The sequence below is a fragment of the Nelumbo nucifera genome, chromosome 3, assembly GCF_055504915.1.
Source record: "Nelumbo nucifera cultivar China Antique chromosome 3, China Antique-T2T, whole genome shotgun sequence".
NCBI classification, from domain to species: domain Eukaryota; kingdom Viridiplantae; phylum Streptophyta; class Magnoliopsida; order Proteales; family Nelumbonaceae; genus Nelumbo; species Nelumbo nucifera.
The window spans coordinates 66,267,036-66,555,393 of NC_142651.1; the positions used below are offsets into that span (position 1 = coordinate 66,267,036).

At 40.3% G+C, this 288,358-nt stretch overlaps 2 protein-coding genes, 1 long non-coding RNA gene and 2 pseudogenes across 4 annotated transcripts; 1 reads left to right on the forward strand and 4 right to left on the reverse strand.

The window, feature by feature from the left end:
* Positions 1-36,226: 36,226 nt before the first annotated feature.
* On the reverse strand, positions 36,227-36,658 carry LOC148801300 (luminal-binding protein 5 pseudogene; annotated as a pseudogene).
* A 50-nt stretch (positions 36,659-36,708) lies between these two features.
* Positions 36,709-37,441, reverse strand: LOC104588914 (ESCRT-related protein CHMP1-like; annotated as a pseudogene).
* Positions 37,442-79,420: 41,979 nt separating this feature from the next.
* Positions 79,421-219,571, forward strand: LOC104588916 (signal peptide peptidase-like 2). Its single transcript, XM_010247040.3, has 14 exons — positions 79,421-79,848; positions 81,048-81,206; positions 83,071-83,182; positions 84,051-84,170; positions 110,734-110,891; positions 112,432-112,611; positions 135,666-135,700; positions 136,469-136,625; positions 168,335-168,388; positions 168,462-168,554; positions 205,133-205,275; positions 217,650-217,720; positions 218,854-218,937; positions 219,033-219,571. Exons 1-14 carry the CDS (start codon positions 79,702-79,704, stop codon positions 219,149-219,151), a joined length of 1,632 nt encoding a protein of 543 aa, XP_010245342.2. The 5' UTR covers positions 79,421-79,701; the 3' UTR covers positions 219,152-219,571.
* Positions 98,180-110,719, reverse strand: LOC148801301 (uncharacterized). 2 transcript variants are annotated; one of them, XR_016084128.1, is made up of 3 exons: positions 108,128-110,701; positions 98,826-99,061; positions 98,180-98,729 (listed from the first exon to the last, which is right to left on the reverse strand). It is a non-coding gene; the product is annotated as an uncharacterized LOC148801301 (long non-coding RNA). The 2 variants fall into 2 exon arrangements; XR_016084127.1 differs by having other exon boundaries at positions 98,180-99,061; positions 108,128-110,719.
* Positions 219,572-278,208: 58,637 nt separating the features above from the next.
* LOC104588917 (large ribosomal subunit protein eL32z-like) lies at positions 278,209-281,467 on the reverse strand. The gene is made up of 4 exons (XM_010247042.2): positions 281,327-281,467; positions 280,529-280,623; positions 278,643-278,824; positions 278,209-278,519 (listed from the first exon to the last, which is right to left on the reverse strand). Exons 2-4 carry the CDS (start codon positions 280,616-280,618, stop codon positions 278,390-278,392), a joined length of 402 nt encoding a protein of 133 aa, XP_010245344.1. The 5' UTR covers positions 280,619-280,623; positions 281,327-281,467; the 3' UTR covers positions 278,209-278,389.
* Between the last annotated feature and the right edge of the window lie 6,891 nt (positions 281,468-288,358).

Consider the following 288,358-nt stretch of genomic DNA (forward strand, 5'->3'; position numbering starts at 1 on the left):
CCTTATTGGCAATTACCTAAAACCTTGTCATTAATGCTTATCATTAATGTTCCGTCATAAATTATTCATATGTAATATTACATGACTTATAATTTTTAAAAATCTTTAACTTACCCTTTTATAATCAAAAATGTCATTTTCGTTTGGGCAAAACGATTTTACCATAAAATATTGTTTTATGGTCGAACTAGTCACTGATCTTAACACCAGAGGGAGCGAGTTGATGTTAGTAATCTCCAGATCGGGTACCGGACCTGGGTGAGAGGGGCAAATTCATCCAGTTGATACGCTTTCATTTAACATCTCATTTTTATGTTGACTCTATGGAAGAGCAAAGACACTACGGGTTGAATCCAAATCATAGTGAACTTCATTAAAATTCAGAAATAACTTCGTCAAATAAGGAACAATTCTACAATAAATTTCAGGTCCGGACAAATGCAACCTCGGCAAAATCTTTGAACTTGAAATGATTGTTAATGTTAACACCACCCTTTGAATGGAGGGGGAAAAGCTTCAGCCTTTGCATCACAAAGGTAGTGAATGAGTACATCAAATTTCTCTTAGTCATTCAAAAGCATTTGGCGCTTAAAGTCTAGATTAACCGATACGATTCCAGCCACATGAGAAACATCTAACAAGAACCCATCTAGATTAACCTTTACAATTTCCCGAAAAAAAGTTCCTCGAAATAGTCTAAATTAATCAAAAGTTTTTTCCCTTTTCATTTTTCTTTTCTAATTTTTGAGGAAACTTTGCAATAGTTCATAAATTTCTTTACAATCTAAAAGAAAAAAAAAAAAAAATAGAACATTCAGAGTGATGTGGGCTACCCAGGCCTAGCCCATTAACGCTTGACAGCACCAACCACACCAGGGGGGAAGCCTTGCTGTGTTCGTACAGAGCCAACCGCAGAGTAATTAGGCATACTCGCAAGGACCTATCGCTTGACTTCGTACGGCCCTCATCTGGAGCATTCATCTCCACCTGCCTCCACCTATCGCTTTACTTCCAGTGCCTTGATTTTACATCGTTGCACCTACCTCACTTCATTAGCATTTACTCCTAGGGACCCAATGCATCCAAGGACTACCATCAAGGCCTCGTCTGCACCTCCCCCCACCTTACACCTCATACTAACTTGAGTGTCGGAGCTTCCGCCTCGGGTCTCCACTCGAGGCCTCTGACACCTCTTGTTTTGTAGTACCTCGGATCTCTAGGAACCTTGTTACCAAGCATACGACCCATAGTTCTCGGCTTCTATCATAGTCAGAAGGGAGCATCTCACCTTGGCCTGCAGTCCTTGGCCTCGACTTACCCTCTTCAGAGTCTTCGGAACTTGGGAGTGAATTTACCTCGTTGCCCTCGGCTAATCCAAGCACCAACAATTGGTGTCGTCCGTGGGAACGTTGCTAAGACGATTCCTTAAAACTCACGAGAAGAAAAGTCTCTAAGCCCACCTAAGTTCGAAAGTCATGGTATGAAGAACCAAGAATAACCAGAACCTGGTCACGTACGAGCAATTTTAAGATGTCATTGATCGTTTGGACAGCCTCACTCAGCGCATGGAAGAAGTCTACCCCCGAGCAGGAGGTCCCTCTCGAGGCGATTGCCCCACTGAGGTTCCAGAGGACCAGGGCTGACGCGAGCATGTCGAGCCCCCAACCCTCGGCCAGGGTGACAATCAGCTGGCTGAGCAATCGGAGTCGGGCAATAACCGACACCCCAGTTCACCTCGGAGGAATACCTGACCAACCAGCTAAAGGGAAGAAGTGCCTGCTCGATCCGAAGACAGTCACCAGCCTTCAGAGCAGCACCACTGCCGCCGAAGGGAGGTTCCCATGAACGATGGCGGACACCTCAGCCACCTCGGAGTTCACTCCTAGGGCGAGAGCCGATATCGCACCACTCCACCTCCAGTCTCGGATCTCCAGGACATTCTGAACGATCATCACGCCCGTAGGGGAGTGCACGATGCGGTCTCAAAGTACTCAAGAATCCGAGCTGATACCCATCGAGTCCACGAAGACAAAAGAGGGGCCCACACCCCTACCGATCTGGGGCTAGCCGAATTGTGCATCAAACTTGGGGCCGTCAGAGACAAGCTCCGCCAAGTCAAGGAGAGCCGAGCTGACACCTCCGCTAGCCATGGCAATTCCACCAGCCACATGGACGCGTTCACCCCGGAAATCATTTCGGAGCCTCTCCACCCACACTTCAAGGCTCCTACTTTGGAAATGTACGACGGCTCCTCGGACCTTGACGACCACCTGGAAAGTTTCAGAGCACTCATGATACTCTACAGGTATTCTGACACCTTGACGTGCCGAACTTTCCAAGCCACCTTCAAGGGGGCAGCACACCACTAGTTCTCCAGCCTCCCCCCCGAGGTTAATCAGTTCATGGGAGCAGTTTGCCAACATGTTCCTTGCCCACCTCATCAATAGTAGGTGGTGCTAGAAGAACGTCATCTCGCTCATGTCCATCAAGCAGAAACCGGACGAAAGCTTGCGATCCTACATCGATTGCTTTAAAAAAGAAGAGCTCAAGGTCAGGGACCTCGACCCCATGGTCTCAATGCATGTTGCCATCAACGAACTCCTAGCTGGCTCCGTCCTCAAGTGCTTGGTCGTCAAGACATCGTTGAAGACGAAGCTAAAATTCCTCAAAAAGGCCCAAAAGTACATTACGGCCGAAGAGGCTTCGGCCTTATTGGCAATTACCTAAAACCTTGTCATTAATGCTTATCATTAATGTTCCGTCATAAATTATTCATATGTAATATTACATGACTTATAATTTTTAAAAATCTTTAACTTACCCTTTTATAATCAAAAATGTCATTTTCGTTTGGGCAAAACGATTTTACCATAAAATATTGTTTTATGGTCGAACTAGTCACTGATCTTAACACCAGAGGGAGCGAGTTGATGTTAGTAATCTCCAGATCGGGTACCGGACCTGGGTGAGAGGGGCAAATTCATCCAGTTGATACGCTTTCATTTAACATCTCATTTTTATGTTGACTCTATGGAAGAGCAAAGACACTACGGGTTGAATCCAAATCATAGTGAACTTCATTAAAATTCAGAAATAACTTCGTCAAATAAGGAACAATTCTACAATAAATTTCAGGTCCGGACAAATGCAACCTCGGCAAAATCTTTGAACTTGAAATGATTGTTAATGTTAACACCACCCTTTGAATGGAGGGGGAAAAGCTTCAGCCTTTGCATCACAAAGGTAGTGAATGAGTACATCAAATTTCTCTTAGTCATTCAAAAGCATTTGGCGCTTAAAGTCTAGATTAACCGATACGATTCCAGCCACATGAGAAACATCTAACAAGAACCCATCTAGATTAACCTTTACAATTTCCCGAAAAAAAGTTCCTCGAAATAGTCTAAATTAATCAAAAGTTTTTTCCCTTTTCATTTTTCTTTTCTAATTTTTGAGGAAACTTTGCAATAGTTCATAAATTTCTTTACAATCTAAAAGAAAAAAAAAAAAAAAATAGAACATTCAGAGTGATGTGGGCTACCCAGGCCTAGCCCATTAACGCTTGACAGCACCAACCACACCAGGGGGGAAGCCTTGCTGTGTTCGTACAGAGCCAACCGCAGAGTAATTAGGCATACTCGCAAGGACCTATCGCTTGACTTCGTACGGCCCTCATCTGGAGCATTCATCTCCACCTGCCTCCACCTATCGCTTTACTTCCAGTGCCTTGATTTTACATCGTTGCACCTACCTCACTTCATTAGCATTTACTCCTAGGGACCCAATGCATCCAAGGACTACCATCAAGGCCTCGTCTGCACCTCCCCCCACCTTACACCTCATACTAACTTGAGTGTCGGAGCTTCCGCCTCGGGTCTCCACTCGAGGCCTCTGACACCTCTTGTTTTGTAGTACCTCGGATCTCTAGGAACCTTGTTACCAAGCATACGACCCATAGTTCTCGGCTTCTATCATAGTCAGAAGGGAGCATCTCACCTTGGCCTGCAGTCCTTGGCCTCGACTTACCCTCTTCAGAGTCTTCGGAACTTGGGAGTGAATTTACCTCGTTGCCCTCGGCTAATCCAAGCACCAACAATTGGTGTCGTCCGTGGGAACGTTGCTAAGACGATTCCTTAAAACTCACGAGAAGAAAAGTCTCTAAGCCCACCTAAGTTCGAAAGTCATGGTATGAAGAACCAAGAATAACCAGAACCTGGTCACGTACGAGCAATTTTAAGATGTCATTGATCGTTTGGACAGCCTCACTCAGCGCATGGAAGAAGTCTACCCCCGAGCAGGAGGTCCCTCTCGAGGCGATTGCCCCACTGAGGTTCCAGAGGACTAGGGCTGACGCGAGCATGTCGAGCCCCCAACCCTCGGCCAGGGTGACAATCAGCTGGCTGAGCAATCGGAGTCGGGCAATAACCGACACCCCAGTTCACCTCGGAGGAATACCTGACCAACCAGCTAAAGGGAAGAAGTGCCTGCTCGATCCGAAGACAGTCACCAGCCTTCAGAGCAGCACCACTGCCGCCGAAGGGAGGTTCCCATGAACGATGGCGGACACCTCAGCCACCTCGGAGTTCACTCCTAGGGCGAGAGCCGATATCGCACCACTCCACCTCCAGTCTCGGATCTCCAGGACATTCTGAACGATCATCACGCCCGTAGGGGAGTGCACGATGCGGTCTCAAAGTACTCAAGAATCCGAGCTGATACCCATCGAGTCCACGAAGACAAAAGAGGGGCCCACACCCCTACCGATCTGGGGCTAGCCGAATTGTGCATCAAACTTGGGGCCGTCAGAGACAAGCTCCGCCAAGTCAAGGAGAGCCGAGCTGACACCTCCGCTAGCCATGGCAATTCCACCAGCCACATGGACGCGTTCACCCCGGAAATCATTTCGGAGCCTCTCCACCCACACTTCAAGGCTCCTACTTTGGAAATGTACGACGGCTCCTCGGACCTTGACGACCACCTGGAAAGTTTCAGAGCACTCATGATACTCTACAGGTATTCTGACACCTTGACGTGCCGAACTTTCCAAGCCACCTTCAAGGGGGCAGCACACCACTAGTTCTCCAGCCTCCCCCCCGAGGTTAATCAGTTCATGGGAGCAGTTTGCCAACATGTTCCTTGCCCACCTCATCAATAGTAGGTGGTGCTAGAAGAACGTCATCTCGCTCATGTCCATCAAGCAGAAACCGGACGAAAGCTTGCGATCCTACATCGATTGCTTTAAAAAAGAAGAGCTCAAGGTCAGGGACCTCGACCCCATGGTCTCAATGCATGTTGCCATCAACGAACTCCTAGCTGGCTCCGTCCTCAAGTGCTTGGTTGTCAAGACATCGTTGAAGACGAAGCTAAAATTCCTCAAAAAGGCCCAAAAGTACATTACGGCCGAAGAGGCTTCGGCCGGGGACCACCAGGAGAAGGAGACCGAACGCAACGGTGGGCCCTCGAGAAAGAAAAGAAAGAATGAAGATCGTTGCGGTGATGGCAGCAAAGATAATAGGAAGTCGTTGGCCCTGACCATGGCTTACAACCAATATACGCCACTCAACTTCTCCTAAACCCAAATCCTGATGCAAATAGGCGAGGAGAAGTTCGTGAAGTGGCCAGAGAAGATGAAGAGGAAGCCCAAGAGGGGGAACCCCAAAATGTACTGCAAGTTTCACCGCGACGTTGGCCACAACACCGAGGACTTCTATGAGTTGAAGAATGAAAGAGAGTCCCTCATTCGCCGTAGGCACTTGAAGCAGCTCGTCAGGGGTGAAGCCGGCGCTTCATCCTCCTAGCAGCAACAACAACACCAACAGGTCGCCAAAGTCATCGACGCCATCATCGGGGGCTCGGCCTTAAGTGGAGCATTGGCCTCAGCCCACAAGGCCTACGCCAGACAGTTGAGCATTTGAGGGTCAACCCCCAAGACGCCAAAGTAGCACAAGGACCTTAATGGGATTACAGTCCCCCATGATGACGCGTTGGTGATTTCGGTCGTAGTAACTAACTTCCTAGTCAAGAGGATTCTCGTCGATAGTGGCTCCTCGGTAGACATCCTCTTCTATGAAGCCTATGAAAAGATGAAGATAGCGCCAGAGCATCTTCATGTTACCGACGTCCCACTGGCCGGCTTCTCCGACAATGTCGTTAGGCCAAAAGGAAAGATCACCCTACCAATCATGGTAGGAACCGAGCCTCGGTTGGTGACGAGGATGACGGAGTTCCTTGTCGGGAGGATAGGCTCCCCCTACAACGTAATCATGGGGAGACTGACCCTTCATGCGCTGCGAGCCGCCATGTCCTCCTACCACCTCGCCCTCAAATTCCCAACCGTGGCATTAGAGTTGTTCAGGGGATCAACATATCGCCCGTCAATGCTATGTGGCGGCGCTGAAGGGCAAGAACAAAGAAGCATTGCCACTTGAGGGCCTTGACCTCAAGGAGGAGCCAGCCAACCGAGGACCTCATGTCGATTCCCTTGGACGAGGATAAGCCCAAGAAGTTAGTCCGTGTCGGGTCCAACCTTCCCCTAGAGAGCCTATTTGAACTGGTAAGTTTCCTCAAAACTAATGCCGACGTCTTCACTTGGTTCGCCGCTGACATGCCCGGAATTGACTATTCGGTCATTACTCAAAGGTTAAGCGTGGACCCAAACTCTAGGCCGGTCCGAGAGGTTAGTGTGCCCGGGATGCATCGTCAAACACCCAAGACATCATCTTAATAATTTATATTTTTCCAATCCTCTAAACTAAATAAAGAACGTAGTTTAGTGCTGAGGAAGGGGTTGAATCCTCAGGGAAGCAAGGTTAACAATTATTATTTTGTTCTGGACAAATAAGAAAAAGAAAACAGATTTGGGATTTGTAGAAAATAAGAAAATAAAATTTATTAAAGCTGAAATTAAATATTCATAATTGAAAAAGACAAGAAATAAAATTCATAAATTAAATAAAACATAAATTAACAAGAAAATAAATAAAAAAATGTTGAAATTTGGATCCAATGGCGATAGCTTTCTAAGAAGACAAATTGCAAGTTGTTCCTCCTCTATTCAGCCCTCGAACCCCTCGAGAGACCTTAGCCTTGAACTAGGCAAATTCAGATATGCAAAAGACAAAGAAAAACAAAAATTAAATCAAACCAAAATCAAAAGTTGCAGAAATTAAATTGCTAAAAAAACTGAATAACAAAAAGAAAGAAAATAAAACAAAATAAAAATGGTGGATCAGCTCCATTGGCGGCAGTTGCAGGTTGGACGAATTGCTTGCAGGAACCCCTCCTGACAAGAACTAGGCATCATCCTTCCTATAACCCTTGAACCCCCTCAAGAAGCCTTGGCCTTGTGTACTGGGCTAACCAACAACCCCTTCTCAAGGGCCCCTAAGGTCCTTTCTATAGAGAAGGGTGGACAAAACTGGGATCAGAGAGAAAGAGAGGGAAGGCTAGTGGGTTTATGTAGAAAATGGGCGCCCCTAGGGTTTAGGAATGGAGGGTTAAGATTAAACTAGAGGGATCCTACGACTAGAGTGAAAAGAAGAGGCACCTACAAGTATGGAAGGCTGAGATTTAAGCTCCTAAGATTTAATGGGGGAGATTTGGGCGCCTAGGGCTGAAAGGTGGAGATTAAAAGGAGTGGGTGGCACCCTAGGGTGAGTGGCTGGGATAGAGAGTGAAGATCTAAGAGTATGAGAGGTTGCTAAGGCTTGGATGGTTGAGATTAGATGTTAGGGAGGAGTGGAAGGTGAAGATTTAGCAGTTAGGGGTGGCTAGGGTTTGTTAGAGGTGAAAAGAATGAGTGGGGAGGCGCCCTAGGGTTTGCTAAGGAGAAGGGAGTATGCCAATACTGTAGGAGGGGCGCCTTTCTGGGTTTAGCAGATAAGAGGTGCCCTCCTGTGCTCAGTTTTTCAAAGAAACACCCCCTCTCTTAGCTGGAATTCTCACCAGCTTCCCAAAATCTGTAGAAAACTCTATAAATTTCCTAGTTTTTACTCAGAATTTGCACAGGGACCCTTAGAGGTCACAACATTGAATTTAACCAAAAAAAATGTACAAATTAGTCAGTCTAAGGTCTAAAATACCCCTAAAATGATTTCCTTAAGGCATCAAAATACAGAGTGATCAGAGGTATACTATCCTAATTGGTTGTCAAATGTGGTTTTGGTTAACAAAGCTAATGGGAAATGGCAAATCTGTATTGACTTTATAGACCTTAACTGAGCCTGCCCCAAGGACAGTTTTCCTTTGCCAAGAGTAAACCACCTTATCGACGCCACTACAGGATACAAATTGCTTAGCTTCATGGATGCCTTCTCCGGATACAATCAGATAAAGATGCACCCCGAAGATGAAGAGAAGACCTCATTCATCATCGAATATGGTACATACTGCTACAAGGTGATGCCCTTTGGGCTTAAAAATGTAGGAGCTACCTACCAGTGCCTTGTTAATAAAGTATTCAAGGATTAGATGGAGAGGAATGTTGAAGCCTATGTAGATGATATGGTGGTGAAGTGCCTGAAAGTCGAAGCGCACATCTCGGACCTGGCCGAGACCTTCAACACTTTATGGAAGTTTAAAATGAAGTTAAATACCAACAAGTGTGCCTTTGGTGTCACCTCAGGCAAGTTCCTAGCCTTCATCGTCACTTATCGAGGCATTGAGGCCAACCCTAAGAAGATACAGGCCATCCTAGACATGGCACCTCCTCGGTTGGTGAAGGAAACCCAAAAGCTCACTAGCTTTGTGGCGGCACTCAACTGCTTCAGGTCAAAGTTAGCTAACTGATGTCTTCCCTTCTTCCAAGCCATCAAGTAACTGAAAGACTTCTAGTGGACGGAGGAATGTCAGCGAGCTTTTGACGAACTCAAGCAGTACCTCACCTCACTTCCCCTCCTGGCCCACCCGGTCCCAGGAGAGACTCTATACCAATACTTGTCAGTCGGGGATGAAGCAGTTATCTCAGTCCTAATCAAAGAAGACGGAGCACAGAAACCAATATACTACATCAACAAGGTACTGTGTGACGCTGAAACCAGATACCCTGAAGTGAAAAAACTAGCCTTCACTCTCATGGTTTCAGCCATAAAGCTTAGGCCATACTTCCAAGCTCATGCCATCATGGTGTTGACAAATCAGCCCCTCAGAGTTATCATCACCAAGCACGAGACGTTGGGGCATTTGATCAAATGGACCATCGAGCTTTCCAAATTCGACATACGGTACCAGATGAGGCCCGCCATCAAAGCACAAGCCCTCATAGATTTTGTGATGGAGTGCACCTTGAACCGAACATTCCCCCAAACCCGAAAGATGAACCGAGAAAAGGGCACCCAGCTAGAGATACTCCCCCTACTTGGAAGCTTTTTGTAGATGGGTCATCCAATGCCAAAGGAAGCGGCACTGGCCCTATCCTTCTCACCCCAAACAACTCAACCATCGAATACGCGTTGAGGTTCAACTTCCCAACATCCAACAACAAAGTCGAGTACGAGGTCCTTCTCACCGGACTACAACTGGCAAAGGACCTGGGCTCCTCACATGTCAAAACCTTCAGCGACTCTCAGTTGGTGTTCAACCAGGTGAACGAAGAGTATGAAGCTAGAGAGCAAATCATGTCCAAGTATCTCACCAAAGTCCAAGAGCTAGCCCGCCATTTCCAACGCTTTACCCTACATCAAGTTCCGCGAGTTGACAACACGAGGGTTGATGCCCTATCCAAGTCGGCAAGCACCTTGGGCACTGTCCTTGGCAGCACTATCTGCGTGGAGAAGCTACCTTGGTCGTCCATTGAAGAAGCTCAAGTATTACCAATAGAGGCCGAGCCATTATGGATGGACCCCATCATCAATTTCCTCCTGAAGGAACAGTTGCCCAACGACAAGAACGAGGCTAGACGACTCCGATGTCAGGCGGCCCATTATACTTTGCTTGAAGGAAAATTATATAGGAGATCCTTCACCCTGCCTTACCTTCGATGCCTCTACCTCGAGGAGGGGGAGTATATGCTCAGAGAAATTCACAAAGGCATTTGCGAAAACCACCTCGGCGGTAGGGCCCTTGCCCAAGAGACATTGAGACAGGGATATTTCTGGCCAACACTTCACAAGGATGTAGCCAAACTTGTGCGAAGATGTGATCAATGTTAGAGGCACGCCAACATATGTCATCAACCTGCGACAACCCTCTTAGCCCTCAGCAGCCCCTAGCCCTTCGCTAAATGGGGAATGGACCTCTTCGGCCCTTTCCCACAAGCAATGGGGGGCAGGAACTACCTTATTGTCACTGTGAACTACTTCATAAAGTGGGTCGAAGCCGAGCCCCTAGCCACTATCATAGCTCGGGCAATCCAGAGCTTCTTCTGGAAAAACATCATTTGTCACTTCGGCCTCCCCAACATTCTAGTTACTAACAACGGGAAGTAGTTTGATGATGCCTAATTTTGGGAGTGGTGTGCCTCCTTCGGCATCAGACAGTAGTACACCTCGGTGGGCTACCCCCAAACAAATGGCCTAGCCGAGGTCACCAACAGAACCATCCTAGACGGACTGAAGACGAGGTTAGACCGAGCTAAAGGCTTATGGGCCGATGAATTGAACAATGTACTCTGGGCATACCGAACCATACCTCGGACGATTACGGGAAAAACTCCCTTTATCCTGACCTACGGTACAAAAACGGTAATCCCAGCAAAGATCAGTCATCCGATGCTCCAAGTCAAAGCCTACAACAAAGCAGAGAACAATGAAGCCCTCAGAGCCAACCTGGATCTGCTGGAAGAAGCCTAGGAACAGGCGTAGATCAGGTTAGCTGCCAACCAGCAACGCATGGCCGACTACTATAACTTGAAAGTAAAGGAAGGACACTTCCAAGAAGGGGACCTTGTCCTCAGAAAGGTCATGGCCCCCAAACCCGGAGTAGGAAAGTTGGGCCCCAACTGGGAGGGCCACTACAGAGCCAAGCGAGTCCTCGGCCCCGAAACATTTCACTTGGAACACTTGGATGGAAGACTTGTCCCCTGGACATGGAACTTAGAGAACGTCCGAATGTACTTTCAATGAATGTAGTTGCCTATGACTAAGTGATGAATGAATGAAGCAAGAGTTCCTCATTGCCTCAAATATTAAATGAATGTGTGTCCTAAGTCCTAAAAAACCCTTGGCTTCGCGACTTGCCGACGCACGAAACCCTCCTCCGAGGGATGAGTTCTCGGTACGGACTGATGCAGAAGATTGTGATGACCCTAGGACGACCACCTCGCCAAAAGCGTACATGCCAGGGTGAACGAGGGCTTTTACACATCATCACCTCCTTGACAGACGGTGGCCCCCTCGGCATGCCAGGGCGAACGAGGCCCTACATGCCTCATCACCTCTGTAGAGTACGGTGATCCCCTTGGTTACCTATACTTAGTGCAACAAAAATAGTGACCTCAACTACCTTGGCGGTTCGCTTCGACTCGAGCCCCTGGCTTCGTCGGTGGGACACCTTGGCCTCCCCTGAGGAAATAATTGGTGAGAAACAAGCCAGGTGAACTGCACCCCGATAGTGCTGCTCCACCTCGACTCCTCATCCTCCCAAGTACCTCGGTGATGTACCTCAGCCAACGACTTCAGCTACGATATCAGGTCACCTCGGCCTTGCCTAAGTTGACGCTTAAAGGAAGTCTGGAGCCAGGTGAGTCTCACTTCGAATGTGTGGCCCCGCCTTGGCTCCCAATGCCCTAACTACTTAAAGTGAGCGTGCAAGCAAACTACGTGTGTTATGAGTGAACTGTGCATGCTTTGTGTGTTGTCAACCCGATGTTCAAAGGGGCAAGGACCTCTTGAAGAAGAAGAAAAAAGAAGAAAGAAGGAGAAAGACACAACATACACAAGGCACAATGCATGCAAAAAATGGCTTCATTCATCATTAAATTTTGTGTTGCCCTTACAAAAAGTTTTTGAAGGCCTCGTAGGCCAAATATATGTACATTCACAAAAAAAAAAACAAAACAAAAACAACAACAGTTGAACAAAAAGACAAAGGGGGGAGATCCACACCTAGGCCTCGCTACTAGTAGGAGGAGGAGCAGAGTTGTCAGCGGGTTGGGCTTTGTTGGGAGCATTTGGGATTACTTGCAGCCCCTCGACATTAAAATCTGGCATCACCAGCAGGAGTGCCTTCTTCGTGTCTTCAATCCCGTCAAGGTAGGATGCTGAAGTGTACTTCGCAAGTGCATCTAGATAGTTGGAGGACTTCTTGTATGCCTCCACCGCTTCGACCGCTGCCTTCTTAGACTACTCCACTAACGCCATGGCCTCGGCAGCCCTTCCTTCAGCCTTGGCTTCCCGCCTCTCTGCCTCGGAGACAATGCTCTCCAAATGAACTGTTTCCACCTGTTGCATGGAAAGACCTTGCCACACCTCCTTCAGCTGTATTTCGAGGTGCTCCCGAACTGATTGCTCATCCAAGAACGCCTTCCTAAACTTTTGGTATTTTTCCTCGGCAGCAGCAACTGTCTTCTGGAACTTTTCTCTTTCCTTCTAGAGCTTCTCCTCGGCGACCTTCTTCTCGTTCTCTTGTTTGCCAAGGCAGGACATCGCCAGCCTCGCCCGGTCCCCCAAATTGATGAAGTGTAGGCAGGGCTGCAACAAAACCAGTTAGCGAACGAAAGAGGAGGAAGAGAAGGAAATACAAAAAACAAAAATGTATGTATGTACATTTTTGTTAGCCCCCCCGGCTCTCTCGGGGAGCCCCTGTATCAGTGGCAGAGCTAAAGAAGGCCCAGAAGGGCACTCCCTAATTGTGGACCTCCTCGCCACCTCTTCCGCGGCAGCTCCTCCCTCAACGACCCACCTTGGCTCCCTTCGAGGGCCTCTTCACCCCACCAGCAAGCTATTGGGGTGCCACCATAGGTTGCTTCCCCTTGGTGGGGACCTACTGAATTCCCCCCTTTGCTGAGATAGGGGGGCAACCTCTTCACCAAGCTGCTTTGGAGTCTGTGCCCCAGCCTTCTTCCCGGCTTGCTTCGCGCAGGCCTTCTCGAGCAATTGTTGCTTAATGTCAATTGGCACTTCTGTGAACAACAAAAGAAAATGGTCAATATAACAAGACAAAGACGTGGAAGGTGTGCTAGTAACTTCAAAAGCTCTCCTACCGACGGGGCAGGGCTAATCCCAACGAATAGTAGGGTGACCTCCTCCTCTACTAACGGCTTTGCCTGGAACGTCCCTATCACAAGCAGATGAGCCACGGTAGTAGCCTCTTCATCTCAGAGTAGAGGGGGACATCTCTCAATGACTACGCTGGCCTCCCCCCAGTCAGACCTGAACCTCCAGCCTTTGAGGCAGGAGACGTAAAAGAACTTGTCCTACCACCCATGGACGGATGAGGGGTTGGACACAGGCTTCCCTCTCTAGGGGTTGAAGTAATATATGTTGGCCTTGGAAGCGTGCTTCCTCGATGCCAACATGGCGAGAAACATTTTTAACATCAGCTCCACACCCCGAAGCCGAGTCCACACTAACATCGCTATGATGGTCCTAAGGGCACAGGGGACGAGTTGATTGATAGTGATACTGTAATGCTCCAGTAACTCAGAGACTAAGGAAGGGAGAGGAAATCTAAGGCTAGACTCTAAAAAATGCTGGTAGACATAGATTTCCCCCTCATCAGGGGTCCACGGCCGATCACCTACATCGGGGACCCTAAGATCATAGGACCGGGGTATGTGGAATCTCCCCTACAAGGATTTGACCTGGCCCACATCCAAGGAGTTGTCAAACTCTGAGCGTGGGACACCAACGTCAGCCACCCTTCGGACAACACTCCCTCCCACTGGTCCAGTGGCGATCTCTACAATATCTTCCTCCTCGGAGAGAGGAGACCCTTCGGGCTCCCTCAGCGACGCCAATGCGGCGCTTTCATGGGGAGAGTTATTACCTTGGTAGCAGCCCTCGACACCCCCTGAGGCTACCCTTTCTCTCGGTATGGCTACCTCTCGCCCAAGAGGGGCTATGGCCAAAGAACCTAAGGAGGAGAGAGGGGAAGGAATTTCAGGAGAGCTCCTTCCCGAGGTGTTCGGGAGTTCATGGAATTCAGGTCGGAGTTGAGAATGACATAGTGAATTACCTAGACAGTGAAGAAGGCGAAGATGGGGTGTCCTGAAGGATTGAGAACCTAGGAATGTCCTGAAGGATTGAGAGCTTGGGAGCTGAGTTCACTCGACAACAAGGGCGCCTAAGTTCAAATTACGGGGAAAGTCACCACCAGGGTCCCTATTTAAAGGAAAATGGACAGCCCAGATCTCGCTGAATCCGATAACTGAGGCACCTCCTCTTCCACCATCCAACTATAATGCATCACCCGGCACTCGTCCTCGGAAGATAAAACGACGCTCAAGCAACGACTTAGATCACTATGGATCCGACGGTCACGGGGACCCTCCACTTCTGCGAACCAGCTATACCGCACCTCTCAGTGCATACCCTCAGAAGACGAAATGATGTTGGGTGAACCGCAAGGCTCACCCGCTGCAACCTGCAGAGTGAACCGCGGGGCTTGCCCATCACGACCAACCGAGCGGACCGCTCAGCCCGGCAAATGCATGCCTATCTAGGTGGACATCTTCCACACGGTGGACCCCTGACGTGGCCTGACCGTACGTGATATGGACCATCCCCACTAACCTAAGGCATCCATGCCACACGCATCTCCGAACCAATGAGGGAAGACGCATACAAAGTGAAAGCCCACCATTACAGGATACCCCTCAGTTGACGAATCCGAAGGCATAATGATTGCTACTCCCGACGATTGAAGTCGAGGCCTTACCCGGACTATCATCTCCATTGCTAGCCAAAGCCAAGACATCGCCTCGGCCTCGGGAGTTGGGGGCAAGTAATGTGGGCTAGCTATGCCCAGCCCATTACGGGCTGGGAGGCCCAACCCATTAACGCCTGACAGTGCTAGCCACAACAGGGGGGTAAGCCCTGCGTCCTTCATACGGATCCAACTACAGAGCAGTTAGGCGTACTCGCAAGGACTTGTTGCCTGACTTCGTACGACCCTCATCTAGTCCATTCATCTCCACCTGCCTCCAGCTCGCTCAAGTATAAATATGAGGTAAACCCCCCTTGCCAGGGGATCCAGAGCCCAAAATTCTGATACAGCTCTCTCATTTATTTCTAGCGCCTTGAGTTTACATCATTGCACCTACCTTGCTTCATTAGCATTTACTCCTAGGGACCCAGTGCATCCAAGAACTACCATTGAGGCCTCGTTTGCACCTTCCCCCACCTTACACCTCGTACTAACTTGAGCGTTGGAGCTTCGGCCTCAGGTCTCCACCCAAGGCTTTGACACCTCTTGTTTTGCAATACCTCGGATCTCCAGGAACCTTGTTACCGAGCCTACGACCTGCAGTCCTCGGCTTCTACCGTACTCAGAAGGGAGCATATCACCTCGGCCTACAGTCCTTGGCCTTGGCTTACCCTCTTTAGGGTCTTTGGAACTTGGGAGTGAATTTACCTCATTGCCCTCGACTAATCCGAGCACCAACATAGAGTTACCTTGAGAAAATTTCCAAGGTAGAGAAGAACAATTGAGAAGCCAGCAACGAAAGACACAAAACCACTAATCGCTGCGCAACAAAACAATCAATAAAACCCAACAATAACTTCAAAATGTTCTAATAGAAACGACAATAAGGGAATTGTTTCCACCTACTTACGAGTTGTGCTGGAGTAGTGGATGAGTTCGAGATAATGAAGTGGTTCAAGAGTAGTAACAAACTGAAAGCGTATCCAATTCATATAGTTAGTACAAAAACATTTTGAATTCATCCAGTAAAAGTGTATCTAATTCATCAATTGAGTTTTATTTTGAAAATTTGAGGAATAATGAAGGGTAAATTCGACATTTCATTTCTTTCCGTTAACAATTAATGACGATAGTTAAACAGTAGGGGTATAGTTAGTCAGTTAGCTAAACCATAATGGTAGTTTAAAAAATTTGCCCTTCTTTTTTTATAAGTTCCGAACATTTGCAATTCCAATAATCGGCCATAGAGCGAAAAAATTGTTATCATTTGCTAGGTGTTTGGCATCAATGTTGTTTCTAGTGCCACATCAGTTCTATGTCTAAAATCCTTTTTTTCAAAAAAAAAAGTCTATTGTTTGATTAGTCATTTTTTTGAAAAATGTTTCTTCATATCATAAATTCATACCTTGGAAATTGGGAAATGTGTGGTATAAGAAAATGCCTTGTTTTAATATTTCCTCATTTTTCTATTGTTGCCACCAGTAGCAATAGTATCTTGACATGGCATTGAAAAACACCTATGTGGTATCAAACAAAAAAGCTGAAAAATCAACATGCCTATATAGTAAGGTTTTCTGAGAATACGCCTCTCAAGAAATGGCATTGATTGTTTAATATTTTTTTGGTAAAAACGATCTCAAGATTAATTAAGGCTATGTTTGGTTTGAAGGAAAAGACAGGGAAAAGAAGAGAAAGGCAGGGAAACCAATACAAGGTATGTAAAGGTTTCTCTACCTTTCCCTTCCTTTCCCTACATTTTCCTTTAAACTAAACATAGCCTAAGTGGAAGGGAAACCTCCAAAAATTCGGTGAGCAACTCCCACACATTACAGTGTTCGATGAGTATCAGGAAAATGAAACCAACTCCCATCATTACAATCTTTGCTAGCAAGAAAGTGGGCATAGGCTACCGTTTTCCTGGGTACATGGACCCATGTAAACTGATCAAAGTCAGACATCGTTTGCCTTATATCTTAGAGAACAGACCAAATCTCAGTTGCCTTCCGTAAGTGTCATATAAATAGCACACCCATATCCAAATCTCAGTTGCCATCCACAATAACTTTGGCAAAACACGTGTAGTGAGCACTGGGGTAGTCTTCATAAGATTTAGAAATTAACCCTCTGGTAGGGGGTCAGCCTCCTTTGTTTGATAGTCTCCATCTCTTCTTGTAATATGTAGACCAAATGGATTCCACAACATCCATAGGACATAAGCAAAAAGAATACACACTTGTCCTTTCCTTCTCAATTATTAATGGAGTTATTAAGCACAATGACATAAAAGGCTTGTAAAACAGAATTTATGTGCAATTTCTGAAAGTGGAAACCATAAGAAACTCTAAACCAAACTGCAGGAGCCAGATAGCAGGAGAAAAGGCAGTTTCTTATAGTTTCACCACAAACTGGACACAGTCCATCATTAACAATTCCCCATTTGGAGAGGTTATCCTTAATAGCTAAGTTGTTGTGCATAGCTCTCCATATAAACATTTTAATTTTTGGAATTAGAGGCAGCCTCCAGAGGAGCTTCCAACATTTGTGGTTACTTCTATCATTGGAGGTTATGACAGAACTGTCTTCTTGGACTGCAAGGTGATAGGCTGACTTTGCATGAGAATCCCATACTTATCATGTACCCATATTGACACTCAGCAGGTCTATAAGGTTCAAGTACTTGACCTGGTCTGTCCACTAACCAAGCATCTTTCCAAATTAAATGGCCACCCTTTGGCCATTCCCTATGCCCCAGATGCACCCTTTTTTCATGAGCTCTTTGCCTCCCCACAAACTTTTCCAACCCCCCAAAGGTCCATGCTAGTTTCTTGGCCTGTAGGAGATTACCATCTAGAAAGTATTTGGCTTTTAGGACTTAAACCCGTAAGGCATCAAGAGAATGAAAGAGTCTCTAAGCTTGTTTAGCTAGGAGAGCTAGATTGAAGCTATGGAGGTCTCTAAATCCTATATAAACCCCCTTCCTCCTTTCTTCTACAAAGGTTGTCCCACCTGATCTAATTAATTTCGTAATGTTTTTACGTTACATTTGCACCAATTAATAACATTATTGTAGTGCAACATGTAACGTGAAAACGTTACATAATTATGGTGCAAATGATGGCAAGTAATGGCAGTAATGCAAAATAATGGGAGTAATGCAAAATTAAGTTTCAGTTTCTTCTTACTAAAGCTGTTTTGATGGTAGATGGCTATATAAGCCCATTATTTTGGTCCTCTCACTACTCTCTTCTGCTCACTTACACCATCTAAAATAGAGAGGAAAAGTGAGAGAAAAGGTATCTTGCCAAGCACCAAGACAATGGCTGGAGGTAAGCCTTAATTTTGTTTTCTTTTTCGAATGTTTAGAAACATGTCTTGGGAATATATATATATATATATATATATATATATATATATATATATATATATATATAAATTTTCCACTTTCATTTGGTATGAGAGCCTTGCTTTTGCCTCTGCCTTGTCATGTTAGATTGGCTCACATGTAAACAAAATTGTTACAGTTTCGGTGCCTATATATTTTGGGCTGTTAAATTAAATGCTGCTTTGGGTTTCTCTGACCATTTCTGATCTGAGATCATAAACAATTATATTATGTGCATGTTTAATTTTAATTTGTCATTATGCATGCTATTTTTAGTGCATAAATAATTTTTTGGGCTACAATATGTTGGTAGTTACCTGAAAATAACACTTTTAGTGTTTAGTTTTATATGTGCCTAAATTTTGTGAATATGTATGTATAATTTTATTTTATGCATACAATTTTAGTTTAAGTTATTTCAGCACATAAGCAATTATTTTTGGGCATTTTCTTATTATATTGCTCAAATTAAGTTTATGCATGAATTATGTGATTATTCTTGGTAAATGCTTATCACTTGAGGAATAATAGTTCTTATGCATTAAGTAGAGCCTAGAACACTATAAGAAAAATTGTCTAGTGATCAATATAATTTTGATTAATTGGAGAGTAGCCACAGCATCTTCAGTTAATTAAAAATTATATACTAAGTTAATATCACATAAATTGTGACTAATTATACTTGATATAATAAAATTTATCCTACAGGAAATTTTGTTATATCTATATAATTAATTAGGATAAAATACCATATTATTTTCATAATTTACCCACAGGGATTATGAACTGGAATATAGTTTGGTAGTTTTATCATTGAAAATAGAAAATCAAATTATTTCATAAAGTACTCAAAAAGTAAATAATTTGACATTTCTATTGTAAAGACATATTGATCTATTTGAATAAAAATTTAGCCCACAGGCAATCTTTATGACATTAAATTTAATTTTGTGCATGTTTTACATTGGTAACACATGCAATTAAGTTTTGAAATCCTCAAATTTTGACATAAACATTTGGACCTTTTACAGTATCTCAACCTACTACTTACTCTGATATGCGTCTTGACATTCCTGAACTTTGGGGTGACAACTATAAGATATGGAAGGAAAGAATCCTCATTCATTTAGGGTGGATGGACATGGACTATGCTATAAGGAAAGACAAACCACCAGTTGTAACTGAACAAAGTACTCCTACTGAAATTGTGCTATATGAGCGATGGGAGAGATCCAATCGACTTAGCGTAGTGTTCATCAAGACAAAAATTACTGCTGGTATTCGTGGTTCTGTCGAACAATATGACAAAGTCCGCGACTTGCTAAAAGCCATTGACGATCAATTCGTCACTTCAAAGAAGGCCTTGGCAAGCACCCTAATCATGAAATTCTCTTCTCTCCGTCTCACAACTGTTAAGGGTGTGCATGAGCACATTATGCAAATGCGGGACATAACGGCTCAACTAAAAAAACTTGAGGTAGATTTATCAGAGTCCTCCCTGGTGCACTTCATTTTGAACACCCTTCCACAACAGTACGGGCCTTTTAAGATCTCTTATAACACACATAAGCATAAATGGTCCATTAAAGAATTAATGACCATGTGTGTTCAAGAAGAGGAGAGGCTTGTGATGGAATTGGGTGAAAGTGCAATGCTGGCCACGATCAACGGGAAGAACAAAGCTGAGAAATCTCAGGCCACCACTTCTAAGGCTAATCAGAAGGGGAAAGGTAAAATACTGCCCCAAGCTAATATTAAGAAGGAGAATAAGTGTTTCTTCTGCAAAAAGAAGGGACACGTAAAGAAAGACTGTGCCAAGTTCAAGAAGTGGCTTGAGAAGAAAGGTAATCTATCTTCATTTGTTTGTTATGAATCTAATATGGTTAATGTTAATATTAACACCTGGTGGATTGATTCTGGTTCTACAATCCATATTGCAAACTCTTTGCAGGGTATGCAAAACCTAAGGAAGCCAGTAGGAAGTGAGCTGAGCATCTTATCAGGCAACAAGATGGGCTCGCATGTGGAGGCTATAGGAACATGCACCCTAACTTTACGTAGTGGTTTTGTTTCAGTTTTAGAAAGGACCTTTTATGTACCAAGTTTCTCACGAAACTTGATTTCTATTTCGAGACTCATGTCATTTGGTTTTTCCTTTACTTTTAAAGACAACTCTTTTAGTTTATTTTATAAATCAAGTTGTGTTGGAAATGGTATTTTATTTGATGGTCTTTATCGTATTTACTTACAAAATGATGCTACTAATAGTTCAATGCATGTTCATACTAGCACTAAGAGGTGTAATATTAATGAGGACTCTTCTATGTTATGGCACCGAAGATTAGGTCACATCTCTATAGATAGAATTAAGAGATTAGTAAATGACGGAGTATTTAGTACTCTTGATTATGCTGATTTCGAGACTTGTGTGGACTGCATCAAGGGTAAGTAGACAAACAAGTCTAAGAAGAGTGTCAAAAGGAGTTCAAACATATTAGAAATCATACATACTGACATATGTTGTCCAGACATGGATATGCCCGGTCAGAAATATTTCATCACCTTTATCGACGATTACTCACGATACATGTATGTGTACTTGCTTCATAACAAGCATGAAGCATTGGATGCCTTCAAAGTCTTTAAGGCTGAAGTAGAGAACCAATCCGGGAAAAAAATACAAATAGTGAGATCTGATAGAGGTGGTGAATATTATGGTAAGTACACTGAGAGTGGACAAGCGCTTGGTCCTTTTGCCAAGTTTCTTCAAGAACATGGGATTGTTGCCCAACACACTATGCCTGGATCTCTGGACCAGAATGGTGTTGTAGAGAGAAGGAACCGAATACTGATGGACATGGTGAGGAGTATGCTTAATAACTCTAATTTTCCTAAATTTTTGTGGACTGGAGCACTAAAGACGGCTGCGTATATATTGAACCATGTTCCAACCAAGGCTGTCCCAAAAACACCTTTTGAAGTCTGGAAAGGTTGGAAACCGAGTTTGCGACATATGCGTGTTTGGGGATGTCCGTCTGAGGTAAGAATATATAACCCACAAGAGAAAAAGTTGGACCCAAGGATGATTAGTGGCTTTTTCATTGGCTATGCTGAAACGTCTAAGGGTTACAGATTTTACTGTCCATCTCACTCTACTAGGATTGTGGAATCAAGAAATGCCAAGTTTCTTGAAAATGAGATGATCAGTGGGAGGGATCGGTTCAGGGACTTAATTCCTGATCATGATCATACAGAAACTCAACCTTCCACGTTTTCAGATAGATTGGTAATAGTTCATAACACTCCTCAAGTTCAAATAAATGTTGAAGAACCAATAGTTGAAGTTTCACAAGTTGCTGAGAATCTTCCAATGGATCAACTAGTTCAGGAATTACCTCAAGTTCCTGAACAAATAGTTGAATGTTATGGACACACCACCCGGCAGCGCACTGCGGCGCAATCATAGGCAGTAGCACACACAGCGGGCCGCCCAGCAGCACGCACCACCCAGCCGCGCCACACAGCAGGCTGGCAGCGCGTGGCACATACCGCCCGACAGAGCGGTGCACGCACACGCCCGACACCGCACGGCAGCAGCACCATGGCGCGCAGCACGCACCGCCATGTAGCACCGCGCACTGCACGGCAGCACGCACCACGCTGGCACCGCACGGCAGCGGCACCCTGAGCCGCACGCACGCATTGCGCGGCAGCAGCACTGCGCGCACGCACCCGGCAACAGCAGCAGAGCGGGGCCCACACGATAGCTCATAGGGGTGGGCCCACCCTTATCTGGACACGTCAACTCGCCGCCAGCTTAATCTTATCCCTTATCCCTTATCCCTTATCTTATCCTTATCTTATTTTATCTTCTTAAGTAAGAGTTATGAGTTTTAGTTTGAGTAGGAAATTAGGAGTTTTAGTTAGAGTTGGATGACCCTAGCCTAGCCAAATCCAACAAGGAATTCTCTTTTGTAATCTCCTATTTAAGGAGCTACGAATTAAAATAAAAGCATTCAGTTTTCCAATCGACAAACGAGTGAGGAGAGTTTGGGTGGTGTCTTGGACAAATCACCCCAAGGGAGAGTTCGGGTGGTCTCTTGGACAAATCACCCACTAGATAGGCAAAATAGGGTATGTGTGCAAGGCCAAAGGCAAGGGAAGATCAGGGGTTCCTGCCGTGGAACGACCCGTGATGCGATCCTACGCTCGGGCCCATAACATTTTGGTATCAGAGCCTACCATCATGGGGGAACAGAAGCCGCTGTCTTCCAGGGTCCACGAGCTAGAGCATAGGCTCGCCGAAACCTGCTTGGAAGATCGTGAGGTCAAGGATGATGTCCGGGAGCTGCGACGCCTTCTGGAAGCGTTTCTCTCCAACAACGAAAGAAGCTCGGAGGGAACCGCCACCACCAACAGCCGCCGTCCGGACAGGGCGGAGACATCCAACAAATAGCAGACCGCAGCCCCAACAGCCGTTGTTATTCCCAAGTACAGCCGGCTAGAATTTCCATCCTACAACGGCGCTGGAGATCCACTAGGATGGTTGCACCGCTGTGAACAGTTCTTCCGCAACCAGCGCACTGATGACAAGGACAAGGTCAGCTTGGCCGCGTTCCACCTGACCGAAGAAGCGCAGCTTTGGTTCTACCGAGTGGAGTAGGAGGAACCAGGTCTTAGTTGGGGGCAGTTCAAGTCGTACTACCTCCTTCGGTTCGGACCCCCACTAACAAATAACCCTTTGGAGGAACTCATTAATCTCAAGTAGACCGGTACCGTAGCAAAGTATCAGCGGCAGTTCCAGACCCTTCTCGCCAGGGCCTCTTCAGTTCGCCCAGACCAGCAGGTTGATATGTTCACAGCTGGTCTAGCTGAACCCCTGAGAGTTGATGTAGAGATGTAGAGCCCGCCTAACCTGGTCATGGCAATGAATTTAACCTGAGCCTTCGAATGCAAACTGCAGATTAGCCGAGGGCCGTTCAGCATGGGATGCCCAACAGCGGCTCGGACCAACCCGAAGCCTATTGGAGGAGGGTCTTCGCTGGCAGACAACAAGGAACCACTCGGAATGGCTCCATATCCAGCAGCCAGCCCAGAACGGAAGCCACAGACGAGCACCAATTCCAGATCAGCATCCAGTGTGGGGAGCAGCGGCGGTACACCCCCTATCAAGCACTTGTAAAGGGCTGAGATGGAAGAACGCAGGGCGAGGGGGCAATGTTTTAATTGTGATGAACTCTACTCGGCAGGCCATAGGTGCAAGAGACTTTTCTGCCTCCTGGTGAAACAAGAGGAGGACGAGGATGAACACCCCTCCTTGGGAACCCGATCCAGGAAGGCAAAGCCACCCAGGATTCCCTTGAGGGTGTTTCGACACACAATACGAGCTTGGGGACAAGCTCGTAGTCCGGGAGGGGTGTGATGTTATGGACACACCACCCGGCAGCGCAATGCGGCGCAATCATAGGCAACAACACACACAGCGGGCCACCCAACAGCATGCACCACCCGGCCGCACCGCATAGCAGGCTGGCAGCGCGCGGCACATACCGCCCGACAGAGCGGTGCATGCACGCGCCCGGCACCGCACTGCAGCAGCACCATGGCGCACAGCACGCACCGCCAGGCAGCAGCACGCACTGCATGGAAGCACGCACCGCACCGGCACCGCACGGCAGCATCACCCTGAGCCGCGCGCACGCACTGCGCGGCAGCAGCACTGTGCACACGCACCGCGCGGCAGCGGCACCATGAGCCGCGCGCACGCACCCGGCAGCAGCAGTAGAGCGGGGCCCACAAGATAGCTCATAGGGGTGGGCCCACCCTTATCTGGACACGTCAACTCGCCGCCAGCTTAATCTTATCCCTTATCCCTTATCCCTTATCTTATCCTTATCTTATTTTATCTTCTTAAGTAAGAGTTATGAGTTTTAGTTTGAGTAGGAAATTAGGAGTTTTAGTTAGAGTTGGATTACCCTAGCCTAGCCGAATCCAACAAGGAATTCTCTTTTGTAATCTCCTATTTAAGGAGCTACGAATTAAAATAAAGGCATTCAGTTTTCCAGTCAACAAACGAGTGAGGAGAGTTTGGGTGGTCTCTTGGACAAATCACCCCAAGGGAGAGTTCGGGTGGTCTCTTGGACATATCACCCACTAGATAGGCAAAATAGGGTCTGCGTGCAAGGTCAAAGGCAAGGGAAGATCAGGGGTTCCTGCCGTGGAACGACTCGTGACGCGATCCTACGCTCGAACCCATAACATTGAACCACGAGCTTCTCAAGGAGAAGATGGTCCAACATTAAGACGATCTACTCGTGAAAGGAAATCAGCAGTTCCTAGTGATTATATAGTGTATCTACAAGAATCTAACATTGGACCCGAAAATGATCCTGAAATGTTTTCACAAGCCATGAGTTGCAAAGAGTCTGATTCATGGGATGATGCTATGAAGGAAGAAATGAATTCCATGAAAAGCAATGGAGTCTGGAATCATGTGGAGTTACCTAATGGAGCGAAGGCCATTGGCTGTAAATGGGTCTTTAAGACAAGAGAGATTCATTAGGGAACATTGAGAGATACAAAGTGAGACTCGTTGCTAAGGGGTTCACTCAGAAAGAGGGAATCGATTACACAGAGACCTTTTCTCCTGTATCTAAGAAGGATTCTCTTCGTATAATTTTGGCATTAGTTGCACATTTCGACCTTGAGTTGCATCAAATGGATGTGAAAACAACATTTCTTGATGGTGATCTAGAAGAGGAGGTTTACATGAAACAACCTGAAGGTTTCTCTTCTAGTGATGGTGAACATTTGGTTTGTAAGCTTAAGAAATCCATATATAGTTTAAAACAAGCTTCCCGTCAATGGTATTTCAAATTCCATGAAGTAATTTCCTCATTCGGTTTTGTTGAAAACCCCATGGATCAATATATATACCAGAAGGTCAGTGGGAGTAAAATTTGTTTTCTCGTTTTATATGTGGATGATATTTTGCTTGCAACTAATGACAAGGGTATGCTGCATGAGGTGAAACAATTCCTCTCTAAAAGCTTTGATATGAAAGATTTGGGTGAGGCATCTTATGTCATTGGCATCAAGATCCATAGAGATAGATCTTGCGGTGTTCTAGGTCTATCACCGGAAACCTATATCAACAAAGTTTTGGAGAAATTTCAGATGAAGGATTGTACACCAGGTGTTGCTCCCATAGTGAAGGGCGATAAGTTGAGTTTGAATCAATGCCCGAAGAATGACTTTGAGAGAGAATCCATGAAAAATATTCCATATGCTTTTGCGGTTGGGATCCTTATGTATGCTCAAGTCTGTACAAGACCTGACATTGCATATGAAGTTGGGATATTAAGGCGATATCAAAGTAATCCAGGTATAGACCACTGGAGAGCTGCAAAGAAAGTCATGAGGTATCTCCAAGGAACTAAAAACTACATGCTTATGTATAGACAGACAGACAACTTGGATGTGGTTAGCTATTCTGATGCAAACTTTGCTGGCTGTGTTGATTCTCGTAAATCAACATCTGGGTATATTTTTATTATGGCTGGTGGAGCTGTCTCATGGAGAAGTGTTAAGTAAACTTTGACTACCACTTCTACAATGGAAGCCGAGTTCGTCTCCTATTTTGATGCTACTTCGCATGGAGTATGGCTTAAGAGTTCCATTTCTGGGCTTAAAGTAGTGGATTCTATTTCTAGGCCTTTAAGGATTTTCTGCGACAACTCAGCTGCTGTGTTTTTGGCTAAGAATAATAAGAGGGGGAGTCGAAGCAAACATATCCACATTAAGTACTTAGCCATTAGAGAACATGTTAAAGAAAAGAAAGTGGTCATTGAGCATATCAGCAATGAGTTGATGATTGCTGATCCTTTGACTAAGGGCATGCCACCATTGAAATTCAAGGATCATGTAGAAAGAAAGGGACTTGTTTCTACTTTGTAATTGTATATATACATTCAGATTATTGATGAAACTCTTATATATGTTCAGATGTTTCCTCATATTTGTGTGCACTTTAAATTATTTGAGAAAATGTACTTTATTCTAGACCTAGAATAAACATAAGGTTTATTCATTAAGCGTTGTTACCACATGAAGAACTTGGGAAGTAAAATGCATTGTAATACATAGTTGATATTACTCGCATCTAGAGGACCTATCACTATGATTCGTGTATTTTGTTTTCTCATGAAGGTTATTAGTTAACATTTGCACCAAGTGGGAGAATGTAACATTTTTACGTTACATTTGCACCAATTAATAACATTATTGTAGTGCAACATGTAACGTGAAAACGTTACATAATTGTGGTGCAAATGATAAAACGTTACATAATTGTGGTGCAAATGATGGCAGGTAATGACAGTAATGCAAAATAATGGGAGTAATGCGAAATTAAGTTTCAGTTTCTTCTTACTAAAGCTGTTTTGATGGTAGACGACTATATAAGCCCATTATTTTGGTCCTCTCACTACTCTCTTCTACTCACTTACACCATCTAAAATAGAGAGGAAAAGTGAGAGAAAAGGTATCTTGCCAAGCACCAAGACAATGGCTGGAGGTAAGCCTTAATTTTGTTTTCTTTTTCGAATGTTTAGAAACATGTCTTGGGAATATATATATATATATATATATATATATATATATATATATATATATAAATTTTCCACTTTCAAATTTTTTTGTGGTCATTAATCGTTCCCCACTAGAAAGATCTCTGTTGTTAGTTTATTTCCTTGCCTGAGTAAACCAGAAGGGATCAAGTTACTGACTTAATGAGAATTTCCTTCCCTGCCTGAGTAAGAAGCTTTTCCTTCCATTCTTGAACTCTATATTTGATGTACTAAAAGGACTCAAGATCTCAGGACAATCACCCATAGTAGCTCTAGTGAAAATGTAGCAATCATCCGCAAACAAAAGATGGGAAACTACAGGGCATTTAGAGTTCATCTTGATTCTTGAAATTTTCTTTTGTTATTGTTTGACTTGAATATTAACAGGGAAGGATTCAGCAACTAAGTGGAAATGAAAAGGGGATAGAGAATCTCCCTATCTCAACCCCCTTGTAGGTTTGATTACTCTTCTAGGTGTACCATTAACAAGAATTTTGTATGAAACAGTAGACAAGCATAGCCTAATCCAGCCCCTCCATTTACTTCCAAAACACATCCTATCCAGCACTGCATCCGCAAAGGCCCACTCCACCCTATCATACGCCTTGTTCATGTATAGCTTTAGAGCAATATACCTCTTCTTCCCTTTTGTCTTTTTAATATAATGTAATATCTCATGGGCCACTAAGACATTATCTGAGATTTGTCTTCTTGAGATAAAGGCACTCTAAAAGTGTCCCACTTGGCCTCCTATGATTGTTTTGAGCTTATTGACCAATACCTTGGCAATGATCTTATAGGTTGTGTTACAAAGACTAATTAATAGAGTAACTAGACTTTTTTGCAATACATATAGTAATTAGACTTTTTATGGTATATTAGAGCATCTAAAATTCTTTTGTTGTTTTTTTTTTTTTTTATTTTACGCCAAAAAGGCAGAGAAAAGCAACAACTTAGAACACCAAAGAAGATGGAGAATCCATGGTGAGGATCAAAACTAAAGCCATCCATGGTGAGGCGGCATCTAGCAGTCCAACCACCACATAACAATAAAACATTTAGCAAAAATTGACAGCACATTGGAATGCATTGGGTCTCCCATATCGACCCATAAAGAAAGCTAGTCTATATAATTTTCCAATGTGGGTGAATCTCAATACGTAGACCCAAAGGTGGACCTATCTTGAGGCCTAGCAATGCGACAACAAATGGTGAAGAAATTACTCTTAGGCACATTGAGTAGAGAGAGTACATAATGATATTTATGTTAGATAGTTGTATGCCCTTAGCTCCAATCAGAATGATGTACATTATGAATTTATTGTAACTGAATAAAGTACATATTTGATTCATGTTCCTGTGGTGTGTTTCTGTGTAATACCCTTAAATTGGACACTTATGAGACTCATGTTAGTTTAAAATGTTCACAGCTGTTGGATAAGTCTGGGGAGATTTATCTTGCCAAAGCTGACACTGGTGTGCTACCAAATGTTGGGGTGGCCTGTCTCAGCCACCAGGGTGAGACCCAAGGCACATGCAGTGTAGGATTAATTGAATTTTTGAACCGGACCAGATTTCCAGTAAGCCCTGGACCTTGGAGATTGATGGGCAAAAATGGAAAGTTACACCTGACCCCTAGACTCGATTATGATACTACACTAGGTGTCGGATTGGGTTGTCTTTGACATGCCAATCAGTGAGATCCTTAGTGAGGGTCAAAACCTGGGTATGTTGGGACAGTCTGAGAATTCATTTGAATGGATGATCATAGTGACAGGATCAGCCCCTTTGTCGGACAAAGGTAATGATCAGGGATGCACTCTCTCTGATGGAAACCAAGACTGTTGGGAGCCGATTTCAATCGTTGAAATTTGTTTTACAAAATATATTTTATATAAGATATAAAAGTATATATATTACAGTTTCTAATTGTTTGCAAAAGGGTTTTAATTCCTGGGATCCATGTGAGCAGAGAGTGCAACACTATTCCTTGTAGCCGAGGGAGAGGTCCTCTCTTGTCGGGCAGTGTTTGATCATTATGGGCTGAGAGGTTAAGTGTAAGACCATTGAGGGTAATACCTGATGGGCTAATCTTGCATTTGCCCATAGTCCCTGGGTGTTACAAGGTGGTTTGGCCTAGGGACCACTTAGGGTAAGTGTTGGGCCCATAGAGCCCATGTGATGGGTTTCAGGGGGTGCACTGTCCATAACAGTGTATTCGGCCAAGCCTTGTAATAAAGGCTGGGCTGAACCCATGTGGCTAATGTGTAGATCAATGTTTGGGTCCCACACCATACAAGGAAGCCCAACTGGACAGCAGTTTGGAAGGCTAAGTGAGCACATAACCTTATTGGGCCTAAAGCCCATTTCGAACAGGGCTGATTTGATCAATTAAATAAGGGGCGAATTCTGAGATTGGATTGGGTCTTAACCCTATCCACTCAGAGAGTCCAGATCTAAATGTGATTCAGATCTGGAAAAACCTCCTAATGAGATTAGGAGAAGGTTGATCTAATCTACAGATAAGATAAGGGTTTACCCTTATCACTTAAAGGGAATTCTGATCCAAATATGATTTGGATCAGCAACTCCTAATGGGATTAGGAGCTGATCCCTTTAAGGTTATAAAAGGAGAAGGGGGTGGTAGCCTTTTGACAAAAATATTCACATCCTCTTTAGAGTTGAAATCACAAAAGAAAGAATTCAGCACCTCTGCGCAAATTCTTTCTTGCCGCCTCTTTCCTGCCGCCGCCATATTTGCCAATTCGATCTCTTCTTGTCAGTAGGAGTAATGAAGTTTGGGTCTTGATGTCAGTCCTTTGTGAAAGGGCTGATTGGAAGTAGTGCTCACGTGCCGTCCAGCTGATTCTTGCGAAGGATCTGGTTCTTTTGAAGAACACTGGTGATTTTGCTTCATCCTGCACTGCGCCATCTTCAGTGGGAGCAGTTTTTGGTTGGTTCCTTGGGCGTGAACACCTCCATTGGGAGATACTATTTCTCTGTATCAGGTATATCCCTCTCCTACTGCTTTTGTTCAGACCTGGTTCAGTTCTTGGTTCAAGATTGATCATTGAAAAATATGATTTTTCTAAAATAGGGAATACGATTCCCAATAGGATGGAGAGAAATTTTTGAAATTCACCCATTCTATTCCGCAAGATTCGGGTGTCCATATGATGGATATCTCATCCCTTCAATTTTTATTTGCTTGAACCACCTACACGGGAACACTCTTATGGTAGGCGTAACAATGTAAGCACATTCAATGAGCACTAAAATATTTTTGGACACCTACCCATTAAAATAGGAATTCATATCTCCTACCCACATGACACTACAGTTGTACATTGGGAACATCTCCCCAAGAATGGCATGCAAACAGAGGAGATGTTCTTAGTGTACAGTTGTAGTGAGGCATGGGTAGATGTAGGTAGGAGATCTAAACTCTTAAAATACCCCTAGCCTCCTTGAAAAAAGATCAAAAACAACAATAGTTGTAGGAATCTATACTAGTTTAAAAAGCACAAATAGCCTCAAGAATATTTTTGGAATTTTCGAAGAACAAAATTTAACCCTCCATATTTAAACTTATAAAAAAATGAGGGCAAATAAGGTGATTGGATCTTGATATTAAATGAGTTGAAAATAGGTAATTTTAAGACATTCAATGCATTCAATTCCCTTTCATTAAATCCAAAATTTAAGGTATTAACTTGCATTCATCTTCATTGAATCATATATTAAAGTCATTTTTGTTTCTTCTCATCATTGCATTCTATTAATTAAATACATACACAATAAATTAATAATCCCAATAACATAAAAAACTTATACTTTTAAAATTTGCCTAGAAAAAATAGTGTTTTCATCTAGATCGTGTTAAGAAATTAAACCATTTTGGGTCAAATGGGTCAATCCATGTCACAATTAAATAACAAAATTCAAAAATAAATAAAATGCAAAAATATAGAAATTTAAAAAAAATTGAGAACATTTTAACATCACATATTTGACATATTAAACAATAATAAGTATGATAAAAAAGAAAATGTTTTTATTAATGATGAAACTAAAATGTAAAATTTAAAACCAATTGGAAATAAAACTATTTTTCTATTTCCTCACATCAAATACCGTATCTAAGGTATATTTTCTCATTAAATCCTATATTTAAGATATACTTTTCTCATCATTAAATTCTACTAATTAAATCTTTAACATTGATTTTAATAGTATAAAAATAAATATTTTGAAAAGTAATTTCAAAACAAAACCACTTTCTTCCCTCCTAGTGGTGGGTAAACAATTCAACTATTTGGATCAAATGTGTTAATAAATAAATAATTAATTAAATAATAAAAAATTAAAATAAACAAAATATATAATACAAAAAATAAAAAGAATTGGGCATATCTCTAATATTGCATATTCATTATACTAAACAAAAATAAGTATAAAATGTAAGAAGTATTTTTATTAATGATAAAAATGGAATGCCAAATTTAAAAACAAAACCGTTCTCTTCCCTAAAAGTGGTGGGTGAGCAATTCAACTATTTGGGGTCAAATGGGTTAATAAATAATGTCATAATTAAAAAATAAAAAAATGAAATAAACAAAATATATAATACAAAAATAAAAAGATTTAGGCATATCTTTAATATTGTATATTCATTATACTAAACAAAAATAAGTATGAAATGTAGTAAGTATTTTTATTAATGATGAAAATGCAATGCCAAATTTAAAATCAACCTAACGTTGAAATGATGTGAGAGACAAATAATAAAATTTCTAAAGATAAAAAATACAAAGAATTACAAAAATAAAAAATAGAGAAAAATCTAGGGACATATCTAACGTTATATATTTGTAAAAAATAAGATATTGGGTACATCTCTAACATTATACAATCATTATATTGAACAAAAATAAGTACTATATATAAGAAACAATTTTATCAATGATGGAAATATAATGCAAAATTTAATATCAACCTAGAAATCAAACTATTTTCCTGTTTGCATGGTGGGTTAGTGGTTTGTGTCAAATGATGTCATAGTCAAACAAAAATTAAGTGTTATAAGTAAAAGTTATTTATAAAAAGTATATGAAATATATAATTTCAAACTGATCTGAAAGCAAAGGTATTTTCTTATCTAGATGGTGGGTTAATGATCCAACTTTTCAAAGAAACTTATGATGTCATAATTGAATAATAAATATTTAAAAAATATAAAACACAAAAAAATGAAAAAGTAAAAAAATTTGTTAAAACATTTGAAAACATTTCTAATGTTATATATTCATCATATTATATAAAAATAATTGTTAAAATAAAAATTATTTTTATTTATGATATAAATGGAATACCAAATTTAATAATAATAATAATAATAATAATAATAATAATAATAATGTTGGAAGGGTTGGAAATTAGGTTTCACATAGCCGAACCAAGCTTGGTGGCTGGCTGGATTTTTAAAATTTTCCTAACCCAACTCGGGAACTGATTTCTCAACGATTTTGAAATCTGTAATTTCAGGAACGATCTTGCACTGAACAGAACCACATTTGAAAACTAAATTACAATCAATCACAGATGATACAAAGGCCATAATATGCAACTCCCAGAGTGGTAGTTCACGTCCAATATCAGTCCCAAAATCGGCCTCCAAATGAAGATGGTGCAGTGTGTACGTGAAGCCAATTCAATAACATCGTTTCAGAAAAACCGGTCCCAACTTGCTTTGGATCGACGTGGGTCTGCGAACCTGATATCCCTAATGTTTTTCTTACAAAAACACATAAGAGAACTTATGGAAATCAGTCCCTATCACAGTTGGGTCGAATTAGGGTTTTGGGGAGGCAAGGGAGAAGAGAAGAGAGCAAGAGATTGGAGTGAACTAGTTAATTTTCCCCTCCCCTCTTAGTCCCGTATATAGAGCACTCTCCTAATCAAGTTAGGAGTTGATCCAAATCAAATTTGGATCAAGACTTTATCTTTAATTGACACCTCATTTTTGCACCATTTAGTCTTATTACAACACTTCAAATTTCAAGCATGCTTCAACTAACATCTCAATTGACTTGTGGGTATCTTTAGAATTTCACAAAAATTTGAACCTTAAACTCCAACACATATAGTACATAGAGCCCAAAAATCCAAATTGGACGATACTAACATCACACAAATCCGACACCATTTACCCCTTCATCTTAAGACCCAAAAGTCGAAACCGATTTTAATCGTCCAATCAAAGTCATTTTGATCTTGAATCTCATCTCACGTCAAATCAGAAATCTGAGGCCATAGGTACGTAGAGACCAAAAATCCAAATCTGATAGCACCAAGACCACATGAATCTAGCACCATTTACCCCCCTCATCTTAACACCCAAAGTTAGAATTGATTTCGATTATCCAATCGGGTTCATTTTAATCCTGAACCTCATCTCATGTCAAATCAGAAATCCAATGCCATAAGTACATAGATCCCAAAAATCCAACTCCAACAACACCCAAATCACAAAAAATCCGCTACCATTTACCCCTTCATCTCAAGACCCAAAGTCGGAACCAATTCTAATCATCCGATTGGGATCATTTTGATCTTGAAATTCATCTTATGTTAAATAAGAAATCCAACACCATAGGTACGTAGAACGCAAAAATGATCACCAAATCCAACACTACTTACCTCTTTATCTTAACACCTAAAGCTGGAACGATTCTGATCATCAAATTGGGATCATTTTGATCTTGAGCCTTATTTTACATCAAAATAGAAATCCAACACTATAGGTATGTAGAGCCTAAAAATCCAAATCCAACAATACCAAGATCACCAAATCTGACACTTTTTACCCCTTCATCTTAAGAATGAAAAGATATAAGAAAAAATAAGAAAACAAAAGAATGGAACAAAAAAATAAATAAAAGAAATAAAGGAAAAATAAAAGAAAAAGGAAGAAAATGAGGGGAAATTATATTATAGAGAATGAGAATGATCTATTTTTCTTGGATTTGTTTTAATCAACAAAAGTTTTGGAAAATGTAAATAAAACTTATCAAATAAAAAAGAAAAAATATGAACAAAAAGGATATCATCATAAAAAAAGATGAAGAAAAAGAAGATATATGAAAGGGAAAATAAAAAAAAGAAGTAGAGTGAAGAAAAGTAAAGTAAAAAACACAAAATAAAAAATAGAAAAATAAAAACATAAAAATGGTAGTAGTAAAATAATGCAAAAGAAAAAAAAAAGAAAAAAGAGAGGAAAATGAGATACCCAAGGTTAAAATAATGACATAATAAACAAAATATGAGATAATGGTGTACAATGATCTAATTGATGTCTTTTTTCAGAAGAAGTGTTATTCTCAAAGAGCCAAAATTCAGAAAGCATTACAGTTCAGCCCAGATTCTTTACCATGTCTAAAGTCTCTCATAAGACTGATTGTATCTCTCAAGCAGCGGTCCCGCCAAACACAAAGACGATAATGCCAACTCATGTCCCTTATAGTGACTACCTACATCTCCAAGAAAGATTGAATTATATGTTTATTAATTTGGCAAATTGGAAGCTGAGAAATCCCAAATTGCTCAATCTGCTCCCGCAATGGGAACCCAACCATCTCTCCCTCCTACATCCTATGCCTTTGCATCCTCTTCATCCTAAAACCCTGGTCCCATGCTAGAAACAACATACTAGTCATCTCCCTTTGCTTTTATTGCAAGAATCATACATTCTCATCATTCTAGGATATTTCCCACTCATAACCTTGAGAATCCAGTCATACCTCAACCCACTTTTGATTCATCAGAAGGAAAGAGTTTGAATATGATTACCATCCGGTCACCACTTCAAGATTCCCTCAAGATTGAATTAGAGCAGATGAAAGATGAGTTGAAGAGGCTAAAAGAAGTTTGGAATTTGGGAGTTACAGAGTTCAGAGAGTTATGTTTATACCTTGATGCAGAATTACCTGTTAAGTTCAAGATGCCAGGCCTTGAAAAGTATGATGGGAAGGGATGCCCGCAAATCCATTTGAAAATCTTCTACGATGATGTGTTTCAATATGGATCAAATAAGAAGTTATTCATTCAGATGTTTCAAAAGAGCCTTACAAGGAGTGCTAGAACTTGGTTTGCAAATTTGGCAGATGAAAAGAAAAGGACTTAGAAAGGTGTTTCGGAAGCATTATTGGACCAAATTTCTTACAACATAGAGTTAGCACCTAATCAAGCAAACCTTGAGTCTATGACATAAAACTCAAGAGAAATTTTTTTGGATTATGCATATTAGTGGCGCGAAATGGTAGCTAAATTACGGCACCCGATGCTAAAGGAAGAGATGGTATGGTTGTTTATCAAGACATTAAAGTATCCATTTCATACATTGTTGATTGCATAACCTTTAAAGGATTTTAGTGATGGCATGAAGGGAGCTATTAGAATCAAAGAGGCTCTTAGACAAGGTCAAATCAATCCGGTGATAATCCCTAGAAATTCACCATTGCTTGGGAAACCCTCACCTAAGTATCAAGAGGAGAATGAAGTACAAGTTATATATGCTTTTGACTCTCAAGTATCCCAAGCCCATTATACAAAAGGTTTCAAAATTGCAGCCCATCCCGGATTTTCTCAAACTAGTTGATCACTCATTAGTCACCTCAAAAGGAAAGAAGAAAACTCTCTCCTCTACAATGTCATCATTCTCAACTAATCCCATGCTTTAGTTCAAGGAGGACTTTTACAATTGCTTACATGGAGACCTCCACGAGAGTCCAATCCTAAAAATTATGATGAAAATGCTCACTGTGATTATCATCAAGGGCACGATCACACCACCGAACATTGTTGGCAATTGAAGTTTGCAATTCAAGATTTGATTGATGGCAACTGGATCTGTTCATGGGCCAGGCCAGGTTCGGGTTGGGCTTTGTATATGTATCAATAGAATACACTCAGGCCCAAGCCCGAGCCCGGCCTGACCATCAGGCCTAAGTCTGGAGCCCGAGCCCGACCCTCATATAAAGCCTGAAGCCTGGGCCCAAGCCCGAGCCCGAGCTCGGCTAGAAATTTGAAAACATATTTTTTTATTCAATAAAAAGTGTTTTATTTATATTAAAAACCTTCAAAACTCAAAAATAATAAACTTCTCATTATTACTTGGAAAAAAAGAGAAGGAGAACAAAGAAAAAATAGGGTAAATTACAAAGACCACCCTGTACTATGGGGTTTGTGACAAAGACTCCCCTGTACTATGACCGTGAGACAAAGACCCCCTTTGACCATTAAGTCAAATGACGGAATGCGTTAAATTACCAAAATACCCCACTAAACTTTTTCTATTTTTTTTATTGCCCTTTTTCTCTTAAAACCTATTTAACCTAGTTTTCCCTTTCTTCTCCTCTTACTTTCTCCCAATAAGTTTCTTAGCATCAAAGATGGTCCGTTTGGCATTGAGAGATGCTTGATTCTTGGCCGCCTCCCCAATGAGACGTTCGGTGTCTGTAAATGCAACCCACGAGGGGGTGATCTGATTCCCTTGATCATTCGCTATAATCTCAACGTGTCCATTCCGGTAGACACCAACATAGGAATAAGTCATCTCAAGATCGATACCAATTACAATCCCGACCTTCGGAGATTCTTCAAAAGCCACAGCTAATCCTAACAGAAATTCTAAGTATCGAAAGAGAAGATGAAAAAGGTAAAGAAAGTAAGTCAACAGTGAGAGAAGAAGAGCAAGACTCTGCAATCAAACAACTGAAACAAGCTCGTCGAGCATCTTACCCATAGCGAAGAAAACCAACAATGTTGTTGCCCTGTATTTTGCCCCCATCTTCATTGGATGCTTCTTTTTTTGTTTTTTTAACAGAATAAAATTGCGTTATAAAAATTAATTTTTGATTGCTAATTTGCTAATCCATTCTAAAGACACTAACAAACATAGAAAGTTCGAAACAACTCGTCTAACATGGTTATACTCATATTTGATCATTTGATGAGAGAGATTAGCCTTGGGCTTTCAAGATTGCTAGTCTCCTATTCAGCTCCTCCTTGAAAACTACTGCTCCTTTCTCCTTTAGCTCAACTTCTTTATTCCCGGCCTGTGGGAGTTTTAGAGATACCTCCAACCCGTAATCATCAGCTAGTTGCTGCATCAAGGACCCCACCTCCTCTTCAGGAGTAGACAGAGTTGTGGTGCCCACCATTGACTTCTCCATGAAACTAGCCTCACCTCCATGTTTACAAAACTCTTTTCGAATCGATCCATGGTCTGAGATATCTTCTCCATGTTCCCAACAGAAAGCGCCCCTTCAACTGACTTCATTATTCCGCTCATCGACTTCCCAATTGTCTACAGGTTGCTCTGGCTCCCGAGTCGTGCAACTACAACTTCAAGGCGGGATGCAAGGCGCAGATAGTTGAGTTGTTCATTGCGCTTTCTGATCGCGTTTTGAGCATAGATCCTTGCGCCATCCATGTTGCCCTTCTTAATCGCTTTCTTTACTTTGGCTCTCTCTGATTTCTCTTCCTGCTCATACTTCTTCGCTTGCCTAACCAGTGATTTCGATGTGAGCTTCAGCTGGAATATCTACTTCATTAGCTTCTCCTTCCCCATTCTAGAAAAGTCAGATCAGGAACTATAATCCTATTATTAGTATGCTAACAAAGAAGAGGAATTTTTTCTTCTTCTTCTTCTTTTGGTGAAAAGAGAGGAGTTTGTTCAATCGTTCTTATCGGTTTTGGTTTGATGAAATATCGGTATGGGGAATATGAACAGTGCTTTTCTCATCAGGGTAGTATGGGGATTAAAAAATATTGTAATGGCTTTTTTGGATGGAATACTACCGGAAGGGGGTTTTTGTCTCATGATCATAGTATTGGAGAGGTCTTTGTCGCAAAACAAAGTACAAGGGGGTCTTTGTAATTTACCCAAAAAATATTGTATATATATTTTTTATTAAATAAAATATATTTTTATTATTTAATATATAATATCAAGTCGGGCTCGGGCTCGGGCTCAGGCCGGGCTATTTTGAGGAAGCCCGAGCCCGACCCGAAAAAAGTCAGGCCCGATGCTTTAGGCCTGAGTCCGAGCCCGTAGGCCTAAAATTATGATCAAGCATGACTTAATAATGGGCCGGGCCGGGCCAGCCCGTTGGGCTACCCGGCCCATGCACAGGTTTAATGGAAACATTCTTACTTACCAGGACCTTGTGCAAATGTAGCATTTTATAGAAGTCAACTAGAACCCACTGCTTGATTCAAGGGAAAAATTCAACACTTCCATCAATTAATTAGGAGTAGGGAAGGCATTTTGTGATCCTAGCATTTTTATTACTCCCGTTGGAGCTCCATTGGTGGCTCGACCTCTTAGAGATAAACCATTAGCTATTTGGATCTCTCGGCCTTAACCAAAAAATACCATTAATTCTCCACCAACTCTTAGAGAAGATAGTCATTATATGGTGAGAATTTTGATGTCGATTCAGCCTCGAATGACCAAAGTCACCAATTCCAATTTTGAGCCATCATTGGTAATTGAGGACTTGACACATTTGTGCGGACTACAAAATGTGTTATTGAAAGCCTGCCTAAGGAAGGCATCTCTGTAATCAATTCGAATGTTTCATCAGGAGCTAAGAATATTTGATCTACTATTTCAAATGTCGCCTTTGATATTGGGGCACCTTCATCAGTTTAAATGTAGCTTCCAGAGTAGGGAGGCAATGCTCTCTACCCTACTTCCACATTCATCGGGAGCATCTTTGCATCATTGAACATAGTCATTATCCCTTTCCTATTTTCATGTCATTCAAAGATACACATTGAACTATGTTTGGCTTGATCCCTTTCAAAGGGGTACGCAGAGCAACCCATCTCATGGGTCTGATCACTTCCATCAATAAAATATCAGTTTTCCTAATCCATTTTTTTTTACTTTCTCTTTTAGCCTAAAATACATAGTCATGACTAAATAATAAATTCTATTGGGTCCTGTTACTCTTAGAAGAAGATGAAGATTCCCCTTTCTAACAAAGTTGTACGATTGAAACCTAAGATAATTATGGATTTGTAATGAATCACAAAGACATGCCTTCATAAAAGGCTAACTGGCAATCATTGACTTGCATATGGAAATACTCGACAAAAAAGAATAGCCCAATGAATAAAAATCACCGATTCCCACCCCTACCAACCTCATTGAACATTTCAAATAACCCTAAGCTTGCATCCCAATATTTTTCCAAAAGCATCTAAATATCTTAAACTGGGACAGTTTTGACCATTTAAGCATGTATCCTCTACCTATCCCCTTGAGATAGCATAGAGTGAGGGTATCATCAGAACCTATTGCTTCACTAATTGATAAAGGAAAGGACTAGAGGCCACCTTTGGCTGTTTTAATTCTCAAGTGACCCTTTTATCTCTTAAAATCTACTAGTTATCCTAATTAACCTAATGCATAAATACCTTTTACTTGGTGAACTTATTAAACTCTTGGTGTGCCTTTTGTAGGGCAAAACAAAAAAGAAAAAGAAAAAGAGAAAGAAAAGAAAAAAAATAGAACAAAAATAAAAAGAAAAAAGTGAAAAAAAAAAGAAAAGAGATAGAGGAAGGAGTAAAGAAGAAGAAACTGGGGCAACTTAGTATGTAGGAATGTTCAAAAAAGTATGGAAAAATTGGAAAGCTTTAAGGGAATGGAAATCAAAGAATATCAAACTAGTGAATTTGAGGCAGATATAAAAATGGGGGAGAATGATAGAGAAATATTTGCAAAAGGTTGAAAAAAGAAAAAGGTGGTGTAAAGAAAAAAAATGGGGGCAAACTATTTGTTTCAATCATTCTATAATCAATTGGGTCGAGTATTTGTTTATTAGTTTTCTAACATATGAAGCCCTCCATGATTAGTGAAGTAATGTGGTTCATATTTGAAGATCTAAAGGGTATGTAAAGAAAAAGAAGAAGAAAAGAGAAGAAAAAAAAGGAGAAAAAGCAAAAGGATTAAGAGAATATAAACAAAAAAATGATGATGATGAGAAAATAGTAGCCTTAAATAAAGGTCAAGCATCTGGTGTCCCATTGTAAATAAGTTTTTAAACCTTTTACCCTTTATTTTAGATCCCCTATCCTAAACCACATTTTGTCCCATTCACTAAGTCCTTCTCAATCCTTTAGATATCGGTAATTCAACACGAGATAAACCTACTAATTGGTGATGAGGGACTTTGTTTTGAAACTTCTTCAATCAAGCATATCTTTCATCACAATTCCTCCTATTAACCAAGTACTGGGGCAGTTTCCCATAAAACCCAAGTGTTTCCCAAAGTGAATCTATGATTGTCTCCCTTGCACTTTTGATGCATATGCCTTTATAATTGCTTTGGTTTCGATTAGCACTTTCGAAGATGAGGGAAATTCTTTTATCTCTTGCTAAGGTGCGATGTGGGTCCTGTTGGACATAATTGTTCTATCTTGAATCAATACTAGTGGCATCTCTTGTTTTGATCCTATAGCCTCCAAAAAATGTGCAATAAAAGAAGAAAATTTTAGTCTCATTTTTGTTTGAACTTTCGTACTATCTTTCTGCTCTAGAAGTTACAAGAATAAAAAAAAAGAGAAGAAAAAGAAAAGAAGAGGAAGAGATAAAATGAGGTCATCCTGGGGAGTTTGGCATTTGAATCGAATGCAGATGTTTCTTAAAGAAAAAGCTCAAGCCACACCACTACAGAAGTCTTTCAAAAAGGAGTTTAGTTGTTCATTGTGTACAAAAAAATTTAAAAAAAAAAGGAAAGAAGAAGAAAAATAATAAAAAGATAAGTAATAAAAAGAAATGTGCAAAGTGTGGTAAAAATGTATAGAAAAATGATTCTCAACAAGGAGAATGATCAAGCGAGAAATGACAATTGAACTAAACTAAATCTATCGAGGTGATATTTCTTGAGCTTCTTTGATCACATTTTACATTTCTGTGATTTTGTGATAGTTTCATGTCTATTAATGTGCAATTCGTTGCAAATTTTGGTTTTCATCATAATAATTACATTATTCTCATCATGAATTGTAGTTTTTAATCACATAATTTACTTTGTTGTTTAATCGGGTGACAGGTTTTTTCGCTTTTGCACATTATTGTCCATATCGAATTTCTTTTCGCTTTATAGCACATGAGTTTATTGAGTTTAACACTTCACAAGTACATATTGAAATAGGAATTTTCTATTGCATAGCACATGATTCTTCTACCCTTTTGTACATCAGAAATTAGAGTTTTCCATTGCATAGCACATGAAGTATCCGCCCTCTAGCACATCATGAATTCTACTGCCTAGCACATGATTTTCCACTAAATAGTACATGGTTTTCCCATTGAGTTGCATAAGGAGCTTTAACCTTCGGCACACTACAAGTCAAAATTTTCTGCTTCATAGCACAAGAGTTTATCTGCTCTATTGCACATGGGTATTTGCTACTAAATAGCATATGGTTTTCTCGTTGAATAACATATGGATCTTTTGCCTTTGGCACATCACAAATCAGAGTTCTTTGCTTCATACCACATAGGTTTTTCCACCATTTTGGCACATCATAAGTCATTGATTTCTATACTTTATAGCACATGAGTTTTCTACTAGATAACACATGGATTTTTCACCTTTGACACATCACAAATCAGTGTTTTTCGCTACTAGCACATGTTTCTCTGCTTTATAACACATGAGTTTCTGCTACATAGCACATGAAATTTCATGGAGTAGTGTATATAGGGGATGCACCTGGCTTATAGGATCGACATCGAAAACGTCAAAATAAAGACCTTTACCTAGCTTTGGAAGTGCACCGAGAAGACAACGCAAACTGCCACTCTGTCAACACTCGATTTTTTTTTGGTCCACTGCCTAAACCTCTACTATACCCTAAAGACCCAATCAGACCCATCTGACCTCTCTGAAACACCCAAATGCCCAAAAAGCCCAACTTTTAGTCCCAAAGCCCTCAAATCGACCATTAAATCTACCCGATACCAATCTGACAGTCCTAATTAACCACCATTTACACCTCAATCCTTAGATCATACACCATCATTAAACTCAAGACCTCCCAAAATACTTACCCAACAAATTTCAAATCAAAATTCCTCCGCTTACCCTTCCATCAAACCAAGATTCAATTTTGGATCCCCTCGTTGACCCAAATTTCTATGATCTTGACCCTTCTAAACCAATTAGGCATTACCACTAGATCCTGAATACCGTAAAATACCCACCTATAAAATTTCAACCCAAAATACCTTTGTTTTCCCTTCCATCGCACCAAGATTCTATTCCGATACTCTAGATTGACTAAATCAAGCCCTTTCCAGATCTGCCCATTTGGCCCAATCTAACTCCATCAATTAACTCAGAGTGTCCAAAATCACACCTTGCCAAATTTCAGTCAAAAAATACCCTTCTTTACCAATCTATCTGGAAAGATTTCATTTTGGCTAATCTCATTAACTTGCACATGCAAAACCCCTCTCTATGCCCAACACCAATCTCAACCCTCACATCATTGATCCAAACACCCATCATTGAACCGGAACCCGAATACCCTTTAACCCTACCTATAAATTAAACCTAAACTTTTCAATTTAAGCTAATGCACTATTCGTCCTTTTCTTTGAACCGAACAAAGGCAATAATGACGGTAAAGAATCTGACCTCCTCTCCAATTTCCTCTCACTTCCTTTCTCTCCTCTCTCTTTTAATCTTTCCCTTTCTCTTTCTTTCTTCCTTTTCTTCCCCTTCTTCCTCCTCCCCCTTTACCCTATTCTTGGTCAATTGAGATTACTGCCGCTGTTGCAAATTCTAGCAACGGAGGTAGTCTCTTTCTCTCTTTTCCTTCTTTTTTTTTTTATTTCCCCCTCTCCTTCTTTCATGATTCCCATTCTCTTCGACCTTTCGTTCTCAATCTATTCTGTCTCCCATCAACTGAGTAAACTGATTGAAGCACCTATCGCCATCATCTACTTATTGGTACGCCGTGATAACTGAACAACGACGACAACAATTTTTATTCACTCCGGACTAACTCGACCGGTCCTCCTCTCCCTATTCTCCCATCTCTCTCCCCCAACCCCCTCCTTTGTTTTCCATTCTTTTCGTTTCTTTTCTTTTCCGATCGCCACTGCAACTCTTGGCAGTAGTGATCTGATTCCTTCCCATCATTTCTCTCGTCCTATCCTCTCTCTGTTTTTCTTCAATTGATCTCTCTCTCTCTTCCTCTTCTCTATTTCACACCTTTGTCAACAATCACCACCAGCTGCAGTTGTACTTCACTCCTTGTATCACTTGTGCCACATTTGCCTACCGCTGTAACTTGGTAGCTATCGTGTCTCTGACTCCAATCTCGGTCCGTCATCGATTAGAGGAATTTTTGACAATCAATTTGCTCCTGCCCGCAACATAGGTTTGATCCCATTCAAGAGCTTATTTGAAGAGGAAGTTAGGAACAAAAGATCCTCAGTTCCCTACTGCAACATTGTGCTTTAGATCGAAATCTCCATTTATTTCATCGAACATTTTTCAGACCAACATACATTAAGTAAACTCCTAAGTTCTTTTTTTTTTCAATTTGATTTTTCCATCCTACTCCAATTTTGTTGTCTTTTTCCATCCTACTCCAATTTTGTTTTGTCTGTCGCACCAGGGCTGTCATTCACCAGGATAGAAACATATGAAGTTGATCGCAAAACTCGTAGTGCTAGGGGACCTAAATCAAGAATAAGCTAGTGGAGGACCGTGTTATCAACCTACTTCCACCACCTACTGGGATTAATCCCAACAAAGATAGGTATAGACCAAGGTGGTGCAATTATCACCAGTCCCCGAACTATGACTTGATGGAATACTTTGACTTACAACAATTATTCACCCAAAAAGTCAAGTTGGATGCTTAAGTCAAACGGAAACCTGCCCAAGTAGAGACTGAACCCCTCCCTGCGCGTCTATAAGGGGAAGCATCAACGTCATATGCACATCGACTCGTGATAGCGCCAACACATGTACTAGTCCAACGTTTTGAGCAGAGCATCTACCTCCAACAGTTTTTCAGTAAACAAGGAACAAGCAGCACAACCTGAAGACTCGCCATCAGAGCATTTGTAGAAGCCTTAAAAAAAGTCATTAGAGCCACACTGCATGGACAAGCTAAATGTCAAGTTCACGATAGAAGACATGCTAGCCACTTACCCCCACCACAATCAACCCCTGTACATAACAGCCAGGATAGGGGGCTACGAAATGCGAAATTCGCTGATCGATCAAGGTAGGTATGTGGACCTCATCTCGATACACACCTTGAAACTAATGAGTATAAAGGAGGATATGGTCAAAGGCCTACCCATGGAAGTCATAGACTTCAACGGTAATGCATCTATCACTTAAGGCTCCTTCATGCTTCTGGTCGTCATTGGGCCTTTCTTCACAAAGCAAGAATTCCAAGTGATTTCGGGGAGAACCACTTACCATGCCCTCCTCGGACGACCACTAATACACAACCTAGTGCTAGTACCATCCACCTATCATCAATGTACCAAAGCAAAACACAGAGGAAGGATAATCTGAATTCCAACAACCCGTGTCCCATTTGAGAAATCCTAAGACTAGCTACAGGATGCGATTTACTATACAGAGCTCACTGAGGATGGAGAGACACGAGTAGTGAAGGTTGAAGCGATACAGTTGCCTAGACAATAGACCTGTTCATGGGTCGGGTGGCCCGACGGGCTGGCCCGGCCCGGCCCAGTCCCCGGACGGGCTTGAATATGTTTATAGGCCCGCGAGCTTAAACTCGGGCCAAAAAGCCCGGCCCGCAATAAATTCGAGCCGGGCTCGAGTTTTGTCAAAATAGCCCGGCCCGACTAGACTTAAAATGGGTTATGTGATTATGTCCATTTGAATAAATTTTTTGATTTAAGAATGTAAAACTGTGTTTTAAAACATAAAAGAAAGGGAAAAAAACCATCTTGTAGGCCCATTGTTCATTTAAATAGGAAAAAAAAAACATCTGAATTTTTAATTCTAATTTGAATAGGGAAAATTGTAATTTTTTTTATTAGGTCGGGCCGGGCTCGGGCTCGGGCCTAGTGTATTTCCGTTAATGATGAATAAAAGCCCCACCCGAACCCGGCACGGCCCGACCCATGAACAGGTCTACCAGACAAGCAAACAAGGCCCCAGCGATTGTGTGCGAATGACTGATGAAAATGGGAAAAGCTATTACATGATCTTCGGCAAGTATGAGGAAAGGAGTGTCCCCATCGCAATGAAATCAACTACAGAGGTATGACCATTTTGTTTTTTTTTTTAATTTATGACTATTGTAATTAATTGATTATCAATGAATATATTATTTATCCTCTTTTCTCCATCATAAACATTTTGTTAAGAACACTTTCTAGAATTACCACACAATGACATCATGGTGGCCACATCACCGCAAGAGAATACGACACCCCGACGGCAGCTAGCGATGCATAAGGTACATAACCCGTTGCATAAAAAAAATATGACCATACGAATGACACAAACACAATTAAGTAACTAAATCATCAGTAGGACAAACACAGAGACTGTTGAATACTATGATGAGATTCTTGCACCACCAAAGCACATGCAAGATTCAAACAACACAGTAGAAGAACCGTTAGAGGAAATTGACCGAGCCGCAGGGAAGGGGGATAGTAGGTCATTGTACATTTCAGCCAAATTACAAGAAGACAGAACGAAACTTGTTGAACTATTAAAAGGTATCAAAACCGTTATCCTTACAAAGTAAAGACATTACTAGGCACTGTGCTAAAACTTTCTTTGCGATTGATAGAGTTTTAGGACGTCTTTGCCTAGTCGTACAATTAGATGTCAGGGTTAAACCTAGCCTTGGTCAAGCACTCCCTGTATATCGACCCCAAGCACAGGTTCGTAAAATAGCCTGAACACGTCTTCAAGCCAAAAGTGGCTTTGAAGATCAAAGAAGAAGTAGAGCAACTCCTAAAAGTAGGCTTCATCAAACCCATTGCACACCCTCAATGGTTGGTGAACATCATACCAGTCAAAAAGAAGAATAGCCAGTTAAGGTGTTGTGTTGACTTCCGAGATTTAAATAATGCATGTTCGAAGGACAAATTCCCTCTGCCCAATATGGACATACTGATAGATTCCACAGTAGAGGATGAACTCTTCTCTTTCCTAGATGCATATAATGGTAACAACTAGATTTATATGTATCCCATAGACGCCCCACATATGACATTCAGAACACCCATATATGATGCACAAGGAGATTGAGTGTTACATGGATGACATTGTAGTAAAATCCAAGAAAAGAGAAGATCATGTAGAAGTCCTAAAAAAGGTATTTACGAGGTGTAGAGTCTTCAACTTGAAGCTGAACCCTTTGAAATGCAAATTTGGGGTGCGATCAAGAAAGTTCTTAGGAAACAAGGTTGAACAAACTAGGGTCCATCTTGATGAAGGAAAAGTGAAAGCAATTTTCGAACTTCCTCCCCCAAATATCGAATCGCAACTCAAGACATTCTTAGAGAAAGTGCCCTACCTCAAAAGGTTCATCCTAGGTTTAGCACTTGTGGCATCCCTTCTTTTAAACCTAACAAAGAAGTCTATAGAATTCAAATGGTCATCAAAACACCAACATGCCTTAGATCATTTAAAATAAGCCCTAGCAAAAGCACCGACCATCTCTCCCCTGAAGTGTGGCCAGGAGTTCAAATTGAACATTGCATCCAACTCAGAAGCTGTAGGATGATTGCTAGCCCAAGAAAATGAAGAGAAACAAGAGTGCCCCATTTACTACGCCAGGAGAACACTCAAACCAGCAGAAAAGAACTACTCCCATATAGAATAACAATGCCTAGCATTCGTCTTTGCTGCTCAAAGTTCAGGCACTACATATTAGGGCAGAAGGTGGTCCTAATAGCGAAAAGAGACTAGGTCTGATACTTCATCGATAGACCTCCACTATTAGGAAGATTGGTTAAATGGATGATGTAGTTGCGTGAGTATAACATTGAATATACCAAGTTTAAGGCCATTAAATTCCAAGCTGTAGCAGACCACCTAGCAGCCTTCCCTTCTAGTGGCAAGTTTCACATTTCTAAAGACATACCCAGAGAACTTCCCCTCATCGCAACAGTAGAAAGCGCCAAATTGACCTTAATGTTTGACGACAGCTGCACTAAATCCTCAACAAGGGTAGGAGTCGCATTGACTTCCCCAACCGGATAAACCACAACCTATTCCTTTAAACTATAGTTCCCTTGTTCCCATAACATCGTGGAGTATGAAACTCTCTTATTAGGATTGGTAGTTGCAAGAGATTCTAGGGCAAAGAAAGTAAGAGTGATCAGTGATTCCAAGTAGTGATCAATGAGATTGGAGGGGAGCGGCAGCGACCCCCATCTCCGGCCTTCTTCTTCTTCTTCTTCTTCTTCTTCTTCTCTTCCTTTGTTCCATTTCCGCCACTGCAACTATTCGAAGACAGCGGCGATCACTTCTCTGACCTTCCACCACTGGCCCATATCCCTCACTCTCTCCTCTATTTTTTATTATTCACTTTTTTTTCTCTATTTTTGCTCCTCACAATTTCCATCCCCTCTATCACCACTAAACCAGTTGGCGCCCCCCTCTACCCCGATCGAACCCACCACTGGCTCTCTTTCTCGCCACCCTCTGTCTCTTTTTTTTCTTCTTTGCCTCATTATCTTCTTTGTTTCTTTCCCTCCATATCTCTGCCCACAGTTCACTGCCCTCTTGATGAGAGCAGAGGATGAGAGTTGTAGCAGCGGTGATTCTCTTGGCTTGTGGTTCTGTTTGTTCTAGGTATCATATGAAATTCTATCTGGAATACTATCTTCTCGTCAAGCAGCGGTGATTCTCGGATCTTCCCTGCAGCATCAGTTATCTCAAGCCAAAATCCCAACCCCATGTTGCTTGATAGACTAAAACTCACCTGAAAATGACCATTAATTGAATGCATCGAACCTAAGTCGATCATGGCAATCATCTTGCTTAGAGGTCGGTATATTGCCTTTTTGATCTGGGTATTCGATAGCAGACCGAAACCTCCCCTGTCCGTGTGCTCGGGTCAGGTGAGTTGTAGAGGTCATTCCTGGTTTTCCCATCCTCAGAAGGTGAAAATGCCTCTAGTATCATTCAAGTAAATTAAAACTGAACCTATTTTGTTTTGTTTTTCTTTACAGGGAGGATTTGAGGTTGAGGAGGAGGTCGATGGAGTGGGTTCCATCGAACTCACCCCCGTAGACCGTCTGTCTTCAACCCAATCCGATCTGAAATTTGATGCTTGCTCCCATGCGATGTTTAATTTAGTTCAGTCAAAAAATGGTTAGTAGATTGAATTAGTTGCTCTCGAAGTTTATTCATCCCCTTTTTCTTTGAATATTTTAGCTGATATGTTTTAGTCTTTAGTCCATTGCTGTACTGCATGTTGATGCTTGCTGATCTTCTTCATCCAGAATTTATTTGTTTAGCTAGTAATAGGTTAACTATTATTCTCTTTCTTTTCTTGAATCTGAACTAAATAACTGTTAAGCTCATTGAGTTTGTAGGGAGATTTCTTATTTCATGTGTTATCTTTGATCTAATTCATGGGCTACCATGTGGGCCCCACCTTTGGACCAGGGAGAGGGGTGCCTAACCCCTTCCCTCTCCCATCCGAGTCTTACATGAACTAGTTTGGACCAGTGCCTTGGGTTTTGGAGTTACTATTAAAGCAAAACATTTTAAAAAATCATTCTCGGAGGTCCCATCACCTCTATTTCCGAATCTGATGGGTGGCGACTCCATTTTCAGCCCAAGTGGCAAGTGAGCCGATTTTTCGACACTCATAATGAGGAACCCTTGACCATAAGTATCCAAATGCAAAGTGAGCCGTAGATAGAGAAACTAGCACATTGGATTGAGTCCAAGGATGATGTAGGGCAAGGCGACTAGAGGCTAGCAATATTGGAAAAGTTAAAGAACCCCACCTCTACGATGCATGATAATAGGGTATTGTTGCGATACCAGTTAGTAACTGGGTGCTATCTCACAACATGGTAGACGGGGTTAGGGCAAGATGCCTAGGAGCGACATAAGCCTTGATAGTAATGAAAGAAGTGCAAGAAGCATATTGTGGGGACATAACCAATTCCCTATGTAGGAGATTGCAAGGAATGGGCTATCATTGGCCTGAGATGAAAAAGATGCAACCAAGATGCAACATGACTACAATAAGTTTATACTAGAAGTGAATAAGAAAGAATGCTTCATTGTGGGAGTAGCAGACTAGTGAGAAGCATACATAGTATACCTCAGAGATGAAACCCTGTCCATGGATCCCCCATCTGGGAAGAAACTCCTGACTAGAATCAAAAGGTTTTACCTACAAGGTGTGTTGTTGTACAGAAAATCATACACAGGAAAATCCCTACGATGTTTAGCTGAAGATAAGATAGAAGAGATATTGGAAGTAGCACACAATTCCGAGCTGGCCACCCACCAGGGGCAGAGGGCCCAACACAACCACATCCTACATCTTGGCTTCTACTAGCCAACCATGATAGAGGACAAGTAGAGACACGTGTGCAAGTGCCCCATGTGCCAGGTAAATGGCCAATGAATTGCACCCTATAATCACACCATGGCCTTTCCATACTTGGGGAGTAGACCTAATAGGCAAAATCCATCCTCCCTCTAAGGGATATTGTTTCACCATAATAGTCATAGATTATTTCACTAAGTAGGCAGAAGCAATACCATTAAGAAGGATTTGTGTCGAAAACATTGCCAACTTCCAAAGGCGGCACATTGTTCACCGCTTTGGAGTGCCGATGAGAATTTTAAAAAATAATAGGCTGTCAATCAAGAATCAAGAAGTCCACAATCACCTTGGACAATATGGGGCACAGCTAGGTACCTCGATGACGTACTACCCACAAGGGAACACGCAAGCCAAAGCATCCAACAAGACCTTGTTAAAGATGCTAATTGCTAAGCAAAATGGTGGCCGAAAATCTAAAGGACTGGCCCGATAAGCTATCCGTCACACTCTGGGCATATCAAGCATCACTATGGAAAAGTCAAGTAACTCCTTATGCCTTAGTCTATGGCCAGGAAGTCGTCCTACCAATAGAAATACAAACAGTATCTACCAGAATAGCCCACACGGTGGGAAAACACTTTCAGACGGATGAAATGGACGAATCACTCTAGGATGACCTAGAGTTTGTAGAAGAAAATAGAGAGAAGTGCTTTAAAAAATAGATAAAATACAAACAACTCATGGCATCGAACTTCAATAAATTGGTCAAGCCTCAGAGGTTCAAGGAAGGAGACAAAGTCTTAAAGACAATCCTACATGTACGACAAGGAAAATCGGCCAGAAAGATCTTAACCAATTGGGTTGAACCGTACGTCATAAAAGAGGTCCATCCGACCGAATACTAAATATTATGGAACCCAAAAACAAATGAATAGGATGAACCCATGAACGACCTTTGGCTAAAATTGTACAATGGATAATGATATAATGATTGTGTCATTATTTATTAGTGAAATTCTTTTTTAGTTCAATCATTCAGAGCTTGTGCTTAACAAATTTTTGTCATTGTTTACAAGTAACATGGTATTTTCTAAGCAAATTTATTTGCCATGTACGACTAACATATTTGCACATCTCAGTTCCTTGGCAACCCCAGGAAGGCCCGAGCTACCCCAGGTGCACATATCAATTCCCTAGCAACCCTATGAAGGCCTTGGAAAACCCAGGTATACATCTCAATTTCCTGGCAACCCCAAGAAGGCCCTAGCAACCCCAGATGCACATCTCAATTGCCTAGCAACCCCAAGCGCACATCTTAATTCCCTGGAAACCCTAGGTGCACATTTCAATTTCCTAGCAAACCCAAGAAGGCCTTGGCAACCCTAGGTGCACACCTCAATTCCTTAGCAACCCAGGAGCACAACTCAAATCCCCAGCAATCCCAAGAAAACCCATGGCAACACCAGGAAGTTATCTTACAAAAAGCCATGGCAGACCCATGCATTGCACATTTCCTATGAAGCCCTGGGTAACTAGTCTCAAGCACCAGCCATTTACTCTATCTTTTCCTGTATCACAAACAAGCACAAATATAGCAGACCACAAGGTTCACTATAATCAAACTATCGCAAAAGAGCTTGACACTAATAAGCTTTGGCACCATCCATCTCATGCCAAGACTAGCGGAGAATGCACTATTTCAGTTGCTTGCTAACCTTTCAACATACTAACAACCAATCAACGTGACCACATATCCCGAACATGGTCCCAGTAAACCTATATGTATCATGGCCCACGATATTATCATTTTATCAACACGTTGTAACAGAGTATTCGCAACAGGTCCTTAAGTCACACACCACAAGAATATTATGTCCCTTTAGAAATTCTAAACATTAAATGGGGGGCTTCCTATTACACCAAGCCAACACCGTATTTTCCCCTACCTCATACTTCATTTACTAAAATATAGTCCTAATATTTCAAAACTATCTCTAAACCTTCCCTAGTTTTAGAACCCACCAATAACGCATCAATCACATTAATCTTGCAACAAACGCTTTGAGTATTCTGACAACTCTCTACATCTACCAACGTGCCTGAGGTTCTACATACACCTCTCAAGTGTTTCTTGTTAGAAAGACTTCTATTGAAAAACAGGGGGCTGCAATTTTGACACCTCTTCTCACTCTCAAATGGTTCTTGATAAGATGCCTTCTACCAGGAGGCCCAGGTGACACCAAGTGCTTGAGGAGACCATCTGCCATGGTGGCTCCCAAGCACTCATTAGAGCAGACCAGCCTATCGGTGGTACCAACAACCCATCGCCCATAAAACTATAGACCAAGGAAACAATCATGATAGATAGATACTCTAGAAACTAAGAACATACACAACGATAATGCAAAGTAACCAAACTTAGGGATAACGATTCGAAGGATGCAAAACCTCCTACTATAAGATCCCAATACTAATCGTCAGAGGGCAATTAAATAAAAGAGACACTCTCATGTGCGACAAAGCGATATAGTCATCGAGCCCATAAGAGGCCCTACACATCTAGATAAAACCAAGGAAATCGACAAATACAAAATAGCTAATAGTGATTAAACCAATCATATATATAATCCTCTTTTCTTTTTAAGCACAACAAAATGGATGTACAATTACAAGCCAAAAAAAACTATAATTCTAGAGTCTGGAAAATACAAAAGATCATGAAAATGGAACAAAATGTTTCATATAATCAACCTAGGCAGAACCACTCATCCTGCATTTCAGAAATCACATTGAGTTTCACTTTCTATTTTTGTATCTCAGTGAGCTCTGTGTGTTCCTCTCGTAGTTGTGATATCCTTTTTTGTTTGTGTCACCTCCTCGAGGAGAACTACTATCGCTTCTTCACTCTTCTCAATGACCGCATCTATGAACTTCAGTTGCTTGCGTAGGTCGGCTTGATCCTCTGGAGACAAAGGACTGCAGTCCTTATAGCTAGCTTTCCAAAACACATGGGGAGATAACCCACTCACGAATACACTCCATCTTAGAACCCATCGCAACAAAAGAACTACATGTCTTAAGCCATTGAGCGAACAACGACCAAGATAGTGTATCTATCAACTGCGACATGACCAAATTCATCAATCCGGCCACAGTATTCAAGGAGGCGCTCATGACCATAGTAGGGATCTCATCTGAGGGAAGCCAACCTTTTTGAATAATGAGAAAAACATAATCAACAACATTATGAGAGACAACAAATTGCTAATGCCTCCCAAGACCTTGGATGTTGATGGGTCAACCACAACAAACCCAATGGGAAGCATTTCCTTTCTCTTATAATACTCAGTCAACTCCCTTTCTATGGCAAAGAGCTCAGCCAGGAGTACCGAGTCATTGGGACACACATCACAGGCTCCAACCTCCTTTGGCATTGCGCTACCGACGATGTCCCCTGCCACGCGTGCCCCATAACTAGCCATTGGCCCTTGCTCCAAACCAGGTGATCTAGTCAGTTCCCGAAGTCAATCACAATAGTGGTCTCTTCCGGATCCTCAAGAGGCTGTTGATTAAGCTCCACGGCAGTAGAACTTGCAACTTCCTCCTGAACGACATCACTTCCCAGACAACCAACATGGTTTATAGGGGATGTTGCTACATCACCGACGATAGCAACATCGTCTACCAGCACTTTCTCCTCTCCTCCCTCGGGACAAAGACAACTCAACTCTTCCACGAAACGCCTAATAATGGGTGACACAACAACACTAGTGGGAGTAGAATGAAACGGAACCTAGAATAATAGACAAAAATTAGTACTACCAATCGATACTACATATACATGCACTTGAATAAAATAAAATAAAATAGATATATGTTTTGATGTAATTCAAGAAGAAGAAAGAAAAACAACGAGAAGAAGATGGAAAAGAGAGAAGAGAGAAGAGAAAAGAAAAAGGGGTTCGGTTAGATAGATTTGCCACCCCGTTAGATATTATATATATTTGTGTCCTTACAAACGTCAAGTTACTCTAATACCCCTACTTAAAATAAAAGACAAATAAACAAAGATAAATAAGGCCCAACCGACCCAACTTTGGAGTAGATATTAACTATTTCTTCACTCCCCCTCAAGTTAGGAGTAGATATTTGCCATTCCCAACTTGCATAAATCTGTCTCCAACTTGATTTTTGTGACTTTTTTAGTAAAAAGATCAACTAACTGCATGTCTGAGGCAATATAAGGAAGATACACTTCTTAAGATGCAACTCGCTCTCGGATAAAATGTCTGTCCACCTCGATATTGTTAGTCCTGTCATGTTGTATTAGGTTGTGGGCAATATTAATTGCAGTTTGATTATCGCAATACAACATCAGAGGCTTCTCATAATCAATTTCCAACTCATTAAGCAAGGATTTCAGCCACAACACTTCTGCAACACCATTAGCCATGGACCTGTATTTAGCTTCTGCATTGGAGCGAGCAACAACATTTTGTTCCTTGCTTCTCCAGAAAGCAAAATTTCTCCCCACAAATGCACAATACCTAGAGGTAGACCTTCTGTCATCAACACATCCAACCTAATCAGCATCTGTATATACTTCTATTTTCATGTGACCACTATTCATTGCGAGTATGCCTCTCCCTGGGCATCTCTTCAAGTAAGCAAATATCCTTTCCACTACTATTCTTGCATTGTTCTGTGTATAGGAATAGTAGCAATAAATACCAGGTAAGACCTATATGATTTTGAGAGGTAATCATAAGAAAGGAACTTGGAGATATAGTGGACAGTGGATGAAGTACAACATTGATTCCTTTTACAAATTACAATTGGAAGATCAAGGTTATCTGAAGGAGGACGCTAAGGATCAACAGTGTCAAGCAAAGTGTCTACAATAGTGGATTCAACAGTGGGAGTAGTGGTAGTGTCTGGATTTGGGGCTGTAGAAGACGTTGGAATCGGCCTGGATTGCTGCTGAGGACCGGAATCAACTTGCCTCCACCACCGTCTGTGATACACTCTCAACTCCATGCACTTTTGACAACCCTCTTCACGACACTCCCCCTCAGTAAATAGGACAGGTAAAACTTTTGGGGCTGATACTAAAATCCCTTCCTCACTACTCTCCCCCTGAGGAGAAGCCCTATGATAGTAGGGCATATCCTCAAAAATATGTGACATCCATGGACACAAGACATTTCTCTGAAACAGGCTCATAACAGCAATATCCCTTTTGATTTTGTGCATACCCAAGGAAAATACATTTAGCAACTTTGGGATCAAACTTTAAGGGGAATAGTGAATAGGTCCTTATCTGGATACAGAAGGCTGAATGGTCTTTTTATGTTTAGAATCCGTGAAGGAATCCTGTTAATAAGGTAAACAGTTGTACGGATAGCATCCCCCCAGAAGCGTATGGGAACATTAGAGTTAAGCATGATGCTTTTGGCTACCTCTAAGATATGTCTATTTTTTCTCTCAGCAACCCCATTCTGTTGAGGTGTACGGGGACAAGTGCTTTGATGAATGATCCCATGATCTAGGAGATATGATGCCAAGGGTTTTACAAAGTACTCCTTAGCATTACCAGATCTAAGAATTTTGATCTTGACTTCAAACTGGGTCAGTACCATTTGATGGAAAGCCTGGGTCAGAGAAAGGATCTCATCTCGAGAGTGCATAAGGCAAATCCATGGGAAACAGGTATAATCATCAACAAATAACAAAAAATATATGTACCACCCATGGTAGGAGTATGATATGGCCCTCAAACATTTGTATGCACAATTTGAAAAGGAAGATTGCTTCGTTTATTGCTCAAAGGATTAGTTGATCTTCAATGTTTTGCAAGTTCACAACTTTCACACCTCAGACTAGACAATTGGACAGGGTCAAATAAATTTGGAAAAAGTCTCTTCCAAGACCCAAAAGACAAATGACCTAATCGATTATGCCAAAGCATAATCTGACTTCAAGACTGAGAAACAAACAACTTCCCAACTTCACTCTACTTCCCCTATGAATGTTTAAGCAGGTAAACTCCATTCGTCTCACAGCCAATCACAATCACCTTCTTCATTTCCAGATCCTGAAAAACACAATGATCAGGAAAAAAAGGTCATTGAACAGTTTTGATTCTTAGTAATACTACTAACTGAAAGCAAGTTATCACTAAGCTTAGGAACATGCAAAACTAAGGATAGAGAGATGGCATCAGACAGTCTGATGCCTCCCTTAATAGAAATCAGCACAAGGGAGCCATCAGAAATAGATACTTTGTCTTTGGTAGAGGATAAACAATAGGTGGTAAACAAGGTAGATAAACTGGTCATACGGTCTGAAGCACCTAGAATGGTTTAGTGTTACCTAGGACTGAAGCATGACATGTTGTAACTCTTGTACCTATGTGAGCCAAGGCTGAAATAGGATGAGTAGATCTGCAGATGTGGTAGCTAAAGGTTGAGATGAGGATCCAGAAATACCAACTTCACTCTCTGGCTGTGTCAATGCAGCCTAGGCAGTAGTTAAGGCATCTAAGGATGTGGCCGTTGTGCTGGAAGTGGATGCACTATTTGCAATAGTTGCCACATTAGCACTCCCCTTGTTGTTTCTAAGTCTCATTGGCATTAGGTAAGGATGCAACTTCCGATAAGTGTCGCTAGTGTGTTTAGGCTTCTTGCAATGATCACAAAAAATGTCTCTTTTGTCTTCCTTCTTAATTTCCCTTTCCTTCTCCCCTCCAACCTTAGATTTTGTTGCTGCCAAGGCTGCTTCTGTAGGCTGAAATGATAGCATAACCTTCCTCCTACTCTCTTTACTATGAACCAATGAGTAGGCTTGAGATAAAGTCACACTTTCCCTAATGAGAAGTTGTTGTCTTATAATGTCAAAATCTGAGTTCAGACCAGCTAAGAACTCAAACACTATATTTGCTTCAATCAATTTTCTATATGTTGTTGTATCCCTCTGACTTTCCCACTCAATAGTTTCCAACTGATCAATTTCATGCCGAAGGGATTTTAGTGTAGCAAAATACACTGAGACTAGCTTCTCCCTTTGCTTGAGGTTATTCACCTCACACTTCAGCTTATAAGCTCTAGCCACATTAAGAGGTTGAGAATAAGTCTCCTTCATGCTGTCCCAAATCTCCTTGGCTGTTTTTGCCCAAAGGTAGTTTCGGCTGATGCGGGGCTACATAGAGTGGCATAGCCAAGTCATCACCAAATAGTTCTCTTGAACCCATTTCGGATGTGATGTATCTTCCTTAGTTGGCTTCTTTGTGTCTCCAGTCACATAACATAATTTACCTCTACCTCCAATGGCCATCATTGCTAATTGGGCCCACTCCAAGTAATTTATTCCATCAAACCTAACAGTGGTAATCTGGAACGAGTTTTCAGTCATGTTACTAGTTGCAAAAAATCCTCCCCTTTTGTTTTTAACTTACTTCCAACCTTCTCCATTCTATGTAGAGCACTAATAGGTCAAAAAACTCCAAGAAGAAGACCAAAAAGAGATTCTTTTTTTGTGAAAACACTAAGAAATTTAGAGAGAAACAACCCAAAATTTAATCACAGCAACAAATAGACACCAAGAACTTGATCTCAGTCGATAGTTTCTTTCCAACAATGAATCATAGTCATAGATTGACTCCCCAGTTCATTAATAGTTAAAAAACAATCCTTGAATCCTCAAAAAAAGGTCGAAGGGTTTTATGCAAAAGAGAAAACAATAGGGAATACCCATATTTATCAGCCGCTGCATAGAAAAGGTCTTGACAACTTCTAACTAAGATCGTCTCAACTAAAAATTGTACCTTTCTCAGAAAAAATTCTGATCGCCACCTTAGTTTGAAACCCAAATCTTGGTCGCACTTAAAACTCTGTTTCTTCCTGGTCACTAGGCAATCTCCGAGAGTCTTTCACCTTCTTGGGCAGTTTCCAACACTCCAGCAACCTCCAAGAACCAAGCACTACTACAGAAGATCTTGATCTAAAGATTTCTCATGTAGCCGCCCAGATCAGGCTCACATGAGAACCCTAGTCTTTTCTCGCCAAGAGCTCTATTACCAAGTTGAATAAAATAAAATAAAATAGATATGTATTCTGATGTAATTCAAGAAGAAAGAAAAACAACTAGGCTTCGAAGAGAAGAAGAAGAAGAAGAAGAAGAAGAAGAAGAGGGAAGAGAGAGAGGAGAGAAGAGAAAAGAAAAAGGGGTTCGGTTAGATAGATTTGCCGCCCCATTAGATATTATACATATTTGTGTCCTTACAAAGGTAGGAGTCACTCTAATACCCCTACTTAAAATAAAAGACAAATAAACAAAGATAAACAAGGCCCAACCAGCCCAACTATAATAAAAGGAAATAAATAACAAAATAAAATAAGTGTGGGGATGGAACCACACACACACTAAGAGCTATTAACTATCTCTACACATGCTCAAGATAGTAATCATACCTCATTGCGACTAACACGCCCATCGGGGATCCAAGGGCCTACAAATCCATGGTGCCCGTAATCATCCTCCACCTCCACCTCCCTCAAAAGAAAAGACTGCGATGAAACTTACAAACACATTAATAGTGACATATACATAAATCAACAACCAAACAAATGAGGCCAAAAGAATTACCAAAACATGTGCTTTAGCGCTTCTCTCTCGTGCACGGGCGACAATCTTTTTAATATGCCTGCCCATAAAAGGGACAATAACAATAGTGACAGGTGCAAAAGCAACCTCAATTGATTGGGCATGAGTATCACTAGTCTCATGAGCACCATCTGATGCCACATCAGGATGGACCCACTCAGGTGTGTCAGGCATTCCTTCCCTCTGCCCAAGACCCCGTTCAGTTTCTACGACCACCTGCGATTGAATCGCCAAAGCAAGCCTTGAAGATAATACATCCTTCACGGGCATAGGTTCACTAATCTTAAAGGAAGGGGAAATCTATCATATGGATGGCTGAACAATGCTAGATGGTCGGGCGAATTTTCAAAAATTTATTTTTTCCCTTCTAGGAATCATATTCCCAATTTTAGAAAAACTGTATTTTTCAAGGATCATTCTTGAACCAAAGTAGACCAGATTTGAAACCAAAAGAAAAGGGAGAGGAATACCTAATACGAAATCCACACGCATAGTTCCCAAAGTAGGTGTTCATGCCCAAAGAGGGTACCAAAACCCGCTTCCACTGAAGATGGCACAGCTTAGGATGAATCAGGTTCAGTAATGCAGTCCTTCAACAATAACTGCAATCCAACAGGTTGGATCGAGCAATGGAGTATGAGAACAAAATCTGATATGATTTTCTTGCAAAATCAGAGGTAGGAACTGATCTCTATCAGTCCAAAAGGTGGAGAATGAATTGGGTATGTATGGCGGCAAGAGTATAAGGAGAGAGGGAGAACTGAAAGCAGTGATGTGTGTGAACTAGAGTAGTTTGCCCTCTCATTTTATAGACCTTAAAGGATAGCTCTCCTAATCCAATTAGAAGTTTCCTAATCCAAATCTTTATTTGGAGCTAAACTCTTTAAGTGGATAATACCTATCATCTTATTCTATCTGCTAATCCAAATCCATATACATACCCAAATTTGCCCATGTCACATGACTGGTTAAGCTGTCATGTGACACCCTAATTAATCCAATTAATCTTTGGGCTTTAGGCCCATTAAGGAGGTGACTCACATCCCTTATTAATTACTGGCTAACTTGGCTATCTTTGTATGGCGTGGGATCCTAACAATGACCTCACAAAAGTCCATATGGGTTCAGCCTAGCTTCTTTAACAAAGCCTGGCCGAATTCATTGTTCACACAGTGAACCTTGAGTCCATCACTATGGGCTCTTAAAGGGCCCAACATTTACACTAAATGGTCCTTGGGTCTAGCCATCCTATGAAGGCCCAAGGACAATGGACTTAAGCGACATATAGCCCATCAGGTATAAAAGCCCTAAACGGTCCTACACTTAATCTCTCAGCCCTTAATGATCAAACATTGCCCGACAAGAAAGGACCTCTCTCTCGGCTACAAGGTACAGTGTTGCACTCCGTGCGGGCCTATGCCGTGGGTCGGGCTGGCACAAGTCGGGCCGTAGACCGGGCCAAAGCTATTTTTGCCTATTTATTTAAAAAAATTAAAAAAAAAACTTAAAATTTTAATTTTATATGAATTTTGATGTATATAATTGTTTATATATACAATAATTAAATAAATTAGTATAATAAAATTGAAAAAAAAATTGTTTATTTTATTAATACATTATATATTATATATTATTATATAATTATAATTTATATATAAATATATAAAATATATAAATATTATGTATGTATATACAATATATATATATATAAATATATAAATAGTATATATGGGTCGTGCCAGCATGCGGGCCACGGGCGGCACGGTCCGCTTGATCGTGCCATGCTAGGCCGACCCATGGACTTCAAACCCCATGCCTAGCACGACACAGACCATCGTGCCGGGCCTAGCACAGCTCATGGACTATCGTGTCGTGCCGTACGACTCGGCCTGATTTACACCTCTACAAAAATGCATGGAATGGGGAATATACCCAGCATACAGACGGGCTATAAAACCCTCTGAAGAGGCAAACCATGCCTCTATCTCATCAATGCCAAAGCCCTTGTCTCGCTTGGCATTGAGCCATCTCTTTCCATGACATACATCCAAGGTAACATCCTCAACACCACCATTCATCATAGCCATATGAACAATAAGATGAGACAACCTCCGAGGAACCATATCCAAACTGAATCACTTACAGTGAAATATGAACAAAAATGGGGTAAAAACATAAAATGTCTAGCGGTTGCAAGTATGACCCAAAATCTGATGGACTGTATCGTCCATCTGCTCATAAAGATACCCTAAAAACATGAAAGCTAATCGAAGTTGATGTCCCTCGGCTACCAAGACTAAAAATGGAACCAGCACCATACGAAGGCTGTAATTGGAGCTCCTAGGGTATAGAAATTGTGATACAACATGTAGGATGAACACAACGATATGACACTGACTATCAACCTCTCTAACCATATTGTCTGATGCATTTTTGCACTCGAACCAGAACTTGAGCCACCCCTCAAGTGGTCACCTCCCATGAGCTGTAGTTACATCCACTAGAGCCTTATACTGGTCGACCTCCCTCACTAACTCCACATGGATACCAGACAGGCTATTGGGAATGGACACGGCATACTGAAGATGATGTGCGGAAACAATCCCAACCAGGGGAAGCACAAGAAGAGCTTCAATGCCCTCCACTAATACCCTGAATTTACAAAAGGCACCAACGAATGTGTGTGCATATGACAACATCAATGCGCCACAAGGGGCTCCATAAAATATGCACCATCTCAGCCTAGGAAATGCATGAAGTAGTCCACAAGCCTTAATAAACTGGCATCCTGGAGAATCCTACAATACATGGGGTTCTCAAGTATAAATGCAGTTCGGGATGTGAAACCAATAGAACTATTAGCCTTTTCTGTCTTTGGCTTAGAGCACCTATACACAATACTACGCTTCCATCGACCATATAAACACAGAAGCTCATTTCCATCCACAACATAGTAAGTGTCATCCTTCCCTTTCGAAACCAGCATAGAGGGCCAGAAACCCTTACCAAGATCAGAAACCTTTGCAGGCTTGTACTCGGATAAAAGCTTTGCCTATGAACCTTTCTTACAAAATCAACAAAAGGTAAAACCGTCCAAACGACCTTCTTCTGCTTGTGAGGAGCCATTCAATCCAAAATAAGAAACCCATGATAGACCACAACAGACAGGAGAGCATAACCAAGACCAAGACCCACAACAAGAAATGAAGCGTACAACAGACAAAAACCCTTAACTCGAAATGAAACCTAGGAAGAAAAAAAACTTCTCCCCATGGATGTCCTTTTAAACATAACCACAACATGCGTAGGAAGATGAAACCACACAATAGAATTGATTACTGTGGCTAACTAGCCATTTGGAAGGATAAGAGATCCATCATATGGGTGGCCGAACCCTGTAGGAAGGTTGGGAAAATTTTCAAAAATTTCTCTCTCTCCCATCTACGAATCGCATTCCCTATTTTAGAACACTGCATTTTCAAGGGTCAACCTTGAACCCAAAACCGAACCAGATCTGAGACCAAAAGGGAGGAGAGGGATATACCTGATACGAAGTAGTAGTAACTCCCAATGAAGGTGTTCACGCCCAAGGAGAAGACCAAAACCCGCTTCAACTGAAGATGACATAGTATGTGATCAAGCAAGATCAGTAGGATGACTCTTTAACAAGAATCAGGATTCTTCAGCAAGAATCGAACAGAGGCTGGTGAGCAAGACTTCAAATTGTTTCTTCAGCCAAAAACAATATCAAGAACCTTTCTTGATCAATTCCACAAGAGGAGATCGAACTGGGTAGGGATGGCAAGAAAAGCAGAGAAGTTTACAGGTTGTTGTGTGTTAAAACTGAGGAATTCACCCCCTATTTATAGTCTTCTTTGGATCAGCCCCCTAATCTAATTAGGAAAGAGTTTCTTAATCCAAATCTGATATTTGGATCTAGACTCTTGAATGGATAAGACTTACCTTATCCTTCATCTAATCCTAATCAGATTATAAATCATATCTTGCCTCCTTTTAATTAACTAACTTACACCCAGTTCGAATTGGGCTTTAGGCCCATTAAGCTTATGCACTCACTTACCCCATAATCTGTTGCACAGTTGGCTCTCTTTGTATGGCGTGGGACCTAAACATTGATCTACACATCAGCTACATGGGTTCAGCCCAGCCTTTGTTATAAGGCCTGGCCAAATTCACTATAGGAGACAGTGAACCCCCGAGTCCATCACCATGGGCTCTTAATGGGCCCAACATTTACACTAAATGGTGCTCGGGTCTAGCCACCTTATGAAAACCCAAGGACTGTGGGTAGATGCAGGATTAGCCCATCAGGTATTACCCTCAATGGTCTTACACTTAACCTCTCAACCCATAATGATCAAACACTGCCCGACAAGAGAGGACCTCTCCCTTGACTACAAGGTATAGTGCTGCACTCTCTACTCACATGGATCCTGCGAATTAATACCTTTCGCAAATATTTTGAAACTATAATATATAATATATATATATATACAAATCAACTGTCAGCAGTTTAGGTTTCCATCAGAGAGAGTGCATTCCCCGATCATTCACTTTGTTCGACAAAGGGGCTGATCCTGTCACTATGATCACCCACTCATGTGAATTCTCGGACTGTCCCAACATACCCAAGTTTTGACCCCCTCTAAGGATCTCACTGATTGGCATATCAAAGATAGCCCAATCTGACAGTTAGTGCAGTACCATAATCGAGTCTAGGGGTTATGTGTAACATTCCAGTTTTGCCCATCTATCTCCAAGGTCCAAGGAAATACTGAAAATTGGTCTGGTTCAGGGTTTCAAGAAAACCCACACTACATGTACCTCAGGTCTCACCCTGATAGCTAAGACAAGTCACCCCAACCAACTTGGCGGCACATCAGTGGCAGCCTTGGCAGGATAAATCTCCCCAGATCTATCCAACGGCTGTGAAGATTCTAAACTAACACGAGTATCGTAAGTGTCCAGTATAACGGTATTACACAGAAACACACAACAATGACATGAATCAATTATGTACTTTATTCATTTACAACAAATGTCAAAAGATACATCAATCTGATTGGTGCTAAGGGCATAACTATCTAATAGCTCCCACAAGCACTTAGGTCCAATAGGGTACAAGCCGGAGTCTCATACTTTCCACGTGTTTCTCAAGCACTTTCTATGTAAGTGTCTTAGTCAATGGGTTTGCTACATTTTCCGCTGATAATACATTCTGAATCTGGACATCTCATAGATCCAGTGTTGTTACACAACAGTGGAATGGGTGATGTGTCGAATTCCAAATTCTAGAATGAACACCTTCATTCATTAGGTAGCCTCAGTTATGGCAATGTGCTCGGCTTGGGTTGTGGAATCTGCTATTTTTACTACTTAGGACCCCATCGTGAAGATGTAACCAGATGTAGACATTCTTCCATCTGGATTTAACTAGCAGTCGGTATCAGTATACCTGACGATCTGTAGTGAACTAACATCTAATACCAGACAAAACTCCTTTTGTACTTCGAAGGTATTTCAATATGTTTTCATAACTATCTAGTATTCTTGTCTTAGGTTAGACTGGTATCTACTCACCACATTCACTGCCTGAGCAATGTTAGGACAAGTGCACATCATGGCATACATGATGCTCCCTACGGCTAAATCATAGGTAGTCTCTCTCATGCCCTTAATCTCCTCGGGAGTCTTAGGAGACATGCCCTTAGAGAGACTGACTTCATGCCTGAAAGGAACATTTCCTTTCTTGGAGTTCTCCATACTATATCTTTTGACTATCTTGTCAATGTAAGTAGATTGGGATAATCCTTTTATCCTCTTCGATCTATTTCTATAGAGTCGAAGACCCAAGATGTAGAAGGCATCTCCAAGATCTTTCATGGAGAATTGTTGTGAAAGCCACACTTTCACCACAATTAACATCCCTACATCATTCCCAATGAGTAGGATTTCATCTGCATACAGAACAAGGAATGTAACCTTATCCCCACTAGTAGTCTTCCTTTAAATACAGGGTTCATCCGGATTTTGCTCAAAGTCAAACTATTTGACAGTAGAGTCAAACCGGATGTTCCAACTCCTAGAAGCCTAATTCAGTCCATATATGGATCGGTTAAGTTTGCATGCCATGTGTTCCTGACCTGCAACAATGAATCCTTGCGGTTATTGCATATAGATATCTTTAGTAAGATCTTCATTCAGGTACATAGTTTTGACATCCATTTGCCAAATCTCGTAGTTATAATATGTTGCTACAGCTAGCAAGATTCTAATAGACTTTAGCATAGCCACCGGTGAAAAGGTCTCCTCATAGTCGATTCCCTCTTTCTAAGTGTACCCTTTCACCACAAGACAAGCTTTATAGGTCTCAATGTTACCATTTGGGCCCTTCTTCCTCTTGTAAATCCAGTTGCAACCAATAGCTTTCACCCCAGAGGATGGGTTCACAAGAGTCCAGACCTTGTTGGTCTCCATCGAGTCCATCTCGGCTTTCATGGCATCTACCCACTTCAGGGAATCTATGTTCAACATAGCTTCCGCTTAAGTCGTGGGATCCTCCTCACTAATCGTGGCTTCCACCAAATAGCTTTCTTGGTCATAGTTGTAACGAACTGGAGGCCTGGATACCCAGGTAGACCTTCTACGTTGAGTATCTAAAGCTTGTGGGACATCTCCCACTACTCTTGGGATCTCCTCATCAAGAACAACTTCTTGCTAAAGATTCTCCAGGATGTAATTTTCTTCTAAGAAACAGGCATTTGGATTACAAAACACCTTTTGTTCTTCCGGATCATAGAATAGGTAACCTATAGAGCCATTGGGGTAACCTACAAATAGGCAGTGGCTGATCTTAGATTCTAATTTGTCAGCACGAGTTCTTTTAACATGTGTTGGACAACCCCAAATCTTCAAATGTCTCACACTTGGTTTCTAACCAGTGCAAAGCTCATTGGGAGTCTTCGAAACGGATTTGGTTGAAACCCAGTTTAGCACGTAAATCACAGTCTCCAATGTATATCCCCAAAAGGATATAGGTAATTCTGAGTGGATGTGAAGTGATTGGACTATATCCAATAGGGTCTGATTTCTCCACTCTGACACACCGTTTAATTGTGGTGTAGAGGAAGGCGCTAATTGTGATACTATCCCATTGTCCTTTAAGTAGTCATTGAATTCGTCAGAGAGATACTCACCACATCGATCTGATCAAAGGGCTTTGATTTCTCTCCCTAAATGTTTCTCAACTTCTTTTTTGAACTCCTTAAACTTTTCAAAGAATTTAGACTTATGTCTCATTAGGTACATGTAACCATACCGAGAATAATCATTGCTAAAGGTTATGAAATAAACATGCTAATTATGTGTCCTAACATTCAGGGGACCACATACATCAGTATGTATCAAGTCATGTGTGCCTGTAGATATTTCAGGCTTACCGTTAAATGGCCGCTTCGTCATCTTAATTTCTTTGCAAGGTTCATAGGTTGGAAGATCTTCTACGGCTAGAAAATCCAAAGGACCATCTTTTACCAACATTGTGATACAATGTATGTTAATGTGGCCAAGTCGGTAATGCCATAGACACGTGGGACTAATTGTATCACAGGTTCTTTTCTTGGGGATTATTTTCGACGTAGTTTCGGTAATGTTGTTTCCAGAGAGGGATAGAGAACAGAGAGACCATTCTCACGTTCCCCATATGCTAGGAATTTGTTATTCCGTTTAAAAGTAATCACATTACTAAACAAAATAGAATAACCATCCATGCACAATTTTGAGACAAAAATCAAATTTCTTATTAAATTAGGTATGAAAAGACAATCTTTCAGTACAAAATCCCTTCTCTAAAAACTAATTCTACAGTGCCTATGGCCATAGCTGCAACAATTGCAGAAGTCCCCAAGTAAACTATCGCTTCTCCATCACTCAGTCTCATGCTTATCTTGAACCCCTGCAGTGAGTTACACGCATAAGTCGAAACCCCGGAGTCAATACACCAGGAAGTAGAAGTGACCAACAGATTGGTCTCTATGATGAAAGAATCGAACATACCTTGTTTCTTAGTCTCCAAGTATTGAGGACAATTCCTCTTCCACTAGCTGGTCTGCTTGCAGAAGTGACAGGCATCTGATGCCTTGTCTTTCTTCTGCTTTTTAGTTTTGCTACCCTTCTTCTGAGCCTTCCTATTAGCCCTTCCGCTTTTTCTCGCCCAATTTGCTACCTTCAACAAGCATGGCTATCGGCTTATCTTTCTTAATCAGTTCTTTAGCTCTCTGCAGCATATTGTTGAGTTCCTAAGGCTAACGTTTAGCTTATTTATGTTGTAATTCATGATAAATTGATTGAAGAATGGAGGCAAGGAATAGAGGACAACATCAATTTTGGTGTCATGATCTAGCCCTGACCCAAGAGCCTCCAGTTCATTAATATAACCCATCATCTTTAGACAATGGTCATGAACATGTTGGCTCTCGATCATCTGTGCGGTCATAAACAATTTTAAGACCTTTTGTCGAGTAGAATGATTATACTCTCCGTACATAGTCTTCAAACTATCCAATATATCTTTAGACACTTCAATCTTATCAAATTGTCGTTATATCGGATTGTCTAAAGAGGCTATAATATAACACTGGGCAAGAGAATTTTTCTCTTCCCATTCTTGATACTCTTTTCTTCGGGCCTCAAAAGCTCTGTCACTCGGACGATCCGGAGTAGGTTTCTTAGCAATTTTGTCCAATTTCTCGGACATCAGAACCAACATAAGGTTTCAGAACCAGTTAGCATAATTAGGGCCCTTGAGTTTGTTATCATCCAACAATTTGGTGAAGTTTTTGTTTGCCATTTCTGGTAAAGGCAAAGCAGATTTCTAAGTCCACAACCTAATTGATTCAGGTCATCACATAGAAAGGGCTTTTAATCTATGTTCCATTTCCATTTTGGGCATCTTTGAGATTCCCTCCAATCTCAGTGATGGAGACAGTTGTGTCTCTAAAAATGTAGGAAACCACATGGGGTGCATGGCGCCAACTGTTTCAACTGCAAAACCCCACCACCTTCTATGAAGGATCTTATCCACTTATCTTATGAGCTTTCCCTTTAGCCTCTGTCAAACAAGGTTCATAGCCATTTTAGGTTAAACTTTTCTGTCCAATAAGTGCTCACCCATCATGTTCATGAACGCCAAGGTACCGTGAGAGAGTCTTCCATTTTAGGATAGGCCCCTCCCACATCGGTCTATGACGCCCCTATCCTCTCATGAAACAATCCAGCCAACTGCATTAGCAGATGGATAGCCCAATTTTATGGTGCATCTCCACCCACCAATATAGCCAAACTTTATACTAATGATGGAAGGCCTTTAGAGAATTCATCATATGAAATTCCCTATCACATGCACTTATATTTAATGGAGGGAACGAAAACCCCCTAGATCTGATTTAGGTCAAACCAAAGTGGCTCCCACTGACTTTCATAAAGCCAAATTCAAAGTGGGCACAAAACAACTAGGGTTCTGGGGTGTTCCACTTGGGAGGAAACTAAAGTGGGCCCCATTAAGAAAGGGATATCATCCAATGATCTTAAGGGCACCATGGCAATGATGTGCATTCAGCCATGGTGTTCGAAAGAGCCACTATCAAATTAACATGGGCCAAACACTTATGGCCCATGTACGTAGCACATCACATCACATACATCACATGCACGAAATCCATAATTGATCCAATCAATTAAATAACTATAAAACCCATAATTAAAATTTAAAAACCTTTCTAGCCCATTTAAAGCCCATAATATTATCTAGGTATATGGGCTGAAATGCAGAGAATAGTTTGGCCCATATAGCATTCCTGCTGAATTGGGCTAAAGCAGTTTTAACAAATCAAAACTAGGTTTTACAGATGTGGGTCGAATTGCATCTTGCAATTAACCATCAAACCCTCGGCCCAAGAAGGAAATTTTAGGGCTGAGAACAGCCACCGTCGAACCACAGATTCCCACAGATTCGGTCCAACCAGTTTAGTCCAATCTGGTTCGAATGGGTCTAGGGTTTGATGTTCAATTCAAGATCCAATTCAAGAAACATGATCTGAAAATAAAGAAACGGATACATGACAATCAAGAATCAGTAAACAATAGCAAGAGGGTTGTTCGTAAGGCTGTAACCCTGCAAAACAAAAGTTAGTTCGCAGTTTGTAGTTTCCAAAACTATAAATCAAAGATTGCCAAACCCAAATCTGCAAAATTTTCTCCATCATGCTTCCAGCTTCGTCTTCAATGAAATAAAATAGAAAACCTAATTTTTCTATTAATATTACATCAGAATCGAATTCCTATGCATTTCGTCTAAAATTAAAAAAAATAAAAATTAATTACAGACCAAGAATGAATAGAAAAAAATGCAGATGTGCAGATTTCTTGCACTGTTGAAAGATTTCGATCTCCTCCATACGAACAACCCAAAATTCAAGAAATATAAATAGAATAATTATAAATATATAACAGAATAATAAAGATTTATTTCCAAATCATTCATCCAAAACTGGGAACTAATTTCCTAGGAAAAATCGCTAACTGTGCAAATTTGGTAGAAGGCGTTCTACCCAATTTGCGCAGACCCAGATCTGATTTAATTCGGTTCAAGACTTGAACCTGGCTCTAATACCACAGAAGCGATGAGAGATCCATCATATGGATGGCCGAACCCTGCAGGAAGGTTGAGAGAAATTTCAAAAATTTCTCTTTCTCCCAATCACATTCCCTATTTTAGAACACTACATTTTCAAGGATCAATCTTGAACCTAAAATCGGATCAAATCTAATACCAAAAGGGAGGAGAGGGATATACCTGATACAACGTAGCAGTAATTCCCAATGAAGGTGTTCACGCCCAAGAGACGACCAAAACCCGCTTCCACTGAAGATGACATAGTATGTGATCAAGAAAGATCAGTAGGATGGATCTTTAGCAAGAACCATGATTCTTCAGTAAGAATCGAATAGAGGCTGGTGAGCACGACTTCAGATTGTTTATTCAGCAAAGAAACAATATCAAGAACCTTTCTTGATCAATTTCACAAGAGGAGATCGAACTGGGTAGGGATGGCAAGAATAGGAGAAAAGTCTACGGGTTATTGTGTGTTAAAACTGAGAAATTCACCCTCTATTTATAGTCTTCTTTGGATCAACCTCCTAATCTAATTATGAGAGAGTTTTTTAATCCAAAAATGATATTTGGATCTGGACTCTTGAATGGATAAGACTTATCTTATCCTTCAGCTAATCCTAATAAGATTATAAATCATATCTTGCCTCCTTTTAATTAACTAACTTACTTCCAATTCGAATTGGGCTTTAGGCCCATTAAGCTTATGCGCTCACTTACCCCTTAACCTGCTGCCTAGTTGGCTCTCTTTGTATGGCCTGGGACCCAAACATTGATCTACACATAAGCCACATGGGTTCAGCCCAACCTTTGTTATAAGGCCTGACCGAATTCACTGTAAGAGACATTGAACCCCTGAGTCCATCACCATGGGCTCTTAATGGGCCCAACATTTACATTAAATGGTCCTTGGGTCCAGCCACCTTATGAAAACCCAATGACTATGGGTAGATGCAAAATTAGCCCATCAGCTATTACCCTCAATAGTCTTACATTTAACCTCTCAGCCCATAATGATCAAACACTACCCGACAAGAGAGAACCTGTCCCTCAGCTGCAAGGTACAGTGTTACACTCTCTACTCTCATGGATCCCAGGAATTAAAACCTTTCACAAACATTTTGAAACCATAATATATATATATATATATATTTATATATGTGTATATCTCTATATAAATATATTTTGCAAAACAAATCTCAACATTTGAAATTAACTGTCGGCAGTTTACGTTTCCATTAGAGAGAGTGCATTCCCTGATCATTCACTTTATCTGACAAAGGGGCTGATCCTGTCACTATGATCACCCACTCAAGTGAATTCTCGGACTATCCCAACATACCCAGGTTTTGACCCCCTCTAAGGATCTCATTGATTGGCATATCGAAGACAGCCCAGTTCGATAGCTAGTGTAGTACCATAATTGAGTCTAGAGGTTAGGTGTAACATTCCAGTTTTGCTCATCTATCTCCAAGGTTCAAGGCAATATTGGAATTTAATCTAGTTCAGGGTTTCATGAAAACCCACACTACATGTACCTCAAGTCTCACATTGGTAGCTGAGACAAGCCACCCCAACCAACTTGGCGGCACATCAGTGTCTACCTTGGCCGGATAAATCTCCCTAGATCTATCCAATAGTTGTGAAGATTCTAAACTAACACGAGTATTGTAAGTGTCTAGTTTAAGGGTATTACACAGAAACACACCATAATGATATGAATCAATTATGTACTTTATTCATTTACAACAAATGTCAAAAGATACATCAATCTGATTAGAGCTAAAGGCATAACTGTCTAACACCATTCCCCCGCTGATTCAATGAGAAAAGAAATGACACAAGAGAAAATTATCAGAATACACTTAAAAAGGCGTGACACTCTCAAAAACAACTTAAATGGAGCCACAATGACCAGTCTCACTCATAGAGGGGCTAAGTACCATGACTGCTGCATATCGCCCAACAAAGCCTTTTCCATAGCACAACTGAGTGTTCTGACAGTAATTCCCCCCACAGCACACCTTTCCCTGGACACAGGGGGTATACATAGTAATCATGTTCAATTAAACTCAAAAATAATGTTCCTTGGTAGAAAGCATTCTATCAAGACACAAGGGAGCTAAAAATCAAAAACCATAACTTAATTGCTCTACTTGTTTCCTGATAAAATGCTTCCTTTCAGGAAACAGGGGGTCTACAATAGAAGACACTCTATCAAGAAGCAGGGGGAGCTAATAAATGATAGAGGAAATGACAATCCACCCATGTCTTAGGCACCATTACAACAAAAGTGTTGACAACATCCCTCCCGAGCTGCCACCCACAATCCTTCACTTACCAGGTGCAATGGCAGTGATGGACTAGAATGTATATGGGCCCACCTAGATAGAATTTTAGTCAATGATGTGTGGGTAAATTATTTCCCTCTGAAATTGATAGTTTATTTAAACAGACAATGTTCTGACCAGTGACCACAGCCCTCTTTTGTTCATGGAAGAAGAAACTTAGGTGTAGGGTCCTTGACCTTTTCGATTTCAACAAATGTGGCTCTCACATCCCTTATAAATGGATTTGCTGCAAAATGTATGGTATGAAATGGTGGCATTAATGACATTCTTCCTCAAATTGCAAAAATTCAGAGCAGCCTTGAAGCATTGGAATGTAGAAGTTTTTGGGAATATACATCACAAGCTACGGGATGTAGAAGAAAAGGTCCAAATTGCTGAAATTCAGCACTTGTAGCTTAATGACAAAACTTCTAAAAGAGCCCTTGCTGATACAAGAAGAACTTCATGAGATTTAAAAAATGGAAGACTTTGATTATCATGTTGCAGTTTAAAATACTCTTGGTAAAGTTGATATACTCTGGTAGTGTTATCTTGTCTAAAGCCAAGCTTCTTTGCATGGTCACAAATCTCCTTGGTTGTATCTAAGAACATAAAATTCATACTAACATTTGATTCTATACTATTCCACGACCATGACATAATCTATGCATCTTCTTGTTCCTGCTCATTGTATCCATGAGAATCAACTAAGGGATTTTCTTCTTTCACATGCTTCACCTTCTTCTTATTTCTAAGAAAGACTTCTAGAGATTTATCCCAAGGCATATAATTCTTACCATTCAGTTTAATAAAGGTCATCTGCACACTAAGCTAATCAGGGGAATCATAACACTTAGATTTTTATTCACTAATGTCTCCCATAGCAACCATGGAAAAAAAAAAAAAAACTCCACTCACTAGTAATTCACACCACCTCACTTACTCGCCACCACATTGCACATTAATGGTTAGTTAGTGCTGAAAACATTTGTTATCATAGTTTTCAGCCCTATTACTGCAGTCCTACTCTTCCAATACCACAAAAACACCCGAATACACCAAATATGCATACCACTATGTATGCAACTAATTACTACTTGTTTTTCACTGTATCACCCATATAAACCACCTATTTAAACTTCACAAATCAGTCCTACACTAATCTGTTCACAACATCACCTGAAACACCCTCCGTGATCCATCAATTAGAGGGTTTCTACTAACCACATGAAACAACCATTGTACCATCAACTAGAGGCATGAAAACCTCTAGAAAGGAAAAACGACCACTCCTTTTCAACCTATCTATAAAAATCTCCAAGTGGCTAGTGTAGGGCAAAGGATGATCCAAGAATTCAGGGTTGACTTGAACTGATTACAATAGCTCTGATACCATGTTACAAAACTTATCTATACTGGTTTCAGCCCTAGAATAGCAAAGAATAGTAGCAGAGAAGGGAGAGAGAGAGGGAGAAGAGAGGAAGAATAGAAGAAGAAGAAGAAGAGAAAACTGTTTGAACTAGAGAGAAAAAGACCATCTCCAGTGAGCCAGGTATTATTTATATGTTTCTAATTAAAAGACACAAAGACAATTATGCCCCTAATTAAGTATGGAACGTAGCACTTAAACTAGATTATAAAAGAAATTACACCATACTCTTAATATTAAATAAAAAGACCAAACAACCCCTATATATCCGACTTAACATGCTTAATTTGTTTATCTTATTATTCATTGTATTTAATCAGTTAGTCAATGCACGAGTTGAGGAGCGATGAGGAAACCTTAGGCGATCTCCATGGCCGATCTTGAGGATTAAGCAAAACCCTCTTTTGCTACTATTCTCTCTAACCTCTCTCTGATCTCTAAACCTAAAGTAGACGTACCAGTTTTTGACACCAGTCTCAAACAAGGGGAACCGACAGTGTTCTTCATAAATCGTACAAGGTTTTTAAATGGACTCTAATCACCAAATGTATGTATGGAAAGCCTTCTCTGTTAGCGATCAACGACATTATGATGCGCTCCTTTAAACTTTCTAACGAGATCTGGGTTTCCTTGCTGGATTCGAAGCACATCTTAATCCGACTTGAATCTGAAGAAGACTATCTAAAAGTTTGGTTCTTTCAAAATCAAAAGCTTCTTATTTTGGATTTTTAAATAGATTCCTGATTATGAACCAAGCTGGGAACCATCTATGGTTCCAGTCTGGATCAACTTCCCCTTCTTTCCAATTGATTTCTACATCGAAGGTTTTCTCAAATCCATTGTGTAGCCATTGGACCAGTGCTCAAGATCAATCAAGCAACTACTACCCTCTCACATACTTCGGCGGCCAGAGTTTGTGTCAAGTTGGACCTGTTGAAGAAACATCCACATCGTGTACGGCTTGGCACAGGTAGAGATGGTTTTTAGCAAGATGTGGTCTATTAACATCTCCCCTTATACTACGATAACTATTTCAATATTGACCATCAGGACACTGTTAGACAGTTATGCCCTTATCTCCAATCAGTTTGTTGTACATTATGACATTTATTGTAAATAAATAAAGTATATATTTGATTGATGTTATATTGTTGTATTTTTATTTAATACCCTTAAACTGGACACTTATGAGACTCGTGTTAGTTTAGAATCTTCACAGTCGTTGGATAGATTTGGGGAGATTTATCCTGTCAAGGCTGACACTGATGTGCCGCCAAGTGGGTTGGGGTGGCTTATCTCAACTGCCAAGGTGAGACATGAGGTACATGCAGTGTGGGTTTTCTTAGAACCTTCAACCAGACCAAATTCTAGTATTGCCCTGGACCTTAGAGACAGATGGGCAAAACTGGAATGTTATACCTAACCCCTAAACTCGATTATGGTACTGCACTAGGTATCGGATTGGGCTATCTTTGATATGCCAATAAGTGAGATCCTTAGAGGGGGTCAAAACCTGGGTATGTTGGGACAGTCTGAGAATTCACCTGAGTGGGTGATCATAGTGACAGGATCAGCCCCTTTGTCGGACAAAGTGAATGATCGGGGAATGCACTCTCTCTGATGGAAACCTAAACTGCTGGCAGTTGATTTCAAACTTGTTGAAATTTGTTTTGCAAAATATATTTATATAGAAATATACATATATATTACGGTTTCACAAAATGTTTGCAAAATGTTTTAATTTCCAAGATCCATGTGAGTAGAGAGTGCAACACTGTACCTTGCAGTCGAGGGAAAGGTCATCTCTTGTCGGGCAATGTTTGATCATTAAGGGCTAAAAGGTTAGGTGTAAGACTATTGAGGGTAATACCTGATGGGCTAATCTTGCATCTGTCCATAGTCCTTGGGTCTTCATAAGGTGGCTGGACCCAATGACCATTTTGTGTAAATGTTGGGCCCATTAAGAACCCATACTGATGGACTCAAGGGGTTCACTGTATTCAGTAGTGAATTCGGCCAGGCCTTGTAATAGAGGCTAGGCTAAACCCATGTGGCTGATGTGTAGATCAATGCTAGGGTCCCATGCCATAGAAAGAAAACCAAGCTAGCCAGCATTTAAAGGGAAAGTGAGCTATGTGACTAAATGGGCCTAAAGCTCATTTCGAACTGGGCTTAAGTCAGTTAATTAAAAGGGGGTGAATTCTGATTTATAATCTGATCAGGATTAGCTAAAGGATAAGATAAGTCTTATCCATTTAAGAATCCAGATCCAAATATCAAATTTGGATCAAGAAACTCTTTTCTAATTGGATTAGGAAGCTGATCCAAAGAAGGCTATAAATAGGGGCGAATTCACCAGTTTAAATACTCTCATCCCCTATCCAGTTCGATCTCCACTCTTAGATCTAATCAAGAATAGTTCTTGATATTGTTTCTTGTTAGAAGAAACAATCTAATGTCGTGCTCACCAGCCCCTTGCGTGATTCTTGTTGAAGAACCACTTCGTTGATCCTGTCTCATCATACGCTGTGTCATCTTCAGTGGAAGCGGGTTTTGGTCACCTCTTTGGGCGTGAACACCTACGTTGGGAATTACTATTATTCTGTATCAAGTACATCCCTACTTGCTTCCTTTTGGTTTCAAATTTGGTTCAGTTTGTTTCAAGAATGAACCTTGAAAATGCAGTTTTCTAAATTAGGGAATAGGATTCTCGGATGGAAGAATGAAACAATTTTTGCTTCCTTTTGGTTTCAAATTTGGTCCAATTTGTTTCAAGAATGAACCTTGAAAATGCAGTTTTCTAAATTAGGAAATAGGATTCTCGGATAGAAGAAAGAAACAATTTTGAAAATTTTCCCAGCCACCCTGCATGGTTCGTCCATCCATATGATGGATCTCCCATCCCTTTAGACTCTTCATGTAATCATAACAAGGTGAACAAAAGATCCTCTACCGAAAACAGAGAAAAGAAAAACAAGGAGATCAGGATGCCAAAAGAGAAACAAAATGATGACACAAATGCTCTTGCTGATACTGATAATCATATATCTGATGTGGAAATTCTGAATTCAATTGATGCTGAAAATCCTTTAGAAGTCAATCCTAGATCTGAAGATGAGAACAACATTGTCTCGATGGTTAATACCCCAGTTTCTTAGGAAGAACCTTAATTCAATGATCCTAATTCAATAATCATCTTTGGATTACCTCAATGATGCCGATGAATCCACTTTAGCACTTAAATGGATAGTATTTTGACCATGCCCCTCTAATTTATAAATTGAGTTCTAGCACTACCCTAATTCAATAATCATCTTTAGGCTGCATTTGGAAACATTGCAAATAAGTGTCAAAGTAAATATGTAGTGTAAAACAATCCATATAAATTGCAAAGTTGGGTTAGTTTTGCATTGACAAATTTACCTTCTTATCAAACAGACTTCTAACTATAATGGATGCGAACGTGAATTCCAATAAAGCATATGCCTTTTTTATCAAAAGCCCACTTGAATGCAAATTTGCTTATTTTTTATTGATGTACTTTTACATCTTATTATCAATGTAAATATGCATTGAAAAATGTATTTTCTGTTATTTGTCAATGCATAAATCTAATGTTGCCAAGCACAACCAAAAGTGAACCAGAGTGCAAATTTACCCTGAACTGGGATTTACACTCCATTTGCATCGTTTCCAAACGCAGCCTTAGGTCCAAACAGTTTTTCAGGGATTTTTTCACTCATTGTTGGGATATTGTAGTTTTAGATACCATTCAAGCAATACTATTCTTTTTTGATGAGGGTGATTTACCCTTGAGTTACACCTCAACATATATCTCCTTGATTCCCAAATCTCGAAGCCCCTCTAGATTTGAGGACTATAGGCCTATCAGTGTTTGCAACTTTACATATATAATTATATCCAAAGCTTTTTGTCATTAGATTAGCCCTGTTTCTCCCTTTTCATGTGTCTGGAACAAGATGCTTTTGTTAAAGGCCGAAGCATTATGGATAATATTGATCTTACTCAGGAATTATTCAAGGAGCTGGACCGTAAAGTTAGAGGGCACAATGTCATCATTAAGCTGGACATGATGAAAGCTGATGACCGATTAGATTGGGGCTTCCTCTTCAGTGTTCTGAAAAAAATTTGGTTTTTCTTCAACTTGGATTGATAGAATCCGTAAGGTAGTGGATAACTGCTGGTTTTCGATCAATATAAATGGAGGCTTGATTGGCTATTTTAAATCTTCTTGTGGGGTGAGACAAGGAGACCCTTTGTCTCAGTATTTATTTATTCTTGCTAAAGAGGTATTGAGCGGGGGTTTGAAAACATTATTATTTGAAAATCCAGACCTTTGTTATCATGTTCCTCAGGGTTGTGGAAGCACCTCATATTGCTTCTATGCAGAGCTGCAGACGATACAATCATATTTACATAGGTACAAGAAATGCTCTTAAAAAAATCGGGGGTCGGATAGTTCTAATCAAACACGTGTTATCATTCGATGAGACTTCACTTGGTTATGTTTGGTTTGAAGGAAAAAGTAAGGAAAGGAAAGGAAAGGCAAGAAAACCTTTACAAACCTTGTATAGGTTTTGATATCTTTCCCTTCATTTCCCTACATTTTCCTTTAAACCAAACATAACCTTAATGATGGCTTTTGGCTTGCAGAAAGGTTTACTTCATAGATTGGAAAAGAAGTTTAGACATTTCCTATGGAGTGTGCCACTAATGGCTGCAAACATTGTTGGGTGAGCTGAAAAAAAGCTTACTGCACCATTAAAGAGGGTGGGTTTGGCTTTAAATCACTGACAGAATGGAACATTGTGTTTAGGATCAAGGCTCTTTGGAGGGCTCATACAGAAAAGGGTGCATGGCCGGCATACTTTAAAAGTAAGTTTCTTCACAACATTCATTACTATTTCATTGTTTTGGATAAAGGTTCAGCAACCTGGAAAGCCAATTGTAAAATTATCAATTGCAATGGCATATCAAATGCAGATCTCTATCATTCTGGCTTGATAAATGGGGTGGCTTGGGTCCTATCATTCAGTATATTGATGATATTGAATTGGAACCTAATCGGAAATATCCTAGGCAGTCAAATAGTCAAACAAATTGAGAGTATGGGGCTAAAACTTTCAGAATGGAATGATATTTGGCACTGGCTTTTCTTGCAAATCTGCATGGAATGCTATTCAGAGTGTAGAACCAAAGGTTGATTGGGCTAAATCTATCTAGAATCAGCGAATACTGAAGAAAATATCCTTTTTCGCTTGGAAAATTATTCAAGGTGGTATCCCAGCTTATTCGAATGTTCAAAGGTTGGGTGTTTAGTTAGCTTTGGCTTGTAATTTTAGTGGAATATACAGACCATGTTCTTGTGGAGGGCAAGCTTGCCTCAAAAGTTTAGAACCATTTTGCCACCTTACTTGAAGTACTCCTGGTACAACGTCACTCCTCTCAATCAAGACTCCGGCACTGGCTCGATCTACAGAAGTAGGGAATCTGGATTTCAACTCTCTTAATAGTAAATTATTGGTTCCACCGCTTTGCTATTCATCTCCAAGGTTTGGAAGGAAAAATGTAGGAGACGGATGGAAAATATTTCGTGCCTTGCTTCATCCATTATAATTATTATTAACTCTTAGTCCAAAGATCTGATTTGGTCCCCTCCCTGGAAAGCCCCTTCTATGTTAGGCATCTCCATCATCATTGGTTGCTATGGTTTCCACCTGTGAATGACAAAATCAAACTAAATGTAGATGATGTTTCCTGTGGCAATCCAGGTGAAAGTGCAGGTGGAGGAGTTTTTAGGAACCACTAGGGCTCCTTTATTTTCCAATTTTCTCATTATTATGGAATCGGTTCTATCATGGAGGCAGAGCCACAGACGATCTTGCATGTGGTAGGGGTGTCAATTGGACTGGATTTGGTCCAATCCGATCCAGTCCAATGTGAGTCCATTTCCAATCCAATCTAATGAATGTTTTGGATCAATTTGGACCGATCCAATTCAATGTCTAGACCATCCAATCTGTTCAAATTCATTTTGATTTAGATTGGTTTCAACCCAAACCCAATCCATTGGCACATATATTCTTATCTTATATCAATGGATCAGATATTGGATTAAATCCAATCCAATCCAATATGAATTTGTTATGGATGGATCAGGTCCAATCTAATCTAATAAATACTTTGAGCCAGATTGGTCCAATTCAATATATCTTGTTGGTTCGTCCAATCCATCTAATTTGATTTTGAACTGAACGGGGTCCAATCCAAAATGGGTCCATTGACACCCTTAGCATGTGGTAAATTATGCCAAGTGGTTTTTTGCTTGGGGAGAGGATGTAGGCCTGACTCAATTAAACCTCTATAAATCTCTTATGTGCTTTTTGGTCCTTTACAATAGTTTTGATTTCATTTGTTATATCTAGGTCACATTCATTTATAAGAGGCATTAGTTAGGGAGAAAAGTTTATAGAGCCCAAACTATATGATATTTGCTACCATAGGTTGGCTTAAAAAAAAAGCAAACTATATGACGTTGGCTACATGAAATCATGCATCCTATTTTGATTGCATGTTCTCTATAATGTCATCAATCCTTTAAACATGTATAATATATTACATATAATATTTTCATTTTGTATATAAAATATAGTATAGATATATTATGTCATAATGCCATATAATGTAAAAATATTGTACATATTAAATAGAATGTATTAATTAGGCCCAAATGCCCGGGCCAGGGTATAGCCCTTATCATCGGTGAAAAACCCGGTTCCCTTTTTAGATGAATTTTAGGTATTTGTGGACCGATCCACCACGAATACAACAAGTAACAAGCTAACTTCGTCACTTTGGATTACATTTCTCCTTTTACATTAATCAACAACGATGGTTCTATCCATCTTAGTTGATTATATACCATCCGGATCCTTGATTCCGTAAATACGGTTCAGATGCCCTCCAACTAGGGGCCCCATTTTCGCTCATACTATATATTTGAATAGGCATAAGAAGACAAGCCTTCGGTTCCTGACCGTTAGAAGAAGAAGAAGAAGAAGAAGAAAGAAGAAGAAAAAGAAAAACACCGGCCGTGTTCGCGGGAAGGACTGGTTGGTTGCAGGCGAAGACGAGTGCCGGTGGCCATGGAGATCTCTGCAAATTCTCTCTACATTTTGGCAACCCTTCATCTCTTCCTCCTCGTTTATCTTCCGTTCACGGCCGCCGACTCCAATGCAGATAATTCCACCTCGAGATCTGGATCCACCTCCTGCAACAACGAGTTCCAATCGGTAAGTGGTCGTGTTCTCCTCTTTTAGTTGGTTAGAAATTGTGATAATTGATGAACATATTGGAAATGGTCTCTTAATTGTTCCTGTTTTTGGCAAATATTGGTGTGCAGGGTTCCGGGTTTGATGTTATTTTTGTTAGTTTGCTTTCAAAATGACATCTTTCCCCAAGAAATTTGGTGTATATATGAAATTTATTCTGTATATTGGAATTTCTTCTGCATTGCGCAATTAGTGCCGGACATGTCCAAAATTGAGGCTTATTTTAAGCTTACAAAATGCTGAAAGCTGAATCTTGACAAATGAATTAAAATTTAAACAAGATGGGAAAACTACTTCTTCCTGGTAATTCTGTCTAATCATAACATAACCATCAGAATTCCAGAAATGGACAATTGTAAAGATCCGAGCATAAAATCATTTTAGTCTGGCAATGTGCCATGATCAACTGATCAAGTAGTCTAGCGTGTTAATGTCATGAAAATTCAAATGTTTCTTCAAACACCAAATGCGCCTATTGCCCCCCCTCCTCGATGTTTTTGTGCCGTTGAAGCTCTGCCCTTTCGAGATGTACAAGTTGATTTAAGCATTTAAACCTTGGAATTTTTACAACAATTTAAATGTTTCTATGTATTCGATGCTGAAGGCTTTGGTTACAAAATACTACCTGAGCTTTTTACTATTTAATCAATAGAGTAGACAGAAGAATTGAGGAGATTCATTCTAAAGTTTGAATTCTGTCCATTAACTTCCTTAGTTTTACACAAAACAGAATAGTTGTTTGTGCAACATTAATTGTTTTTGCATGGTCCTTCTGTATCTTTTATGGTATAACAGTTTATTTGACAATTAAGCTGCACTATCTTCTTGAGATGTTCTTGTTAGTTCATCTTAAGCTTATCTAGTGGTGCTTCAATGCTTTTTTACATTTTTATGTTTCCTTATGCTTTTTCCCTTTTTTTATTTTATATTATTATTTTAACTATAAAAGGATTTGATGTTTCTGAACATGAAAGTATGGAGCCATTGCACTTTAGCTTGTGCATATTTGTGTTATCCCATTTATAAGCTCATATAGATACATTACATAAATCTATTCATTATCTTGGTTATATGTCATTAAGATTCTTTGTTTCATCATCTTCTTCCTATTTAGACATCTACAGTGTTGATTTCTGAGTATCTCTGAACTCAATTGTCAGGTTTTAGTGAAGAACTGGGTCGATGGTGTTGAAGGTGAAAGCCTGGTTGGATTGAGTGCTAAATTTGGTGCAATATTACCACGTCAGAGACGCGATGCTCTAAAATTGCCTGTTGTTTTTGCAAATCCCCTGAGTTGCTGTTCAAGTTCCTCCTCTAAGGTCCTTCCTTGCAATCTTTATAAAACATGATCACAAAATATTGCTTAATTTTACTTTCAGGCAAGTAAAAGTTCCTTCAGAGATTTTTATGCACTTTCCATGTGTTTCCCTTAGAAAGCCACAATTCCCTCAAAGTTGAGGATTTTTTGGTATTGGACGCTTGTTAAACTTTCTTTTCGGTTCCTCATTCACTATTTCGCATGCATTTTTGTGTGTTCTTGGACTTGTTGTGTTTTATGGTGTGGTGATCTTATTATTTTGTTTATTCGTACTAGAAAACATTTATTAACTGTGGATAAAGGATCATTATGTATGATTCTGTGTAAAAGCACTCCAAATGTTAGATTGGCACAAGACCTATCTAACTTAACATTTAATCCATGTTATAAGTTACCCTAGAAAAGTTGTTCCCTGTTCATAATTCACCCCCTGCTTGCCAATGCATCAGTTATGCATTAGCTGATCTTTGGGTCAACATGAAGGATACAGGCATAGAATTCACCAAATGTTTGATCTTCCTCAATCTTAAACTGCCAGATCACTGTATATTCATTCTTCAATCATCCAATAACCACCTTAGAATCCCCTTCCACCAGGTTCAAGCAATTCGATGTCCTAGCCACTATTATGCCCTCTAAAGCAGCTAATATTTTTTCACTTATTAAAGCTCCAACTCCTATAGGTTTTGGGAATACTACTACAAAATTCCCTTGTCCATCTGTCACCACCCCTCCTATCCTTGAAGGCCCCTAATTTCCCAAACTTATTTTTTATCAGTAAAAAGATTTCATTAATAATTCATAAATTTAGTACAATCATTTACTCATTTCCCCATCTCAGATTACATCATATTACAATTTTGCCCAAAATAGAAGAGGCCTGTCAATGCCTTGTTTTGCCAACATATCTGCCATTCCATAGGCAGTCCTTATCCAGCTGAATGTAGCATTAAACCTTTTTTCTAGGATATAAATTTCCCTAAAAGCTTGTCTGTATTTCCAAGGGACTGAATTTATTTTCTTTGTCCAAGCAATGACCAATTGTGAGTCTCCTTCAATTTTCAGTTCCCTAATTCCAAGTTGTATAGCAAGCTTTGTTCCTTGTAGCAGAGCCCATATTTCAGCCTGAACTGAATCTCCAAAGCCAATTGGAACCAAATACAAGGCCACTACCTCTCCTTGCTTGTTTCTGTATACACCCCATATGCCTTCTTTTCTTGGATTGCCCAATGAGCTGCCATCAAAGTTCAATTTCATCTTATTCCCAGCTGGAGGTCTCCATTCCATCTGCACTTTTTCTACAAGTCTACCCGATTGCGCCACTACAGTCCAAGCCCTTAAAATGTCATTGGTTGAGAACTCACAAAAGAGGTACAAGGTCTTTACCCAATGTGCTGTCCTAACTGTAATGATTTCAATCAGTTCCTCCTTAGACTTGCTCTTCTCACTGGATAATCTTTGATTTCTTTCTTCAATGGTCCACACCACCACTAATCTTACTGTCTACATAATCCTTCCTCTCTTTTTCTGTTGCCTCAAGAAGCTGGAGTTGAACAACCCTACCAACCTCCTGTAGGTTGAACCCATCTTCAACCAAAAAGAGAGCAAAAGTATTCCCAAATTCAATATACAAAGGAATAGGAAAATAATAAATGAGGAAGAGGCAGCTAGAGAACTTTTTGCCTCTCTTCTTGTTGCTCTCACTTCTCTTCTTTCTCTCTACAGTTCATTTTTTCTTTCTTATACATCAATTTATTTTATTTTTTGAATTTCTACTGTTTTTTATGTCATTTTATTTCTGTTGTCTTTCTTTTTTAGATTTTTAGCTGCTAATTTTTATTTTAAACAAAATTTTTGGTTTGCAGCTATCCAACTCTATAGTTGTATCTACGCGTGGAGATTGTGCCTTCACAACTAAAGCACAAGTTGCACAATCAGAAGGTGCATCTGGCTTAGTGGTGATAAATGACAATGAAGGTAGTATATTTCTTTCTTTCCTTTCTTTTAATAAAAACATAACAATAATTTTCCAATGTGTAGACCAAACCTGTTATAAATAAGAGGATTTGACATCCTCGTAAATAAAGCCAATGAGTTCTTGTTAGCTTCCCAGGAAATAGGTATTTGTCCCTCCTTGTAGACATATAATCATTTTAATTTTATTTCAATGCTAGATACCAGCATCACAGGATTGACTACCTTGGCAGTCCCTCAAAGGGACAAAATGTAAACAAGGACTTTTGTGCTAACATGGGTTATGATGGTCTTACATTATGTTGTCCTTTTGTGCTTTAAGATCTTTGGGCCACTTTTGTGACACTAGTATTATTGGCCTATGTCATGTTATCAGCTGAATTGGGTTTCTTATCTAGGTCAGTTCACCTAGCCAAGTGGAGGAACACTGCAACCAATCCAGCTATTCATTGGATAGGGATTGCCATGTTTTCATTCTCCTTGTCCATGTCCACCCTAACCCTTGTATTGGAGTATTGCCATGACATTATCTCATTCAAAGTTACAATTTGTTATCAGTAAAATCCCACAGAAGGGTTGCTTCTGGACATGTGGCAAAGGTTTTGGGATTGGAATTTTCTCCTTGAGCATGGTGTGGTGAGAGGAAGACATCATCTCAAGTTGGAAACGTCCTAGATTTTGTATATTTGTTCTTCTGTTCATTAGTGAAAGTATCATTGCTGATCCCTAAAAAAATGGAACCTTTCTGGATCATTAAAATAGTACGTTTGAGAAATTTCTTGAGAACTGATTCTTTAATGTGGGACTCTTCATTTAAGTTTATTTTACATCTTGGATGTTACATCTTAACTTTGTTTTCTGTCCTCCCCAGAACTTTATAAAATGGTGTGTTCTGGCAATGATACATCTCTTAACATTATCATTCCTGTTGTGATGATTCCAAAGTCAGAAGGAGACACTATAAAGAAACCAATGGAAGCTGGTAGAAAAGGTAATAACTTGATTGGTTTTAGTTGCCATTTGTCATATTGTGGTTTGTTGGTTTTCCATGAGAAGAATTCTTATCCATTTGGAGATTCTTTTGTATTGCCTAATTCTTTCTAAATTTCATCCTATTCGTTAGTTCTTGGATCAAGATAGAAAATTTTATCCTCAACTTTGCAAATTTTGGTGGTTGGCTTCCAATCTCCTACGTAAATAGTCTTGCAGAAAACCATGGATGTTAAATGCATAACCGAATTCAACTAGGACATCAGGGGGGATCAAAAAGTTCAGGTAAGCTACCAGAAATTTCTGGCACTAAAAAAGGGATATTCTACCTACTGAATGAAACCAAACTCAAATGGTGATTATCAAGTCCAAATTCCCAACAGACTAGAAGATATTCAAGGAAGACCGAAGCTGTCATTTGAAATTTCCATTTTGAGCAGATATGAAAATATGATATTTCACTCCTTAAAACTGCACATAAAGTTTCCGAAAAATGTTTAAAAGACTTCTCAAAATACCTCTTATTAAATCCCCATTCGAAACTGATCTCTATGCTCAGGTGTAGATGCTTCCAACTAAACCCTAGTTCTCCAAAACATCCCAGACTAAGCAGTTTAGCCCAGCTCTTTGAGCCTCAGAATTAGTCTCTTGTTCTTCAACTTGAATCATCCAAACAACCTTCATACACTTGCTCTGATACCATGTTACCCTTCTAGAGTTTCATGCATGGGACAAGGAAGAAAAAGAAGAGATATATACAATTACTTAACTGCCCAGCCAGGAAACAATTACTCCTCCGAACCACGAAGAAAAAGGGGAGAAAAAAGGCTCCAAGGTGGAGGGGCATAAAGAGAGGGGAGCATAAGTTTATCAGAGAAAGAATGGAAGGAAAAGAAAGAAAAAGAAGAAGAAGGTTGAAAAACTTAAATGTAACATAAGCTATGGAAGGGAGGATAATAGGAGAAAGGAGAGAAGAAAAGGGGACTTTTCAGGGACTCTTAGAATGGTTACATGAAGATAGTTGGTTCTTTGCTCCTTCATGGGGATCCTTTGGGGATTCTAACAATTTGGAAAAATGAGGTTTTGGGTTGTAATTAAACAATTTTTAGTCTCTTTAAAATTTAGAAATTCTTCTGATGGGAATACTTGGACTCTAACTAATTTCTATGGCCCCAAGTTATACAAAGATAGAGATTTGTTCTAGGAGGAGTTGTCTTCATTAGAGGAGTTTGGGAGGGCCCTTGGTGTTTGGGGATGATTTCAGTGTTATTAGATTTTTGAGTGAATCAAATAACACAACCCAAAGCATTAGGACTAGCATGAGAAACTTTAACAATCTTATAGATGCTTTGGGATTGAAAGAACTTCCCTTACTACAAGAAGACTTGGACAAACTTTCAATCCCCCCCCCCCGATCTCATAGATTGGGAGGAATTATGGGGGACCTTAGCTTCAAGAGCCTTGCCTAGAGTTACCTATGATCATTGTCCTATTTGTATTGAGGGGGAAGTCTTATTGGGGACCTTAGCTTCAAGAGCCTTGCCTAGAGCAACAAGGTGACTTTGTGCCAATTTAATGAACCATCAGACTTCAACTTGACCATGTAAATCTAACAACTTTCAATGATAAAGTAACAACTTGACCATGTAAATCTAACAACTCGAGTGTCATTCTCATGTCAAGTATGAATTTTTGCATTTATGGCTTCTCTCCAATGTGAAGTGGTAATAGCCTACTAATATGAGTAGAGAATATCTATGGTAGATAACGTAATAGACAATGAACTATGGTTTGAAGGAAAATCGTAGTGGTTGGGGGTCTAGAAATATGAGAAAAATAATGAAGAGATTTGGTAGAAATATAAACAGAATTTGAAGGAACATAACTTATAGGAGCATTTGTAGAGTGATGATCTGGACCAGGGAGGAAATGGGGTTGTAGGCGTAGGATCTAGGTCACATAACCTTTTTTGCAAGAGAAGACGAGAAAATCCTTCACACCAGTTAGAGGTGAGACAAGTCTGGAGGACAACCAAACAATTTCTAGAAATGAGACATATTAGTAAGAATAAAAGAGGAAGAACAATCTATATCTATACTACTTTAAAAAGTACGAATGGCCTTAAGAATATTTCTAGAATTTTCTAAGGACAAAATTTACCCCTTTGTATTTATATTTATTGATAAAAAATGAGGGCAAATAAGGTAATCATTCTTGATATTAAATGAGTTGAAAAGAGGTAATTTAAAGATATTCAATGCATTCAATTCTCTCTCAATAAATCCAACATTTAAGTTATTAAATTGCATTCATGTTCATTGAATCATATATTTAAGTCATTTATGTTTCTTCTCATCATTAAGTTCTATTAATTAAATCCATACATAATAAATTAATAATTCCAATAACATAAAAGTTTATACTTTTAAAATCTACCTAGCAAAAATATCGTTTTCATCTAGGTTGGTAAGAAATTAAATCATTTTGGGTCAAATTGGTTAATCCATGTTGCCACGATTAAATAATAAAATTAAAAAAATAGATAAAATTAAAAAATAGAATTTAAAAAAAAATGGGAACATTTTTAACTTACATATTAAACAATAATAAGTATGATAAATAAGAAATGTTTTTATTAATGGTGGAAATGGAATGTAAAATTTAAAAACTAGTTGGAAATAATAATATTTTCCTATTCTCTCAAATTAAATCCTATATTTAAGATATATTTTTCTCATATATATACTAAAATTATATATACTAAAATTATATATTTTCCTATTCTCTTAATCTGTATTTATTATATAATTATATATACTAAAATTATTATTTATTATTTTTGTGATAAATATATTTTCAATGATTATGTATAAATTTATTTTGTTTTGTTATTTAACAGAAAACTTTCAATAATTATTGGAGATTAAACTACTATTATTGAAAATTTTACATTTAATTTATTGTACTTGTTGTATTTATTGTATTTTTGTTATAACTTATTGATTAATATTTATTAGAGATTAAACTATTATTTGAGATTTACTATTTATTGACTAAGTTAATATATTTTTAGTACTTATTGTATTTTTTCATTATCAATATATTTTCAATAATTGTGTATTTTCACTATAAATTTTCAATAATTATTGGAGATTAAACTATTGTTATTTATTAGAGATGAGACTATTAATTTAGTTGAAATTGTGAGAGTTCATGAGTAGGTTCGGTTCGGTCGTAGGCTATTTGGCCAACCAAATTGACATAGTCAGGTTAGGGAGTTGGTCATCAGAAACTGGCTGACCTTTTGTGAAAATTGACCCTCTCAAGTTGTATCGGTTTGGGTTGATTTTTTGGTTTTGTTAGTCGATTCAAAAGATTTAAACTTAGAAATTAAATTAAATTTTAAATTTTATAGTGTAATTATTAAAAAATAAATTTAAAAATTAGATTTATGATATAAAACATATTAGAATAAGAAATATGGGAAAGTTCCCACTTTTTATATTAAAAATTATATTTAAAATATAAAATATTAATATATATCCATGGTTTGGTCATTCGATTTTGGTAGGTTTACAAATGGCCAAAGTGAAACTTATCCAACTTGGTCGAATTGGGAAATTTTTGAACCAAAGCCAACCTAAAATACTAGAAAATCGACCAATTCGGATTTAGTTGATCGGGTTGGTCGGTTTCATCAGTTTAATGAATAAACCTAACTGAAATTAATTATTGTTATTTTGTATTATAAAAAATTATTAAAAGTAGTATATAAAATAGGAATAATTATTAATTATTTAAAATGTTGAAAATATAAAACAATTGTATACTCTTGTGTTTTTCTATTAGGGTCATTTACTAGAACACACCTTATAGTTTTACATATTTATTTAAACATATCTTATAGTTTTCATTTTACTAAAACATCCCATATATTTTACAACTTATTTACTTAATCAACCTTTCATTAAGGAGTGTTTGTTTTTTCATTAAGCCCATGATTTTTTATTCCAAAAATACCCTTAATATGTTTTTTGTACAAAAAACAAAATTGACCAAATATAGCCAATAGAGTGGTTGCTCGTGTCTTATATTAAAGGCAAAAATGGTAATTTTATTTTAATTTTCTTTTGATTAAATTTATTTAAATGAATATTAAGGTCAACATTGTGTTTAGTGGTGTTTTATTAAATACATTGCAAATTATAAGTGGTGTTTTAGTAAAATTCTAATTATAAGGTAGATTTTAGTAAATCCATGAAATTATAAGGGTATTTTAGTAAATGACCTTTTTTATTATTTATCTTTCGCTTAATAAATCCCATGCATCACATGGGTCCTTGCTAGTTAATTAAGAAAACAATGGTACTAGTATCCTCTACCCAAAATGAAGTAGCATGAAATTATAGTAGTAGGGTTCTCACAACACTAAATACATGCCCATTCTTACACTTTACCACTCCATTATGTTGAGGTGTATCTAGACAATTTCATTGAACTTGTTTCACATGGCTCTTCGAATAGGACAAAAAGTCTTTATCAGTGTATTCTCCCCCTGAATATGAGCTGAGAATACGCATGTGAGACAGGAATCGAACTCGTACCATAACATGAAATAGCTGAAATGTAAGATAGAATAAATCCATATGTACCTGATGCAATCATCAATGAACAAAACAAAGTACTTGTATCCAAATTGAGAAATAACAAATGAAGTACAAACATCACTATGTATAATTTCAAATGGTGAGGTAGCCTACTTAGATGTGTGAGGAAAGGGTATAGTGCGAATTTTACTTAAACAACAAGAAACACACGGTGTATCAAATGTATGTAAAGAAGGAATTTTATTTTTAATGGAACTAGAGTCTAAAAAAAATTTAATCTTTCAAAATGTGGATATCCCAAATGTTTATGCCATAAATCCCAAACATTATTCCTTTGCCCAACAAAAGAACTAGAAGAGGATGAACTAAAATAAGTTGATGATGTTGATGCCTGAGAATTCTCGAACTCCAATGCAAATAGACAGGCCAATCTATGCCCCTTCCTTTCACTTTCTTAGTGTTCTGGTCTTGAATCAGGCAACCATCATGAGAAAATGTAAGTGTATGACATTCATTAACAAGTTGACCAATAGAAATCAGATTAATAGTAAGATTGGAAACAAAAAAGGTTTTGGTAAGAGGGTAAACTCTTATCATATGTCTATGGTAGTTTCAGAAATGTTATCTAGGGGTTCAAGGTAAGCTCCTATCATATGATTAGTTGCTCAAGAATTAATGATCCAAACATGAAATTGAAAGGAACAATAACCAGAAAACTCAACAGACAAGTCGATAGCTGAAAAGGAAGAGGAAAAAGTAGAGGATAACGGTTGTCAAATTTTCTCTTCATTCATAGATGTATAAGGTTCACCCTTAGCAAAGGAATCACCCTTCGTAGAAGATATATCAATGGTTTATCCCTTAATCATTTGATATGCACATGACCGGTTTTTCTTCCGAACACCCTTAGATGGCCTAATTGGGCAATTTGGAATGATGTGACCATGTTGTTTACAATAAGTGCAAACATTCCTCTTCTTGCAGTGAGAAGCAATGTGCCAAATCCCTTGCACTCGTAACACTAAGTTTTGGAGAATTCCTTAGCACCGGATTTCTTACTTCCTTGAACAATAAAAGTAGTGTGAACCCCAAAATCAATTGATTTCCCATCAATACTTGCAGCAGTCAATTGTCTAGTATCCTCCTTCAAAAGTTCACCTATCACTAGATCCTAATATGGAAGAGTTTCTCTACTCAAAATATTAAATCTGATTATCTTATATTCTGATCTAAGTTTCATATTCATCTTCTTAAAATGCTACTAGAGATACTTGACACATTCTATAGAGTCTGAAGGATCTATATGAACAAGCTCATATTCTACCCACAAGTCAAGGAAACTAGCGTAATATTCCTGAATCTTCCTATCTCCCTAGCAATAAGCAAAAGTCTTAGACTCAATTTGATATTGTCTTGAGTGTTAAATTGATGGTATACTTTCTTCAAGTATGCATACATCTCATAGGCAGTACACATTCTTTTCATGGGTATTGCAACATGAGATACTATTGAACTGAGTATCCAAGAAACTATTTTCCCATTATCCAGTTTCCATTGTAAATAAGCCTTGGTATCAGTTTCATTCGGTTTAGTAACATTTCCATTAAAATATCCTTCTAGGCCTTTTCCTTCATCAAAGAAGTCAAAATGGAACTTTCACATGTTGTAGTTAGTTCCATCAAACTTTATAGGAATGATACCAGCCTTCTTAGCAATTCTAGATAACAACCATAGTCCAAAATAGTTTAACAATGCTGAAATTGATGCTAAAAGGAAGAACCAGTGATTAACCGCCAACTTAAATCAGAAAAAGTTCAAATACAATGCTGAAGTAATACTTCACTAAGTAGAATAAGATTACACTACAGAAATCTCACTATAATAGGTTTAGATCGATGATAGTCCAAAAAAGGAATGTTCCAAGACTATTGATCACAAGGTGGGATCAAAACCTGACCAAAATTGAACCAATCTCCGAATCAGATCAAACAAACAATGAAAGGAGGCCAAGGTGACACCAACTCTATAGTCTTAGGTTTATTGGATCAGCCGATTTGGAGAAATAAAAAAAATATGAACCTGTTGGCCGTCTTTCCTAGAAAAAATGTATCACTTTTGGCTTATCAAAACAACCCTTAAATAGCCTTCAAACAAAGCTTGATGGTAGTAAAAAACGTTTCTTAAACAATTCTCTAACATCCAAGAAATGAACTGAATCAACAACTGGTGGACACGACCTGCTTTGATACTATATCAATCTACCAGTTTGAAAGAGAGAAGACCAAAGGTTTTAGGGGTGTCAAATGTAATCATTAACCCCCACCCCCAAAGAGTCCTATTTATGTTAATATGTACATTTACAAAAGAGCCCTTAAAATGTTGAAAGAGAAAATTAAAGAAATACAAAAGAGCGCTTAAAGGGATGAAAGAGAAAAATAAAGAAATAGAAAGAATAAAACTATAGTACTGTTGTACATCAAGTGTCTCCACACGATAGCCCTATACTCTACCTCAACTGAAGATTTAGTTACCACGAGTTCCTTCTTTGCTTCTTACTCCTCCAAGAAGCCATATTTCCAATTATCATAGCACAATATCTTAATGTGAACCTCCTACCATCTATATTACTTGCCTAGTTAGCATCTATATAGGCCTTTAACTTCACACCGCCATGCTTGGTGAAGAATATGCACTTCGTGGGAGTGCCCTTAAGATATAGCACTCTTTCTATAGCAGTCCTATGTGTGTCTTTAGGGGCATGCATAAACTGGCTAATTATACTCACAACATATGAAATGTTTGGACATGTTATACAAAGGTATAGAAGTTTCCCCACAATCTTTGAAACACTCCCTTGTACAGTTAAGAGCTCTCCATGTGTGTCTTTGGCGGTGCCCTTAAGATAACATAGCACTCTTTCTATAGTAGTCATATGTGTGTCTTTGGGGGCATGCATAAATTGGCTAATTATAATCACAGCATATGAAATGTTTGGATGTGTTATACAGAGGTATAGAAGTTTTCCCAACAATCTTTGAAACACTCCCCTATATAGTTAAGAGATCTCCATCATCAGTTGAGAGCTTACAATTCACATTAATAGGAGTGGAGGCAGGTTTGGCACCGAGCTTCCTAGTCTTGGGAAATGAAGATTCCTTCTTTGGATATAGCAAATTCAATGCCCAAGAAATATCTCAACTCCCCTAAGTCTTTGATTTCAAACTTATAATTAAGGAACCTTTTAAGGTCATTAAATTCTTATGTATTGCTGTCAATAACAACAATATCAACCACATAAAACAATAAGAAAGGTGACCGAGTATCTCTCCTCTTAACAAAGTGGGTATGATTTGATTGGGTTTGAGTATATCCAAACTGAACAAGAGCAGCCCTAAACTTGTCAAACGAAGCACGTGGAGATTGCTTCAAGCCATAAAGTGATTTTTTTAGTTTGTATACCTTACCGTGCATTTCCTTACCAAACATACCATGGGGAAGAGACATATTTTCAATTAGATCATCATTCAAGAATGCATTCTTAACATCAAATTGATAAAAGAGACTAATCACAACTCACTGCCAAAAACAATAGAACCCTTATAGAAGTCATCTTAGCTATCGGAGAGGTCTCCATATAATCTATCCCATACACCTGGGTATATCCCTTGGTAACAAGTTATGGATTATATGTCTCAATCGTTTCATCAACATGATACTTGATGTTGTAAACCCACTTACATCCAATATCTTCCGTTCTAGTAGGCAAATTAACAATGTCTCGGGTATTGTTCATATGAAGTGCTTCTGTTTCAGTTCTCATTGCACCCCTCCACTCTATTAGGCTAAGGCCTCATTTACAGACTTTGGAATGGGTTGAGAGGAAATGGAGGCTAGGAAAGAATAATAGGAAGGGGGCAATAAGTTGTAAGAAAGGTGTTTCGAAATGCAATGAGTTGTACATTTTCTCTTACCTTTCCTCACATCAATGGGTAGGTCAAGGTCTGGAAATGAAGGTACTAGTGATGGTGATGTTGGACCTATCTTTTCTTCAGTGGTTGGAAGTATCGAAGGCTCAAATGGAGGTGTGGGAACAACTTGTGTATGCCTTAGCCTATGTTATTAGTACCACCTCTGAACAATAGGATGAGTGGTAAAAATAGGAGGACTAGTAGGAGGAGGGGGAGGAACAGGAATGAGAGAGTTGGGAGGAGAAGATCAGTCCTCATTAATAGAAGGAACTATAGAGGACTCAATACAAGGTTCAATAGGAGCTGGGTATGGAAGAGAAAGTCCATTGCCGGGAATGAAAGTCCAATTGCTCCTGGGATTCTAGAACCCTTTCCAACTTGAATTGATCTCAAAGAGGACCAAAAAGCTTCCCTTCAAGCCCCAAGCACTAGCTTAAAAGTGTCTCTAAAACCCTTAAATCAATTTCTCCAGTTATCTAGGGTTCTTGGGAAAATCTCCAAGAACCTGTCTTGGGCCTCAAACAAGGCCAAATTCCTCTCCAAAAACCCTCTTAAACTGGGTTGTATAAGCTACCAATCAATTAGTTGATCAGTTCTCTACACACATTGTGTATGGGCCTAATAGAAGAAATTGCAGAAGGTGGGAACCAAACTCTAATACCAATTTGTAAATCACACCAGCAATAATTCTGAAAAATAAAATAAAAAAGAAAGAGAAGTTCAGAAAAGGATTTAGAAGTAATAGAAGAGAATGAAAGAAAAGGGAAGAGGAAGAGGAAGAGAGATGTTAGATCCTCTCTCTCTGCCTCTCAATTTGATTATATATGTGCTAAATAATAAAATATTGGTAAGTTACATAAGTTCCCCTAGTTGGGTGTTTGACTTAAAAAAACACATAAGAAGAATAAGTATTAAGGCCCATAAAGAAGGCCTATTACAGAAAAGAATAAAGTAGAAATAAGGCTACTAAAATTCAATGAAATTAAGGCCCATTCGGCCCAATCTCTCTACATAAATTATATAATATACTTTTGAGGCTTATGCCTTGCCTCTGCCATAAGCCTTTCAAGACATTGATATAGGGAGGAGTTGAATTGTTGTATAGAAACTTAATTATCAGAGAATTAATCCAAAGAAGTAGAATCATGCCAAACGACATTCTAATTCCCACAAATGAGAATTAGAGCTTTATACCAAACACTTGTATAGTTTCATAGAATAAAAAAAAGTCTAGAATCCATTCTTTTCTGGATGGGATTCTAAGGATTTGATGCCAAACGGGGCCTTAAATTCTATAATGATACGGCCACATTCAGTGGCAGATCATAGCTGGACTGTTGCAAGCTCATCATTAGAAGTATAAGCCTTGCATCACACGATCAGAAAAAAGAATAACTATCCGGAGTTCCCGCAAACAGTTTTGAATTGGCAGCCCGACTACTCAACGACCATTCCACCTTGATAATTGGAGTGGTTTGTTTGAGAGAGAAAGTAATGCTAGAACCACCCAATGATGTTGCTGGATAAATAACTCCTTTTGGAGGATGAAAGGAGATACAGGCTTAACAAATCTCGCCTCGGTGCGCTGGAGGGTTGAGAACATAATTGAGGCAAAGAAATTGATATTAGAAGGAAGAGGTAGAGACTAAGTAGTTCTGAAACTAAGAGAAGGAAGAGAAACTATTTTTTTTTTTTTTAGTGAAGATCAATCGTTGGGTGAGTTCGTTGGAAAGTCCATATAGAAAGTATCAGGTCGTCTTGAGGTCAAATTAGAAAGGATGGCTTGTGTCTATGACCGAGATATTCAGCAAAAATAGAAAACAATTGGTTTGCCTACCAGAAGGAAAACAGGGGTCTGGTTGGAGATTGATTGCTCAGAACCTTCAAGACTTTCTAGTGAAGAGAGATGATGATCTAATTGAAGGAAAAAACCTCAAGAATTACCCCAACGAAGCAATAGAACATGGGACGATTTTGGGTAGCATCAACATAATGCAAAAGCTGATCTTGGAGGGAAACAGAGGGGATTGGGTAGAGAAGGATAGTTCTCAAACCAAATAGGGAGGTTACTAGGGCTGCAAGTCGGGCCAGGTTAGGTCGGGTTGAGGCCAACCCTAGCCCCACCCTAGCCCAACCCTAAGTTCTAAACCCCCAACCCTAACCCTAATCCAACTCGACCTTCAACCCGATCTACCTAACCTTAACCCTAACCCTTACTAAATTCCTTCAACCCTAACCCGAAGTTGACTTTGGGTTGGGCTGGGCTCCAGTTGGGCCCAACCCAACCTTCTTCCCATCCCTTAAAATCTCATAAACTATTTAATCTCAAATCTTAACTCACTTTTATTAGTATTTGTTTGTTGATGTTTTTATTGGTTCTTTTAGTACACAATTGGAAAAATAATTGTTTAAAATGACTATAATTTACTATGAGTTATGACTTATGATAGATGCGCCAAACATTAGAGAGGAGATGAAGAATAAAACATTCAAAAAACATAAAATATGTTGTTAAGGTTTTAGTCTTTTCATTTAGGATTACGTAAAGTGATTATCTTAAAAGAAAGGAATGATAGTATGTACTGAGGGCTGTACAATTATCGTAAATCTAAAAAAATCAATGTATGAAATATAATGTATATACAACATATATTTATATATGACATATACTATAGAGTTGGGTTCGGGTTGGGTTTGGTTTGGTTGCCCAAGGGGTCAACCCTAACCCAACTCGAAATAAAGTCAGGTTCATGAATTTCAACCCTAACCCTAACCTGAGCATCAACCCGACCCAACCCAAATAGAGTTTTTCGGGTTGGGTTAGGGCCAACCCGACCCAAGTTGCAACCTTAGAGGTTACGGATTGGGGAGCAATCATGAATACATTAATACCCTGTTCGCATTTCGGTAAGTTACTTACCTAGGTAAATGCACTTATCCAGGTAATTGTTTCCCATGAAAGATTTACCTAGGTAGGTGAATTTACCCATGTTCTTTTATTTCCCATATAAATAAGGCAACGACTATTTTATCCACAAAAATCCATTATTACAAGGGACGTTTTTGTCCCTTTCAAGTGTTGGCAACTTTTCACCAAGATGGGAAAGTTATTTACCCACCTAGGAGATAAAAAAGAACATGAAATTTTTGGTCAATTGGAATCAAAATCCCATTGACCAACTTACCCCCTCTCCAAATCCAGAAAAAGAACACCCCCTAAAGAAAAAACTCCAAGTGAATGCAGAAGTCATGGCTTTCCCATCTGATAAAAGACATGCCATCCTGGTAGGTGAAGAAGAGATAATAGATTTTGATAGTTTTGAGACTGAATTGGGCGTTATTTGGGTACAGAGATGGACTGTATCCTGTAACAGAAAGGTGCTCAGGGCCTTTGTCATCAGATTGTTTGGACTTCCTTTCAATCTTTGGGAGAAGACAGTTCTGGAAAAGGTTGCAACGGTGATTGGAGGAGTCTTCATATCTTGCGACACTTCCAAGCTTAATTCTAGAGTGAAGCCAAAGGAGGCCCCTTGAGCTCTCGATGTATTTTTAGATGGAGCTTGGGCGAAGGTTTAGATTGCGACGGAACTTGAAGTGTCGCTCTGGGGGAAGGACGAGAGGTTGAAGACAAAGCTGATTTGGAAGACGAAGGTCACGTGTTAGAAAAGGAATAGAAGAGGGTTTGTCGAAAGATGAGTTCAGCCTTGACGAAGAAAGGGCGGGAATAAAAAAGATTAATAATTGCTTTTTGGAAAGGACAGGTAATTTAATTGGGTTTGATGGGGTGGCGACGGATTAAATAAAAGGGTAAAATTGACTGATGCTATCCGTACTGTTTCTTTGAATTGATTAGTTCTATTCTTACCATTTGCATCCATTAATATTCCTTAAATTCGTATATAGGTGATATATTTTTTTTAAAAACCCAATTTTACCCTTACCATCTTCTTCCTTTCCACAGAAAACCGAACTGGTTGGGTCCTTAAGGAACCCAAATCTGAGTAAGGTCATTAAGGCACGGTTTTCGCTTAGGATTGACCAACCCTTACCCAGCCTAGTTTGCTTAGGATTGCTCAAACTTCAGAGAAGAAGATAATGGATCTGTGCCTCGTGCTCTGGTTCTTCTTCTCCTCATTAGCGATACTATTATGGCTTAAAGAAGCACCGGCCATAGAAGCAACACCCTTGGCGAAGTCTGGCTTAAAGAAGGTCGTTGACAATGGAAAGAGGGAGACAGAAAGAAGGAGGGATTTCTACAACAAAACCAAACTTATCTTGAAATGCATTGGACCCTCCAACCACTGCAACCCATGGCGTGGGGGCATTGATGGGAGGTATCCATTGGTTCGGACTTGGAAGTCAAGTAACAACAGTTGTGCGAACTCGAAGGAACCCATATATGATATCTGAGAGATACTCAGATTTGAGATTTGGTCATCCTCCGCTATTCTAGCAATTTCTATGGTTCTAGTAGTTCTGACGATGAAAATGAAAAGGAGAGGGAGACATCTGAGTAATCAATAGTGGAGGGTAAAATAGACTTTTTCACATCTCCGTTAATGCATGTTAATGACTAAGAAGGATTAGTCAATTGTCAGAAACAATAGGGGTAGCACCAATCAATTTTCAAACAATAGGGGTACCCTTAATAAAAAGATTAATAATTTGCGCCCCATAGGATGGCACCCCAAAAACATCCCACACAATAAGGCCTCACAATGTGTTCTCTCACTAGCCGTTAAGTGGCATTTGAAAAAGATACAAATGTCCTTCAAGTGTCATTTAATTTTCTTTATCAACCATCCAAACATAGACAAAAAATTAACAGTTTCAAATCCTTGCTTCTTTTATTCAAAAGAGTTGGGGTCACCAGAATGTCCACTCAAACGTGACTCCAACATAAAGACAAAGATTTTGGACTGTTAATTTTTTGTCAACGTTTAAATGATTGATAAAGAAAATTAAATAACACTTGAAGAACATTTGTATCTTTTCAAATGTTACTTGACGATTGATTAACAACTAGTTAATGATAGATATTGAATTGTCACATTTTAAAACTTTAGATATTAAATTATTACATTTTAAAATTTGGGACCAAAATGTCACTTGGCCCAAAATAACTAGGTACTAATCGGGAATTTTCACTTATGAGCATTTAATAGTCGTATGTTGGGACAACATATTTGGTACATTTGAAATGTACTGAAACCAAATATACCTGTAATCCTCTATCGGTTACAATTCTCAGGAATCCATTTAATCTGAGGTGCAACACAACACAACATATCTGGAGTCAAATACATCATAAACAATTCGGAAAAGTACGGACAGGATAAAGGTGACTCTTGCAGGTCAGGGCTCTCGACTTGAGGACTTGTCTCACCCATTAGAAAGGCCGAGAGATGCTCAAGTTTTCAAAGCTGATTCGCACAGGGGCCTTTCAAACCAACTTTAAAAAGGAGTAGAGTAAGAAAGAGGGTCTCGATTGAGGATAGAAAAGGAAAGAAGGAGAGGTGGATTTGGGTAATCGTCAGATATGACAAAAGTGACAAGAAGAGGATCTTTGGTGGTACGGGAGAGACGATCGACGACTTTCCACCTCCGGTGACTGGCGACGTTGGTCTTTTATTTTCGGAGGGTGCAGTATCCATTGAATCAGTGAGATTGGAAGGGGGAGGGGGGGGGGGGGGAAGTACCGGTGTTGAGTCGGAAATTGAAGGCGAGATTGAGGGTAAGGAAGCTTCATGCATTGATGAGTTCAATGGAGGACAGGCTGAAAGGCATGACAAAGAAGGTCTGCATTATGAGGAGGTTGAGGTTGGAAGGCTGGGTGTAGATTTGGGTCGAAGGAGGAATCTTAAAGAGGAGAGAGGATCGCATTAATGGGATAATCAGCAAGAAACCGCGAAACTCGAGATCTCATAATATTGTTCATGTAACAGATTTTTTCGAGGCTAAAACTCGGCTTCACAGGGGCAGGACCTACAAAAAAAAAAATACAAATGGGTATATTAAAGGAAAACATTGAGAGGCAGCGGGACTCCCATTTCTGATCATAGGGGGGTGACGGTGTCAGACCTGTCATCAGCTCCCCTTGCGTCGAAGAAAAAACAGGAAAACGTGAGCGGTGATGCTTCTAAATCTAGTATGATCCAGCCGCCACAGAATAATAATATAGTTGAAGAAGATTCAAGAGATGCGGCTGTACAGAAATGGAAAGGGGAATGGGATGAGGGTCCCTTATCTATTTCTTCGCGGATCCTCGCGGACCGCTTTTTCTTTCCTCGCGGAATGGTGCTGGTCTGCACCGTTCACTGAAAAGAAGAAAAAGGAGTCGAAGTTTAGTGATGAAAATATATCTCTCTATGTTATTCATTATCAGGGTAGCTATTTACAGAAAAAGAGAGGCTCGTCATGGCTGTTACAGGATAATAATTGCTTGTAAAACAAATAACAACAATGATCAATGATTAACAGTTAGGCGGTGGTGTGACGTGCTCATGAGGTTCACGCCTTCTGCACTCGAGCAGAGGGAAGTCTACTCGCTGGCTGGCCCAGGCCCGTGAAGAATGGGCTTGACCGGGTTCAGAGCTGGGATGTGTATCACTCCTCCCCCCTTGGGCTGGCCTTGTCTTCAAGGCAAGGACCAGCAAACTGCTTCTGGATGTTTTCCAATTTCCAGAGTTCCCAAGTTGCATCTGCCTCTGACGTTCCCTCCCATTGAATTAGAACTTCAGTTGTTGCTTTGTTGCCCCTCTTAATCATACGTCTGTCCAAAAGGGCAGGGGGATGGGGTTTAAGTACACCTGTTGCTGAGTGGTGGGGGGGTGGGGGGTAGAGTGGGACTGGAAACATGTTGGGGTCCTAATTTCTTCTTCAGCCAGCTGACGTGAAACACTGGGTGAAGCCTACACCCTTCTGGTAGGAGTAGTTTGTAGGCTACTGTACCAATTTTCTGTAACACTTGAAAGGGCCTATAGTATCGAGCTGATAACTTTTGTGATTTGCGGGCTGCAATGGACTGTTTGTACGGTTGTAAACGAAGAAATTCCCAGTTGCCTACTTCAAAATTTCTTTCATGCGGTGTTTATCAGCCAACTTCTTCATCCTCTGCTAGGAAATCTGGAGGTGATATTTTAAATCCTCCAGAATGGTTTTCGTCTCTCTGAGTTCGATATCCATTGTTTGGACTCTGGTTGTTCTTGGAACATAAGATAAGAGGGAGGGTGGGTGGGTGGGGGGGGTACCGTATTCCAACTGATATGGTGTGTTCTTAGTTGTAGAATGGAAGGTGGTATTGTACCACCATTCAGCGAGTGGGAGACATTTCACCCATTGGTGTGGCTGACCACTAGTAAACACCGCAAATAAGTCTCTAGTGTGCGGTTAAGAACCCCTGTCTGTCCATCCGTTTGCGGGTGGTAGGCTGTAGTCAACTTCAGCTGGGTTCCTTGTAGCCTGAAAAGCTCCTTCCAGAAATTGCTAGTGAAGACTGGGTCTCGATCACTCACAATCGAGAGGGATATGCCATGTAATTTAAGTACCCCATCAAGGAATACTTAAGCAACCTCCTGGGCTGAATATGAGTGGGCTAATGCAAAAAAGTGTCCATATTTAGTTAGCCGATCCACTACTACAAAAATGACAGATTTCTTGTGTAAGAGTGGCAAACCTTCAATGAAATCCATGGATATCTCACTCCATACATTGTTTGGGATTTGCAGTGGTTGCAGTAGTCCGGGTGTGGGAAGGTTTTCTGTTTTGTTTCTCTGACATGTGTCACATTCACAGATCCACTGTTTCACCTCCTTCCTATATTCCTTCCAATAGCATATTCCCCTTAGTCGTTGCATAGTGTTGTAATACCCCAAGTGTCCCCCAGTAGGGGAGGCATGAGCTTCCTCAAAAATCTTGTGCCTATATTGTGAATCAGTGCTCAACACCACACATTCATTTCACAAAATCAAGCCTTGCTTAAACTCGTACTTGGGTCCCGACTTTCTTCCTGCAACAATGACCTCTTAGATTTCTTTTAGTTTGGGATTGTGTGGTCTCTCGCTTCAGGTCCTTAATCCAGCTAGGAATGGGCTGAGAGATGGCCCGTATCTCTTCTTCAGCCTTCCTTGATAGTGCATCTGCTGGTGCATTTTCCTTTCCTTTCCTGTACCCCAGGAGTTTGCTAATTAGTCTTTGTTGGAAAGGGGTGTGAAGTTTTTGCTTTGTCAAAAATTTCAAACTTTGATGATCAGTCAACACAAAGAACTTGTTCCCCAAAATATAAGGTATCCACTTCTGAATAGCTAGCACCATGGCCAGTAATTCCTTGTCATAGGTAGAGAGGTGCAAATTCCGGCCTTGTAGTCCCTTGCTGTAGTAGGCGATAGGTTGTCCGTTCTGGGTTAACACAACTCCCACACCATACCCGCTGGCGTCACACTTGATAGTAAATGGGCTATCAAAATTAGGTAGGCCCAACACCAGAGTGGTGGCCATAGCCTGCTTGAGAGTTTGAAAAGCATGTTCTGCCTGTTCATTCCAGCCCTAACCATCATTCTTCAAAAGTTGTGCAAGTGGTTGGGCCTTCAGCCCATACCCTTCTATGAACTTCCAATAATAACCGGTTAGCCCCCAAATCCCCTCAGTTCCCTTTGAGTTTTGGGCCAAGGCCATGCTAACATACACTGAATCTTCTCTGGGTCCACACTAACTCCTTCCTTGGAGATGACATGACCAAGGTAGTCGATGCTCTCTACTGCAAACTTACACTTACTCTTCTTAGCAAACAGCTGGTGTCGGCGTAATAGCTGTAACACCACTCGTAAATTCTCCAAGTGATCTTCTATTGACTTACTGTAGGTTAGAATATCATAAAAAAACCATGATGAACTTTCTCAAGTGGTCCCTGAAAATGTCATTCATGAGTGCCTTGAATGAGGAGGGTGCATTGCTTAATCTAAAGGGCATCACAAGGTACTCATAACATCCTTCATGAGTGCAAAAGGCAGTTTTGTATTCATCACCCTCTCTAATCCGGGTCTAATGATACCTAGATATGAGGTCCACTTTGGAGAAGGTAGTGATACCATAGAGTTCATCAAACTACTCATCCACTATGGGAATGGGGAACCTGTCCTTGATCACTACCTTGTTTAGGCCCGGTAGTCCACACAAAGTCTCCACCCACCATCTATTTTTTACTAGGAGAACAGGAGCCGAAAATGGGCTGTTGTTGGGCCTTATTACTCCTTCCTGTAGCATTTCCCTAATGATCTTTTCAATTCTCCCTTTTGGTATTGGGGGTATCTAGAAGACCGTACATTAATGGTTTCCACCCCTTTGCAAGGGTAATGGCATGGTCACAATCTTTTTTTGGCGGCAGTCCCTTAGGTTCCCCAAACACCTCCTTAAATTCTTCTAACAATGAGGCAACCCTGGGCTCACACACCCATTCAGAGTCTTGGGTTGGAGAGCTATGAAACTGTAACAAGTATGCCTGATGGGCCTTGTTAATGATCCTAGTATCCAGACCCTTCTTTAGGTACTTGGGTTCTGGTTGTTTAAGCCCTTTTAAGGTATGGGTTCTGTTAGTGGTGTTAGTGAAGGGGTATTTTGGTCTTTGCACTTGTTGAGAATGTTGATGTGTACTGTTATGTTAGTTCGAGTGCCTCTTACTTAAATAAGGGCACTTAAGTCTTTTCCAATAAGTTAATAATATAATAACAGGTATGGCCGAATCTAGGGATAACTTTTTCTCTAATTCGAACTAGACCTTCTCTCTTTTCTCTCTTCTTCTTTCCTCTCCTACTTCTACTTCTTGCTGTTCACTTTACTTTACAGTCAACGAACAAGATAGAATTCTAGGGCAGGTCGAACTTCAACATGGTATCAGAGCCACATTGAACAAATCAGACTTGCTAGAATTCTGTCTTCTGCGCATTCGAACTAGGGTTTCTCTTGGGTTTCTCAACTATGAGTTGGAGACTGGGAAAAGGGCTGAAAAGGACTGATCGCCCTCTTCCCTTGGAGGTTCCTATGCCTTCGATTGTGTCGTTGGTGATTGGTTGCTGTGGTTTCTAAGCCCTAATTAGGGCTGGTACGTGTGGTGCAGTGGTGTCTCAGTCCTTCGTATGGTTGGCCTTCAGGCGATGACGTAAAGTTTCTTTTTATGCATATTTTCTATTATGGAATACATGAGAGGTGTAGTACAGTTCGTATGATGGGTTTTCAGATTGCAGTATGCTAGGGTTTATGCTAGGGTTTATTCTGGTTTGTGTGTGATTCAAAGGGCAATAGTGTCTACTTAATGGTGAAACTTCCGGTAACCGTGGATTAGGGTTTGTGGTGTTACAAGTGTGGTTTTCAGCATTTAATATTGTTGAAATCAGGGTGCAGATTTCGATGAGTAGGGTTTGTGGTGTTGCAGTTCTCAGCATTTATTACTGTTGAAATCAGTGTGTAGATTTCGGTGAAGTGTTTGTGTGTAGTGTGCAGTGTGTAGTGCTCAGAATTTAGTGATAAGGGAGTTCGGCAATGGTAGGTAACAGTGATAGTAAACCTAGTGTCATGGTATCTACTGACTACCTGAATGTCCAAATGACCTCCATTAAACTGAATGGAGAGAAACTATGTCCCTTGGGCCAAGTCTGTAGAGGTTTTTCTGAAGGCGAAGAAGAAAGTGAAGCACATAAGAGAGGAGAAACCCCCCCACTAATTCTCAGGAGTATGAAGACTGGGAACAGGAAGATGCACAGATCATCACATGGTTGTGGAACAATATGGAACCCAGAATCAGTGTGAACTTCATGTTTCTTGACACAGCCAAAGAGGTGTGGGATCATGCTAAGAAACTGTATTCAGGTCAGGATAATACCACTAGGGTATATCAACTGTATCAGGAATACTTCAATCTGCAACAGGGAAATCAGAGCCTTGAGGAGTACTATGCCAGTGTGAGAAATATCCGTAATGAGTTAAACGTCTATCATCCTCTCACTTCTGATGTCAAAGTTCAACAGCAACAGTGAGAGCAGCTTGATGTGACACGATTTTTGGTGGGGCTGAAGTCCGAGTATGAACCAGTACGAGCCCAGATACTAGGGGGATCTGCTCTTCCATCTTTAGAGGAGGTGTTTGCTCATCTTCGGAGGGCTTCCATTGGATCTATGGATTCTAATATCTCAGATAAATCAGCATTTGCAGTATCGAGAGGTCGAGGTGGCAGAAGTGGGGCTCGAGGAGCCCAGCCTGGCAGGAGTGGTAGTGGTGGACCTACACATATCCGTGGTGGTGGTCGTACTGGAGGCAGAGATTCAAGGGGAGCTCGTGGTAGAGGACGTGGCTCGGGTCCACAGAAGTGTACTCATTGTGGTTTGGATGGACATACTATTAACTACTGCTATGACTTACATGGTCTTCCCTCGACGTGGGCCAACCATGCCATGACTAGTGACACCAGTTTCAGCTCTAGATAGGAGAACCGGGCAGCTGATCCGATGCCTTCTACTCCCTCAGATGGTCCAGGCAAGGAGATGGTGAGTGTTCCTCGGGATGAGTATGAAAGGTTTGTTCAATCCAAGTCGCAGCAGAACACAGCTACCTTTGCACACTTAGGTATGGCTTGTTTGGCATCCACACCCAACCCCTAGATTATTGACTCTGGAGCCTCCGATCACATGACGGGAACTCCAGGTGTGTTTTCATCTCTCACCCATTGCTCAACATCACAATCTGTTACCCTTGCTAATGGCTCCACATCATCTATCTGTGGTGTTGGTAATGTTGACCTAGACCCTGTATCCCTATCCTCTGTTTTATTTGTACCTAAGCTTCCATTTAATCTCATGTCTGTTAGTAAGCTGACCAAGTCCCTTAAGTGCTCCATCACATTTTACCCCTCTATGTGTGTTTTTCAGGATATCAAGACGGGGATGAAGATTGGTGGAGGGCATGAAGCCGGTGGACTGTATTATCTTGATGGTGGTGGAAGAACGTCAACGGCCCTTCAGTCATCCATTTCTCCTCTCTAGTGGCATTGTAGATTTGGTCATCCTTCGCTAAAAGTGTTGTAGTCCTTAGTCCCTTCATCGAGTCAACTTTCTGTTTTAGATTGTGAGTCATGTCAATTTGGGAAACACCATCGTGTTCCCTTTCGTTCGAGGGTCGATAACCGTGTGTCGAGTCTTTTTTCTTTAATTCATTCATATGTTTGGGGTCCTTATAAAGTGATGTCATATAATGGATACAGATATTTTGTTATTTTTGTTGATGACTGTTCAAGAATGACGTGGCTCTATTTAATGAAAGAAAGAAGTGAATTATTTGCCATCTTCCAGAAATTTTATGCTGAGATCCGCAATCAATTTGGCATTCACATCAAAATTTTCCGTTCTGATAATGGTCGTGAATACTTATCTTCATCTTTTTAAGAATACTTGGACCAACATGGCATTATACACCAAACTTCCTATGCCTACACTCCGCAACAAAATGAGGTTGCTGAGAGAAAGAACCGACATCTTGTAGAAACGACACGCTCCCTCATGCACCACATGAATGTTCCCAAAACCTTTTGGAGCGATGCAATGCTCACCTCTTGTTTCTTAATTAATCGGATGCCCACGTCTATTCTTGATGGTCGTTCTCCTTTTAGTGTCTTATTTCCCAACATGTCTCCATTTTTGCTTCCTCCTCGGGTATTTGGGCGTGTCTGCTTCGTGCATAATCTGGGTCCCGGGACTGACAAGTTAGATGCACGTTCCCTGAAGTGTATCTTCCTTGGCTATTCCCGAACTCAGAAAGGGTACAAGTGTTATCATCCCAGTTCTCGTCGTTCCTTGGTATGTGCTGATGTTACATTCTTCGAGTCTACTCCGTTCTTTGTGGAGTCCGGTGATGCTGCTTCCTCCACATCACCACCTCCTCTGGTTCCAGTCATGCCTACATCCTTGCCTCCGGTGCCACCGTCTGTTGATCGTCCACCCTTCTGTCACGTGTATACACATCGCGCGCGTGTACCAACTGCAGCTCCTCCGACTTCATCACCGTCGACAGATCCAACTCCAGCTCCGACACCAGCTTCCGACCTAGATCTTCCTATTGCCTTCCGGAAAGGTAAACGTACCTGCACCCTTCACCCTATTTCCAATTTTGTTTCACTTACTCACCTCTCCGCCTCTCATCGCCAGTCCATCTCTTTGTTATCCTCCGTGGTTGTTCCTAAGGATGTTCAGGAAGCCCTTACCTTTCAAGAGTGGTGCCGTGCTATGGAAGAAGAGCTCTCTGCTCTGCATCATAATCACACTTGGGACCTCACCGCTCTTCCTCCTAGGAAGCAGGCTGTCGGTTGTAAGTGGGTGTATAGTGTTAAGTACTTGCCAGATGGTCGTGTTGAGTGCCTGAAGGCGTGACTGATTGCCAAAGGGTACTCCCAAACCTATGGCATTGACTACACAGAGACATTCTCCCCGGTTGCTAAGATAGGGTCAGTTCGTGTCGTCATCTCCCTTGTAGCTATGTATGATTGGCCTCTACATCAGCTAGATATCAAAAATGCCTTTTTGCATGGTGATTTGCTCGAGGAGGTCTACATGAAGCAACCACCAGGGTTTGTTGCTCAGGGGGAGGATGGTAAGGTATGCAGACTTAAGAAGGCTATATATGGACTTAAACAGTCCCCTCGAGCATGGTTTGGTAGGTTCAGTGAGGTGGTCAAGAAGTTTGGTATGAAACAGTGCCAAGTTGATCATTTTGTCTTCAGTCTTGACTCTTCGGCAGGCAAAATAATATTGGTGGTGTATGTGGATGATATCGTTGTGACTGGGAATGATAAAATGGGCATTGACAGATTGAAGGCATTCCTACAGGAACACTTTCAAACAAAGGACCTTGGCAAGTTGAAATACTTTTTGGGCATAGAGGTAGCAAGATCTAAGCATGGCATTAATTTGTGTCAGAGGAAGTATGTGCTTGATTTACTGGAAGAAACAAGGTTGCTGGGTACTAAACCGACTGAGACACCTATGGAAACAAATATGAGGCTGAGTAGTGATATAGGTGAAGTATTTGAAGACCCTGGCAGATACCGACGACTTGTAGGCAAACTAAACTATCTAACCATTACTCGACCAGATATTTCATTTGCGGTTGGTTAGTGTGGTGAGTCAGTTCATGCAGAAACCTTTGGTCCCACATTGGAATGCAGTGCTAAGGATTGTGAGGTATCTGAAAGGAGCTCCTGGTCGTGGTTTGCTGTACAGGAGTGGTGGAAAACTGGTAGTAGAAGGGTACACTGATGTTGATTGGGCAGGTTCTATGTCTGATAGACGATCTATCACAGGTTATTGCACCTTTCTGGGGGGTAACCTGGTAACGTGGAAAAGTAAGAAGCAAACAGTTGTGGCAAGAAGCAGAATATAGGGCCATGGCACATACTGCTTGTGAATTAGTGTGTCTAAAGAACCTTCTACAGGAGATAGGATATGACATCAATACTCCAATGAAGCTTTATTGTGACAATCAGGCAGCGGTTCATATCTCTTCCAATCCGGTGTTTCATGAAAGAACCAAGCACATCGAAGTTGACTGTCATTTTGTGAGAGAGAAGGTGTTGAATGGAGTGATAGAAACTGCATATGTTAGTACGGGAAACCAGTGGGCAGACTTGTTTACAAAAGGTTTGAGTCGGGGGAGAGTGGACTACATATGTAACAAGCTGGGATTATATGATATATACTCACCAGCTTGAGGGGGAGTGTTAGTGGTGTTAGTGAAGGGGTATTTTGGTCTTTGCACTTGTTGAGAATGTTGATGTGTACTGTTATGTTAGTTCGAGTCCCTCTTACTTAAATAAGGGCACTTAAGTCTTTTCCAATAAGTTAATAATATAATAACAGGTCTGGCCGAATCTAGGGATAACTTTTTCTCTAATTCGAACTAGACCTTCTCTCTTTTCTCTCTTCTTCTTTCCTTTCCTACTTGTACTTCTTTCTGTTCACTTTACTTTACAGTCAACGAACAAGACAGAATTCTAGGGCAGGTCGAACTTCAACAGGTTCCCTTTGGGCTGGTGTATTGAAGACATAATGTATTAAAGTCCCACACGATGGGCCCAAGAGGTTTGAGCCACTGGGCCCCAAGCACGACATCATACCCAGTTAAAGGTAATAAATACATGTCTGCCACCATTGTTACTCCTTGGGCCTTAATGGGCACCTGTAAACAAGTCCCTGCCCCATGTAATGTTTCACCATTGGCCACTACCACATCAGATGGTTGTTCAGTTGACATGTTAAGGCTTGCCTTCCTTGCTATTTTGGGGTCTAGGAAATTTACAGTAGATCCACTATCGATCAGAACATAAACAGGGCAGCCTAAAATGTTACCTTGAATTCTCATGGTGTGTGCCGGGCTTCCCCCAGTTAAGAAGTGAAGGGAGATCTCAGGAGCTCGATCAACTTCCTCGAGCACCTCTGTTTCATTAGGTCCGTCACTAGATTCCTCATCCTCCTCTGAGAGTCCAAGTATCCACAACAACTTCTGGGTTTTGCAACGGTGTTGAGGACGCAACTGCTCATCACAGCTGTAGCAGAGTCCCTTGGCCCTCCGGTCCTTGACCTCAGCTGGGGTCAGTTTCTTGACTTCTGGTAGTTTGGATGCCGGGTTGATGCTGGGACCCACCCTTGGCTTTCTTACTTCCACCTTCTGCAATTTCTTCTCAGCATTCCACTCCTCTTCTTCAAGTAGTGCCAATTGGGTTGCCCTTGCTAGGCTCATTGGCTCGAACTTTTCTACCCCTGCCCACAGATCTGGTCTAAACCCAGCTACGAAACACCCCACCAAGAACTCCTCAGATAACCCCTTAACCCTGCTTGACAACCTCTGAAGCTCCTCAAGGTAGTCTTGCACAGTTGAAGTTTGAGTTAACTTAGTTAATCTTCCAGCTTGATTTGATCATAGGGCACCATTGAACCTGCTATCTAATGCTGAAACAAACTATCGCCAGGAAGAAGTGGGCTGGAAATCTTTGTACCAGTAGTACCACTCAATCACCCTCCCTTCAAAGCCCAAACTAGCCACCGAGATCCATTGTTCCTCTGGTACCTCTTGCAGCTCAAAATACTGTTTGATTAACAAGAGCCACCCATCTAGATTGTTCCCATCAAACTGCGGTAACTCCACCCTGACTCTCCGTTGGAAGTTAGTATGGAATCCACTCCCTTGCTCCAATCCTTCAGTTCTGGTTTGAGAGGTTCCTGTAGCCGCTTGATGCATCAGAAAGGGCTGTTGTTGACTACTAGTACTCAGGCTGAGGCTATTCAACTTACCCATCATCTCATCCATCCCACGGTTCATCTCCGCCTGACCCTTGGCCAGCTCCGCCTGCCCACGCTCCACTCCACTGAGTCTCTGCTCCCAGTCCTCCATTGGCTCCTCCCCAGGATCAAACGACTCTGATACCAAATTGGTATCTATTTCTTCGCGGATCCGAGCGGACCGCATTTTCCTTCCTCGCGGAATGGTGCTGGTCTGCACCAGTTCACTGAAAAGAAGAAGAAAAGGAGTCGAAGTTTAGTGATGAAAATATATCTCTCTATGTTATTCATTATCAGGGTAGCTATTTATAGAAAAAGAGAGACTCGTCATGGCCGTTACAGGATAATAATTGCTTGTAAAACAAATAACAATAATGCCCAATGATTGGCTCTCAAAAGCTGCAAACGATTAGGCGGTGGTGTGACGTGCTCATGAGATTCACGCCTTCTGGACTCGAGCAGAGGGAAGTCTACTTGCTGGCTGGCCCAGGCCCGTGAAGAATGGGCTGGACCGGGTTCTGAGCTGGGATGTGTATCAGTCCCTCAGACCAAGAGGAAACACTTACAGATGAAGATTGATGCGGGTTTCAGGATAGTGATCTTTACTTTGGTTTAGTGTCGGGTTGGTGGTCTTTGATGTTAGGGGATTTGTATTGGGTCTGTTTCTTTGATTTACTTTAGGATGATTGGGTAATACATGTTTGTAGTTTGTGGGTGTATTGGACCTTTTTGGGTTTCTTGAAATTGCTCTTATGCTTTGGTCATATCTTATCACCTGCTGATGTACTTTCGTTTTTCTTTAATGAAATTCTCTTTATCCTTAAAAAAAGCCTTGTATCACATGATCTACATGGATGCCTGAAGGATCTAACAACTTAAAGTAAAAGGACACCACTACCTTTATAAGTAAAGAATAAGACAATCACAAACAGCCATAATTAAATGACATAAATGGACCATTACACTCAATTATGAAAAACTATCTTATTCTCAATAAATTCACCAAGAATAAGAGTTAGATATGGATAAAAATATGAAATCTTAGGAATTTATGGAGTGCAAAACAAGTATTGAACAAATTCATGGGCAATTTTATGGGGCACTGACTTCAAGGAGAGCCCCAAAAAGCCTACACCATTGCTGTTCAAGTTCAGAAAGGAAAGTGGGCTTGGTCCAGGGGTATGAAGTGTAGCAACTTTGTTTTTCTTGCGAATGATTATTGAGATTAAGAGAGCTCCGTTTTTATAGAACTTGGTAATCGGAATTATGGTTTACAGTTATCTGTATAGGATACTGGGTTCGCAGATTGGTTGAGATCAGACCAGTAGCCTATAAGATCATTTGCAGGCCAATACATGTGACTTAAGTGAAGAAATATGATTGCATTGCTTCGAGTTAGGTGATAATAATTAGCTATTGAACACAGAAGAAGACCTTGAATGCTTTAATAAGTGGGTTGTTAATAGGGTTGTTGTTAGAGACTAGCTAATGCTACATGTGCATTATTGTTAGCACTTTGGTTTCTAGTTATTCATTTACATGTTTTTTGCAACAGTTCAGGGAAAACGTTGTTACAGTTTTTTGGTCATATATTTGAACTTTTTCATATTTTGCATCCACATTGACCATGTTTTTGTTTAGTATACAAATGGCTAATTGTATTCTTTCCAATGTAGTGGAGCTTCTGCTGTATTCTCCAGATCGTCCAATTGTGGACTTATCAGTGATCTTCTTATGGATGATGGCTGTTGGGACCATTCTCTTGGCATGTTTGTGGCCAGATATTGTTGCACGCAAGAAAGATGATGAGCACTATAATCAATTGTCTCCTAAGGTTTGCCTATAAATTGCTTATCTTCATCTGGATAACTCATTATATGTGCATTTACATATGTACATCTGCATGCATACATGCATTTCTATGAATGCATGGGGAGTGCCTCTACCAATTTTCTTGAGAACTTGTTGACAAAATCATTCATCCGCCAATAAAAATTGAAACAAAATGTGGAGTTACTATGTTGATTAGGTAAGAAATGGAGACACATTTAAATAACATAATTTAATGTGTATGTTTGTATTCTATTTCATGAAGAAGTAAAAGAAGAAGAATAGGGTGACTTAATCTTACCCAGCCCTTCAAACTGTTATTTATATTAGGGCAACATTAAAAAACATAAGATTACAACTTTACCACCCCCCCCCCCCCATTAGTAAGAGATGGAGTAACTTAAAATGAAGACTTAATAACAGAAGTATAGCCCAACAAGAAATAGGAAGACATAATGTAAATGGGCTGAGGCCCACACTGTTAAATCCCACAACAGTGTAATTTACTTTGAATATGATGTGCTAATACCAAATGTTGAAGGGATCCGTTTATAAATATCATTTAATGGGACTATAGTAGAGTTGAAAATCAATTATTATGTTATTAAATGTGATGATAAGGAAATTTAATTACTATTTACTTAAAGGGAAAAGTTGTATACAAAATTTAGTAAGATTATCAAGTATGTAACTTTTGAATGAAGTGAGCAAAACTGTCGTCAAGAAATCAGGAGGCAACTAATTGTCCATTCCTTCTTAAGTATTTAGATGTCTGATTTCTTTTATATTGATTTAAATGATGCACAAAGCATTTGCCATCCCTTCTTGATGTGTAATGGTCTCAGAATATTACCAAGCTGTATATAAAAATTTTCTTCCTCCAGTTACCCAAATAATGAACGTATTTAGGCTTTTATTCTTCTTGTCTAATCCATCCATTTCTTGATTTCTGTCTCCAATGACTTTCCTCTCTCTTCAATTTTAGATTACAGTCCGCTTTTGAATTCCATCTTAACTCTCTCCCCATCATTAGTTGTTTGCACGTCTCTTTATTTTCCAATTGCTAATTGGATCAGTGGGAGTCTTCTTTCTCTCCTCAACTCTCCCAAATACCTCCTTGTTGTCTATTTTTAATTATATTTTATTTTTATTACTAGATGTAGAAAGGTAGGATGGTTCAAGTAGAAAGAATAGGAAGAGAGAAGAAGAATAGGAAGAAGAAGAAGGGTTCAAATGTGGTGTATTGTTACTGGTGGAGGGACAAATTACAGTTAGAAGGCTCCTATGAACACCTTCCGAATAACAAAAGAAGGAAATCATCACTCTTGGAATAATTTGTACACATTATGTAACCTTGGTATATTTTATCACACATAATGTACCTTTTCAATTTTGATAGCTTCTGCATGGCTTGTGCTTCTCCATTTAATATTCTGCATATAACAAAGGATTATTTTTGCTCCAATTGCTTAGATTACTCTATTCTAGAATGTCATTAAAAGAGATGCATTTTGTGATTACATTTCCTTTCTTTCATTGGCTAGGAATCTTCCAATGCTGGGACAGCCAAGGGTGACTCTGAGAATGAAAGTGTGGATATTAATGCAACAGGTGCCATAGCTTTTGTGATATCAGCATCCACATTTCTTGTACTGTTCTACTTTTTCATGTCATCAGGATTCGTATGGTGTCTGATTGTACTCTTTTGCATTGGTGGTGTTGAGGTATGTATCTTTTTGTGATTGCATACTAATAGTGATATGTTATAGGCCTGTTCTTACCAAGCAAAATTGTATCTTTTGTACATCTCATATATAGAAACCCATCTAAATGGGCTTAGGCTGCTCTTGGTCTTTTTTCTCCCCCTCTTCCCAGTTGAGTGGCATTCACTTCCACTAACAGTTATATATATATATGGCTTTCTATCTATATATGCCTTGTATTTATAATTCTTCAGTAGCATTTTGGGCAAGTTTGCTGTGGGTTTTACTGTCTTCAGTATTTATTTACTGCTTTGCATATTGGAGAAAAGGGATGAAGAATATAATACATTAGCCATGAAACATCATCTTTTTCTAAGATGTGGAAAGTGCATTCCATGAATAACCAAAGGAAAATAAGAGAGAAATTGGCCTTTATTGTTTATTTTGTTGTTCTTATAACTTGACCATTTCCATGTGGTTTTAGTCCAGAAAAGTAGTGGCATTGTAGAGAAATGTAGATAAAGACACCATATCCACAGGTGTAGAAGAGAAAAGAGAGTGATTTGTTCGGTGAGTCTCTTAACTTTGCCGTACGTAGCAGCTGGGAGCTAATTATAGTCTTCTAAATTTAAAGGGTAACTACTTGTTTTACTTATAACATGGGACAGACAAAAGTATCCTTTTTAGACAATTACAAAGATATAAATACCTCACATGCCCTGATGAAGGTGAGAAGAATGGTGAAAATGAGCAAAGAATGGTGAGTAGTGGAGGAGTAGCAAGAAAATCCTCCAAAAAGAGGAGGAAGAGTTCAAAGGAATCCAAGGAAGAGCAGGCAAACATGAGAGTTTATATTAGAAAAGAAGGGGGTGGGGGAAAAAAAGGAAGGAAAATGAGGAGCGAGGTGGAAAGACTAGCTTGTAGTGTCTCTTATGGGAAGAATGAGGGCCGGAAGAGGTTGAAGAAAGGGGGAGAATAGTGAAAGGTTTGAGAAGAAATAGAGCTTTCTTTACAATTCTTTGATGAAGATTGTTGAGATGGCTAGACAGGGGTGATTTTGGTTTTTTCTCCTTTCTTATACTCTCTCAGTATTTGGGCACCCATATAGGGGCCTTCTTGTAATTATTATTTTCTCAGATTATAATGTATTCTTTTGAGGGTGTGAACAGTGAAAACACACCTCTCGACACTTGCTCTCTTCTTCCCCTTCTTCTTCTCTTCTCTTCTCTTCTCTTCTCTTCTCTTCTTCCTCTCTCTTGAAACCCTAGTTTCTACAATGTTACGAGATTATAGGTTGTAATTATAGGCTGTAATTATGGAGTTAAGTTGTAATTATAGGATGTAATTATGGAGTATTAGCCCAATTAGGAGTAGCTTGATTATAGGAATTAGATTTTCTTCCTATTTTAGTATCTACAAGGCTGTATATATATGTACTATTTTCTCAGTTGAAGGAGATATCAATTTCTTCCAATTCTTGTTCTGTCACATGGTATCAGAGCTGGAGACACCAATTCCTGTCTGAAATTAATTTCTGGTTTTCTTCCCGTTGCTGCCCAAGTGAGCAGCTTTGAATTCTTTACGTTGCCCAAGTGAGCAGCAGCTGCGATCTCTAGGTCACCCATTCCGAGTGACATCTACATCCAACCGCTTTCTTACCAACAGTGGAAGCGGAATCCTCAGATCGGCCTACCCACCAAGTCGCATCGCCGGAAACCCAACGAGTGAGCCACACGCGCCGCCACCAGTTTCTGCCCCTCCGTCACGCGTTGGAGCGTGGAGGCGCGTTTGACGGACCCACCTTCACCGGTCTCTTTTCCGACGATCACCTCAGCCTCGGTGTTACTCCTGTGGTGTTTGTTTGCCCATCAGGAAAGTCTTTCTTCTCTGTTCTTTTTATACAGTTGATATTTCGGTGATGCCAGTTGTGATTTCTTGCTGTTTGGGTGTTGCATCTGCTGTCGATTCTGTTTAAGTGTGTTTTATTGGATTTGCTGGTTGTCAAAAGTCTATTTTCTTGTGTTTATGATGGCGGTTGAACAGAAGAACTTGGCTATGCCTAGTGTTATCCCCATTCTGTCTAAAATCACTGAACAAAAACTAAACGGAACTAATTCTTTAGACTGGAGTAAGACTGTTCATTTGTATTTACGGAGTATCTCTAAGGACAACCATCTAACTAAGGACCCTCCTACTGATGAGACTCGTACTGAATGGCTAAGAGTTGGCGCTCAATTGTTTTTTGCAAATCCGTAATTCTATTGAGAATGAGTACGTCGGTCATGTCTCTCACTGTGAGTTTGTAAAACAACTAATGGAATATTTGGCTTTTATGTTCTCTGGTAAAGAAAATATTTCTCGTATTTTTTATGTTTGCAAGGCATTCTATCGGGCTGAACAACAGGATCAGTCTCTACAGACCTATTTCATGAATTCCAAATGCACTTATGTGGAATTGAACGCGTTGTTACCTTTCAGTACTGATATCAAAGTTCAGCAGACTCAATGTGAACAGATGGCTATTATGAGTTTTCTGGCTGGCCTTAATCCTCAATTTGATGGTGCTAAGTCACAGATTCTGTCTAATCCTGAGATTACCTCTTTAAAGGAGGTCTTTACTAGGGTCCTTCGTACAGATACTAGTTCCCATACCTCACCTGTACAACAACCTAGTGCACTTGTCAGCTAGAATAGTGGATCAACTGGCCGGTCTTGTTCTCAGAATAGTAGCAGAGGTGGCAGTAATAGTGGTCGGAATGTTGGAACTCAGGACACGGGGGAAGTAGTTTGCTACTATTGTCATGAACCAGGTCACACTAAAAGGACTTGCCAGAAATTGCTAAAGAAAAACCGGAAGTCTTCTGGGTCTCAGTCAACTCATGTTGTAACTACGAGTGATGCTCCTCATCCATTGTCAGATCAGACCATTACAATTTCTGCAGATGAGTATGCGAAATTTACCAAGTATCAAGAGGCATTAAAGAACTCCTCTCAGAGTCCATCACTGCCCTTGCTGAGTCAGGTAAAATCAATACATGTCTTCTTTCTTCTTCCTCTCAGTGGGTCATTATTTCTAGTGCAACAAATCATATGACAGGTAATCCTAGTCTCTTTTCCACTTTCCAATCACACACTTTTCCTTCTTCAGTCACCTTAGCAGATGGTTCTATTTCTTCTGTCCTTGGTTCTGGCACTATCAATCCCACACCAACACTTTCTTTGTCATCCGTATTGAGTTTACCAAAATTTTCTTTTAATTTGGTATCTGTTAGCAAACTCACTCGTACTCTTAACTGTTGTATCTCATTCTTTCCTGATCATTGTCTGTTTCAGGATCTTATGACGAAGAGGATTATTGGTAAAGGACGAGAATCAGGAGGTCTGTACATTTTGGATACCCAGGAACCCCGGACCATTGCCTGTTCCAGTACTTTATCTCCTTTTGAAGCTCATTGTCGGTCGGATGCAAGTGGGTCTTTGTAGTCAAATTTAATTCTGATGGATCAGTGGCTCGCCTAAAGGCTCGCTTGGTGGCCAAAGGCTATGCACAGACATATGGAGTGGACTATTCTGATACTTTCTGCCCAGTGGCAAAATTGACTTCAGTTCGATTATTTATTTCTCTAGCAGCTACATATGATTGGCCACTTTACCAACTTGATATTAAAAATGCTTTCCTGCATGGAGATCTTCAGGAGGAGGTTTATATGAAGCAACCACCTGGGTTTGTTGCTCAGGGGGAGTCTGGGAAAGTTTGTCGTCTTCGAAAATCGCTGTATGGACTGAAACAGAGTCCTCAAGCTTGGTTTAGAAAATTCAGTCAGGCAGTAGAGAGGTTTGGGATGAGGAAGAGCAAATCTGACCATACTGTTTTCTATAAGCAGTCCACATTTGGCATCATTCTACTTGTTGTATATGTAGATGATATTGTTATCACTGGGAGTGACACGCAGAGAATCTCATCCTTGAAATCCTTCTTGCAGAGCCAGTTCAATACTAAAGATTTGGGGCACCTAAAGTACTTCTTGGGGATTGACGTGGCAAGGAGTAAAAGAGGCATTTTCCTGTATCAGAGGAAGTATGTTTCAAACCTGTTAACAGAAACTGGGAAACTGGGAGTCAAACCCTGCAATACTCCAATGCTTCCTAACCAGCAATTCACAAAGGATGGAGATGCTTTTGATGATCCTGAACTGAAGGGATGAGAGATCAATCCTATGGACGCCCAAAGATTGCGGAATAAGGGGCGAATTTCAAAAAATTTATCTCTCCCTTCAACTGAGAATCGTTAGAAAATCATATTTTCAAGGATCAATCTTGAACCATAAACTGAACCAGATCTGAACCAAAAGGAGTGGGAGAGGATTATACCTGATACGGAGAAATACTATCTCCCAATGGAGGTGTTCACGCTCAAGGAAGGATCCAAAATCTGCTCCCACTGAAGATGGCGTAGTGAAGGATGGAGCAGAATCAACAACGTTCTTCAAAAGAACTTGACCCTTCGCAAGAATCAACTGGACGGCTTGTGAGTACAGCTCCAACCAATCTTTTCCCAAAAGATTGAGATCAAGATCAAATCTTGATTGCTCCCAAGAACTGGAGATCGAACTGAAGGAATGGCAATGGTAGGAAGGTGGCGGCAGGAGAGAATTCGCAGTATGCAGGAAATCTCTCAATCTCTCTTTCTTTAAGAGAAGAATGCTGTTGATGATGATAAAAGGCTGCCGCCCCCTTCCCCTTTTATAATCTCAAAGGGATCAGCTCCTAATCATATTAGGAGTTGCTAATCCAAATCATATTTGGGTTAGAAGTCCCTTAGTGATAAGGGATAATCCTTATCTTATCTGCAGATCAGATCAGCTATCTCCTAATATAATTAGGAGGTTTCCAGATCTAAATCTCATTTAGATCTTGGACTCTCTGAGTGGATAGGGTCTAAGCCCAATCCTTTTAGCTGACCCACTTCAGAATTCACCCCCTTTAAATGACTGATCAAATCAGCCCAGTTCGAAATGGGCTTAAGGCCCATTTAAGGTTATGTACTCAAAAAGCCTTCCAAACTGCTGCCCAGTTGGGCTTCCTTGTATGGCGTGGGACCCAAGCATTGATCTATACATCAGCCACATGGGTTCAGTCCAGCCTTTGTTACAAGACCCTGGCCGAATGCACTGCTGAAGACAGTGTACCCCCTGAAACCCATCAAATGGGCTCTATGGGCCCAACACTTACACTAAGTGGTCCCTAGGCCAAGCCACCTTGTAACACCCAGGGACTGTGGGCAGATGCAAGATTAGCCCATCAGGTGTTATCCTCAATGGTCTTACACTTAACCTCTCAGCCCATAATGATCATACACTGCCCGACAAGAGAGGACCTCTCCCTCGGCTGCAAGGAACAGTGTTGCACTCTCCACTCATATGGATCCCGGGAATTAAAACCTTCTTGCAAACATTTTAGAAACCATAATATATATACTTTTATATCTTATATAAAACATATTTTGCAAAACAAATCTCAACGGTTGAAATCGGCTGCCGACAGTCTTGGTTTCCATCAGTGAGAGTGCATCCCCGATCATTACCTTTGTCCGACAAAGGGGCTGATCCTATCACTATGATCACCCACTCAGATGAATTCTCGGACTGTCCCAACATACCCAGGTTTTGACCCCCGCTAAGGATCTCACTGAATGGTACATCAAAGATAGCCCAATCCGACACCTAGTGCAGTATCATAATCGAGTTTAGGGGTCGGGTGTAACTTTCCAATTTTGCCCATCAATCTCCAAGGTCCAGGGCAATACTGGAAATCTGGTCCAGTTCAAAGATTCAATTAATCCTACACTGTATGTGCCTAGGGTCTCACCCTGGCAGCTGAGACAGGCCACCCCAACCGACTTGGTGGCACCACAGTGTCAGCCTTGTTAGGATAGGTCTCCCCAGACCGACCCATTGGCTATGAACATTCTAAACTAACACAAGTCTCATTAAGTGTCCAGTTTAAGGGTATTACACAGAAACATACCAAGGGAACATGAATCAAATATGTATCTTATTCATTTACAATAAACTCATAAAGTACATCATTCTGATTGAAGCTAAGGGCATACAAAACCGTCTAACATGAACAATATAGAAGATTAGTTGGAAAGTTGAACTATCTCACAGTGACTCGTCCTGACATTGCTTACTCAGTTAATATTGTAAGTCAATTTAGGTCCTCTCCTACAGTGCATCATTGGGCAGCCTTAGAACAAATCTTGTGTTATTTGAAAGGAGCTCCTGGACGGGGGATACTGTACTGGAATCATGGTCACAGTAATATTGAGTGTTTTTCTGATGCGGACTAGGCGAGTCCCAAGATTGATCGAAGGTCGACTATTGGCTATTGTGTTTTTGTTTGTGGTAATCTGGTTTCGTGGAAGAGTAAGAAGCAAAATGTGGTGTCGCGATCTAGTGTAGAATCTGAGTATAGAGCAATGGCACAAGCTTCGTGTGAGGTTATGTGGGTTTCTCAACTCTTAACTGAGGTCGGTCTTAAAGTCTCAGTTCCAGCGAAGCTATGGTGCGATAATCAAGCTGCGATTCATATTGCTTTGAATCCAGTTTTTCATGAACGAACTAAACATATTGAGATAGACTGTCATTTCGTTCGTGAGAAAATTCAACAAAACTTGATCTCTACAGCATATGTGAAGACTGGAGAGCAGTTAGGAGATATCTTTACAAAAGCTTTTAGTGGAGCTCGGGTTTTCTATATTTGTAACAAGCTGGGCATGATTGACATCTATGTTCCATCTTGAGGGGGAGTGTTACGAGATTATAGGTTGTAATCATAGGCTGTAATTATGGAGTATTAGCCCAATTAGGAATAGCTTGATTATAGGAATTAGATTTTCTTCGTATTTTAGTATCTACAAGGTTGTATATATATGTACTATTTTCTCAGTTGAAGGAGATATCAATTTCTTCCAATTCTTGTTCTGTCACATACAACTTGGTATCGGAGCGGGTAGAAGCATCTGGGAGTTGTTCTTTGCTGATCTCCTACCCAGAGGCAAACTGCTAACGTCAGATTGTCGTTGGATGACTTCAGCAGTCCGTACAGGTGCCGTCGACAGTCTATGAAACCAGCACAGCTTGATTCGCCCTAATTTTAGAAAAATTTTGTTATGACTCTTGTCATCATATGAAGCTTCTATGATTTTTGGTAGATTTTTTAAGGAAAAAATCGCAGAAATTCTAGATCTGATGTCGAGCCATGTACAACAAGTTTAATGATATTTTTTTGTTGTAAAACCTAGATCGTTCGGGTCGTTTTTCAATTTGGGATTGACAGGAAGTGGTCCCATAATTTTCTGAGCACTGTGTGATTTTTGGGAGATTTTTTTCTCCTTTTATTTTGTTGCCAACCTAGTTTTTTCGAGCTTCCTTTAGTTGTTAACCGTATGGTAACCTGGTTTTTGGGTCTGGAACATCGATTAAAGTGTTGGGAGTCATTTTTGGTTGGTGAAAAGGTGTCTTGTTAGACTATGGAATCATCTAAGGATTTTCATATGGTTCCTACATAGCTGTCTTCCACTCAGGTTTGGAGAGAGCCTCACTAACACCCTTGGGTATAGACACATAGTCAAGAAAGGAAAGAAAAGCATGGTAGGAAGGAGAAAGTCCATTGTAAGATAAGTATTGTGAGATACAATGAGCAATACACTTTCTCTTCCCTTTTCTGAGAGCAATAGGAAGATTTAGGTTATCTGTAACAAGATTAGTAGAATCAATGGGAATTGAAACAGTAGCGGGATCAAGAGGAATACCTGAATCCATATTAGCTGAATCTGGAGTCTCCAAGGAACCAACAGGAAGTGAAGTGAGTTCTGCTGTAGTGGAATCAACCTCCTTGTGAAGTCTCTGTCGTGAGTAATGCTAAGAAGTAGGACGCAAAGGAGGTGGTAAGGTAGGTCACACAGGATGGTCAAGCACAGGAGTAGACACAGGGGCTGGAACTGGGAGAGGAATAGACTGCTGACTCACTTCCCCAAAACACTCCCCCTGAGAAGGATTCTTTGAGAAGAAGTATGTGGACTCAAAAAAGGTGACATCCATAGTAACATACTGGCTCCTAGAGACTGGATCATAGCAGCAATACCCTTTTTGATTTTCTGCATATCCAAGGAAGACACACTTCTTTGCCTTGGGATCAAGCTTCGAGCGGTGAGGACTAAGGATATGTGCAAAGCAGACACACCCAACCACCCTAAGAGGAATATGAAACATCTCTCCCTCAGGAAAAAGGAGACTGAATGGGGTGCTGAATCCAAGTATACGAGAGGGCACCCTGTTAATCAAATATACTGCTGTGAAGACTGCATCACCCCAAAACCGAACTGGAACTGTAGATGTAATCATCATGCTTCTTGCAATCTCAACAATATGTTTGTTCTTCCTTTTTGCAACACCATTCTGCTGTGAACTGTAGGAACAACTGTTCTGATGGACAACACCATATTCTAACAGATATGAAGCAAGGTGTGTTTTAAAATATTCCCTGGCATTCTCTGATCTGAACACCTTTATTCTTGTTCCAAACTGTGTTAACACCATTTGATGAAATTGCCTCACCAAGGATGGTACTTCACCAAGGATGAAATTGCCTCACCAAGGATGGTTGTGTGAGATTAGGGAGTGAAGAAGAGTGAGTGAGATAGAGAGTAAGAGTTTGAGAGAGAGAGAGAGAGAGAGAGAGAGAGAGAGAGAGTTGTATCTCTTGTTCTCATAATGGATATGTTTCCTCTCCTCCCATTGATGCCGAACCACATCACACCTTGGTGTTTCTCTATTTCTTCTTCTTGTTTCCTCCTTGAATTGCTATTCTGTTTTATGTTGGTTGACATGGTATCAGAACTATTTTATGTTGTTTAACATGGTATCAGAGCAGGTGTTCCAATTGTTGTGAAGGTGTTTCGGTTGCTGCAAAGGTGTTCTGGGTGTTGTGAAGGTGTTTTGGGTGTTGTGAAGGTGTTTAGGTTTCTGTGAAGGTGTTTCGATTGTTGTGAAGGTGTTCTAGTTGTTGTGAAGAGTTTAATAGTGGTGTGATAAGTGAGTTTGTGAGCTGTTGACGGTGTTCCGGTCAACTACTACGAAATCTCTTCATGTAGTAGTCAACTACCAAGAGCAGGATACTGATAGTAGTCGACTACTACAAAATCTCTTTGTGTAGTAGTCGACTATAGGAGTAGGATACTGATAGTAGTTGACTACTGTGGTAGTACTCGTCTACTTGGCTTAAGTTGCAGTTGTTTGTGAGTTGGTGGTGGTTTCGTGAGTTGGAAAAGAAGCTTTGATGCCTCAAGTTCTGGTTGTTTGTGAGTTTATGAGTTGGAAAAAGGGGCTTTGATTCCTCAAGTTGTGGTTGTTTGTGAGTTGATGATGGTTTTGTGAATTGAAAAAGAGGTTTTGTTGCCTCATGTTGTGTTTTTTTGGTGGTTGGTTAGAAAAGGGGCTTTGATGCCTCAAGTTGTGGTTGTTTGTGAATTGGTGAGTTGGTAAAGGGGCTTTGATGTCTCAAGTTGTGGTTGTTTGTGATTTTGTTAGTTGGGAAAGAGGTTATGATGCCTTAAGTTGTGGTTGTTTGTTAGTGGTGGTTTTGTGAGTTGGAAAAGGGGCTTTGATGCCTCATGCTGTAGTTGTGAGTTGGTGTTTTGTGAGTTGGGAAAGAGGCTGTGATGCCTCAAGTTGTGGATGTTTGTGAGTTGGTAATGGTTTGTGGTGTGGTGATAACTTTGTTGGTGAACGTGTGAAACTTCCTTTGTGTATCGGTGAGTTGTTGTTTCAAAGGTCCCTTCAACATCTCAAGGATCATGGTTGCTACTTCAATAGTAAACCTATTTCCATGGAGGTTGCTTCAACATCTTTACTTGCAAACTCAAGCTGGTTTTCCCACATTGAGTTTAAGGGGGTTTGTTGAGAGATATATTGTATTTGGTTATATTTTTAGTCATAGTTTTCAAGGCGCCAAGGCGAGGCTAGGAGACTGGGGGGTGCCTTGTTGCCTAGTCGCCTAGGCGGGCACCTAGGCATCTCTTAGGCGATGGATTTTTTATGTTAGAAACATAGATCCTAGGGTAGTTCCCTAGGTACCATAACCATATTTCTTTAATAATTATTCATGATTTTCATAAGAAAAGTATAAATTTCATATTAAAGTATAGAAAATCAACATATTCATGAGAAGAAAAGGAATAGTAAGTGTTATCATAGTATCCAGGAGGTGGTTTCATGTAAGTTGCCTCTTGTAAATGCTCGTGGAGGATGGCATTCTTGACATTGATCTGATGAATTGTCCATTGTCTAAGAGCAATAGTAGCCAGAAGTAAGCAGATAGTTGTCATTTTAGCCACTGGAACAAAAGTTTCATCATAGTCAATCCCATATTCTTGCATGTAGCCTTGAGCAACCAAGCAAGCTTTATACTGGTCTATGTTTTTAGCATGAGTGTGGCCCAAACGTCTATGCCATAAGTGCAACACGTTATTACAAGTAGTAGAGAAACTAGAAGTAGTAGATAGGAAATAAGAATACGATGAAGCTCTCTTATTCTCAAATTCTAGAGCAAACAACCTCCTAAGCCTATGCCCCTTCCCCTCCATCTCCTCACTGTGTTGGTCCTAGATAAAACAACCATCACGAGAAAACAAGACATTGTTTCTATCATCAACAAGTTGTTCAACAAAAGTTAGATTAGTAGTCAACTTAGGCACTAAAAAAGTTTTGGGGAGATGCAAGGGAGTAGACTGAGAGGTGGATAGAAATAAATCATCACAACCACATATAGGAAGAGAATCACTATTAGCAGTAACAATGCCACTAGCAGAAGTGTAAGGTTTAGGAGACTGACCAAAGGAAGCCCTAGTTATGTGATTTGAGGCCCCAAAGTTAATCACATATGAGAAGGGGAAGAACACAAGTAAGAAAACTTACCAACCATCTTGATAGTAGAAAAAGCTGAGGAAATAGCCGAAGACATAAGCTCACGAATCTTGTCTTTAGTCAAAGTGCCTTGTGAATCAGTTTTGAGAGTTGATGAGGAGGAAGAAGTATCAGTTGATTCAGCTGAAGTTTGATAAGCCTTATGTTGTCCTTTCTTGAGGGGCCTAGTTGCCTATTCCACAATAATATGTCCCTGTTGTTTACTGTAGGTGCAAAATTTTTCTTCTTGCAGTGAGATGCTACATGCCCAAATTCCTTGCACTCATAGCACTGCAATTTCGAAAAATCCTTCTTCCCTTTTTTTTGGTAGCCAGAAAAACAACATCTATTCCTTGTTCTTTCTTCTGATCAAGAGAAGACCGAGTAAGGAGCCGAATTTCCTCTCTTAACCTCTCCAAGAATCTTATCTAGATAAGGTACTTGACCTCACTGCCTCATAATTAGATTTGAGGTGCATCAAAAAATTGCATAGTTTTCCTCTTATCAAAATATCTCTTCATAGATTTTACACAACAATCTGTAGATAGATCTCCAAAGTGAACCAACTCATATTTAGTCCATAGGTTCACGAAACCAGCATAGTATTCTTGAATTCATTTATCCTTGAGCATAGGAAAATATATCTACCTCAATTTGATATTGCCTAGACATTTTTGATTGCTGATACACCTTTTTAAGATATTCAAGCATGTCATGGGCAGATTTGAGTCCCCTCATTGGGATACTAACTTCCACGGTGACAGATCCAAAGATCCAAGACACAAGCTGTGCATTCTCAGTTTTCCATTGTTTTAATCCTTTGACATCACCAGCATCGGGCATGGCTGTAGAGCCATCAAATTTTACAAAATGCATAGTTGCTTCCATCAAATTTTACTAAAATGATTCCACTCTTCTCAAGTCCCATAGTGAACATAACACAGAAGAAACAACTGAAGCAAGCATTAGAATCACATGAACCAATACGAAAGAGTTAAAAGAGAAGAAATAAAACCTCTTACAGTTGAAGGAAGATGTCCAAAACACAGAAAGACAGATCTGAAATCGCAGTCCAGAAAAGGAAAGTAAGACTGCCGCCGCCAAGAAAAGATGAATAGATCTCCTTCAATCCTTGTCCGAAGCTGATGGAACTTTCAGAATATGGAGAACAGGACCAGGCAACACTTCCTTTGAAGTTTTATCACGAACTGAAGTCTTTCAATAGAAATCTAATAGGATTTCTCTTGCTGGTTGCGCAGAACAGAGAAAACTAGTTCTTGGATTGATAAAATCAGTCTATAACCAATTGCAAGGATAAAGAAAGCCCAAACAATCTGAAAATATTAAAGATGAATCAGAGAATAACCCGCTCTGATACCATGTTAACTTGTAAGAGTGAAACCAGCAAGAGAGTAGCAAGACAACTCCAAGGCTGTTAGGGTTGATCTGAATGTCGATCCAATCCAGAAAAGATAAATTTATATTAAAAGGTAAATGGACGAGATTGTCCTTACAAAATAAATAATAAGACAAATCTGTACAAGGCTGTACACTTATATACATGCCTAATAATATACAAACAAAGAGAGTAAAAGTACAAAACCACCCTTTCTCTTCTCTACAGCATCACCCTAGAACCATTTATCTTGTTGCAATAGAGAGGGTTCTTAGGTACCTGAAGAAGTTCCTTGGTAGAGGTATTCTCTTCTCCAAGCATGGTCTTTTCAGGGTAGAGACTTTTATGGATGCTGATTGGGTAGGTTCAGTTGATGATAGAAGATTTACCACAAGTTATTGTGCCTTTGTTAGAGGTAATTTGGTAACTTGGAGAAGTAAAAAGTAAGCCTTGGTTGCTAGATCTAGTGTGGAGGCTGAGTATAGGGCCATGGCACATGGCATAGCATAAATGTTATGGTTGAAGAATATGTTAATGGAGTTGGGATTTGAAGTTCAAGATCCAATATTATTGTATTGTGATAATAAGGCAAGGATTAATATTGCCTACAATCCTGTGACGCATGAGAGGACAAAACATATTGAAGTGGATAAGCATTTCATTCGTGAGAAGATTGAAGATGGTGAAGTGGAATTCTGTTGATCAGTTGGGTGATATCTTCACCAAGGGTGTTACTAGTACCTGACATGTTGATATTTATACCAAATCCAGTGTTTCATGAAAGAACGAAGCATATTGAAGTTAATTGCCATTTTGTGAAAGAGAAAGTAACAAGTGGGGATATTATCACACCATATATCAATCAGAAGACCAAGTAGCTGATCTCTTCACAGAAAGCTAGGTCGGTCAAGGATGGAATATATTTGTAACAAGCTGGAACGATATGATATATATATATATATATATTCTCTAGCTTGAGGGGAAATTTTAAAGTAGTTTTGTTCTTTTTCCTATTGTATCTACTATTGTTAGTCGACTGTTATTGTTAACAATCGACCAGTATAGTTAACTACCAATCAGTTGTAATTTTGTCATTAATGAATAGAAGTACTAAAGGGTTGGCTGTCAAGAGAGATAGATTATTCTCTTAACTTTCCTCCCTTACTTCCTATCTCTTCTTCTCTCCTTATTCTCCCTTTTCCTTTCCTCACAGGTTGGTGAACAGATCCAAGTCTCCAGCTACTTCATTCTTAGTGGGCCCAAGTGGTGCAGAGCACAACTTTTCTATAAAGATCCTCTGGTTCTTTCTTCTACATCAGTACATCTGCCCTAGCTTATGCAACTATACCACAACTCTCTGGTGGGGGATACTTAGGCATCCTCTAGACATATCGCTGAATTTCTTCCCATTACTTTTGGGTGGGAATGAAATGCTCCATCAAGCAATTTTATGCCTCTCTCCCTATCTATCAATGACAAAACATACAAGTCCTAATCTCCTGTTGGGCTTTTGCAGCCTCTTAAAATACCTGGATTCGTCTGGTATGAAATCTCCTTGGATTTCATTGTGGGCCAACCCAAGTCAAAAGGGCTTCTCTATTGTACTATTGGTTGTGGATTTTTTATCAAAGTATGCCCATTTTATCCCCTTGACACATCCCTATAGTGCTGCTCCAATTGCAACTACATTCACAAGGGAAGTTACCCACTTCCATGTTATGCCCAAGGCCATTCTTTTGGATCATAGCCATACCTTCTTGAACAGTATTTGGCATGAACATTTCAAGCTACAAGGTCTTAGTCTCAATACATCCATTAGTTATCTTCCTCAGAAGAATGGTCAAATTGAGGTCATTAATAGGTGCCTTGAGACTTATGTACAGTGCCTTGCAAGGGACAATCCTAGGCAATGGGACCATTGGCTCCCATGGGATGAGGAGTGGTAGAATTCCACTGTTAGAATGTTAGAGTGATGTTCGGCTGACAAGAGTTCTTATTAGCCCAGTCTTATGTTTAACTTATCTTGTAACTGGGCCTGTGTTAATGGGCCTAATCCTGTTTAGTGATTTAAGTCATCTGGGTGTCCCATCACTAATCAGGGGCATCCCAGTAATTTCTTGTACCTTGTACTATATTCATCTATAAATAAGACTGGTCGACTGCCTAGTACAGTTCGACATTCTCTTCAGTTCTGTGGGTATCAGAGCATTAGCTCCTTCCTGGTTTCAGCAGGCGCACTCTCTTCTCTTGCTGTCTTTTCATCTTCTCTCTTCCTTTTCTGGGTTGCTGCAGTGAAGACCTAGGAGTGTAAGAGAGTAAAGCAAGTTCGAACCTAGGGTTTCTCTCGGTTGTAGGACTCAAGGGAAGTAAGACCCAGAAGTGGATGTCCTACTAGATTATCTCCAGCAAATAGTAGCTATTGGGCTACTAAGAGAGGTCTGTATAGGACAGACCTAGTTGAGGACTGATTTTAGCAGTCCTAGCACTAGCCGAAAGGGGGAGAGCTTCCTCTACAGTTGCAGCTTCGTGCTCCAGCAAGACTTGTGCAGAACAAGTGGTAAAGACTTAGCCTTCTCTACAGTTGCAGCTTCGTGCCCCAGCAAGACTTGCGCAAAAATGTGGTAACTTCAGTTACAGATTTTCTTCAGGTCGGTTATTAGTCCTACTTTGTGAACTTCAGTTACTGCACTGCACAGTTACTTCAGGTCGCAGAACAAGCCCTAACTGAAGTAACTTCAGTTACTAGCATTGTGAACTGGTTCAGTTACAGCCCCTTACTTGCTACTTCGGCCAGTCCTAAACAGCACTGCACAGTACCCGAACTGTGAACACTTCTACCAGCACTGTGAACACTGTGACCACTTCGGCCAGTCCTAAACAGAACCACCTACAGCACTGTGAACAACTCTTGGACTGAAGTCAGGATGTCCTCACTATCCGGTGAAGTTTCCTCTAGAGATAACAGACCTGTTACAAGGTCCTCAAACCTGGAAAACCCTAATCTGCACAGCTTGCAGATTACAAGTGTGCTGCTAGATGAGTATAACTTCAGAGAGTGGTCTGTCTCAGCAATGCTATTCATTACCTCTCGTGAGCTCACAGGCTATTTGGATGGAGACAAGAAACAACCAGAAATTGGCAGTCCTGAATACACCATGTGGCGCAAGGAAAATGCCACAGTCATGTCTTGGTTGCTGGCCTCTATGACTCCTAGGGTGGCCAGAACTGTTCATCACTTCCCCATAGCTGCTAAAATTTGGGAGAAAGTATCTAAGACATATGGTCAGAAAAAGAACAATGCTAGAATCTACAGGCTGAACCAAGACATTGCAGCCCTAAGGCAAGGAGACATGTCCGTGGCAACCTACTTTGCAACACTGGAAGGCCTCTGGGAAGAGCTTGACCACCATTTGATTTTGGATTGGGAAAATGCTAATGATAAGGGGAGGCATGACAAGCAGATTGAGGAGGGCAGAGCCTTCAAGTTTTTGGCGGGACTTGACCCTGTATATGAAGGTATAAGGTCACAGATTCTAGGGAGAGATGAATTACCTGAACTTCACCATGTCTACTACCTGGTGAGGAATGAAGAAGTAAGGAGAAAGGAGATGCAAGTTGACTCCCAGACACAGTCAACAGAACTACCTGGAGAACATTCAGCCTTAGTCTCCACTAAGGGGAATAGATTTTCAGACAAGAAGTCTCTCAAGTGTACACATTGTGGTGGTGAGAAACACACAAAGGAGAAATGTTGGGTCTTGTACCCTCATCTGAAGCCAGCTGCTCTGAGAAAGGACAAAAGGCAACATAAGAGCCATACAGCAAGTGGGAATCTTGCCACCAACAACAGTAGTGACAACTCACAGAGTACTCAAACAGTGTCATTTTCCACCGCAAGGCAGGCTGCCGACTCCTCTAGACCAAGTACTTCGGGCTTCACAGCTAGTGAGGTAGAGGTTCTCAGCCGGGCATTAGCCCGTCTAAAGAACAATTCTTTAGCTTCCACCTCTCTTCCAAATCAGGTACAACCTCTGCATTTAGTGCATCTAGTTCCATTAATTCTACCTCTTGGGTGATTGATTCCAGAGCCACTGACCATATGACACATATGTCCTCCTTATTTTCTACATATCATTTGTTGTCTGGCCAGGATAAGATGAGAGTAGCTGATGGGTCCCTCTCCACCATCTCTAGAAAAGGGGTGGTTGACCTAAGCAAGGATCTCTCTCTTAAATCAGTCTTACATGTTCCTAGTCTTACCTCAAATTTGTTGTCTGTTTCAAAACTTATGAAAAATTTGAACTGCAGTATAACTTTCTTTCCTTCTCATTGTGTCTTCCAGGACAGATTGACGAGGAGAACGATTGGGAGTGGTCATGAGTATGGGGGCCTCTACTATTTTGATGAAGATGTCAGCTCAGCCTTGCAAGGTTCTACTAATAGTCCGGAAAGTGTGAAGTCAATAGCTAGGCTGCACTTGTGGCATGCTAGGCTAGGTCATTTGTCTTTTTCTTCCTTAGCAATGTTGTTTCCCGAATTATGTAAGGGCATTCCGAGTTAGAGTTTAATTTGTGATGTGTGTCAAATGTCAAAACAATGTAGATCAATGTATCCAATTTCTAGTAATGAAATTCAAGCCCCTTTTGATTTGGTTCATTCTGATGTTTGGGGTCCTTCACCCATTGTTTCCATTGATGGCTTCCGTTACTTTATCAGTTTTTTTGACCATTATTCTCGGTGCACTTGGATTTATCTGTTGAAAGGACGTGATGAAGTTCCCCGGATAACTATGATGTTTTGCAAGATGGTTGAAACACAATTTGATAAAAAGATCAAGCAATTCCGTTCAGACAATGCAGCTGAATACTTTGAAAGATCCCTGAACTCATTCATGGAAGATGCAGGCATGTTACATCAATCATCATGTGCTTACACCCCTCAGCAAAATGGGGTTGTTGAACGCAAGAACAGACATCTATTGGAGACAGCTCGAGCCCTTCTTTTCCAGCACAATGTGCCCAAGCAATATTGGTCTCAAGCTGTTCTCACTGCATCATACCTGATAAATCGGATGCCATCCAAGGTACTGGGTATGAAGACCCCTTTGTCTGTTTTGTGTCCCACTCTTCCAGAATTTCCTCTTCCCCCGCGGGTTTTTGGCTGTACATGCTTCATACATGTGAATGATCCAAAGAAGACAAAACTGGATCCTAAGGCTACAAAGGGAATATTTTTGGGATACTCTCCTACGCAGAAGGGGTATAAGTGTTATGATCCTATCTCCAAGAAAAAATATGTCACCAGGGATGTAGTCTTTTTTGAGTCTCAACCCTATTTCCAGTCTTCTCAGAATCCTCTTCAGGGGGAGAGTAGTGGGTTGGAAGAGGATTCTCATTCTCCCTTCCTTTTTGTTCCCATTTCATCACCTTCCACTACTACTAGCTGTAACATTCTGGGTCAACCTAGTGAGACTTCCACTGTGCCAGTTGCTTCTCCAGATTCGGCTGATGCTTCTGAAGGTTCCAGTAAACAAGAGAAAGAGATACTTACATACAGTAGAAGGAAGAAGGCCCCTCAACCTCATGATTGCAACCAGTTGAACTCAGATCAATCTGTCTCTGCAGTCCAAGGTAATTCTGACTCACTTAATTCAGATTTGGATCTTCCTATTGCTCTCTGTAAGCCTGTTCGTTCTTGTACCACTCGGCATCCCATAGCTGATTATGTTTCTTACTCACACTTATCCCCTACCTATCATTCCTTTGTGTCTGCTCTTTCCTCTGTATGTGTCCCTTCCAGGTATTCAAAGGCGGCATCTGATCCAAGGTGGAAAGAAGCCATGAATGAGGAGATGAAAGCCCTAATGAAAGCAAGGACGTGGGAATTGGTGGACCTGCCAGAAGGGAAAGGCACTGTTGGGTGCAAGTGGGTATTCACAGTAAAGCACAGGGAAGATGGGTCAATTGAGAGGTACAAGGCCAGACTTGTGGCAAAGGGATTTACACAAAAGGAAGGAATTGACTACAAGGAAACATTTGCCCCAGTAGCAAAGCTCAACACAATCAGGGTTCTACTGTCACTAGCAGCAAAATTCTCTTGGGAACTTCATTAGCTGAATGTGAAAATGCCTTCCTAAATGGTGATCTTCATGAAGAGGTATTCATGGAACCCCCACCTGGATATGATGTTGGGAAGAAGGTATGTAAACTAAGGAAAGCATTATATGGTTTGAAGCAATCTCCCCGGGCATGGTTTGAGAGACTTTGTTTGGCCATGAAGAAAGTAGGGTACACTCAGAGCAGTGCAGATCATACATTGTTTACAAGGAGACAGGATGACAAACTTATAGCACTCATTGTGTATGTGGATGATATGGTGATTACTGGAAATGATGTGAAAACGATGAAGAGGCTGAAGGAGTTCTTAGCTTCAGAATTTGAGATCAAAGACTTGGGAAATCTGAGATACTTTCTTGGAATTGAAGTTGCTAGATCAAGAGAAGAAATCTACATATGTCAAAGAAAGTATGTGCTAGATCTCCTAGAGGAAACAGGCATGATGGGGTGCAGGCCAGCAAACACTCCAATAGAACCAAGCTAGGGATTACAAGAATCAATGGGTGAGGAATACTGTGATAAGGAAAGGTACCAAAAGTTGGTAGGAAAACTGATATACTTATCCCTTACTCGGCCAGACATTGCCTATGCAGTGTATGTTGTCAGTCAATTCATGCACTCACCAAAGACCCCTCATATGAGAGCAGTGGAAAGAATCCTCAGATACTTGAAGACTTGCCCAGGGAAAGGAATTCTATTCAGAAAAAATAACAGACTCGAAATTGAAGCCTACACTGATGCTGATTGGGCTGGGTCTGTTGGAGACAGAAAATCAACCTCAGGTTACTCTACATTCTTGGGAGGAAACCTAGTCACATGGCGCAGTAAGAAGTAGAATGTTGTGGCTGATCAAGTGTAGAAGCAGAATACCGGGCTATGGCACACGGGGTTGCTGAACTCTTATGGCTCAGGACTCTCCTTAATGAGCTTGGTATCAAGACTGAGGGTCCTCTCAAGCTGTATTGTGATAATAAAGCTGCTATCAACGTTGCCAACAATCCCATACAGCATGACAGGACAAAACATATTGAAATTGATCGACACTTTGTCAGAGAGAGAATTATTTCTAGAGAACTCTGTGTACCTTTTACTCCATCAGAGATGCAGATTGCAGATGTATTAACAAAAGGGCTGGCATCAACAAAGTTCAGGGACATACTTGGCAAGTTAAACATGATTGATATCCATGCTTAGCTTGAGGGGGAGTGTTAGAATGTTAGATTGATGTTCGGCTGATAAGAGTTCTTATTAGCCCAGTCTTATGTTTAACTTATCTTGTAACTGGGCCTGTGTTAATGGGCCTAATCCTATTTAGTGATTTCAGTCATCTAGGTGTCCCATCACTAATCAGGGGCATCCCAGTAATTTCTTGTACCTTGTACTATATTCATCTATAAATAAAAGACTGGTCGACTGCCTAGTACAGTTCGACATTCTCTTCAGTTTTGTGGTTCTCTTCTCTTCTTTGCTACTTCGAGTATAGCTTTTCAGATTACATCCACATCTAAAGAAATATCCTGGAAGAGGTACCTTATTTTATAAACATTTACATGTAAGAGTTGAGGCCTATGTATATCCAAATTGGGTTGGGTTGGTTGATGATAGGAGGTCCACTACGGGTTATTGTACCTTTGTTGGGGGAAACTTGGTGACTTGAGTTTTCTACACCTAGTCCTATGTCCCTTTATTGTGACAAGGCAACTATTAACATAGCTCACGATCCATTATTACATGAGAGGGTGAAGCACAATGAAGTTGACAAACATTTCATCAAACAAAGCTTGAAAGAGAGGTTTGCACTCCTTACATAAGTTCAAGTGATCAATTGGGTGATGTGTTCACTAAGGGTATTACAAGTCTTCGACTTGATGATCTTTGAAACAAGTTGGGGATGAATGACATATATAAACCAACTAGAGGGGGAGTGTCATAAGGCTCTTTATAAGTACCCTATGGAATTTATGTCATTTCATGTTATTTTAGGCCACCTAAAATAAGTATCAAAGAGGTCACTGCCAGATCTGTCTTCAAAATTTCAAAACTTTGTCTCTTTCTTTTCACCTCTACTCTCTTCTTCTCCTTCTTGTCTAAACTAAATAATAGGAAGCATACTCAAAGTTGCCTTCTGAGGTGATTCCAATGTGGCTCTTGCATTTAAACCAGTATTCCATCCATTTGATACATACCTGTGAATGCTAATAATCACTTTATGATATTGAAAGGATGAGAGATCCATCGTATGGACGCCCGAAGATTTTGGAATTAGGGGGCAAATTTCAATAATTTTTCTCCCTTCAACTATGAATCGCATTCCCTATTTAGAAAATCATATTTAAAATGATCATTCTTGAACCATATACTGAACCAGATCTGAACCAAAAAGAGTAGGGGAGGATTATACCTGATACGGAGAAATAATATCCCCCAACGAAAGTGTTCACGCCCAAGGATAGATCCAAAAACTGCTCCCACTGAAAATGGCGCAGTGCAGGATGGAGCAGAATCAGCAGTGTTCTTCTCCAAGAACTCTGTCCTTCGCAGGAATCAGCAGGATGGCACGTGAGCACAGATTCCAATCAATTCTTCCTCCAAGAATTGATGTCAAGATCCAATCTTGACTTCTTCCACAACTGGAGATTGAACTGGCAAATAGGGCGGCAAGAACAGGGAGGCGGCAAGAGAGTATTCGCAGGGTGCAGAATTCTCTCTTGTTGTGATTTCAGCACTAAAGGAAATCTGATTGGATGTCTTCTGAAAGCTGTCGCCCCCCCTTCTTTTGTTAATCTAAAGGATCAGCTCCTAATCCCATTAGGAGCTGCTTATCCAAATCATATTTGGATCAACCTTATCTTCAGGTGATAAAGATAAATCCTTATCTTATCTGCAGATTAGATTAGCTTTCTCCTAATCTCATTAGGATGTTTCTAGATCTGAATCACCTTCAGATCTAGACTCTCTGAGTGGATAGGGTCTTGACCCTATCCTATCTGCTAATCCATCTTAGAATTCGCCCTTTTAATTAACTAAATAGATGGCCCAGTTCGAAATGGGCTTTAGGCCCATTAAGCTTATGTGCTCACTTAACCTTCCTAACTGTTGCCCAGTTGGGCTTCCTTGTATGGCGTGAGACCCAAGCATTAATCTACACATCAGCCACAAGGGTTCGGCCCAGCCTTTGTTATAAGGCTTGGCCGAATACACTGTTAAAGACAGTGCACCCCTTGAAACCCATCAAATGGGCTCTATGGGCCCAACACTTACCCTAAGTGGTCCCTGGGCCAAGCCACCTTGTAACACCCAGGGACTGTGGGCAAATTCAAGATTAGCCCATCAGGTAAATGGTCTTACACAACCTCTTAGCCCATAATGATCATACACTGCCCGACAAAAGAGGACCTCTCCCTCGGCTGCAAGGAACAGTGTTGCACTCTCTACTTATATGGATCCCGGGAATTAAAACCTTCTTGCAAACATTTTAGAAACCATAGTATATATATACTTTTATATCTCATATAAAATATATTTTGCAAAACAAATCTCAACGGTTGAAATCGGCTGCCGACAGTCTTGGTTTCCATCAGTGAGAGTGCATCCCCGATCATTACCTTTGTCCGACAAAGGGGCTGATCCTGTCACTATGATCACCCACTCAGATGAATTCTCGGACTGTCCCAACATACCCAGGTTTTGACCCCCGCTAAGGATCTCACTGAATGGTACATCAAAGATAGCCCAATCCGACACCTAGTGCAGTATCATAATCGAGTCTAGGGGTCGGGTGTAACTTTCCAATTTTGCCCATCAATCTCCAAGGTCCAGGGCAATACTGGAAATCTGGTCCAGTTCAAAGATTCAATTAATCCTACACTGTATGTGCCTAGGGTCTCACCCTGGCAGCTGAGACAGGCCACCCCAACCGACTTGGTGGCACCACAGTGTCAGCCTTGTCAGGATAGGTCTCCCCAGACCGACCCACTGGCTGTGAACATTCTAAACTAACACGAGTCTCATTAAGTGTCCAGTTTAAGGGTATTACACAGAAACATATCAAGGGAACATGAATCAAATATGCACTTTTATTCATTTACAATAAACTCATAAAGTTCATCATTCTGATTGAAGCTAAGGGCATACAAAACTGTCTAACAGATATAACTTGTCAGTGTCTTAAGGAAAATACCATAGCCATTTCCTTAGCAACGATTGGTTCTTCAGTACCAAGTTTCCTAACTGTAGACTCCCAAATACTTCCTTTTGCATACAATTAGAACTGAGCTTTATTGTTGTATAGTGGAGACCCATGTTGCACTAGAATTATCCAAAGGGTTTCTACATATTCCATTGTATTTACATTCTATTGCCTTATAACAAATAACAATAACAATAAACCTTTTAGTTTGCAACTAACATTGAATTTTTTATGAGCAAAGATGTACTGACCTTTTCTATTAATTGGACATGTGGATAATCAATGCATTTTGTGAGTGATTACTTCATTAGGTGAAAATAACCTATGTTTTCATCTGTTTAACATAGGATAAATTCATTCAATAATGTTCTCAATGACACTTGTTTGAAAATGTTAAAATTTTTCAGGGAATGCATATGGTCATTGTAAGTCTGGTCCTAAGGTAAGCCTCAAGTTATATTTTCTTTTATACATTCTATTAAGTTTTTTTTTTTTTGGATTACAATGAAAATTGTAAAGTGGGACAGAAAGGGAGAAATGGAATCTTCTGTTTTCCAGATTTTATAGTTTCGCTTTCAACAGGAATCATGCAAAATAAGGAAAATCGTATTTTTTGCTATGTATTCCACTGTTTTAACATATAGTCAAAATTCTTATACTGGTCCAACAGCTGGTGGTCTCTAGTTGTCCCAAAGACGGTTGATTCTGCTCTGAGTGGATTTTATTTGAGCATCCACCTATGATGCCTAAAAATGGATACCAAGACAGACAAGTATATAGAAAACAAGGATACAACTCTCCATTTCCTATAATCCAGAAGAAAGATATGGATATGGTATCTATACAACATGCTTGTACCATTCTTTAATATCTAGTTTTTGTATTTTTGAATCTAACATCACTTCCCAAGAAAGTTTCTTGCTAAATTTAATTAAATTTCTAAAATATACTGGTTATTTAATGCTATGATTTGTTAATAGCATCAATGCTATAGAGCATTTCTAGAAGTGTCAATACAATATCTCATTCCATACCAAATAAAGTATCATTTCCAGCACCAGTATGCTAGACATTGGAAAGATTTCTGTGTACCATAGGTTTCGATTCCCAAAATCCAAACACATTATTTTATTTTCTTCTTATTTTTGTTTCGTTTTTTTTTTACATTATTTTCTGTTTTTCCCTCTTCTACCTTCTACTCTCCAAACAGGATATCCGAAAACTGTGGGCAGAAGACTGTAAACCTTCCCCTTCTTGGGAGTGTATCATTTCTATCTCTAGGAGTATTACCCTTTTGTATTGCATTTGCAGTTTTTTGGGCTGTAAAACAGCAGGCATCATATGCCTGGATTGGTCAAGATGTTCTTGTAAGTGACATGCACTATGCTTGTGTTTTTCTTTTATTTCTTCATTATCTTTTATAAGATGAATATTTACAGATGTTAATTGATGACTTTATCATAATGTATGTTTCCAACCTTTTATGCCATTTGCATTCTTCTAGGAGCAGTGCACCTACTTGTTTTTATAAAATAACAAAAATCTAATTTTAATGGATGATAAATAAGACATAGAGGAATAGAAGAATGAAAGAAGAAGGAAGAAGAGAGGAGATAGGAGAAACCGCTCCCACTATGGGTGGAATGGTGCAGCCCACTATCTTTTATAATAATTGATACAAAGGAGGAAATTACAATCATGCCCCTAATTAGGCAGAAGCAATAAACAGAAAAAATTAGGCCTATAGGTTCCACAAGCCCAATAAAATAAAGATCCGATTAAGGGTTAAAAGCCCCTACACAAATATCCTCCCAAAATTTAGATTATAATAGCAATATCCCTTTTGCTCAAATTCATATACTATGAATGCACATTCAATTGCCTTAAGATCAAATTTAGACCTATGAAGACCTATGAGGACCCAAAACATGAACAAAGTAAATGCAAGAAAGCACACATAAAGAAACATGGAACTTTTTGTACTAGAGTAAAGAACAGTGAAAGGAGTCTTAAGACCTAGCACCCTAAAGGGAACCTTATTAATGAAATATATAGCATGTATAGAATCATCCCAAAAATGAAGATGAAGATAACTACTAAACATTGCATAACAAGAAAAACCTAAATATGTGGCAATTTCTGTGCACAAGAACTACTACCCTATTTTGTTATGGAGTATATGCACAAGAACTCTAACGGAAAATTCCATTATCAAGAAAATATCTAGCAAGACCTGTCTCAATGTTTTCATTAGCTTCTTAGCGAAACATCTTAACATGAGTGTCAAACTATGTTAATATCATCTAGTTAAATTGACGAACCAAATGAGAGATTTCATTCTTAGATAGTGTACTATACCTAAGAAAAATATAAGTACTCATCAACAATGAAAGTAACTGTAACCTCTTATATAAGAGACACTATAGGGTCCCTACATGGACAAAAAAGGGAATGTTGCTTCCTATATTACTAAAAGATAAGAATTTCTACTATACTTTGATAATGAACACTCTTCATATTGTAAATTGGACAAATCAAACAAATTAAACAACAATGGAAATAAAACACTTGGACGGTGAAAGATAATTGACCCAATTGGATATGCCACAACATTCTTCGATCAATAGACTTTGCCAAAACACTATTCATAAAGCAAACTTTGACACAATGAAGAAATTGGAGCAGTGATGCCAAGAAGATACATGCCATCTATCTCATGGCCATACCCAATTGTCCTCTTTGAGTAGGCCTTGAGAAACACATTAATCAGGGAAGGTCAAGGAAGAATTCAGTTTTTCTTTTTTTTTTTTAAGGTTACTTGCAAGTGAAAATGGCAATAGAATAGGGTTTAAAGAAGAAGAAAAGAATAAGAGGAAGGACTAAGAAGAAAAGGTTTTATTAGAAGGCCACTTAATTAAATTCTGGCTTGCTTCATTAGGTTTAATACCAATATAAAAAATTTCATAAATACCCTTGATTGATATAAAAGACAAAAGAACAAATGTGCCCATAAATAGGTGCCCTTCAACACTCCCCCCCCCCCCAAAAAAAAAAAAAACAAAAAAAAAAGAAAGGTGATAATGTTATACATCCTTAGCTTGCACAAATTGTTTGTAGCTTCAATCAAGTGACTCCTTTGGTTAAGCAATCGGCTAGTTGAGAATCAAACTTAACGACAAATCTTGTCTTGTAGAAACTGTAATCAGTCCTACTCTAGATGTGAATTTAGTAAGAAAAAATTCAGAGAATAGAAGAAAAAGAAGAGAGAGAGAGAGAGAAATCAAAGAGAAGAGAATTCAGAAAAGAGTGTGGGTCAATAACACATTGCCGCCCCCACTCAACTATTTATATTAATAGTTTAAAGCATAGTAAATAAACAACAGCTGAAAACTAACTGAAATAACTAACTTACTGACACTAATAACATGCTAACAGCAACATAAATAACATATTATTGCTCTACAACTCTACACTCCCCTCAACTTGGGAGTAGATATCAATCATTCCCAACTTGCATAAATCTGTATCCAACTTCCTCTTTGGGACTGCCTCAGTGAAGTGATCAACAAGCTGTATGTCAGAGACAATATATGGAAGACACACTTCTTGAGAAGCAACTCTTTCTTTGGTAAAGTATCGATCCACTTCAATGTGCTTAGTTTTGTCATGTTGAACCGAATTGTGAGCAATGTTATTAGCGGCCTGGTTATCACAATATAACATTAGGGGCTTCTCATAAGCAATGCCCAGTTCCTCAAATAGGGATCTCATCCATAATTCTTCAGCCACACCATTTTCCATAGATCTGTGTTCTGCTTCAACACTGGAACAAACAACAACATTTTATTTCTTGCTTCTCCAAGAGACAAGATTTCCTCCTACAAAAGCACAATATCCACAAGTGGATCTCCTGTCATCAACACACCCTACCCAATCAGCACCTGTGTAAACTTCTATTTTCGTGTGACCATTATCTTTGAAGAGTATGCCTCTGCCTAGACATCTCTTCAGATAAGCAAGAATCCTCTCAACTACAAGAAGGTGAGTGGCTCTGGGGGAATACATACATTGGCTAACAACATTGGCTGCATAAGAAATGTTTGGTCGTGTGAGGCAAAGATAAAGGAGTTTCCCAACCAATCGTTGAAACATAACCTTGTCTTCAAGGGGCTCTCCACCTTCCGCATTTATCTTATGATTTTGTTCAATAGGTTTGTCAGCAGGTTTAACACCTAGCTTTCCAGTTTCTTCCAAAAGATCGAGAACGCACTTCCTTTGGGAGACAAAAATCACATGTTTAAACCGTGCTATCTCAATTCTCAAGAAATATCATAGTTCTCCCAAATCTTTGACCTCAAATTCTTGGTGAAGCTATTGCTTAAGAGAGTCAATCTCACGGGTATCACTCCCTGTCATCACAATATCATCCACATATACAACAAGTAGAGTCAAGGAGGAATCTATTCTCTTAATGAAAAGGATGTGATCTGATTGGGCTAACCGAATTTTTTAAGGGTCTGTCTAAATCCATCAAACCATGCTCTTGGAGACTATTTCAGTCCATATATATGGCTTTATTCAACTGGCAAACCTCCTTCCCTGCTTCTATACTATAGAATCCAAGAGGTAACTCCATATACACCTCCTATTGCAAATCACCATTGAGGAAGGCATTCTTTGCATCCATCTAAAACAATGGCTATGAGAAATTTGCTACAATGGATGGTAAAACTCTTATAGTATTCATTTTGGCTATTGGTGCAAAAGTCTTCAAATAGTTTATGCCATATGTCTGTTTAAACCCCTTTGCAAGTAATTTGCGTTATATCTTTCAATAGAGCCATTAGCATTATGTTTCAATGTAAACACCCATCTACACCCAACCAGTTTCTTCCCTTTAGGCTGATCAACTAACTCCCATGTCTTGTTCTTTAGAAGAGCATCCATCTCTATCTTCATTGCATCCTTCCACTCAAGTACTAACAAGGTTTCTTGCACTGTTCTAGGAATGGAAATAACAACAATAGATGACAAAAAAGACTTATGAAGGAGACAAATGATCATAAGACAAAAACTAGGAAATACAATGAGTTGTAGATGAGGTACAACAATGATTCCCTTTACGGACTGCAATTGGAAGATCAAGATCATCCAAAGGATGAGGAAAAAGTTCAACAATGGGAGGTATGGAGGTATTGAATCTGTAGTGGGAGATAAAGGAAGTGTGGTACCTAGATCTAGAGCCATAGAGGAAATTGGAGTTGGCCTGGACTATTGATGACCGAAATCAACCTGCCTCCACCGCCTATGATACACCCTCAAATCCCAGCATCTTTGACAACCCTCCTCACTACATTCCTCTGAGAAGAAACTCTATGATAGTAGGATACATCCTCAAAGAATGTGGCATCCATAGAAACAAACCATTTCAAAGAAATAGCTTCATAGCAGCAATATCCTTTTTGATTTTGTGCATACCTAAGAAAAATACAATTTGAGGCTTTAGGATCAAATTTGGAGTGATGAGGCCCAAGAATCTGAACAAAGCAAGTACATCCGGGATATAATAGGTTAAATGGAATTTTCATCTCTAGCACCTGTGAAGGAACTCGATTGATGAGGTACACAGTAATATGGATAGCACCCCCCCAAAAACGTGTGGGAACATTAGAGTTCAGCATAATGTTTCTTGCCACATCTAATATATGCCTATTTTTTCTCTCAGCAACCCCATCTTGCTGAGGTGTATGGGGATAGGTGCTCTAATGGATAACCCCATGGTCAAGGAAATATGAAGCCAATGGTTTTGCAAAATACTCTTTAGCATTATAGGACCTGAAAATTTTGATTTTGATCCCAAATTGGGTCAAAACCATTTGATGGAAAATCCGAGTCAGGGTAGGGATTTCATCTTGAGAGCGCATAAGATAAACCCATAAGAAACAAATGTAGTCATCATAAAACAAAAAAAAAATATTTGTATCCCCCATAGCAGTAATTTGAATATGAGATATGGCCCCCAAACATCAGTATGCACAGTTTCAAAAGCAATACTACTTTTATTGCTTAAAGAATAGGTTGTTCTACAGTGCTTTGTAAGTTCGCAACTTTTACATTTTAAACTAGACATTTGAACTGAATTAAACAAACTAGGAAATAAACTCTTCAAAGACCTAAATGGCAAATGACCAAACCAATTATGCCAAAGCATAACTTGTCTCACAAATTGAGAAACTAATGACCTCCCCACTTTTTTTTTTCTTCCCCATGTGAATGCCCTCCAAGCAGGTAGATTCCATTTGTCTCATGGCCAATCCCAATCACCTTCCTTGTCTCCATATCCTGAAAAACACACTGATCAGGAAAGAAAGTCATTGAACAATTTTGATTTTTAGTGATGCTACTAACTGAAAGCAAATTAGTACTAAGTTTAGGAACATGAAAATTGAGGACAAGAAGATGGCATCAGACAATCTAATGTCTCCCTTGCCAGAAATGGGAACGAGGGAACCATCAGCAATGGGCACTTAGTCTTTGCCAGAGGATAAGTGATAAGTAGTAAATAATGAGGATAAGCCAGTCATATGGTCAGATGCACCTGAATGTATAACGCAACAAGATTCATTGTTACCTGGGGCTGAAGTATGATATGCTGAAGCCCTTGCACCTGAATGAATAAATGCTTTAGTTGGAGTAGCAGATGTTGTAGCTGGTAGCTGAGATGAGGAGGCTGAAGTGCCAACTTCACTATCCAGTTGAGTCAGAGCAGCTCAGACAACAACTAAAGTGTTTAAGGATGTGGCTCTTGTAATAAAAGCCCATAGGTGCTGAAAGAGGATTTAGTTGAAGTGTTTAAGGAATTTGCAGATAATCATGTAATAAGCCCTGGAATCAATGCCATTTTTTTGGCCTTGATTCCTAAGAAGATTGGCGCCAACCACCCAAAAGATTACAGGCCTATTAGTCTTGTGACAAGCATCTATAAAATTCTGGCTAAAGTGCTTTCTTTGAGGATCAAAACAGTTCTCCCTTCTATCATTAGTGAAACTCAGGGGGCCTTCATTCAAGGGCGACAAATAACAGATTAGATCCTAATTGCAAATGAGTGTGTGGAGGAAATGAAAAGGTCTAGGCAAAGAAGCTTTATTTGTAAATTGGATCTCAAAAAGGCCAATGACTTGGTAGACTTGGAGCTTTTACTAGAGGTGATGAGAAACTATGGATTTGGGGACAAGTGGTGTAGTTGGATATCTAGGTGTACCAATACCTGTCACTACTCCATTCTGGTAAATGGTGTGGTGAGGGACTTTTTTCTAGCTTGTAGGGGTGTCAGGCAAGGGGATCCACTCTCACCCTTTCTTTTTACATTAGTAGCCGATGTGATTAGTAGGATCATTACTAAGGCTGATAGTGAAGATGCCATTAGGGGTTGGGGAATAGGGAGACACCAAATCCCAGTCACCCACCTTTAGCTTGCAGATGACCTAATGATCTTTTGTGAAGGAGGCTTTAGTGAGAAGGTAGCTGTAGAGGAGATGGGCCGAATGGCCCATAAACTGTCATTTCATGTTATGTTTATGTTTCCCTCTGTAATGGGCCTTATTCTGGGCCCATACTCTGTAATGTTCTGTTTTTGTAATTTCTTGCCCACTCAAGGGCCTCTGTGTAATATTTCAAAGATTAACTTAATAAAATGTTTAGAGTGTTAGAGGGAGGTTTAGTTCGAACCTCTCACTCTCTAACTCTCATTGCCGCCAGTTCTCTCTCTCTCTCAACTTCTTAATCTTCTCTTGTTCATTTTTCTGGTTTTGCATCTAATCTCAAGCAGTCCTATACTTCAAGAGGACTGTTTTCAACTTGGTATCAGAGTGGGCCAAAGCTTGGCGTGACCCTCATGTGGTTCTAGTCCAGCCAACTTTATGAGGATGTTCTAGGGCTGGAAGTTTAATCTCATTCACCTGGTTCTTGGAGGTCATTGAAGGGTGCCCAAGTCTTTACACACTTGGAGAATAGTTCGGTGACCAGGAAGAATCAGAGAGCAAGGTGTTCGGCCTGATTTGAAATCAGAGAGAAAGGTGTTCGGCCTGGTTTGAAGTTCAAATCAGAGATTCACTTACTGTAAGTTATCTCAGTTATTGCTGGGTTATTTTCGTTGCTTGGGAGGGCTGTTAAAGTATTCGAAACCCTCCTCCATTCTGCCCTACTGTTCGGTTGTTGCTGGACTGATTCAACTCAGAGATTTCTGGGTTGTTTTGGAGTACAGTTCGGCTGTTGTTGGACTGTCAAGTTGCTGAAACTGATTTGGACTCAGTGGTACTAGTCCAAAAATTCTGTCCAGCCTTTGTCTTGGACCTATACAAAACATTATTGAAGTGGTTCTTATTAGTTAACAGTAGGGTGTTAACTACTGCACACAGAGTGATTGTCAAAAGGCCTCTTAAGGACTGTGGATTGTTATTTCTTCTCTTTGGGACAACGGTTGTTGGGGACTTGAAATACTTTGTGTTTGGAGGTTAGTTGATTATCCCTTGAAGGCTGAAATAGTATTTCTTACTTTAGAAAATGCAACCACCGAGCTGGACTGTCACGGTTATCAAGACTGAACTATTTTTTGTGAGCTGGTTGTTGTTGCCGATTCAGCTCAAACTAAGTCCATCAAGATTCCCTGTACCTTGGAAAACTTATTAAACCCTTAATTGGAGCCTTTGCATGATGGATTCCTCGGACCTTGAAAGCAAGAGTGCTATTGAATATGGACAGACTTTGGGAACCCCAGCCGATTCAATGTTGGCTGTAACTACAGTTAAACTTGATGGGACTAACTACTTGGCATGGTCACAATCAGTGAAAATCCATATTTGTAGCAGAGGAAAATGGGGGTTTATTTCTAGGAGCAAGAAAGCTCTCCCAGAGAATGATCCATCTTATGAGAGATGGATGCAAGAGAACTACACAGTGATTGGGTGGCTTGTGAATTCAATGCAGCCACAGATTAGTCAACACTATCTTTGGATGAACTCGGCTAAGGAAATCTGGGATAGTGTTGCAGAAACCTACTCCCAAAAATTGAATGTTGCCAGAGCCTATAAACTGAGGAGTGATGTGAAGAATTTAAGGTAGGGGGAGAAATCACTTGCAACATACTTCTCAACCCTGAAATCTCTATGGCAAGAGATTGATCTGATAGAGGCTGTGACATGGGATACCCCCAATGATGCTGAAACATACAGGGAATTAGTTGAAAGGAACAAGGTCTTTGAGTTCCTAACAGGGCTGAATCCTGAATATGACATTACAAAGCAGAACATTTTGTCGAAGGAAAGTGTTTCATTGTCACAAGCATATGCTTTGGTCAACAGTGAAGAGAGTAGAAGGCAAGTACAGGTTCAAGGAGTCAGCACCAATGATCATTTTGCAAATATGGGGGTTAAACCCAAAGGGATTATAGGAGCTCCCAGTGGCACAGGAAAGGAGGTGGTCTGTGAATATTGCAAGAAGCCAAAACACACCAAGGACAAGTGCTGGAAATTGCATCCCAGTCTTGTCCCTATCCGATTCCAGAAGAAAAATGATAGTAAAAAGACAGGAAGTGCACATGCAGCCACAGGTACAGATACAGAGGTTGAGTCTGTCTGTGCACTGTTGATAGCCATGAAAGCTGAGTATGAGAAGTTTGGAAAGATGATCAGCCAGCTTGAAGGTGTAACTTCATCATCCAACCCTTCTAGATGTTCAGCCACCACCACATTTTCTCACTCAGGTATAAGAGCTTTTGCTAACCATGCATCCACCTCAGGTAATCCCAAGACCCCTTGGATCATAGATTTAGGTGCTTCTGATCACATGACCAACCTTTCCACTCTGTTTGTTTCGTATGATTTGCTTCCTTGTCGTGACAAAATCACCTTAGCTGATGGTTCTCTTGCCTTTATTTCTGGCAAGGGAACTGTCAAGCCTACAGACTCCTTACTCTTATCTTCCACTCTTCATGTACCTAAATTGAATACCAATTTATTATCTGTAAGTAGCTTGACCAAGTCATTGAATTGTTGTGTAACATTTTTTCCTTCTCACTGTGTGTTTCAGGATCTGGAATCTCAAAAGGTGATTGTGAGTGGCCATGAAGCGAATCGTGCCTTGATCATCCCAAGAATGTTGCCTTTGGTTCTACTTCTTTAGAGTCAGTCAGTCAAATTATGTTGAGTCATTGTCGTTTTGGTCATTTACCTTTTTTTGCTTTGAGTCATTTACTTCCCGAATTGTTTAAGGGAGTCAGTGTGTCTAGTCTCAATTGTGAGTCATGTCAGTTGTCAAAGCATTGTAGAAACAATTACAGGTTATTATTGTTTTGATCCAAAGACTGGCACTTGACATGTCTCTATGGATGTTACCTTTGATGAGCTTTCTCCTTTTTATGGTTCCTCTCAGGAAGGACATTGTCAATAGGGGGAGAGTTTGTCACAAGTATTTGCTCTTCCTCTTCCTGTCCCAGTTGAGTCACTTGACAAGCCTGTATCCTCACAAAATGAATCAAGGGAGGATCAGCCACTTCATTCATCTTGCCCTAGTGCTCCTATTTCTTTACCTCCTCGTCCTACCCATAATCCCAAGGTGTATCAAAGGCAAAGATCCAGGAATGAGCAAGTTGTTTCCCTTACAACAGATGAGTCTCATACACTCCCAATCACAGATGAGATAACAGGTACTGCTTCAGCCCCTTTGGAACCATCATTCCCAGATCTTGATGTCCCCATTGCTGTTAGGAAAGGAAAGCGGAAGTGCACTGCACACTGCATTTCCAAACACCTTTCCTATGATCTACTTTCTCCTTCATACTTTGCTTACCTCTCTTCAGTTGCTTCTAACCCCATTCCTAGGTCTGTGTCAGAAGCTCTTGGGATTCCAGAATGGAGAGATGCCATGAAGTCTGAAATGGATGCTCTACACAAGAATGATACTTGGGAGGTGGTGGATTTGCCCGAAGGGAAGGATCCAGTTGGGTGCAAGTGGGTATTTACCATTAAATACAGGGCTGATGGGACTATTGAGAGGTACAAGGCCAGACTTGTTGCAAAAGGCTACACACAGACATATGGGATTGACTACCTGGAGACCTTTGCTCCTGTTGCCAAGATGGCATCTGTTCAAGAGGACTGTTTTCAACTGTAGCAAACCTAAAGGAGTTGATCAAAGGATTTGAAAGGATTTCTAATCTAAAAATAAATATGGAAAAGAGTTGCAAAGTGGGTATAAACTTGGAGGATGGGAGGTCGAGGTTATTGCGGAATGCCTTGAGTGTTCCATCTCTGCCTGGCCTATGTCATACTTAGGGCTTCCATTAGGGGCAAACCCTAGGGAGAGCAGATTTTGGACCCCAGTGCTAGAAAAGTTTGAGAAGAGACTAGCCTTGTGGAAGAAGAATTATATCCCTTTGGGAGGGAAAATTAATTTAATAAGGGCTACGTTGGATAACTTTTTTTTTGATAATTGAAAATGATTTCATTAAACAAAAGGAATAAGATTTTACAAGAATCCCTTGGAGAGGCACGAGATGCAGCCTCCCCTAACCGTTACAAAAGATCAGAAATAAAATAACAAAGCTGCCCAGAATAAATGGTCACTAGTAGCCCCCTGTTTAGCAAGATGATCAGCCAAAGCATTTGCCTCCCTGCCCACCCACTGATATCTACATGTTATGTGCCTTGTTAAACATTTTAACTTTTTTGATGAGATCCCTATAACTCCAAACAACTGAGTCTAGATTTGACAGCCAACCCACAATCACCTTAGAATCCCCTTCAATCAATAGGTTCTCCACTCCTAGTTGATTAGCAATCTGAATTCCCTGTACTGTAGCCAATGTCTCAGCTCTTGTAGAGTCCCCTATCGGCCTGAGAATAAGGATATGATGTTGCCATTTTCATTCCTCAATACTCCTTCAATGCCAGACGGTCCTGGGTTACCCTGGGTGCTTCCGTCAAAATTCAGTTTAGAAAAACCTTCTGGGGGAGTTACCCAAACTATAGTGGCTCTGATTTTCCTCATCAAAGTGTGTGCAACTGAGGCCCAACTCTAGTGTTTCTTTCTTCCCAAATTGTCCATAAGGTGGCTGCTCTGAAACATCTCCACATACTCCTTCCTCTTTTTGTTAGGCAAACAAAATTAGTTGGTGCAAATGATGATTTTACCTCTGTTGGTTGATTCCACCTACATCCAAACAAAACAAACATCCAATCCCAAAGAGCTGCAACAAAGGAACAAGAAACCAGTAAGTTGTAACAGTCCTCACTATGAGAATTGCACAATACACACCAGTTTGGGGACAAGCAAATAAAAGGCTTTTTTTTTCTTTTGTAAGTTCTCCAAAGTATTGATCTTACCAAGGTACACTTCCCAGCAGAAAATAACAATTTTGGGGGGCACAGGCTTTGTCCAAACTTCTTTCAATGGGAAAGGCTCAAAAGAGGTGCTCACACAAAGGGATTTGAAGAAGGATGCACAAGTGCAAGAACCTTTTGGGATAGGAGTCCATACCCTTTTAGCAGGAGAGGAGGGGTCCAAACGGACACTCTCTAGAATGGGTAGAAGTTGAGTAACACAAGCAATCTCCTCCTCCCTTAAGCCCCTACGAAAACCAAAGTCCCAATTCAAGGATAAAGGTAAAACTGGAGGGGGAAGAAGGACAGAGATAAACCTCCTTTTTATAGAGGGAAAGGGCATACAAAGAAGGAAAAAGGTCTTTTAGAGGTTGATTACCCACCCAAGTGTCTTCCCAAAAAAGAACCAGATTTCCAGAGCATGTATCATACCTTACAATTTGAAGGAACTTGGGGAGGACGCAATGTATTGCCTTCCACGGTGTTGTTTGCGTAGCTCGATAAGATACCCCAGCATCCCAACCAAATACAGAACACCCATGAATACTAAGCACAACCCTGTGCCACAAACTTTCTCTTTCCAGAGGCCATCTCCATAGCCACTTTCCCAATAAAGCTTCATTTTTTAAGACCAAAAATTCCCTAATCCCAGACCCCCTACCTCTTTAATCCGACAAACTGTCTCCCAATTAACTAAGTGATCCTTTTTCTCCTCCTCTGATTCCCAAAGAAAATATCTCATCATTTTGTCTAATTTCCTAGCCTCCCTACGTTGGTAAGTAGCTAAGTTGGCTGGTTAATTCCTCACACTTGTTGGTAGATTACTCCTTTGATGACTTAAGGAGAAATTGGGCTGCAGTGGCTGCTATAGTTTCCACCAAGATTAAACCACAAGCTGAATGGATGCCCCCATCGGATGGTGAGGTAAAATTGAATTTTAATGGAGCTGCCAAGGTAACCTAGGGCCATAGGGAATTGGTGGGATTTTGAGAGACAAAGACAGCAATATGTTGTCTCTATTTTTAGGACTAGTGGGTGAAGGTGATTCAATAAGGGCAGAGCTAATAGCAGCGGTACAAGGTATATAGATGGCTAGTCAAAGGAATATGACTGTCAGGTTTCAGTGGGTTAGAAGATCAGCAAATGCAATGGCTGATTCTCTGGCGAAGCAGGAGGTGTCAAGGGGAGATCTATTTTAGGCTACTTTGTAATTGTGTCTCAAGCTTGGGCAGTTTTGGTGTATATGGTTCAGTCCTGGGGGGGTAACATCTCGTTCTTCCTCCTAAGCTGATTGTATTTTTGTTATTTGATTTAATAAAATTACTCTCATTTATCAAAAAAAAAAGTAGCTACGTTGGCTAACTTACATACTTACTGTTGGTTCGGCTGTTTTTAGTGTTTATGTTAGTCATATTTGTGTCTTTAGTTCTTAGTTATTGGGCCTAACCTTGTTTAATGTTTTATTTGTTTTATTTGTCTAGGTGTCCCATCACTAATCAGGGGCATTCTAGTCCATTCATGTAACATTATTTTATAATCATCTATATAAGATTGTAGGGCCGGCTGAAGTGAGTATGCCGCCTTTCTCAAAACTTCTCTTCTTCTTCTTCTTCTTCTTCTTCGGTTTCTGTGTTCCAGCAAACATGGTATCAGAGCACTAATCCGTCTGTCTGGCTACAGCCACCACCTTTCTCTGCTCTTCTATTCCTTTTTTCCTCTCTCTCTCTTATCTTGGCCACTGTGAAGAAACCCTAGGGCTGACCGTAGAATACAGCAAGGTCTGTATCTAGGGTTTCCCTTGGTTGTAGGGCCCAAAGGGAGTTTGTTCCAGAAACCGATGCCCTACTAGACACCTTGCAGCAGGTAGTAGCCATTCGGCTGCTAAGAGAGGTTTGTGTGGAACAGATCTAGGTGGAAGGACTGACTTCAACAGTCCTAGTACAGATCGTAAGGGTGATCCCAGTCTATGACAGCAGAAATCAAAGCCCAGTCTAGTCCAGAAGAGTTCAGCACAGTACAGAGGCGGATTGTTCTGGGTTTCAGACCTGTTACAAGGGGTTCTCAGACCTGCAACAGCTTCGTTAAGTCTGAAATAGTGTTCTTTGTACTGAGTTTACAATTGTGATCACTGTAAGAGGAAGGAGACGTCTTCAATATTGGGAGAAGTGTCTTCTAGGGATAACAGAACTGGTGGGAGGTCTCCTAATCTGGAAAATCCAAATCTGCACAGCTTGCAGATCACCAGTGTATTGTTGGATGAATATAACTTCATTACTTCCTGAGAACTTACGGGTTATTTAGATGGACAAAAGAAGGAACCTGTAGTGGGTAGTGCAGAGTATGCAGTATGGCGTAAGGAAAATGCTACTGTTATGTCCTGGCTGCTTGCTACGATGACTCCAAGAGTGGCCAGGACTGTTCAACACTTTTGTACTGCTGCTAAGATTTGGGAGAAAGTCTCTAAAACTTATGGACAGAGAAAGAACAATGCCAGAATTTATAGGCTGAACCAAGACATTGCTGCGTTGAGACAAGGAGATATGACAGTTGCAATGTATTTTGCAACCCTAGGACTATGGGAAGAACTTGATCATCATCTTATTCTTGATTGGGAGAATGCAAAAGACAAGGAGAGGCATGACAAACAAATTGAAGACGGTAGAGCCTTTAAGTTCTTGGCTGGTTTAGACCCAATGTATGAGAGCATAAGGTCTCAAATTCTGGGAAGGGATGAAATGCCAGATTTACACCATGTCTATTATCTAGTAAGGAATGAAGAGGTTAGGAGGAAAGAGATGCATGTTGACACTCAAATACAGCCTGTTGAACATTCAGCCCTGATTTCTTCAAACCAAAAGGGGAGCAAGCATTCAGACAAGAGGCATCTTAAGTGCTCTCATTGTGGTGGTGAAAGGCATGTAAAAGAGACTTGTTGGGTTCTTTATCCTCATCTGAAACCAGCTGCGTTAAGGAAAGACAAGAAGCCCCAGAAGAATCAAACAACAATTGGGAACCATGTTACTAGTCACAGTGGTGATAGCTCGAAGAACACATCTACAGTTGCATCTTCTCCCATGGGACAGACTGCTAATTCCTCCACATCCGGGTCCTTGGGTTTCACTGCTGATGAGGTAGAGGTCCTTAGACGGGCCCTAACCCGTCTAAGGACTAATTCCCTTGCTTCCACCTCTCTTGCCAGATCAGGTATTGTCTCTGCTTATAGCACAACTAGTTCTATAGACTCTACTTCTTGGATTATTGATTCCGGTGCAACTGACCACGTGACACACATGTCCTCTTTATTTTCTTCTTACCAATTGATGTCTAGCCAAGATAAGATGAGAGTTGTTGACGGTTCCCTTTCCACCATCTCTGGGAAGGGGGGGTTGACCTAAGCAAGAACCTCTCTCTTAAATTTGTTCTACATGTTCCAAATCTTACTTCCAATCTCTTATCTGTTTCGAAGCTTACCAAGAATTTAAACTGTAGCGTAACTTTCTTTCCTACTCATTGTGTCCTTCAGGACAGATTGATGAAGAGAACGATTGGGAGCGGTCATGAGTGTAGAGGTCTCTACTATTTTGACGCAGACATAAGTTCGGCCTTACAATCATCTTCTACCGGTAGTCAGAATAATGAGGAGTCAATAGCTAGGTTACACTTCTGGCATGCTAGACTAGGTCATTTACCTTTTTCATCATTGCAAGGGCTGTTTCCTGAATTATTCAAAGGTATTTCGAGTCAAAGTTTAGTTTGTGAAGTGTGTCAGTTGTCAAAACAATGTAGAACTCTTTATCCAATTTCTAGTAATGAAATTCAAGCTCCTTTTGATTTGGTCCATTCTGATGTTTGGGGCCCTTCACCCCTTGTTTTTGTGGATGGCTTTTGTTACTTTATCAGTTTTATTGATCACTACTCACGATGCACATGGATCTACTTGTTAAAAGGATGTGATGAAGTGCCACGGATAACCATGGCATTTTGTAAAATGATTGAAACTCAATTTGACAAGAAGATTAAGCAATTCTGTTCAGACAATGCTGCTGAATATTTTGAAAGATCCATGAACTTGTTCATGGAAGATGTTGGCATGCTACATCAGTCATCCTGTGCTAGTACCCCTCAACAGAATGGGGTTGCTGAGCGCAAAAATAGACACTTATTGGAGACCGCTCGAGCTTTATTATTTCAGCACAAGGTTCCCAAGCACTACTGGTCTCAAACAGTCCTTATCGCATCATATCTGATAAATCGGATGCCATCCAAGGTGTTGGGTATGAAATCTCCTTTCTCTGTCCTTTGCCCTAATCTTCCTGACTTTCCTCTTCCACCTAGAGTCTTTGGTTGTGTATGTTTTATACATGTAAAGGATCCAAAGAAGACCAAGTTGGATCCTAGGGCTACGAAAGGAATCTTTCTTGGGTGCTCTCCTACACAGAAAGGTTACAAGTGTTATGATCCCGTCACCAAGAAGAAATACGTCACAAAAGATGTGGTATTTTTTGAGTCTCACTCCTATTTTCATTCTTCCGAGAATCCTCTTCAGGGGGAGACTAGTGGGATGGAAGAGGATTCTTCTTTCCCCTCCTTTTTTGTGCCTCTTTCTGCCTCGGGCCTTCCATCTTCTCCTCCTGATCCTCCTATTTGTAGCATCCCAGGTGAACCTAGTGTGACTCCCATTGCACCTATTACCACTCTTGATGCTGCAGATGTAACTGAGGACACCAGTAAGCAACAAAAAGATATAAGAATCACCTACAACAGAAGGAAAAAAGACCCTCTAACTCATGGCAGCAATCAATCGGACTCGGATCAATCTGCCTCAACAGCTCTAGGTAATCTTATCACTCATACTTCTGATTTGGATCTCCCTATTGCTCTTCGTAAGTCTACCCGTTCTTGTACTATCCGACACCCCATTGCTGAATTTGCTTCTTACTCATGTTTATCTCCTCGTTATTATTCCTTTGTGTTTGCTCTCTCCTCCGTGCATGTTCGTACTAGGTACTCAAAGGCAGTGTCTGATCCAAGATGGAAAGAGGCTATGAATGAAGAAATGAAAGCCTTAATGAAAGCAAGGACTTGGGAATTAGTGGATCTACCAGAAGGGAAGAGCACTGTGGAATGAAAGTGGGTGTTCATTGTAAAGCATAGGGAGGACGAGTCCATTGAAAGATACAAGGCCAGACTTGTGGCAAAGGGGTTTACTCAAAAGGAAGAGATTGACTACAAAGAGACCTTTGCTCCAGTCGCGAAGCTCAACACAATCCGAGTCTTATTGTCATTAGCTGCAAATTTCTCATGGGAGCTACATCAGTTGGATGTGAAGAACGCTTTTCTAAATGGTGATCTACGTGTAGAGGTATTCATGGATCCTCCACCAGGTTATGGCTTTGATGGGAAAGTATGTAAATTGAGGAAAGCAGTCTCCTTGGGCTTGGTTTGAGAGACTTTGTGGGGCCATGAAGAGAGTGGGATACATTCAAAGTGGTGCAGATCATACTTTGTTCATAAGGAAACAGAATAGCCGATTTACGGTACTCATCGTCTATGTGGATGATATGGTGATTACAGGGGATGATCTAGAAGAGATAAAAAGATTAAAGGAGTTCTTGGCTTCTAAGTTTGAGATCAAAGACTTGGGCCATCTGAGATACTTCCTTGGAATTGAAGTTTCTAGGTCACAAGGGGCATCTATATATATGTCAGCGGAGGTATGTCCTTGACCTTCTAGGGGAGACAGGTATGATGGGGTGTAGACCAGCAGATACTCCAATAGAACAAAACCATGGTCTACAGGAATCAGTTGGAGAGGACTACCTTGATAAAGAAAGATACCAAAAAATGGTAGGGAAGTTGATATATTTGTCTCTCACTTGACCAGATATTGCTTATGCTGTACATGTTGTCAGCCAGTTCATGCACTCTCCAAAGATTCCTCATATGAGAGTAGTGGAAAGAATTCTTAGGTACTTGAAGACTTGACCAGAAAAAGGAATTCTGTTAAAAAAACACAATAAAATTAAAATTGAAGCGTATACTGATGCAGATTGGGCTGGCTCTGTTGGTGACAGGATGTCTACTTCTGGGTATTGCACGTTTGTTGGAGGAAATCTGGTTACATGGCGAAGTAAAAAGCAGAATGTGGTTGCTAGATCAAGTGCGGAGGCTGAATATCGAGCTATGGCTCATGGTGTTGTTGAACTACTGTGGCTTAGGACCCTTCTTGTTGAGCTTGGGGTAAAGGTCGAGTGTCAACTTAGGCTGTACTGTGACAACAAGGCTGCCATCAACATTGCAAATAACCCAGTGCAACATGATAGGACGAAGCACATTGAGATTGACCGACACTTTGTTAGAGAAAGAATCGTTTCAGGAGAACTTTGCATTCTTTATACTCCTTCCGAGATGCAGATTGCAGATGTGTTAACTAAAGAACTAGCTTCAATGAAGTTCTCAGACTTACTTGGCAAGCTAAACATGACTAACATTCGTGCTTAGCTTGAGGGGGAGTGTTGGTTCGACTGTTTTTAGTGTTTATGTTAGTCATATTTGTGTCTTAAGTTCTTAGTTATTGGGCCTAAACTTGTTTAATGTTTTATTTGTTTTATTTGTCTAGGTGTCCCATCACTAATCAGGGGCATTCTAGTCCATTCATGTAACATTATTTTATAATCATCTATATAAGATTGTAGGGCTGGCTGAAGTGAGTATGCCGCCTTTCTCAAAACTTCTTCTTCTTCTTCTTTAGCTGTTGTGTTCCAGCAAACACTTACTTTTTGTTTGTCTTTAGGATACCAGCTAGGGAAGCGAGGAAGTTGGAGAAGTTGATGAGAGACTTCTTGTGGGAGCTAGGACAAGAAAAAATATGATCATTTGGTTAGTTGGAAAATTTTTTGTAGAAGTAAAGAAGATGAGGGTTTGGGACTGTTGTCAGTTGTTTATATATTCAGATTTAGTACCATAAGGGTACTGTTGTAATTTCTCCTTTGTTCATATTGTTCGACTATACTAGTATAAATAATAAAATCATTCTTTCGCCCCCTAAGTTCTGGAGGGCTTTCAATCACTCGACTCATCTCTTTTCTCTCTTCTCCTCTCCTCTCTTCACTTGCTCTTGCTCAACATGGTATCAGAGCAAGTCGTCCAGGCTTGAAGGGTGGTGTCAAGCTAACTACTGTTGCATCCAGTGCTGTCTCCAATCGAACTCCTGATCTGGTGAAGTCAGTTCGACCCAGAAGTTACCGAGTTTTTTTCGTCTTCCAACCCAGAAATTGCTCATCTTCTGTTCGGATGCCTATTGTTTGCTGAACTATTTGATGACTGTTCGACTACCCTACTGTTGTCTGTTCGACTGATGAACTGATGAACTGTTTGATGCCTATTGTTTGTGGACTATCATCCTTGTCTGTTCGGATACCCATTGTTTGCTGAATTGTTTGATGACTGTTCGGCTACCCTTCTGTTGTCTGTTCGACTGATGAACTGTTCGGCTGCCCTACTGTTAAGCGACTGTATTCCTTAACACAGTAACTGTATTCAAACTTTTTTGTTGTTGGTATTGTGGACTGTTGATGGTCTGTTTTAGCCGACTAATTGTCTGCTCAACATCAATCTTATTAAGCCCTACTAAGTAGGTCATTTAGACCTGTTCTTGTACTGCAACAGCAGTGTGCAGACTTGTTTCAGTGAAGCCGTAGGTCAGAAGGACCTGTTTCAGTACTGCAACAGCAGTGTTCAGTTTGTTATTTGTTCTCAGTGAAGCCGTAGGTCAGAAGGACCTGTTCTTGTACTGCAACAGCAGTGTGCAAACTTGTGATTGGTGTGGGGGAGGCCCTATCAGTACTGATTGCCAACTTGGCATTCAGTGAAACCGTAGGTCAGAAGGACCTGTTTCAGTACTGCAACAGCAGTGTTCAATTTGTTATTTTGTTCTCAGTGAAACCGGTGGTCAGAAGGACCTATCTCTGAAATAGTCTTGTACGACTGTGCCTTTTTGGTTGTTGTTTCAACTTTTTATTCAGATATCATGGGCAGTGAAGATTCAGCCACATCTAGAGTTTCCTCAATGCTGAATGGAATGGGTGGGGGTGACCTATCCTTTCCCATGGCTGTTGTCCCTCTTGATGGTTTAAATTACCTGGAGTGTTCAAGAGGGATCAAATTATACATCACTGCAAGGGGGAAGATAGGCTATATTAATGGGAGGATAAAAGAACCATCCTCCGGGAGTGCTGAATATGATAGATGGAATCAGGAGAACAGTATTGTTATGTCTTGGTTCTTGGTGTCCATGCAACCTCAAATCAGGAAGAATTTCATGTGGGCTGAAACAACGAATGAAATCTGGGAACAAGCAAAGTCTACATATTCAGAATTGCGACACTATGCCAAAATTTATCAACTACAGGCATCATCTTCTACTTGTAGACAGGGGGAGAGGTGTTTATCGGTCTATTACTCTGACTTAACATCTGTCTGGAAGGAGTTGGATCACTACCAGAGTGTGGATTGGAAGTGTGATGAGGATGCTAAGAAGTACAAACAGCTTGTCTCCCAGCAAAGGGTGTTTGCATTCTTACATGGTCTGAATCCTATGTATGAATCTATCAGGGTTCAGATTCTCAACTCTAAGGATCTCCCTTCTGTTCAAGAAGTCTATGCTCTTGTACAATCTGAAGAAAGCAGGAGAAATTTGATGAACAACCTTGGTGGGGATGCTGTTGTGTTAGTTGCAAAAGGAGGTGTATCTACTGGTGTGGGATCTTCTTCCCGGAAAGGAGATCTCCAGAAAAAAACAAAAGATAAGGAAAAATTGTTGTGCACTCATTGCCAGAAACCCCGACACACCAAAGATACCTGTTGGGATCTTCATGGGAAATCAAAATGGACTCAAGATCTGACTAAGAAGCAAGGTTCAGAGGTGAATAAGAAGTACGGACAGCAAAGTACAAAGAAACATCACATGGCCAACATGGCTACTCGGGAAAATCAGCCCCCCATTTCTACTGTGGCTTAGACACATCTCACTAGACCTGACCCGAGGGAGGACATTATGAATTCCTTCCATGACCATTTAGAGGTCTATGGTAGAGCAATTCGTCAGATGGATACTCCTCCCTCAACCTCATTTGCATCTACTTCAGGTAACCCTGCCACTGCTTTCCATGTTGCTTCTCACACCCTTGACTCTCCATGGATCATTGATTCTGGAGCATCAAAACATATGACTGGTACGTCCTCTTACTTTCAAACCTATCACCCTCTTTCTGGAAGAGACAAGGTGAGACTAGCCGATGGATCATACTCTTCCATAGCTGGTCAAGGAACTCTCTCTCTTCCTCTTGACCTTACCCTTTCTGATGTTCTTCATGTTCCAAATTTTCCCATTAATTTGTTCTCTGTTAGTAGTGTTACTAATTCCTTGAATTGCTTAGTGACCTTTTTCCCTTCTCATTGTGTGATTCAGGATCTGGCCTCGGGGAGAACGATTGGTAGGGGTCGTATGGATGATGGACTTTACATGCTGGAGAATAAGGCTGGTCTTCATGTTACAGAGTCTATGAGTCAGTCCTGTAAGAAAAAAGTCTATTTATGGCATTGTCGTCTTGGTCATTTGTCTTTTGAGTCTTTGAAAGTTGTATTCCCAGAACTGTTTAAGTCAATGTCTGTTTCTGATTTTTCTTGTCAAACGTGTCAGTTGAGTAAGCATTGTAGAACTCATTTTCTTCAAAGAAATAGTAAATCTGAATCTCCGTTTCACATTGTTCATTCTGATGTGTGGGGCCCTGTTACTTTACCATCTGAGAGTGGCTACAAGTATTTCATTACCCTCATTGATGATTATTCCAGATATACTTGGGTATACCCGATGCGAACCAGCGAAGAAGTACCAAAAATCATTCAAGATTTCCAGCGGATGGTCTTCACTCAATTTCAAACTGAAATCCAAATTTTCCAATTAGACAATGCAAAAGAATTTTTTCATAGTGATCTCACGGAATTTTTTGCTTCGCATGGTTCCCTTCACCATAGCTCTTGTGCCCGCACACCACAACAAAATGGTATGGCCGAACGGAAGAACCAACATCTCCTTGAAGTGGCTCGAGGTTTACTACTTCATATGAATGTTCCCAAACGGTTTTGGCTTGAAGCTGTTCTTTGTTCCACTTACCTTATAAACCGTATGCCCTCTCGTCGGTTAGAGTACAAAGCCCCACATCAACTTCTCTTTCCTAAGGCTCCCCTTCTTTCTGTTCCTCCTCGTGTCTTTGGTTGCCGGTGTTTTGTCCAAAATCTGTCTCCCACCCGTGGGAAATTGGATTCTCATGCTATCCCTTGCATATTTCTTGGTTACTCCTTCACTTAAAAGGGATACCGTTGTTTTGATCCTGTTTCTCGTAAATTCTATGTCTCCATGGATGTTTCTTTCTTTGAAGATGAGCCTTTCTATCCTGTTTCCCCTCAGGGGGAGTGTAGGCATGAGGAGAAACTGGTTCAGCTTCCCTCTCTCCCTGACCCTCCACCTTTTCGTTTTTTTTCTCGTCGTCGCAAAGGCCAACCAAATTCAAGAGCTGTAGAGAATCCGGAAGCTGTACCTCCAATGCCACCAAACTCCTCGGGGGAGGATCATACTCTCTCAGGTATTTTGGCTCCCAATGATGTCCTTAAATCTATTGAAAATGATTCCACTACTGCTACTGATCTTGACCGTCCTATTGCTCACAGGAAGGGTGTTAGATTGTGCACCACTAAACATCCCATTTCCAACTTTGTCTCCTATGAGAACATTTCATCCTCATTCCGTGCCTTTCCTACCTCTATTGACAGTGTCCCTATCCCTAAGAATGTGGCAGAAGCTCTTTCAGTTCCTGAATGGACAAATGCCATTAGGGAAGAAATTAATGCCCTTCACAAAAATGGCACATGGGAACTTGTTGATCTTCTTAAGGGAAAGGTTCCAGTTGGATGTAAATGGGTGTTCACAGTCAAGCATAAGGCTGATGGAACAGTGGAAAGGTATAAAGCTCGCTTAGTGACAAAGGGATTTACTCAAGTGTATGGAGTTGATTATGCAGAAACTTTTGCCCCCGTTGCCAAGATGAATTCCATTAGAGTCCTTTTCTCTCTTGTGGCTAATATGGATTGGGTTTTACACCAGCTGGACATCAAGAATGCATTCTTGAATGGTGACCTTGAAGAGGAAGTGTACATGATTCAACCTCCTGGTTTTCTAGCCCAAGGCAATGAACAGAAAGTGTGCAAGTTGAAGAAGTCCTTATACGGGCTTAAACAATCACCAAGAGCTTGGTTCAGCAGATTCCATGTGGCAGTTCAGCAGAAAGGATACAGTCAATGTCAATCAGATCACACACTGTTTGTGAAAAAAGGAGAAGGTAAAATTGCTGCTCTAATTGTATATGTGGATGACATAATTGTTACTGGTGATTGGGAGGATGAAATTCAGAAATTGAAACTTTTTCTTGTCACTCGGTTTGAAGTGAAGGATCTAGGACCTGCCAGATACTTCCTTGGAATTGAAGTTGCCCGATCAAAGAAGGGTATCTTCATTTCTCAAAGGAAATACGTCCTAGATTTACTTCAGGACAATGGAAAGATGGGGTGAAGCCAGTTGACTCTCCCATTGACCCCAACCATAAATTAGGTGACAACTGTGGTGAATCGCTCAAGGATGTGAAACAGTTTCAGAAACTTGTAGGGAGATTGTTATACCTTTCTATGACTCGCCCAGACATTGCATATGTTGTTGGTGTCCTTAGCCAGTTCATGCATGCTCCTAGGTCTTCTCATCTTGAAGCAGCAGAGAGAATCCTCCGATATCTAAAGAAGTATCCGGGTACTGGTTTGTTGTTTCAAAAGCATGGACATTTGAAAGTTGAAGTTTATACAGATGCAGATTGGGCTGGATCCCAAAGTGATAGAAAGTCTACCAGTGGCTACTGCACCTTTATAGGAGGGAACCTTGTTACATGGAGGAGTAAAAAGCAAAATGTGGTAGCTAGATCCAGTGCTGAAGCTGAATATCGTGCTATGGCCCACGGGGTTGCTGAAGGCATGTGGATAAAGAATTTGTTGGGGGAGTTGGGTTTCCCAGTGACCATACCTATAACTCTATTTTGTGATAACAAAGCAGCTATGAGCATTGCTGCCAATCCGGTGCTACATGATAGAACAAAGCACATCGAAGTTGACAAGCATTTTATCAGAGAGAAAGTTATCACAGGCAAAGTGTGTACCCCCTATGTCACTTCTGAGAACTAGCTTGCAGACATCTTTACAAAGGGTTAAAACCTTTCCAGACATCATGATCTTTGTGACAAGTTGGGCATGATTGATATCTATGCTCCAACTTGAGGGGGAGTGTTGTCAGTTGTTTATGTATTCAGATTTAGTACCATAAGGGTACTGTTGTAATTTCTCCTCTGTTCATATTGTTCGACTATACTAGTATAAATAATAAAATCATTCTTTCGCCCCCTAAGTTCTGGAGGGCTTTCAGTCATTTGACTCATCTCTTTTCTCTCTTCTCCTCTCCTCTCTTCACTTTCTCTTGCTCAATAAGGACTTGGGAGGGTGATTGAAAAAAAATCAAGCTCTGTTAGGGAAATGGTTGTGGCGATGGCCATTGGAAAGTGAGAGGCTGTGGCATGAGGTGGTGGGAAGCATTCTTGGGAGATCAGAGAAAGGAGGGGATGCTGGTGTATAAAGGCAGGCCATTCACAACATCCTTCCTAAATTTCTCAATTTTATCAGGTATGAAGTTTGTTCTAGCAACACTGTTCACTTTTGGGAGGATATCTGGTTAGGAGATATCCCTTTGCTATTTTTTGTTTCCTTGTATAAAAAAGAGGTGGTTTCAAAATTTGTCTCACCTTTGGGAACACCCTTGGCTCCTAATTGGGATTTTGGGTTTCGTAGGGGACTCAGGGATGATGAAATTGAATCTCTCTCAAGTTGCTATATTTCCTTAATCAGGTTTTTTTGGACCCCTCCAAGCCCGATAAAAGGGTGTGGACTTCTAGACCCAAAGGAACCTTTACTTGTGCTTCTTACTTCAAGTCCATCTCTCAGCATTCCGCTCAACAACCTTTTCCATCAATGGAAATTTGGTGTAGGCTCATTCCCCCAAAGATTACGGCATTTTGTTGGGAAGTATTCGATGGGAAAGTAAACAACTCTAGATAACCTACAAAAGAGAAGACCCTTCCTCTGTATTTCTCCCAATTGGTGTATCCTTTGTAGAGATCACGGGGAGAATTGTTACCATCTACTAATATCTTGTCCTTTTTCTGTAGACCTTTGGGCTTGACTACTTTCGTTGTTTGGGAGTAGTTGGAGTATACCAGCAGAATTTCACATGATCTTTAACCATTCTACTTTCTCTTGGCCTACAAAAAGAGGGAGAATTATGTGGAGATGTGCTTGCGCTGCCTTGATTTGGACTCTTTGGGAAGAAAGGAATGCTAGAATCTTTCAAGAAAAGGAAAGGAGCAGTCAGGAATTGAAAGACTGTGTTGCATAGGGCAATACTTTGGCTGAAGACTTTGGAAATCTTTCATCAATTCTCCTTTAATCACCCTTAAAGGATAAGTCAATTACAAGCTGATCTCCTCCATATGAAGGCTCACTGAAGCTGAACTTTGATAGAAGTAGCATGGGTAACCTAGGACTATCCGGAATGGGGGGTGTCTTGAGAAATGAGAAGGGAGAGATTTTGTTGCTCTACTTGGGTCCTTTAGGAGTTGGGGACTCCATCAGGGCAGAGCTATTAGCTACTGTACAACATCTGTGGGTACAACTGTGGGTACAACATCTATGGGTGCAATTTGCAAACCAGCTGTGGGTACAACATCTAGTAATTGAAGGAGATTCAAAAGTGGTGGTGGGCTGGTTGAGAAATCCTGAAGATGCTATATGGCGCTACAAGAATGAAATGAAGAAATTCAGTTGGTTGACAAGGAATTTGTTGGTCTCTTTACAGTGGGTGGGGAGATCAGCAAATACTTTGTCCGACGTGTTAGCTAAGCAAGGGGTAAATCAGGAAGAATTGTTTTGGGCTCAACTGTGGGTACAACATCTGTGGGTGCAGTTTGCAAACCAGCTGTGGGTACAACATCTAGTAATTGAAGGAGATTCAAAAGTGGTGGTGGGCTGGTTGAGAAATCCTGAAGATGCTATATGGCGCTACAAGAATGAAATGAAGAAATTCAGTTGGTTGACAAGGAATTTGTTGGTCTCTTTACAGTGGGTGGGGAGATCAGCAAATACTTTGTCCGATGTGTTAGCTAAGCAACGGGTAAATCTGGAAGAATTGTTTTGGGCTCAGCTGTGATTCCTGTATTTCTTTCCTAGTTTACTTGTAAGATTCAAGGAGGGGCTGCAGCTCGCACCTCTCCCTGGGATGTTGTATGAATTCACAACTCTAAATCATCTTTTGAACTAATAAAATTTACTATTATCCATCAAAGAAAAGGATGTGGCTCTTGTGCTAGATGATGATGCACTATTAGTAATATTTGCTACGTTGTCATTCCCCTTTTCATCTCTAAACTTTGTCGGAATTAGATATGGATATAGCTTCAAACAAGTGTCTCTAGTATGCTTTGGTTTCTTGCAATGATCACAAACTAACTCCCTCTTGTCTTCTTTCTTCATATCCCTTTCCTTGTCACCTCCAAACTTTGGTTTCACTGCTGTTAAGGCTGATTCCATAGGCTTATATTGTAACATAACCTTTCTCCTACTTTCTTCACTGTGCACTAAGGAATAGGCTTGGGAAAAGGTCACTCTCTCTGGTGAGTAGTTGTTACCTCACAATATCATATTCTGAATTTAGACCAACTAAGAGTTCAAAAACCATATTGGTTTTAACCTGTTTTCTGTATGTTTGTGCATCCTTCTGACTTCCCACTCAATTGTCTCTAGGTTATCAGTTTCATGCTACAAAGATTTCAAAGTATTGAAGTAAACTGAAACTAGTTTCTCTCCTTGCTTAAGATTATTGACTTCACATTTCAGCTCATAGGCCCTAGCAACATTAAGTGGCTGGGAGTAGGTTTCTCTCATGATTTCCCAAATTTCCTTTAGCAGTTTTGACCCACAAGTAATTTCTGCTGATACGAGGCTACATGGAATTGCACAGCCAAGTCATGACCAAATAGCTCTCCTAAATCCATTTGGCATATAATGGGTCTTCCTTGGCTGGTTTTTTTACATCCCCCATCACATAGCCTAATTTCCCTCTACCCCCAATAGCCATCATAGCTGACTGAGACCATTCTAAGTAATTTAGTCCATCAAATTTGACAGTAGTAATCTGAAAACTATTTCAAGTCATGTTTCCAGCCCCCAAAACACCTTCCCCCTTGAGCCTTTAACTCAGCTTTTGCCAAGTAATTTTTGAAAAAGAACTATTTTTTTATGCTGAAACTGAAGAAATTATCACCCAGAAATTGCTAACAGCCAACTTGGAAAGCTGAAGGTCTAGCAAACACCCAAAAATGTTGAAACAGACCTAGTAATCTCCCAAAGATTATTATCAATCAATCTGGAATACTAAAACAGTTCTAATTGTTACCTAGAAACTAATAACAGTCAGAATACTAGGGTTTAAATCAGAGAACTGATTGTGGGTTTGGGAAAACCCTAAAAAATCGAAGGAAATCAGAAGAACACCAGCCGCTCCTTCCAAATCACTCTTATTGGCTACGTTTATTGCAGCCTAATTGTTAGATATAGCTTCATAGTGCCTTCAAAGTCAATTCCCAATTCTATAAGAAACGTTCTTAGCCAAAGTAACATAGGAACTCCATGCACCATGGCTCAATACTTAGTCTCTACACTTGACCTGACAGCAGTAGATTGTTTTCTTGCTTCCCCAAAGGAAAATATACCACTAACAAAGGTACTATTGGAAGGGATGAAACTCAGTTGTTTAATGGCTGAACCTGTTAAGGTTGATTACCGAATTACAAAAAGATTTCAGCCCATTATTGAAACCAATTTCTTGGTATTTGAAAATCAAAATTTTCTGAATTGATCTTGCACTGAACTGGACCAGGTTTGAAACCCAAAATTGAATTGAGTTTACCTGATATGGAGTCCACAAATTGCATCTCCCAAGTGGTAGTTCATGCCCAAAATTCAGACCTAGACCATCCTCCAAACTGAAGATGGCATAGCTAGAAACTTGAGGTCGATCCTACAACACTGCTTCAACCAATTTTGATCTCCAACTGGTTGGAATCAATGCATCTGTATGAACCACATAACCTTTGATGCTTTTTCTTCAAAAACACAACAAAAAAGTAATGGATAAACAATGCCCTCCAAGGCTGGTTCAAGCTAGGGTTTATGGGAAGCAAGGGAGAAGAAAGAGAGAGCAAGAGAGAGTCTAGAATAGGATAGTTTGATATCTCCCTCTTAACCCTATATATAGAGCTCTCTCCTAATGCAATTAGGTCTAATCCAAATCAGATTTGGGTTAGGACTTAATCACACTAATAGAACGGAGATCCTTACCCATTTCCACACCCATATTAGATCCAAATCACATGACAACTTAGTTGTCATGTACTAGATTAACTAGTCTTACAAGTAAGGGGCTAAGGCCCATTTCCTTTAATGATTCACTTACATAATTGTTGCTAGGCCAAGGCCTGAATAATGTATGGCATAGGGTCCACAAAGGTCTAATATAAGTCCATAAGGGTTCAGCTCATGTTTGGAAAGAAATAGGCCAAATTCACGGCATAAGGTTAGTGAACTTCAGACTAATCAAGTTGGGCTCAGTTTTAGCCCACACTTAAGTCTAATCCACAAAGGTCTAATATAAGTCCATAAGGGTTCAGCTCATGTTTGGAAAGAAATAGGCCAAATTCACGGCATAAGGTTAGTGAACTTCAGACTAATCAAGTTGGGCTCAGTTTTGGCCCACACTTAAGTCTAAGTGATCTTTGGTTTCAACCACCCTATGAAGCCCAAGGATAATGGACTGATATGAGATAAAGCCCATCAGGTTTTAAGCCTCATAATGGTCTCTTTCCTTTAACCTTTCAGCCCTAAATGATCAAAACACTGTTCACAGGGAAGGACCTCTTCACTGATTACAAAGTGTAGCGTCAAACCCTCTACTTAGATGGATCCTGAGATTAAAACCTTTCGCAAACCATTGTCGGCGGTTTTAGGTTTCCATTAAAGAGAGTGTAAACCGTGATATTCATTGTCTAACAAAAGGGCTGATCTTATCACTATGATCACCCACTTAGGTAATATCCTAAGCTGCTCTAACATACCTACGTATTTGACCTTAAGTGGATCTCACTGGTTGGCATATCTAAGCCAATACAGTCTAAGACCTAATGCAGTATCATAATCAAGTATGAGGTTAAGCGCAACTTTCTAGTTTTGCCTATCTATCTCCAAGGTCCATGGTATATTTGGAAAATTTTCCAGGTTCAGTGCTTCTTACAAACACCCATTAACTATACTTAGGGTCTAACCTATAGCTGAGACAAGTTGCTCCACTAATTTAGTAACAAATCATTGTTAGGCTTGTCAAGATGAACTTCTCAAGTTTAACCAATGTCTAAGAACTTTCTAAACTAACACAAGTCTCTTAAGTGTCCAGTTTAAGGAGTAAATCACAAAAACATACCAATTTGAACATAAAACAATAATGTATTGATATTTTTCCAGGAATTCGTTTCTATTTTGGGAAGACACTTGGGTGGGCAATCAACCTCTAAAAGATATCTTTCATTCCCTTTATTCTCTTTCCCTTTTTTTAAAAAGGAGGTCATTTCTATATTCCTTCCCCCTCTGGTCTTACCCTTATCCTTGAATTGGGGCTTTGGTTTTCGTAGGGGATTAAGGGAGGCTGAACTTGTTTGTGTTACTAAACTTCTATCCATCTTTGACAATGTTTGTTTGGACCCCTCTTTTCCTGAAAGAAGAGTGTGAACCCCTATCCCAAAAGGTTCCTTCTTCAAATCCCTCTGTCCTAGTACTTCCCTTTATCCTTTCCCAATATGAAAGAAGTTTGGACTAAGCTTGTTCTCTCCCCCACCCCCCACCCCCCCAAATAGCTGGTTTTCTCTATTTGTCCCCAAACTAGTGTGTGTTGTACAAATCTCATAGTGAGGACTATTACCACTTACTGATTTCTTGTTCCTTTGCTATAGCTCTCTAGGATTGGATGTTTTTTTTTTGTTTTTTTTTTTATGTAGGTGGAATCAACCAATAGAGGTAAAAGAGGGAGCAGTATGTGGAGATGTTTTAGAGCAACCACCCTATGGACAATTTGGGAAGAAAGAAATACTAGAATTTTCCAAGATAAGGATAGATCCTTTATAAAAGTGAAGGAATGTATTTTAACTAGGGCCATTCACTGGTTAAAATCCTTGGTTCTTTTCAATTCTTTCTTATTTGATGACATTTGGAGGAATTGGGTTGCAGTTGCACACAATTCGGTTAGGAAAACCAGGGCTGCAACAGTTTGGGTAATTCCTCCGGAAGGGGTTATTAAACTAAATTTTGATAGAAGCATTCAGGGTAACCCTGGACTGTTTGACATAGGAGGAGTCTTGAGGAATGAGAATGGGAACATTGTATTATTATTCTCAGGTTCGGTGGGGATAGAAGATTATACAAGAGCTGAGTTGTTGGCTGCAGTACAAGGAATTCAGATTGCTAATCAACTAGGAGTGGTAAAGGGGATTCTAAGATGATTGTGGTCCGGTTGTCAAATCCAAACTCAGTTGCTTGGAGTTATAGGGATCACATTAGAAAAGTTGAATGTTTAACAAGGAACATATCATGTAGATACCAATGGGTTGGCTGATTATCTTGCTAAACAGGGGTTTGCTAGGGATCGGTTATTTGGGCAGCTTTGTAACACTTTTTCTATGACCGGCTTTAAGGGCATACAATGTCTAATATGTAAAATAACTTAAGGTCAGGGCAATTTTTTATCATCAATTGATCTAGGCCAATTAGCATCAGTGTAGGCTTAAATCTTAAGATGACCATGCAAGTGCATAACAACCCTTTTCTAGTGTTCCTTTTAAATGACAAAGAATATTGTCAACTACAATTAAGTGTGGGATTGTAGGCTGGTACATATACTATCTATCAATCAGCCATGGGTATGACACCCTTTAAAGCTCTTTATTGAAGTGAGTCTCCTCCCATACTGTCTTATGAATATGTTTCTTCCAAGGTTGCAGCTGTGGAAACTCAGTTAATTGCAAGGGTTGGAATCCTTAGGTTACTTAAATCAAACCTGGCTAAGGCCCATCAAAGAATGAAGGCCCAATACGATGCCCATCACTGCCAACTAGAGTTCTAGGTCAGTGATTTTGTTTATCTCAAGCTCCAATCTTATCGTCAGGTCTCAGTGGTAAGGAGGGCTTGGCACAAGCTCACACCAAGGTACTTCAGGCTGTTTAAGGTCCTAAAAAGAGTGGGCCTTGTTGCTTATTGACTGGAGCTCTCAGCCACCTCAAAGTTGCATCGAGTGTTTCACATTTCACTCCTTGAGAAGGTAGTTGCGCCCCAGACTACAGTCTGTCCTACATTGCCTCAGTTCACTGAAGAGGGGGACCTTGACACAGTACCTATTCAAATTGTGGATTTCTGCGGTGGGTCTGCAGAGGAAGACAGGTCATACCCGAAGCCAAGATGGAATGGCTCGGCTTCCAATGCAGTATGCCACCTGGGAGCCCTACATTCTGTTGAATGAGTGATTTCCTAATTAGGACCTTGAGGTTAAGGTCAATGTTAAGGGAGGAGGAATTGGTGAAGCCCAAACAGCCCATGGGAAGTTAGCTTGAGCCCAATAGCTTGTGCAGGCCATGTTCCGATCACTCATCACTTCACTAGAAGACAAAGGGGCTAGCATGCCACATCTGCAGATCCTCTATCAGAGTTGGTTACACTGCCACATGAAGATATTCTCTTGATGATTGTATTGGAAGGCCAGCTATATAAGGCCCCAAAAGTGTAACAAGTGGAATCAGTGAATGAAAACCTATCTTTTCTCCCCCCCTCTCTCTTATCTTCTTCCTCACCCCTGTTCTTTCATCACTCAACCTTATTAGGAGGTTAAGCCACGCTCGAAGGGGCTTCTGTGGTGAGTGATTTTCATCACAGGATGTATGAACTGTTTAGGGAAGTGAGTAGTATTAGATAAGGGGAGAAATCTGTGGTAATGTATTACTCATCCCTTTAGACCTTGTGGGAAGAAATAGAACACTTGTAAGACCTTAAGTGGAGAGATCCATTAGATAGTGAACAATGCAGGAAGCACATGGAAAAATATAGGGTATTTGATCTTTTAGCTAGACTCAACATTTTTTTTAACTTAATGAGAGCATATTTTAAGTAATGATGTTCTTAGACTCAACTTTACAACAATACCCCTGACATAAAATGATTGAACTACTCTTGGTTTATTTTCCTATTAATTGTTCTTTTTCATAAGATACACATCCTGCATTTAGTGAATCTCTCTCTCTCTCTCTCTCTCTCTCTCTCTCGGGTAGCTTAATCATGTTATGTCAAAATTCTGAAACATTGCCTTTAACTGGGCATTGTATTAGCTAATTTCTTTATGTACTTGGTAACGCCCTTTGTCATTTCCATTTGCACTATCTAGAGCTAATCTTCTCTGCTGACAGGCTATCTGTTTGATGCTTTCAGTTCTGCAAACAGCTCGATTACCAAATATCAAGGTACATAATGAATGTTATATTTTTTTTCTCAAAATTCATGGATTACACTTCTAATTATTTTCCTTCTATTCAGGTTTCTTCAGTGCTTCTTTGTTGTGCATTTTTTTATGACATATTTTGGGTCTTCTTGTCTCCACTTATATTCCATGAAAGTGTTATGATTGCGGTAAGTCAAACTATCTGTTCTCCTATACTTCATTCATTTTGTATTCTTTTAATATGGAAACAATGTCTTTGTTATGTTAGGCTTATAATTTTTGAGCTTAGAAAAGTAAAAGAAAATGTGCACATTACAAGCTTTATACTTCACTCATTTTGTATTCTTTTAATATGGAAACAATGTCTTTGTTATGTTAGGCTTATAATTTTTGAGCTTAGAAAAGTAAAAGAAAATGTGCACATTACAAGCTTAAGAATATCCATGGTAAAATACAATAGTCAATATATATTATGCTTTGTATAGATAAGCATTGGTGTTTAACCATTATTTTTATTTTTATTTTTACTTTTATTTCATAACAGTTTAGTTTCATTTATAAGAAGACCTCTTGTGTTTAGAACCTTATGTATATGTGTACAGAATTCAAAGCAATAAACAAAAGGAAATTCATTATATTTGTCTTAAGTAGCCATTTGATAACATCTGAAGTGGTGATCTGAATGATTTATTGATTTGCCTTTTAATGAATAAATTATTTTAAGGAGGTTGTAAGCTCTTTAATTGTTGAAATTTTATTGATTTCTGTACTCTTAAGTATTTTATTCATTATGAGAAATATAGTAAAATGACACTTTTCCTGCTACATACAACATACATATAAAATTAGTCCCACTACATTGCAAACATCTATCTTGTTAAGAACAGTATTCAGCTGGACTATCTCAACAGCCTTGTATTAAAATATCAACCAGTTTATATTCAATTTTCACAAATGGTAGGCATCTCTCCTTATAGACCATCTTCTCTCTAAGAAAATGCCTATACATTTCAAAATGCTTAGTTTTGTCATGTTATACTAGACTGTAATCAATACTTAATGCAGCCTGATTATGAAAATATAGGTTTATAAAGCCTTGCATTCAAATTCATGTAAAGGAATCTTTTATCCAAAATCCACAAGCTTTATATGCCATCACCATATATTCAACTCTACATCAAAATGAGTCACCACTAACTGCTTTTTACTTCTCCAAGTAACTAGTTTGGCCCTAAGCAGATGTACAATACCCAGAAGTAGATTTTTTATTTGATAATTAACCATCAATTTTATTAAATACTAATGGTAATTAACTAATAACATAGTAACTAGTATCCCTACCATATGATTTAATTTTCAACTGAGCCCTCCCCCCAAAAAAAATAAAAATAAAAAATACTAATTCGTTGCTATCCCTTTTTGCTGATGTCTCAGCCATGCAATTAGTTGATCTTGGTACCCACTGGATTTTTCACTTGCATATTTAGTAAACCATCCAAATTTCTTCATTTCATTTCAATATGCTCACAAAGCACTCCTATTCATCAGCCACATACTCACCACCATCCAATCTCCCTCATAGTAATTTAGTAAGGCATGATGCTTGTCCACTGGACACCCTGGATAACTGCCCTAAGCTTAATGACCCTGGATTCCCTAGACTCCTACCATCAAATTTAAGCTTAAAAAATCCCCTCCCGATGGTAGCCATCACGTTTGAATCGCCAGCTTTTTGGTTGAAGTTTTGGTCACTTCCCCCCACTTTCTAATGATATCATCTATTGAGAAAGAAATGAAGGAATCCTATGAGAAACAAACAACAGATCAATCCCAAACAAGAAAAACCTTGAACACTCCACACCCAGAGAAACAAACCACAGATCAACCCCAAACAAGAAAAACCTTGAACACTCCACACCCAGCCCACACACCCAATTAGATCACAAGCCGACCCAGGACTTGACCCTCATCTTACTTTTCTAGAGACCAAACCTGACAGACCTCTCTATCTATGCCTTCATTCAAAAGAAACAGAACTCACGCACCCCAAACTTCCTACAGAAATATTAGAATCCTCTTTCTTTTTCTTGACAACTTTTTTTGTCTTCTTCACCCTCTTTTTAATTCCAACCCCAAATAGGCCCCCTTCTATCTAGAAAACACCTTTGAAACTGTCACAGATCTGTTGAATTTCTGGTGCCTCATCTTTTAACTGCATTAGGAGGACCCTCACAAATCTTTCTATCTCCATGACTCTCATTAATCCTTTCAATCTCTAAGACTGTGTTCTTCTCTGTTATGGTTCAGACCTGTACTTGTTTCAGTTGTAAATAACAGAAGAAAGAGTAGAGAAGAAAGAGAGAGAAGAGACAACAAAGAGAAGAGGAGAGAAGAAGAAATAGAAGAGAAAGGCTGGTTTGAACTAGAGAATTCTATCTCTCTAGTTGGCCAGATGTTATTTATAGATTTCTAATTAAAAGAACAAAGACATTTATGCACCTACTTAAGTATGGGACACAACACTTAAACCAAAACATAAGACATTACACCTCACTCTTAGCATAAACCAAAATGATCAAACTACCCCTCTACAGCCGATTCTAACACTCTCCCTCAAGCTGGTGAGTATATGTCATTAGTCCCAACTTGTTAAATATGTAATCCACACTCTTCCTCGACTCAAACCTTTGGTGAAAATGTCTGTCCATTGACTTGTTGTATTTACATATGCAGTACTTATCACTCCACTAAGTACCTTCTCCCTCACAAAGTGACAATCAATTTCTATATGTTTTGTTCTTTCATGGAAAACTAGATTCGAACAAATGTGGACTGCAGCTTGGTTGTCACAATATAGCTTCATATGAGGTTCTTCAACCATACTAATTCACATGTAGTGTGTTCCATGGCTCTATATTCAGTTTTAGCACTACTTGCCACCACTATCTTCTTGCTCTTCCATGACACCAAATTGCCCCCAAGAAAGGTACAATACCTGTAGTGGACCTCTTATCAGATATTGAACCAGCCCAATCAACATTTGTGTATCCCTCTATCTTAAGACTTCTTCCACTCTTATATAATAAGCCACGACTTGAAGCTCTCTTCAAGTACCATACAATCCTTAGAACTGCATCCCAATGTGGAACCTAGGGGTTCTGCATAAATTGACTCACCACACTAACTACAAATGATATCTAGCCGAGTAATGGTTAGGTAATTCAACTTGCCCACCAACCTCTTATACCTTTCAAGATCTTCAAATTCTTCACCTGCATCACAACTTAACTTGACATTTGATTCCATGGGTGTTTTGGCAAGTTTGGCACCTAATAATCATGTCTCTTCTAACAGATCAAGAACACACTTCCTTTGGAACAAATTAATACCATGCTTAGACCTCGCTACTTCTATCCCCAAGAAATCTTTTAATTTTCCAAGATCATTTGTCTGGAAGTGATCATGTAGAAAGATCTTTAGCCTATCAATCCCCAAACTGTCACTACTGATAATAACAATGTTAGTCAATCAATCTGAATCGTAGCTAAATACTGAATGGTCAACCTGACACTGTATCATGCCAAATTCTTTCACCACTTCACTGAATCTACCAAACCATGCATGGGAAGACTGTTTAAGTCCATAAATGGCCTTCTTGAGTCTGCACACCTTACTATCCTCCCCCTAAGCTACAAACCCTGGTGGTTGCTCCATATAGACCTCCTCAAGAAGGTCACCATATAATTCTTGATGTCCAGATGAAACAAAGGCCAATCATACATAGTAACTAGGGATTTCAAAACATGGACTGAACCAATCTTAGCAATAGGAGAGAAGATCTATGTGTAGTCAACACCATACAACTGTGAGTAGCCTTTTGCAACTAACTGAGCTTTCAACCACTCTACACTACCATCTTGTAAATACTTGATAATGTATACCCATTTAAAACCTACAACATGTTTGCCAGGAGGGAGAATGGTGAGATCCCACATATGATTATAAGCCAGAGTTGAGAGTTCTTCTTCCATTGCATGGCGCCACCCTGGAGAGGCAAGTGCTTCCCGGACATACTTATGAATAGAAACAAAAGGCAACATATAAACAAACTGGCGATAGGAAGCAAAAAGGTGAGATACAGAAACATAATTTAAAATGGGATGAAGGGTGCAACTATGTTTACCTTTCCGCAATGCAATAGGAAGACCAAGGTTAGAGACAAGGGGTGGGGCAGGTGCGGCAACAATGCTGGATTTGCCAACGGTGAGGAAGCTGGAGGAAGAGCCAGTACATGTTGATGTGTATATGCTTGTTGGATGGGTGGTCGTTCAATAGGAAGTTGCATTAGAGGCGGGAGCTTGGTCACAATTGGAACAAGAGGAATGGGGTCCTCAATGGGAATGGTGTCAACTCGGTTCAAATCAAAGAAGAACCAAGAAATGAAAGGGTGTGTTCTATCGAGTCACATGCCTAGAAAAGTTATCGTATATATGAAAGTGTACAAAGTTATGGAAATGACAGTTGTGTCCTCTTACAAGAAAGAATAAAACAAAAGAATAGTGTACATAAGTTACAACATAAAAGAGTGGTCCCAAGAGCTAAAAAAGGAAAGAAAATGTAAGAGACATAAATCAATATCTACACCCCCCTCAAACTGATGCTGAGGTACGAGCATCCGTTTGTCAACTAGAAACTGGTGACAAGCACGGGTCATAGCCTTTGTGAATAAGTCAACAAGCTATAGGGAAAAAGACACGTGTGACAAAGATATGTGTCCAGTAGAAAATTGATCTCTAATGAAGTGGCAGTCAACCTCTATATGTTTGGTTTGCTCATGGAAGACAGGGTTGGATGCAATCTTGATAGCACTCACATTATCAACATTAATAGGAACTGGAGATGCCAAGGTCATCAAGGAGGGCTCTTAGCCATATAATTTCACTGTAGACGGAGGACACAGCCCTATACTCAGCCTCAGTAGAAGACTTGGAGATAGTTGGTTGCATTTTATACTTCCAGGATATGAGAGTCACCAAGAATAAAACACTAGCCAATAGTGGAGCATCTAGTACCTGGGCATCCTATCCAATCAGCATTTGCATAAGCGGATAAGCTGAGAAAAGATGTAGGAAAGAAAATGCCATGTGAAAGGGTTCCACGAATGTATCTCATAATACGACGAACTACAGTCATGTGCAGTTGTTGAGGAGAAGAGACAAACTGACCGACCACTTGGACAACATAAGAGATATCTAGACATGTCATGGTGAGGTAGATATGACTACCAACAAGTTGTCGATAAAGAGTAGCGTCTTCTAGGGGGTCGCCATCATCCTTTGAAAGTTTCATATTCATCTCAAGAGGCGTGTCAACCTGTTTGTCATCACTCAGGTTTGTAGATTTCACAAGATCCATTGCATACTTGTGTTGATTAACAAAATGCCCATGGGAAGAATGAGTGACTTCTAGCCCCAAGAAATAAGTCAGATGGCCAAGGTCCTTCATCTTAAAGGACTAATTGAGAAGTTGTTTCAAAGAAGAAATGCCATGACTGTCATCACCGGTAATAAGAATGTCATCCACATACAAAAGTAATAGCATAATTACTTGGGGATGTCTCGATATGAATAGTGAATAATCTGAAGAGCTCTGAGTGAATCCCGAATCTGTGATCACTAAACGAAATTTCTCAAACCATGCCTTAGGGGCTTGTTTAAGACCATACAAGGACTTTTTAAGACAACACACAGGGAGAACCATCACAATATCCTGGTGGAGGCTTCATGTAAACAGTTTCCTTGAGATCCCTGTGTAAGAAAGCATTTTTGACATCCAACTGATGAATCTCCCAGTCCTAGTGTTTACATGTAAATATAGCCAACAATAGATGAACAGTGGTCATCTTAGCTACAGGGGCAAATCTCTCATCATAATCTATCCCATACTTCTGCTTATACCCTTGTGCCACCAAATGTGCCTTGTATCTATCAAGGCTCTTGTCAGAGTTAAGTTTCACTAAATATACCCACTTGCTTCCAATTAGAGAGTCATCTGGAGGGGTAGGAACCTTGTCCCAAGTATCATTATCAATAAGAGCTTGGAGCTCAGTATCCATGGCTTCTTTCCAATGTAGGACAGCCATAGCCTTCCGGTGTGATGTGGGAACATCTGTGACAAACAAAACAGCAGAGGAGCTATGGCTTGAAGGAAAACCATAGCGGTCAGGAGGGCGAGAAACATGAGTGAACGACGTAAAGGGGGATTAGAGAATGGTTGGGGATCATGGATAGGTGTAGGTGTACTTATAGGATCAAGAGAAGAAGAGGAACTCGTGGCTAGAGATGATGGATTAACTTTTGGTGATGAAGGGGGTAGAGCGATAGGAGCCGGAGCAGATAGCCTCTTCCTGAAATAGACATGGAGCATTTCTGGAATAGGAGGTGAATCAAAAGAACCTGCAGAATCAAAAGAATAAAGCATCGAGATGGAAGTAGTAGGTAATCTAGCAATATGTGCAAAAAAGGGTAATGTTTTTAAGCAAGATGACATTGCTGGGTATACGAATTCGACGAGATTGAGGATCATAGCAAAGGAAGCCCTTATGATCAGGGCTATACCCCACAAAAGCACACATTGCTGTTTGGGGAGTAAGCTTTGTGTGCTCATGTGCTGGAAGGTGAACAAATCACACAACCAAAGACATGAAGAATAGAAAATAGGTTTTGGAAGTTCCTTCTTCAACAATTCTAATATTTTCTTGGCTTGCACCCTTTTGATCTTCAATGTTTACAACTTCTATAGGTTGAAATTCTTCATTCACAACTTTAGCTCCAAGATGGGCATCAACATGCAAGAAATCATCTTCTTTACCTTCAACTTTGTACTTTCTTCTCATTGGCTTCAAATTCTTTGTTGTAATCAGTTGCTTCTTCTCTATCTTAAGAGCCAATTCAAAGGCATCATCTTCTTTATCTTCAACTGATTTGTGCCTTTCACTTTCTGTAATGTCACATCTAATATATAATTCATCAAACTTATGCATATATTGAATTACATATAGCATACCTTGCTTGAGACTAGTCAACTCCACATATAGATCATCATGGAAGTATTGTGGAATGTACTTTTCTTGCAAATACATCTTCATCTTTGCCCATGTAGTAATAGGATATTCACCTCTATTTTCTAGTCATTTCTCAAGAGTTCTCTACCATACTTTAGCAATACCCGTGAGTTTCATACGTGCAAATCTAAATCTTTGTTTTTCAGACATATCATGCCAATCAAAATATTCTTCTAGTATAGCAATCCAATTAATGAATGCTTGTCTGTCTTCATCTGCTTGGAAATTAGGCACTTCCCTTTCTCTTCTAACATTCTTCAAAACCTTACGCCTATAGCCAACGTTACTAGATCTACTTTCTTCCACCAATTTCTCAAGTAAATCAACCATAGACCCTTCATATGGTTCAAAAACCCTATCATCATTGATTCTAGACCCATGAGATTGTTTAAATGATGCCCTAGGCCAATAGAATCGGTCACTTGTGAGAACATGGTGACTAATCATTAGCTTTGATACCAAAATAATGGAGTTGAAGAATGAAATTTGGAATTTTCTTAAATTTTCTATAGTTTTGTATACTTGGACAATATGGGTATTTTTGTAATTTTAACTAGTCCTGTGTGGGGCTTGGGCTATAACATCTTGTTCCTCTAGTTTAGTATGGCTTATCTTTCAATTTATAGTTTATTTAGTAGATAAAAAGTTATTGTGTTTCTTAAACTAATGTAGTAGGACTGCAACAAACTAACACAAGATAGAAAGAGAGAGGAGAGAGAGAGAGAGAGAGAGAAGGTAGAGAAAGAGGAAAGAGAGAAATCCCAAGGAATCACACCAAGGGGTCCTAGAATCACTCTAGGGTTTGTAGGAATCACTTCATACAGGAAGAGAGCTCTTAAGAAATCTCCATTCTTTCATTAGCTTCAAAAGGAAGAGAATACATCTATTTATATGGAGTGACTTGTGGCCCGGAATACTGTTCACCATAATTACAAAAATGCCACTCCTTGTCTTGTGCATCAAGAAATACAATAACATTCTATCTACTAGTGCAAATAAATTGAAAATTGAAAGATAAGCCCTACTAAACTAGAGGAACAAAATTTTATAGCCCAGGCCCCACACAACACTAGTTAAAATTACAAAATACCCATACTGTCCAAGTACACAAAACTATAAAAAAATTAACAAAATTCCAAATTTCGTTCTTCAGCTCCTGCGCTTTGCAGTACGACAAGGTCTTTAAATTGTAGTGTAACCTTTTTTCTTGGTTCATGTGTTTTTTCAGGATCTAACTTTTGGGAAGACGATTGGTAGAGGAAGCTTAGTGGATGGTCTCTACATTATTGAGAACAAGGCTAGTCACTCGATGTCATCCTCAAAGTCATATAGTCAGTCAAATAAGAGTCAAAGTGGCATAGTCTGTTGGGTCATGTTTCATTTGAAATAGTGAAGTCATTGTTTCCTTTTTTATTTAAGTCATGTTCAGAGTCAGATTTCCAGTGTTAAACTTGTTAGTTGAGTAAACAATGTAGAACAACATTTCATTCAAGTAATAAAAGATAAAATTTTTCATTCCATATTGTGTACTCTGATGTATGGGGGCCAACTACTATAACCTCTAAGGGCGGGTATAAGTACTTTATCACATTGATTGGTGATTTCTCCCACTATACATGGGTATTTCCCATGCGTAACAAATATGGAGTTCCAAAGATTGTGAAAGACTTCCATAGGATAGTGTTTACACAGTTTCATGTTGAAATCCAAATCTTTCAATCCAATAATGCAAATGAATATTTCCATGGTGAGCTTAATGAGTTCTTTGCCTCTCATGGATATATTCACAAGAGATCATGTGCAAGAACACTACAACAAAATGGTGTAGTAGAAAGAAAGAACAGACACCTCCTTGAGGTAGCATGAGGGATGATGTTACAAATGAATGTACCAAAAAGATTTTGGATGGATGCTATACTTGCAACTACTTATGTCAGCAATTTCATGCCCTCTAGAGTGTTGAACTACAAGGTCCCTCATCAGTTGTTGTTCCCCTAGTCTCCTTTATTTTCCATTCCCATGAGAGTGTTTGTTTGTCGTGCCTTTATGGATGATTTGTCTTCGTCTCGTGGTAAGTTAGACCCTTGGTCTATTCCATGTATCTTTTTGGGGTATCCCTCCTCTCAAAAGGGTTACCGATGCTTCCCATGTATCCTATTGTTCCCCTGCTTACAGGTTGAGGATTCAGCTTGTAATTGGTAAACCTTGGCCTAATATCTTTGCTAAGAATAAGTGGTTTTAGCCTGTACCCATATTTCATCAACAGTATCTGCCCACATAAAGTTCTTCTTCACATCAGGTTCCATGGCTGCAAGAAGCCAAGACATCACCATACTGTTCTCTTGGTCCCACCTATCATATTCAGCAGTCCCACTCTTGGGTTCTTTCACCCTTCCATTTATGTAACCACCTTTTCCCCTTGCTGTTACATATAGTTTTACACCCTTAGCCCACTCCAGGTAGTTCAGGCCATTAAAGGGGTAATTGGCATAGGAAACAACATGTTTTCACCTCCCATACCATTTGATCCATGGGTTGATGCAACTCCGGGAGAGGCAGAGTCATCATTTGCCATAGAGAGCAACACAAATGACAAGTCAAGAAACTGATCTACAGATGCACACGACCAGTCCCCACTGAACTAGTACTTTTCACAGTCTCAGTCCAGGCACTAAACACCAAACGAAACACCACTGAAATGGACAACAACAGCTAACAGTCCAGGAACAATCAAATAGTCCAAAAAGAAATAATAAAATACTGCTGAAACTGACTGACAACAACCAAACAGTCCAGATATTTAAATCTCTGTCTTCAATGGGCTACCCACTACACATATCAACACATCACAGCACATACCTATGACAAAGGGGATCAGACACCCCTGTACAACACCTGTTTAAAGGTGCAAATCCAAAGAAAAAAATCTTCATAGCATTGGCCAAAGAGAGAACAGGGTCTTCACAGCATCGGTTCTCTCTTATTATGGCTACCTTGGTGCTACGACCAAGGAGAACCCATAAGAAACAGGAACAGGTTGTTCTACACAGTCCGATTAGGGTTTTTTGCCTGTATTGTCCTAGAAATTAGAAAACTGGGTGGATGAATGTGATTCTTATGAGAACAAAGGATTCCTATCGCCCAGAACCTTGCTCTAATACCATATTTTCTTTCTTGGAGAGAGAGTAAAGAGAGAAAAGAGAGAGGAGAGGAGAGAAGAGAGAGGGAAAATAGTTTGGAAGTAAAAAAAGTATTGCTAGCGGCGCTTAACTTCTTATTTATAATGATATAACATAATAATAAATGGGATATTACATTTATACCCCTGGTGGCACACCGTAATAATAAACTAATTAAAAGAAGAAAAGAAACAAGCTGACAGCATCCTAGGCTGACAACACACTAACAGCAAAGATAAAATAATAACACTAACAACTGGCCAGGTAGAACTTTCAGGAATAATATGCGCATGTTGCTTACAATAAGTGCAGAAATTTTTCTTCCGATAGTGTGAGATAATTGATAATGTGTCCATATTCCTTGCATTCATAACACTGTACTCCGGACAAGTCCATCTTGGGCTTGGATTTGTTCATCAGAAAGGCTATCTTTGTTCTAGAATCAGATTTCGACCTCAAGGTCGATTGAGTAACGAGTCTAGTTTCTTCCCTGAGAAGTTCTCCCAAAACTATGTCAAGTGTGAGAGGAGTTCCCCTACTGAGAATGTTGGACCTTGCAATCTCATATTCAGGTCTCAGATGCATCAGGAAATGCATGGTCTTCCTCCTATCAAAATGTTCTTTCAAATTTTTTATGTAGCAAGTAGAAGTGGATTCACCCATATGAATCAATTCATATTCTATCCACAAGTTCACAAAGCCAACATAGTACTCCTATATTTTCTTCTCACCCTGATTGTAAGAAAAAATCTGTCTTGATCTGATACTGACGAGAGATGTTGACTTGTTGGTACACCTTTTCCATGTAGGTGAACATCTCACTAGAAGTCCGATAACTTCTCATTGGAATAGCAATTTCAGTTCAACGGAACCAAGAAGCCAAGACAGACTCTGCCATTATTAATTTTCCACTGTTTTAGCCCCTTGGAATTAGACTCATCGGGTTGTTTGTGGAACCATCCACAAATCCCCATAGACCATTTCCTTCAACATAGAACTGGAAATGGAATTTCCAAAACGCATAGTTGGTCCCATTGAACTTTACTGGTAGAATATCCCTTTTTTCCATAGGCATTTCAGCAACAAAGAAACAAAAACTTAAGAAAATAGAGCAGCCAAAGGTCCAAAAAGAAACAAACTGTGTATCCAATCACACACCACAAGGAGGTAGCAAAACACAATCACAAAACAGCCACACAAAGGTTGCGAACTGATAACAGTCCAAAAAAGCTAAGTTTCCTGGAGTGTCGAACAAGAAGAAGGGTAAAACACCCTTCAAATGTAATCTGAACCAGAAACAAATTGTAGATCTATATAAATATGACCTGGGCAACTTCAGATCTGAAGTTTCACAGTGATTGAAGTGGCCAATTGAGAGAAAGAGAGGAAACCCTACTGCTGAAGGCGATCTTCCAGAGAAAAAAAACAGTTGTGTTGATCAGTACAGCAACCAAAGAGATCCAGAGTTTGAAGTAGATGATAGGTCGATCTCACAAGCCAAGACAGATTTCAATCAAGAACAGGTTGAAAAAACCCGCTCTGATACCATGTCAACTCAAACTCAGTTCAAATCAGAGAAGAACCTGGAAATGAAAGGGTGTGTTCTATCGAGTCACATGTCCAGAAAAGGTATCTTATATATGAAAGTGTACAAAGTTGTGGAAAGGACAGTAGTGTCCTTCCTCTTACAAGAAAGAATATGTTAGAGTCGACTAAACAGGAGTAATTTAGTCTTTGTATGTCTCCTACATAGACAGGGGCATTTCTGTCTTTGTATACACTATTCTTCTTCCTCCTCCTCCTTCTTCTTAGTTCGACTGGGTTGGGTCTTTGGACTTCTCAGTTCGACACTGTTCTTCTTCCTCCTCCCTCAGTTTGGCTGAATACAAACATGGTATCAGAGCGCCACTGATAAAGATAGATTGCAGCCTTCTTCGTTCTCCTTTCTTTCATTTTTTCTGGTGTGCGAAATCTGGGTTAGAAGACTGTGGCAAACCCAGGTTTCTGCTGCAACTTCTAGGGTTTTGGTGGGTTGACCTCTGGTGACAGTGGACAAGTGCAACAGTTTGAGTGAACAGAAAAAAAGAGGTTTTTTTTTTCATATGGACTGTTGTCACCATGCGCAGCTGTCGTGGTTGAGTTGGTGCAGTAGTGGTGGTCTGAACCCTCGAATGAACAGTTCAAGAGAGATTTTCTGTGTTTTTTTTTTCTGCCTGTTCACAGTACAGTAGTGTTCAAAGTGGCTGAATGCATGTTACGGCAAACTCGTGGTGACTATTAGTGTGCTGATGTGGTAGTTGAAGAACAGTAATGCAGTAGTTGGAACCTCTTCTTCTTGTGTGTGTGACGAGCAGAACCAGTTTCGCAGATTGAAATGGCGTCGGTGGGTGACTCAAGAGGTGACCAGAAATCGAGTGTGATGATCTCTGATTTTTTGAGTGTCCAGATGACATCCATCAAACTGAATGGTGAAAACTATGTTCCGTGGGACAAGTTGGTGAAAGTGTTTTTGAAGGCTAAGAAGAAAGTGAAACATGTACGGGAGGAGAAACCGAGTGCTGAATCCCCGGGTTTTAGTGATTGGGAGCAAGAGGATGCTCAGATCATGACGTGGTTGTGAAATAGTATGGAGCCTAAAATCAGTGTTAATTTTATGATTTTAGATACAGCAAGGGATATATGGGAACATGCCAAGAAACTCTATTCTGGACAAGACAACACTACAAGGGGTTATCAGCTTTATCAGGAATATTTCAGTTTGTAGCAGGGAAATCAGACTCATGAAGAATATTATGCCAGTATGAAAAATCTTCGGAATGAACTTAATGTCTATCATCCCCTAACTCCGGACGTCAAAATTCAGCAGTAACAAAGGGAACAACTAGATGTTACACGGTTCTTGGTGGGACTCAAATCTGAGTATGAACCGGTCAGAGCACAGATATTGGGAGGATCTGCTCTCCCTACTCTAGAAGAAGTGTTTGCCCGTCTTCGTAGGATACCTCTTAGCCCCACGGAGAGTAACATAACTTCTGACATATCAGCTTGTTGGCTCTCGAGGTGGTTCTTATAGGCATAGAGGAGGTGGCCGTACAGTTAAGGGAGGTCGTGGTAATCCTATGGGTGGTCATAATAGTGGAGGAGGTCATGATTCAGGGGGAGGCCGTGGCAGAGGAATGGGGAGCACAACTAGGAAGTGCACACATTGTGGGAGAGAAGGGCACACAGTTAACTTCTGCTATGATTTGCATGGCCTACCATCCACATGGGCTAATCATGCAGCTGTTGGTGGTAGTGAAGTTAGTGATACTCAACCAGCTGGTCCAGTATCTTCTATAGTCACAACTACTTCTGGGAAGGAGATGATGAGTATTCCAAGACGAGTATGAGAGATTCCTTCAGGCCACTTCACATCAGAACACCGCCATCCTCGCTCATTCAGGTATAGCTTGCCTAGCATCCAAGCCCTCACCCTGGATAATTGACTCTAGTACCTCTGATCACATGACTGGGACTCCAGGTGTGTTTTCCTCTATTTCACCAATCTCTACATCAAATAATGTTACCCTTGCCAATGGATCTACTTCCCCCATTTACGGTGTTGTTAATGTGACCACATAATCTCTTTCTTTATCTCCTGTTTTATACGTTCCCAAGTTTCCTTTTAATCTGATGTTTGTTAGTAAACTCACCAAATCCCTAAATTGTTCTATCACGTTTTACCCTTCCTCTTGTGTTTTTCAGGATCTAACGACGAGGAAGAAGATTGGTGGAGGGCATGAAGTTGGCGGATTGTATTATCTTGACGGTGGCGGCTCTACAGTTTCACTTCAAACCTCCTTGACTCCTCTTCAGTGGCATCGTAGACTCGGCCATCCATCTCTTAAAGCTCTCAAGCTTCTTGTTTTGTCATTGATTCATCTGTCATCTTTACAGTGTGAGTCATGTTAGTATGGGAAATACCATTGGGTTTCCTTCTGTCCTAGAGTTGATAGTCGTATGTTGAGTCCTTTTGAGTTAGTTCATTTCAGATGTTTGGGGTCCAATTAAAATTGAGTCGTATAGTGGTTACAAATATTTTATTATCTTTGTTGATGACAGTTCAAGAATGACATGGCTTTATTTAATGAAAGAAAGAAGTGAATTATTTTCCATCTTCCAAAATTTTCATGCTGATGTGTGTACACAATTTGGTGTTCACTTAAAATTCTTCGTTCTGACAATGGCAGAGAGTATTTTCTTTCTTCATTTCAACAATACTTGGAACAACATGGTATTATTCATCAGACATCTTGTGCCCACACCCCTCAGCAAAATGGGGTGGCTGAGAGGAAGAACCAACATCTACTTGAAATAGCTTGGTCTCTTCTTCATCATATGAATGTTCCTAAACGGTTCTGGAGTGATGCAGTACTTACTACTTGTCTTCTTATTAATCCCATGCCCATGTTCATTCTTGATGGTCGTTCTCCGTTCTCTATCTTATTTCCCACTTTGTCTCCATATCCCCTGACTCCCAGGATCTTCGGGCGTGTGTGCTTGTTCAGAATCTTGGTCCTTGTTTAGACAAGTTGGATACTCGCTCCATTAAATGTATCTTCCTTGGCTACTCTAGGACCTAGAAAGGGTATAAATGCTACAATCCTATTACTCGGAAATCCTTTGCTTGCCTTGATGTTACATTTTTTGAATCGGTGCCATACTTCTCGGGTTCCGATATCTCTCCTTCACCTACAGAGGTTCCTCTTCCTCTTCCAGTTGATACTTCCCTTCCGGTGGTTCCCATTATGCCTGAGTCCCCACCTCTCCCAATGCAAGAGAGTACTGAAAGACCACCAATTCGTCAAGTGTGTACTCATCAACAAAGACCATCACCTCCACCATCTTCTACTCCGGCGGCAGATCCATCTCCTTCCACAATCGAATTGCCTTCTGATCTTGACCTTCCTATTGCATTGTGGAAAGGTACATGTAGTTGCATACTACATCCCATATCCAATTATGTTTCTGTATCTAACCTTTCTGCTTCCCATCGCAAGTTTATTACCCTATTGTCCTTTGTATCCATACCTAAGGATGTTTAGGAGGCTCTTACCTCACCAGGGTGGTGACAAGCTATGGAAAAGGAACTCTCTGCTCTTCATCACAATCATACATGGGAACTCACCAATCTTCCCCCAGGTAAGCATGTTGTTGGTTGTAAATGGGTGTATGCTATTAAGTATCTACCAAATGGGAGAGTGGAACGTCTGAAAGCCCATTTAGTTGCAAAAGGGTACTCTCAACTTTATGGTGTAGACTATGTCGAAACCTTTTCTCCAATTGCAAAGATTGGCTCTGTACGTGTGTTGGTTTCCTTAGCTATCATGCATGATTGGCCTCTATTTCAGCTTGATATTAAAAATGCCTTTCTCCATGGTGATCTCCTAGAGTAAGTGTACATGGAGCAACCACCTGGGTTTGTTGCTCACGGGGATGATGGTAAGGTGTGTAAGCTCAAGAAGGCGATCTGTGGGCTCAAACAGTCTCCCCGTGCTTGGTTTGGCAAATTTAGTGAAGTAATGAAGGGGTTTGGAATGAGACAATGTTAGGTTGACCATTTAGTATTTATCTATGATTCTATGGCCGGGAAGATCTTGCTAGTAGTTTATGTGGATGACATAGTCATAACTGGAAATGATAGAGTTGGGATTGATAGATTGAAGACTTTCCTTCAAGATCACTTTCAAACAAAAGATCTTGGGAAGTTGAAGTATTTCCTAGGTAAAGAAGTTGCTAGATCAAAGCAAACCATAATCCTCTGTCAACGGAAATATGTCCTTCACCTGTTGGAAGAAGCAAGGTTACTAGGTGCTAAACCAGCAGAAACTCCCATGGAATTGAATGTGAAGTTGGGAAGTGACACAGGTGAATTATTTGATAATCCTGGTAGGCATAGAAGGCTAGTGGGAAAACTGAATTATCTAACTATCACTAGGCCTGATATCTCATTTGCTATCAATGTGGTAAGCCAGTTTATTCAGAGTCCTCGAGTACCTCACTGGCATGCAGTTCTTAGGATTGTGCGGTATTTGAAGGGGGCTCCAGGTCGTGGGTTATTGGGCAAGCCAGGAGATCTTGAAATAGTTGGATGCACTGACGCAGACTTGGCTGGCTCTATATCAGACAGAAGATCCACTACAGGTTATTGCACCTTTCTTGGAGGAAACCCGTGACATGGAAGAGCAAGAAGCAGACTATGGTAGCAAGGAGCAGTGCAGAAACAGAATATAGGGCCATGGCACACACTGCAGGTGAACTAGTGTGGTTGAAGAATATATTGCAGGAAATTGGGTTCTCAATAAGCAAAGCCATGAAGCTATACTGTGACAACCAAGCTGCAATTCACATCTCATCTAATCCAGTGTTTTATGAGAGAACTAAACACATAGAGGTAGATTGCCACTTTGTAAGGGAAAAGGTCATCAATGGTGTGATAAGAACAGAGCATGTGAGAACAGGTGATCAATGGGTAGATCCGTTCACAAAAGGGTTAAGTTTGGGAAGAGTGAGCTATATATGTAACAAGCTAGGGTTATATGATATATACTCTCCAGCTTGAGGGGGAGTGTTAGAATCGACTAAATAGGGGTAATTTAGTCTTTGTATGTCTCCTACATAGACAAGGGCATTTCTGTCTTTGTATACATGTTTATCAATTCTAAATGAATGGTCAACTGGGTTGGACTTTTGGACTTCTCAGTTCGACACTGTTCTTCTTCTTCCTCCTCCTCCTCCTCCTCCTCCTTCTTCTTCTTCTTCTTCTTCTTCTTCTCTCCTCTCTCCTCTCTCTCTTCTTTCTTCTCAGTTCGGATGAATACAAACAGAATAAAACAAAAGAAGAGTGTACAGAAGTTACAACATAAAAGAGTGGTCTCAAGAGCCAAAAAAGGAAAGAATGTAACACTTGGGACACACAAAAGTTACAACTAAACAAACTTGAAGAATGTAACATTGGGACACACAAAAGAACGTTGGGAACTGGGGTTATAACACTTATACCCTTTCTGAGTCCTAGAATAACCAAGAAAGATAGACATAGTGGATCATGCATCTAAATTGTCCATTCCAAGCCTAATAAGGAAGAATGACCTTCAATTATCCAAGGGATTTTATGAGTACCTAAAATAGTAGCATGATTTTTAGTGGCACAAATACCTGAGTGTGCATATGCAGAGGAAGGGACGGTCTCTGATGAAGCAGATGTTGTAGCAGTAGAATCTAAATGACTGATTATTCGGACACACTTTTCATACTCAGCCCTGGCGGCTGCATGTTACTCTCCCACTGAATTCTCACCACTCTACCCTTGTTCACTCTGTGAGGAGATGGCTACATTTACATTTCCCCCTTTTCCACTCTCAATCCTTTTTCTATTGTTTCCATTCTTGAGTTTGGCAAAAATGAGATTTAGGTGCAGCTTCCAATAAGTGCCTTTAGTATGTTTGGGCTTCTTGCAGTACTCACGGATAACATCTTCCTAGTGTTGATCTTCGGCTTCATCCCAGCATTAACATAGTGATCAACCTACAACTCTACAGACTGAACTTGTCTTCTATTCTCCTCGCTACTCACCATAGCATAAGCCTGAGACAAAGTCACCTCACCCTTTGCCAAAATGTTCTACCTCACAATATCATACTCTGGGTTGAGTTCAGTGAGGAACTCCAAAATCTGATTACCATCAAATCAATCTCCTTCCAAAGAGATTTCAGCATGGAGAAGTAGGCAACTAAGGGCTTCACCGCCTGTCTTAGATTATTCACATCATTCTTCAATATGTAGGCCCGGGCAACATTTAGCTTTTGGGAATAGGTCCCTGTGACACTGTCCCACACATCCTTTGTAATTTCCATCCACACATAGTGCTGACTAATATATGGCTGCATAGATTCACTAACCATCCCATTACTATGTAATTTTCCCGCATTTGCCTTTCATAGGTAGGGTCATCCTCTGTCGATTTCTTCTTGCTCCCGGTGATGTAACCCCATTTTCCTCTACTACATACATGTATCTTAATTAACTAAGACTAAGCTAAATAATCGGTTCTGTTAGAGTTAGCCAAATAAGGGTAGATTAGTCAACTCACCTTTGTTAAGTTATGTGCTTATGTGGCAGTCTTATTAGAGACTCTCTGTCCCATACTTAAGTGGGGGCAGTTTAGTCTTTATACAATTAATTAGAGCCTAATCACTATTAAGAAGTCGACTGAAAGGATTTAGTCTATCAGGTTCTACAGTTCTTTCATCTTCTTCTTCTTCTCTTCTTCTTCTTCTCCTTCTCTTTCTTCTTCTCCTTACTGGTTCGGACTACTGTAGCTGCAGTTGAAACATGGTATCAGAGCAAGGTTCGTGACCTGCTTCAGTTCGTGACAACTTCAGTTCGTGCTTCAGTTCTCTCCTTTTCTTTTCTGAGCTGTCAATGGAGAAAACTGGTTCGTCCTAGGCCTGAAACATCTCAGCTCTTCTTTCTCTCTGGTGTACAGAACCTCCTTTCTTAAGAAAACGACTTCAGTAGTGAATGGTTGGCTGAAGCTCTCAAAATAAGGTTGGTTATCCCTTCTCTTTGTGCTGTTGGTATTTCTGGGTTGAAAATCTTCAAGAACCTAGAGAACTAGGTTGGTTGTTGCCCTGGTTCTTGGAAAAAAAAACAAGAACAGGCTGTGTTTACAGTGACCAAATGGTGCAAGGGCTGTTGCAGGTGGCCGAATGGTGTAGGGGCTACTGTAGGTGGCCAAATGGTGCAAGGTGTAATGCAGTGGCACTAGTTGAGTTCTCTTTGGTCTTGTAGTGCCCTCTTAAAAGTGTTAGACAAGTCTGTACCGTGTGTAACAGCTATGGCTGTGTGGTGGTACTTGTGATGCACAATCTCTGTTGAGTAGTTGTAAGAGGGCTTGCATGTGGTTATTAAGTGCTGAATTAATGTCGGTGTGGTTCGTGGTTTTGTGAAATCAGTAGTGGTGTGGACAAGAACAAAGGCTTGTGTATCTATCATTGTGTTCAGGGACTGCTGTAGGTTCTGGAACATCAAACTCCTGACAGCAGCACTTAGTTGGTGACTGGAATTCAGATTAGAGACAGCATTGAAAGAGTATCATGGCAGCAATAGGAGATGGCTGTAGTGATCAGAAACCTAGTGTGGTGGTTTCCTCTAACTATCTAAGTGTACAGATGACCTCAATTAAACTGAATGGGGAGAACTATGTTCCATGGGCCAAGTCAGTGGAAGTTTTTCTCAAGGCAAAGAGGAAAGTGAAGCATGTGAAAGAAGATAAACCACCGGCTGACTCTCTAGGGTTTGATGATTGGGAACAGGAAGATGCACAAATCATGACATGGCTATGGAATAGTATGGAACCCAAAATAAGTGCCAACTTCATGTTCTTAGATACAACTAAGGACATGGAAACATGCCAAGAAGCTGTATTCTGGGCAAGATAATACTACAAGGGTATATCAGCTCTATCAGGAGTACTTTGATCTGCAACAAGGAAATAAAACCCTAGAAGAGTACTATGCCAGTATGAAGAACCTCAGAAATGAACTCAATGTCTATCATCCTCTCACTCTAGATGTTAAGGTTCAGCAACAACAGAGGGAACAACTAGATGTCACAAGGTTCTTAGTGGGGTTGAAATTAGAGTATGAACCAGTTAGGGCCCAAATATTGGGGGGCTCTACCCTTCCTATACTTGAGGAAGTATTTGCACGGCTTCGTAGGATTTCTTTGGGACAAACAGAGAATCCCACACAGTCTGATAGATTAGCATTTGTGACAGCCAGAGGAGGTGGACGTGGTACAAAAGGGGGAGGACATGCCTCCCGAGGAGGTCGTGGAGGTTCCATATTTGGCCGAGGTGGTGGTCGTGACTCAGGGGGAGGCCGTGGCAAAGAAAAAAACAACTCTACAAGGAAGTGTACCCACTGTGGTAGGGAAAGACATTTGGTAAAGTTCTGTTATGATCTCCTTGGTCCTCCCTCTACATGGGCCAATCATGTTCTAGTTAGTGGGGTTGACATCAGTGATAATCAATAGGCAGACCTAACTCCTTCCACATCTACATCTATTTCCGGGAGGGAGATGGTGAGTGTACCGCGTGATGAGTATGAGCGGTTCCTTCAGTCTACTTCACAGCACACTACTGCTACTCTTGCCCACTCAGGTATAGCTTGCCTATCATCTAAAACCTCTCCCTAGATTATTGACTCTGGAGCCTCTGATCACATGACTGGGACTCCAAGTGTGTTTTCTTCCCTCTCTGAAACTTCCACATCTCAAACTGTTACCCTTGCCAATGGTTCATCCTCTCCCATCTGTGGTGTTGGCAATGTTGACATGGTTTATCTTTCTTTATCATTTGTTCTATACGTCCCTAAGTTTCCATTCAATCTTATGTCCGTTAATAAATTAACCAAGACTCTTAACTGTTCTGTTACTTTTTTCCCTTCCTCGTGTTTTTCAGGATCTCAAGACGGGAAAAAAGATTGGTGGGGGGGCATGAAGCTGGTGGATTGTATTACCTTGACGGTGGTGGATCGTCTGTTGCACTTCAGACTTCTCTCACTCCTCTATAGTGGCATTGTCGACTAGGACATTCATCTCTTAAGGCACTCAAGGTACTAGTTTCGTCTTTGAGTCATTTGTCGTCGTTACAGTGTGAGTCGTGTCAGTATGGGAAACATCGTCGTGTTCCCTTTAGTCCTAGAGTTGAAAGTCGTATGTTGAGTCCTTTTGCTTTGGTTCATTTAGATGTTTGGGGCCCGATCAAAATAGTCTTATAATGGTTACAAGTATTTTGTCACTTTTATTGATGATTGTTCAAGGATGACATGGATTTACTTAATGAAATAAAGGAGTGAACTATTTTCCATTTTTCAAAAATTTCATGCTAAAATACGTACACAATTTGGTGTTCCAATCAAAGTTCTTCATTCAAATAATGGTCATGAATACTTTCTTACTTCCTTTCAACAGTATTTAGAACAGCATGGCATCATCCATCAAACTTCATGTGCATCCACTCAACAAAATGGGGTGTCTGAACGAAAGAACCGTCATCTCCTTGAAACTGCTCGGTTAATTCTTCATCATATGAGTGTTCCTAAACGGTTTTGGAGTGATGTACTTACTGCGTGTTTCCTCATTAATCGGATGCCCTCCTTCATTCTTCATGGTCAGTCTCCCTTTTCTATCTTGTTCCCCACCTTGTCTCCCTTTCCATTAACACCTCGTATCTTTGGCTGTGTGTGCTTTGTTCACAATCTGAGTCCTGGAATAGACAAGTTGGATGCACGCTCCATTAAGTGTGTCTTTCTTGGCTACTCTCGGACTCAAAAAGGGTACAAGTGTTATAATCCCATTACTCGGAAGTGCTATGTCTGTCCTGATGTCACATTTTTTTAGTCTGTCCCCTTCTTCTCAGGAACTGAAACATCTTCGTCTCCACCTTTACTTCCTCTTCCTCTTCCGGTCAGTGATCCCGTTCTGGGTGTTCCTGTTGGAGTTGACTCGTCACCTCATCTAGTGCAGATCCCTACTGAACGACCACCAATTCGGCAAGTGTATACACGTCAAACGACACCGGTCCCTTCTCCAGCTTCTACCTTGTCCGCGGATCCTGTCGTTGCTCCTGTTGTTGAACCCTCAGGACTTGATCTACCCATTGCCTTACGGAAAGGTAAACGTAGTTCTATTCTCCATCCCATTTCCAATTTTGTTTCAGTATCTCACCTTTCCGCCTCACATTGCTAGTTTGTTTCACTATTGTCATCTATTTCCATACCTAACAATGTCCAAGAGGCTCTTAGCTCACCTGAGTGGAGGCAGGCAATGGAGGAGGAACTCTCTGCTCTTCAGCATACTCACACGTGGGAGCTCACTACTCTTCCACCTGGTAAGCATGTTGTGGGTTGTAAATGGGTGTATACTGTTAAATACTTGGCAGATAGTAGTGTGGAGCGTCTGAAGGCCAGACTTGTTGCTAAAGGTTATTCACAGTTGTATGGAGTGGACTATATGGAGACCTTCTCTCCAGTGGCTAAGATTGGCTCTATTCATGTGTTAATTTCCCTGGCAATTATGTATGATTGACCCCTATTTCAACTTGACATAAAAAATGCCTTCCTTCATGGTGACCTTATGGAGGAGGTATATATGGAGCAACCACCTGGCTTTGTTTCTCAGGGGGAGGATGGTAAGGTGTGCAGACTGAAAAAGGCAATTTATGGGTTGAAACAATCGCCCCGTGCTTGGTTCGGGAAGTTTAGTGAAGTGGTGATTTTGGAATGAAACAATGCCAGGTTGATCACTCAGTGTTCAGCTATGACTCAGAAGTCGGAAAGATTAAATTAGTAATCTATGTGGATGATATCGTCATAATTGGCAATGACAAATTGGGGATCGACAAACTAAAGGTCTTTCTGCAAAATCATTTTCAAACAAATGACCTTGGGACATTGAAGTATTTCTTGGGTATAGAAGTTGCTAGATCAACACAAGGTGTAAACCTGTGCCAAAGAAAATATGTTCTCGATCTACTGGACGAAACAGGACTGTTAGGTGCAAAATCGGCTGAGACTCCTATGGAACCAAATGTTAAGTTGAGCAGTGATACAGGGAAAATATTTGATGATCCTAGAAGGTATAGACGACTAGTGGGGAAGCTGAACTATTTGACTATCACGAGACCAGACATCTCCTTTGCAGTCAGTGTGGTGAGCCAATTTATGCAGAACCCTCGTATATCTCACTGGGATGCAGTTCTTAGAATTGTAAGATATCTGAAGGGAGCTCTGGGCCATGGGCTATTGTATAATCCAGGAGGAAAACTTGAAGTAGTTGGGTACACAGATGCAGATTGGGCAGGCTTTGTGTCTGATAGAAGATCTACTACAGGTTACTGCACAATTCTTGGAGGAAATCTTGTAACGTGGAAGAGTAAAAAGCAGACGGTTGTGGCTAGAAGCAATGCTAAAGCCGAGTACAGAGCCATGGCACACACTACATGTGAATTAGTATGGTTGAGGAATCTCCTACAAGAAATCGGGTTCCACATGGATAAACCTGTGAAATTGTACTGTGACAATCAAGTTGCGCTTCATATCTCATCCAACCCTGTTTTTCATGAGAGAACAAAGCACAGAGATTGATTGCCACTTTGTGAGGGAGAAGGTTCTTACTGGAGAGATAAGCACAAAACACGTAGGCTCAGGTAATCAGTGGGCAGATTTGTTTACAAAAGCCTTAAGCTTAGGGAGAGTGAAATATATATGTAACAAGCTGGGATTATATGACATATATTCTCCAACTTGAGGGGGAGTGTTAGAGTTAGCCGAATAAGGGTAGATTAGTCAACTCACCTTTGTTAAGTTATGTGCTTATGTGGCAGTCTTATTAGAGACTCTTTGTCCCATACTTAAGTGGGGGCAGTTTAGTCTTTATACAATTAATTAGAGCCTAATCACTATTAAGAGGTCGACTGATAGGGTTTAGTCTATCAGGTTCGACAGTTCTTTCATCTTCTTCTTCTTCTTCTTCTCTTCTTCTCCTTACTGGTTCGAACTACTGTAGCAACAGTCGAAACAGGTTCCATCCAACTTCCACAGTGGTCACTACCCCTAACAGAGTTGTCATTGACCCCCCATGTCCAAACCCATAATTTGTGGGATACTTGGCTTCTCCTCTAGTTTGCTCCATTGAGTGAATAGATGCAAATGAAAATCAAATTATGGCTTTACTAACCTAGACTTGCTATCCCAAGCAAAAAAAACTACTTTTAACCACCCAAACTAGGGTTTTATAGGATCTTGCAGAATGGGAGAAGAGAAAGTTCAACCGATCCTACCAAAGGTTCCAAAACTCTATCCAACACAAATCACCCTTAATGAAAATCAAAAGGCTTCCCTTCTCCAGTTATCTAGGGTTTTTGGGAAAAATCTCCAAGAACCTACCTTGGGCTTCAATTAGGGATGAAAAACTCCACAAAACCTCTCCAAAAATCCTCCCAACTGGGCTACATAAAGTTGTTAATTAATCAACTGGTCAATTCTCCATACACACTATGTATGGGCCAAGAAAGGAGAAAAATGTTGAAGGTGAGAACCTGTTCTAATATCAAGTTGTAAAACACACCTATAATAATTCAGAAAATATAGAAAAAATAAGAAAAGAAAAGAAAAGAAGAAAGAGAAGTTTCGACAGAAGATTGAAGAAGGAGATGAGAGAAAGGAGAAGGGAAGAGAAAAGATCCCCCATAGATCTCTTTTATTTCTTTTTATTCTAATCTAAGTACAATTCCATGAGTGCCCTTAATTGAGCAGCCAGCACTAAAGAAACAATAAAAAAAAAGTAACAGGCCCATAACTAAGGCCCACTATTCAAAGAACATAAGCAAAAACATGAATTAAACAAAATAAAGATCCTAAGGCCCAATCAACCTATTCTCACTACAGAATGCTCCTAAGGGGGGGATTAATGCTTTAGGAATGAGAAGTAACACAAATTTAGCAAGATAGGGGGAAGCTAAAGAGTGGATGATAAACATAAATTGCGGTGCACTCATCGTTAGAAATCCAAGCACACTCGTGAGACTTGTTAGAAGTTGAATGGGAAACCAAAGTGAGCACAAAAATTGAGAAAGAAATCAGCACAGGAACAAAGTAAGAAACCAAATTAGAAGAAATTCACCTCAACAAACTTAGCATCTCATGAGCCTCATAATGGTCTTTCTATCATGAGTTCTTCTTAGGATTGCCCCTAATTTTGATCTCAAGGAGGATATTATTAACTCCTTTTATAACCATTTGGAGCAATATGGTATGGCACTCCATCAGGCATATTTTGGATCTACACCTTTGACTTCTTTTGCTTCCTCCTCAGGTAACTCCTCCACTTTCAATGTATCTACTGACACTCCGGAATCCCCATGGATTATTGATTACGGTGCTTCAAACCATATGACTAGTAAGTCAACTCTTTTCCAATCGTACACTCTTCTCTTTAGTAGGGATAAAGTGAGGTTGTTTGATGGATCCTTCTCCTCCATTGTTGGTCGAGGATCTATATCTTTGCCTTCTGTTCTTTCACTATCAAATGTCTTACATGTCCCAAAGTTGCCTATTAATTTGTTATCCATTAGCAATATTACTCATACCTTGAATTGCTCAGTAACATTTATCCACATTCTTGTGTTTTTCAGAATTTGGCCTCCAAAAGGACGATTGGTAAAGGAAACATGGTTGATGATATCTATGTTGGCAAATAAAGTTGGTATTGTGGTCTTAGAGTCTTTTGAGTTAGTCAAGTAAGAGTCAAGTTATTTTGTGGCACCATTGTTTGGGCCATATGTCTTTCAACTCCTTGAATTACTTGTTTCTAGAATTGTTTAACTCTATGTCAGTCAGTGATTTTTAGTGTCAAGTATGTCAGTTGAATAAGCATTGTACAACTTCATTTCCTTTACATAATAAAAGATCAGATTTTCCCTTTTATCTTGTGTATCCTGATGTTTGGGGCCTTGTTATATTCTAACTAAGAATGACAACAAGTATTTCATTTCTTTTATAAATGACTTCTCTCAATACACTTGGGTTTACCCTATGCACTCCTAAGAAGATGTTGGAAAGTAGAAAATTGACTCTCTGATTGATTCTCCATAATTTTAGGTCCATCAGTTTAGGAAACTTAATTTCCTAGAATCATGGGATATTAATTGGAGAGTCCCACTGATATAGAAATTAGTTTTTTAGGAAAAGTTAGTTTCCTATTTTATCACCCTGTAAATTAGTTCAGTAATTCTATATAAAGTTGTGTATATGCTCCTTCCAAGACAATACAATCAATTCATTTTTCTCTCAAATTTTCACATGGTATCAGAGCAGGTCACGACTTAATCCACACATAGTATCTCTTTGGTCATCTCTGCTGCTGGTTCAAGAACTCTCAAACAGTATTTGGGAGGTTCTTGAGTGTCCTTGATTCTTCTTCGAGATCGGCTACAGATCTGAACTCTACATTTTTGCTTCTTCTGGACTGTTGCGCCATCGGATTCATCCTTTTTTCTTGGATCTCTTTGTAGAGACATCAAACCAGTCTGAAATCTTAGATCTGGTGTTGCCCAGAGCAGATTTACTGAATCCCTTTGGTTTCGTTTGGATCAGTTTTGATTTTGAGTGGTTTCGATCCACTCTTCAGTTTGGTGGAGCATTACAGTTACCTGTTTTTTTACATTGGCTGAAAGATTCTTTAGGCCTTCATCGCCAACCCTTACTAAGTTTTTCAGACCTTCATTGTCTATTTTTCTCTCTTTCTTGAAGCCCACCCAATATGTCAGAAGCCACCGTATCAAATACCACTGCACAATCGGAAGAGGTTTCCTCACATCAAGCATCTGGCGACCTGCAAAACATTCAGGCAGCATATAGGTTGAACGGGAAAAATTATTTGAAGTGGTCTCAGTTTGTTCGAACATATTTAAAGGGAAAAGGAAAGCTTAGCCATCTCTTAGGGACGGGACCGAAGGAAGGAGATCCAAGATTTCATGCATGGGACGAAGCTGGCTCCATGATCATGTCATGGTTATGGAATTCAATGAATCCTGAAATCAGCGACACGTGTATGTTTTTATCCACGGCTAAAGAGATTTGGGATGTCGTCCGACAAACATATTCAAAAGCACGTGATGCAGCACAAGTGTACGAAATCAAAATCAAGACTGGAGCAACTAAACAAGGCAGGAAGACAGTTACCGAGTATGCAAATTTACTGCAGAACCCGTGGCAAGAACTCGATCATTATCGGTGCATTGAGACTAAATGTGCAGTGGATGCAGCAATCCTAAAGAGTTTTTTTCAAGAATGATCGCGTTTATGACTTTCTTGCAGGACTCTCAACGCAGAATTTGATCAAGTTAGGGTCCAGATTCTCGGCAAAGAAGAGGTACCATCTCTAAATGAGATTATTTCTCTGATTCGTGCTGAAGAAAGCCGTAGGGGGGTTATGCTTGAACCCCAAGTACCAGAAGGTTCAGCCATGACTACAAGGATGGAACAACCGAAAATACTGGAAGGAATGAAGACAGATTTGTCCTCTGCACGGGACAACAAGGAGTCTCTTTGGTGTACCTATTGCAAGAAACCAAGGCACACCAAAGAGAAGTGTTGGAAGCTGAATGGTAAACCATCGAATAGGGAATGGGGCTACCGAGGAGAACAACAGAAGAGTCGAAGTCAAGCTAACTTCACCACAAATCAGCCGAGCCAAGAAAAGCCTCCAGACATGACCGAGTTCAATAAGGAGGAGATCGAAAAGTTAAGGGGGCTTCTGGGATCGTTGGAGAAACCTAGTGGTACAGGCTCTCTTGCAATCCCAGGTAAGTTTTCTATTCCTCACGGACTAAATGTCTCAGATGAACCTATTAGGGATTTATGGGTTATTGACTCAGGAGCCACAGATCACATGACTCACTCCTCACTACATTTTAGCACTTACACCCCCTGCCCAAGCAATCGAAAAATAGCCATTGCAGACGGTTCCCTTACTACCGTAGCTGGCCTTGGGGATATCCATATTAATCCATCACTTACACTAAAAAGTGTCCTTCATGTTCCAAAATTGTCCACTAACATGATATCCATCCAAAAATTCACCCATGGCATGAACTGTAATGTGCTTTTCTATCCTTCTTACTGTATATTTCAGGACCAGGATTCATGGAAGAGGATTGGACTTGGTAAGGAGAAGAATGGACTCTACTATCTTGAAGAATCATGCAAATCAAATTATGTCCAGGATAAGTTATCTCTGTCATTCCTTTCATCATCCAACAAAGACACCATTTGGCTTCATCACTTTAGACTAGGGCATCCATCTTTTGGAATTTTGAAAACTATTCCCTCCTTGTTTAAAGGATTGAGTGTTGAATATTTTCATTGTGATGTGTGTGAATTTGCAAAACACAAGCGTGTGCCTTTCCAATCAGTAACAAGAGAAGTTCAGTCCCATTCTTTTTGATCCATAGTGATATATGGGGACCCTCCACAGTTCCAAATGTGTCTGGCTCACGATGGTTCGTCTCTTTTATTGATGATTGCACTAGGGTCTCTTGGATCTTTCTTCTTAAATCTAAATCAGATGTAAGTAGTGTACTCCCAAATTTCCATAACATGATCCAAAATCAGTTTGGGGTCAGAATCAAAAGATTTAGATCGGATAATGCACGAGATTATTTCAACTAAACTTTATCCCCATATTTTCAAAAAGAAGGGATTATCCATGAATCCTCCTGCATTAATACTCCACAACAAAACGGAGTAGCAGAAAGGAAGAATGGTCATCTACTAGCTACAACCCGAGCCTTACTTTTCCACCAGCATGTTCCAAAAACCTATTGGGGGGAAGCTGTGTTTACAGCCGCATACATTATAAATCGATTACCTTCGAGGGTGTTGGGATTTAAAACACCAATGGAAACACTTTCTCAATTTTATCCCAATCTACGTACAACAAATAATCTCATCCCAAGAATCTTTGGATACACTGCTTTTGTCCATGTTCATACCCATAATAGAGGGAAATTAGATCCAAGAGCCATCAAGTGTATTTTTGTGGGTTATTCGTCCACCCAAAAGGGTTATAAGTGTTACCACCCACCTACTAAAAAATTCTTTGTCTCTATTGATGTCACTTTTGAAGAAAAAACACCATATTTCACTCAACCTTATCTTCAGGGGGAGTCTTTGTCATTCATTGAAGATAAGGACAGAGAATTGTTCCCGCTTGGTCTACCTACAGTTTCTCAACACACAAACTCGGCATCTATACCAGTTCAATCCGTATCTGCACCTATCGAACCACCTCAAACCAAACCAACTTCTTCACCCATTCATACCAGACCCATGACAGAGAATGATGAACTTTGTGACTCTATGAGATTGCAGGTATATTCAAGAAGAAGAAACCAGGATCCTAATCTTGTGCAGGTTCAAGATTCAACTCCTAATCCTGAGAATGAGGTAAATACAGTTCCAGAAATTTCTTCTGAATTAGCATCTGACCAAGATCTTCCTATTGCCCTTAGGAAAGGCACAAGAGAATGCACTAAACATCCCTTATATCCCTTAGCAAATTTTGTGTCCTAAAAAAATTCTCACCATCACATAGGAGTTTCCTAGTTAGTCCAAACACCGTTCATATTCCTAATACTTTATCTGAGGCATTATCTGATGAGAAATGGAAAGATGCTATGAGAGAAGAGATGCAGGCTCTAGATAAGAATCAAACATGGGAAATTGTTGACCTACCACCAGGAAAGAAACCCGTGGGCTGCAAGTGGGTTTTCACAATAAAGTACAAGTCAGACGGCTCTCTAGAAAGATACAAGGCAAGACTCGTGGCAAAAGGATATACACAAACCTATGGTGTTGACTATTAGGAGACATTCGCTCCAGTGGCTAAGATGAATACGGTAAGAATTTTGTTGTCACTAGCAGCTAACTTCGACTGGTACTTGGAGCAATTTGATGTAAAGAATGCTTTTCTTCACGGTAATTTAGAGGAGGAGATATACATGGATATTCCTCCGGGCTTCAAAGGAAATCTAAAAGGAAATAAAGTTTGCAAGTTGAAGAAAGCACTATATGGTCTCAAGCAATCACCTAGGGCGTGGTTTGGAAGATTTACTAAAGTTATGCTTGCCATCGGATACAAACAAAGTTAGGGAGATCATACACTCTTTATAAAGCATTCGGATGCAGGGGGAGTCACGACTCTTCTGGTATATGTCGATGACATAATTGTGACAGGAAATGATGAAAAGGAGAAGGAAGCCTTGAGAAGATGCCTATTCAGAGAATTCGAAATAAAAGAACTTGGGAGATTGAAGTATTTTCTAGGGATTGAAGTAGCTCATTCCAGAGAAGGCATCTTTATCTCACAACAGAAATATGTAACAAATCTTTTAAGAGAGACAGGAAAGTTAGCATGCAAACCATCCTCCACACCGATTGAGCCAAATCACAAATTGGGATAAGCAAATGAAGATCCAGCCGTGAATAGGGAAATGTACCAAAGATTAGTAGGAAAACTTATATATCTTGCCCACACAAGGCCAGACATAGCATATGCCGTGAGTGTGGCTAGCCAGTTTATGCACAACCCGAAAGAGGTTCACCTACAGGCGATTTATAAGATACTACATTACCTAAAGGCTAATCCTGGCAAAGGAATCTTGTTTAAAAGAAATACTGGATTAACCCTAGAGGCATACACCGATGCAGATTATGCAGGCTCTCCCATGGATAGGCGGTCCACTACAGGTTACTGTACGTTCCTTGGAGGAAATCTTGTGACATGGAGGAGTAAGAAGTAGAATGTGGTAGCTAGATCAAGTGCGGAGGCAGAATTCAGGGCAATGGCTCAGGGAGTATGTGAATTACTATGGCTCAAGATAATTTTGGAAGACCTAAAGATCAGATGGGAAGGTCCAATGAGATTATTCTGTGACAACAAGTCAGCTATTAACATTGCTCACAATCCCGTCCAACATGACAGGACAAAGCACATTGAGATAGATAGGCATTTCATAAAGGAAAAGCTGGATAGCGAATTAATTTGCACTCCATACGTCTCAACGAATGGTCAACTGACAGATGTGCTGACAAAAGGGCTTTGCAGTGTGGCATTCCAAGGACTTATCTCCAAGCTGGGAATGAAAGATGCATATTCACCAACTTGAGGGGGAGTGTTGGAAAGTAGAAGATTGACTCTCTGATTGATTCTCCATAATTTTAGGTCCATCAGTTTAGGAAACTTAATTTCCTAGAATCATGGGATATTAATTGGAGAATCCCACTGATATAGAAATTAGTTTTTTAGGAAAAGTTAGTTTCCTATTTTATCACCCTGTAAATTAGCTCTGTAATTCTATATAAAGTTGTGTATATGCTCCTTCCAAGACAATACAATCAATTCATTTTTCTCTCAAATTTTCACAGAAGAAGTTCCTAAATTTGTTAGAGATTTTCGTATGGTTTATACCCAATTTCAGACAGAGATTCAAGTTTTTTAATCAGACAATGTGGAGTATTTCCATGGTGACCTCACATAATTTTTTGCATCCTGTGCCTCCCTTCATCAAAGCTCCTATGCTAGAATCCCTCAACAGAATGGGGTTGTAGGAAACAAATCGCCAACTTCTAGAAGTTGCTCAGGGATTACTTTTGCAAATGAATGTTCCAAAATGATTTTGGGTGGATGCAGTTTTAATTGTTGCCTATGTTATCAATCGGGCACCATCTCGGTAATTAGAATATAAGCATCCACATCAACTCCTCTTCCTTCAGTAGGAATGGCAACAGGGCAGGGCAAGGCCGTGTTTTTCCTGCCTCGTCCTCGACCTTGAACTCCATTGCCCTACCCCACACCTCAGTGGGCTAGCAATCCTAAACCCTGCCCTGTCCCTATAAGGAACGGGGATCCCCGAATTTACCCTGCCTTTCCCTGCTCATTCCTACATATATACTTACAAATTTATTCTTTTATGTTTTTTAAACCTACCTAGAACTATTTTATATTATGTAATATAATATAGTATAATTATATAGTCAGGGTGGGTTCAAGGTCAGGGTCGGGGCGGGGTGGACAAATACCATCCCAGCCCCATCTCCGATCCCCAAAGTTTTGGGTTTCCCCGAACCCCAATCAGTGGTCAAAAAACCCTCCGTGACCGAGGAGGGGACGAAGCGAGGCCCCATGGGGATGGGCCAACTTGCCATCTCTATCCCTCAGGCCCCATTGTTTCCTATACCTATGCATGTCTTTCGTTGTCAGTGCTTCGTCCATGATTTATTCTCCACTCGTGGTAAGCTTGATCCTAAGGTTATTGTTTGTGTTTTCCTTGGTTATCCTCTTTCCCAGAAGGGTTATTGTTGCTTTGGTTCTATTTCAAAAAAAAAAAAGACTTTGTTTCTAGGGATGTCTCTTTCTTGAAAATGCCCTATTCCCCTCTTTCTTCTCAAGGGGGAGAGGTCAGGTGAGGAGAAACAAAAACAGACACAGGTTTGCTTACCTTCTCCTCTTGACCCTCCTTCATTCTAGGTCTTTCGTAGAAAAAGCTACAAAAGCCAAGGCCAGCAGAGTTCAATAGCTATGGAGCAACCTGTAACTATGCAACCAATGCCATTGGACTCTAGGGGTTGGATCCCTCACCCAATCTAGGTACCATTATTCTAGTTGATATTCTCGAACCTATTGACATTGACACCTCAGCTTGTGATCTGGACCTTCTTATTACAAAAGGGAAAGGTGTCAGATCATGCACCATACACCATCATATGGCTCATTTTTTTTATCTTATGAGAACATCTCACCCTCATTTCATGCTTTCCTTTCTGCCATTGATAGTGTCCCCCTTCCTAAGAGTGTTGCAAAGGCCTTAAATGTTCTTGACTGGATAGATGCAATGAAGGAAGAGATTAATGCCCTACATAAAATTGGTACATGGAAGTTGGAAGATCTTCTTAAGGGAGAGGAACATGTGGGGTGCAAATGGGTGTTCTCTGTGAAACATAAGGCAGACGACACAATGGAGAGATACAAGGATTACTTGGTAGAAAAAGATTTTACATAGGTTTATGAAGTTGACTATGTAGAAACTTTTGCTCCAATGGCAAAGGATGAACTCTATTTGGGTTCTCCTCTCTTTAGCAACAAATCTAGATTGAGAACTCCATAAATTAAACATAAAAATTGCCTTCTCGAATGGTGATTTGGAGGAGGTGTACATGATCGAATCTCTTGCTTTTGTGCCAAGGGCAGTGAACACAGCCTACAAATTGAAGAACTCTTTATATGGTCTAAAACAATCACCAAGGGCTTGGTTTAGCAGATTTCACCAAATGGGTTTTAAACAGTGTCAAACTGATCACACACTCTTTTTGAAGAAAAAAGGAAAGACGACAACCTTGATTGTCTATGTGGAAGGCATAGTTATAAATGGCGATTAGGTCTCAAAGATACAGAGGCTAAAGAAGTTCTTGGGATTGGAGTTGCCCTCTCTCAACAAGGAATCTTCATCTTTCAAAGGAAGTATGCCCTCAATCTCCTGAAAGATATAGGGAAGCTTAGGGCAAAACCAGCTGATACTTCTATAGAGATGAATCACAGACTCAGGGACTGCAATAATGAGCCCATAAAAGATTCAAATCATTACCAAAAGCTTGTGGGTAGACTCCTATACTTATCTATGACTAGGCCAGCATTGCACATGTAGTGGGAGTCCTTATTCAGTTCATGCATGCACCCAAAGTAGCACACCTAGAAGCAGCACATAGGGTTCTCAAGTGCCTAAAGAAATTCCCAAGGACAAGTCTTTTATTCAGGAATTATGGACATATGAAAGTTGATGTTTACATTCATGCTGATTGAACAAGTTTTGTGAATGATAGAAAATCCACTAGTGGGTATTATACCTTTGTGGGGGTAAATCTTGTTACATGGAGAAGAAACAAAGTGTGGTAGCCAAATCTAGTGCAGAAGTAGAAATATTATGGGTTAAAAGTTTATTAGGTGAATTGGGTTTTCCTCTACATAGTCCTATGCCACTCTTATTGTGACAATAAGGCTGCTATCAATAATATTGCAGTCAATCCTATTCTTCATGATAGAACCAAGCACATTGAGGTAGATAAACACTATCATAGAGAAACTAGAGAAGGGAGAAGTATGCACTCCATATGATCTTTGTGACAAGGGATTGAACTCCTTGTGGCATTATGATCTTTGTGACAAGTTGGGGATGATTGATATCTATACCCCAACTTGATGAAGGTGAGAATCCATCAAATGGACGGCCGAACCATGCTATATGGCTAGGCAAATTTTCAAAAAAAATTCTTTAACCTTCTGGGAATCGCATTCCCTGTTTTAGAAAAACAGCATTTTTCTATGATCAATCTTGACTGAAATCAAACCAGATTTGAAACCAAACAAGAGGGAGATGTATACCTGATACGGATTCCACAAATGTAGATCCCAAGGTGGTAGTTCACGCCCAAATCAAATCCCAAAACCAGCTTCCATTGAAGATGGTGCAGCTAGAAGTTGAAGCCAGTTCAGCAACGCAGTTTTCAACAAAACTGCAATCCAATTCCTTGGATCGAACTGGGGAGGTGAGTACGATTTTTCTCTATATTTTTCTTGCAAAAATCAAAGAGAGAACTGATCAAGATCAGTCCCAAATACTGAGATCGAACTACGGTTTCTTGGGCAACAAGAGGAGAAGAGAGAAAGCTGAATTGCAGAGAAACAATGAGTAGTTCGGTCTCTTCTTTTCTTTATCCTTTATGGAGCACCTCTTCTAATTGAATTAGGAGTTTATCCAAATCTTTATTTGGATCCGGACTCTATCATAAGATAGGTCTTATCTTCTTAAGAAAATGGGTGCTCCTTACCCATATCCAAACATATTCATCCATGTCATATGACAGCTTAAGCAGTCATGTGACATTTTGATTAATCATATTAATCATGGGCTTTAGGCCCATTAACTATATAGCTCACGACCCAAGACTGTTGCTGGCTTATTTAGGTTTGATTTGTATGGCGTGGGACCCCACAATGACCTCACATAAGCCCACATGGGTTCAGCCCAGCCTCTGTGAAAAGGCTTGGCCAAATTCACTACCAAGTGCAGTGAACCCCTGAGCTCATCATTATGAGCTCAAAATGGGCCCAACATTTATAGTTAAACGATCCTTGAATCCAGCCATCCTATGAAGACCCAAGGATAATGGACTTAAGTAAGATATAGCCCATCAGGTAATTAGCCCTTAATGGTCAATTACACTTAACCTCTCAGCCCACAATGATCAAACACTACCCGACAGGGAAGGACCTCTCCCCTGACTGCAAGGTGCAGCGTCACTCTATGCTCGGACATGAGTTCGGCCCAGCCTCTGTGAAAAGGCTTGGCTAAATTCACTGCCAAGTGCAATGAACCCCTAAGCTCATCATTATGAGCTCAAAATGGGCCCAACATTTATAGTTAAACGATCCTTGAATCTAGCCATCCTATGAAGACCCAAGGATAATGGGCTTAAGTAAGATATAGCCCATCAGGTATTTAGCCCTTAATGGTCAATTACACTTAACCTCTCAGCCTACAATGATCAAACACTACCCGACAGGGAATGACCTCTCCCCTGACTGCAAGGTGCAGCATTACTCTCTGCTCGGATGGATCCCGGGAATTAAAACCTTTTGCAAACACTTTTCTTAAAACATAATATATATATATATATATCATATAAATATACTTTTCAAAACAAAATCTCAAACATGGTTGAAATCCACTGCCAACAATTTAGGTTTCCATTACAGAGAGTACAGTCCCGATCATTCACATTGTCCGGAAAAGGGGCCGATCCTATCACTACGATCACCCACTCAAGTGAATTCTTAGACTGCCCCAACATACCCAGGTTTTGACCCCCAAAGGATCTCACTGATTGGCATATCGAAGACAGTCCGATCTAACACCTAGTGCAGTACCATAATCAAGTCTAGGGGTTATGTGTAACTTTTCAGTTTTTCCCATCAGTTTCCATGGTCCAGCGCATAACTGGAAAATGGTCCAGGTTCAGAGTTTCAATCAAACACACACTACATGTGCTTCGGGTCTAACCCTAGCAGCTGAGACAAGCTACTCCAACTTCTTTGGTAGCACATAGTGTCAGCCTTGGCAAGATAAACTTCCCAAGTCTATCCAGTGGCTGAGAACATTTTAAACTAACACGAGTCTCATAAGTGTCCATTTTAAGGGGTAATTTTCACAGAAACATACCAATGACAACATGAAACAATAATGTACTTTTATTCATTTACAATAAATATATCTGTACATCAATCTAATTGGAGCTAAGGGCATACACTGTCTAACACTTGAGGGGAAGTGATGTAATATTAATAGTTATGTTCTGCAAGGGGCACTTTTGTCTTTTTTCCTTTTATTATGTTTGACTACCCTACACAATAAATATTAAAGCTAGCACTGCCAGCCAAGACTTTTGCCTCTCTAAGTATTTTGCTTCTTCTCTTCTCCCTCTTCTTATTCTTCTTCTTCTCTGAAATCAAAAATCATTAAATAGGATCTATATTCAAATCTTTGGGGTATTTTAGGGCTGTTCTAATATGGATAATTATGATTATGTTGGTGAAATCTCTATATAGAAATTGTCATCTATTTTTTCTTATAATAATTTTTTTTATCATCAAAAATATCTTTGCTTATGGATCTTTATTTCCTTTTACAAATTGTTTTATGACATTATAAATGCTAGAGGAATGGAGGATGCCAAAATACATAATTATAGTTGTATATTAATCTAGTTACAAACTCCATAGACATGACTACTTCTTTGATTTGTAGGTTGCCCGTGGCAGTCATAGTGGTGGAGTGGCCATTCCTCTGCTTTTGAGAATCCCTCGATATTTTGATCCCTGGGGTGGATATAATATGGTTGGCTTTGGGGACGTTCTTTTCCCTGGTTTGCTTATTTCCTTTACTTACAGGTATCATTTAAGTCTATTTATTTAAGGTATTATTTTCATTTTCCTAACCCTAAAGTTGTATTTACACATATTATATCCATATATTAAATAGGTTAGAAATCGTGGAATATTCAATTTCCTAGTTTCTCTAGCAACTTAATGAACCATATTGGTTTTCGTATGGTTCATTCTTTACATAGTTCTTTAAAAAGTATATGATATGAACTGAAACAACCGTCACTTTCATTCTTGCAATGATTGTTGTTGAATTATGAACAATCTAATTGTTTGTGCAGTTTATTTCCTATTAGTCTGTCTAGATTTATTTTTACTTAGTTGGACTGTTATTTCTTTATTTGTTATTGCTGCAAGAGCAACAATCATGACAACTAATTGTTAATGGGCCCTTAAGTACCCTTTATTGGACTATTATTTCTTTATTAATTACCATAAACAATAATGGGGCAGCAATTATGCCCAATAATTGGATCTTTTCTTCCTGTGTTCTCTTATTCTCCTCTTCCCATCTGTTTTCTGCACTTATTAACCAAACTAATTATTGATTTTATTGATGTATTGATGAATTGAAGAAGTATATTCAAAAAGATGGTATAAAAGAAGTATTTCTCTATTGGTCAAGGATCTTTTTCCTAATCTTAGATGATTTTTGGGTAGATTGGTGCCTAGGAGAGTCTCTATTAGAAGCAGTTTGAAGATGAGAAATCCAATCTGTTGTGTCTAATCTGAGACCATGCCTAGAAACATATCTTATATATTGATGTGAAAGAGAATGAAAGGGAGCATTATGCCCTTCCTTTACAAAAACAAAATAAAAGTTGTACAGCTATAATATAGTATATACAAGAAATGATGTACAACAGTGCTCCCAGCCCATAAATAAAAAATACATTATAAATACGGGGAAGATGATTGTTTTGTAACCTTCTTTCCATCTTATTGTGCCTTTCAGGATTTGAGTACGGAGAAGATGATTGACAGTGGACATTGTAGAGAACACTGATGTGGGCCCCACAGCTATGGTCCCACTGTGTTCGTAGGGTAGAATGTGTTCTAGTCATCCTAGGGTTAGCTGGTGGTCAGTTGGTTATTTCAGTTGTTATTTATTTTAGTTATATTTTGTTATATTTGTTATGTAAATACTAAGGGCAGATTTGTCCTTTCCATGTAGTGAGCATAACCTATAAATACTAAATAAAAGTGGCGGTGTCAGAACATTAAGATTTTGTCCCTCCTTTCAACCCTTGTGTTCTACTGCTCTCTCTTCTCTTTCTCCTCTCTTCTATATACCTTTTCTTCTATTTTCGAACCTGAAATCTATTAGGGTTCAAGGCTGATAGCAGTCTTGAACGTCTACTTGGTATCAGAGTTAGGGTTTCTCATGTGAGTCTAGTCTAGCCAACCACATGAGAACCATCTAGGGCTGGAAGCTGAGAAAGTGGAATTCATTGACTGGTTCTTGGAGATCGCCAGAGGGTTTAGCAGCTATTGAAGACTTGCCACGGTTGCAGAGTGTTGGTGATCAGGAAGAATCAGAGAAGGCTAGGGTTCGGGTAACCTTGGAAGGCAGCAAACAGCATTCTCTTGTAAGTTTTTTATTTTCTGAGAGAAGTACTATTAGAGAAGATAGGTTGGACCTATATAGAAAGGGCGGCCAAACCACTCTAGGGTTTTCTTCTTTCTGTTCTCTAGGGTTTTGTCTTAACCCTGTGGCAAACCCTAATGCTGGGCTGAGCCTTGTGATCTACCTGTGAAGCTCTTCTTAAGTTTCTCCTCACCATTGACCAGTTTTAGGGTTTCATATTAACCCTACTACAAGTCTTATCTGTACGGTACTGCTTGGAATGTGCGGCTGAGAATTTTTTTTAGGACTGATTAAAACCCTAATTCTGCTTCAGCATATCAGATTATTCTCCAAGCTGTTTTCACATTTTTCTTGGGTTTCGAACTCTCTTAAGGGGTGAAAACTGTACGGACTGCTGCTGTTGTGTTTGCTAATTGGTTTCAGATCAGACTTATACCTGTTTCATGCACATATACCGTGAATACAGATTGGTTCTATACTGATTTTTGATTGTGATTGATAGTCCAAGTGTTGTTCTTTGACTGTAGTAACCCTAATTTTTGAGACTACTGGTTCTTGGCCGAAATGGAGTTTAAGAATCAGGCAGAAGGCAGTTCTGGGAACAGCAGTTATGGTGGTGTTTCTGAGATAGGTTTTCAGATTACAACCGTAAGATTTGATGGATCAAACTATTTGGAATGGGCCCAATCAGCCATGATGGCTATTGGGGGAAGGGGCAAAGTAGGGTATCTCTTGGGAGATGTTAAAGAACCCTCCAAGGGAGACCCCATGTATACCAAGTGGGTCCAAGAAAACTACTTGGTTATGACATGGCTATGTAACTCTATGCAACCCCATATCAGCCGAAATTACTTGTGGGCAAAGACAGCCAAGGAGATATGGGATGTTATGAAAGAAACTTATTCCCAACCCCTTAATGTTGCCAGAGCATATGAATTGAAATGTGAAGTGAATATTCTTAAACAAGGAAAGAAACCGGTTTCGGTCTACTTCTCTACCTTGAAGTCCCTGTGGCATGAGATTGATCACTTAGAGACTCTTCAGTGGGAGAGTCCCAAAGATGCACAGACCCATAGAAAGCACATCGAGACAAACAGGGTGTTTGAATTTCTGGCAGGCCTGAATTCAGAGTAAGATATTGTGCGGCAACAGATTTTGACCAGAGATAGTGTGACCCTCTCTCAGGCATACTCCTTAGTGCATAGTGAAGAGACCAAGAGGAAGGTCATGATGCAACCTCAGCCTCTTACACCAGCCCTTGTAGCTGTTAAACCCAAATCAGGGGGTGATTTAGAAAGGGACAGGAAGAAGGAAGATAAAAGGGATGTGGTATGTGAGCATTGTAAGAAACCCAAACACACAAAAGAAACATGTTGGAAGTTGCATCCTCATTTGGTCCCGGCAAAGTTGAGAAGCAAGAAGGGTAATGCTCATGTGGCTGTGACTACTGATTCAGCATCCTCGTCTGGCACAAGAGGCACACCCTTAGAGACCTTAGCTGCAGTTCGAGCTGCTCTAATATAGTTGGAAAAGGAAGTTGGGAACTCAGCTCAGCCACCGCAGTCACCATCAGCCCCTGCCACATCTGCTTTCGCACATTCAGGTACTCGAGCCTCAACCTACCATGCCTCAGCTCCAGGTATTACTAAACCCTGTTGGGCAATAGATTCAGGTTTATCTGACCATATGACTAGCTTGCTTTCATTGTTTACCACTTATCATTTATCTTCTGGTAGGGATAAAGTATCTATTGTTGATGGCTCTCTTGTCCCTATTTCTGGCAAGGGTGACATCAAGCTCTCGGATACTATCTCCTTGTCTTCTGTCTTACATGTTCCTAAGCTTGATACTAACCTTCTTTCAGTTAGTAGTATTACCAAACATATGAACTGCTCAGTAACTTTCTTCCCTGACCGATGTGTTTTTCAAGACCTGGAGACAAAGAAGGTAATTGGGACTGGCCGTGAGATGAATGGGATCTATTTGCTCGGGGAGAGCTCTTGTCAGGAAGAGTCAGTGGATAAGAAGTCACTTGTTTCTCAGATTGTGAGTCCGGTTATGCTTTGGTATAACCGATTGGGTCATTTGTCTTTTCGATCCTTAAAGAGTTTGTTTCCTACTTTGTTTGAGTCTGTTAAGTTGTCCTAGTTGAAATGTGAAAGTTGTGAGTTGGCTAAACATTGTAGAAACTCTTATTCATTGAGTAATAAAAGGAGTAATAGTTCTTTTGATATTGTGCATACTGATGTTTGGGGGCCATATCACATCCCTTCTATGGGTGGGTACAGATATTTTTTGTTATTTGTTGATGACCACACTCGGTTTTCTTGGGTTTATCTTATGCGTTCACGAGATGAGGTTCCCGCCCTAACCCAAAACTTCCACCAAATGATCCTAACACAGTTTGATGCCAAGATCAAAGTTCTTAGATCTGATAATGCAAAGGAATACTTTGCTAAGCCATTGGCATCTTACCTTCTTAATCATGGGGTTATCCACCAGAGCACTTGCCCTCATACACCTCAACAGAATGGGGTTGCAGAAAGGAAGAATAGGCACATCTTGGAGGTGGCTAGAAGTATTATGTTTACCTCTAATGATCCTATTCGCTTCTGGGGTGATGCTATCCTCACGGCGGTATATCTTATTAATCGGGTTCCTTCTCAGGTTCTTGAAATGAAACCTCCTTTTTCCCTTCTATACCCAAATGAGGAGTTGTTTACTATTCCCCTTAAAACATTTGGTTGTACCTGTTTTGTTTAGCTTCTCGGACCCTATCACTCCAAGTTTGAACCAAAGTCCTCCAAATGCATCTTGGTGAAACTTAATGATACTAACTACATTCCATTGGCCAAGTCAGTTGAGACATCTCTCATTGCAATATTTGGGATACAACAATGGAGATTTGGGACCATGCCAAAAAGTTGTATTCTGGACAAGACAATGTCACAAGAATTTACTAGTTATACTAGGACTATTTTTCTCTTCAACAAGGGGATAAAATGTGTTGAAAACTACTATGCTTCTTTAAAAATCATAAGGGATAAACTTAATGTTTATCAACCCCTATCCACTGATTTGAAGACAAAAAGAAAAAAGAGAACATCTAGATGTTGTAAGCTTTTTATCTAGGTCGAGGTTTGAATTTGAATTAGCGTGGGCCCAAACCTTAGGTAGCAATGATCTTTCATCTTTTTCTGAGGTTTTCTCCGGCATATGGAAAGCCTCAACTCCACATAGTGATCATGCCCCGCCTTTAGAGGGATCAGTCATGGTATCTTCTAGAGGAGGTTTTACTGGTAGAGGTATGCATGGTAGAGGTGGAAGTAGTGCAAGGGGTTTTTCTGTGGGCCCAGGGGTGGATGTGGAGGGGGTAAAGAGGCAGGAGGTATAAGAGGTGGTGCTGGTGTCCGTAGTTCAGCTCGTGAGTGCTCACATTGTGGACGAGAAAGTCACACGGTCAACTTTTTTTATAATCACTTTGTCTCTTCCTAGGCTAACCATGCTATGGTGAAAGATGATTTTGGGAGTCTTAGTGTGATTGAAGAGTACGAAAAGCTTTGCTAATCTTCTTCTTCCAGTGCTACCATTGCTACACTTGTGAAGTCAGGCATTGACTGCCTTGTTTTTAGTTCTACACCTTCACCCTTGGTAATTGATTCTAGAGCCTTGGACCATATGACTGGCTCCTCAGATATGTTTGTATCTGTTAGAGTCAGCTGTAGAGGGGTAGTAGAGCCAATTTACATTGTGTTGTATGCTTGATGTAGTTACAAGTTGACCCTAAGTTAAGTGATGTGTCCCACATTTAAGTGAGGGCACAATAGTCTTTGTGCATTTGTTTTAGAAAACTATAAATAAAATTGGCCGACTAGAGAGATCTCTCTCTAGTTAGAACCAGACCTTATTTTCTGTCCTTCTTTTCTCGTCTTTTTCTTCTACTATTTCACCATTATTTCTTTTCCTTTATTATTTCGAGCCTGAAGGCTACATAGATCTGAACTTTATCATGGTATCAGAGCCAATATAATCAGTTCAGATCAATCCAGTTTTTTTTTCTTCTCAGTGTGCATCCTCCTAGGTTTTTGCAGATTTCTCACTGATCGATTGGACATTTGTTCTAGAGGTTTTCATACCTCCAATGGGTGGTGTTGTGACTGTTTCATGTGGTTCGTAGAAAACCCTCTATTTGAGGGTTCGAAGAGGGCTGACCTCAGTGGTATAGTGGATTGACAGTGCAAGTTTGGTTTGTAGGGGTTCAAATAGGTAGGTTGTATTATGCATGCTTTAGTTGGAAAGGAATACAGCCGCAGACAGCAGAGGAGAGTTGGTGATCTCTTTATCAAATCACCATAAAAGCGCTAAAGATAGGTTCCTCGAAAAAAGGGAAAACAAGAAGTTTTCCCCGTTAACCGACCTGTGACAAGATCCTATTCGCGGGGCCCTTAACAATTTGGTATCAGAGCAGGGCGTCATGGGTGACTTTGAGCAATTGAAGACTAGGGTTCATGATCTGGAGCACAAACTTGTAGAAAACAGTAAGGAGGTGCGCGAGATCAAGGACGACTTCCGAGAAATGAGGCGCTTCATGGAGTTATATTTTTCCAGCAAGGAAAGAAGGGGCTGCAACCATAGACGGCCGCCGACTAGACATGGCAGAATCATTCGACGAGCAGCAGGTCGTTGCCCAGGGAACCGCGATCATTCCCAAATACAGCAGGCTGGAATTTCCTTCCTATAATGGAACTGGAGATCCTTTGGGATGGCTGTACAGATGTGAGCAGTTCTTCCGCAACCAACGGACAGAGGACAGGGACAAGGTAGGCTTAGCCGCATTCCACATGACAGAGGAGGCGTAGCTTTGGTTTTATATATCGGAGCAGGAGGAACCTGGGCTCAGTTGGACCCAATTCAAATCCTACTACCTTCTCAGATTCGGGCCCGCATTAACAAGCAATTCATTTGATGAACTAATCAATCTCAAACAGACTGGAACTGTGGCTGAGTATCAGCACCAGTTTCAGACCCTCCTTACAAGAGCATCTTCGGTACGACTAGACTAACAGGTTGACATGTTCATCGCAGGGTTAGCGGAAACTTTGAGGGTGGATGTGGAGATGCAAAATCCCCCCAATCTGGTTACTGCTATGAATTTGGCTCGCGCTTTTGAACGCAAATTGCAACTCAACTGCGAAAGTATCAGTATAGGGCGGCCTCAAACAACATGGGCAGCCCCAAAACCACTCGAAATGGCTCCATCTTCAGCAGCCAGCCAAGAACAAAAACCACAGACGAGCAACAATTCCAAATCGGCATCCAGTGTGGGAAGCAGCGTTGTTGCACCCCCTATTAAACGCTTGTCCAGGGTTGAGATGGCGGAACGCAGGGCAAGGGGACAGTGTTTTAATTGTGATGAACTTTACTCAGCAGGGCACAAGTGCAAGAGACTTTTCTGCCTCCTGGTGGAACAAGAGGAAGATGAGGATGAACCCTCTTCATTGGAACCCGATCCAGGAGGGAAAAATCATTCCACCTATCCTGGATTCCTTTGACTGTTTTTCAAGACACCTATCCTGAATTCGAGCTTGAGGACAAGCTCTTAGTCCAGGAGGGGAGTAATATTGTGGATGCTTTAGTTGGAAAGGAATATAGCCGCAGACAGCAGTAATGGGCGTTAGATTCAGTGTTCCTATCTTATCTTATCTAAATTCAGTGTTCCTATCTTATCTCTTAGCTAGATTCAGTGTTCCTATTAATTAGGCAATAGCATTATTATTTCCTAGGTCTTTTAAAAAGTTTCTTAATGTTTCTTTTAGAAAGTTTCCTTTTAGAAAGTTTCCTAATGTTTTTAGAAAGTCTCTTAATGTTTTTTAGAAAGTTCTTTTTTAGAAAGTTTCCTTAAGAAGGACTCTTGTAATTCCTATTTAAGGAGCAGATGTTATTCAATAAAGCCATCCAGAATTTCAGTCAAGAAAGAGCAGAGGAGAGTTGGTGATCTCTTTAACAAATCACCATAAAGGCGCTAAAGATAGGTTCCTCGAAAAAAGGGAGAAACAAGGGAAAACAAGAAGTTTTCCTCGTTAACCGACCTGTGACGAGATCCTATTCGCGGGGCCCTTAACAGGTTGCATGGGTATTATAATGAGGAATAAGTTCTGATGTGTTGCAGACCCTAGTACTCTATATGTGAGGTGTATTCGGGTGGTTTATGGTGCTGAAAGTGGATGACAGCAGTGGTGTTGTTGAAGGTGGTGACAATAGGTGCTCTTGCAATAATCAGCTGTTGGTGTGTAGTGACGTGACTAGTTAGTCAAGTGAAGTGATAAGACTAGTGATAGATTCTTTTTGGCAGCCATGGGAGACAATAATGAATACAAGTCTAGTGTAATGGTTCCCCTTGATTATCTGAACATGCAGATGACATCTATCAAACTAAAGGGTGAGAATATGTGCCTTGGGCTAAATCTGTTGAAGTTTTTCTAAAAGTTAAGAAGAAAGTGAAGCATGTGAAGGAAGATAAACCCTCAACTGATTCTCAGGAGTATGATGAGTGGGAGCAGGAAGATGCACAAATTATGACATGGTTATGGAATAGTACAGAATCCAAGATTAGTGTGAACTTTATGTTCTTAGATATAGCCAAAGAGGTATGGGATCATGCAAAGAAGCTTTACTCTGGACAAGACAATACTACTAGGGTATACCAACTTTACCAAGAGTATTTTAATCTGCAATAGGGTAATCAAAGTCTCGAGGAATATTATGCTAGTATGAGTTGAATGTATATCACCCCCTTACATCTGATGTCAAATTTCAGCAACAACAAAGAGAGTAGCTGGATGTAACCAGAATTTTAGTAGGTTTGAAGTCTGAGTATGAACCAGTGAGAGCACAGATACTAGGTGGGTCTACATAGGTCTGCATATCAAATAGGGTTGAAGTCCGATGGGCCTACGGAGAGCTCCGCTATATCAAATAGGTCTGAATTTGCAGTAACACAGGGGGGAGGTCGTGGAGGTAGAGTAGGAGTTTGAGAAGTTCAGCCCGTTCGTAGTGGTGGTGGTGGTAGACCCATGTACAATCGTGGTGGCCGTCGTATTGGAGGTCGAGATTCAGGGAGACCTCATGGCAAAGGACGTAGCAATGGTCAAAGGAGGTGTACACATTGTGGTATGGAAGGACATACTATCAATTTTTTCTATGATCTATATGGCCCACCTTCAACCTGGGCAAATCATGCAGTGGCTACTGGTGGTGGTTCGAGATAGGAAACTCAATAAACTGATCAGATACGCACTACTTCTGCATATTCCTTTGGGAAAGAGATGATGAGTGTCCCACATGATGAGTATGAACGGTTCATTCAGGCTACCTCTTAGTAGAACACGACTACCCTTGCTCACTCAGGTATGGCTTGTCTGTCATCCAAACCATCCTATTGAATTATCGATTTTGGAGCTTCCGATCATGTGATTGGGACTCTAGGTGTGTTTTCCTCCCTTTCTCAGTCCTCAACATCACACTTTGTTACTCTTGCTAATGGCTCCACATCTTCCATATGTGGTGTTGGTAATGTTGGCATAGATTCATTATCCCTGTCCTCAGTTTTATATGTTCCCAAGTTTTCCTTTAAACTTATGTCTGTTAGTAAATTAACTAAGTGTCTAAATTTGCTCTATCATTTTTTACCCTTCTTGTGTTCTTTAGGATCTCAAGACGGGGATAAAGATTGGTGGAGGGCATGAAGCCGGTGAACTGTATTACCTTGGTGGAGGTTGTTCGACAACAGCCCTTCAGACATCTTTTTCTCCTCTTTAGTGGTACTGCAGATTTGGTCATCCATCCCTGGAAGCACTTTAGTTACTTGTTCCGTCGTTGAGTCATCTTTCTACTTTGGATTGTGATTCATGTCAGATTGGGAAACATCATCGTGTTTCCTTTAGTCCTAGGGTTGATAGTCGTATGTTGAGTCATTTTTCTTTAGTCCATTCGGACATTTGGGGTCCCAATAGAGTAGTGCCATATAATGGTTACAAGTACTTTGTAATTTTTGTTAATGACTATTCAAGGATGACATGACTTTACCTTATAAAAGAAAGGAGTGAATTGTTTTCCATTTTCCAAAAATTGTATGCTGAGATTCGCAATCAATTTGGTGTTCACATTAAGATTTTGTGTTCTGATAATGGTCGAGAGTATTTTTTACACACCATTTCAGGAATATTTGGAACAACATGGCATTATCCACCAAACCCCATGTACCTATATGAGGGTGGTTAAGAGAAAGAACCGCCATCTTTTGGAAACTACTCGGTCCGTTTTGCACCATATGAATGTACCCAAACCCTTTTGGAGTGATGTTGTGCTTACATCTTGTTTCCATATTAATCGCATGCCCATGTCTTTCCTTGAAAGTCATTCTCCATTTTCTGTTTTGTTTCCTACTTCATCTTATTTTTCTCTTACCTCCAAGGTTTTTGGGTGTGTGTGTTTTGTCCATAATCTTGGGCCTAGGATTGACAAATTAGAACCTCGATCCACTAAGTGTATCTTCCTTATCTATTCCAGGACTCAGAAAGGATATAAGTGTTATAACCCCGGTTCTTGACGTTATTTTGTGTGTCCTGATGTTATGTTCTTTGAGTTTGTTCCTTTGTCTAAAAGTGATCATGCAAAAAAGTCTTTAACCTATCAATCCCCAACCTGTCACTGCCAGTGATAACAATATCATCTACATATACCACCAATAAAATCTTCCCAGACTCATAGCTGAATACTAAATGGTCGACCTGACATTGTTTCATGCCAAATTTCTTCACCACTTCACTGAATCTGCCAAACCATGCACGGGGAGACTATTTAAATCCATAAATAGCCTTCTTAAGTCTACACACCTTACCATTCTCCCCCTAAGCAACAAACCCTAGTGGTTGTTCCATATACACCTCCTCAAGGAGATCACCATGTAAAAAGGCATTCTTGATGTCAAGCTGAAACAAACTCCAATCATACATAGCAGCAAGGTTAATCAAAACACGAATTGAACCAATCTTGGCAACTGGGGAGAAGGTGTCTGTGTAATCTACACCACACATCTGTGAATAACCTTTGGCAACCAACCGAACTTTAAACCGCTCAACACTCCCATTAGGTAGATACTTAACAGTGTATACTCATTTCCATCCTACAACATGCTTACCAAGCAGAAGAGTGGTGAAATCCCACTTATGATTACGAGCTAGGGCCAAGAGTTCTTCCTCCATTGCTTGGCGCCACCCTGGAGAAGTAAGGGCTTCCTAGACATCCTTGGGAACAAAAATAGATGACAACATTGAAACTAACTATATGGGAAGCAGAAAGGTGAGATATAGAAACATAATTTGAAATGGGATGAAGGGTGCAACTGTGTTTATCTTTCCACAAGGCAATTGGGAGATCAAGGTCAGAAACAGGGGTGGGGCTGGGGCGGTAACAAATGCCAGATCCATCGATGGTGATGAAGCTAGAGGAGGAGCCAGTACATGACGATGCATATACACTTGCTGGATGGGTGGTCGTTCAATAGGAAGCTGCATTGGACACAAAGACTCAATCACAGCTGGAACAAGAGGAATGGGGTCCTCAATGGGGACTAGAAGTGAAGGTGGAGGAAGAGTGGAATACATATGTAACAAGCTGGGACTATATGACATATACTCACCAACTTGAGGGGGAGTGTTAGAGTCGGCTGTAGAGGGGTAGTAGAGCCAATTTACATTGTGTTATATGCTTGATGTAGTTACAAGTAGATCCTAAGTTAAGTGATGTGTCCCACACTTAGAACCAGACCTTATTTTCTCTCCTCTTCTCTTCTCTTCTCTTTCTTCTACACTTTCACTATTATTTCTTTTCCTTTATTATTTCGAACCTAAAGGCTACACAGATCTGAACTTTATCAATATCTTTGTCACCTCCTACATCCAAATTGTTACTTTAGCTGATGGCTCCTCTTCCACTATTATTTGTAATAGTAATGTGTTTCTTAGTTTTGACCATAGTTTATGCTTTATAATTTATGTTCCCAAGTTTCCCTTTAGTCTCTTGCCTGTAAGTAAGCTTACTCAAGCCCTTCATTGTTCAATAACCTTTTTATCCTTCATATTGCGTCTTTCAGGATCTCAAGATGGGGAAGACAATTGCTGGTGGTCATAAAGTTGGAGGATTGTACTACCTAGATGACCATGGTCCTTAGAAGACTCTTAATTCCTCTCTTACACAACATCAGTGTCATTGTCGTTTTCGTCATCCTTCTTTGTGTGTTTTAAAAAACCATGTCCCTACTTTAGAGTCTATAACTCAGTTGAATTGTGAGTCATGTCAATTAAGCAAACATCCTAGAGTGTCTTTTATTCCCAAAGAAGATAAGAGAGTCCTAAGTCCATTCAGATGTTTGGGGTCCTAGTCGTTTGTCATCTTATAATGGATCTATATAATTTATAACGTTTATTGATGACTATTTAAGAATGACGTGGCTTAGTGTAGGATTGCTGAAAATTGTTCTCTATTTTTCTATCTTTTCATGTTGAGATAAGAAATCAGTTTGTTGTATGCATTGAAGTGTTTCATTTTGATAATGCCAAAGTATATTTACATAATAGTTTTTAGTCTTATTTTTAACTCTCACGGTAGAAATCTATGGTTGTTAATCTCCTATTTATTGCTTGTCTGTGCTAATATTATGTTTTAAATGTTGCAAAATCAATCCTTGATTGTGCATTTCTCTTATGGGTTTAATTTAATTGGTTGGCTGCAGATATGACAAATCAACTAAGAAGAGTACTCTAAATGGATATTTTCTTTGGGTGATGATTGGATATGGAACTGGTGAGCCTCATATATGTCTTATTCTATTTATTTTTTCCCCTTGTCATGTCTATGGAAAGTTTCTTTTCAACCCTTTTAATTTAGCATACGGAACAGAAGTTGTCATTCCAGCAAAGATCGGCTAGCATGCTATGGGCATACAGTAGGACAACACCTTGGACAGCCATCGGAGAAACCCCTTTTAATTTAACATACAGAACAGAATCCATCATTCCATCAAAGTTCTTTTCTACTCTCATAAGAAAAAAAAAAGTGGGAGTAGTTAACTCCACATACTACTCGTTTCAGACACACTTTAGACACAAGGCTGCATATCAAAAAAAATTATCCACTTTAAAAGGTAGATAATTAATATAAATAATATATTTTCATTTAAAAATATTAATTTTAAGTTAATTTCATTTGAGAATAAATATTATTTACTTAACTGAACAATAGAAGTACTAAAATTTGAAAATTCCATTTAAAAATAAATACTATTTATTAGTACACATAAACATTATAATTTAAACTCCGCTTAATATGTTTCTATTCAATTATATTTATTAATAAAAACTGAAATTCCATTTAATAAAAATTTATAATGATTATAGGATCTCCTATTTAGTTATATTTTCAACCATGAGGTTAGAATGATTATGCTTGTATGAACTATTTCATTATGTACAATTATGGTAGAAAAGTCTTTAGTTTAATCTGTTAGCTGCCTGCATCATGATGTACGATTTGTAGTAGGATGAGTTTTATTTGAATATTGTAAATATCTTTACCAAATCATGGCGTGTGCTAATTTTAATACAATTAACATGGTACTGATTGCTGGTTTATCATGGCATTTAACAGATGCACATAACATGCATGATATTTTTATCACTCTGAAGTGGATTATACCAGTTAGTGTTCATGTGAATCCATGGAGGAAGTTGCTAAAACATGTTATTATAAGTTCCAACTAATTCTGAGAGAATCTTGTATGTTTATCTACCTTATAGTTCCTTTCCTATGTCCATCGTCCATCTTTCGCTACCAACTAATGTTTATATTTGGTACTTTCTTATCCTGCTATATTATTACATGCACATACCAGGAGTCTTATATCTGACTATATACTTTTTTTTGTTTCCACTTTCCAGGCCTTTTTCTTACATACCTTGGCTTGTATCTAATGGATGGGCACGGTCAACCGGCCCTTCTATACCTTGTTCCATGTACACTAGGTAGTGAAATGATGCCTTTCCAGGCAAATTTTGCATCCCTTTCTCTGTTGCTCAAGGCACTCTTTCTGATTAACATTTCCATCATTTTCATTCAGGGCTTACTGTTGTCTTGGGTATGTTGAGAGGTGAGCTGAAATCTCTGTGGAGCTATGGAACTGATGAATCTCCTACCAGTGGACCTTCTTCAACCAGTGGATCTGCTGGACAAGCCTGAAGCAGGTTTGCTGTTTCTCCAAAGAAAGATAATGGCCAAACCCCTTGGATCTCCTGGGAATTGCCAACATAGTAGATGCTGGGTTAGGGGACGCCCATTCTCTGTTGCCTATCCGACAAGAATCAGATCCCTTCGTAGAGTTCATATTTCATGGATGAACTGAAGTATGTAGTTTCGCTTGAACACCTAGATATGGATGTTAGCTGTTTGTAACTAATTAATGTGTTCTGTTCCAGTACCCAAATGCTAAATGCAGAAACCACAAAAAGACCATAGAACAAACTTTTCTCTTTCTTTACCTGTTTTGCAATGTTTCCTACTTGGCCAAGAACTTCTTAGCTCTTTGAAGAGAGCAAGGCCAATGCCATCATACTTTAAGATTTGTATTTCAGACAAGTGGCTATCTATCTTTCCAGCAAAGAGTATCTAGAAAGCTCTTTTCTACTCTCATAAGAAAAAAAAGTGGGAGTAGTTAACTCGACGTACTACTCATTTCAGACACACTTTAGACACGTGACTGCATATCAAAAAATTTTCCATTTTAAAAGGTAGATAATTAAGATAAATAATCTATTTTCATTTAAAAATATCAATTTTAAATTAATTTCATTTGAGCATAAATATTATTTACTTAACCGAACAATAGAAGTACTAAAATTTGAAAATTCCATTTAAATATAATTATAACCCATTTAAATTCCATTTAAAAACAAATACTATTTATTAGTACACAGAAATTATAAAAATTTATAATTATTAGTCAACAATTGATAACAACAACAATAATTGAAACAAATTTAAATAACTAGAACTGATGAAAATAAACTATTAATAACAATAAGTAATTCATAAGTTAAAAATTACAATCCATTCAAATTCAATTAAATTTTAACTAATATTAAAATAAAGCTATAATTAATTTATAAAAATAAAAAGTTACTTAAATTAAAATACATTTATATTCCATTTAAAAATAATATAAATTAACTAAACATAGTAAAAATAATTTCAGAAATTTTGTAAATATAATAAAAATCATTATTAACTGTTTGAATACCATCTCTGTATGTGTTAAGGATGAAGCTTCTGTGCCTTGGATCTTTTGGAATGTGTTGGACAAAAATAAAACTTTCTCGTGGGGTCTTTGATAAAGCTGTTTCTCTTTTGTCCGTAGGGATAGGAACAGGGCTGCTCATGAAGTAGCCGAATGGACTATAAAAACTGTGTTTTTGTTTTGTTTTTTCTGTCCTTTTTTTTCTGAATGGTTGGGCTGTACACCAAACTGTTTGGATCAGTCTGTATATACTTCTAATTCTGGATAATGAATATTTCTTTTATCTATAAAAAAAAATAAAGTTTATGATGAGCAAAAGGAGGTTTTAAAGTAATATTTCCATTGAGAGTTAATGGAAGACATGCGTTTGCATATTTCCGAATTTCCTGCATTCGCTTTGGTGTGGCACATTGTGCACTTCTAATCAGATTCAACCACATCATACTCCACATGGTCCCCTATCTTACATGTGTGGATTAAATTAAACGGCAAGTTAGGGGCGTTATGTCTCTAAAGTTCTTTTTTTTTATCTTAAAAGAAAAGAAAAAACTTGTTGCTGATGTGCTAGGAAGGTTGATTCACATAGCAGACTCTAGGGGCCTCATTAGAGAATGGATGGTTGGTAAGGAGGACATCTCACTCACTCACTTGCAGTTTGCTGATGATACAATGTTGTTTTGTGAATGAGGTAATGTGAGGTTCATTAGGAATTTGAAATTAGTGATTCAACTTTTTGAGCAAATGTCAAACCTGAAAGTGAACTTCGAGAAGAGTTGTGTGAAGGGAAGGGAGATCCATCATATGGATGGCCAGACCATGTAGGGTAGCTGGGCGAAATTTCAAAAATTTGTTTTCTCCCTTCCAGGAATCATATTCCCTGATTTAGAAAAACTATATTTTTCAATGATCGTTCTTGAAATAAACCGGACCAAATCTAAACCCAAGATTAAGGGAGGGATATACCTGATATGGAATCAACGGTAGTTCCCAACGTAGGTGTTTACGCCCAAAGAGTTCACCAAATTCATCATCCACTGAAGATGACACAGCTTAGGGTGAGGTAGGATCAGCAAAAAAAAATCTTCAGCAAGAACCCCAATTCTTCAACAATAATCATATAGGGATGTGAGCACAAGTTCAAGATTGTTTCTTCTAGCAAGAAACAATATCAAAATCCAATCTTGATCACTTCCAAGAACTGGAGATCGAACAGAACAGGGGCGGCAAGAGTAGAGAGAAAAATGCAGAAGAAAAATTCACCTACTGTGGAATTCGCCCCCTTATTTATAACCCTTTTAGGGTCAACTTCCTAATCCAATTAAGAAGGAGTTTCTTGATCCAAATTTGTATTTAGATCTGGACTCTTAAGTGGATAAGACTTATCTTATCCTATTGTTGATCCTAATCAGATTACAAACCAGATTCGCCCCTTTTTAATTAATCCAATTAAACCTAGTTTGAAATGAGCTTTAGACCCATTAAGTCTTCAGGTTCACTTCCCTTTTAATTGCTAGATAGCTTGGTTTTCTTTGTATGGCGTGGGACCCTAACATTGATCTCCACAAAAGCCATATGGGTTCAGCCTAGCCTCTGTTACAAGGCCTGACCGAATTCACTGCTGAAGACAGTAAACCCCTAAGCCCATCAGTATGGGCTCTTAGCAAGCCCAACATTTACACTAAATGGTCCCTAGGTCCAGTTACCTTATGAAGGCCTAGGGACTATGGACTTAAGTAAAATTAGCCCATCAGGTAAAAGCCCTAAATGGTCTTACACTTAATCTCTCAGCCCATAATGATCAAACACTGCTCGACAAGAGAAGACCTCCCCCTCGATTACAAGGTACAATGTTGCACTCTCTGCTCACATGGATCACAGGAATTAAAACATTTTACAAACATCTTGTGAAACCATAATATATATGTATATCTCTATATAAATATATTTTGCAAAACAAATCTCAACAAGTTTGAAATCAACTGTCGACAGTTTAGGTTTCCATCAGAGAGAGTGCATTCCCCGATCATTCACTTTGTCCACCAAAGGGGTTGATTCTATCACTACGATCACTCACTCAGGTGAATTCTTAGACTGTTCCAACATACCCAAGTTTTGACCCCCGCTAAAAATCTCATTGATTGGCATATCAAAGACAACCCAATCCAACACCTAGTGCAGTACCATAATCGAGTCTAGGGGTTAGGTGTAACTTTCCAATTTTGTCCGTCTGTCTCCAAGGTTCAGTGCATAACTAGAAAATGGTCTGGTTCAGGATTTCAAGCAAACTCACACTACATGTGCTACAGGTTTCACCCTAGTAGCTGAGACAAGCCACCCCAACCGACTTGGCAGTACATTAGTGTCAACCTTGGCAGGATAAACCTTCCTAGGTCTATCCAATGCCTATGAAAATTCTAAGTTAACACGAGTCTCTTAAGTGTCTAGTTTAAGGGTATTACACAGAAACACACCATACATAACACGAATCAATTATGCACTTTATTCATTTCTAATAAATGTCAAAGTACATCAATGAGCTAAGGGCATACACTGTCTAACATTTTGTAGTGGGAGTGAATATGGAGGAGGAAGAGGTTAGGGAGAATGCAGAAGTGCTTGAGTGCGAAGTCTCAGATTGGCCTTTGAGTTATTTATGTTTGCCCCTAGGTGATAATCCCAAGAGAGTTTTGAAGGGATAAAAGATCCATCATATGGATAGCCGAACCCTAAAGGTAGGTAGGGGGAAATTTCAAAAATTTCTCTCTCTCCCATATGGGAATCACATTCCCTGTTTTAGAAAACTACATTTTCAAAGATCAATCTTGAACCTAAACCGGACCAGATCTGAAACCAAAAGGTAAGAGAGGGATGTACCTAATACGGAGTAACAGTAACTCCCAATGAAAGTGTTCACGCCCAAGGAAAACGCCAAAGACTGCTCTCACTAAAGATGACACAGCGTATGGTGGAGCAGAATCAGCAGGTGGTTCTTCAGCAAGAACCGAACTCTTTAGCAAGAATTCGATGGAGGATGTGTGAGCACAAATTCAGATCAGCTTTTCACCAAAAACTGATATCAAGAATCTTTCTTGATCGCTCCTACAGGTGGAGATCGAACTGGCAATGGCGGCAGCAACAGAAGGAGGCAAGAGTAGAAGATGGCGTCAGTCCAATTGCAGTTGTCTTCTCTCTTGTATCAGTAAGACTGAGGATGAACTGGGGTTCGCCCTCCTCCTCTATTTATAGCCTTAAAGAGAGGTTCTCCCAATCTCATTAGGAGTTTCCTAATCCAAATCTTGTATTTGGATCTGGACTCTCTTTAAGAGATAAGGATAATCCCTTATCTTATCTGCAGATAAAGATTAGCCCTCATAATCTTATTAGGAGTTTCATAATCCAAATCTCTATTTGGATCTGGACTCTCTGAGTGGATAGAGATAATCCCTTATGTTATCTGTTGATCTAAATCCCAGAACCGCCCCTCTATAATTAATCATATTAAACCAGTTCGATTTGGGCTTTAGGTCCATTAAGTCCATATGCTCACTTATCCTCCAAACTACAGCCCAGTTGGGTATCCTTGTATGGCATGGGACCCAAACATTGATCTACACATCAACTACATGGGTTTAGCCCAACCTCTGTTACAAGGCCTTGCCGAATTCATTGTATGTAAAAGTGAACCCCTGAGCCCATCACCATGGGCTCTTAACGGGCTCAACATTTACACTAAATGGTCATTGGGTCAAGCCACCTTATAAACACCCAAGGACTATGGGCATATGCAAGATTAGCCCATCAGGTATTACCCTCAATAGTCTTACACTTAAGCTCTAAGCCCATAATGATCAAACACTGTCCGACAAGAGATGACATCTCCCTCAGCTGCAAGGAACAGTGTTGCACTCTCTACTCACATGGATCCCGGGAATTAAAACCTTTTGCAAACATTTTGAAACAATAATATATATGCATATCTCTATATAAATATATTTTGCAAAACAAATTTCAACGGTTGAAATCGGCTGCCGACAGCTTTGATTTCCATCAGAGAGAATGCATCCCCAATCATTCACTTTGTCCGACAAAGGAGCTGATCCTGTCACTATGATCATCCACTCAGATGAATTCTCGGACTGTCCCAACATACCCAGGTTTTGAGCCCCTCTAAGGATCTCACTGATTGGCATATCAAAGACAACCCAATCCAACACCTAGTGCAGTATCATAATCGAGTTTAGGGGTCAGGTGTAACATTCCAGTTTTGCCCATCTATGTCCAAGGTCTAGGGCAATACTGGAATTCTGGTCTGGTTCAGGGTTTCAAGAAAACACACACTGCATGTACCTCAGGTCTCACCTTAGCAGCTGAGATAGGCCACCCCAACCAACTTTGCGGCACATCAGTGTTAGCCTTGGCAGGACAAATCTCCCCAGATCTATCCAACGGTGGTGAAGATTCTAAACTTACACGAGTCTCATATGTGTCTAGTTTAAGGGTATTACATAGAAACACACCATAATAACATGAATCAAATATGTACTTTATTCAATTATATTAAATGTCATAATGTACATCATTTTGATTGGAGCTAAGGGCATACACTTTCTAACAGCTCCCACTTGCACTTAGGTTTAATCTAGAATAAGCTGGAGTCCCATACTTTCCACGTGTTTCTCAAACACTTTTAGTGTCAGTGGCTTAGTCAATGGGTCTACCACATTTTCCGCTGAAGCTACCTTTTAACATCAATCTCCAGTGTTGTCACACAATAGTGGAATGGGTGATGTGCTGAATTCCAAATTCCAAAATGAACACCTTCATTCATAAGGCAGTCTCACTTACGGTAATGTATTCAGCTTCGGTTGTGGAATCCGCCATGGACCCCTGTTTGTTGCTTTTCTATCAAATAGCACACGATCCTATCATAAAAACATACCTAGATGTAGACTTTCTACCATCTGGATCTGACTGGAAATCGGCATCAGTATACCCCTGGATTTGTAAAGAACTACCATCGAATACCAAACAAAACTCTTTTGTCCTTTGAACATATTTGAGTATGTTTTTCACAGCAGTCCAATGTTCCTGCCCTGGGTTGGCCTGGAATCTGCTTACCACACTCACTGCCTGAGCGATGTTAGGACGAGTGCACAGCATGGCATACATGATGCTCCCTACGGTTGAGGCATAGGGAACGTCCCTCATGCCCTCAATCTCCTCAAGAGTCTTGGGAGACATGCCCTTGGAGAGAGTGACTCCATGCCTGAAAGGAACATTTCCTTTCTTGGAGTTCTTCATGCTGTATCTCTTGACTATCTTGTCAATGTAAGTAGATTGGGATAATCCTATTATCCTCTTCGATCTATCTCTATGGAGTCGAAGACCTAGTATATAGGAGGATTCTCCAAGATCTTTCATGGAAAATTGCTGTAAAAGCCATACTTTCATGGTTGTCAACATTCCTACATCATTCTCAATGAGTAAAATGTCATCTACATACAAAACCAATAACGTAACCTTATCCCCACTGGATTTCTTGTAAACATAGGGCTCATTCGATTTTTGCTCAAAATCAAACCTTTTGACAGTAGAGTCAAACCGGATGTTCCAATTCCTAGAAGCTTGCTTAAGTCCATATATTGATCTATTTAATTTACATACCATGTGTTTTTGACCTGCAGTTATGAAACCTTGCGGTTGATGCATGTAAATATCTTCACTAAGATCTCCATTCAGGAATGCAGTTTTTTTTTGGACAGTTTTTGTATGCCCTTAGCTTCAATCAGTTCTGATGTACTTTTGTTATTTAATGTAAATAAATGAAATACATGTTTGATTCATGTTGTGTGGTATAGTTCTGTGTAAGACCCTAAAACTGGACACTTAATAGTTATGTCTGTGAGACAGTTATGCCCTTTAGCTCCAATCAGATTGATTTTCCTTTTTGACATTTATGGTAAATGAATAAAGTACATAATTGATTCATGTCATTGTGGTGTATTTCTATGTAATACCCTTAAACTGGGCACTTAATGAGACTCACGTTAATTTAGAATCTTCGCAGCTATTGGATAGTGTTGGATAGTTTTTGTATGCCCTTAGCTTCAATCGATTTTGATGTACTTTTGATATTTAATGTAAATAAATAAAGTACATGTTTGATTCATGTTGTGTGGTATAGTTCTGTGTAAGACTCTAAAACTGGACACTTAATGAGACTTGTGTTAGTTTTAAATGTTCACAGCCGTTGGATAAGTCTGGGGAGATTTATCCTACCAAGGCTAACACTGGTGTGTTGCCAACAGTTGGTGTGGCTTGTCTCAGCCGCCAGGGTGAGACCCAAGGCACACGCAGTGTAGGATTACTTGAAATAGACCAGATTTCCAGTACTGCCCTAGACCTTGGAGATTGACGGGCAAAACTGGAAAGTTACACCTGACCCCTAGACCCGATTATGGTACTACACTAGGTGTCGGATTGGGCGCCTTTGATATGCCAATCAGTGAGATCCTTAGCGGGGGTCAAAACCTGGGTATGTTGGGACAGTCTGAGAATTCATTTGAGTGGGTGATCATAGTGACGAGATCAGCTCCTTTGTCGGACAAAGGTAACGATCGGGGATGCACTCTCTCTGATGCAAACCAAACTGCCGGCAGTTGATTTCAATCGTTGGAATTTGATTTTGAGAAATTTATATATATGATATATACCTAAGTATGGTTTCAAAATATTTGCAAATTGTTTTAATTCCCAGGATCCATGTAAGTAGAGAGTGCAACACTGTTCCTTGCAGCCGAGGGAGAGGTCCTCTCTTGTCGGGCAGTGCTTAATCATTATGGGATGAGAGGTTAAGTGTAAGGCCATTTGGGGTAATTCCTGATGGGCTAATCTTGCACCTGCCCATAGTCCCCGGGTTTTTATAAGATGGCTTGGCCCAGGGACCACTTAGTGTAAGTGTTGGGCCCATAGGGTCCATGTGATGGGCTCAGGGGGTTCACTGGGCTTTCCAGTGAATTCGGATGGGCCTTGTAACAGAGGTTGGGCTGAACCCATGTGGCTGGTGTGTAGATCAATGCTTGGGTCCCACGCCATACAAAGAAGCCCAACTAGGCAGCAGTTGGAAGACTTTTGAGCACTTGATTCTTATTAGGCCTAAAGCCCATTTCGAACTCGGCTGATTTGACCAATCATTAACTGGGGGCGGATCTGAGATTAGGATGAGCCCAAAAGCTTATCTATTCTGCAGATAAGATTAAGAAGAGTCTTAATCCAAATACAGATTTGGATATGGGCAACTCTTGATATCATTAGGAGTTTTTTCTTAATCATTAAGTAACTAGAGGAATTACAAGAATTCGAATTACAAGAATTCGAACCCTAGGGATTTCGCAGAACACTCTGCAGCTTTGAGATAGGATCTTAGAAACCCTACAGAAGAAAAATAGTTCGCCATCTTCTTCTCTAGCCTTCTCCTTCAGCAGCCGCCACCATCTACTGCAGTTTGATTTCTCTAAGAGAGAAGGATCAAGAAAGAGTTCTTGATATCAGTCTTTGCTGAAAGGCTGATTCAGTTCGGTGCTCATTGTTTCCAAAGGATTCTTGTGAAGGATTCAGTGTGTAGGATGCACTCTGCTGGTTCTATTCCATAGTTGTTGTGTCATCTTCAGTAGGAGCAGATCTTGGTTTCTTCTTTGGGCGTGAACACCAACTTTGGGAGATATTATTTCTCTGGATCAGGTATAATCTCTCCCTTCTCTTTTGGTTCAGATCTGGTTCAGTTCTCGTTCAAGTAGGATCCTTGAATGTTGATTCTAAAATCAGGGAATGCGATTCCCAGTTGGAAGGTAGGTAGGAAATTTTTGAAATTCGCCCACCCATTCCGCAACAGTTTTGGCGTTCATACGATGGATCCTACCATCCCTTTCAGTGGTATCAGAGCCACAGGTTCGAATCTTGAACCAAGTAATCAGATCTGAACCTGCGCAAATCGGTAGAAGCTGTTCTATCCGGGTATTGTGCAGATTGCTATTTTATTTCAAGAAACTTTTTCTTGTTGAGGGCGATTGATCTGAAATTAATTTTGTTTAAATCTGAAATTTATTTAGAATTGTTTTGATTTATTTCTTGATTTAATAGATTGTTCGTACCTGGAGATCGAAGTGCAGATTTGGCGCAGATTGTTTGCGCATTCTCTTTTTGTAATTTCTATTTAATTCGGTCTGTAAAATATTTTTTTTTCTAGACTGAATGTATAGGATTCAATCAAGGATGTAATTAATTAATAGAAATAGGATTTCTGTTTTATTTTATTTTATTGATTGAAGAAGACGGCGGCACTGGAGATTTGCAGATGAAGGGATCGCATTATGCGTTTTGCAATTTATGAAACTGCAACCCTAGTGACTAACCTCTGTTTTGCAGGTGATGCGAACAGTCCATGTCTGATTTATGATTGTCTAAAATCAGAAATATTAATTTCAGATCTTTCCTGAATTAATTCTTGAATTGAAAATCAGTTTTGAACCATTTCGGACCAGATTAGACCAAATCTGTTTGGACCGAATCTAGGGTTTGAAAGGGGACTGTTTTCAATCCAGTTTTCTCACACTTTCAGGTCCAAATCTGATGTTCAATTGTAGGGATTAATTCGGTCCAACCTGTAAAGCCCAATTTTAAAGAGTTAAAACTACAAAAGCCCACTTTTGTGAGAAAAGCTATATGGGCCGAACTGCTAACTGCTATTCAGCCCAAATACCTAGATGATATTAATTGTTAATATTGTGTTTTTGTTGGGCTGATTAATGGGCTTTACAGCTAGTGATTGATTGGATAAATTCTTCCATATCATGTGATGTGTGGATGTTTGATGTGTTGCGACCATGGGCCATAAGCACTTGGCCCAGGATGATTCGTTAGTGGCTCTTGCGCACACCATGGCTGAATGCACATCATTGCCATGGTGTCCCCTAAGGTCATTGGATGACCCCTCCTTGCTTGGTGGGCCCCACAACCCTGAAAAGGGGTGCGTGCAGAAACCCTAGCCGATTTAGGCCCACCAGAAATCTGACTTTATGAAAGTCAATGAGAGCCATTTTGGTTTGACCTAAATTAGAACTAGGGCGTAATTTTGTTCCCTCCAGTAATATGAGTGCATGTGATAGGAAGATCCATATGATGGACTCTCTAAAGGCCTTCCATCATTAGCACGATGATGGGTCCTTCAGTAATGAGGAAACACACCATAAAATTGGGCTATCAATTTGCTGTTGGGTCTGTCAAAGTGTTTCATAAGATGATAGGGGCGTCATAGACCGATGTGGGAGGGGGGCTTCACCAGAAAATTGGAACTCTCTCATGGTACCTTAGCGTAACTTGAATATGATGGGTGAGCACTCACTGGACATAAAGGTTTACCTGAAAACGGCTCTGAACCTTGTCTGACAGAGGACAAAGGGAAACTCATATGATGAGTGGATATGATCCGTCGCAGAAAGGTGGTGGGGTTATGCAGCTGAAACAGTTGGATCCACGCACCCTATGTGATTTCCCACATTTCCAGAAACATTTCGCCATCTCCGTCACTGAGATAGGAGGGAAATCTCGGAGATGAACAAATGGAAATGGAACATAGATTAAAAGCCATATCTATGTAGGTAACATGAACCAAACCAAGGTTGTGAACTAACGTTTTGTTGTTTTACCAGAAAATGGCAAACGGACAATTTTTTAAGTTGCTTGACAATAACAAGCTTAAGGGACCCAATTATGCCGACTGGTACAAAAACCTTATGTTGGTCCTGGCTTTAGAAAAACTGGATAAGGTGGCTAAAAATCCTGCTCCGGATCGTCCGAGGGGCAGGGCTTCTGAGGCCCGAAGGAGAGAATACCAAGAATGGGAGGATAAAAACTCCCTGGCCCGCTGCTATATCATAGCTTCTTTGGACAATCCAATACAGAGGCAGTTCGATCAGATCAAACTCGCTAAAGACATATTGGATAGTCTAAAGACTATATATGAAGAGCAGAGTCATTCTACTCGACAAAAGGTTTTGAAACAGTTCATGACCGTGCAGATGACTAAGGGGCAGCAAGTGCATGACCATTGCTTTCGGATGATGGGCTACATAAACAAGTTGGAGGCCCTTGGTTCCGGGCTAGATCTGGTCACACAGATCAATGCTATTCTCAACTCTCTGCCTCTGTCCTTCAACCCATTCATTATGAATTATAATATGAACAAGCTGAATGTCAGCGTCCAAGAGCTCAGCAATATGTTGCAAAGAACTGATGAATTAATAAGGAAGGATGACCCAATAGCCATGCTTGTTGAAGCTGGCAAATCTGGAAAGAAGAAGAAGGCAAAGAGAAAGCCTCAAAAGAAGACCACCAAATCTAAGAAACAAAAGAAAGACAAGGCATCTGATGTCTGACACTTCTGTAAGCAGGCCGACCACTGGAAGAGGAATTGTCCTGCCTACCTGAAATCTAAGAAAGGTACTTTCAAAACTTGTGTCATGGAAACTAATTTATTAGTAACTTCTGTGTCCTGGTGTATTGATTCCAGGGCTTCAACTCATGCGTGTAATCCACTGCAGGGGTTCAAAGTAAGTAGAAGGTTGAGTGAAGGAGAGGTGACACTTTACTTGGGGACTTCTGCAAGTGTTGCAGCTACGGCAATAGGAACCATAGAATTAAATTTTAGAGAAGGGATTCTTGTACTGAAAGACTGTCTTTATGTACAAAATCTAAGAAGAAACTTGATTTCTATTTCTAAACTGTGTGTGGATGGTCTTTATGTACAAAATCTAAGAAGAAATTTGATTTTTGTTTCTAAACTGTGTGTGGATGGCTATACTGTCTCTTTTAGTAATGTGATTACTATCAAAAGGAACAACAAATTCATCGCATGTGGGGAACTGGAGAATGGTCTCTATGTTCTACATCCTTCTCTAGAAATTAACCTAACCGAAACTAAGTCGGTTGAAATCCCCAAGAAAAGGACTCGTGACATAGTCAGTCCCACGTGCCTGTGGCATTACCGACTTGGCCACATCGGTATTGACTGAATCACAAGATTGATAAAGGATGGTCATTTGGATTTTCTAACCATAGAAAACCTTTCCACTTGTGAGCCTTGCCTTAGAGGCAAGATAACAAAGCGACCATTTAATGGTAATCCTGAAAGATGTACAGGCACACTTGACCTTATACATAGTGATGTATGTGGTCCCTTGAGTGTGCAACCAACACGTGTATTTCATCACCTTTACCGATGATTTCTCATGATATGGATACGTGTACCTAATGAGACATAAATCTGAATCCTTTGAAAAGTTCAAAGAGTTCAGACAAGAGGTCGAGAAACAGTTAGGGAGAGAAATTAAGACCCTTCGATCAGATCGAGGTGGCGAGTATCTCTTTGACGAATTCAGGGACTACTTGAAGGCCAATGGGATTATCTCACAGTTAGCTCCTCCTGCAACACCCTAGTGTAACGATGTTTCAAAGAGGAAGAACAAGACATTGCTCGACATGGTCCGATCATTTATCACATGCTCGGAATTGCCCACATCCTTTTGGAGATATGCGTTAGAGACTGCAATTTACGTGCTGAATCGGGTTCCAACCAAATCGGTTCCTAAAACTCCATACGAACTTTGGACCGAAAAGAAACCAAGTGTCAAACACTTGAACATTTGGGGTTGTCCTGCGCACGTTAAAAGAACGAGTGCGGACAAGTTGGAATCCAAGACCAGCCGTTGCCTAATTGTAGGCGACCCAAAGGATTTAGTGGGTTATCTTTTCTATGACCCAAGTGAGCAGAAAGTGTTCTGCAGTCGAAATGCCCTGTTCTTAAAGACAGATTATATCTTGGACACTCATCGTTAGGAAATAGTTCTTGATGAGGAAAGCTCAGGATCAGTGGGAGATGTCCCGTAGGTTCTAGGTAGTGACCAACCTAGAAGATCCACCCGGGTATCTAGGCCACCAGTCCGTTATGGTTTTGACCAAGATAGTTACCTGGTGGAAGCCTTGACTAGTGAAGAGGATTCTGTGACTTACGCGGAAACTATCTTGGACATAGATTCCCAAAAGTGAGTAGAGGCCATGAGAGCTAAGGTGAACTCGATGGAGGAGAATGGAGTCTGGACTCTAGTAGATCCGTCCTCTGGGGTAAAAGAAATTGGTTGCAAATGGATCTATAAGAGGAAGAAGGGCCCCGATGGCAGGTTTGAGACCTACAAAGCTCGTTTGGTGGCGAAAGGGTATATACTCAGAAAGAAGGCATCGACTATGAGGAAACCTTTTCGCCCGTGGCCATGCTTAAATCCATTAGGATCCTGCTAGCTGTAGCAGCCTACCATGATTACGAAATATGGCAAATGGATGTTAAAACCGCATTCCTGAATGGAGATCTTAGTGAAGATATCTACATGCAGTAGCCGCAAGGCTTCATTGCTATTGGTCAGGAACGCATGGTATGTAAACTTAATAGATCCATATATGGACTTAAGCAGGCTTCTAGGAGTTGGAACATCCGTTTTGACTCTGCTGTCAAATCGTTTGACTTTGAGTAGAATCTGGATGAGCCCTGTGTTTACAAGAAGTCTAGTGGGGATAAGGTCACCTTTTTGGTGTTATATGTGGACGATATCCTACTCATTGGGAATGATGTAGGAATGTTGACTTCGGTCAAGGTGTGGCTTTCGCAGCAGTTCTCCATGAAAGATCTTGGAGATGCTTTCTATATACTGGGTTTTCGAATCTATAGAGATAAATCGAACCAAATAACTGGATTATCCCCGGCTGCTTACATTGACAATATTGTCAAAAGGTACAGCATGGAGAACTCCAAGAAAGGAAACGTTCCCTATGCCTTTGTCGTAAGGAGCAACATGTATGCCATGTTGTGCACTCGCCTTGACATTGTTCAAGCAGTGAGTGTCGTAAGCAGGTTCCAGGCCAACCCAGGGCAGGAACATTGGCCAGCTGTGAAGAACATTCTCAAATACCTTCGAATGACAAAAGAGCTTTGTCTGGTATTCGATGGTAGTTCACTGCAAATTCTAGAGTATACTGATGCTGATTTCCAGTCAGATCCAGATGATAGAAAGTCTACATCTAGGTATGTTTTCACGATAGGATCGTGTGTTGTTTGCTAGAAAAGCAGCAAATAGGGGTCCACGGCAGACTCCACAACCGAAGCCGAGTACATTGCCGTAAGTGAAGCTGCCAAGGAAGCTGTGTGGATGAAGAAGTTCGTTCATGAATTATGAGTGGTTTCGTCCAGCACATCACTTATCCCACTGTTATGTGACAACAATGGAGTGATCGCCCAGGCTAAGGACCCTCGGGCCCACTCGAAGTCAAAGCACATCAAGAGAAAGTACCATGTACTGCGAGAGATTGTTGGTAGAGGGGACATCCTGATTCAGAAGGTAGCATTAGTGGATAATATGGCAGACCCATTAACTAAGCCACTCACACAGGACGTGTTTGAAAAACACGTGGAAAGTATGGGACTCTGGCTAGTACCAGATTGGACCTAAGTGCAAGTGGGAGCTATTGGTCAGTTTTTGTATGCCCTTACCTTCAATCAATTCTGATGTACTTTTGATATTTAATGTAAATAAATGAAGTACATGTTTGATTCATGTTGTGTGGTATACTTCTGTGTAAGACCCTAAAACTGGACACTTAATGAGACTTGTGTTAGTTTTAAATGTTCACAGCCGTTGGATAAGTCTAGGGAGATTTATCCTGCCAAGGCTCACACTGGTGTGCTGCTAACTGTTGGGGTAGCTTGTCTCATCCACCAGGGTGAGACCCAAGGCACACACAGTGTAGGATTATTTGAACCCTTGAACCGGACCAGATTTCCAGTATTGCCCTGGACCTTGGAGATTGATGGGCAAAACTGGAAAGTTACAGCTGACCCCTAGACCCGATTATGGTACTGCACTAGGTGTCGGATTGGGCTGTCTTTGATATGCCAATCTGTGAGATCCATAGCGGGGGTCAAAACCTGGGTATGTTGGGACAGTCTGAGAATTCATCTGAGTGGGTGATCATAGTGATGGGATCAGCCCCTTTGTCGGACAAAGGAAATGATCAGGGATGCACTATCTCTGATGGAAACCAAACTGCTAGAAGTTGATTTCAATCGTTGGAATTTTGTTTTGCAAAATTTATATATATGATATATACCTAAGTATTGTTTCAAAATATTTTCAAATGGTTTTAATTCCCGAGATCCATGTAAGTAGAGAGTGCAGCATTGTTCCTTGTAGCCGAGGGAGAGGTCCTCTCTTGTCGGGCAGTGCTTGATCATTATGGGCTGAGAGGTTAAGTGTAAGGCCATTTGGGGTAATTCCTGATGGGCTAATCTTGCACCTGCCCACAGTCCCTGGGTTTTTATAAGATGGCTTGGCCTAAGCACCACTTAGTGTAAGTGTTGGGCCCGTAGGGTCCATGTGATAGGCTCAGGGGGTTCACTGGTCTCTCTAGTGAATTCGGCTAGGCCTTGTAACAGAGGCTGGGCAAAGAAGCCCCTGAACCCATGTGGTTGGTGTGTAGAACAATGCTTGGGTCCCATGCCATACAAAGAAGCCCAACTGGGTAGCAGTCGGAAGACTTTTGAGCACTTGATTCTTATTGGGCGTAATGCCCATTTCGAACTCTACTGATTTGATTAATCATTAACAGGGGGCGGATCTGAGATTAGGATGAGCCCAAAAGCTTATCTAATCTGCAAATAAGATTAAGAAAAGTCTTAATCCAAATACAGATTTGGATAAGGGCAACTCCTGATATGATTAGGAGTTTTTTCTTAATCATTAAGAAACTAGAGGAAACCCTAATTTGAATTACAAGAATTCGAGCCCTAGGGATTTCGTAGAACACTCTGCAGCTTTGAGATAGGATCCCAGAAACCCTAGAGAAGAAAAACAGTTTGCCATCTTCTTCTCTGAAAGGTTGATTCAGTTCGGTTCTAATTGTTTCCAAAGGATTCTTGTGAAGGATTCAGTGTGTAGGACGCACTCTGCTGGTTCTGTTCCATAGTTGTTGTGTCATCTTCAGCAGGAGCAGATCTTGGTGTCTTTTTTGGGCGTGAACACCAACTTTGGGAGATATTATTTCTCTAGATCAGGTATAATCTCTCCCATCTCTTTTGGTTCAGATCTGGTTCGGTTTTGGTTCAAATAGGATCTTTGAATATTGATTCTAAAATCAGGGAATGCAATTCCCAGTTGGAAGGTAGGTAGGAAATTTTTGAAATTCGCCCACCCATTCCGCAATAGTTCTGGCATCCATACAATGGATCCTACCATCCCTTTCAGTTTTGACATCCATTTGCCAAATCTCATAATCATGGTATGCTTATACAACTAGCAGTATCCTAATGGATTTAAGCATGGCCACCGGCGAAAAGGTTTCCTCATAATCGATTCCCTTTTTCTGAGTATACCCTTTCGCCACAAGATGAGCCTTGTAGGTCTTAACCTTTCCATCGGGGCCCTTCTTCCTCTTATAGATTCATTTGCAACCAATTGCTTTTACCCTAGGGGGCGGATCTACTTGAGTCTAGATTCTATTGGTCTCCATTGAGCCCATCTCAACTCTCATGGCATCTACCCATTTCAAGGAATCTATGTCCATCATAGCTTTCGTATAAGTCACAAAATCCTCCTCACTGGTCGTGGCTTCCACCAGGTAACTATCCTAGTCATAGCTGAAACGAAATGGAGGCATGGGTAGATCTTCTAGATTGGTCTTTACCTGGGACTTGTGGGACACCTCCCACTACCCCTGAAATCTCCTCATCAAGAACAACTTCCTGACAATGATTGTTCAGGATGTAACCATCCTCCAAGAAATGGGCCTTTCGGCTACAGAACACATTCTGTTCTCCTGGGTCATAGAATAGGTAACCCACAGAGCCCTTGGGGTAGCCTATGAATAGGCAACGACTAGTCTTGGATTCCAATTTGTCTGCACTCGTTCTTTTAACATGTGTCGGACAACCCCAAATCATCAAGTGTCTCACACTTGGTTTCTTTCCGATCCATAGCTCATAGGGAGTCTTCCGAACTGATTTGGTTGGAACTCGGTTCAGCACGTATATCGTAGTCTCCAATGCGTACCCCAAAAAGATGTGGGCAACTCTGAGTGTACGAGAAGTGATCGGACCATATCTAATAAAGTCATGTTCCTCCTCTCTGCACACCGTTTAGTTGTGGTGTAGTAGGAGGAGCTAGTTGTGATACTATCCTGTTGACTTTTAAGTAGTCCCTGAATTCGTCAAAGAGATGCTCGCTACCTCGATCCAATCGAAGGGTCTTAATTTCTTTCCCTAACTGCTTTTCGACCTCTTGTCTGAACTTTTTGAACTTTTCAAATAATTCAGACTTATGTCTCATCAAGTACACGTAACCATACTGAGAGAAATCATCGGTAAATGTTATAAAATACACGTGCTGGTTACATATCCCAATACTCATGGGACCACATACATCAGTATGTATAAGGTCAAGCGTGCCTGTACATCTTTCAGGCTTACCGTTAAATGGCCGTTTCGTCATCTTACCCGTAAGGCAAGATTCACAGGTTGGAAGATCTTCTACAGTTAGAAAATCCAAAGGACCATCCTTTACCAACCTTGTGATACGATCTATGTTAATATGGCCAAGTCCAGTTTAAGGGTATTACACAGAAACACACCATAATAAGATGAATCAAATATGTCTTTATTCATTTACATTAAATGTCATAAGGTACATCATTCTGATTGGCGCTAAGGGCATACACTGTCTAACAGGAAGCTGCCTGCAAATGGTTCTCTATGCTCCCCCCTCGGTCCATCAACTCCTGGACTAGTTTGCAAACCTTTTTCTGGCCCACTTTGTGAGTGTGGCTACCCAACCCGGAGGGGGGGACGGATTTGATATGTGGTTTGGATGGAGTCGCCACCTAAATTTTTTTGAAATGGGAATTTAGGAAAACCCAAAATTTTTCAAGAAAAACATTTTGTTTTCTTGGTGACTTATTGCCCAATAAGGATGAGATTCTTAGGGTCCGGGGACCATGGTACGGTGAGGGAAGGTGTTAAACACCCCACACATGCCCGGTTAAACCGGCCTCTACTTTACCAAATTCCAAGGAACATTTAATAATTTTAGGACTTCAAATCTATTGAAGCAACATGTATTAAGCACGACAAATGAAGCAAGAATAGAGTTAATGAGTTGTCGAGGAACAAAAGTAAATGATACGAACAAAACAAATAATTCAATTGAAGAACAAGTAATTATGAAAGATGAGACTAATTAAATGATGTAAAACTAATGAGTAAGGGAGCTACAACTAATCTATCAAATTATGAAAATAAAAAGTAGAAGAAAAGAACTATATTGAATGAAAAACTACCTTAAAAAGTACTAAATTAACAAAGGGTAATGATGCTAAGAGTGTTTACCAAAACCAACACTTTAATTAATGAAATTTATAAGAAATGACTCTAAAAAATACCTAATAACCATACGTGATGCCTAGAGATGGCCTAGGATTCTTTTAGAATTAAATGAACTAAATTCATGGATTAATAACTAAAACCAAGTTTACTTTCTACATGTATATGTAAACATTATTGATGCACCCTAATTTATAATGCATGTTTTCTTTGTTTAAGAATACTAGATGCTGGGGGTGAAAATCTAACGACTACAATGCAATAATTGTGAATAGAATTGAACTAAAACTGAATGAATGAATGAAAAAGATAAACTAAAGAAAAAAAATGAAAGAAACATTAAATGATTGCTAGATTAATAAAGATTAGTAAAAGCTATGAGATGCAAATGCACAAGTAAATGATTAAGAACTCTAATAATATCACGTTTCTAATATGCTGATCCTACTTGACTATTGATAGATAAACAAAAATAATAAGAAAGACTAAATGGAAATTGAAAGCCTACAATAGAGGGAAAAAAAAGAAACGTCAAACCTTATGGATCATGAAGTAGGAATCACCTCTCTCCAGTTTTTTTTTTTTTTTCAGGAACATGACCTTCGTAGTTGCCCTTGCTATGGTTCTTCATGAGGCCTTTGAAAACCGTGTGAAACTCCTTGAGTTGAAGATGAATTCCCGGTCATTTGGGATGTCAAATACGTTGGATATGTAGCCCAAGATGTGTAGAAACATGCTGGATGACTGTAATTTTCTGCAACATGATCTTTGCTTCAATAAAGCTTCATACTTCTTCTCTTGAACTGAGGCACGACTTAAGGGTGTTCTTTGGCTTCAAACTGATATGGAGGGACTATAGGGATGCTGGAGAGTGAGTGGGGAGACTTTGGGACATAGGTAATGGCTGTGGGAGTTGAGCTCTCTCCCTAAGCTAGTTTGTGTCTATGTTAGATTGTGTGTCTAGGATGTGAGAAAGGGGTGGTATAGATTTTTTGAGAGGGGAATGGAGGGCTGAAATGAGAGACAAGGGAGATCAATGGCTGATATTTAAATGGTTTTTGGAGGGAGATTGATTGAGAGAATGAGCTGTCAAGACAGCTTTGAGAGAGATCCTCTCAATCAATCAAGACAGAGAGTGGAAGGTTTCACCAATTTACCTAAATTGTACATTCTAAGTTTAGGTGATTGGCTAGATTGATTGGAGGCTCTAGTTGGTCAAATCTTAGATTTTTAAGATGTTTCTATAGGCTGAGAGGGATTTTTGGTCGTGGAATGCCCCAGATTCGAAGTTATTGTGAAGAGGATTCCAAACAAAGGGCCCAGATCAAGTACAAATTTGGGTCTCAAGATGGAGGGGTTAATGGTGTCAGAATTGGACGATCTTGGTGTCGTTGGATTTGGATTTTGGGATCTACGTACCTATTGTCTTGGATTTTGGATTTGATGTGAAATGAGGATTAGGACTAAAATGACTCCAATTGGATGATTAGAATCGGTTTCGGCTTCAGGTCTCAAGATGAAGGGGTAAACGGTGTCGGACTTGGGCGATCTTCGTGCCGTTGGATTCGGATTTTTGGGCTCTACGTACCTATGGTCTCAGATTGTGGATTTGATGTGAAATGAGGATTAGGATTAAAATGACTCCGACCGGACGATCGGAATCGGTTCCAGATTCAGGTCTTAGGATGATGTGGTAAATGGTGTCGGACTCGGGTGATCTTAGTGTTGTTGGATTTAGATTTTTGGGCTCTACATACCTATGGTCTCATATTTTGGATTTGATTTGAAATGAGGATTAGGATCAACATGACTTCGATCAAACAATCATAATCGATTCTAGATTCGGGTCTTAGGATAATGGGACAAACAATGTCGGACTTGGGCGATCTTGGAGCCATTGGATTTGGATTTTTGGGCACTACATACCTATGGTCTCAGATTTTGGATTTGATGTGAAATGTGGATTAGGATTAAAATGACTCCGATTGGATGATTGAAATTGGTTTTAGCTTCGGGTCTCAGGATGAAGGGGTAAACGATGTTGGATTTGGGTGATCTTGGTGTCATTTGGTTTGGGTTTCTAGTCTCTATGTAACTATGGTCTTTGATCCTTGAGGCTCTATCTTTTGTAAAATTCAAAAAATACCCCTATTCGGCTTAGAGGTTAGCTGAAGCATGCTTAAAGCTCAAAGTGCTATAGAAAGACTGAAGAGAGCAAAAATGGGGTGTCTATAGTGAGCAGCCAATGATGTCAGAAGATTGTCATCTCCTTGATGTCCATCAAGCAAAATCCCAGGGAAAGCCTTTAAGTATATATGAAAAGATTCAACCAGGAGGAACTTGAAGTTAAAGGCCTTGACCCCTCATGTCTATGACCTCGAGTCGTTCATTTGACAAGGACATTTGAAAGACTACATCGGTGGTGAAATTCCAACATCGTCATCTACACTAGCACCAGTCGATCCCTAGCCTAGTCATACCCCGACCGGGTCATTAAAGTTATTGCCAGTGGCTCGGCTTCTAGGGGAGAGACTACCTCAACTAGAAAAGCTTATGCTTGACAATTGAATGTTGAACATAGGATACCAAAGAAGCAGAGGTCGGAGGAGCTCATCTCCTCTTTAGATGACGACCTAGGAGGGGTGTTTATACCCCACAACGACACGTTAGTGGTTTCAATGATAATCACCAACTATGAAGTGAGAAGTATCCTCATAGACAATGACTCTTCAGCCAATGTCCTATTATGAGACGTTTGAGAAGATGCAACTGACACCATACCGTCTACAACCCATTGATATACCACTAGTCGAATTTTCCAGAGCAGCTATGAGGCTCAAGGGAAAAATATAATAGCCCTACCCATCACTGTAGGGGTGGAAACTTGGCATGTCATTTGGATGACCGATTTCTAGGTCGTGAAGGTTGGATCACCTTACCAATTCAAAAAGTGTCCGGCCGACCCTTCATGCACTCAAGGCTGTCATCTCTTTATATCATCTTGCCATGAAGTTACCCATGGAAAATGGTATAGGGCTTGTTAGGGTAAATCAACAAGCGGCGATGTAGTGCTACATCACAATGCTAAAAGGAAAGAACAAAGAATCCCTACCAGTAGAAGGGCTCGACCTCAAGGATGAACCCTCTAGCCGGGGTCACCCAATCGAGGACCTAATCTTGGTTCCCCTAGATGAGGTCGAGCCCAAGAAGATAGTGCAAGTTGGGTCTCTCCTCCTCCAAGACACTTTTTGAATTGGTAAGCTTCCTCAAAGCCAATACCGACGTATTTGCTTGGTCTACCACTGATATGCCAGGAATTGAACCTTCGATCAATACTCACAAACTGAGCGGGAATCTGAGGTGTAGGCCGGTTCGACAAAAGAAGAGGAACTTTGCACCAAAGCATTGGAAATTGATTGGAGAGGAGGTGGACAAGTTACTCAATGTTGACTTCATTAGAGAGGTACACTATCCTAAATGGCTATCTAACAAGGTCATGGTTAAAAAAGCTAATAGGAAATGTGTTAGACAGTTTTGTATGCCCTTAGCTTCAATCTGATTTGATGTACTTTTGACATTTAGTGTAAATAAATAAAGTGCATGTTTGATTCATGTTGTATGGTATGATTCTGTGTATGACCCTAAAACTGGACACTTAATGAGACTCGTGTTAGTTTTAAATGTTCATAGCCATTGGATAACTCTGGGGAGATTTATCCTGCCAAGGCTAACACTGGTGTGCTGCCAACTGTTGGGGTGGCTTGTCTCAGCCGCTAGGGTGAGACCCAAGGCACACACAGTGTAGGATTACTTGAACCCTTGAATCGGACCAGATTTCCAGTATTTCCTTGGACCTTGGAAATAGATAGGCAAAACTGGAAAGTTACACCTGACCCCTAGACTCGATTACGATACTACGCTAGGTGTCGGATTGGGCTATCTTTGATATGCCAATTAGTGAGATCCTTGGCAGGGGTCAAAACCTAGGTATGTTGGGACAGTCTGAGAATTCATCTAGTTGGTGATCATAGTGACAAGATCAGCCCCTTTGTTGGACAAAGGTAATGATCGGGAATGCACTCTCTCTGATGGAAACCAAACTGCCGGAAGTTGATTTCAATCATTGGAATTTTGTTTTGCAAAATTTATATATATGATATATGGGTATTTTCGGTTTCAAGTTGTTTGCAAATGGTTTTAATTCTCGGGATCCATGTGAGTAGAGAGTGCAGCACTGTTCCTCGCAGCCGAGGGAGAGGTCCTCTCTTGTTGGGCAGTGCTTGATCATTATGGGCTGATCTTGCACCTGCCCACAGTCCCTGGGTTTTTATAAGATGGCTTGGCCCAGGGACAACTTAGTGTAAGTGTTGGGCCCATAGGGTCCATGTGATGGGCTCAGGGGTTCACTGGGCTTTCTAGTGAATTCGGATAGGCCTTGTAATAAAGGCTGAGCCGAACCCATGTGGTTGGTGTATTGATCAATGCTTGGGTCCCACGCCATACAAAGAAGCCTAACTGGGCAGCAGATTGGAAACTAATTGAGCACTGATTACTTAATGGGCCAAAAGCCCATTTTGAACTAGGCTGATATGATCACCCACTTATGTGGCGGATCTGAGATTAGGGTTAGCAAAAGGATTAGGCTTTTAACCTAATCCACTCTAGGGGGCCAAATTCAAATCATATTTGAATCTGGTAATCTTCTAATAAGATCAGGAGTAAGCTAACCTAATCTGGAGATATGATTAAAATCATCCCCTATCCAGATGCTGATTTGGATTGGGATAACTCCTAATAAGATTATGAGATTTCTTAATCAAGAAGAAAGAGGAGAAACCCAAAAATGAGAATTAACAGAATTCGAACCTAGGGTTTTATCAGAAAAATCTTCCTGCGAATTGAGATGGGATCTCATACACTCCAAAGAGAAGAGAAGCAGCATTTGCCATCTTCATCTCAGGAGTTCTCCTCCAGCTGCTGCCATTCACTGCAAGATTCGATCTTTGAGAAGAAGAAATCAAGAAACCAGTTCTTGATATCAGTTTTGCAAAAGAAACTGATCAAGTTTGGTGCTCAGAGTTTCCAGAGGATTCTTGTGAAGGATTTAGTGTGTAGGACGCACTCTGCTGGTTCCGTTCTACAGTTGTTGTATCATCTTCAGCAGAAGCGAATCTTGGTGTCTTCTTTGGGCGCGAACACCAACTTTGGGAGATACTGCTTCTCTGGATCAGGTATAATTTCTCCCTTGTCTTTTGGTTCAGATCTGGTTCAGTTATGGTTCAAGTAGGATCCTTGAATATTGTATTCTAAATATAGGGAACATGATTCTAAGTTGGAAGAATGTAGGAAATTTTTGAAATTCGCACACCCGTTCCGCAACAGTTTTGGCGTCCATACGATGGATCCTACTATTCTTTCAGTGGTATCAGAGCCACAGGTTCGAATCTTGAACCAAGAAAATCAGAACTGAACCTGCGCAAATGGGCAGAAGCTGTTCTACCAAGATTTGCTCAGATTATTTTCTTTTTTTCAAGAAATTTTTTCTTGTTGAGGGCGACTGATCTGAAATGAATTTTTATTAAATCTAAAATTTATTTAGAACTATTATTTATTTATTTTGATTTAATGGACTATTCAAACCCTATCCACTCTGAGATTGGATTAGCAGATAGGATTGGGTCTTAACCCTATCCACTCAGAGAGTCTAGATCTAAATGTGATTCAGATCTGGAAACCTCCTAATGAGATTCGGAGAAGGATGATCCAATCTGCAGATAAGATAAGGGTTTACCCTTTCACTTAAAGGGAAGTCTGATCCAAATATGATTTGGATTAGCAACTCCTAATGGGATTAGGATGATCCCTTTAAGCTTATAAAAGGAGGAGGGGGCGGCAGCCTTTAGACACCATAGCAACATCGTTGCAAATCTTCAGAGCTGAAATCACAGAAGAGAGAATTCAGCATACCTGCGAAAATTCTCTCTTGTCGCCTCCATCCTGCCGCCGCCTCACCTGCCAGTTCGACCTCCATTTCAGTGGGAGAAATCAAGATTCGATCTTGATATCAGTTCCTTGTGAAGGGACTGATAGGAAGCTGTGTTCACGTGCCATCCTGCTATTTCTTGCGAAGGATTAGGTTCTTGGAGAGAACACTGCTGATTCTGCTCCATCCTACACTGCGCCATCTTCAGTGGGAGCAGTCTTTGGATCCTTCCTTGGGCGTGAACACCTTCGTTGGGAGATATTTTTTCTCCATATCAGGTATAGTCCTCTCCTACTGCTTTTCTTCAGATCTGGTTCAGTTTATGGTTCAAGATTGATCCTTGAAAATATGATTTTCTAAATAGGGAATGCGATTCCCAGATGAAGGGAGAGATTTTTTTTTTTTTTGAAATTCACCCACCTTATTCCACAAGATTTGGGCGTCCATACGATGGATCTCTCATCCCTTCAGTGGTATCAGAGCCAGGTTCAAGTCTTGAACCAAATTGAATCAAATCTGAACATGCGCAAATGGGCAGAAAGTGTTCTACCCGATTTGCGCAGATTTCATGTTTCTCTGGAAAATTTGATTCGAGTTAATGGGCGATTAATCCGAAATTAATTTTTTATAAATCTGATTATTATTTAGAACTGTTCTTTATGATTTTCTTGATTTATGGGCTGTTTGTACACATGGAGATCGAAATCTTGATTGGCACAGGGAACCTGTGATTTTGCAGTTTCTGGATTATTTTATTACATTTGGTCTATAAAATAATTTTTTTTTTATTTTTTAGACCGAATGTATAGGCATTCGATCTAATGTAATTATTAATAGAAATTAGGCTTTCTATTTTTTTATTTTGGATCGAAGATGGCGGCGCAGAGAAGGAGATTTCCCAGATGGGAGAATGCTATCTGCGCTTTGCAGTTTGTGAAACTGCAACCTGTGATCTAACCTCTGTTTTGCAGGATGGATTGTACGAAAAACCCTATTTGACTGATTCTTGTTTGATCTCTTTTATCAGTAATTAATTTCAGATTAATTCTTGAATTAAATCTTTAATTAAAGATCAAACCCTAGACCCATTCGAACCAGTTTGTGGGTTATCTATTCTATGACCCAAGTGAGCAGAAAGTGTTCTGCAGTCGAAACGCCCAGTTCTTAGAGACTGATTACATCCTAGACGCCCATCGTCAAGAAATAGTTCTTGATGAGGAGAGCTCAGGAGCAGTGGAAGATGTCTCACAAGTTCCAGATAGTGACCAACCTAGAAGATCCACTCGGGTACGTAGGCCACCAGTCTGATATGGTTATGACCAGGATAGTTACCTAGTAGAAGCCTTGACTAGTGAGGAGGATCCCGTGACTTACGCGGAAGCTATTTTGGACATAGATTCCCAAAAGTGGGTGGAGGCCATGAGAGCTGAGAAAGACTCGATGGAGGCCAATGGAGTTTAGACTCTAGTAGATCCGCCCCCTGGGGTAAAAGCAATTGGTTGCAAATGGATCTATAAGAGGAAGAAGGGCCCTGATGGCAGAATTGAGACCTACAAAGCTCATCTGGTGGCGAAAGAGTATACTCAGAAAGAAGGCATCGACTATGAGGAAACCTTTTCGCCTGTGGCCATGCTTAAATCCATTAGGATCTTGCTAGCTATAGTAGCATACCATGACTACGAGATTTGGCAGATGGATGTCAAAACCGTGTTCCTGAATGAAGATCTTACTGAAGAGATCTACATGTAGTAGCCGCAAGGCTTCATTGCTGCTGGTCAGGAACACATGGTATGTAAACTTAATAGATCCATATATGGACTTAAGCAGGCTTCTAGAAGTTGGAACATCCATTTTGACTCTTCCGTCAAATTGTTTGACTTTGAGCAGAATCCGGATGAGCCACGTGTATACAAGAAGACCAGGGGGGATAAGGTCACCTTTTTGGTGTTGTACGTGGATGATATCCTACTCATTGGGAATGATGTACGAATGTTGACTTCGGTCAAAGTATGGCTTTCGAAACAATTCTCCATGAAATATCTTGGATAAGCTTCCTATATACTGGGTCTTCGACTCTATATAGATAGATCGAAGCGGATAATTGGATTATCCCAGGCTGCTTACATTGACAAAATTGTCAAAAGATACAGCATGGAATACTCGAAGAAAGGAAACGTTCCTTTCAGGCACGGAGTCACTCTCTCCAAGAAGTTGTCTCCTAAGACGTCTGAGGAGATTGAGGGCATGAAAGATGTTCCCTATGCCTCTGTCGTAGGGAGCATCATGTATGCCATGCTGTGCACTCGCCCTGACATTGCTCAGGCGGTGAGTGGGGTTAGCAGATTCCAGGCCAACCCAGGGTAGGAGCATTGGACTGCTGTGAAGAACAAACTCAAATACCTTCGAAGGACAAAAGAGTTTTGTCTGGTATTCGATGGTAGTTCACTACAAGTTCTAGGGTATACTGATGCTGATCCAGTCGAATCCAGATGATAGAAAGTCTACATCTGGGTATGTTTTCACGAGGATCGTGTGAAATTTGCTGGAAACGCAGCAAACAGGGGTCCACTACAGATTCCACAACCGAGGCCGAGTACATTGCCACAAGTGAAGCTGCCAAAAAAGTCGTGTGGATGAAGAAGTTCGTTCACGAATTAGGAGTGGTTCCATCCAGCACATCACCCATCCCATTTTTGTGTGACAACAATGGAGCAATCGCCCTGGCTAAAGAGCCTAGCGCCCACTCGAAGTCAAAACACATCGAGAGGAAGTACCATGTACTGCGGGAGATCATTGGTAGAGGAGACGTCCTGATTCAGAAGGTAGCATCAGCAGATAATGTGGCAAACCCATTAACTAAACCACTCACACAGAAGGTGTTTGAGAAACACGTGGAAAGTATGGGACTCCGGCTTGTACCAGATTGGACCTAAATGCAACTAGGAGCTGTTAGACAGTTTTGTATGCCCTTACCTTCAATCTGATTTGATGTACTTTTAACATTTAGTGTAAATAAATAAAGTGCATGTTTGATTCATGTTGTATGGTATGATTCTGTGTATGACCCTAAAACTGGATACTTAATGAGACTCGTGTTGGTTTTAAATGTTCACAGCCATTGGATAAGTCTGGGGAGATTTATCCAACCAAGGCTGACACTGGTGTGCTGCCAACTGTTGGGGTGGCTTGTCTCAGCTGCTAGGGTGAGACCCAGGGCACACACAGTGTATGATTACTTGAACCCTTGAACCGGACCAGATTTCCAGTATTGCCCTGGACCTTGGAGATAGATGGGCAAAACTGGAAAGTTACACCTAACCCGTAGACTCGATCATGATACTACACTAGGTGTCAGATTGGGTTGTCTTTGATATGCCAATCAGTGAGATCCTTGGCAGGTGTCAAAACCTGGGTATTTTGGAACAGTTTGAGAATTCATCTGAGTGGTTGTCTCAGCTGCTAGGGTGAGACCCAGGGCACACACAGTGTATGATTACTTGAACCCTTGAACCGGACCAGATTTCCAGTATTGCCCTGGACCTTGGAGATAGATGGGCAAAACTGGAAAGTTACACCTGACCCGTAGACTCGATTATGATACTACACTAGGTGTCAGATTGGGTTGTCTTTGATATGCCAATCAGTGAGATCCTTGGCAGGTGTCAAAACCTGGGTATTTTGGAACAGTCTGAGAATTCATCTGAGTGGTTGTCTCAGCTGCTAGGGTGAGACCCAGGGCACACACAGTGTATGATTACTTGAACCCTTGAACCGGACCAGATTTCCAGTATTGCCCTGGACCTTGGAGATAGATGGGCAAAACTGGAAAGTTACACCTGACCCGTAGACTCGATTATGATACTACACTAGGTGTCAGATTGGGTTGTCTTTGATATGCCAATCAGTGAGATCCTTGGCAGGTGTCAAAACCTGGGTATTTTGGAACAGTCTGAGAATTCATCTGAGTGGGTGATCATAGTGACAGGATCAGCCCCTTTGTCGGACAAAGGTAATGATCGGGAATGCACTCTCTCTGATGGAAACCAAACTTCTGGCAGTTGATTTCAATCGTTGGAATTTTGCTTTTCAAAATTTATATATATGATATATGGGTATTTTCGGTTTCAAGTTGTTTACAAATATTCATCTGAGTGGGTGATCATAGTGACAAGATCTGCCCCTTTGTCGGACAAAGGTAATGATCGGGAATGCACTCTCTCTATTGCAAACCAAACTTCCGATAGTTGATTTCAATCATTGGAATTTTGTTTTGCAAAATTTATATATATGATATATGGGTATTTTCGGTTTCAAGTTGTTTGCAAATGGTTTTAATTCCCGGGATCCATGTGAGTAGAGAGTGCAGCACTGTTCCTCGCAGCCTAGGGAGAGGTTCTCTCTTGTCGGGCAGTGCTTGATCATTATGGGCTGAGAGGTTAAGTGTAAGGCCATTTAGGATAATATCTGATGGGCCAATCTTGCACCTGCCCACAGTCCCTGGGTTTTTATAAGATGGCTTGGCCCAGGGACAACTTAGTGTAAGTGCTGGGCCCACAGGGTCCATGTGATGGGCTCAGGGGTTCATTGGGCTTTCCAGTGAATTCGGATAGGCCTTGTAATAAGGCCGAACCCATGTGGCTGGTGTGTAGATCAATGCTTGGGTTCCACGCCATACAAAGAAGCCCAACTAGGCAGCAGATTGGAAACTAATTGAGCATTGATTACTTAATGGGCCAAAAGCCCATTTCGAACTGGGCTGATATGATCACCCACTTATGGGGCGGATCTGAGATTAGGGTTTGCAAAAGGATTAGGCTTTTAACCTAATCCACTCTAGGAGACCAAATTCAAATCAGATTTGAATATGGTAATCTCCTGATAAGATCAGGAATAAGCTAACCTAATCTGCATATAGGATTAAGATCATCCCCTATCCAGATGCTGATTTGGATTGTGATATCTCCTAATAAGATCATCCCCTATTCATCCCCTAGCATAGAAGAAAAGCATGTGTGCCCAGTTCAAGTCGAGCCTTGTTGGATGGACCTTGTACTCGCCTATTTACAACATAGGCAGTTGCCACAAGATAGGAATGAAACATGGAGGATTAGACGGAAGTCAACATGATATGTTATACTAGAGGATAAATTGTATAGGAGATCCTTTACACTACCCTACCTCAGATGCCTACTTCATGATGAGAGAGAATGCGTCTTGAAAGAAATCCATGATGGCCTTGCGGCAACTTTTTAGAGGGGCAGGGCCCTAGCACAAAAGGCACTAAGACAAGGATACTTCTGACCTTCCATTCAAAAGGATGGCATCTGGCTAGTACAAAGTGTGACCGATGCCAAAGACACTCCAACATCTTCCATTGGCCTGCCACAACCCTCTTGGCCCTCAGTAGCCCTTGGTCATTTGAAAAATAGGGGATGGACATAGACCTTTCCCTCCACCTACGGGGAAAAGAAGGCACCAAATTGTGGCAGTGAACTACTTTACAAAGTGGGTGGAAGGCGAAGCCCTAGCAACCATTATGACTAGGACAATCCAAAGCTTTTCTTGGAAAAACATCAGCTGCTACTTTGGCATACCACAGGTGCTTGTCACCAAAAAAAGCCGCAATTTGATGACTCCAAGTTTAGAGAATGGTGTGAAAGCCTTCGTATAAGGCAACTGTACACCTCAGTCTGTTATCCTCAAATGAACAGACTAGCCAAGGTCGTGAATAGAGCCATCTTGGATGGGTTGAAAGCCAAATTGGACAAAGCCAAAGGATTATGGGCAAATGAGTTGCACAGTGTGTTATGGGCGTATATGACAACACTTTGAATGGCTACAGGAGAAATCCCTTTGAATTTAATATATAGAACAAAGCCATCATTCTAGCAGAGACCAACTAGCCGATGCTTCAGACAAAAGCGTACAATGAGGCCAAGAACGATGATGAATTGAGATCTGCTGGAGGACACTCGAGAGCAAGCTCAGATTTGGGTGGCCGCCTACCAATAAAGAATAGCAAGATACTATAACTCCCGGGTTAGGGAGCATCAATTCAAAGGATACCTCATCCTTAGAAAAGTCATCATCCCTTTGCCTGGCATTGGGAAGCTTAGCCTAAATTAGGAAGGGCCTTACAAAATCAAGCAAGTGGTAGGACCTAGCACCTTTCGGTTGGAATATTTGAGCAGAATACTAGTACCTCGTACCTAGAACTTAGAAAATCTCCATATGTACTACCAATGAATTCAAGTGTATCCTAAAAAACTTTATCAATGAAAAGATGCAAGTTCCTCTCTATTTGATTTGCCAATCTTTGTACATAAACCTTCTCACTTCTTTGGTTGCAAAAATCCCTCAACCGATATACCGTGGAACACAACCTTATTAGGTTACATGTCCAATAGGCCCCAGCCCGTGGCATGCAACCTTCCACAAGTTATACGCCCAACAAGCCGTTCTGGGCAAGAACATGAGACCTCGGGACTTCGACAACTCGTATTAAGTGACTTGTACTTAGGGGTGAGCAAAAAAACCAAAAAACCAAATTGATTGGAAAAGCCAACCAAAACCGAACCAAAAAATTGGTTAACCAAACTGGTCAATTCGGTGTTTTAAAAAATTGAAGGGTGGTTAGCCGAACCGACCGGTATACATATATTTTATATATTTACGTATAGTATATACTTTATATATATTTAATAAATTTTTATATATTATAAATTAATAAATTTGCATTATATATATAAAATATAATTTATAATATATCATATATATAATATATATTTATATATATATATATATATATTATTTATTACTTAAAATATAATATTTTATAGATATTTATAATTTTTATTATATATATAATATAATATATTGTAAAAATAAAAAATCCAAAAAACCAACGAACTGAACTGACAGTTAACTGAACCAGTCAATCGGTTAACTGATTGGTTTCGGTTCGGTTTTGGTTACTGGTTTTCCAAAAACCGGTAGTACCAGTTCGGTTACAAAAAAAGGCCCACGGTTCGGTTAACCAAACCATGAGCACCCCTACTTGTAGTTAATAGCTTTAGTATCGAAGCTCTAGGGTAAAACACCTCGGCCACAAGAAAAAGAGTCTAAGTTAACTACTCACTTAAACGTGAGAATAAGCATGCGCCCAAACAAAACAAAAGCATTTTTTTCTCAAAAAAGATGTTATATACATATTTGTCCTTTTTACAGAAATGCTTTTGGGGGGGAGGGCATCGGCTCTGACATTTACAAAAAAAAAAAAAAAAAAAAAACAGAGACAACATTTTTAGAAAGGGCATGCAGGCCCGAACAACCATGAAGACAAAGTATTTACTGGGCATCCACAGTTTGGCCATCGGCCCTGGTACTCCCCTCGGCAGCCACCTCCTACCATACCTACAAAGTAGAGTCACCACCTTGGTCCTCGACCGTCTCCACAACCTCGACTAATTGTTGGGTGATACGGAAAGGATCCAATTGTTAAATGTCAAAGTTTGGTAAAGATTTTGACACTTGGACCTTGCAATCCTCAAAACCCTCTAGGTAAGCACAGGAAGCGGAGTGAGACAGGTCCTTTTTATGATCATCTGAGGCCTTGTAGTTGGATCCCGCTCGAGAAGACGACTCTTCAAGTTGGCGTTCCATCGAGTTTAGGGAAGATTTCAGTTCCTTCACCAACTCCCTCTTGGCTACGACCTTAGCCTCGGCCTTTTTATGTGCTCACACTCCTCTTAGGCTTTGCCCTCAGCCACCTCTCGCCCAACCTTGACCTCAGTTGATTGATACTTGATCCACTCAACCTCCTCTAGCGCTTGCCTTAATTGTTGAATCAAAACCTCCACTTTGTCACAAAGGCCGACAAAGCAAGAGACCATTGATGAGAATGCAAATTATCAGATTTTTATCCCTTAATATTTAGTCTTTTATACTCATTTAGTGCCTAAATTGACTCATTATTCTTATATTTTGATTTAGGGCACGAAAGGAGGCGTTAAGTGAAAAACAAGGCTAATCGTGTAATTCTGGACAGTTTCGGCACCGCGTCATAATTTGGGCATAACTCTTTCATCCGAATTCTGATTGAAATGATTAAAGATACGTTGGAAAGATAAGGAAATTTTATACAACTTTAATGTTTTGAGTTTTGATAGATACGGACTGAATCGAGATCAAAATCGGGCCCAAAGTACCTGCAACCGCATTGCTGACGTGTTGGAAACGTTCCTTCGCCTGCAAATTTTCATATGCGAAATCACCACTCTCCCACTTACATTAGAACTTTGTTTTATCCTATCTTTTAATTTTTTCTTGACAAGTCAGACTTAGAGACTGTTATCTAGAGAAATTTTAGGAGATTTTTTAGGCTTCTCTTGAGGGAAGTAGAGGAAAAGAAAAGAAGAGGAAAATCAAGAAAGCAATCAGACCTAGGGCTGCCGCCCCTCTCTTCTCTTCTCTCCTCTCTTCTCTGATTTTTCTTGAGTTTTCACCATGACCATGCGTGGCTAAACTCTAATACTTGGTTGAAGGAAACTAAAGCCTTAGAATCAATAAAACTGTGAGATCTAATTTGATTATTATTGCTTGATTTATACTTTGAATATCGATTGTTCTTCTATGTTTATGTTCATGATTGTTTCGTCTGATTGCTAGGAGGCCTACTATTTTATTATTCATTGCAATCTACTGCTAGGTTAGAAATCAGATCCGTAATTGTTTGATCCCTCTAATCTGCGAAGCAAGTAAGGTTTAATGATTTGCTGCGTCAGAAATTGTTAGATCTTAGGAAGAACACTCGACTGAATTAAATGCAACCACTTGTGCTTGTGTTGTTTAGCTTCATCGATCTCTATTGCTTAAGGCTACTACTGGATTAAATCTTTAACGCTTGTTTAGGGGTTGTTCAGTAGTAAGGGTTAAGATGATCGCTTGTTTTCTGATTAACTAGAGTAGGGAGATGTAGGAAAATAATTCCTACGATGAATATTCAAAGTCTGAATTGATTTATCTTTGCATCAATGAGCATAGTGAAATTCTGATGGTGGATGTTGACTTAGACCTAGACTCAATTTTTTGATTAATTTCAGTACCTTGAATTGCATTGTTTCTCATTTAATTTTCGTTCTTTTTAATTCTGATTTTCATTCTTTTTAATTCTGGTTCGTTACATACAACCCCCCCCCCCTCCATCTTTGTTCACGTAGCACACAAACTAGGTTAGATACTCTACGTGGGAATGATCCTTCACCAACTCCCTCTTGGCTACGACCTTAGCCTCGGCCTTTTTATGTGCTCGCACTCCTCTTAGGCTTTGCCATTGGCCACCTCTCGCCCAACCTTGACCTCAGTTGATTAATACTTGATCCACTCAACCTCCTCCTACGCCTGCCTTAATTGTTGAATCAAAACCTCCACTTTGTCACAAAGGCCGACAAAGCAAGAGACCATCTATGGAGAAAAGATATAAGTTAGGTTGCTCAAACAAAATGATGAAGTTTAATATCATACCTTGGCCACCTCGTCCAGCAAGGTGTCTCAAACCGAGTTGATGGAATGTTGCATCCAAGACTAGCGATCCCTAGGAAGCACCATGCCTACAACAAGTTGTCAATCGATCCCAGCAGTGGATAAGGTATCCCCCTCTCTAACATTCTAGGTTGGCCTATACAGTTGATGGTTGGCCAAAGGTTTGTCCTCCAGAGCATCCAAGGAGCGGGGAGCAACCTACCAAGATCCACCAAAAGTTCCTCGGCTTGGTGATCCCTCACCGACAGCTTCTTGGTGGCCCTAGGTTCTAGGCGCCTTTGGTCGGCCACTTCTGAGCAACCGCCTTCTTCTTGGCTCCCTCAACCTTGACCATCATCCTAGCCACACCTTCCTCTAGCTTTCGCCGAGGTGTACCCTTGGTCACGCCCTTCATCGTGGTTCTTTTAGAAGCAGCCACCTCCGCCAGTAGTATGGTCTTCATGTCACCTTCCATCTCTGTATGAAGCAATTATCTATGTATTAGAAAGTTGAGCCGAAGCCTAATTACAACCATAATTAGTGAGTAACAGGAGTGTCCATACCAAGGGACAGGACTAAGGCCAGTCATCACTAGGGCTTCCTCCCTCACCAAGGGTTTGGTATGAATCATCTTGCCCAACCAAAGCTGATTCATCGTGACCTTCTAATTGTCACTCCTATGTGGCACGATCCTCTCAGCTAGAGTATCTAGGCTTCCCCAATCGGTTCAGAAGGACCAGCACTTGAGACAACTTACGAAGAAAATTTTCTTCTTCCAATTGTGTACAAACATCGGGTTTTCCACCACTTTTCCTCGCCAACCCTAGAAGTACCACAACCTTTTGCCATCAAGGTGTTTTCTTAAGGTAAACAAGCTCAGAAAGATGTTCACAGTTACTAAAACCCCTTAGAAATGAGTCATCACCAAGACAACCACCACTGTCATGATGGCATTGGGGGCTAGTTAGCTAAGGGTAACTTGTAGTGATTTTGTAACTCAGCGATCAGAGGGTGAAAAGGAAAACACAACCCAAAATGAAGGTAATGCTCGTAGGTGCACATTTCTCCTTCGAGGTAGTAACATGACATATCACCGACACAAGGGACTCAAATCCTATAGTCCCCTGGAATAACATACTCATCAGACAGAGCCTTAATCTTATCCCTATCGAGAATATTGTCTATATCTGAGAGAGGATAACACTCTAACCTCATGCCTCCTCCCTTGGCCTTAGCCTCCTCCTTAACCATCAACCCCTCGGCCTCTTAAAGATCCACCACCTCGGGAAGTGCTAACACAATCCCTAGGGTATCTCCTCTCAAAGGCCCGATAGAAGGATGCACAAGGATATCACCCCTCGCGGCCTAGTGGATCTGATACTTTCATTAATAGAGTATGTACTTTGTTGGTCATGCTCGGCCCCATGAAACGTGCCCCTCTCCCAAAGGACCTCCACATAAAATGTCCGAGAGGTGCCCTAAAAACTAGAGATCGAATATTCTCCTCACACATGGCACCTCACACCGACCTCTCAGGCACATCCCACCGTGCATTGGGAACACCTCCCATACTTATGTGCTATTATTTATGGGAAATGTTTCCAATGCAGGATGGTATGTTCCTATGAGACGCCCTATGTGAGGAGCAAATCTGGTCTCTCAAAACTACTACTACTCTCACTCCCGCTGCTACTAGAAGTAGGGGAACTACTGGATTCACTCCAATCGGGAAGCGAATAGGCCTCTCAACTGGAATCAGAAGTCAACATGGTGGAAGATGAGGCCTTACCAACAAAAGGTTTTTCTGAAGAAAGGACTAGGGAACAATTTATTGGAAGCCGAGGTGGTATGAGGAACTCCAAGCTAACGCACTGAGAGCAAATGATGAAGTCTCCCTTGTCTCCTCTTCCCTTTTAAAGGAAAATGGATGATAGAGATTCATTTTATACCACGACTGTGATCGAACCTCTTGCATCGACGGCCTCCATGTTGCATCGACATTGAAAGATGGAATGATGCCGAGGCCTGAAGCCAGATCGCCCATCATCCCTGGCCCAATACACACCAAACCGGCATGACCATGCAGCCACCCATCCTAGAAACTGATCCTGGGTATCTAATGCCAAACTCATCCCCAACACGGCTCCTTGACCAATGATGCCAACGACCATCTCAGGTACGGCATTTGAATAATAAAAGTGATCACCCATATGAACCATCATGACTTGGCCATGATGACACTAAACCGTCTCACTCACGGACGACAAGCAATGTACAGTCATGACACTATTGAAGACTACTCTCATCAGCTAAGGGTGAGGCCTCAATGCAAATCACCTAATGGCTACGACCTATGCCTCAAGAGTGGGGGGTAAGCGGTGTAGGTATATTTGGTCTGCTCACCAAACCATAACACATGGCATCGTCTAGGGGCACTTCCGTCAGCCAATTGTCCCTTAAGGGCAACAAGGTAACTTCCCCTCCTTGATGGTTGCAAAGCATTTACTACAACCACACGATCCTAGCACATTTACTCCTCAGTCACTAATTAAGGTGTCGTGGTCGGTCGATGCCTCTCTGAGTCCCCCTACATGACTGCAATCTATGGAATGGTTACTTGTCGTTCATTACTGCTCACCTGGGTGATTGTGACAATAAAAGGGACACTAAAGATAAAGGTAAGACACACATACTTAAGCTATCACTTGCACGCTTGTGATGACCTTAGCATACCTTGAGCACTTGGCTAACTAGACCATTAAAGTCCTCACCCCTAGGAACACCCCTGGGGCCTCTGACGTCTTTTCACTCTTAGTAGGTGGGACCCGTAGCCCTTGGACCTCAGAAATTACTCCATTGTCCTCAGCTCCAAGTTTGGTAGCATCAAAATCCTTCACTAAAATCAAGATTTTGAGTCCAACTAAAGGAAATAAATTACTACATGCATAAAACCAATATTTATTTTAAGCTAATTTATTAAGTAATAAGTATAAGCATATATATTCTCGGTAGGAATGGCAACGGGGCGGGGCGGGGATGGGGAGCCTCTCCCCATCCTCGTCCCCATCCCCGTTAACGGGGACAAGGTTATCCCCATCCCCGCGGGGTGGACTCCAAGTACGGTAGAAGCCGAGGGTAGATGACCAAAGTGATGCAAAGCAGAAATTGGTCAAAGGCCCCGGGAGAGAACCCGAGGCAGAGTCTTCGACGGTCAAGTTAGTACAGGGTACAAAGGGAGAGTACCAGGACAGGATCCTAGTAGATAGTTCTAGACTAAAGTCACAATAGCAGTTATTGCAATAGCTATTATGACAATAGTTGTAGGTCTTGAGTTTTTGTAACCCCCTTACATAGAGGCGGGGTACCCCTATTTATACTTGAGCTGCCTGAGGAAGGTGGAGATGAACATGTTTCGGGTGCAATCGTTCCATTTTATTTTTTATTTTCTTATTTTTATTTTCAAACTCTTTTTTATATAGAATAGTTATTTTTTCATTTTTAATTCATTTTTTTCTAGATCTGATTTATTTATTTATTTATTTAGTATTATTTTTCTTCTATTTAGTTTCTAGATCTATTTTTTTTTAATTTCTTGTTCGATTTTTTTGCCTTATTAGGTTTGTGTTTTTCTTTTATTTCAGATTTAAAAAAATGGTTTATTTTACTTTATTTATTTTTGCAGCATATTTTTCTTTTCGTTTTAATTTTTAGATTTATGCTTTTCTTTTATTAAAAAAAACGAAAAAATTTAAAAAAAAATTATTAAGTGTATTTTTTATTTTTTTATATTTTTTTGGTTTAACTTTTTTTAGATATGTATTTTTTTCTTTTATTTTATTTATTTTTTAAATAACTATCTTCATGATCATTTTATTTTCAGTTTAATTTTTAGATTAGCAATTAGTTTGTTAGAATTTATTTTTGGTAGTTGTTAATTCTATTTAGCACAATTAATTGTTGTTTTATTTTCTGTTTGCAATTATTATTTGTTGCTTTATTTAATTTCTTTTTTTTAATTGTTTAATTGAATAATTAATTGTTAATTAGGAAATTGTTGAAATTCTTTAATTTGAGTTTAAATTTCAAATCTGAATCTAAATTTAAATTTAAATTTGAATCTGAATTTGAATTTGAATTTGGATTTCAAATTTCGAAATTTAAATTTTAAATTTTCGAATTTAAAAAAAATAAAAAAAAAAGTTTAAAGTTTAAAAAAATTCAAATTTAAATTTTAGGAATTTAGATCTCAAAATCTGAATTTGAATTTTTACTCCTGAAAGTTTAAATTTTGAATTAAAAAATATATATATATATAATCAAAAAAAATTAAATATTTCTCTTGCATTTTCATTACATTATTTAGGGTTTGATGTTCTAGAGCACGCATCATATAGGGTTATTTGTTTGCTGAAATTATTATTGTTAGTTGTGAATGTGTTAGGTGTTCTCTTTATTATTTTAATTGTTCCTTTTGCTTAATTAGCTTGCTTTATTATTTTATGTTATATTGCTGAATTGCATTTTAGAAATAATTGTCCATGCATTGTAATTAGTTGCATTCATTTTGTTTGATCGTTTTTGTTTCGTTAATCCATTTAAGGGCATCCAACTTAAGTAAGATAAGGTGGGGATTTCATTACCCTACCTTGGCCCAAAAATCACCACCCTTCACATGTGATTCACCCTAACCCTAATTTAAAATTTGGATAGCAAGATCCTTTAGGGAAGCCTCACATTTGGTTTAAAGGTGTGTTGAATTTTAGGAAAATTTGAAATTATTTTCCATAACCGGCGGTTGGTGTCTAAGGAAAAAGGTTAAATGGCTAAGCCTAAGCGGGTTTTGTGGTTACTTAATTACGTCCTTGCGAGAGCAAGGGGAGCCTCCCACATCCCCACCTCTAACCTGGCTAACCAAAGGAAGTGGTGTAATTCCATGTGAACCTAAAAGGATTCACATTGGTTGAACCACTAGTTTAGGAAACCCTTAGGTCAGTCCCTAGGTCGTGTGGTTGATTTGTTTGCCTTTAAAAAAAAGAAGAATTTTTTTTTTTAAATTCTAACTTGAATTTAGATTTTAGGAATTTAAATTTCAAAATCTAAATTTGAATTTAAATTTCAAAATAATAAAAAATAATAATAATATTTTAAAAATTCAAAAATAAAAAATAAAAAATCAAATTTGAGTTTAAATTTCAAAATCTAAATTTGAAATTTAAATTCAAAATTTAAATTTCAAATTTCAAAAAAAAAAAAGAAAAAGGGGTTAAAATAAAATTAATTCAATGGCCGGAGTTTGTGGAATGAGAAACTACTTCCAACCTGAGCCACAAATTGATTGGAACCATGTGTCTCGACAACTAGACAAGATTAATGGTATGGCCCAAAGATTTGACGAAGTCCTTGCACATCGTCAACAAAGTAGCCCATACCCAACCTTGTCATCCTATCCATCATGTTCCATCTGTGCAAGCCCGGCCCATCATGTTAGCTAGTGCCCTGCAACAGGCCCATGTCATCTAGTTAGTCCAAACCGAGTACATGCGGCCAAAAGATTTTTCCAACCCAATGTTAACCCATTCTTTCACTCATATAACCCTGGGAGGGAAAATCATCCCAACTTCATTTATAGAGCCCAAGTCCAAGAAAACCTCCTGCCAAATATGCACTCTCAGTGGTCTAGAGCCCAAACTCACTAGGAGTTATAATGGGACTCAACTGGCTCAATCATGTCAAACCTACATACAGTCCCAACAATATCATCATTCATCTAACTCTAGGGCCCAACAATTTCAGAGGCCACAAGGGCAAAACCAATTCTAGCAGATGCATCCTAGGAACCGACCGGCCTGACCTTATCAGACTTACCCACAACCTCCTCAAGCACGTACAGTAGATGACCAATTCATTCAACTTCAGCAGTTGATCCAAAATCAGAAAAAGTCCCTTGACAGATTAGAAAGCCAAATAGGACAGCTAGCCGAAGCCAAGGCGAGAAGAGGAGTAGGGAAACTACCGAGTCAACCAGTTGTGAACCCTATAAATCAGCCACCTGGTTTTCCTCCACAACAGATTCAACTACCCCTTAAGAGCCTCCAATTTGAAAATAATAAGGCTATTATAACCTTAAGGAGTGAACGGATTTTAGAGGACGTGGGAGTTAGTGAAGAAGAAAAGGAGCAGGAAGACCCTAAGTTGGGGGGAGAAGAAAAAGGGAAGGAAACTTTAGAAGAAGAGCCTATAGTAAACCAACCCGTAGTTCCCCTTCCAACTGCACTCACAGTCGGGCCGGTGCTAAAGAACAAGGAAAGTCACAACGAGGAGGAGCCGGGAAGTCCATATTAACATCCCTCTCTTCAATGCGATCCAACATGTCCCAGCCTATGCCAAGTTCTTGAAAGAACTATATATTCAAATGATGGAGCCACAATCGGCCCCACAAAAAATGATGCTCTCGGCAAAAGCTAGTGTAGCTTTCCTAAATCAACTCCCCTGAAACTTGAAAGACCTTAGTGCTCCTCTCATAAGATGTGTCATCACTGGATTCAACTTTGATTGGGCAGTAGCGGATCTTAGGGCTAGTATGAATCTGCTTCCATCCAATTATGATAGGTTCAGGATCAGCGAGTTAAATTCAACCCCAATAATTTTTCAACTCGCTGATTGGTCAGTCAACACTCCTCCAAGTGTTATTGATGATGTAATGGTCAAGGTAGAGGGTTGTCACTTCCCATTAGATTTAATCCTAAACATGACCCTAACCGAGGAACTGAACCACATCCTGATAATCTTAAGATGTTCGTTTCTAGCAACGGTCGATGCAAACACTAACTGTAAATCGGGAGAAATCGACATTTCATTTGGAGAGCAGAAGGTCCAGTTAAATGTTTTTAGTGCTTTCAAGTATCTAGACCTAGGGAGAGATGGATTCACGGTATATATAGTGGATGAATTTTTAGATGGCCAATCTACCCCTTGGTTAGCCCAATCTGAATCCTATCTGTGGGAAGACGAAAGTGAGTCGGTGAGTATAGATGGGAACAATGCGTGAAAGTGTCCGGCTGAAGATGTTAAACTTAGCGCTGGTTGGGAGGCAACCCAACATAACTTTTTTCAGTTAATTTTAGGATTATAGTTTTTTTATTTTATTTTCTTGATTCAAGACCAAGTGGCATACCTTGAACCCCTCAGGAAAACCATACTCGTTGTTCCCTTTGGCCCGAATCTTCTTTGCATCATTCTAGTCATGCCATTAGGGACAATGGCATTTAAGTTGGGAGGAGAGGAAAGAGAGAGAAAAATTGAAAAAAAATGTGAAAATAAGCCTTTAAAGATGGAGAATTAAAATTTCATCAAAATTTTTAAAATTTTCCATTAAAAGAGATTCCCAAACAAAAAAAGTTAAGGAAATTGATAAAAGAATATTGAATACTATAGAAATTGGTAGCAAGTGATAGGAGTAAAAAATTGGTCTTGTTTGAATATTGTCAAAACCGTTTAGAAATTAAAAATACTCCCAAGTTTGCCCCTGTCAAGATAGGAAGAGAAAGATTGAGAAATTAGACAAAATTCTTCAAATTGTTAAGAGATAGTGGACTACCCTGAACAGTGTTGTTAAAAGAGAGAGGGAGAGAATAAAAGGTCAATGGACACCCTAAACTTAGTAACCAGGTCTCTTCACCCTAAACTTACCTAACACTTAGTAACCACGTCTCTTCACCTTAGTCAAGTGTCAAAATTCGCGTAAAATGGTGAAAGGTAACAATAAAAAAAAGTTCAGGGGTATAAATCCGCTGTTAGAAATAATAACAAGAATACATGTTTGATTTTAAAATCAATCTCATCTTATCAAGACAGTTTGCAAATGGAAGGGTAAATAAGATTATTAAGCCTTGTTTCGATCAAATTCAAAATAAGATAGTTTTACCCCTAAAGCCCAATACCGATCTATATAGAGTTTCAGAATGCTGGAATTAGGATGCTTGATTAATTCTATTAGGGATGACCTTGTAATGGGAAATATCTATATACTAAGTGTAATTTAAATACTGCATTGCTAAGGGACTATCAATGTTTAGGTTGGGGGGTGTGATAACCCTGCATTTTGATGCCTTAAGGGCATCAATTCAGGGGTATTTTTTGCCTTAATATAGTCAAAGTGTACCATTTTCCCAGTTAAAATCAATTATGTGACCTCTGAGGGTCTTTGTGCAAATTATGTAGAAAACTAGGAAGTTTTTTATGCTGAAGTGCAGTTTTTGGGAAGCTTGTGTCAAGACTAGTTGAGAGAGGAGGTGTTTTTGTAAAGAACTAAGAACAGGAGGGCACCTCCTATCTGCTAAACCCAGTTGGCACCCATCCTATTGTATTACCATGCTTCCCTCTCCTTTGCAAACCATAGGGAGCCCTTTTAACCTAATCTTTTCACTCTTAGCAAACCCTAGCCGCCCCTAGGTGTTTAATCTCCACCCTCCACCTCTTTTAATCTCAACCACTCATTTTAGGGCTCTCCTTTATAGCTTTTAAACCCTAGGGCACCACCTATTCTGCTAATCCTCACCATTCAGCCCCTCACCTCCAAATCTCAGCCATTCCCTCCATCTTATATCCCAACCATTCAATCTAGGGCACCACTTATTCTTTTAATCTTAACTCTTCAACCCTACATGTTATAATCTACACCCTTCATTTATGGGCACCCAAATCTCATCCCTACAAAATATTGGGTGCCCTCTTCCTTTCATTTTCAGCCATAGGATCACCCCAAAACCATCTTAGCCATCCATTAGAAACCCTAGGGCGTCCCTAACTTTGCTAAATCCCAATTGTCGACCCCCATCTTTCTCCTTATTTCCAGGTGTGTCCACCCTTCTCTATAAAAAGGGTCCCAGGGGCCTTGGAGAAGGGGTTGGTCAATTCACCCAGATACAAGGCTAAGGTTTCTTCAGGAGTTCAAGAATTGTAGAAGGGGAGGACGCCCAGTTCTTGTTAGGAGGGGTTCCTGCAAACTATTCAACCATTCTGCAACTACTGCCACTGTATCTGATCAACCATTCTTTTCTTTTCTTTATTTTCTTTTCTATTATTTTTATTTCTACAATCTTTTAAATTTAATTCTTGTTCATTTCTCTATTTTATAGATCTGAATTCGTTCGGTTCAAGGCTAAGGTGTCTCGAAGGATTCGAGGGTTGTAGAAAGGACGGACACCCAGTTCTTGTCAAGAGGGGTTTCTGCAAGTTGTCTGGCCGATCTACAGCTACCACCACCGGATCCGGATTCAGGATCGTTTTTTTATTTATTTCTTTTATTTCCTTTGTTGATTCCCATACTTTATTAAATTCTGATTTTTATTTATTGTCTTGTTTAAATTCGAAATATTTAATTTCATCAATAATAGATTTTATTTTCAGATTTTCTGCCATTTCCGATTGAATCCTCTTGTCTGGATCTAAGTACATATTAATTTTTCCCTCACTTCCCTGTGGATACGACCCGCTCTCATCACTTTACTGCATTGGTAGTTGTTTGAGAATCATAGTAAAATTATAAATGTTTAAACTGGTGTTCCGAAGTGTTTAATGATGTGCTTCCGGACACACCAGGTATAGCCTCGGAGGAGGTCGTGTACCCCTACCAGTCACGAGGCCGAAGAGTTATAAGGACTTAGTAGGTACACGCGCTGAGCATTGAGCCGAAGAGGAACTTTGCTTCACTCATTCCACAATTTCAAAAAGATGTTACAGTCATTTGTAGTACATCTGGAGGTTCTCCGAATTCCATGTCCGAGGTACAGCTCTTCCATCTAGGTGTTCCAGGTGGAACATGTCGGGGCCGACGACTCGCTTGATTTTGTAGGGGCCTTCCCAGTTGGGGCCCAGCTTCCCTACTCGGGGTTCGAGTACCATGACTTTTCTGAGGACAAGGTCTCCCTCTTGATAGGGTCTTTCTTCTACCCTGGAGTTGTAGTAGCGGGCCACTTGTTGCTGGTAAGCGGCTACCCTTATTTGTGCTTGCTCTCGGGCTTCTTCCAGCAGGTCTAAGTTTGCTCTGAGGCCTTCATCGTATGCTTCAACTTAGAGTGTCGACTGGCCGATCTCTGCTGGGATTACTACTTCTGTTCCCTAGGATAAGCTGAATGTGGTTTCTCCTGTGGTTGTCCGAGGTGTAGTTCGGTAAGCCCAGAGTACACTATTCAATTCTTTAGCCCATAGGCCTTTAGCTTGGTCCAATATAGTCTTCAATCCATCCAGTATTGTCTTGTTGGTGACCTCGGCTAGGCCATTGGTTTGGGGATAGCCTATCGAGGTGTACTTTTGCTTAATGCTAAGGGAGGCACACAACTCCCGGAACTTTCCGTCATCAAATTGTTTCCCGTTGTCGGTGACCAGCATATAGGGTAGGCCAAAGCAGCAGGTGATGTTTTACCAAAAGAAGTTTTGGATGGCTCGTGTTGTGATGGCGGCCAAAGGCTCAGCTTCTACCCACTTGGTGAAGTAGTCTACTGCAATGATGAGGTACTTTCTGCCCCCCATGGCCAAAGGAAAGGGGCCAAGGAGGTCCATGCCACATTTGGCAAAGGGCCATGGGCTGCTGAGGGACGAGAGAGTGGTGACCAGCCTGTGGCATAAGTTCGTGTGCCTTTGGCATGGGTCACACCTTACTACCAATCTAGTTGCGTCCTTGTGGAGGGTAGGCCAGAAGTAGTCTTGCCTTAGAGCTTTTTGGGATATGGCTCTCCCGCCAAGGTGGTTACAACAGAGGCCCTCGTGAATTTTTGTAGCACATAATTGCCCTCCTCAGGGTAGAGGCATCAGAGGTAAGGCAAGGTGAAGATTCTTCGGTATAGCTTTCCCTCTAGTAGGGTATAGTGGGTTGCCTGTCGTCTGATTCACTTTGCATTATTTCTATCTTCGGGCAACCATCCAGTTGATAGGAAGTTGACGATGGTATCAATCCATGAAGGTTCGGCCTCTATGGGGAACACTTGGACTTCTTCAATGGAGGGATGAAGTAGCTTCTTGATGTGCAAGGTTTGGCCGAGGGATCCGCTCGAGGTACACGCCAACTTGGAGAGAGTGTCGGCTCATGCAATCTTGACTCGCGGGACCCGTTGCAGGGAGAAGCACTAAAACTGGCGGGCTAGATCTTGGACTTTGGTGAGGTACTTGGTTATGCTTTGTTCTCTGGCCTCATACTTTCCATTCACCTGATTCAGCACCAGCTGAGACTCGCTGAAGACTTCAACATGTGAGGAGCCGAGGTCCCTAGTAAGCTGGAGACTAGCGAGGAGGGCCTCATACTCGGCTTCGTTGTTCGATGCTTGAAAGTCAAACCTTAGCGCATACTCCAGGACAATATCATCTGGGGTCAGTAGAGAGTGCAGCACTGTTCCTTGTAGCTGAGGGAGAGGTCATCTCTTGTCGGGCAGTGTTTGATCATTATGGGCTGAGAGGTTAAGTGTAAGACCATTGAGCTTAATACCTGATGGGCTAATCTTTCATTTGCCCACAGTCCTTGGGTTTTTATAAAGTGGCTTGACCCAAGGACCATTTAGTGTAAATGTTGGGCCCATTAAGAGCCCATGGTGATGGACTCAGGGGTTCACTGTTTTCTACAGTGAATTCGGCCAGGCCTTGTAACAGAGGCTGGGATGAACCCATGTGGTTGATGTGTAGATCAATGTTTGGGTCCCACGCCATACAAGGATATCCAACTGGGCAGCAGATTAGAGGAGAAGAGAGCACATGGACTTAATGGTCCTAAAGCCCAATTCGAACTGGTTTAATATGATTAACTAAAGAAGGGTTGGTTCTGGGATTTAGATCAACAGATAGAATAAGGAGTTATCCCTATCCACTCAAAGAGTCCAGATCCAAATAAAGATTTGGATTAGGAAACTCCTAATAAGATTAGGAGGGTTGATCTTTATCTGCAGATAAAATAAGGGATTATCCTTATCTCTTAAAGAAAGTCCAGATCCAAATACAAGATTTGGATTAGGAAACTTCTAATGAGATTAGGAGAACCTCTCTTTAAGGCTATAAATAGAGGAGAAGGGCGCACCCTAGTTCACCCTATCAGATTACAGATTCAAGAGAGAAGATAGCTCCATTTGGACTGACACCACCTTCTGCTCTAGCCTTCTCCTACTGTTGTTGCCATAGCCAGTTCGATCTCCACTTGTAGGAGCGATCAAGAAAGGTTCTTGATATCAGGTTTTGGAGAAAAACTGATATGAAGTCGTGCTCACTCGCCCTCCATCAGATTCTTGGTGAAGAATCAGGTACTTGCTGAAGGACCACCCTGCTGATTCTGCACCACCCTACACTGTGTCATCTTCAGTGAGAGCGGTCTTTGGTGATCTCCATGGGCGTGAACACCTTCATTGGGAATTACTGCTACTCTGTATTAGGTATATCTCTCTCCTACCTTTTGGTTTCAAATCTGGTCTGGTTTAGGGTTCAAGATTGATCCTTGAAAATGCAATTTTCTAAAATAGGGAATGTGATTCCCACATGGGAGAGAAAGAAACTTTTGAAATTTTGCCCAACCTACCTGCAAGGTTTGGCCATCCATATGATGGATCTCTCATCCCTTCAATGGTATTACAGCCAGGTTCAAATCTTGAACCAAAATTGATCAGATCTGAAATTGTGCAAATGGGTAGAAGGCGTTCTACCCAATTTGCGCAGATAAGAGATTTTCTGGGAAATCGGTTCCCAGAATAAGGGCTATTGATCTGAAATTAAATCTTTATCAATCTGAATTATATTTAGAATGGTTCTCTATATTTTTCTTGATTTATGGGTTGTTCGTATGATGGAGATCAAATTCTTTAATGGCACAAGAGATCTGCGCTTTCCAGTTCTTTTACATTCTTGTCTGTAATTAATTATTTTCTTAGACTGAATGTATAGGAATTCGATTTGAAATAATATTAATAGAAAATTAGGATTTTTCTATTTTATTTCAATCAAGATCGAAGCTGATTGCGCAGAAGGAAGAATTTTCGCAGATTAGGGTTCACCCATTTGTGATTTGCAGTTTGAGAAACTACAAGCTGCGAACTAACCTTTGTTTTGCAGGGTAGCAGATCTACAAACAGCCCTTGTATTGATTCTTGATTGTCTTTAATCAGTAATTTAATTTCAGATCATAATATTCAATTAATTCTTGAATTAAAAATCATACCCTAGACCCATTCGAACCAGATTGGACCAAATCTGTGGTTCGATGGGGGCTGTTCTCAGTCCTAATTTTTCACTCTTGGGTCAAGGGATTGATAGTTAATTGCCAGACCTGATTCGGCCCACACCTGTAAAACCCAGTTTTAATGTGTTAAAACTGCTTCAGCCCATTAACTGCATAAAAGCTATATGGGCCGAACTGCTCTTTGCAATTCAGCCCATATATCTAGATAATATTAAAAAGTAATCTTATGGATAATTATGGGCTTTAATAATGGGTTTTATAGATATTAATTGATTGGATCAATTTTATCCCTGCATGTGATGTATGGATGTGTGATGTGCAACGTTCATGGGCCATAAGTACTTGGCCCATGCTAATACGATAGTGGCTCTTGCGCACACCATGGCTGAATGCACATCATTGCCATGGTGTCCTTAAGACCATTGGATGATCCTCCCTTCGTGGTGGCCCCACACCTCGCCAAGAGGAATCATGCGAAACCCTAGCCATTTAGGGCCCACCAAAATCTGGCATTATGAAAGTTAGTGGGAGCCATTTTGGTTTGACCTAAATTAAAGTAGGGCGTAATAATTTTGTTCCCTCCTTAAATATGGGTGCATGTGATAGGGAGATTCATATGATGAACTCTCTAAAGGCCTTACATCATTAGCATGAAGATGGCTCCTTTAAATTGGGCTATCCATTTGTTGTTGGATCTGTTGAAATGTTTCATAAGATGATAGGGGCGTCATAGACCGATGTGGGAGGGGCATATCCTAAAATGGAAGACTCTCTCACGGTACCTTGGCGTTCACGAATATGATGGGTAAGCACTCACTGGACAAAAAGGTTTAACCTAAAATGGCAATGAACCTTGTTTGACAGAGGTCAAAGGGAAAGCTCATACAATGAGTGGATATGATCCTTCACAGAAAGGTGGTGGGGTTATGTAGCTGAAACAGTTGGCTCCATGCACCATATGTGATTTCCCACATTTCCAGAAACATAATTCGTAGTCTCCGTCACTGAGATAGGAGGGAAATCTCATAGATGAATAAATGGGAATGGAACATAGATTAAAATCCATATCTATGTAGATAACATGAATCAAATTAGGTTGTGGACTAATGTTTGCTTTTTATCAGAAATGAAAAATGGACAGATCGCTAAATTGTTGGACGACAACAAAATTAAGGGCCCAAACTATGTTGATTGGTACCGTAACCTTATGTTGGTCCTCACTTCAGAAAAGTTAGACAAAGTAGCTAAGAATCCTGCCCTGGAGCGTCCGGGTGATAGGGCTTCTGAGGCCCGTAGGAGGGACTGCCAGGAATGGGAAGAGAAAAATTCCCTAGCCCACTGCTACATCATAGCCTCCTTGGATAATCCGATATAGCGACAGTTCGATCAGATCGAATTGTCCAAGGATATCTTGGATAGTCTAAGGACGATGTACGAAGAGCATAATCGTTCTACTTGGCAGAAGGTCTTGAAGGAGTTCATGACCGCGCAGATGTCCAAGAATCAACAGGTTCATGACCATTGTCTCAAGATGATGGGTTATATTAATTAACTTGAGGCTCTTGGATCCGGGCTTGACCAGGTCATGAAGGTGGACACCATCCTAAATTCTTTGCCTCCATCCTTCAATCAGTTCATCATTAATTATAACATGAACAAGCTAAATGTTAGCATCCAGGAACTCAGCAATATGTTGTAGAGGGTCGAGGAACTGATTAAGAAAGATGAGCCCATTGCTATGCTTGTTGAATCCGGCAAGTCAGGCAAGAAGAAGATGAAGGAAAAGAGAAAGCCTCAAAAGAAAACTACTAAGTCTAAGAAGCCGAAGAAAGACAGAGCATCAGATGCTTGTCACTTCTGCAAGCAAGCCGGTCACTGGAAGAGGAACTGTCCTCAGTACTTGGAATCCAAGAGACAAGGTAATTTCGAATCTTGTGTCATAGAAACCAATTTGTTGGTAACTTCTGCTTCCTAGTGTATTGACTTCGGGGGGCTTCGACTCATGTGTGTAACTCACTGCAAGGGTTCAGGATATGCAGAAGACTGAGTGACGGAGAGGTGTCTCTTTACTTGGGGACTTCTGCAAGTGTTACAGCTACAGCTATAGGAACTGTAGAGTTAATTTTCAGAGAATGAACTATTGTACTAAAATATTGTCTTTATGTCCAGAATTTGAGAAGAAATGTGATTTCTGTTTCAAAACTGTGTGCGGATGGATATTCTGCTCTTTTTAGTAATACGATTACTATCAAAAGAAATAACAAATTTCTCACATACGGAGAACTTGAGAATGGTCTCTATGTTCTTCATCCTTCTATAGAAACCAACATAGCCAAAACTACGCCGAGTGACATCCCCAAAAAAAGAACCCGTGATACAGTTAATCCTACGTGCCTGTAGCATTACCGACTTGGCCATATTAACATAGATCGTATCACAAGGTTGGTAAATGATGGTCCTTTGGATTTTCTAACTGTAGAAGAACTTCCAACCCGTGTACCTTGCCTTCAGGGTAAGATGACAAAACAGCCATTTAACGGTAAGTCGGAAAGATGTACAGGCATGCTTGACCTTATACATATTGATGTATGTGGTCCGATGAGTGTTAGGACACGTAACCAGCATGTTTATTTCATAACATTTACCGATGATTACTCTCGGTATGGTTACGTGTACCTAATGAGACACAAGTCTGAATCCTTTGAAAAGTTCAGAGAGTTCAGACAAGAGGTCAAGAAATAGTTAGGAAGAGAAATTGAGACCCTTCGATTGGATCGAGGTGGTGAGTATCTCTCTGACAAATTCAAGGACTACTTAAAGGTCAACGGGATAGTGTCACAGCTAGCTCCTCCTACTACACCACAATTAAACGGTGTTTCAGAGAGTAGGAACCGGACTTTATTGGATATGGTCTGATTGCTTCTCGTACACTCAAAGTTACCCACATCCTTTTAGGGTTACGCATTGGAGACAGCGATGTACGTGCAGAACCGGGTTCCAACCAATTCAGTTCCGAAGACTCCCTATGAGCTTTGGACCAGAAAGAAACCAAGTGTAGGACACTTGAAGATTTGGGGGCTGTCTGGCACATGTTAAAAGAACGAGTGTGGACAAATTGGAATCCAAGACCAGTCGTTGCCTATTCGTAGGCTACTCCAAAGGCTCTGTGGGTTACCTATTCTATGACCCGTGAGAACAGAAGGTGTTCTGTAGTCGAAATGCCCATTTCTTGGAGGATGATTACATCCTAAATAATCATCGTCAAGAAGTTGTTCTTGATGAGGATAGCTCAGGGGTAGTGGAAGGTGTCTCACAAGTTCCACGTAATGATCAACCTAGAAGATCTACTCGGGTTTTCAGGCCTCTGGTCTGTTTCGGCTATGATTAGGATAGCTACTTGGTGGAAGCCACGACTAGTGAGGAGGATCCCGTGACTTATACGGAAGCTATGTTAGACATAGATTCCTTGAAGTGGGTAGATGCCATGAGAGCTGAGATGGACTCAATGGATACCAATGGAGTCTAGACTCTACTAGATCCACCCCCTGGGGTAAAAGCAATTGGTTGAAAATGGATCTATAAGAGGAAAAAGGGCCTCGATGGTAAGGTTGAGACCTACAAGGCTCGTCCTGTGGCGAAAGGGTACACTCAGAAAGAGGGAACCGATTATGAGGAAACCTTTTCGCCGGTGGCCATGCTTAAATCCATTAGGGTCTTGCTAGCTGTAGCAACATACCATGATTATGAGATTTGGCAAATGGATGTCAAAACTGCATTCCTGAATGGAGATCTTAGTGAAGATATCTACATGCAGCAACCGCAAGGTTTCATAGCTGTAGGTCAAGAACACATGGTATATAAATTAAATAGATCCATATATGGACTTAAGCAAGCTTCTAGGAGTTGGAACATCCGATTTGACTCTACCGTCAAAAGGTTTGACTTTGAGCAAAATCCGGATGAGCCCTATGTTTACAGGAAATCTAGTGAGGATTAGGTTATGTTCTTGGTTTTGTATGTAGATGATATTCTACTCATTGGGAATGATGTAGGAATGTCTACTACAGTGAAAATATGGCTTTCACAGCAATTCTCTATAAAAGATCTTGGAGAGGCCTCCTATATACTGGGTCTTCGATTCTATAGAGATAGATCGAAGAGGATAATAGAATTATCCCAATCTGCTTATATTGACAAGATAGTCAAAAGATACAGCATGGAGAACGTCAAGAAAGGAAATGTTCCTTTCAGGCATGGAGTCACTCTCTCCAAAGCCATGTCTCCCAAGACACCCGAGGAGATTGAGGGCATGAAGGACGTTCCCAATGCCTCAGCCATAGGGAGCATCATGTATGTCATGTTGTGCACTCGTCTTGAGTTTAGTATAGAATCTTCACAGCCGTTGGATAGATCTAGGGAGATTTATCCTGCCAAGGCTGACATTGATGTGTCGCCAAGTTGGTTGGGGTAGCTTGTCTCAACAGCCAGGGTGAGACCTGAGGTACATGCAGTGTGGGTTTTCTTGAAACACTGAACCGGACTAGAATTCTAGTATTGCCCTAGAACTTGGAAATTGATGGGCAAAACTGGAATGTTACACCTGACCCTTAGACTCGATTATGATACTGCACTAGGTGTCGGATTGGGCTGACTTTGATGTGCCAATCAGTGAGATCCTTAGAGGTGGTCAAAACCTGAGAATGTTGGGACAGTTCGAGAATTCATCTAAGTGGGTGATCATGGTGACAGGATCAGCCCCTTTGTCGGACAAAGTGAATGATCAGGGATGCACTCTCTCTCATGGAAACCAAAGCTGTCGGCAGATATGATAAGGAGTTATCCCTATCCACTCAGAGAGTCCAGATCCAAATAAAGATTTTGATTAGTAAACTCCTAATAAGATTAGGAGGGATTATCTTTATCTACAGATAAGATAAGGGATTATCCTTATCTCTTAAAGAGAGTCCAGATCCAAATACAAGATTTGGATTAGGAAACTTCTATTGAGATTAGGAGAACCTCTCTTTAAGGCTATAAAAAGAGAAGGGCAAACCCCAGTTCACCCTATCAGATTACAGATTCAAGAGAGAAGACAGCTCCAATTGGACTAACGCCATCTTCTGCTCTTGCCTTCTCCTACTGTTGTCGCCATAGCCAAATCGATCTCCACCTGTAGGAGCGATCAAGAAAGATTCTTGATTTCAGTTTTTGGAGAAAAACTGATATGAAGTCGTGCTCACACGCCTCCATCAGATTCTTAGTGAAGAATCAAGTTCTTGCTGAAGGACCACCTTGCTGATTCTGCTCCACCCTACACTGTGTCATCTTTAGTGGGAGCAGTCTTTACTGATCTCCTTGGACGTGAACACCTTCATTGAGAGTTACTACTACTCAGTATCAGGTATACCCCTCTCCTACCTTTAGGTTTCAGATCTGGTCTGGTTTAGGGTTCAAGATTGATCCTTGAAAATGCAATTTTCTAAAATAGGGAATGTGATTCCCACATGGGAGAGAGAGAAATTTTTGAAATTTTGCCCAACCTACCTGCAGGGTTCGGCCATCCATATGATGGATCTCTCATCCCTTCATGAAGCAGCTTCTTGATGTGCACGGTCCGACCGAGGGATCCGCTCTAGGTACATGCCAACTTGGAGAGAGCGTCGGCTCGCGCGTTCTCGACTCGCGGGACCCATTGCAAGGAGAAGTGCTAAAACTGGCTGGCTAGATCTTGGACTTTAGTGAGGTACTTGGTTATGCTTTGTTCTTTGGCCTCATACTTGCCATTCACCTGATTCACCACCAGTTGAGAGTTGTTGAATACTTCGACATGTGAGGAATCGAGGTCCCTAGCAAGCTGGAGACTAGCGAGGAGGGCCTTATACTCGGCTTCGTTGTTCGATGCTTGAAAGTCAAACCTTAGTGCATACTCCAGGACAATATCATCTTGGATGAGGAGGATGAGGCTCACTCTGCTTGCTTTAGCATTGGAGGAACCATCGACAAAGAGCATCCATCGAGGTTGAGCCTCGTTGTCCACATGATCCCCCTCAGCATTTTTAGGGGGTTGGCGAAGGGCTCAGCTGAAGGTGCACACCACTATGAAATCTAACAGGGCTTGTGCTTTGATCGCAGGCCTTGGCTGGTACTGGACATCAAACTTCGACAGCTCGATGGCCCACTTCGTCAAACGTCCCAAGGTCTCATGTTTGGCAAGGACATCCTTGAGGGGCTGGTTCGTCAGGACCACTACAATGTGGACCTTTAAATACGGCCAGAGTTTCCTTCCTGAAATCACGAGGGCAAAAGCCAACTTTTCTATCTCAGGGTACCTGGTCTCGGCATCGCAGAGGACCTTGTTGGCATAGTACACTGGCTTCTGCATGCCTTCTTCCTTGATGAGGACTGAACTGACTGCTTCATCCCTGACCAAGAGGTATAGATACAGGGTTTCCCCCTCGGCCGGCCGGGCGAGAAGGGGAGGCAAAGTAAGGTACGCCTTGAACTCATCAAAGGCACGTTGGCACTCCTCCATCCACTGGAACTCTTTTAGCTTCTTGATGGCACGGAAGAAGGGTAGGAAGCAGTCAGGTGACTTTGACATGAAGCGATTAAGGGTTGTTATTCAGCCGGTGAGTTTTCATGTCTCCTTCACTGTCCACGGGGGTGAAATATCTAGTATGCCTGTATCTTCTCGGGATTAGCCTCAATCTCTGTGTGGCGACGAAATGTAGGAATTTGCCTGATGTAACGTCGAAGGCACACTTGCTGGGCTTCAGTTTCATGTTGTACTTCCGCAAGGTGTCGAAGGTCTCGGCTAGGTCTGAGACGTGGGTCTCGGTCTTTAGGCTCTTTACTACCATGTCATCCACATAGGTTTCGACGTTCCTCCCCATCTGCTCTTTGAACACCTTGTTGACAAGGCACTGGTAGGTGGCCCCCGCATTCTTGAGGCCGAAGGGCATCACACGGTAGTAATATGTGCCATGCTCGGTGATGAATGAGGTTTTCTCTTCATCATCTGGGCGCCTCTTTACCTAATTGTATCCGGAGAAGGCATCCATGAAGCTAAGTAGCTCGTACCCTGTAGTGGCATCAAAGAGGTGGTCTATCCTTGACAAAGGAAAACTGTCCTTGGGGCAAGCTCGGTTAAGGTCTATGAAATCAATACAGATTCGTCATTTCCCATTAGCTTTCTTTATCATAACCACGTTTGACAACCAGTTAGAGTAGTGTACCTCTTGGATGAAGTCGGCGTCGAGTACCTTTTCAACTTCCTCCTCTATGGCCTTCCAACGTTTCGTTGCAAAGTTCCTCTTCTTTTGTCGAACTGGCCTAGAGCTCGGGTCCACGCTTAGCCTATGTGTAATGATCGAAGGGTCAATTCCGAGTATGTCAGCGGTGGACCAAGCAAAGACGCCGGCATTGAGTCTGAGGAAACTTACCAGTTCGGACAGGCTCTCAGGGGGAAGGTTGGACCCGACATGGACTGTTTTGTCGGGTTCGTCCTCATCTAGGGGGACCGAGACAAGGTCCTCAACCGACTGGCCTCGGCATGCTAGCCCCTCCCTGAGGTCGAGACCCTCTAGTGGCAGAGATTCTTTAGTCTTGCCCTTCAGCACTGCCACATAGCACTAACGGGTGGCATGCTGGTCCCCACGAACAACCCCGACACCATGCTCGGTGGGGAACTTCAAGGCGAGGTGGTAGGAAGAAATGGCTGCCCAGAGTGTGTTAAGGGTTGGCCTCCCCATGATGGCGTTATAGGGTGAGCCAATCTTCATGACCAGGAACTGTTATCCTTGTCACTTGTTGGGGCTCCGTCCCTATTGTGACTGGTAGGGAAATCTTGCCCTCTGGTTTGACAATGCTGCCGGAGAAGCCGACTAGTGGGGCATCTACTGGTTAAAGGCGCTCCAAAGCTATCTTCATCTTTTAAAAAGCTTCATAGAAAAGGATGTCGGCTAAGGAGCCACTGTCAACAAGGATCCTTTTGACTACGAAGTTCGCAATGACGGCCGAAACCACCAATGCATCATCATGGGGGAATAATACCCCCTTCAGGTCCTCGTCTGTGAAGGAGAGGGGTTCTTGCTTCTACTTCTTGGAGGCCGGCCCTTGGATGTTTAGCTGCCTGGCATAGGCTTTGTGAGCTGAGACCGAGGCTCCACCAGAGAACGCACCTCCCACTATAACGTTGATGAGGCCTGCTGCTTGTTGTTGTGGCTACTACTGCTGTTGAGAGGATGAGGGACCGGCCTCGCCCCCGACATACTGGTTAAGGTGGCCCTACGAATGAGGGACTCTATCTCATTTTTTAGATCATAACAGTCCTCGGTGTCGTGGTCGGTACATCGGTGGAACTTGCAGTATTTTTTAGGATTCCCCCGACGGGGGTTCTTCTTCAACTTTTCGGGCCACTTCATAAATTTCTCCTGCCCAATCTGCATCAAGATCTGCGTGCGGGTGGAGTTGAGTGGCGTATATTGATTATAAGCCAAGGTTGGGGCCGAATGCTTTCTATTGTTGTTGTTGTTGCAACTATGGTCCCCGTTTTTTCTCTTCTTCTCCGGGGCTCCGTCTCGGTGCTTCGCGCCCCTCTCATGGGCGTCCATGGCTGAGGCCTCTTCAACCGCAATATACTTCTGGGCCCTTTCTAGGAACTCTAGCTTCGTCTTCGGTTGGCTTTTGGCCACGGAGCATTTGAAGGCAAAGCCAGGGAGGAGCCCACTGATAGTGGCATGCATGGAGACTAGGGGGTCGAGGTCGCGGACCTCAAGGTCTTCTTTCTTGAAGCGGTCAATGTATGACCACAAGCTTTCCCCTCGCTTCTACTTGACAGTCATCAGCGAGACAACTCTCTTCTGAGGGCGCCGGCTGCTAATGAAATGTGCGAGGAACATGCTGGAAAATTGCTCCCACAAGTTGATGAACTGAGGTGGGAGGCTTGAGAACCACCGCCGAGTGGCACCCTTGAAGGTTTCCTGGAAATTTCGGCACATCAAGGTGTCGAAGTACACATATAGGATCATGAGTGCCCTAAAGCTCTCCAGGTGGTCGTCCGGGTCAAAGTTCCCGTCGTACATCTCCAAGGCGGGAGACTTGAAGTTCGGGGGTAGAGGCTCGGCGATGATATCAGGGGAGAAGGCACCCATTCTCCCTTGGCAGGAGCTTTGTCCGGTCGAGGTGTCGGTTCGGCCCTCTTTCACCTGTTTGAGCTCGGCTTTGACAGCTCCGAGCTTAGCTTGGAGTTCGGCGAACATGGGGTCGGGCATGGCCTGCATGCCATCCCAGTCTTCACGAACATGGTGGTGCTTGGCACGGACTCCGGAGTGCTCGGAGTTGAGACCGCGTGCTTCGCATTTAGTGCGGCGGTCGTTAAGGACGTCCCGGAGGTCCGAAACATGAGGGGAAGAGGCTCGGTGCCGACCCTCGGCCCTGGAGTGGGCGCTAGGGCGATCACGACGCCCGCCTTCGTCCCTAGGGTCGGTCCTCCAGCGTCGGTGGTGTTGCTTGGAGGGTTGGTGGTTGTCCTCCAACTGTTCTGGTTCTTCCTCCTTTCTGCTGGAAGGTTTAAAGGTGCTGGAGCATGGGCTGGGCGACTGCTGCCAAACTCTAAGGGCTCGGTCCGCTCTGCATGGCCGAGGCTGGGGGCCGACTAGGTGGTGGACCCGTGCCAGCCCGGCTGTGTTGATTCCCCGGCGGGGCAGTCACCTTGGGGGTGACCTCCTGCTTGGGGGAAGTTTTGCTCGACTCGCTGTGTCAAATATTATAGGCGGTCGAGCATGGCTTGGAACTGTTCACTGGTGACAAGATTTTGCGTACTTCTCGTTCTTCGTACAATGATGATTGGTCGGAGCTTGGGGACTTATTAACTTGCTATAGTTCTTTCAGGGAACGTATCAATGTCGTTCCCACAGACGGCGCCAATTGTTGGTGCTCGGAATGGTCGATGACAACAAAGTAATTCCACCCATGAACTCCGAAGGCTGGCCGAAGGCTTTGAGGACTCGGAGAGGTCGCTGCTGAGGCCGAGGTGTGTAGGCTGAGGCGGGGTGGACTCCGAGTACGGTAGAAGCCGAGGGTAGATAGCCGAAGTGCTGCAAGGCAGAAATTCGTCAGAGGCCTTGGGTGAGAACCCAAGGCAGAGTCTCCGACGATCAAATTAGTATAGGGTACGAAGGAAGAATACCAGGACAAGATCCTGGTAGATAGTTCTAGACTAAAGTCACAATAGCAGTTATTGCAATAGCTATTATGGCAATAGTTATAGGTCTTGAGTTTTTGTAACCCCCTTACCTGGAGGGGGTACCCCTATTTATACTTGAGCTGCTTGGAGGTAGGTGGAGATGAACGCCTCAAATGGGAGCCGTACGAGGGCCTGTAGCGGTTTGGCAGGGTCATATGAGCGCATCACAATTGGCTCCGTATGATGGGGGCAGGGTAACACCTGCTGTAGTGGATCTCATTCCTTGATCTGGCGCTCGTGGGATGGGCCCCCCAGCCTCAAATGGGCTGGATTGGGTCACCCCACATCAGAAGGTGTACGTGAAAGATGGACTTGAGGGTCCAAATGTGATCTCACAATTTACAAGGTTTTGCACCGTAGATATTTAGAAATGCAAATACAAATTTGGAAGGAATGTAAATACAGATTTAGAAATGCAAAATATAAGACTTGAAGTTATACATATTTGTATTCATACTCTTTCCAAACTGAGTATGAATCTGCAGATTTAAATGATAGGCACAATGCAGCATGAATCTGCGGATTTAAATGGGTTGGAAGTGTGCACTGTGCACATCGGCGATCAAAACAATCCAGAACAAAACAAAGAATAACGGAACATAGACATAGTACAAGTGGAAGCAACAATTGAAATCACTGATATCAGATGCAAGAAAATTCTACTAAAAAGCTCCAGAAAAGAATTCCAAGGTAGTCTGTCATTCAAATGCAATCCTGAAACTGGAAGATGTGGATTGATTACCCAACTGATTTTGGTGGCGTTTGGCAAGTTTTCATGTGGTCTTTCACGACCAACATTTAGTCTCTCTTTTGGCAACAAGGACAGGACCCCAGAAATCTTGAAGCTTCCTATATTTCTGCATCCATCCAAAGTCTTTTATTTAACAGCTAGATCATAGTGGATTAAGATGGGCCTAAATCCTTAAAGACGACGTTAGTTAAAAGCTCATTACATCTTTTAGCCATCTAAGCAAGATCTTAGAAAAGTTTGCCAAACGGAACCTTTACTATTGCTACAGGACAGCTCAAGATTCAAGTTGTTACTATTGGCTTGGTGCAGGACAGCTCAAGTTGCCTGCAGTTAGTTTTTGTTTTGTTGACAGAATGCAATGAAACTGAACACGGCCAGAAGGGTTTTCTCGGATACGATCACTGGGTGGGAGATCCAATCATCTGGTTGGTTAGAGCTTTTATGGCTATGTTTGGCTTGAAAGAAAAGGTAGGTCCGTAGGTTTGTAAAGATTTCCTTACCTTTTCCTTCAAACCAAAATACCCTAAAAACTGCATTTTCCTGGAAATGGATCTGGGGAGAAACTGCGGTAATCTTCTTTAAGGTCAAGCGTGGTAGTTATGTTGGCGTTTCTGTTGTGTAATCTGGAGTATTGTATATCCTTTAGGAATTCGGATGATCTGAACGCGATGGCTGTTCGGCTGGGTGTGAAACAAATGGCAAGGTTCCCCCCACTGTGATTGGTGCGGACCCCATGTATTTGATTACTCGCGTGGAACTTTATCATTGGTTCCACAGCCATTTTTTAGTGGGAGGTTCCCCTGAAAAGAAAAAGCATGAAATGGAGAAAAGGCCAAACATTTTCAACTACTTTAACCAACTATATCTTGTACCAGTGTGCTAGTTGTACAGACAAGAACAAACTTAAAACAAAATTCTTAGTTGATCAAGTGATTTTCCTAGGAAATGTAGCATAAAAGTTTCAATGGAAGCAATAAAATAAAACAAAAAGAAATGAATAGTTCATTCATCCTCCTGACTGCGCAACCTAGCCAGCTTGTTGGTAACAACAACATCAAGTTGTGCAGCACGCTCAACAATCTCCTTCCTCTTCCGGGTAGAAACATCATGTGCAATCTCAGCACAGTAGGTCCTGCAATATCATTACCACAAAAACATTAAAAGGGTCCTGTAAAGACTTGTTTAATGGCAAATGAGTGAATATTCCAAGTTTTGGTGAATGTGTATACATAAGAGGAGGGCAGAGTGACCAAACCTGTTGTGCATCATCAACAATTCAAGCTCCTTAACATTGTGGACTACAAATTTCTTAAAACCATTGGGAAGATGGTGGCGGGTCTTTTTGTCTGAGCCATAACCAATGTTAGGCATCAAAGTGCATCCCTTGAACTTCCTCCGCACACGAGAATCAATACCTTTTGGCCTACGCCAGTTTGGCTGTCACGAATAATAGAAGCAACCCACATTATTAGAACCCTAAAAGAAAGGAAAAGCTAAAAGTAAGAAGAGAAAGTAAAATCAGAAGGCCAAGCAAACGGGTAATCTTGTGAGAGGATTCTGCAAAATAAATTGCACAAGTCAAAATTTGCACATGTATGAAACGATTAAGATTCAGTTCATCAAGTAGATATAAATAAACAGGTTACCCTATTAAACAAATGGGAGTAAATAGTTGTCAACCTGAAGCACAAAATATTAATTACCATAACATTTTTTTTATCAATAAATTACCATAACATTTTCCATATGCAATAGTAGATTTCACTCTATAAAGAACCTTCTGATTTAATTGATTGGCTCAATAAAGAGGTTAACTGACTATTGGATTTAACATGAAATACATTGACTAGACATAACCCACAGAAATAGAATTGAAAACAATTTTGCAATACACTTAGGAGAGCTCATGCCTATGATACCTAGATAATTGTACATGCCTAGCATAGCAATACACTTAGGATTTACGATATGATTCACGATTTGAATCATGAACCCCAAGGATTTAAATTTGAATCTTATGTCCAAATCCTTTTCTGCAAAAATCTTATGATTTTTCTTTGAATCCTACAATTTGAATCATAAATCTTATGATATATACAATTCATGCGATTCAAATCAATTCAATTAAGAATTAGTTCTCTACTTTGGTCATTTTATTTTGTTAATATTTAATTTTGTCAAAGTGACTTGTTTTAAAGATCTTACTAGAAATTGACTTATTTACGTCATTTAAACCATATATTGAGTTTATTTTCCATCATATGTAGGATAAAGAGTCATTATACGAGTATTATTTAACTTTCAAGTCAAATTTGATTATATCATCTTAGGCTTCTATTTTATAAGTGGTAAATTCTATTGATTTAGGTACATACATGGTCAATATGGGTTAAAAATTCCTATTGGTATATCTCTGTTTTATTTTTTATAATCTTTTTAAAAACATAGAAATAATCTTACGATTTACAATACAATTCATGATTCGCTTTGATTTAATTTTCTCTACAATTTATAATATGATTATGATTTTCAGAACATTGGATAATAAGAAGCCACCGTGTGGACACCTTTAGATGTGTGTGTATTAACACTTTTAAAACATGTAAAGTTGCATATTTTAACCAATATACTAGAAAATATTTGCAGATAACAGAAATTTCTTTAAATTTGGCAAGAGATCAGTCTTCATAAATGGAATTTAGGCTTCAAAAACTAGATATAAATTCATGATATAGACACATTATATGGCATACCCATACCCATATCCATGTCCAAGATTTTGAGAAATAGAGAAATATCCCCATTTCACATATTTGTTTCCATGTTCATACCCATATCTGCGCATAATTGGTCAATATAACACTGCTTGAAAGTTACAACATATTCATAAAAACAAATTAGAAGTTCAATTATCCATTTCCTTCCTCTATATCCTAACAATTATCCACAAAAAACAAAGGGAAGAATTCAGAGGAAATAACGTTATTTTCAACAAACTATGGTTGGAGAAAATTATCCACCAAGTAGAGAAACCCATTAGGAAAACATAATTTTGTTTTCAAAAATCTATGGTTAGAGGAAATAAACTCCTCCGTAAGACAATGACAAAGATTTTGAGAAGATCCAATTAGTGAATTGTACCTTCACGGAGATTTTTCGGTCACTTTGGGGCCTCTTGAACTTCTTGACTCGTTTCTTTACTATCTTCTTGCTAAGAAGAGGAACGGCCATGGCTTCTGCAAATCAAGAATAACAATGTTAAAAATATAACTTGAACGAGAGCAAAATAGCAAAATATAAACTTATACATAGCTAATATGATGGGTAATCAAGTACATCTACTGCCTGTGTTTTTTCTTAATGGCTTGTCTGTGATAGATCTTAAAAAAACTGACACTTTTTTACAAATATGATACTTTAACTCTGAAATATAAACCCATTTGCCTACTCCAAGAAATCACATTCGCCGATACACGTTTGTGTTGTGTTCTATCCGAGACAACCGGTTTAATCAAGTTCACGGTTCCAACCAGAAACAATTAATCTGAACTTCTCACGAAGACCTTGACATTTACCCAAAAATCTACATAGTCAGAGGTTCACTATTGTGCAATACATGGCTCATCGCGTTCAAGTTACAACGTGAATGGTGCCAGAAATGAAGCTAAAGTGCAAAAAATAAAACCACTAAAATCTGAGATGGTGTGAATCCGAAGCAAGTTAGAAGGAGAAAACTAAAATTATCAACCCAAATGATCTTCAACTATGCAGGTTTAAATTTTTAGGATTGGATAGAGGAACAGAGAAGTCGAGAAGATGGAAAACTCACAAATCAAATCGTCTATACAATGAAGTCAAAATTAAGCATTTCATGAATAATGCAGAAAGAACAGAGTTTGCAGATTTAAAATGAAAAGAAGCAGAGGGGAAGAGGCTTACAGATTATGATTTCCGCCAAACTGCCGTCACGTTCTAAACCCTAATGACCGTGGAGAAGAAAAGGGAAGTGCCAAGGTTACCTCCTTTATATGTAAGAGAGGCTCGATTTCGTATTATTCGAGCCACCGTATTGTAATACCTTGGGATGTTCAGATGTTGGGATTGTTTTGATCTTGGTGGTTTAAAGCTTATCATTATAATATTTAATTTATGGATTATTATAATATATTATTATATAATTTAAATTTTTTAAGGAGAATGACTCTTCAGCCCACATGAGAATTCATAGTTCCACCTTACAAGTGGGATGAATCCACTATGGGGTGTTGTAATTTTAAAATTCTATAATAGGTTACAGTGCTTCTTAAAGTTTTTATTATTATAGTTTTTTATTTTCAATTATTATTATAATTTAAATTTTGTAAAATGTTATTTTTTACATTCTTTATTATAAACATTTAAATATTAAAATGAAAATAAATTATCATATATTTAAGTAACTCAATGGTCAAGTGACACCAAGATTTTAAAAGTTAAAGGTGTAGTTGAGGCTTAATGGCCCAAAAAGGTGAGGCATAAGCCTCAAAGTTTAAGAAAAAAATTAATTAAAGTTTTGAAAAGAACATATAATATACTAAATTAAAATGGTAGAAGGTATACATATTTATAAACCAGAAGTTTATAAGCAACTAACGGGGACCTATGTGATGCACAAGATTTGTTAAGCAAAAGTTAAATAATAGATAAACATAAGAGTATACAATTGTTTTATATTTTTCAATTTTTAAATAATTAATAATTATTTATGTTTTGAGTTGGACAATGATATAGAAAATATATGATATCTAAAAAATTTTGACCAACCAACTAGTATTATAAACGTGGTAGCCAATAGGTGTTATTTATCAAAATTCATGGTGGATTTCCATTGGTCAAAACACTTTCAATCCCATATATTTTCCCCATCATAGATTTTCCCTTACATACTACTATTAATAATTGTTTTATAACACAAAAATAGCAATAATTAATTTTAGCTAGCATTGTTCATCATAGTGATGAAACCAACCAACTCGACTCGAGTTGGTCGATTTTCTAGTATTTTTTATCGGCTTTGGTTCAACAATTTCCCAACCTGACTAGGTTAGATCAATTTCACTTTGTCCATTGTAAATTGACCAAAATTGAACGACTCGACCATAGATATAGATTTATATTTTTATATTTTTAATATGGAAAAGTGGGAAAATTCCCATATTTTTAGTCTAAAATATTTTATTTCATGAATTTAATTTTCATATTTATTTTTTAAGTTTAAATCTTTCCAACCGATTAACCAAACCAAAAATCGACTCAAACTGATACCACCCAAGTTGGACGGATTTCACTAATAGTTAGTTGGTTTCAAGTAGGGGTGCAAATGGCTCAGATCATGATCTGATCCGAAGTCCGGTCCTATATTCTTGGATTCAGATAGCCTCATTTCAAACTTTTGGATCGGATCAGATAATAGGATCTTATAAGAAATCAAATCAAATTCAGATCACTCGGGCCCTATATGATTTGATAAGATTCGATATGATATATATGTTATTTATTTATTTATATAAATATATATAACAGACATAGATATGTTACTTTTTTATTCATTTATAAATATATTAATTATAGTGCATTTTTGCGAATTTGTTATATTATTTTTTTTATAAAAACATGTATATATGTGATGAAAATAGTTGAAAAGACGCTAGTAGTTTTTATTTTTTCTTTATTTAAATTGTTATATTTTATTTTCATTTTAATAATTTATTAATATCCAGGAACTATATGTATCATATGTATCATCGGATTTGAATTCAGATCCATATGTATCATATCCAAGATATGTAATTAACAATATCGGGTCAAATTCAGACATATGTTGATTCGAATATGACCCGATCTGTTTGCATCCCTAGTTTTGGGTGACCAACTCCCCAACCTAACCAAATCAATTTATTTGGCCAAATAGCCTACAGCCGAACCAAACTAACCCACGAACACTCCTAATTTTAGCTAAATTCATAGTCTAATCTCTAAGAAATAAAAATAATTTAATCTCCAATAATTATTGAAAATTTATAGCGAAAATACACAATTATTGAAAATATATTGGTAATAAAAATACAATAATTACAAAAAATATAATAAATACTAAAAATATATTAAATTAGTCAACATATAGTGTAATCTCAAATAACAGTTTAATTTCTATTAAATATTAATCAATAAATTATAACAATAATACAATAAATACAATAAGTACAATAAATTAAACTTATAAAGTTAAATAAATAGTAGTTTAATCTCTAACAATTATTAAAATTTTCTATTAAATAACAAAGCAAAAATAGATTCATACGTAATTATCTAAAATATATTTATCACAAAAAACAATAAAATTACTTAAAATAAAACAAATATTGATTTTAGTATATATAAATATATAACAAATATAGATAAAGATTTTAAAATTATCGTTTATAAACTTTAATTTTTTAAAGTTATTTTATAGAATTATTAGTTGATATAAGTCAAATTAGTTATTTACAATATTATTTAGTTATTTAAATAATATCATTATTAAATTTTAAAATATTAACTAATTGTTGAATTTAATAATCCACAAAATTATAATTTATACTATTATGACATAATTTTGTTAATAATTTTGTAAAATATTAAATTATTATTAATTTTAATATTATGTTATAATTATTTTACTAGTTTTAAGAAATTTTTAAATTTATTACATAATTTCATTGTTTTTTAACTATTTAAAATTTAGTTATGTTAAATATATCATTAGATAAAATATCTACTTATTTAAATATTTAAATAATGTATAAAATATTTACAATTTTTCATTATTTGAAATTTATTTATTTTAAAGTTATTAAATAATATTAAATATTGTGTTATATAATTATTTAGCTGCTTTTAATATTTAGTTATTTTAGACATTTAGTTATTGAAATATTTAAACAATATTTTAATTTTTTTAATGTTGAATATTTATTTACTTGAATAACATTTAAATTGAATGATTCGGAAAACAATGATTTTGTAAAAATAAAAAATTATTAATAATATGAATAATATTAAATCCATTATAACTATTTTTGGTGTTTTTAATAAATATTTTAAAATTATTATATAATTTTGTGAGAATATTTTAATTCAAACTTTCTTTAGATAGATATAGATAAAAAGTGAGAGAGAGGGTAAATAAGATTAGAGATAACTTATGAGAGAAATCTCTATTAAATTAAAGATAATTTAGGAGAAATTAAGGGATAGTGGGGGAGGTAGTTTTGGAGAGGATATTATTTAGGTTATTGGGAACGTGTGGGAGAGGGGGAGAGAGAGAGAGACTATTTTTTTGTGTTTTCAATAAATATTTTAATAATTTCATGAGAATATTAAATAATTTTTAAATTTTTAATTGAAACGTTCTTTAGATAGAAATAGATAAAAAAGTGGGAGAGAGGATAAATAGGATTAGAGATCATTTAGGAGAGAAAATGAGAGATGGTGGGGGAGGTAGTTTAAGCTTGGTTTGGAGAGATCAAATCGGCACCCCACAACATCCCACAGCACATCCCTGCCATGTATTGGGAACATCTCCCGATAATAATACTAGAAATGATGATGTCATCATCGGGAGATGTTCCCAATACACGGCGGGGATGTGCTGTGGGACATTGTAGGGGGCAATCTTGTGGGGGGGCTGATTTGAACTCTGGTTTGGAAGGAGTACAAATGCAAATATGTATAGTGCAAAACGTTGTATTTTGTATGTATTTGTACTGTACATATTTGTATTTGTACTCCTTCCAAACTAAGCCTTAGGAGAAATTTTAGAAGATGTTATTATTTAGGTTATTGGGAATGTGTGGGAGCCAGAGAGAGAGAGAGAGAGAGAGAGAGAGATTTTAGGTAATTTTTATGGGAAAGGAGAGCACCTCATTGGTTGTTTAAAAAATGACATGGAATAAAAAAAATAGAAAAATCAAAAAAAGGAGAAAATTTCTTCATCACTGTGTTTTCGTGTGTTTATATAAAGAAATTGTCTCCTTTTTTTTAATTTTCTATTTTTTATTCCATACATATATATAAACATTTTATATTTCATGTAAAAAATAATTTAGAAGAAAGGAAACAACTTAGTTGATTTGATCTATGTAAATACTACTACTACTACTACTACTACTAATAATAATAATAATAATAATAACAATAATAATAATAATAATAATAATAATTGAAGAATTAGTTCTCTACTTTGGTCATTTTATTATTACTTTTACTATTACTATTAAGAAAAAATTAATTAGGAGAGGAATTAAGAAAAATAACAAACTTTGGACATTACATTTAGAATAATAAGAAAAATATCACTTCAATTATTCAAAAGAAACTAAGAACTAAGAACTTAATTAGTCCTTCTTGTATTGAACTTGCAAGTACATGTAGTTTACCATCACTAGGATACCCCTACAATGATACAAAAAACACTATCAAAATGATGGAAAACCCATATATCTACAATGAGCATAGAGGGCCATCCAAGAACTGTGATAAGCATAAAACACCTCTTGAGACTTAGGATGAGAAATGAGCGTTGCTTGAAACTTGTGATGGACATAAAATGGCATTGCCAGTCTAAGACAAACCCAATACACTACTAGCACCTTGCGGTGGACACGAAATGATAAGCCATGCTGTAACAAATGGTGGATAGGCCTTGAGGCCAACAACACTCGCCTACAGGAGATCGCCACTGCTTCTAGTCACAATGAGCTATGATGAGGCATCTCGGAGGCGATCGAGCAAACACCTGAGTACTCCAATTAGGCCCAAAATCTTGGCCTTGACACATAACTATAAGGAAACCTACGATGGGATGTAGCCTACACGTGCTAAACGAGAATCCTTAAGGAAAATGAGACTTCAACCTCAGTGGATCTTGTGAAACACATGGCAAAACCCCAATGGCATTCCGTCAACAACCAACATAAAGACTAGGATTCCCTTTCCTAAAAGGAATCAAACCCTTTATGGAATCCTTCTCATTAAAGTCTCGGGATCTCCCTTATAAAAAGAGGTTGTAAAGTACAACCAGGGGACATTCTCTTTCAACCACCCTTGCTATCCGACTCTACTAATATTCTCCAAAGGTAGGAACCTGTCCATTACTCCTCTCATGGTCTTTGCTCCCAACCCTTCTTTATCCATCAAGGAAACCACCCCATCTAGCCTCACCACCATACTAACAGAACTATCTCAAAACACTAAGAAAAACTAGCATAATTTGATTTGCCTTGTTAGTTTTCCATTTTTACTTTTTTATTTGGTCCATAATTATTGAAGTGTTTTCCCTATATGTTTTAAATTATATAAATACATTTTTTGCATTAAATCAATATTTAATCGCTGATATTTTTGGCTTATGCCTTTTTACGCCTCATGCTACGCCTTACACCTTGAGGCTTGAGGCTTATTCCTCATTCCAATAAAGGCTTAAGCCTCACATCAAAGTTGTGAGGCTTAAGACTTGAGGCAGAATCCATATGCCTCGCCTCAAGGCTTAAGCCTTTGATGAGTGAGATCATGGCCTTTGTACCCATGAGTGCTTGGGTTCGAATCTTCACCTTTTCAAAAGGTATTTTGGAATTTATTTTAAGACAAGTTCGATTCCAAGACTAGTTCCACCAAGGTCGGTTTATTAGGTTAGTTTGGACAAGGTAAACCCTTAGACCGTAGAACTGACCTAGGTGGGGGTTAGTTCCAAAAATTTGGAATCAGACCCTACCCTATAACAGATTAGGTAGGGTCAGTTTAAGGCTAGTTCCAGGTCAATTTCATTCAGCTCTAGGTAGAATATTCCATTTGCTCACCCCTACATATGAGGGTCCAATTGGTTTGCAATCATGATTAGAATTGGAATTAGAATCATGAAATCAGAAGCAAAATCGCCTATTCCATTTGGTTTGAATAGGAATCGAAATTAGATTCCAATTGTTGTTGTTTGATTTATCTAGAAACCAAAGTCAAAATCAATTGAAAATTTTTAGTTTTGTATTAATGTATTAATGTTTTACTAGTAGAAACCCGTGCAATGTACATGATTTGTCAAGGGAAAGCGAAATAACATAAATTAATAAATATTATAAGGAATGCGATGTTGTTTAGAATAACTAATATTTATTCTAGTAATTTGTTACAAAATAACTTAGTAATTTAATAAATAGGATTAATCATATAAATATTTTTTTTACAAAAATAATAAATTACTCCTAATTACTTTTCCCGCATTACCTATTAATGTTCTATTTTATTTATTTTACTTATTAAAATTAAATGTTACAATTTTTTGTAAATATTACTTAAATATTAGTAAATATATAAAATTAGGTTATAATCATAATTAAATTAATCTAAGCTCAAGCTCGAGGTTTAAGACTTTGGGTTGGGCTTTGGTTGAGTATCAACCTAACCCAACCCCCAAGTTGCACCCCTAAGAACAATGTGACATTCATAATTAGACTGAGCCAAACTGAGTACAACCTATGCATGCATTACTTTTGGAGATTTAACTATTTTTAGACAAAATTTATTAATATTAAAGCCAAAGGAGCTACGGGGGATGGGCTACCCCCATTGTGCAGCTTAATGAACCAATAAAAATAAAATATCTCATGCCAGATTTTGATAGTGCATTAATAGTGTCTAAGGTTGTCTAGCCGAGCTTGGCCAACACCCCAAGTGCAATAATTAGTTTTTTATTTTTATTTTAATTTGTAGTCATTTTAAACACAATAAATGATTGCCGATTAACTCCAAATCAAATCCAAAATTTGACATAATAATCGAATGTGGATGTGGATCTAGAGATCATAATTGAATGAAGATGCATATGTAGATTAAGTTGGACCTAATCTAAATCCGATTCATTTATAGCCCTACATTATGTTTGGGCTTGGTGTAGGT

What these genes read in the sequence shown, in the direction of transcription:
- LOC104588917 (XM_010247042.2), bottom strand. Translation starts at nt 280,618, where the DNA reads ATGGCCGTTCCTCTTCTTAGCAAGAAGATAGTAAAGAAACGAGTCAAG. An exon ending in ACCGAAAAATCTCCGTGAAG is followed by an intron (nt 278,825 to 280,528) that starts GTACAATTCACT and finishes TATTCGTGACAG; the next exon opens with CCAAACTGGCGTAGGCCAAA. An exon ending in TTGTTGATGATGCACAACAG is followed by an intron (nt 278,520 to 278,642) that starts GTTTGGTCACTC and finishes ATGATATTGCAG; the next exon opens with GACCTACTGTGCTGAGATTG.
- LOC104588916 (XM_010247040.3), top strand. Translation starts at nt 79,702, where the DNA reads ATGGAGATCTCTGCAAATTCTCTCTACATTTTGGCAACCCTTCATCTC. An exon ending in GGATTGGTCAAGATGTTCTT is followed by an intron (nt 136,626 to 168,334) that starts GTAAGTGACATG and finishes CTCTGCTGACAG; the next exon opens with GCTATCTGTTTGATGCTTTC. An exon ending in ATGAAAGTGTTATGATTGCG is followed by an intron (nt 168,555 to 205,132) that starts GTAAGTCAAACT and finishes TTTGATTTGTAG; the next exon opens with GTTGCCCGTGGCAGTCATAG.